The 241,859-nt window shown below is 39.7% G+C and overlaps 5 protein-coding genes, 1 non-coding gene and 1 pseudogene across 11 annotated transcripts; 5 read left to right on the top strand and 2 right to left on the bottom strand.

Moving 5' to 3' along the window:
- The first annotated feature begins 20,655 nt into the window (after positions 1-20,655).
- Positions 20,656-29,158, top strand: GHRH (growth hormone releasing hormone). Of its 3 annotated transcripts, none has more exons than XM_037811957.1 (5): positions 20,656-20,760; positions 24,564-24,664; positions 24,981-25,085; positions 26,566-26,685; positions 29,031-29,158. In XM_037811957.1, the coding sequence occupies exons 2-5, from the start codon at positions 24,585-24,587 to the stop codon at positions 29,044-29,046; spliced, it is 321 nt and encodes a 106-aa protein (XP_037667885.1). In that variant the 5' UTR covers positions 20,656-20,760; positions 24,564-24,584; the 3' UTR covers positions 29,047-29,158. The 3 variants fall into 3 exon arrangements, with proteins under 3 accessions (XP_037667885.1, XP_037667886.1, XP_037667887.1); XM_037811958.1 differs by having other exon boundaries at positions 20,746-20,877; XM_037811959.1 differs by lacking the exon at positions 20,656-20,760 and adding an exon at positions 22,273-22,315.
- Positions 29,159-35,663: 6,505 nt separating this feature from the next.
- Positions 35,664-105,991, bottom strand: RPN2 (ribophorin II). 2 transcript variants are annotated; one of them, XM_037811391.1, is made up of 18 exons: positions 105,708-105,991; positions 101,952-102,145; positions 85,028-85,123; positions 84,256-84,431; positions 80,767-80,842; positions 79,868-80,002; positions 76,857-77,033; positions 75,288-75,406; positions 72,319-72,424; positions 51,877-51,968; positions 49,968-50,082; positions 47,488-47,682; positions 46,163-46,249; positions 43,420-43,515; positions 41,996-42,071; positions 40,298-40,427; positions 38,753-38,800; positions 35,664-35,995 (listed from the first exon to the last, which is right to left on the bottom strand). In XM_037811391.1, the coding sequence occupies exons 1-18, from the start codon at positions 105,850-105,852 to the stop codon at positions 35,983-35,985; spliced, it is 2,076 nt and encodes a 691-aa protein (XP_037667319.1). In that variant the 5' UTR covers positions 105,853-105,991; the 3' UTR covers positions 35,664-35,982. The 2 variants fall into 2 exon arrangements, with proteins under 2 accessions (XP_037667319.1, XP_037667320.1); XM_037811392.1 differs by lacking the exon at positions 38,753-38,800 and having other exon boundaries at positions 105,708-105,989.
- Positions 105,740-222,193, top strand: MROH8 (maestro heat like repeat family member 8). 2 transcript variants are annotated; one of them, XR_005213043.1, is made up of 15 exons: positions 105,740-105,854; positions 146,610-146,732; positions 163,820-163,899; positions 164,701-164,845; positions 166,258-166,353; positions 167,563-167,667; positions 203,707-203,842; positions 204,889-205,007; positions 206,075-206,227; positions 207,730-207,890; positions 216,416-216,551; positions 218,775-218,965; positions 219,927-220,064; positions 220,810-220,950; positions 222,088-222,193. XR_005213043.1 is itself a non-coding variant. In XM_037811393.1 (14 exons), the coding sequence occupies exons 2-14, from the start codon at positions 146,706-146,708 to the stop codon at positions 220,865-220,867; spliced, it is 1,545 nt and encodes a 514-aa protein (XP_037667321.1). In that variant the 5' UTR covers positions 119,343-119,678; positions 146,610-146,705; the 3' UTR covers positions 220,868-221,051. The 2 variants fall into 2 exon arrangements, 1 of the variants encoding a protein (XP_037667321.1); XM_037811393.1 differs by lacking the exons at positions 105,740-105,854; positions 222,088-222,193 and adding an exon at positions 119,343-119,678 and having other exon boundaries at positions 220,810-221,051.
- On the bottom strand, positions 168,912-169,458 carry LOC119515439 (microsomal glutathione S-transferase 3-like). The gene has a single exon (XM_037811396.1). It carries the CDS (start codon positions 169,425-169,427, stop codon positions 168,969-168,971), a length of 459 nt encoding a protein of 152 aa, XP_037667324.1. The 5' UTR covers positions 169,428-169,458; the 3' UTR covers positions 168,912-168,968.
- LOC119515950 lies at positions 212,797-214,065 on the top strand (annotated as a pseudogene).
- Positions 213,208-213,314, top strand: LOC119516219. The gene has a single exon (XR_005213232.1). It is a non-coding gene; the product is annotated as a U6 spliceosomal RNA (small nuclear RNA).
- Positions 221,318-235,899, top strand: LOC119515438 (maestro heat-like repeat-containing protein family member 7). 2 transcript variants are annotated; one of them, XM_037811394.1, is made up of 7 exons: positions 221,324-222,252; positions 222,941-223,096; positions 228,584-228,706; positions 230,193-230,292; positions 230,590-230,655; positions 233,344-233,514; positions 235,698-235,899. In XM_037811394.1, exons 1-6 carry the CDS (start codon positions 222,061-222,063, stop codon positions 233,490-233,492), a joined length of 786 nt encoding a protein of 261 aa, XP_037667322.1. In that variant the 5' UTR covers positions 221,324-222,060; the 3' UTR covers positions 233,493-233,514; positions 235,698-235,899. The 2 variants fall into 2 exon arrangements, with proteins under 2 accessions (XP_037667323.1, XP_037667322.1); XM_037811395.1 differs by lacking the exon at positions 230,590-230,655 and having other exon boundaries at positions 221,318-222,252.
- Positions 235,900-241,859: the final 5,960 nt, after the last annotated feature.

Raw genomic sequence — 241,859 nt, 5'->3', positions numbered from 1 at the left:
AAAGAGTTCCATGATTGAGAATGGGTGGGGCAAATAGTGGGAGGAAAGAAGACCTAGTTTAGACAGAGTGTGGTAACCAGCCTCCAAAATGGCCCCCAAGGATTCTTGACACCTGGTGGTCTATGCCATTGTGTAGTCCCCTCCCATATGGAGTAGGACTGATTTATGGGAACAATAGGATATTGTGAGAACAAAAGACCGTGAGTTCCAATGTTAGCTCATAAATGACATTGCAACTTCTGCTTTGCTCTGTCTTGTATCACTCCCTCAGCAAAGCCATCTTGTGTGGACTCTCGTGTAGCAGTCCCATAGAGAGGTTCACATGGGGATGAACTGAAACCTCTTGCCAACGACCAGCTCCAACTTGCCAGCCATGAAAGTGAGCCACTTTCAGAGTGGATCCTCCAACCCTAGCAAATCTTCAGATGACTGGCCCCAGCCAAAATCTTGAGAGACCTTGTGCTAGAAACACCCAGCAAAATCTTGAATTTCTGACCCAGTGAGTCTGTTTTAAAATGCTAAATTTTGGGGTAATTTGTTCTGCAGCATAGCTAACTAATACATAATGGACCAAGGAGAAGGAGTTGGTTGCTGGAAATTCAGAAAAGATTGAGATCTGTCTCACCCTCAAGGAGCTCCCTCTATCTTGGAGGACAAAGACAGAAATAATTTTAATTCACTCAACATTCACTAATTCCATACCATGTGAGGTGGTATGTGGGGGGGGGCGGATCCAAAGATGCATCATTCACTCGTTCAACAAATATTACGGAGTTCTGCTATGGATCAGGCACTGTAAGACTAGGAAGACAAAGGTGAGTAAGTGGATCCCTGCTCTTGCTGAGTTTACAGATGAGGGATTAGTGTCTATAACCCCCACTAATCAATCACATGGATAAATATATACTTACAAACCATGAGATGTGTTGAGAATAAAGATTGGGAAACTGTGAGAGAATAAATAACATGGAGGATGTAACTGAGAGAGGGTAATCAGAAAAGGGTGACATTTAAGCTAAGAAATGAAGAATGAATAGGAGTTTGGCAGGCAAGAGAAGGAGGGAAGAATATGGTGGGAAGGTGAGAGCTCTGGGCCATGGGAAAGGGCCTGAAGCATAATAGCTTAGGGGAGTGGGTGGGAGAAGCTGGGGCATAAAGGGTACAGATATTTAGGATTAGACTTGGTATTTGCCCTTGAGGGGCTCACTGTGGGGTGTGAATGAGGAGGGTCCTGGGAGACACAGGTGCTTTGAAACCTGTTACTCTCTGTATTCAAATATGAAAGATCCCCATTGTGGCTGCTGTAAACACAGCTGTTTTCTTACTCTCTGGAAGCTCCTGAAGGGCTCTAGCTGAGTCTTCTCCATCTCTACGTCCTTCACCACTCCATTAGCACCACAGCACAATGGAGAGCTTTGAGGCATGCTTGCTCATATCCCTGATACTTAGGTGAGGCACAGTGCTTGCACTGTGAAGGAGGAAAGGGTGTAAAGGCATGGTCTCTGCTCTGAAAAAATTCCTGAACTAGATTAACACATGCCAGTTTTTAATTATCAAATTATAGCTGCCGTTTGTTGAGTATTCACCAGGGGCCAAGCTCTTTACACATATCAATATTCTCCCCCCACCCCCAGCAGCCCCATAAGGCTGGTAGTATTATCCCCATTTACAGATGAAGAAACCGAGGGCTGGAAAAGTTAAGCAACTTCCCAAGATCTCACGGAAACTGTATACGTAACCACTGCATTACCGGGCCAACCCTTACATTCAAGATGAATGCTACGTACTGTGAGTATGCTCGGAACAGGGGAAAGATCATTAGGGGCTAGGTATCGTTGAAGGCTTCATGGAAGAGATAGGCTTAAAGTGTGCTCCAGATTTGGGGCTGTATTTGGATATGGTAAAGGAAAGAGATGTGAGAGATCCAATACTCAATTTTTCCACCTCAGAGCCTTTGCCTTTCTTGTTCTCTCTGCCTGGAATGCTCTCTTCTCCCAGTGCTTCACAAGACAGGTTTGTGCTCATCCCCCAGGGCTCAGCCAAATATCACCTATTCAGAAAAGTCTTCCCTGATTACCTTTTGTAGCTGATTTTTTTTTTTTCTAAAGATGGCTGCAGTCTTTCCCATCCCACATGCTCTTCTTTGACCAACAAAATATGGGGGAAGTAATGCTGTATTCATTTCAGTCATGGCACTTAACTGAGCTGGAAGTCAACCACCATGTAACCACTGTGACTACCCTGAGGCCACCGTGCTGTGAGAACCAAAGCCACATGGAAAAGGGGAGTTCAAGGAGCACCAAGGCACTGTCTTTGGGAGGTAGAGAGATGGATAGATATGGATGGAGCAAATATAGTAGAATACTAATCGTAAAATCTAGGTGGTGGGTATAGAGCATCTGCCATATAATTCTTTCAACTTTTTTGAACATTTGAAAGTTTTCATTATAAAATTTTGGACAAAAAGAAACCATCTCCAGCTCCAGCCACCTCAGCTAAATGCCACATGGAGTAGAGACAAACTGCCCAGCCCAGCCTTTCCCAAATTCCTGACCTACAAAATCATGAGCTAAATAAGTGAGTATCTTAAGCCACTAAGTTTTGGAGTGTAAGTAACCTCCCTTCCTTTCTATCACAGTTCTCTGCCTATTTCTGTTTTTTGTTTTGTTTTTTTTTTTGTTGTTGTTTTTGTTTGTTTTATTATTTCTGCCTATTTCTTTTATAGTAGCTACCACAGTTTGTAATTATCTTATTTGCTTATTTATTGTCTGTCCCTTCCCACTAGAATGTAATCTCCATTTCCTTTGTTCACTTCTGCGTCCCAGTGCCTAGCACACTGCCTGAGTAGGTACATCTGTTTGTTGATTGATTGATGGACCAACTGATGGAGCCCTTCTGAAAAGTAGTGGGAGAGACTCCCAGGGGTGTAAATCTCCCTGGCAATGCAGAATATGACTCCCGGGGATGAATGTGGACCCGGCATCGTGGGACTGAGAGTATCTTCTTGACCAAAAGGGGGATGCAAAATGAGACGAAATAGTTTCAGTGGCTGAGAGATTTCAAATGGAGTCGAGAGGTTACTCTGGTGGACCTTCTTATGCACTATATAGATAACACCTCTTAGGTTTTAATGTATTGGAATAGCTAGAAGTAAATACCTGAAACTACCAAACTCCAGCCCAGCAGTCTGGACTCCTGAAGACAATTATATAATAATGTAGATTACAAGGGGTGACAGTGTGATTGTGAAGACCTTGTGGATCACACCCCCTTTATCTAGTGTATGGATGAGTGGAGGAATGGGGATAAAAACTAAAGGACAAATGGGGTGGGATGGGGGGATGATTTGGGTGTTCTTTTTTCACTTTTACTTTTTATTCTTGTTCTGGTTCTTTCTGATGTAAGGAAAATGTTCAGAGAGAGATTGTGGTGATGAACACATAACTATGTTATCATACTTGGACAGTGGATTGTATACCATGGATGATTGTATGGTGTGTGAATGTATTTCAATAAAACTGAATTTAATTAAAAAAAAAAGATACAAAAAAAACAAAGTAGTGGGAGAGAAGAGACAGTTCATAGAGTTGGAGGGAAACAGGTGTTCATCACTTAGGCCAGCCAACATCTGAACCCCCTTTTGTGGGGAATCTTAAGAAGCACGGGGTAGGGAAGTAGCCCTACCTCCCGCTATGGCAGATGAGTAGGGTGGGCACTCCCTCTCCACAGCTCCTGCTGGAGCATGGACAAGTGACCTAACCATGACCAGTCAGAGGCCCCCAGCCTGGACTCTGCATCCAAAGGTAGAAATGCCACCTGTAAGAGTCAGCCAGAGATTGTGGTGAGTCCAGAGCCTGAGGCCTTGTCCAGAGCAGGTGGTTCTTGGCCTTTGGTTGGTTCTGCAGTGTTCCCATCAATTCCTTCTCTGCCTTAGGTTCAGCTTCAGTATGAAACCAAGAAAAATCCAGAATGCTGAGCCAAAAATGGGGGGCAGTGAGGGGGTGTCTTCTATATTCCAGAAAGGCAAGGGACACATTTGCCTTGGAGTCAGCAAGGCCCAGACAGCAGTGGGGATTCACCACATTCTGGGCTCTTTCCCTGGGCCTCCAGGAACCTTAGAACAACTTTGGTTGTTCAAAGCCTGTTCTCCTCTTGTTTTCTGCAAGGTGTAAACTCAGGGCTGGATTCCCCACTTGGGTATCTGCAAATACACAGTGCCCTGTCCTACTCCTGTGTTCCAGGATTTTCCAGAAGTCTGCTCCAAAGGAGGAGAGGCTCACATTTCAGTGCTGTTCATGAGAGAGCATCAGACAGATTTCCATTGGAAGATAGATCCCGTATTAACACTGCAGAGGGGCTGCCCTTCCCAGGAAAATCGAATGCACTGACCCATTCTTTTGATCCAAAAGAGTGCCAACTGTATGTCAGATAAGCATCAAGGACAAGTTTTGGGCTGGGGGTGGGGGAAGACAGGCACAGAAACAAACAAATAACAATAGGATATTTTGAGTCCTACTTATGAAGTGTGTGCAGAGTGATGTGGGAACCCAAGAGAACCGTCACACTTTGCCTTTGGAACTCAAGGAAGGCTTCCTACAGTAGGTGCCGTTCAATCTCAGGAGAAGGGGACAAGAGAAGCAAAGTCCCAGGCTAGGGCTCCCACTACCAATGCCCCCCAAGGAGGAAGACCAGGGCTTCATTTCTCTGAAATGCGTCAATCATATAAGCAACACATACTTCCCATGCATGCAGCATCTGGATCATATTCGTTATTTCCACATTTATTAAGTGCCCCACTAAACTTGGCTCTGACAGCACAGTTGGCTCCCTGGGTTAAATCCACACTAAATATTCAGTTACACACAGCACAAGCAAAATCGTATTTGGTGGGGATTACTTCACTTGTCCCGTGAAGGCACTTTTTCCAGCTGAATAATAATAGTGCCTTTTAAGTCTTGAGGGACTTTAAGTCTTGAGAGACTTTAAGCCAGGACAGCTTCCTCAGAGGAAGACAGAATCTGGGTGTTGTCATCTACATTTTGTAGTTGGATGAACTCAGTATAGAGATTTGGTCCTAGCCACATAAACTGGAATCTTACTCCTCCTTCAGGGCCCAGCTTAAATTACCTCCTCTTTGAAGTTTTTTTGGTTCCCCCATCAGAATTTCCAAGCAGCATATGATGGTGAAAGAAGTTCTGGCCTAAGAAAAATGGTTGAGCCCTCACTGCACAGAGGACCCTGTGACAGATACTCTAACTGCATACATTCACTGGATCCTCCCAGCAACCCTGAAAGAATGTTTCCATTTCGTACCTGAGGACACTGAAGCATAGAGAAGTTGAGTGTTGGGCTTAGGGTTACACAGATAATAAGTGTTGGAGCCAGAATTCAAACCCAGGTCTGTCTGGCTCCCAGTCCCATTGTCTTAACCACACACAATCCTGGGTATTAATCCATTCATTTATTCAACATATACTTATTAAGCACCTATTATATACCCAGATCTTACTAGGAGGATAGCTTGCTAGGAATGCAATAGTGAGGAAAACACAGTTCCCACCCTAAAAAAACTTGTCATCTAGTAGGGAAGACCATTAAAATACTTCCGCAGTAATTATTTAATTACATAGCAGGCACCAGGCAATGTTAGCAGAATTTAACCAACCTAGGTAAAACACTAGTAAGGCCAGAAACGAAATCAGGTCTCTGGATGGCTCTTCCTCCCCCCTCCCCCGCCATAATCCAGAGGTCAGAAAACTTTTCTATTCTTGCAGCTAACAAATGCCTGGGGATGCCAACATTTGCTTTGGGAATTTCTACAAGTCACTTTCCTCTCTGAATCACTGCTTTCACAGCTGTAAAAAGTGGATGGAAACAACACAAGACTGGAAGTAACTTAAATATCTGTCAACATGGGACTGCTTGAATGGTACGTCCACACCGTGGAATATGGAGCTGTTTAGAAAGCATGAGACCGCTTTGAATGCTGGAAAAGGATTTCCAAGTCATGTTGAATGAAAAAAGCAAGATACAACAAATCAGTGAGTATGAATGCTGCATTTACATAAGTAAAAACGAAGGGAAGAAGTAAATGAACATGTATGCATAATCTGTCTCAGGAATGATGCACAAGTGGCAGGTAATGGGACTCCCCGCTAGGGAGGTGACCTGGATGCTGGGGGCCATAGTGGAGAGTTACTCTTAATGTGAGCCATTTTGCACCTTTTAGATTTTGCACTCTGTGCATGTATCTTCTCAAAAGATACAATTCAAGAAAAAAAATTAACACAACATTTTGATGAGAAAACAAATGCAGCCAAATATCCCTGCCTGTGTCCACCCACCACCTGGGTTATTGCTAGTTTCAAAGGAAAGGTCAGATACAGCAGCCCCACAGAAAATATAAGGCTATTGGAACACATGCTGCTCCTATGAGATGAGGGAGGAATAAGGGGCCCAGTAGAGATGAAAAGAGGAGAAAGGAGGAGGAAAAGTAGAAAGCCACGGAGAGGTGTCAGGCAGATTAAAAAAACCATGATTACTTTACTGCCACTGAGACCCCAAGGCAGTTGTGCTACCTGCTTATCTCTAGCCAGCTGCCAGGTTTCCATGGTAATGTAATAGCCTGTAATAAGCTTACTTATGATTCCAGAAACATTAACAACAACAGAAAAATCGGCAAGCTGCAGGTGGGCAGCAGTGAGCAGAGATGGTGCACATTAGAGGAGGTATCAGGGTGACCTTACTGGCCTTGAGCTCCCCCATTGAAAACTGTGGGGTTGGCCTAGAGCAGTGGGTCTCAAACCTGGGGGCACAGCAGAATCACCTGGAGGGTTGGTGAAAACCCAGATTGCCAGGCCTCATTCCCAGCATTTCCAACTGTAGGTCCAGGGTGGAGTCTGAGAATTTGCTTTCCTAACAAGTCCCCAAGTGACACCGATGCTGCTGATCTTGAGACCACAGCCTAGATTGGCTCTAGAGACTTCTCTAGCCCAAGATTCTGTGAGCTGTGGGCCCCAGCTCCCACATTTCCTCTATCATCCTCCCCTGTAAATAAGTACCTACATCATCCTGACAGAGCACACAACGTGGGCTGTAAGGAAGAAAATGCACCTGGTAGGCCAAGAGTTTAAAGGCAGTTTCTGAGGCAGAGGCCAGTGCCTCATACAAGTAATTGCATGTGAAGATTGGCTGGCATTCAGGCTCTCTTTGCCAGAACTCGCTCATGGAGCCAATTAACTGGGCATGATGGCCAACAGGTGCCACTAGGCAGAGGAAAGGCGACTGCAAGTCAAGAGTGTGCTGAGCAAGGGGCCAGAGCTGGCTGCCGAGGATGTGAAGATAACAGAAGCCAAAGCTTCCGTCACTATGATTTACAACAGTGAAATCCTGAAATGGAGAAAAGGCCGACAAGTCCAAACACCCATCCCCATCTAACATACGCAGTGCGCTGAGGGAGAAGCCTGATGCTGGGGTAAGATGCAATCTTAAGGATAAGTCCCTCAAAATTCAAGATTTCTTGTACATTGAACAAGTATTTATAAAGCAGCAACTATGTGCCAGACACTCTGCTAGAAGATACTAGAGGATGGGCCACCCTCACTGAGCCCATGTTCAAGGAAAAGGAGAGAGATGCTGTGCAAAGAATCCCACAAATTAATTGTGTGGTGGTTATGTAAGTGAATGATCTTGTTCTTCAGAAATAATGCTTGAATTTTTAGGAGGAAAGGAGCAAGATACGTGCAGCTTATTCTTAAATGGTTCAGAAAAATAACAATCATATATAATGTATAATATATACACTATATGATTGTGTATAATCTATAATGATTAGATTGTATATATATAGAGAGAGATAGAGAATGATAAAGCAAATGTGACAAAATGTTAACAATTGTTCAATCTGGGTGCAGAGTATTTGGGAGTTCTTTGTATTATTCTTGCAACTTCTCTGAAAGTTTGAAGTTATTTCAAAATTAGAAATTAAAAATGAATCACAATTACATGAAAAATTATATACATAAATTTTATAATTATATACATATAAATTATATAATATATATAAATTATATAATTTATATATAAATTATATATGATGAAGAGTTCATTTTAAAAAGTATTCCTCATGTGAAGACCTAAAATAAATGGTTTGTCTTAGTTAGGGAGGTCAAGGAGGGCTTCCTGGAGGCAGCAGTTTTGAGCTGAGTTCTGAGCCTAAGCTGACCAGGGGAAGAGAGTTGCATTCCAGGCAGCACACAGCTGTAGCAAAGGCCCTGCGGTGGGAATGAACAGAGCACACTGGAGGAACTGAAAAAAGAAATCAGAGCAGCTGCAGCTCAGAGCAGCCAGGTCCTTCAGTTTGTCCTCCTTCCCTGCATGACGATGAGGAGTCTGCTCGGAGGGCAGGTTTCTGGAAAGGGCTTCTCTTCTGATCCAGGATGGGTCTGTTTTGTTTCTCCCCTACCCTTCCTGGCTCACATTTCTTGTGTGTCTTTCTCTGTCTCCCCTCCAGCCTCAGTTCTTAAGATTCTGCTCAAATGCAACTCCCCAGGCCAAGGCCCCAGAAATCCCAGCAATACATGGCAATGTGATCTGACGGCTTCTCACAGCCCCCTCCCCTTTCTCTCCATCTCAGCCCCAAGTCCCCAATGGTAATCAACCCCGTTACCTGCCATAAATAAATAAATAAATAAATAAATAAATAAATAAAAAATATATATACTGGACTGGCATTTAAACATATTTCTACAATTTGCTCCCTGGGCCTCAGGCAGCCGGCTCCATCTGGGGATGGCTCTGTGCAATTTTCACCTGCTCTCCAGCCACTGCTGGTTTCCCGAGAGCTCAAATGGAGCCGCCTTTTCCATTTCCTCAGGGGGGTCAGCCAAGTGCAGTGCCCAGTGATTTTAAAGCACGAACCTACATAATAAACGTGTGGTGTCTCCATGGCATCCTTTATCTAGGTTATCCAAGCATTTGGCAGACACGAGGTAACATTGACCCAAATCCTGGTAACACTTTCTAAACCACAGGAGGAGAACTCAGGACTTAAAGGAACTTTGAGGTCTGCTGGTCTAACACCCTCAATTTGCAGATCACCTCAGAGGGGTGAAGTAACTTGCCCCAGGTCACAGAGCAAGTTCATAGAAGAGCTGGACCTAGAAGCCAGGCTCCCTGATGCCAGGTGGAAGGACAGTGTCCACACTGACCAGTTAATAAACAATTTACAGGACCTCCCAGGAAGCTTACACTCTGAACAGCAATGGGGTAAGAGCCCTCATCCGTGAAATTGTGGTTTGGAGAGCCTTGGGGTGGTGGTTGAAAGAGCTCCATGAATCTGTCTCGTTGCTTTTAGCAACTACTCCTTTCGTTATTTTTATCCCTTTGGTTTCACTTTAGACCTGGTTCCTATTTCACATTTATGACTAAAGGCCCTTGGGTGAGGGAAAGGGAAGTTGGGAAGAAGATTCTTTCTTTTTTGTACTCTACAAACCTTTCCAGACTTTTTTTTTCCCTTCATAGCATTTCCTTTTGGCAAGCTTTTCACATCTCCTGCTTTTGCAATCCCCGTTCTGTTAGCTGTAATTATCTTGGGAAAATTTTAATTCCTTTATAGAATCAATCGGAAGTATCATTAAGTTTTTAAAATTGTGATAATGGTATTGTGGCAGTGTTAAAGAAAGAGCCCTTATCATTTTGAGATACATGCCGAAATATTTCTGGAAGAAGTGATATGAAATCTGGGATTTGCTTCAAAATACCCTAGTGGAGGGTGAGGTGGTAAAGAAAACTAAGCTCGCTTAATACACTGGTCTCCACTGCCTTCCTCTTGCATGTTTTTTGCTGCATTTTCCACCTCCACCTCCCAACCCCCAATCTATGAATCTGTTTAGGTTAAAAATCTCTGATGAGTGGGGACTGCACAGTCCCAGTCTGAGTTCCAGTTTCCCCATCTGCAAAGTGGAGATAATAAATTGACACCAAACAGCCTATTTTTTTTCTAATTGCTTCTTCTTCCCCCTTTTCTAATTCTGCCTCCTCCACGTGCCCTGAAAATTTGTATGCTCTCCAAGATCCCACCCACGCCCCTTTGGTTCTTCAAAGCAAGGCTCTGAAGAGCACATGGCTTCACCCACCTTCTCTGTGCTGGGCTCCTGGTCCGGGTCCACACTCCAGACCTGGATCCAACTGCCTTGTTAACAAATCCTCCCGGAGGTCCCCCAGAGCATCCCGACCATGCTCCTAGGTCCCTAGCTCAAACCATCAGTTCATTCTCAACCCACCCGCCTTCATCTCTCTCATGAGTCCCCTCCAGGTCCAAGGTCCTATCATCCAGAGTTCTCTCAGATCCACCCCCGGGAGCCCCCCTCCACCTCCTGATCAGGACAGCTGTAAAACTTCATAGGTGACTCCCTCCCTCCAGCCATTCCACTCTCCAGTCGTCTTTCCAGGCTGCTGGCAAAACTCTTCTTCCAAAATTGTCACTTCCAGGCTTGAACACTGTGGGAAACTGAGTTTTTTATGTTGCTTAAGCCATATCTGGGGTAGTGACTTGGAATGCTAAGCCACATGCCTGCATGGAATGCTGTTCAGGCATGCCTCATAAAGATATGTGTCTTGGAACATGACGACGTTTGCTACTGTCCTATACCTAGATTGCTCCTTCTGATATGCGACAAGATGTAAACATTGGCAATGCAAAAAGCAACAACTTGCTCAGTTTTCTTCTCTATACAAAAATAAAAAGGGGGATATGTGGAAAAATAGTCTGAGCTGGGAATGTGTCCTTGACTTCCCTAGCACCCTCATTGTTGATACAAAAAGCATGCAAGTCTTGGATGGTCTGTCCTTGACTTCCCTGTTTTGCTAACTTCCCTATCTTGCTTTCTCTAGCCTGTTAGAAACTCCCCTATTTTCTGTGAGAAAGTAAAGCTAATAAATATGCTGTGGAGCAAGCAGAGGTGCTTTTTGTCTTCAAGGCTCTGAGTCCCCTGCTCTCAAAACTTTATATTTTGTGTCCATGTTTCATTCCTTCGCCGCCCTGTCAGCAATAGAACACCTCCCGTGGGCTCTCTCCACTGAGAACAGAAAAGGCTCAGATTCCTCAGTGTTGGCATTTGACACCCTGCACAGCTTGGCCTTAACCTACTGTTCCAGAATCATCATCTGCATTTCCTGCTAATGAAGCCCTAGGCCTGGGATTTTCATTCTGTGGTCCCTCACACCTGTTTCAGAATCATTTGATTAAATGCAGACCCCTGGGCTCTACCTCATTGCCCACGGAGCCTGAGGAACCTCACTCAGGCACCAGCCAACCTGCTATTGATCAATGATCACATTTCTAGGCCTTTGCTCATGCTGTGCCTCTTCTTGGCTGCCTGGCTAATTTTCCCCCTTTCTTCAAGTCTCAGCTGAAATGTCACCTCCTCTGCAAAGCCTTTACTGCTCCCTGGCAGAGCAAATCCCCACCCACTCTACTCCTAGAGCATTTTGCACACACCTCTATTATGGGCCGTGTGTATCACACCGTATGTAATTATGTTTGTCTGCCTGCCTGCCTGCCATCCTAGCTAGAATGAAATCTCCACGAAAGCAAGTCCATGAATGCCCGGAACCACCAACATGGTGACCATCACCTAGTGGCCACTTGATAAATATCAACTAATGAAGTTGAATTGTGTCTTACACTTTCTTGACTCCAAGAGACCAAATATAGTACCTAATACCCTGCAGGTGTTACTACCTCAATGTCTGAAGGATGGATTATCAAAGGATGGATGAAAGCATGAATGAATGATAAAATATGCAAAAAAGTAATGATCAGTTCTCACCATCGATTAGTAGTCTGGAATGATCCCACGTGCTTGGGACCACATCTAACCTGAAGGATGTGACTCAGGTCAGAAGGCAGATATGAGCCCGGGACTTTTGGTTCTGGGTTCACTGGTGAAATCACAAGTCCAAAGTTCTCGTGAAAATCAGAGATTCACTATTGCCATGACTATACATCCAAAAGAGGGCTGTGCAACCTTCCATCAAACCTTCTCTGTCATTGGCCATGGGAAATCTTCCTTTGACACATTTGTCCCTTCGCCTCATGGGATACACAGAGACCCTACTGATACTTTAGTGAAATCTGATCTTTGCGTGAGGAGTTGGCTGAGGCTGGGCTTGGATCCTAAAGGCAGTGGGTAGCACTGCTCCAGGGCAGCTTCTACCCCTGGCCTCTGTGTTTACTACCTCTGTCACATTGGGCAAGTTATCCAATGTCTCTGAGACTCACCTTCTTCCACCATAAAATAAAAATTTTATGTGCTCCTAATCCTTAAGGTTATTGAATAAAATTGTGTATGTTATGTGACTGGCAGGTAGTAAGCAATCACGAGATATTATTATTCTGCTGTGATCCAAGACAACTTGTTTCTTTTAAGTGATTGGGTCTTAGTGGCTGGGGCTGCCCCCAGGGCTGGGTGACAGGAGTTAAGTAGGAAGCCAGGTTCCAGCCTCAGTTTCGGATTCTGGGACTTAGAGGAGAGTTCCAGCTCTAACAGCACCCAGCCACCAGGGTATTGAGAGCTGGGTGGGGGTGGACATGAGGCTGCAGAACATTCTGCTCTGTGGCCTGGTGCACAAGGACCAAATGACAGATGGTTGTGGGGCGGGTGGGGGGGGGTTGGTTGGTGAGGTCAGACTGGGAGCTTGGGGCCCCAGAGGGAAAACCCAGTGACTCCTGCTTCCACTCTGGGGGAGGGCTCTTTGGCTCTGACTCTGGAGCCCAGGTTTGCCGCCATCAGGGTTGAGTTCCCTTGACTGCACTGCAACCACAGAGGGGAAATGGTGCCCTAACCCAGCCTCTGAGAACGGGTGCCCATCTCTGATGCGAAACTGGACACTGGAGTCTCTGGTGGACCTTGGGGTTTGCCCGTAGACACTCAAATGATGGGAACATCTCTCTCTGTGTCAGCAGGTTTTGATGTCACTAATATTCTCAAACTCGGAGACTCCAAGTGGAAAGGAGCCTCCCAACACATGCCCCCCTCCTTACCAGGCCACATGCCAGCTTTGGTATAGCTGAAGCTCTTGTTCTTCCCGGATGAGCCAGACTGGAGGGAGGCTCCATATACTGCACTTTCTCCCTTAGTCTTTCTCCTGGGGACCTTGGGCAGGGACTGGGCTTGGGGACCACACCACTTCCCCTACCTGGAAACATAGCTGAGAATACGAGGCAGAAACTGGGCAGAGAAAGATGGGAAGGCTTGCATGGCTGAGGAGGGTGTGGCCCGATGGACATAACTGACCTGGCCCCCTTGCTACTCCCAGGATTTCACAGAGAACAAAGCCCAGCATTGGAGACCTCGGCATCCATCCCGGAGCCTGACATCGCCAATGACTGGGGAACAGCGACATCTCCTGGCTGTCTGGGGCCATAGCCCTCCTCACTGGTCAGGGAACCAAAGGACATTCAGAGAGGTACCCAAATGCCTTTAAAATCCTGGAACAAAGAGGTTTCAGCCTCCGATTCAGTAGGTCTGGGGTGGGGCCCGAGAATCTGAATTTCTAGTAATCCCCCAGGTGATGCTGATGTTGATGTGGTTTGTGAACAACACTTTGATTAGAAAGCTTTAGGGGTCTCAAAGATGAGTCAGATTTAGTCCCAGATGTCATAGGAGTCTCGGGAGAGACGATCTTCCATGTATGAAATCAACCACCAGGCAAAGTCAGGGAGGGAGAAGCAGTGTGTGAGAATGCTTCTTGGAGAGGTGGGATCCAATGGGGTCTTTGAGGGTGAACAGATCTTCATGGGAAGGGGGTTCCCTGAAGGATTGGCTGGGGACAGCCCCCCTGTGCCAGTGTACCTGGCACCTGCACCAATTTTACCGACCAGAAACCCAATGTGATTAACATTATAATAATTGGGTCGGGGCAGACCCAAAGATTCCAAGCAAGGTGAACGTCTCAAATACTCAAGAGAATAGTAGGGGACTGGTGGTTTGATGGGTTGGGCCCTCTGCCGCGGGTTTTACCCTTGGGAAGACGGTTGCTGCAAAGGAGAGGCTAGGCCTCCCTATGGTTGTGCCTAAGAGCCTCCTGAATGCCTCTCTGTTGCTCAGATGTGGCCCTGTCTCTCTAGCTAAGCCAACTTGAAAGGTGAAATCACTGCCCTCCCCCCTACGTGGGATCAGACACCCAGGGGAGTGAATCTCCCTGGCAACGTGGAATATGACTCCCGGGGAGGAATGTAGACCTGGCATCGTGGGACGGAGAACATCTTCTTTACCAAAAGGGGGATGTGAAAGGAAATTAAATAAGCTTCAGTGGCAGAGAGAATCCAAAGGGAGCCGAGAGGTCACTCTGGTGGGCACTCTTACGCACACTTTAGACAACCCTTTTTAGGTTCTAAAGAATTGGGGTAGCTGGTGGTGGATACCTGAAACTATCAAACTACAACCCAGAACCCATGAATCTCGAAGACAGTTGTATAAAAATGTAGCTTATGAGGGGTGACAATGGGATTGGGAATGCCATAAGGACCACACTCCACTTTGTCTAGTTTATGGATGGATGAGTAGAAAAATAGGGGAAGGAAACAAACAGACAAAGGTACCCAGTGTTCTTTTTTACTTCAATTGCTCTTTTTCACTCTAATTATTATTCTTGTTATTCTTGTGTGTGTGCTAATGAAGGTGTCAGGGATTGATTTGGGTGATGAATGTACAACTATGTAATGGTACTGTGAACAATCGAAAGTACGATTTGTTTTGTATGACTGCGTGGTATATGAATATATCTCAATAAAATGAAGATTAAAAAAAAAAAAAAAAAAAAAGACATAATGCTGAGCAAAATAAGCCAGGCACAAAAAGAGAGATATTGTATGTTACCACTAATGTGAATTCTGTGAAAAATGTACAATGTTTTATACTGTAGAATGTAGGGGACCTAGAGATACCAATTAGTGGAGGGGAAATGATAATCTAATAAGAACAGATAAACTATGGAGGGTAATCTCAATGTTATGGGAATGCTCAGGAATGATTATAGTTTGTAAACTTTCTTGGATATAGTAAGATCATGTTGGAAGCAATAGAGTTATTTTAGGTTTTTTTTTCTCTTATTCCTTTGTTTTTTTAGGGGTTGTTAATTTTCTTGGGGTATGGTAGGAACATGTTGGAAGCAATGTAGTTATTTTAGATTATTTGTTTTTCTTACTCCTCTGTTTGGACATGGTTTATTAATTTTCTTGGGGTATGGTAGGAACATATTGGAAGCAAAATAGTTATTTTAGGTTATTTGTTTTCCTTAATCCATTGCTTTGTTTGAAATGTTGTGGGGTTTTTTTGGTTGTTGTTTGCCTGTTTGTTTTTAATTTTTTGATAAACAAAGTTAAAAAATTGAAAAAAAATCAGTAGAAAAATGGGAGTAAAAACTAAATGACAAATAGGGTGGGATGGGGGGATGGTTTGGGTATTCTCTTTTCACTTTTATTTTTTATTCTTATTCTGATTCTTTCTGATGTAAGGAAAATGTTCAGAAATAGATTGTGGTGATGAATGCATAACTATATGATCATACTGTGAACAGTTGATTGTATACCATGGATGACTGTATGGTTTGTGAATATATTTCAATAAAACTGAATTAAAAAAAAAAAAAAAAAAGAGAATAACATCTCCAAGTAACACATCAGAGTCGTTAAATTGATTCACTAAGTGCAGTCGACTTCACCTCTTCATTAAAAGCTCTTCCAATGACTTTCCCACACGTAGACTCTTCCAGAAAGAGACGGACGTCTTAATCACCATCCAAACACAGGCCCTTCTGCTCGATTAGGGTCTTACAGTTCACAGTTTTTCATAGGGGCCACAGCCCTTGTGAAGCAGGAAGAGAGGATCTGATTGGTCCCATTTTACGGAAGAGGAAACTGGGGGCTCGGGGAAGTCAAGTGACTTTGCCGAAGTCCACCGGGCAAGACCACTGCCCTGTCCCCTCACTCTGACCAGGCATTCACGAGCATGCTTACGGCACCTGCTGCTGCTGACGCTGTAAGGACAGGCCAGAAAGGGCAGGGGTTGGAGGGAGAGGGGGAGCAGAAAGGGTCAAGAGGCTCTGGGTGTCGGGGTCCAGCACCTCCCCCTCCTTCCCTGACCAGTGACCTCAGCTGGGAACGTTGCCACCATCCAGGGAGGACGATAAAAGCAGCTTTTACAAAGCAGGGTCTGAGGTCCTCAGACAGGCCCCCTTTGTCAGCTTCCTCTCCCCTCCCCACCCCCTTTCCCACTGCCTTTAGTGTCACGCTTTTTGAATGACTGGCTCACACACACTGGAAATTTGCAACACAAATGCACGGCTCGTCTCCCTTTCTGCAGAGCCCCACTGCCCCGGGCCTTTGGGGCCTTTTAAAGTCTGCCATTCTCTGGGGCGCTTTCTTTCCACAGCTCAAGCCCCTTACCCCGAGCTGCAGCTCCAGGATCGCTAATTAACACTGGGTTAAAACACATCCTGGGAAAGAGAGCCAAGAGTCGAGTGGCCGTGGCGAAGGAGGCTTTCTCACCGCCTCACCGAGAGAAGCCCTCAGCTCTCCCCATCACCGCCCCGCCTGGCTTTTAAGGCTCAGCTCCGATCGTAAGAATTACAAGAACAGCTACCATTTGCCAAGAACCTGTCAAACACTTTACAAGCATATTTATTTCTGATCCTTGCTATAACCTGGAGAGGGGGTCTTATTAACCCCATTGTACAGATGAGATAACAGGCTCAGAGAGATTAAGCAACTTGCCCAGAATCATACAGCTTGTAAGTGGCAGAACTGGTTTCTAATCCAGATCCTCTTGTCACCTAAGCCCGTACCTGTTTTCAGGACCCAGCTGCTTCTCTCCCCTCCTGTCTGATACCCTCTCGGCTTTGCCTGACTCCTCTCTGCTCTCACTTCTTGGCACTTTCATGGCATGTTCCTCTCTGAGTCTACCCGCTGGGATAATTACTCGCTTCTCACGTGCCCCTCTCCTGCTACTCATTGAAGACAAACCTGGTACCGTGGTACTACAGACTCCACTCTCCTCACAGTGCCCAAGAAAATGCCCTGCCCCACTCCCCTGATGGCAGACAGGGAACCAGCTAGTCGACAAGCTCTGCGTGGGCCTAATTGGGTACTTCCTAGGGTTTGTGGGATAAGGAAATAAATGATGACGACTGAGACCCTTTAAGAACTGGTGGGGGAGCCCTCTGTCATTGCTGGTGGGCACGTAAGTGGTAGCAACTTTGGAAAATAGTTTGGCAGTTTCTTAAAAAATTCAATGTACGTGTACCACATGACCCAGCAAATCCACTGCTAAGTACACCCACCCAAGAGAAATGAAAGCATATTTTCACATAGAATCTTGTACATGAATGTTCATAGCATCATTACTCAGAATAGCCCCAACCTGGAAACAATCCAAATGTCCATCAACAGATGAATGGATAATTGCTGAATACCACCCAGCAATATGAAGAAACAAACTACTGATACATGGAATAACATGGATAAATCTTGAAAACATTATGCTGAGTGAAAGAAGCCAGACACACAAGAGTACATATTGTATGATTCCATTTATATGAACTTTCTGGTAAAGGAAAAACTATAGAGACAGAAAACAGATCAGTGGTTGCCTAGGGCTGGGGGCTAGAGTGGAGATTGACACATGGGCTCCAGGGAATTTGGGGGGTTATGGAAGTGTTCCAAAACAGGATTGTGGTGCTGATTGTATAACTGTATAAATTTATGAAAACTCATTGAACTGTTTACTTAACACAGGTGAGTTTTACGGTACATGAATTGTATGTCAATCAAACTGTTAGCAGCTTCTTTGGAAAGAAGAAGAAAAGGAAGAACTCATGGGGCCAAGGTAGGGCCTCAGGAGAACATCACCTTGGTGTGGGGCACTGAATTTGGGCATCAGCAAACCTTTTTTGGGATCCTGGCTCTGTGTGGCTATGATAAGTATGTAACCTCTCTGTGCCTCTAGATTCGTCATCTGTAACCACAATAACAACACTAATTGCTGCCTGGTGAGGCTTATCCTGTGCCAGGCCTGCACCCAACAGCCTGAACAGCTGAGTCCTATCACACCCACTTTGCAGATGAGGAAACTGGAATCAGGCATGAAGTCCTTCGTGCAGTGTCCAGCACAGAGCCCCAGCTGGGATTGAATTCTGATCCCCATGGGTCTCCAGCAAACCCCAGGTGTCCTGCATCTGTGCTCTGGTTTGGCATCCATCTGGGTACCTGGCTGTACGTGGTCCCCAGCTTGCATCCTGTAGTCCTTCTGACTGTACAAGGACAGTCCACCTACTGTTCCACCTGCTGCCTGTCGCTGTGTCCCTGGGGGTTTGGCCTGCCCCCAACCACTCTGTGTCCAGGTGGGCAGGGCAACACGCCACTCAGTCCCTGCTTCTAGGGGGAACATTTCACGTTTGTTCTGTGTCAAGAATATCACTCAGTGCAGGCCAAGAAGCAGAATCACAAAATGTCATTGCTAGCAGAGTCCTCGGAAACAACTGGCTTTTAACTGTGCCCCACAGAGACGTCTGAGGGGCAGCAAAGGGGGTCTCTGCTGTCCCTCTTTAACCGGAGTGCCCCATTTTTAAAATCTGTTTTATATACTGTGCTTCCACAGAAGATTTCTGAAGAAAGAGTTATGCCACTTTTTTTAAATTCATTTGTATTCAGATATATTCACATACCATGCAGTCATACAAAGCGTACATTCAGTTGTTCACAGTACCATTATATAGTTGTGCGTTCATCACCAAAATTAATTTTTGAACATTTTCATTACCACACACACAAAAATAATAAGAATAAAAATTAAAGTGAAAAAGAACAATTAAAGTAAAAAAGAACACTGTGTGCCTTTTTTTTTTGCCCCCATTTTTCTACTCATTCATCCATACACTGTACAAAGGGCAGTGTGATCCACATGGCTTTTCCAATCACATTGTCACCCCTCATAAGCTACATTTTTATACAATCGTCTTCAAGATTCACGGGTTCTGGGTTGTAGTTTGATAGTTTCAGGTATCTACCACCAGCTACCCCAATTCATTAGAACCTAAACAGGGTTGTCTACATTGTGCCTAAGAGTGCCCACCAGAGTGACCTCTCGGCTCCTTTTGGAATCTCTCTGCCACTGAAGCTTATTTAATTTCCTTTCACATCCCCCTTTTGGTCAAGAAGATGTTCTCCATCCCACGATGCCAGGTCTACATTCCTCCCCAGGAGTCATATTCCACATTGCCAGGGAGATTCACTCCCCTGGGTGTCTGATCCCATGTAGCGGGGAGGGCAGTGATTTCACCTTTCAAGTTGGCTTAGCTAGAGAGAGAGGGCCACATCTGAGCAACGAAGAGGCATTCGGGAGGAGGCTCTTAGGCACAATTATAGGGAGGCCTAGCCTCTCCTTTGCAGCAACAGTCTTGCCAAGGGCAAGTCCTGTGTTAGAGGGCTCAACCCATCAAACCACCAGTCCCCTATGTCTGTGAGCACATCAGCAATCATCGAGGTCGGGAAGCCCAACACCCCTGAATTCTCCACCAGATCCTCAAGGGGGCTCTGCATATATTTTTCATTTTTTTTATTAACTCTTTTTTTAAAAAATTAACTATCAAAATAAAAAAAATAAAAAAAAAACATACAGTAAAAAAACATTTCAAACAAACCATAACATAACAAGGGAGTAAGAAAAAGACAACTACCCTAAAATAACTACTTTACTTCCAACATGCTCCTACTCTACCCCAAGAAAATAACCTAATATAGCAACATTTCTGTGAACTTGTTATGCCACTTTTTAAAAAAAGTTTGAAAGCTGCTGTTCTTTGCCAATTCTGCAATTTACAGGAAAAGAAATTGAGGCCTGGAGGGTGGAAGGAACTTTCTGAGGGTCACGGAGGTGGTGACTGACAGGAATCGGGGAGGCAGCAGGTTGCTGCACTCTTTCCACAATGCCACAAAAAAACAGTGTGGGAAACCGGTGTGTCCGCCTTACTTTTTTATCATTCTAGAGGAGACTCCTTAGCTGCAGGCTAGAGAAATCTGGAAGCACAGCAACTCTCCCAAGGTTTTCCATCTCCTTCCTCTCACTTCACACTTCTCTGAGGCAACTACTGACGTTTGGCTGCTTTGACACGGAAGGACATAAGCTGCCCGGGCTGGCTGCGACCACAGCAGGTGCAAATCAAATAGAAGAAAATCTTGATAATTGGATGACAAGGGAGGCAGCAAACAACTTCCTTCATGAAGGAGAGAAAAACACTTACACTTAGTTGGCTCCCCTAAAGTGAAATAAAGTTTCCCATGGACAAAACGAAATTATATGAAATTTTTAAAAGGCACAAAATTTTATCTCCAAGAGTAAATGAATCCTTGGTGTTTCATTGTTTTGAGTACTTCATTCATTAGAGTATTACTGCAATATTACACATTCCATTCCTCTTGGAATTATATTACAACTTTGACCTCTGTCTGCTCTCTCAAAGGGAAAGTTCTTAATTCGCAAGGGGCAAAACCTCTTCCCTCTATTAGGGTTTGTCAGTGTGGAGCTAAAAATGGCCCTTTGGTTGACTTGTGGGTAATTGATTCTCTGACGCTGACAATGCTTAGGAAAATGAAGGTATAAATGGTGGGAGTGCCACGCAGCCGCTGGAGCAAACGCCGAGACTGAGCTCCGTGGAACTGGAGCAGCGCCTCATAGCAGAGGGAGACCTGTCACGGTGGAGGTGAGTGGGGGTGGCCCTGGGGCTGGGCTGGAGGGGGGCAAGAAAAGTTGACCTTCTCACCAGCTGAGAGATGCCAAGTCAAAGAGGCCCAGTGCCATCCTCTTTGCCCATTGACAGGTGAGTACATCTGTGCCTGTTTCTGGATAAAATAGCCTCTCATCGGGGGCTCTGGTGCACACTTTTGATAGCTGGCACCATTTTGGGGGTTATTTTGGATGCTGTAGCACCTCAACCCACGGAGAAGGGGTTGGTAGGCATCTTCCAGGCATCCGTCAGAGAGAGTGAGGTGTCCGTGTGCCCTCAAGGGTGTGCAAGCAGGCTTTGGGGGCAAGGCATGAGTCGGCTGGATTCTCCTGTCGATGACGGGATTCTGCCACCGATCCAAGAGGAGCCAAGTGACTGTGCAAATCAATGTCGCTCAGAACCGAGTCAACATAATTGCCTGGAAATTGATAACATTTTTGTTTCTTGCTCAATTGCAGCTGTGCTCTTTACTCTAGGTTTCAGACACAATTCTCCACCCTTGGTGCCCTCCATTACCCCATCCCTGTATCTTGATCCTTGCATTAATTGTTCTGATGTATTTGTGTCTTTCGCTATAAAGCAGCTGCAAACGCTTTCCGGAAGAATGTGGGGCGTCCTTCACTCTTCTGAATGACACTTAAGCTGCTTCGTCAGTAGTAACTTAGATTTCCTTGCACTTGGAGCACTATTGGTGAAACAGTTTATAAATTAGATCAGGATGCCATTTTTTAGGGTTCCCAAATTACAAAGTAGAATGTTAGGAAAGTTATGTAAAAGATTTTTTCCCTAGGTTTTCAAAAGTGGCCTTGCTAGTTTTAGTGTTGAGGTCCAACTTCTGTCTTTAGCTGAAGCAGCATCTGCAGAATTCTCATGGCATTCTTGGCTTGAAGGCTGGCAAAAGGTGCCAGCTAATGAAGAGCAAGTGCCCATGTATCCTGAATCCAAATGACTTCACATGCACCTAATCACAGAATTAGTTTGTAAGCACAGCAGAAAACTGGCTGATATTCATAATGATAGGTAATAAACCATGAAATGCCTTCAGAGTCATCAAGGAGTTGTCGGTGATGCTGTTGGGTTGATTTTACACTTAATTCAGGGGTTTCTAGCTCCTTTAGAACGATTGTGTGCAACGTGTCTGTCAATGATGCTTTTATCCTCTGTTGCCCAAGCTCTTTTCTTACTTCACCATAAGCTGGATAATTCTAATTGTTTCCCATCTTTGTCCAATGGGATTTTGCAACCCCACGGATTACAGTCTCATAGCTCAGAGGTTGCTGTGGCATCTTGACCCATCCCTGGGGGCACATGGTTTACAACACATATTGTGTCTCTTGGTTAACCAGAGCTGTGCAATTACTCAGTCTCATTTTGAGAGCAAGATATTGCTATATTGACTGTTACTTGACCTTGATTTTGCACTCTTATTAGGTATCTTCAACTCCCTGAAACTACTGTGGGTCCATAGGGAGGCACCAAACAGGTGTTCCTGTTTGTCCTGCTTTTTTTTGGAGCTGTTTGCCACCTTCAGGTGATGAATTCTGAGGTGTGCCATGAATAGGGAGGGCTGGGAATGGGGTATTGGATCTGGGTGGCTGCTGGGAGGAGCAGGAGGACATTCGCTGGCCCGTTCTGAAGTGCCTGCTCTGAAACTAATTTGATGGAGGACCATGGGAAATGGCCTTTCTCCTCCCTGGGCATGCTTCCTTGGCTGTAAAATGGGGATTGTGTTACCTGCTCTGGAGGGCAAGTGTAAGCTTGGGCTGTGTGGATCAGTGGGGCAGAGGGAGAACTCTGAAGGGAGGGGGCTCTGAGCAGCACAGTGAGGTGACTGGGGGCCTGGATGTGCCCAAATCTTTAAAAGATCATCAGTGAAGAAGTCAAGAAAGCCCAGGTTTTCTTTGAGTTAAGGGGCCCTCCTTGCCTCCAAAGATCTCCTGCCTAGGAAATTCCACTGCCAGAGGAAGCATCTGGGAGAAGGGGGAACCAGGGGACATGGTATGATGAGGAGGATGGCAAAGTACTAAGGATCCTTGGTCTAAAGAGCAAAGGCTTAAGTCAGATGCAAAACTCACCTGAGGGCTCACCCTGTGGCGAAGGTGCCGATGCTCTGGGAGGCACAGCAGGTGGACGTTAAAAGGGCAGCCCTGGGGACAGATGCCATGTTCTAGTCTTTTTTCTAGCCCTGGTCCTTATCAGAATAGTACAGACTTAACAAATATTTGCCGGATAAAGAGATTTGGGTCTGACAAGATGAGGAAAACTTCTGAACTATAAGAGCTGCTTGGAGATAGGACACACTGGTTGGGGGTAGTGAGCTCCCCAACACTCACTGGCAGTGAGTGCCAGAGTGGAAACTGGAGGGCTGCATGTTGGAGGGGGTTACATCAGGGAGGGGCTGAGGCCTGAGGCCTGAGGCCTGATTGGCTGCTCCCTCCAGCTCTGGAGATGTGGGGCTCTCAGACCTCAGTGAGCAGACCCTGATGGGTGCCCCCTCTGGGACAAAGGTGTCCCTGGGTTAGCTGAGACCCCAGTGCCTGGGGGAAAGGGGTGAGTCCCTGAGAGGACAAGTGAGTCCAGAAAAGGAAAGTGGATTCTGCCAGGGCTAACCCTGCCTGCAAGAAATCACTCCTCAGCAGGCCTGGGGAGAGAGGAGGAAATGGAGTGATGTGGGGTGATCATGGGAATGGAGGGGGTCCTGGGCCTCTTGGTGGCTGGCTGGGCCTTTGGAGCCTATTCTTGCTGAGTGAGGGGACCCCATGGGAGATGAGAGGCCCAATTCCCAGGTGCTTGCTTTGGCCCATGGCTGGGGTTTCCCACACTGGACAGGTCGGTGTTAGCAGTGGCGGTGTCTGCCCCAGCTGAGGCGGGAACTTCCCCCGCTGACTGCGCGTCCCCTAATTGCAGAGCAACATGGTCAACAGGCCTCAATTAAGGGTAATTACCAGATCTATGAGGTTATCCTGCCACACTAATTCCCCAAGACTCTCCGGTCTCTTCCAGGGCTCAGACTCTTGGGCAAATCTAAGTAGCTGGAGAAAGGCTATAGCTTTCCTCTCTTCCTGCCAACTCCACACAAAATATAAAGAGGATGAGCCTGTTCTCAGAGTGAGTCTAAAATCAGACAATCACAGCAAAGGTTTATTGAGAATTCCCTGTGTGCCAGGCACATGCTACTTATTTCATGTACACAATATTTCATCTAAGCCTCACAAGGACACTATGTGGGAGATGTAGTTATCATCTCTGTTTTATGGGTGGGAAACTGAGGACAAGAAAGGAGAAGCCACTTGCCTCGGGACACACAGCTAGTGCTGGCAGAGCCTGGATTTGACCCAGAGCCTGAGCTGTTCCCCTCCGTTCCCTACTGTCAGTGCCGCCCTGTGTGGGGATGATTTAGGGTCACTAAGGGAAGGCACCCACTCCTCCTCTCTTCCTTGCTGAGGCCTGAATTCCATCTCTAATGTCTTAGGACATGAGAGAGTTTCACTACTCTCATTAGTTTTCTGTATGACCCTGCGAGGTCAACAGGGGAGCTTTATCACACCCATTTTCCAGATGGAGAAAATAAGGTCAGAGCTCGTGACTGGTAGAGCCAGAACTTGAACCCAGGTCTGTCTGACTTCCAGGATCTGGATTCTTTTTCCTACCCCATAGCTTCCAAAGAACAAGGACAACGGCTTGTCACAGAGCCAAACACAGGGCTGGGCCCAGTCAGAAAAGGGCACCCCTGTGGCTATGACTGCCCCAGACCCCCCTCTCCTCCTGTCATTTTCCAGGTGCCACCCCAGGAGTGAAGGATGCTGCCCTGGGTGTTCCTCCTTATGATCCTCACCCTCAGCAGCAGCTCCCACTGCTCCCCGCTCTCCCTGCCCCTCAGGTAAGCGGCCTGGCCCACAGCGCCTGGGTTCCTGCCATTCCCATGCCATCCTGCCACAGGAGGTTGAGGGATGCAGAAGCAAAGCCATCAGCAGGCCCCTGGCTATCTCCCAGGTAACACCCACTCCCCATCTTAGGGAGTGGGGCAGACCCTGAGCTCCAGAGTGGCCACCCAGGCCAGGGTCTGAGCCTCTCTGGGGATGAGCAGGACAAAGGGCAAGAGAAGGACCTGAAGAGACGTAGTGAGTACAGGCCCCCAGCATTCTCTTGCCTGGCCCTGTCCACCCTGCCCTCTGACCTCTGACCCCTCGGCATAGGATGCGGCGGTATGCAGATGCCATCTTCACCAACAGCTACCGGAACGTGCTGGGCCAGCTGTCTGCCCGCAAGCTACTCCAGGACATCATGAACAGGCAGCAGGGGTAAGCAAAAGGTCTAGTGATTTCTTCCTGCATCCCTGGATGTCAGAGTTTGGGGGCCCTGGTGCAGGATGCTGGGGACTAAGTTTGGTCTCTTCCGTTGAAAACCATCTATCATTTCTGGCCTCACCACAGCAGAAGGGCCCTGAAGTCAAACGTCGAGTTACCTCTATTGATTGCTCATTGAATGCTGACATGTGCTTCTCCCTATGCTCAATTACAATAGTGACAAGACCAATGGCAGTTATCATCTGATCAGAAACATTGGCTCAGAACTGGGACATTTACATCCACTCTGCACAGGGCCCTGCTCACAATGTGCCCTTGATAAGGACTAGCCATTATTCTTCTGTTCTTATCCCAACCCTACAAAGCATGTCCTCTTACCCCCATTACACATAGAGGTTAAATAGCTTGTGAAAGGACACAAAGCCAAAGAGGGGCAGAGACAGGATTATGGACCCAAACAGCTGACTCCACAACTGAACTATTTTTAGTTCTCATTTTGAAAATATTTCAAAGTTGCAAGAATAGTACAATGGACTTCCATGTATCCTTCCCTATGTCTACCAACTCCTAACATTTTATCATATTTGCTTACTCTACTTATATCTACACCTAAGCATATCTAGATATGTATTTCTCTATGTACAGATACACAAAAACACAAATATATACTTCTCATGCTTATATTTATTACTACTAATATTAATATTATTTTGCCAAGCCATCTGTGAGTAAATTACAGTCATCATGACCCTTTAGTCTTAGGATACTGCCACACGTCTCCTAACTTCTAACAAAAGGACATTCCCTTACATAACCACAGTATAATTATTATAGTATTATATTCAAATTTTACCATTTATGCCCAAATGTCCTTTATAACAATTATTTCTTTTTCTAATCCAGGGTCCAATCTAGGATCATTTAGTTGTCAAGTCTCTTCAATCTTTTCTAATCTGAAGCAGTTCCTTAGTCTTTCATGACATTGACCTTTGCAATTAGTAAAGGCCAATTATTTAAAGAATGCCTCTCATACTGGATTTGTCTGATGCTTCCTCATGATTCAATTCAGGCTGTACACTCACAGAAGTAATGTCATGTCCTTGGTGCATTTTATCAGGAGGCACATGATGCCAACTTGTCTATTACTGGTGACATTAACTTTGACCCCTTGGTTAACATGGTATCTGCCAGATTTCTCCTCAGTGAAGTTTATATGTGTGTGTGTGTGTGTGTGTGTGTGTGTGTTTTACTTTGTAACTAAGAAGTAATCTGTGAGGCAATTCTTTGCAACTGTGTATTTTGCAGCTGTACTTCATGAGTATGAAGTGTTCACACTGGAGATGCCGTATAGGGACACACCCTACTTGGTTCATTTTTACTTTAAGAGGTCTTGTTTTGTCCTGGCCTCTCCCAGGCCTCTCCACATCCTACTCAAACAGCAGTCTCAGCTGTTTCTCTTTTTCTAACCCAATAGAGAGAGAAACCAAGAGCATGGAGCAAGAGTACGGCTTGGCCGTCAGGTGGACAGCGTGTGGGCAGACCAAAAGCAGATGGCACTGGAGAGCACCCTGGTGGCTCTGCTGCAGAAACCCAGGTAGGTGGTGTGTGTGTGTGTGTGTGTGTGTGTGTTTGTGCGCGCACATGCTCCCCAAAGGCATGGGGCTCTGCCAAGCAAACTGGGAACGAGGTCCCTTCATTACAACATCAAGAACTAGAGTAAGGGGAGAAAAATGTGCAGTGGAGACTGGATTTATTCTAAGTACTTTATCTCCAGTGTGTAGCAAGAGATCAGGCTCAGCATCTGTGCCTGAAAACATTACTTAATTCAGTAGTTCTGGGATAGGACTCAAATACCTGAATTTTAACAAGTGTCCGAGGGGATTCTGCGCAGGTGATCTGAGAAGCGTGCCCTGGATCCCTTGCCAGGTTCACAAAACTCTAAGACCAGATAGACCAGCCCTTCCCAACACCCTCTGGTGGATGAGTACGAGTATGTGCAGTGCTCCTGAGAGGGAGTTAGGAAGGAAAGCTGTATTAGTTGCCCAGCTGCTAAATCAAATACCATTCAGTAGGTTGACTTAATAGGGATTTATTGGCTTGTGGTTTCAGAGGCTAGAAGGCTTTTTTCCTCCTGGGGTCAGCATCGTCTAGCTGATGGGCAATCTTTGGGGTTCCTTGGCTTTTCTGTCACACAGCAATGCACATGATGGTGTCTTCCCCTTTCTCTTCTGGGTTCCATTGACTTCCAGCTTCTGGCTGCTCCCCATGGCTTCCCTGTCTCTGCCCAATTTCCTTTGCCTATAAGGACTTCTTCAGCCCTATTGTATTAAGGCCAACATGCATTCAGTTTGGGGACACCTTAACTAATAACATCTTTAAAGGACCTATTTACAAATGGGTTCACAGCTACAGGACAGGGGTTGGGTCCTGAACATGCCTTTGTAGGGGACACAATTTAATCCCTAACAACAGCCATTCCCCATCTCACCGACCCTCATTCCCACTGTGAATCAGGGATGAACACAAATTAGTTTTCCCACTTTACAGAAGAGGAAAACTGAGACAAGGAAGGGTCAGCAGCTGGCCTGATGTCTGGGACAGGCATGACCGAGACCTGCCTTGCCTCCCTGGAGCTTCTTCACCTGGAGCTCTACTTCCTGGACAAAGCTTGCCAAGAAATACACAACTGTTTGGAGACACTCTGACGCATTTTAGAGCTGGATTTTGAACTGTGAACACAAGTATTTCCCAATGTGACTCTGTCAGGCACATCTGGGCCAACCTATTAAGCAAATTCAGTTCCCAGCAGAGCTCCTGACTCCACCACCTTCTTCCCAACCTAATTAGATACCAAGAGCCCCGGGATCTCACCAACTACAATACTGCAGAGATTCAAGTGGCACAGGCTGATGGGAAAACTACAGGAAGGGCAAGAACCAGAGCTGGGAGGCGGGATGGACACCTGGGCCCCAGTCCTGCCTCTGCAATGAACTCACTGTACACAGCAACCATCCGCTTCCTAATTTCCTCCTCTATGAAAGGAGAGGGTTAGCTCCATTGCTTCTAGGACCTCTAAGGCTAAAATTCTAAGAATAATGCTTACCCTGTGACTCTCTGCTGGGCTTAGGTAACCATTCTCCTGCTTTCAGGTTCCCACCAGGCCCTGGTAGGTTGGAATGGCCCAAGAAGGGCCAAGTCCTAGGAATGCAGCTTTGTTTCTGCAGGTTAAAAGCCAGAGGCTTTGCAGAACATAGGAGAACTGGAAGTCACAGGGCATACAAGAAGGGGTCACACTGTGTCCCCTCCAGTTCAACTGCTATAAATACAAGGATGTCCCTGGTGGGCCTGAGAGAACAGAAAATAAGAATGAATTCTCATACCTTGTTAGTGCAGAGTAGAGTGATTTTGCATACAGAACACTTTAGCCCCCACAATGCCCTGTGCTTCGCATAACAGCCCTGTAAGAGGACAGAACTTCAGATTTATCCAACCTCCCTCACCTGCAATAACCATCCAATGACTTCTATGTGCCAGGCTCTGGGCTGTGGGCTACAGCGGTACCTGTGCTCATGAAATTCATGATCACTGAGGGAGACAGGAAGTAAGCAAGTATCTGTACAGTCAATTATTTAATTTGTGATAAATGGCAAGAGAATGCAGTGAACGTGTGTGCTGGGATTAGAGGTGGTTTCTTCAAGGGCAAGTGGCTGGCCCGGGGGGGGATCTTTGTGGGAGCAAGTTGGCAGAGCTGGGGCTAAGACAGATAGATGGGCTTAGCTGGCATGTATGTGCATCCTTCCCCCCAGCCTGCTCTTTTGGAACCCAGACAGCCAGCTCCTGACACTGAAGCAACCATTACTCTGGTTCCAAGTGCCTTTGCCCTAACTCACCCTTCTTTCAGTCCCTTGGATTGAAACTTTATGTTTCTTTCTACAACAGGAATTCCCAAGGATGAAGATGCTGCCTGTGCTTTATGCTACCTGTAGCCAAAACAAAAGTTAATCCTATTTAATTCTGACCTACTTTTTCCTCTGTAAATACAATAAAGTTCCCCCATACTGGTCTGCATTTCAATGTTCTTTTTATCTTCAGTCTAATATTTTACATGTGTTTTACACAGTTACAGCTCCCAAAGTGGTATTACAAGGTATAACAAAAAATAACTAACATTTACCAAGCACTCATTTACCAAGCCAGGCAGTTTCACATCTTCACATGTAGAATCTCATGTGCTCCTTACACAGCCTAATGGAAGTATTAGCATTCTCCTCATTTCACCAATGGAGGAACTGAGGCACAGAAAGTTTAACTGACTTGCACATGGTCATGCAGCTGGCAAATGAGAGAACTGGAGTTCAAACCCAGGCAGGCCAGCCCAGAAGTGGGCTCTTAACCATATCTGTTTACTGTAGGGCAAAATCATTTCTTTAACCACTGGTGTCTTGTTTGTCCATGAGTAATAACCGTTTATTCACTCCAGGAATATTTGTAGGGCACCCACTATGGGCCAGGCACTGTTTTAGATGCTGGTGATAAGCCATGAGCAAACAAAGTCTCTAAGCTCATAGAGCTTACATTCTAATGATGGGGTGGGGGCGGGGGAAGAGATACTACAAACAAGTAAATGCAGAATGTGTATAAATGCAGAGAAAAAATTAAGGGGATGGGGAATACAGGAAGTTATTTTATATATAACATATAATGTGCTGTTCAGCAGTCAGGAAAGACCTCACTGAAGAGGTGACATTTGAATAAAGAGCTGAAGGAAGAGAGGGAGTTGTCCCTGTGGAATATCTGGGTAAAGAACATTCCAGGTGAGGGAAAACCCAACACAAAGGCTGAGGCAAGAATGTAGAACAATAAAGACCAAAGAGGTCAGTGTGGCTAGCCAGAGCAGAATGAAGGTGAGAGTGAGAGGAAAGAACACAGAGAGGGAGCAAGAGGCCAGCTCACTGAGACCCTTGGAAGCCACGCCAGGGACTTCAGATCTCACTCTTAGATGGGAGCTGTCACAGAGTTTAAGCATAAGAATGACATGATCTGCCATTTTGAGAAAGGATTGACTTTTGCATATCTTCTTATGCTAGAACTCATTTGCTGATGGATGGGGTGAGGGAACTGGAGAGGAGTCAAGAACGAGTCCAACATTTTTGGACTGAGCAACTGGATGGATGGCTTTGCCATTTAGTAAGTTTGGGGGCAGAGGGAGAATTAGGAATTTGGATATGGACATGTTGAGTCCAAGATGCCTATTAAAGGTCCTAATGAAGATGCTGAGTAGGCATTTTGATACATGAGTTCCAGCGAGAGGTCTGGGCAGGAGTCGCATAGTTGGTAGCCATCATCATTTAGATGGTTTTAAAGTCAGGAGGCTGGGTTAGATCACCAAGGGGAAAAGAATAAAGAGGAAAAAAAGAGGATTAAGGATTGACCCCAGGCACTCCTACATTTAAGGTTTGGACAAAGGATGAGGAATCAGCCAAGGAGACTGAGAAGGAAGTTACTGAAGTAAGATGCCAACTGAAGAAAGTGTTTCAAGAAGGGAATGATCTGCCATGCCAAGTTGGGTGAGGACACCCTGAGAATTGACCATGGACAAAGCAATGTGGAAGCCATCGATGACCTTGGCAAGAACAAATTGGGTGCAGTGGTAGAGGCATAAGTCTGATTCAAGTGGGTTCAAGATGAAGAGAGAATAGAGAAATCAATGCTAGTGAGCATAGACCTGGGCTGTCCAATATGGTGGCCACTAGCCACATGTGACTATTGACCACGTGAAATGCAGCTGTTAAGAGCGGAGATTTTACTTTAAGTGTAAGATAGACACTGGATTTTAAAGATATAGTACAAAAAAAAGAATGCAAAATATATCAACAATATTTTTTATATTGATTACACAATAAAATGGTAACATTTTAGATAGTTCAGGTCAAATAAAATGTTATTAAAATTAATTTCATCTGTTTCTTTTTACTATTTTAGCATAACTACTAGAAACTTTTAAATCTATGAGACTCACTTTTACATTTCTATTTGACAGTGCTGGTCGAAACAATTCTTTTGAGAAGTTTAGCTATAAAGAGAAGTAGAGAACTGGATCTACTGATCCGAGGTCCCTATATCAGCAATTATCCAACTTGTTCTAGTCACAAACCATTTTAAATACCTCCCCCCATACATGCCTCTTATCAGAATCTGAACTTTCTGGGGTGATCAAAATGCTCTACATTTTGATTTGGATAGTGGTTATACAGTTGTAGTTATGTTTAAAAATTCACTGAGCTGTACACTTAGGATCTGTGCATTTTACTGTTAAGTAAAATTAAACCTAAAAAAAACAAAGCTGAAAAATCTAGAGATGAGGAGATACCAGGGTGGTATGTCTGTTTTAATTAATAGTGCAAAGAATCACAGCATCTTAAGAGTTGATGGAAATTCAGAAACAAGCAATCCCACCCCTTCATTTTCCAACTGAGGACACTGCTGCCCGAGCAGGGAAGTGCTCAACCCACTTCCTGAGAGCCTGGAAGCCAGGTTTCCTGCTTCCCACTACCCAAACTGCAAAACCAACTTGCTTCATCATGGGGCTGAGACCACCTGCTCTCCCTGGGGGCTCCTCTTTGGTCTCCCCATCTCCAAGAAAATGTGAAGCGTGGGAAAGGCTCTGCAGGGGGCCACCATGGTCGCTGTGCTGAGGAAGACAATAAGAACAATGGGAACAAAAGCTCCCTCCAGAGAAGAAGGCTGGCCATTGAAGGCAGGCATGCCACTCCAACCACAAGAGTAGCAGGCTGGAGAACCTGCCAAGGAAGAGAACAAAAGCGGAGCCCTGCTGAATGGGAGTCGAGTCTGGGCCTGCCCTGGGGCCCCCCTCCTTCCTCCTAGACCCACCTGCTCATCTCTTTCCTTGGCCTGCCCCAACAAAAGCAAAAACTGAGGGCTCCCTCAACTTTCAATTAGTTTTTCAAATGAAATAATGACCACTGGGACCCGCTGCTCCTTGTGGTTTTCGAGGTAAATGCAATTCTAAAGGGAAAAAACATCACGGTAACAATTCCGCTGCTTCATCACCATTAACTGCAACACTAATGGTGTCTTAAATGACTTATCTGCTCCCCACAGGCATGCTGGGAGCTTCCCACTCTCATGGGGACCCTACTTGAAACCAAGTGCTATTTTTTCCTCCTAAACCAATGCTCCAGCCCACGGGGGACTTGTCGCTTTCAATGATAAACTCTCATGTTTGTATTAAAGTTCACAAAGAAGTTCCCACCCATTAGTTTGTTTGCTTCCTATACAACCTTTGGAGGAAGGCAGAGCAGGGCTTATTGGCTGTTTCAGAAAGGCTGGAAGACCCACCCCAGGTCACACAGCACCTGGGTGCAGAGCTGGGGCTGAATTCAGGGGTTGTTTTGTGACTGCCAGGCCCCCCTCAGGAAATGTGAGCTGGGGAATCAAGTGACTTAAACTAAAAAACAAATGTGGACCTGGTACAAACTGCTTACGGGGCTTCCTGGGCCCTGCTGACAACACAGGAAATAGGTAACAGTAAGCACACTAATCAGAGCAAACACTGATTAAGTTCTAAGTGCCAGGCACTGTGGAGCGTGTTTTAGATGTGACCTCATCTAATCCTTGCCAAGCCCTTGTAAGTACTATCCCCACTTTTACTAATGGGAAACTAAGGCCCAGAGAGGTAAAGAAAGGTACCTAAGGATACACAGCTAATTAGGGAACTCGGAGCAGGTCTGTTTGACTCTAAAGGTCACACTCAAAACCTCTCTTCTTTGTATTCCTTAGAGCAACCCAGGCCCAGGCACACTACTGTTGTAAATATTTTGAGGGACGAATTCAGTGGATTTTGTAAGTAACAGGAGTTAGGACTGCTGTTAACCTCAGCCTTCCAAGACCCACTTGGCTATAAGCAACCAGATTCCTTCTCTGAGGCCTTGGTCAGGCCTACTCCAGAACTGAGAGCAGAAAGCCCTTCAGGAGGCTCCACCCAGAGGGTAGGGTCAGGCAGATAGCAGGTGAGGTAAGTTTCTGCCTCTGCCATATCCCAACACAAACCTCAAGTTGCTTCAAATTTGCCAGGGGCTTTCCATTGATCCTAAAATAAAATCTATCCTTTTTACCATAGCCCTTAAAAGCCTCTTCTCCTTGCTAACTACACCCTAGTTACACTGACCTGCTTTCAGATCAAATGTGCCAAGCTCTGGCATGCTTCAGGGCCTTTGCACATGAGATTCCTCTGCCTGCAATGCTCTGCATAGGAGGCTCCTTTGTGATCTCAAGTTCTCAGCTTATCCTTCCCAACTTCTCTAGATAAAAATTGCTTCCTTTGAAGCTCTTATCACTCTGCTTTCCTGCCATCCCTATCTCCATCTAGGTCATAAGCTGACCAAGGGCAGGTGCTATGTCTTGCTCACTGCTGTAGCTCTGGGCACAGCAGAGAGCCTGGCACATAGCAAATGTCTGCTGTGCTACCCTGCAGCTTCCCTCTGGGGCAGCAGGCCAGTCCTGAAACAGCTTTGGTGCCCTTAGCTTTGCCAGCTCCTTCTCAAGGAGGATGCTTCCTGACCTCCTTTCCTCCAGTCACTTGCTGCCCTCTGTTCCCAGTACTCTTTAAATGTCCATTCTCAGGCCTCACCACCCATTCTTTACATTGCTGTCCATCAGGCCTGTCGTCTAGATCTGTATGAGTCCTGGTGGTAGGTGTAAAAGTCCAGCTAAGTGGGCTTCCCCTGCTCTCATCCCACATTCTGTTGGCTTTCTCTTTCCCCACCACTCTGGGCTGCTGAGATCCCAACATACATAAGTAAGGACCTAGAGCAAAGGGAGACCAACATTACCTTTTTCCCTCGGGGTGAAATAAAAAACTAAAAATTAAAAGCTGGGGTCCCAAAGTGATCAAAGCAATATGCCTACAGGAGCCAGGTAGGTATCAAATGGGCAAAGTTAGCTGGATGTAACAGTACAAGCCTGACACCTGTGAGTGGTGGGGTTATGGGCAAACCAGAGAGTACTAGCCCCAGTCAAAGAGAGGAGCTGCTATTCAGCTCCAGCTGACTGCTCCTAAGCAGGAATGAGGCCTGAGATTGCCAGATCTTTTTTCAAAAGAATTTAAAACCCAAAGTCCTGATTTTTACATGAAATATCTCAATTTTTAAATTCAACTTCTTAAAAAATACTATGGATAAAATGAAACACACTTATGGAGGCTACCAGTCTGCAGACTCTGGAAAAGGCCAAGCTTCTTTCCCAACCTCTAGGAACCCCTGTAATTGTTTAAATCATCCTCTCATCTGCAGAATCCCTTCAGAACCAGCCCAAAGTTCCAGAATTCCACTTACTCTTCCCTTAATCAAAAATCCCAATTTCCTTACTGAGGTCAAGTCTAGCTAGATTGGGAAGCAATCTGATTAAAAGAAAATAACTCCTACCACCCCCCTCCCATTCAATAGATGCTGTTAGAACTACTTGTGTTTCTTTCAAAAGTTAACTAAACACATCATGTTTCAATTAATAGAATTAGAGGCAGTGTGCCAAAGTACAAAACTATGGGTCAATCTGGAAAGATGCTAAGCACCAAGACAAGCACACTGGAAGCTTTAAATTCCTTTAATGCATGGTAGGTACCATTAGTATCCCTCTTTTATTAAAGGAAAAAGGGCCGACAGAAGTTAAACGACTTGCCTATGTTCCCTCCCCTAACAAGTGGCAATGGTAGGCTTGCCTGACACTGAAGTCTTTAAACTTAACCATGCTATTCAACATTTCTTGGCTATTTGATATTATATAACTTCACTTAATGGTGGACCTGGGGCACAACTTCAAAAGATGCATTTTTGAGATGTGTGTGTCCTTCCTAACTCTTAAAGTCTAAGATTACTCATGCAGTCAGCCTTCCTTTAAGACAATCCCTTCCCTTCCCCACCACATGCCAAGCCTAAATGTTCAAGACAGAAGCTTTAAGCAGAGGTCCTATGTAGACAGCTGGTGCTCACTGCTGGAGAAGAACCAATGTTAAAAGGCCTGGAAGTGTTCCTATGCCAGATAAGTCCCCAAACCCAGAGGCAACAGCCTCTTCAAGAACATCAACTAGATGTGTCCCCCTTCCCTGTAATGTTGACACCCCTTTTCAATATGAACAAGTTAGGGTGGTCACTGCCCAGTTATCCCTGAAGATTGAGAAAGTGATCAAATGAGAAAGAGGGGTAGCAACAGACAAGAAAGGATTTAACAAAGCATTACGAATACTGAATCTTTATATAATTTTTTTTGTAGTTTCTAGGGTACTAGAAAAGCTAGAAGGAAATAACTGACATGGTGGAACTATAACCCATAATATTCTTTGAAATTTGTTCTATAGCTACTTGTTAAATCGTACTTTAAAAGTGATCACTTTTCTGTATATATGTTATATTTCACAATAAAAAATGTAAAAAAAAAAATGCCTGGAGAAATACCTTGACCACCTTGTCAACAGTATTTCCCAACTAAGCCCTGAGGTTTTATATCCCAAGAATCCCACCATCCCAGAAGTCGTAGAAGAAACTCTCTCAGTTAGGCCTTTGTTCCTATTATCACTCTTTATTCCAAAACAGATTAATTACAGATTTTAATTTCCCAAATGCAACATCTGGGTAAATTAAGAATGTTTGCAGCATCTTGCTAGGATACCATGTTAAAGTAACAGAATATCCAGGCTCACAGGAATCTGCTCTGTGTTGGGGAAACAGAAAAACAATAAGCAAAAGTATAACCACAATCCTGACTTTTTCTTTTTAAATAAAGTCTTTTTCATTCCTCTTTTCATACTGTGAATTGTTTTCGACTCTTTTTCACAACATTCATTTCAGTTTTTAGAAATTGCTTTCTTCTTCTGGAACTAATGCGCTGTTCTGAAAGAAAATGGAGACAAACGCAAAATTACTGAAGGTTTCAATTCACTGTTGTAGCTCCTAATGGTGACAACAGAGAGACCAAAGTACTCTCCCTCTATAAGATCCTATTTACGAGGGCATAATCATTTATCATTTCTACTTATTTATGCCCCATCTCATTTCACAAAAGAGTTTGAGACAGCTAGTTCATAACTAAAGACTGCTTAAGTAAAAACAATGAAACAAATTTGATAACTAAGTAAGAAGTGGGATGTGAAAATACGAGGAGATGAGGAAACTCCAGGCACACCTCTCACAGTACAAGGCTAAAATGACAGAGTAAATTTTAACTAGATGAACAGAAGGAGAGTTTAAAGAATGCTCATCTTCAATTTCCCAGACTCCAGAACTGTCAACCAAAAACAAAGTGGTCCTTGTGTAGCTTGTGGTCCAGGAACTTGCACTGTATTCCCATCATGTAGCTACATTCTTGCCAGTGGTCAGACTCAGCGTTTAAACTTATGACAGAATGATTCTCGAAAACGGGACTCAGCTCACAGAAAAATTTTAAGAGGGGAGAAGAATCTCTCGGCCTTGGTATTCCCTCTTTCCCCAAGACTGCCTTTCCCTAGACTCCAAGTAGTGACGAGGAAACATAAGAAACAAAAATGACAATCTAGACAGACACTGTGTAACTGGGAGAGTAACAGCAGTAAGTAACTAATCTGGGCCGGCTCTGGCAAGCAGAGGCAGGGGTGCTGACACGCATGGCAAGGAATTCCAATGGTGAGGACTAATCTGACAGTGACACAGTCTTGTGGAATGGCAGGCTCCAAACCAATTAATGAAACAAATCTGAGGGGCATGCACAGGCATGGAAGCAACCTTAAGGGCCGAAGCAATTGTCCCTAATTCCCTGCCAATGTTGAGAGATTCCTAGGTACAATAAATACGTGTGTCCAGCAGCCTTCATGCAGAGAGTATAGCACAAGTATGAAATAAGAACAGCCAAAAGATAAAGGCCCACACCCTCCCGCTATCTCAGCTAAGAAGTTATGCCCTGTAGTTGCCTGCTCAAATCAGTGTCCATCCTCAGAGAAAGAGCACTCAGCTACCAGGGAATTTCCTTTAAAATACTAGGTCTCAACCTCAGAAAGTACCAAAGGTCTCTAAATGATCGAGTGACTGTACTCTCCCTTGAGCAATATGATTTGGGGGTGGTAGGGTGGGGGTGGACTACTTGGTAGACTACTTAAAAACCAAGGGGGAAAAATCAGTCAAGTTGTTTTAAGAAGTAAAGAACACAACATTTAGCAGAAAGGACAACAGAACTTACTAGTCAGTTCTGAAAGCAAATCTCAGACAGGGCAACTCTAACTTAGGACAAAATCGAACAGGTATGTCCAGGTAATGGATTGGGGAGAAGGGACTGAGTAAGGTGCACAGGGCAACTATGTGGAGCATGGAAATACTCTGTATCTTAATTGAGGCATGGTTACACAACTCGATAAGTTTATCAAAATTCATAAAATTGTATGCTAAAAAGGGTAAATTTTACTGTATATAAATTATACCTCAATAAAACCTGAAAAAAACCAAAACATAAAAAAAAAAAAATCAAAACAAATATCCTTTCTTTCTGTGTTGAGGGTTAGGTGTTCCAGCCTGGGCTCACACACTGGTGAAAGGGCTCTAAATTCTATGCACTTGTTGATCCTTCCCATTTTTGGAGGATTAAAAACTAGATGGCTTCATTCCTCTGGCAGGGAAAGCCATTTCCAAGGCAAGGGACAAGAGGGAATAGGACCTGAAAATTCAGCTATCTCCCATTCCCGTTGGTCTGGTACAGCGGTCAACAAATTATGGCCCAGAGGCCCAATCCCCCGTCACCTGTTTTTATAAACAAGGTTTGACTGGAACACGGCCATAAGCATTTGTTTATGGACTCTCTAGGGCTGGTTTCGTGCTGCAGCAGCAGAGGTGAGGAGCTGCAACAGAGACCACATGGCATGCAAAGCCTAAAATACTTTCTGGCTCTTGACAGAAAGTTTGCCAACCCCTGGTCTAGAGGACCTGATCACTGAGGCATCAGGCACTCTCTTCTTCCCTCTCTTCACCATCCCTCCACTTCCACCCCCATCCTGGGATTAAGACCTGAAAGGAGAATAGGGGATATTTCACTTGACATTTTAACTTCACAGGGAGCAGCTCTGAACCATATTCTGAGCTCTAGGGAACTGGACTCTGAAGCTGACTTTGATCTGTGGCCATCAGTCTCATCAAACCACCCTGTTGGGCCCAACTAGAGATTGGTGCAACAAAAAGGCCTAAAAACAGTGACATGGTGTGCCAGGATTTGCCATGGTACCTTCATTTAATGAATTTAGATGTTCTGAATGGATCCCCTTAAAAGAAGAACAAGGTTGGACCTGCCTTATCCTTAACTCTGCTCTTCTATAAACACAGAGGACTTGTATCTATAAATAAGTACCCCATGGGATCCAAGGGAGGATGAATTCTTACACAGTCAAAACCAGGCCAAAGTTGCTCCGCTGCAAAGTTACCCCACCAGCTGGGCTACCTCAGGGCTTTTGCCCGGTCCAGTCACAACCTGGTCCAGCAAGTTGGAAAATGGCCTCAGAATTCAGCGTTGGCTTAGGGAGGGGTGGAGAGGAATGAGTGGGCCCAAAACTAGATAGAACAATTGACATGCATGAAGTGGGAAGGATGGGAAAGGGACCCTGCTTCTGGGATGAGTCCACCCTTCATCTTTACCGTAGTGTCCTATATTTTGCCAATCTACTGCTCTGCTCTGCAGCGATCCTGCCAAAGGAAAGACGGTTTGAGAATCAAGAAAGGACAGTAAGAGGAGAAATAAGCTAAGGAAAGAAATGGCAAACACCCAACCAGAGCTTCCGTTAGGGCCACTGATTTTTCCAGTGGCAGAATTAGTTCCAATACTTATAAAGACAGCAATAAAAGAGTAGAGAGTAGTGGTGGTGTCACTGATCCTTTTGGGATTCTTAAGAAAATAATGGTCTCTCTCTAGAAAATAAATACAATTTTAGGGTGCCAGATTAGGAAATGCTAAGCAGGCTCTACATAGAATGGCTTTCCCCTTATTTCCCTTGATTTTGGTTGTCTTGTGTGGGCAAACTCCAGAAAAGAGAGAACTAGGCAGCATGCAGCCTTTTGGCTCTTTGGGGTCCAGACTGGTGGCTCAAGGGAACAGGGCTCTGAGACCCAGGCTCCTTGTTGCATGCAATGCACGGCCAAGTAAAGGCTGCTGGAGGGGCAAAAAAATGAACCAGCTGCCACTGCTGGTGCTAAGGGAAGCTCTGGCACAACATGGAGTACTATAGGGAAGTCAAGGAGTTAAGTCTGTGCTGGATCTCCACAGGGAGGTACTCGGAAAGCTCCCAGTAGAGACTCAGGCAGAGATGAAACTTTTGGTTCTCCCACCCACTCATGATCTCTGAGAAAGCCTCTCTCAGTTCTGACCAATTTAACTGGCAGTCACAGCGGACACACTATTAAGTTACACTCTACAGGCAAAAGTGCTGGTAAGGAGAAAGCAGAGCACGTCTGAAAATGTTTACTTCCAAAGGTGAAAGCAATTCTGACCTTTTCTTATTGGCCTTTGTGTGTCTGAAGTTGCCCAAGTTCTAATAAAGTCAAATCAATAAGTAACACCTATGTGACATTTAAATTTGCCTCTAATTCAGTTTTGAAAGTCAAGCTGCCAGCAAGCTGCCATCATATCGAGGTCTGACCATTTGTGTGAATCTAAGGTTGTCTGATTCACAGAGAAGCAGTCTGGGCTACCCAGCAGGTATTCCCTGCTGGAGGCCTCCGTGCAAAACCTGTGGCAGCTTCAGGGAGGCGGTGGGGGCATGGACCTCACACTTAAGAGGAAAAGCTCTGGCAGCTATTAGGGGTTACGGAGGAGTAACTCTCTGGGGGCAGGGAGGAACGCAGAACAGGATTCTCTGTGGCAGCAAAGAAGAGAATTTTTACACAGCCAGCAAATTAACAACAATCTTCTGCACATGTTCGCAACCATTTTTATCTTGAGAAAGCAATTATCTTCCTTCCTTATTCTAATGTGTAGGGACATAAATTACTGTGGCTTTTACATTTAAAGCTGATCACCAAGGCCCTTTTCTGACTTAAAAGTGCTTATGGCTTCTGTATTGGGCTAGATAAGATGTCTGACTTGCCCTAAAGGATATGAATCATTTGGCCACATACCCTTGTTCACAGAGCTGGCACAAATATTTCTAATCCCACTCTGGGCCCCTAGTCCATTCTCAGCCTTACCTCTTAATTGCCTGCTGGGCCAGCATCCGATTGCCAGCCAGAAACGTCACACTGCCCAAGATGGCCAGGTACTTCAGGGTCTGGAACATGTTGAGCTGAGTCCAGTAGACATACATGAGTCCCAGCATGGCTACAAGAAGAGGTGTCATTGCATCCAATTAATGAAATAGTGACAATGCCTTAGGGTGGACAATAGTGAGTTAACAGTAATTGCTGGATCATGAGAAGGTCTGTACAGATAGACCAGCTTTATTCCTTTTTATCTGAGGCCAGAAAGTAGATAACTCAATGTACTTGCTTCTCAGCCTTGGCAACCAAGAAATCAAGAGGTAAAAACCTGACAGCTATATTAATAATCTTGTCCCACATTCCTACTCACATCTGTTTCTCTGTTTTGTAAATATAGGTTTTGTTTTTATACAGTTTTGCTAAAAACTTTACTGTCCTCCTATATTTGGGATTCATTTTAACTTTTCAAATTCTTAATGAAAACAGGCAGGATAAAAAAGAATACTTACCTTTTTTATTAAAATTTTTTTGATAATTTGCCACTGTGACTAAGAATGCAGGAAGGAGGACTGATGAGGAAAGTTTAGTGAAAAGAGCTCAGAGCTGGGCATTGAGAGCTTTGGGTTCTGCTCCAGTCTACCCCCTTACCAACCACTTAATTTCTCTAAGCCTAAATTCTCTCACCTCTCAAATGGGGATCATACCAGTCAACTCCTTTCAGAGTTGGAATGAGAATCAAATGAGGAAATGTGCACAGAAGTACTTTGGGAAGAAGTCGTGGCTCTAAACAAATTTATATTCAGGTTTTGTTCTCAGCCTGACCCAGGAGGGCCATCACTCAAATCCAGTAACTGGGCTGGAGAGAAAGGTCATCCTTTCAATTTTGCCCAGAAGGATGACAGATGGACTACATAAGGGGATTCATAACCATTTTTGAGGTCATGGACCACTTTGAGAATCTGATTTAAGTTAAGGACTCTTTTGTCCAGGAAAAAATACACAGATAAACAATATATTCAACCAGAATTTCAAGGGATTCATCTGTAGACTCCTACAGAATATGTACATTATGGACACATAGATGGTGACTCCTGAAAGAAGAAAATAAATTTAATAAGAATACTGAAGGCTTAGTGAAATGCAAGGCACCACTGATCCAACAGTATTGAAAGTCTCTGAAATGCTTAACTGATTTGTGAATTTACTGTCTCATTATGTTGAGGTCCTAAGTTCACAAAAGAACAATGCAGGACAACGTGCCTGGCTGTGGAAGGAACTGTTTCCTATTGCCGTCCAGACACAGCTACCAGCAAATGTGAAGATCGATACAGTGGGGAAAGAGAACCTTTGGAAACTGCATTAACGTTCTTCATCCAGGAAGATGGCTCAATGTAAAGATACGATAAATGAGTAATCTCTGGAAATGAACAGGCCTATTAAATGAAGGTAAATGGCCTGCCACAGCAGCCTAGTACAATGAGGCCCAATATAATGACAGCCATTCTAAGCTGATGGATCAAACAGGTTTATCATCATATTAGCTGTCATAAAAGGCCAGGAGGAAGAGGGAAATGTTATACTATTAAGTCATTATAGTTAATAGGTGGTGGGTTTACTTAACAGGGCTTTTGCGTGGGCAGGCGAAATGTCAGAGGAAGTTAAATGGTAATAGTAGCCTGGGGCACTTACCAGCATGTCCCAGGTGAAAGATAATCGTGCTAGGAGCAAAAGTGAAGTTGGAGACATTGGCACCAATCCGGATCCACTGAATGATGAGGAGAGATATATTAAAAAGACATTAGAACTTGTAAGAGAGGCAATATAAGACATGCCAATGCTAATCCAATGAACAGCCCCAAGGGCTTAAAACTCTGTACATACTGGAAGGCCAGAGGATTTTTCTAGTTATAACCGCTGTATTACAAGTCCTCAGGAAAAAATTGTTTCTTTTTTTCTTTAGAAAGTCTTCCCAACACCTGCTCTCAATCAAATGTGCTTGGGTAACTCAAACCTGAACATCATTTTTAATGAGAGCAAGCCTATCTATTTTAAAAAGGGTGAAACCATGAAACTGAAAGGTCAGAGACTGTACTTATGATGAAGCAACTGACACTCTCTCTAATTTCTCTAAATATTGGGAAAATAAACCTACCAGCAGCTGGTAGGGAACAGGCTCTTGCTGTGTTCCCCACATTTTAAAATTCTGATCCCTCAAAAATGAGAACAGGTGACCATACACTAGATCTGGCTTCTGAAAGCTGTGACACACCTTCCAGACTCAGACTGACCAATGACTGTTTCATTAAAATCAATTCATTAATTAGGAACACAGGCAACTTTCCAAAAGTAAAATGTATGTTTTCCATACATTTTTCAAAATCTGTTTGTAATTTTAAAAAACAAAGAAAAAAATTGGTAAAAAAAAAATTCAAACATACAGAAAAACATAAAACTTAAAAAGTATCCTTCCTTCATACTCCCCTATAAGTCCCTCTCCCCAGAGGTGACCGACATTAATAGAAAATGGCTTTTTAAAGATTTTACACAAAAAGATCATACTAAACATACTCTCCTGCCTGCCCCTTACCTTGTTCACTAAATAATACATCTTGTAAATCTTTTCAAATCAGCATATAGATCTATCCATTCTTTAAAAAAGCTGCATATTATTATTCCATTATATGGATGTACCACAATTTAACACTTGCTTTCATGAGGACTTTTAGATTGTTTCCAGCTTTATGCTCCAAACAGTGCTGGAATGCATGGTGTCTGTACTCTTATTTTCACATAGCTGTTAGCACTGAGCCTTGCTTTTTTCACACTTGAACTCATTTGAACACTGCATGGAGCAGCCCAGTCTGTACACTTCTGTAATCTTTAATGGCTATTGGGTACTTTCTCATGCTCCTTGCTAATGGACCCGTTTACTTGGCTGCTCCCAAGTGGGGAATTTCAGTTATTCTAAAATTTTTGACCATCGGTTCAGGTCACAGCTGCTGGACCCCTCTGGAGCTGTGCTGAGGCCAGAGGACAAAGCCTCCTTTGGAACGGCTACATCTGCTGAGTCTGGTGCCAGACACACACTATCCATGCTAATTACAGCTACTTACCAAAGCAAAGAGCAGAAGCAAGGGCGAGAGGATCAGGGCAGTGAATGTATTGGACACCACCGTGGGGGGCCTCTTCTCAGGCTCACGGAACAGGTGCTGCCAGAAGAAGACAAACCAAGAATACTTTAGAATGTGCCCTTCCCAGCAGGGGCTGCCATGTGCACCAGGGATCAAAAGCCGATGACAGTTACAGGGAAATGCCTCCCAAAGGTTCAAACCTCCTGGCAACAAGTGGCTACAGCTACCTGGCCTTTGACTCTTCTCAACTTTGGCTTCTGATCCCAGAGATACCCCTTTCAAAGACACTACACACTGATCCCAGCACACTACTTGGCCAACCCTTTTACTTCAAAGACTTACTGCCATTTAGAGAATACAAACCATCAAGAGACATTTGGCCAGTGTCAAAGAGGGTGCCCCGGTAATATGGATGGCTTGGGGGTGACAGACTTGAGGGTTCTGTGTTCCTAGTGCAGCACTGTCATATATTGCTGCCCCACTTAAGTTAACTAACTGGTGGCAGCCTCATCTCTTTTTAAAATGTAACAGAGCCTCCCTATGGATGGTCCCCAACACCACTCACTGCCTCAGACTCTGCCCCCCCAATGACTCTAAAAAATGTGACATAAATGTGAGCCAGTGATTGTACACTTCAGATGGTTTGTATGGCATGTGAATATATCTCAATAAAACTGCTTAAAAAAAAAAAAAGCCCTAAACAAACTCTCCCTCACTGCCTGATTTTCTGAGTTGAACCAGAAGGCTGGGCAAATGCTGGCATGGGCAAGGATTCCTCTGACATTTCTTTGTTTTATTTGTTTTTTCTTCTCTTAAGCAATTCCATATGAAGATCTTTGGGAAGCTTCATCTAGATAAGACCCAGCAGAAAGAGCAATGGCCTGGTAGTCCAGAGATCTCTATTTGGTCCCACACTGATACACATTGGCTGTGTGAGCACAGGCAAATAGCTTTATTACATTATGCATCAGTTTCCAGCTGGCAAATTGGTGGAGAGAGTAATGACCACCCTACCAGGCTTGTAAGGAAATTTTAAAGACAAATGAAATAGGGCATTTGAATATGCTTTGTAAGCTGTAACATACTTATGCATATTTCACTTATTTTAGATTTTCTTCCAACATATAAACTGCACTATCCTCTCTGTGGCTCAGATGTGGCCCTGTCTCTCTAGCTAAGCCAGCTTGGTGGGTGAAGTCGCTGCCCTCCCCCCTACATGGGATCAGGCACCCAGGGGGGTGAATCTCCCTGGCAACGTGGAATATGACTCCCGGGGAGGAATACAGACCCGGCATCGTGGGATGGAGAACATCTTCTTGACCAAAAGGAGGAAATGAAATAAGCTTCAGAGGCAGAGAGATTCCAAAGGGAGCCGAGAGGTCACTCTGGTGGGCACTCTTATACGCACAATATAGACAACCCTTTTTAGGTTCTAATAAATTGGGGTAGCAGGCGGTAGATACCTGAAACTATCAAACTACAACCCAGAACCCATGAATCTTGAAGATGATTGTATAAAAATGTAGCTTATGAGGGGTGACAATGGGATTGGGAAAGCCATAAGGACCACACTCCCCTTTGTCTAGTTTATGGATGGATGAGTAGAAAAATGGGGGAAAGAAACAAACAAACAAAGGCACCCAGTGTTTTTTTTACTTTAATTGCTCCTTTTCACTTTAATTATTATTCTTGTTATTTTTGTGTGTGTGGTAATGAAGGTGTCACAGACTGATTTTGGTGCTTGAATGCACAACTACGTAATGTACTGTGAACAACCGAATGTATGCTTTGTTTTGTATGACTGCATGGTATGTGAATATATCTCAATAAAACGAATATTAAAACAAACAAACAAACAAACAAAAACTGCGGCTATCTTCCCTGCTTGCCAATGCCTAGATGATCCAGCAGGATAATGAGGGAGCCTCACTTCAGGTTCTTGTCCCCAGATTTTTACCTCAGCTCTTCTTTGCTGTTACAGTCATTAAGGGATTTTTAGCATTGTTGGAGGCAGTTACCGCCACCTTCCCCACCCACAAATCAGTCAGCAATCTTTATCAGTTATGCTTTCTATTTAATTGCATTCTACATTCTTAAACTATGCTGTATCAACATTAAGAAAATTCTAGCCTAATGGTTGCCAAATAGTCCACTCAGTGGATCCACCTCTATTTCTTTATACTTGTACCCAAACAGTTTAAGAATTATTGGGCATTTTGTAAAATGCTTTAGAAATTTTTCAAAAGCTTTTCTTTTCCCTGTGGGCTGGGCTTGGCAGGGTTTGTTCATTTTAGGAAAGTGAATCTCCAGAGAGATGAAGGACTTGCCCAGGGGAGTAAAGCCCTGTTCTCCCAGTTGGAGTTTCCCACCTGTCAGCCCCATCAGCCCTGTTTTATGTGGGAGCAGAAAGGATAAAAGCAGAATGCGTCTGTGCCTGAAACTGTCAAGTAGCGATGTGAGGGCTAAACAAAGAGCCCAGGAAATGATTTGGATTTGTCTCCAACTACCTGCTTTCTGGGACTGGTCACTGGGCCTGTCTTCAGCTCTAGGATGGGACTGTTATTTGCCCTGCCTGACACACAGGGTGGTGAGGACCAAACTGTGACGTATCATATAAAAAGGACAGTTAAACAAGGGATCAGGGTGCAGGGTTTGCTGCCCTCTCTCTCTGTGTCCCTGCTACATTTCTCTTCAAGTAATTAATGGACAAACCCTTTGGATATACCTGAATTTCCTGTTTGGGGGTGAAAAGGTTCTTAGACAGGACAGTTGATGGAGCATCTTCTTCAGGGAACTTGATGACCACATCAGCCTAAAAAAATAAAGCAGTCTTTAAAGGCACTGGGGCAGAGTAGGGGTGAAACTCACGAGCACAGTAGTCTTCCCTGACTCACAACCAGGGCCATAACTGAAAAACAACTCCAAGCAGTCCAATCACTTCTCCATCCATTAGTCGACAAACCGAGGCAATAAACATTTTAAGAACAAAAAAAGTATTTGCTGAAAATGCTTTTTAGAGCAAGGGTTCCAATTTTCTACTGGTCTGGTGAGTCCCATAGAGCTGCTTTATACAAAAATCCCAGCTGGTACCTAGGCTGTTACAGTTGCAATCAGAAACTGCTTGGTGTTCCCAGGAAGTGTGATTTAGTCACATCAGAAAAAGAAATGAAAACATGCTCTCCTACAAAAAGCAGCCCAAAGTCCAGAAGAAGAAAAGGAGCTTTGATTACAACACAAGAAAATGCAGCTGCCCAGTTGTACTGCAAAGAGAGCCAACCACCATTCAATGCCTGCAATTTGGCCTGCTACCTTTCCAACCTCTTCATCTACTGCTCTTGATAAGATGCCATCTCACTAAAAGTGCTTTGAGTTTTTCTCCTGGTTGTCTCCACTACAAGGATCATCACACAGCCTCCAGATTTATTCTGATAACCCCTCACAATTCTTCAACTCCTAGCTCAAATGCCATGTCTTTCAAGAAGTTTTCTCTCATTACACCCATCAAAAGTGAGATGCTGGTAAAGAGCACAATGTAAACTATAACATGCTACGCAAATGTTGGTTATTAGAGCACAATGTAAACTACAACATGCTACGCAAATGTTGGTTATTAGTTGATTAGCATTTTGCACATCCTACAATTCATGATCTCATACCATTCTGAATTGTTATCACAACTGCAATCCTACCATGAGGCCACACCATATTTCAAAAGGCCACAACCTTATTTTTTATGCCTATATTTCCCCATAGTGCCTTGCTGTAATATGAAAACCATTTTCCATACAACTTTTATAGAAATTCCATGAGAGGACAAATGTATACTTCATTTATTCATTTATATCACCCGATCAATATTTATTTAGCACCTATTATGTGCCAGGCCCTATACATGGTCCTAGGACTACTAATAGAGATAGCACACAGTCCCTCTCCTCAAAATGCTTATTTATTGCTGAGAAGATGAAACAGGCAAGTCTGTATCTAACCTTAATGTAGCCACACTTGCCTGGATCAGCAGGACAGGTCAAGATGCATTTAGGAACATACCACATTCCAAAGGATTGGGTTCTTCAAAGTGGCATCTCCAATGATTAAGTAGAGGGTATAGGTGCCGGAGGCAGAGTCAAATTCAGTCTTTCTTTCGGAGGTATCCAGTTCAAACTTATACACATTCTTGCTGTCCGGCTCAGCAACAAACACCACTTCTTGGCCAGTCTTCTGGTTATGGAGTCGGACAAATGTCTACACGGAACAACAATACAACTTTTTATTGACAATTGCAAAACTTCTTGCGGGCCCAACATTGAAACAAGACAGCACAGACTGTGGGCTCTTTCATCCAGTGAGAACTCTGGGAGCTGCCAGAACTGCCTGAGGGAGTAGAAAGAGTGGTCATTCCAAACTGGGTCCTAGCTCAGAGATCAGAAATAACTTTTTGCTGGTTCAAGGCAAGATAAGTAACTTAGGGGTCCAGCCAATTCTCAACTACTTGGAGGCTGAATGCCCAGTTTGTGGATGATTTAAGCCTTTTGCTATTGCTGCAATTTCTTCTCCCTGCCAGCCTTTTGGCCACTTCGCTGCTCAATTAACTTCTTCACCAGAGGGTGAAAAGAAGGGAAATGAGCTGGAACTATAAGAGGCCCATTTTCAATTTCCTAGTGCCTCCAGCTGAAGATTTAGTAGAGGAAGCATGGGTATTGACAGCAAGGCAGAGTTCTAATCGAGCAGAGCAACCTGGTGTCACAGAGAAAGCCCGTGCTCTGCAGACTGATTTGGTTCCACTACTTATTAACTTAGAAGCTTACTTAACCTCTTTGGGCCTTGATTTCTTTCATCTGTAAGACAGAAAGACTAACTTCTTCATGTGGCATGGATGTATGAAGATGCACAATAATGTGTGCAAAGCTTTTAGCACAGGCCTAGGGCATACTAGATAGTTAGTAAACAGTAACTAAGATTATTATCAATATGACAGTACCAAGTATAATCATCTTATCCCCCCAATAGAACAAAAAGCTAAGTTTTCTGCACATTAGAAAACACTTTCAAGTGTCTCAAAATAAAGAAATCAACAAGGCAGGTAGTGCTATTGGTTCCATTTTACAGATCATAAGGCATGAGTATTAAATGAGCTGCTGTGGTCACACAACAGGCGCTGGACCTACAGAGTAAATATAAACCTCATTTGTCACTCTACACCTGGGTAACAAAGAATCACCATCAAAGCATTTAGGGAAAGGGGTCCAGAGATGTGAAGGATCCTAACTATGGTAATTAAGAGTCTTGGATAAGAATGGGATTTAGAAGCCCCGATGCCTGGTCCTCCTCCTGTCTCAGCCAAGTGTAGGTGGCAGCCAAGCTCATTTGCAAAATGCCATCTCTACCTGAGAAGTCTCTAAGCCATGGTGGTTGGTTTTCAAAACAGAATCTTGTATGAGACAAGTATTCAGTTAAAGTTATATTTCCTTACTCTAACTCTCCCTGCTCTAACCCCAATCCCACCAGTTTAGTCTTGTAATTGCTCCTCTTTGTACTCTTTCTTCCCTTGTGCTGTTCTGGTTGGCAAACATCATTCTGGGAAGGAGCTGGGGAATGCTAAGAGGATGAAGTGCTTAAAGGCCAGTCACCATGGCTAAGTGCCCTGTCCAAGCTCTCTGGAATTTAGGGGTGGAGGGGAGAGAAGAATAGGGAGGTGTCGGAAAGGTGGTCCTGGGGTGCAAAAGGTCTGGGGCCTGGGGCACAAGTGCAGCAGCTGTAGCCACAAGAGACAGAAAGCAAAAAGGTTTCCAAACAAATCTACTCACCTGAAGCTGCCTCCTGGAGCACCTAAACCAAGCCCACTCTGATCCACATTCAAAATATTTATCTGAATTCAAAATATTTTTCTGGGCATTCAAAATATTTATCTGAATTTCCTTCTACTAAACAGTGGGCAGGGCCAAGAGCAATGATTCTTAGTTAAGGGAGATGACAGAGCCAGGGGTGGGAGGATGAGGGGAAGGGACAAAGAAGCCATATTAGATTCTCTGGGGATAGGGTATGGTCCAAAAAATAAAAAAAATCTTTTAAATAATAATTTTCATTATTTTATATATGGAAGAAAATGGAGACTATTGCTTTCACAATAAAAAACAGGCAGGCGCAAGTTAAAAATGGTTATTATTTAGATTCCCACAAAGAGAAAATCTGCTTTGGCCAGAACAAAAGCAAAAATGTTTTGGGTCTACTGCCCAGGTTTTCTTTTTCAAAATTATTTTAATTTTTTTAAATCAGAAAGAAGACTCAATTGGTGTTAATCTGCTTCAAATACGTCTTCTCAATACTAGCTAATCTTTGAAAAAGAAGAGTGTATTCCAGGTTAAGGGGCAAAGAGTCATGGGGGAGAAGCCCAAGACAACTGAAGCTGATGGACTATCAGGGTTCACAGTGAAGATCTGAAGGCAGGAATCTGGAATTTCCTCTAGTAAGTGTCAGTACCACAGCACTCACTCTATCGGGGATTACTGCTTCAGCCCAAGAGAACTGACCTGGTGAGGGGTGAGTTCAGCACCAGTGTTCACATCTACCAGCTGGAAGAACAAGGCGAAGTTCTGGTGGCTGTCTGCGATGAATGTGCCCTTGGCTTTGGCTGGGTAGGTCACCCTGAAAGGGACATTAAAAGTCTTCAGAAAGGATCTCTGTATCTCTAGGAACTAGGTAAAGAAAACATACTTTACTGCCTAATCCTCCCTCTCCCATTGTAACACTTCTCTGCTGTAGACAGGGAAGTCTGTGGCCTGGGGACAAACTGGATTGATAAAGCCAGGACTGAGAAAAGCACAGAATCAACTTTGGTCAGGGTTTTGGAAAAATGCTATACACAGAAGCTTGTACCTCCAGGGTTTCACTTTGAGGACCTTAGGATCACAACTAAACCAAGTCAGACACCAGTGGAGATCATGTGCCCCTCTGCAGGCACACAAGGTGAACTGGAGTGGAGAGCTGGGCTTGCAGAATGGCAAGGAGAAATAACCATAAAATTGATATTAGCAGCATATGTGAGTAAGGATAAGTTGGGGGGGGGAGGTAGAGGATGCAAAGGAAAGAAAGGATCTTTTGGTTTTTTCTTTTTATGCTGTATTTTTTTCCTGGACACTGTTTCAATTTATTTTTCTACCTGAAATTGGGTTTTAAAAAGTCATTTTCTCAAAGGGCAAAGTTGAAGAAAACTGTTCTTTTCAGAGCTGTCTCTTGGAATTTTAGGTTAAGATGGACAGAAAATAAAACAAGCCAAAGGGTTACAGAGTTCACACTTGGCTTTATTTTATACTTAGGCTTTATATTTACTTATGAATAGTGTCAACTCTTCATTTCTATAGAGTATTAAACTTTGCAAAGCATTCTCACAGACATTACTTCAGTGGATTCTCAAATAATATTCTCATCTTCAATGTCACTATGAAAATAGCCAAGCCAGAGGCAGAAAGGTCAGTGCTGCATGACTTAAAAAGAGGTTGGCTTCTAGGCTCTGGCTATTATCCTATCTCCAAAATGGCCTTGAAGATTCTCAAGGCACCTACTCTCTTCTGGCATCTATGGCCACCTCAGCTGAGTAAACGTGGGGCCTGAAGTATACCCGGAGATCTAGATGGCACCCCCCCACCCCTAAGGATCTGGGGGAGGGCTGACAAATGGGCATCATGCAGTGCTCTGGACCAATTCTGATCAATTGCTAATAGTTACCTAGAAGGTTATGTTAAAAAAGGTTCTGACCGGGGTGATTATATGAGGGTAATATGAACAGTTGACTGTACACCATAGGTGATTGTATGGTATGTGAATATATCTCAATAAAACTGAATTTAAAAAAAAAAAAGGTTCTAAGATTATGCCTGAGTTCAGCAGGAACAGTGTTGTGACTAATGGTGGCAGCTTCCGTGGACTTGGGAAGAGAAATGGTAGCCGTTCTGTTCGTATTAGCCATCTCAGTTCTAAGGACTTAGGAGGCTTCCAACTGACTTTAGGCCAAAGAGTTTCCATGAGGCCACCAACAGCAAATTCAGGACTGTGAAGATAAGGAGATTGTACCTAAATGTAAATCTATAGCTGCTTCTTTCATTAAGAAAGTCTTGTTATAAAAAAATTGTCATCTGAACTAAATAATGTGCTTAGTAACACAGATGATTTACATTCTGAGGCAAGCTCCTTATCTTGTTGAGGATTGGTAATATACAGTTTGCTCATGAAACAAACACTGATATAGACAACACCCAAATCTTCTTAGATGCCAAGCAGAACCCCTGGTACAGAACCAGTGGAATACAGCTTCTTTAGCTTGGGTCACACACTGAATCACTGCTGACAAAGGAATGACATCTGGAGGGACTCAGTGCCTGGGTGTGCTCCTCTCAGCTCTAGACCCGGGCTCCCCCTGTGCCCTTGTGGCATCCCACTTACCGGGTGGTTTTGGGTGCAATGCTCTGATCCTTATCCACAGTGGAGAGATCGACATTTGTGATACTAACTTCAGTGGAGATTTTGACTCTAAGCTAGAGTGAAACGAAGAAAATTGCAAAGTCAACTGGTTTTTACTAGGAATTAACATGCATATCCAAATTTTTCTACTCTTAAAAGTGAGTAAATGCATGAAAAGTCCTAGGGCAGGAGTTTTCCATAGTTATAGTAATACTGAAAGCAATACCTCGATTCTCATTTCTTCTTCCCTTCTCTGGCTTTGGTGGGATAGGTATATACTTTAAAAAAAAAGTAGATAATTTTCATACGTTGTTTTAAAATTAAATAAGGGTGAAAACTCAAGCAATAACCTTCAAAAAATTCAGATCAACAAGTACTTAATTCTAATGATAGCTAAGACTTGTTGAGTACTTACTACGTGAAAGGCACTGGCTTTATAAAGACTATCTCCTTTAATCCTCATAACTCTATAAAGTGGTGTTATTTAGATGAAGAAATTAGAGAGGTTAAGTTACTTGCTCAAGATGAGACAGCTAGTAAGTGAGAGTATTCAGGCTCAGGAACACTGACTCAGAGTCCATTTTCTTATGCACCTCACTATACAGCTTCCCGTCAACACTTACTCTGTGCTAACAATTACTGTAGCTCTGTCCATGAGTCTAAGAAGCTGTGGTGGCTATCTGTACTTTTCACCAAGTTCTTCTGATTCTCGTTCTGAGCATATGGTAGAAATGTACTTTTTTGCCCTCTTGTAGCCAGGTCTGGCCATGTGACTTGCTTTGGCCAGTGAAATGTCAGCAAAAGTCACTTCCAGGTGGAAGCTTTAAGAGCCAGCATGCGATTCTCTCTTTCCCTCTGACACAGACACTGGCAATATGCAGATAGAGACTTGCACCTTCTACTCACATCCTGGTGTAGGGACATGAAGCAGAGCCTCCAGGTAACCCACTAAAGGCACCTACAGTGTGAGCAAGAAATAAACTGGTTTTACGTCACTGAGATTTGGTGTTTGATATAAGCATAAACCAATCCATCTTGACTCTTTCAGAGAACTGAAAATGTGCTTGAGTTATAAATTTCCCTTATAAACATTTTCACAAGAGAGCTAGCCAATGCCTGTAAACAAGAAATTTTAAAAATTTGATAAAAATAAATGTAAAGTTCCAAAACAGATAGAAAAGTTTATTCTTAGAAAATTTCTGAGTTAAAATCTAAGTTTTAATGTGTGAATTATACAATCCCAAGGAGCTTTTATGTGCAAACATATCCGTGAGTCTTCCAAATATCTGATAGGTTTGAATGTAATGCTTAAGGAAATCCTTATCAAATCTACTGGTTTACAGTCTGAGTCAGGATCAGGGAATAGAGATAGAGGGCTGGGCAAATAATTGAAAGATAGCTTCAGCATTTTTCTAAAATGCCATGTCAAGGTGTGATAGCCTCAAATCAAGTGCAAAGAAGAAAACTTAAAAAGGGATAAAGATAGCTGTCAAGTAATTCCTTTTAACAACTTCTCTCCTGTCTTAATAGTATCTATTTTGTGACAACAGCCTCAATTAGATTGAATAGGGTATTCTGTTTTGCTTAAAAAGAAAAACTGAATGTAAAAGGTTTATTGCCTGAGGTTGTATGGATATTACCTCCTACTTTTGAATACAGAGTCACCTACTGGCAGAATCATATTTACCATCATTGTCTTGTCACTGAGTCTGGGAAACTGGGAGATTATGGAAGTGGGCTAGGGATGGGGGTGGGGAGACAGTCAACAAGTTGAATAGTCTCCCTAGGAGATAGCTGGGAGTCCCTACTTTGGCTTTTTGGACTCTGCTGAGTAAACAGCTTTATAACTCAAATGAGGCCCAGAACCAAAGTAAGCTTTGCTATATAAAGCTCAACCCAGAGAGGCATTGAAACCACCATTTAAAGACAAACTGGAGTGGAAGGCACTGGCAAAGTAACCAAAGAACTCTGATTAGGCTACTGACTTTTAGCAACTTGCTGAGACACTTTCCCTATACCCTCCTATCACATCTGGAGCACCTAGGTTGCAGGGGATATACAGAAATGGCAAGATGCACTTCCTGTCCTTAAAAAAGATATGCAAACCATAATTATAACAGACAAGATTGCTACTTTAGTGGAGGGATATACAAAGTGCTATGGAAGCACAGGAGAAAGAACTATGCCCAAGTGTGCTGGGATTGAGGTGGGGGAGGCATCTGTCTTGATAGTGGGAACTGTGTAGCAGGAAGATTGAGAAGGTTTGGAGGGCATGGGCAGCCTTCCAATTGTGAGAGGGGCAGGAGTTTAACAATACCCCATGCTATAAAAATAGTCTGTCTTCATAACTACTTTACAATCCTCGTCAATGCTGAACAGATAATTCCATCATTACTGCTGTTCCTCACTTTCCCAAGGACTTACTAAGTAATTTGTAAATGTGACTTTGAAATCACCGGCCTACCTAGAATGTCCATAAACTGGAGACTAGTTAAAATAAATTATAGTATGTCTACACCATGAATTACTATGGAGCAATTAGAAAGAGCAAGGTAGATGTCTACATGCAGTTATGGAGACATTACCTCCTATTTTGAGTACACAGCCATCTCTTGGCATTATTATATTTAATATCACTGCCTGTCATTGAGTAGTCTAGGCAACACAGTAAATTATGGAGGGGGTGGGGTGTGTGTGTATGGCCATCATATTCAATGGACCCCCAAGGGAAAAGCTGGGAGCTTCTACTTTGTGATAAAAACAAAGAATATAGCTGTTTATAGAATGATCCCTTTTATGTAATTAAGAAAGGATATGCATCTATTCACTGATATTTCCACCCTTTTTTTTCCTTAAAGGATTCACAGGAAACTGTTAATGGATTCCTCAGAGGAGACTGGATTAAGGGGAAGGGAGAAGGTTCTTATATTTCATTATATACCTTTCTGTACTTTGAATTTTTAACCACACACATATTTTGCTCATTTTTTTGTTGTTTTTATTGTTTCGTTTTTTTAAAGAATTATCCAGGCAATGAAATTGTGGGCCATATACTTTCTTTGTTATATACTTTTCTGTGTTTAAAAAAGTACCACTTAGCAAATATGATTTTAAAAATAACTCTCCCTTGCAGCAGATACACATATACAAACAGATGTTTAAAGGCTTAGGTAAGGCTCCTCAATGTATCCTATCCTAACCATAGTGATAAGAAAGCCATCAACTTTTGGATTTTCGCTTAGAATCCCGACCGTAAACTTTCAGTAATAACATCACTAAGGCCTGTTAATACAGATATGTTTTTGTTCTAAAGACATCATGAGTATTCCCAGACACTACAGAAAGATCAAATGAGCCAAAGGGCAAATTGCAGTGAACTCAAGTCATTTTTTATTTGCTCTCAGCCCTACTTTTAAAAGGCACCCTAAATTGTAGTTTTCTTTGTTACACAGGAACACTGTAGGGCTGTTCTTGAATAGGAAACAGTTTAAATCAAGTTCTTCTGCTCCTAAAACCTTAGTACAAATGAGTCTCTGGAAAAACATTTTTTTTTTTAAATGCATTTTTATGCTACTCTTTTAAAGCAAACCGAGAAGTAAAAATCATCGTTAATTATTTTCAAGGTGCTGCTTTAAACAGTTTAAGATAAGATCCCTGTTGGTTAGCTGCTTCTTCCTTCAAACACTACAGGACTGGTTTTCATAACAGGAGAGGGGACTTGTTTCTCCACTTTAAATGCAGTGAAGCCTACTTTACAGTGGATCATGCTGGTCCATTCTTTGTGCTCCATGCCACAAACGTCTCAAAAATATTTTAATGCCAGGAAATGCAGCTTTTCTGTTGACAGTAATAACCCTCCTGTTTAGCTCATTACTGTCAGAAATGATGGTGCATTAGGAGCAATTAATGCCAATGACAGCTTCCAAAAGCCATGCTTCCCCTGACAGCCAGACCAATGTCAATGAGTGTTATATTTCAGACCTCCACACCAAACCACAGTTAATGTACTCTGACTCAAGTCAAGCATCTCTAGGGAAAGGAAACAGGTCCCACTGACCGGCTCCAAGACCCTAAGAGTAACTATTACTGAAATTACACGGTAAGGCTGGCATATATGGCAGAGGTCAGAGCTCAACGACAACAACAAAAGCTCTAATGTAATGAGAAGAGGGAAGAGGAGATTTTGCAATGCTTCCTCAATCACTGGGAAGGAAAAGAACAGCAATGGCCCCAACGGGGGGGGGGGGGCGGCTTGTTATCACTGCATGAATAACGGTTATTAGCCATTTCTGCTATTTTGTATTTAGGTAATTATTCCAACAGCCACAGAAACACTTGGACAAACGCAAGGTTTGATGTTACAAAAGCTAAGGTGCTACATAATCAAGACAGTTTGGCATTGGCATAAGGACAAAAATGTAAGATTAATGGAATAGAATTATGGGTCCAGAAATAAACCCTTATATTTACGGTCGACTGATTTTTAACAAGGGTGTCAAGACAATTCAATGGGGAAAAAATAGTCTTGTCAAAAATGGTACTGGGACAACTGGATATACACATGCAAAAGAAGGTGATCGGACCCCCTACCTCACCCCACACACAAAAATTAACTCAAAATGGATCAGAGAGGCGGGGCAAGATGGCAGACTGGTGAGCTGTAAGTTTTAGTTACTCCTCCAGGAAAGTAGGTAAAAAGCCAGGAACTGCGTGGACTGGACACCACAGAGCAATCTGTCTTTGGGCATACTTCATACAACACTCATGAAAACGTGGAACTGCTGAGATCAGCGAAATCTGTAAGTTTTTGCGGCCAGGGGACCCGCGCCCCTCCCTGCCAGGCTCAGTCCCGGGGGAGGAGGGGCTGTCAGCTCCGGGAAGGAGAAGGGAGAACTGCAGTGGCTGCTCTTATCGGAAACTCATTCTACTGATTCAAACTCCAACCATAGATAGACTGAGACCAGACACCAGAGACTCTGAGAGCAGCCAGCCCAGCAGAGAGGAGACAGGCCTAGAAAAAAAAAACACGAAAAACTCCAAAATAAAAGCAGAGGATTTTTGGAGTTCTGGTGAACACAGAAAGGGGAAGGGCGGAGCTCAGGCCTTGAGGCGCATATGCAAATCCCGAAGCAAAGCTGATCTCTCTGCCCTGTGGACCTTTCCTTAATGGCCCTGGTTGCTTTGTCTATTAGCAATTCAATAACCCATTAGATCTCTGAGGAGGGCCGTTTTTGTTTTTTTTTTTTTCTTTAAATCCTTTTTTCTTTTTCTAAAACAATTACTCTAAGAAGCCCAATACAGAAAGCTTCAAAAAATTGCAATTTGGGCACGTCAAGTCAAGAGCAGAACTAAGAGAGCTCTGAGACAAAAGGCAATAATCCAGTGGCTGAGAAAATTCACTAAACAACACAACTTCCCAAGAAAAGGGGGGTGTCCGCTCACAGCCACCATCCTGGTGGACAGGAAACACTCCTGCCCATCGCCAGCCCTATAGCCCAGAGCTGCCCCAAACAACCCAGTGTGACGGAAGTGCTTCAAATAACAGGCACACACCACAAAACTGGGCGTGGACATTAGCCTTCCCTGCAACCTCAGCTGAATGTCCCAGAGCTGGGAAGGTGGAGCAGTGTGAATTAACAAAGCCCCATTCAGCCATCATTTGAGCAGACTGGGAGCCTACCTACACAGCCCAGCAGCCCAGAACTGCCCTGGGGGGACGGCACTCACCTGTGACATAGCACAGTCATCCCTCAACAGAGGACCCGGGGTGCACAGCCTGGAAGAGGGGCCCACTTGCAAGTCTCAGGAGCCATACGCCAATACCAAAGACTTGTGGGTCAGTGGCAGAGACAAACTGTGGCAGGACTGAACTGAAGGATTAGACTATTGCAGCAGCTTTAAAACTCTAGGATCATCAGGGAGATTTGATTGTTAGGGCCACCCTCCTCCCCGACTGCCCAGAAACACGCCCCACATACAGGGCAGGCAACACCAACTACACACGCAAGCTTGGTACACCAATTGGGCCCCACAAGACTCACTCCCCCACTCACCACAAAGGCACAGCAGGGGAGAACTGGCTTGTGGAGAACAGGTGGCTCGTGGACGCCACCTGCTGGTTAGTTAGAGAAAGTGTACTCCACGAAGCTGTAGATCTGATAAATTAGAGATAAGGACTTCAGTTGGTCTACAAATCCTAAAAGAACCCTATCAAGTTCAGCAAATGCCACGAGGCCAAAAACAACAGAAAATTATAAAGCATATGAAAAAACCAGACGATATGGATAACCCAAGCCCAAGCACCCAAATCAAAAGACCAGAAGAGACACAGCACCTAGAGCAGCTACTCAAAGAACTAAAGATGAACAATGAGACCATAGTACGGGATATGAAGGAAATCAAGAAGACCCTAGAAGAGCATAAAGAAGACATTGCAAGACTAAATAAAAAAATGGATGATCTTATGGAAATTAAAGAAACTGTTGACCAAATTAAAAAGATTCTGGACACTCATAGTACAAGACTAGAGGAAGTTGAACAACGAATCAGTGACCTGGAAGATGACAGAATGGAAAATGAAAGCATAAAAGAAAGAATGGGGAAAAAAATTGAAAAACCCGAAATGGACCTCAGGGATATGATAGATAATATGAAACGTCCGAATATAAGACTCATTGGTGTCCCAGAAGGGGAAGAAAAGGGTAAAGGTCTAGGAAGAGTATTCAAAGAAATTGTTGGGGAAAACTTCCCAAATCTTCTAAACAACATAAATACACAAATCATAAATGCTCAGCGAACTCCAAATAGAATAAATCCAAAAAAACCCACTCCGAGACATATACTGATCACACTGTCAAACATAGAAGAGAAGGAGCAAGTTCTGAAAGCAGCAAGAGAAAAGCAATTCACCACATACAAAGGAAACAGCATAAGACTAAGTAGTGACTACTCAGCAGCCACCATGGAGGCGAGAAGGCAGTGGCACGATATATTTAAAATTCTGAGTGAGAAAAATTTCCAGCCAAGAATACTTTATCCAGCAAAGCTCTCCTTCAAATTTGAGGGAGAGCTTAAATTTTTCACAGACAAAGAAATGCTGAGAGAATTTGCTAACAAGAGACCTGCCCTACTGGAGATACTAAAGGGAGCCCTACAGACAGAGAAACAAAGACAGGACAGAGAGACTTGGAGAAAGGTTCAGTACTAAAGAGATTCGGTATGGGTACAATAAAGGATATTAATAGAGAGAGGGAAAAATATGGCAAACATAAACCAAAGGATAAGATGGCCGATTCAAGAAATGCCTTCACGGTGTTAACGTTGAATGTAAATGGATTAAACTCCCCAATTAAAAGATATAGATTCGCAGAATGGATAAAAAAAATGAACCATCAATATGTTGCATACAAGAGACTCATCTTAGACACAGGGACACAAAGAAACTGAAAGTGAAAGGATGGAAAAAAATATTTCATGCAAGCTACAGCCAAAAGAAAGCAGGTGTAGCAATATTAATCTCAGATAAAATAGACTTCAAATGCAGGGATGTTTTGAGAGACAAAGAAGGCCACTACATACTAATAAAAGGGGCAATTCAGCAAGAAGAAATAACAATCGTAAATGTCTATGCACCCAATCAAGGTGCCACAAAATACATGAGAGAAACACTGGCAAAACTAAAGGAAGCAATTGATGTTTCCACAATAATTGTGGGAGACTTCAACACATCACTCTCTCCTATAGATAGATCAACCAGACAGAAGACCAATAAGGAAATTGAAAACCTAAACAATCTGATAAATGAATTAGATTTAACAGACATATACAGGACATTACATCCCAAATCACCAGGATACACATACTTTTCTAGTGCTCACGGAACTTTCTCCAGAATAGATCATATGCTGGGACATAAAACAAGCCTCAATAAATTTAAAAAGATTGAAATTATTCAAAGCACATTCTCTGACCACAATGGAATACAATTAGAAATCAATAACCATCAGAGACTTAGAAAATTCACAAATACCTGGAGGTTAAACAACACACTCCTAAACAATCAGTGGGTTAAAGAAGAAATAGCAAGAGAAATTGCTAAATATATAGAGACGAATGAAAATGAGAACACAACATACCAAAACCTATGGGATGCAGCAAAAGCAGTGCTAAGGGGGAAATTTATAGCACTAAACGCATATATTAAAAAGGAAGAAAGAGCCAAAATCAAAGAACTAATGGATCAACTGAAGAAGCTAGAAAATGAACAGCAAACCAATCCTAAACCAAGTACAAGAAAAGAAATAACAAGGATTAAAGCAGAAATAAATGACATAGAGAACAAAAAAACAATAGAGAGGATAAATATCACCAAAAGTTGGTTCTTTGAGAAGATCAACAAGATTGACAAGCCCCTAGCTACACTGACAAAATCAAGAGAGAAGACCCATATAAACAAAATAATGAATGAAAAAGGTGACATAACTGCAGATCCTGAAGAAATTAAAAAAATTATAAGAGGATATTATGAACAACTGTATGGCAACAAACTGGATAATGTAGAAGAAATGGACAATTTCCTGGAAACATATGAACAACCTAGACTGACCAGAGAAGAAATAGAAGACCTCAACCAACCCATCACAAGCAAAGAGATCCAATCAGTCATCAAAAATCTTCCCACAAATAAATGCCCAGGGCCAGATGGCTTCACAGGGGAATTCTACCAAACTTTCCAGAAAGAACTGACACCAATCTTACTCAAACTCTTTCAAAACATTGAAAAAAATGGAACACTACCTAACTCATTTTATGAAGCTAACATCAATCTAATACCAAAACCAGGCAAAGATGCTACAAAAAAGGAAAACTACCGGCCAATCTCCCTAATGAATATAGATGCAAAAATCCTCAACAAAATACTTGCAAATCGAATCCAAAGACACATTAAAAAAATCATACACCATGACCAAGTGGGGTTCATTCCAGGCATGCAAGGATGGTTCAACATAAGAAAAACAATCAATGTATTACAACACATTAAAAACTCGAAAGGGAAAAATCAATTGATCATCTCAATAGATGCTGAAAAAGCATTTGACAAAATCCAACATCCCTTTTTGATAAAAACACTTCAAAAGGTAGGAATTGAAGGAAACTTCCTCAACATGATAAAGAGCATATATGAAAAACCCACAGCCAGCATAGTACTCAATGGTGAGAGACTGAAAGCCTTCCCTCTAAGATCAGGAACAAGACAAGGATGCCCGCTGTCACCACTGTTATTCAACATTGTGCTGGAAGTGCTAGCCAGGGCAATCCGGCAAGACAAAGAAATAAAAGGCATCCAAATTGGAAAAGAAGAAGTAAAACTGTCATTGTTTGCAGATGATATGATCTTATATCTAGAAAACCCTGAGAAATCAACGATACACCTACTAGAGCTAATCAACAAATTTAGCAAAGTAGCGGGATACAAGATTAATGCACATAAGTCAGTAATGTTTCTATATGCTAGAAATGAACAAACTGAAGAGACACTCAAGAAAAAGATACCATTTTCAATAGCAACTAAAAAAATCAAGTACCTAGGAATCAACTTAACCAAAGATGTAAAAGACCTATACAAAGAAAACTACATAACTCTACTAAAAGAAATAGAAGGGGACCTTAAAAGATGGAAAAATATTCCATGTTCATGGATAGGAAGGCTAAATGTCATTAAGATGTCAATTCTACCCAAACTCATCTACAGATTCAATGCAATCCCAATCAAAATTCCAACAACCTACTTTGCAGACTTGGAAAAGCTAGTTATCAAATTTATTTGGAAAGGGAAGATGCCTCGAATTGCTAAAGACACTCTAAAAAGAAAAACGAAGTGGGAGGACTTACACTCCCTGACTTTGAAGCTTATTATAAAGCCACAGTTGCCAAAACAGCATGGTACTGGCACAAAGATAGACATATAGATCAATGGAATCGAATTGAGAATTCAGAGATAGACCCTCAGATCTATGGCCGACTGATCTTTGATAAGGCCCCCAAAGTCACCGAACTGAGCCATAATGGTCTTTTCAACAAATGGGGCTGGGAGAGTTGGATATCCATATCCAAAAGAATGAAAGAGGACCCCTACCTCACCCCCTACACAAAAATTAACTCAAAATGGACCAAAGATCTCAATATAAAAGAAAGTACCATAAAACTCCGAGAAGATAATGTAGGAAAACATCTTCAAGACCTTGTATTAGGAGGCCACTTCCTAGACTTTACACCCAAAGCACAAGCAACAAAAGAGAAAATAGATAAATGGGAACTCCTCAAGCTTAGAAGTTTCTGCACCTCAAAGGAATTTCTCAAAAAAGTAAAGAGGCAGCCAACTCAATGGGAAAAAATTTTTGGAAACCATGTATCTGACAAAAGACTGATATCTTGCATATACAAAGAAATCCTACAACTCAATGACAATAATACAGACAGCCCAATTATAAAATGGGCAAAAGATATGAAAAGACACTTCTCTGAAGAGGAAATACAAATGACCAAGAAACACATGAAAAAATGTTCAGCTTCACTAGCTATTAGAGAGATGCAAATTAAGACCACAATGAGATACCATCTAACACCGGTTAGAATGGCTGCCATTAAACAAACAGGAAACTACAAATGCTGGAGGGGATGTGGAGAAATTGGAACTCTTATTCATTGTTGGTGGGACTGTATAATGGTTCAGCCACTCTGGGAGTCAGTCTGGCAGTTCCTTAGAAAACTAGATATAGAGCTACCATTCGATCCAGCGATTGCAGTCCTCGGTATATACCCGGAAGATCGGAAAGCAGTGACACGAACAGATATCTGCACGCCAATGTTCATAGCAGCATTATTCACAATTGCCAAGAGATGGAAACAACCCAAATGTCCTTCAACAGATGAGTGGATAAATAAAATGTGGTATATACACACGATGGAATACTACGCGGCAGTAAGAAGGAACGATCTGGTGAAACATATGACAACATGGATGAACCTTGAAGACATAATGCTGAGCGAAATAAGCCAGGCACAAAAAGAGAAATATTATATGCTACCAATAATGTGAACTTTGAAAAATGTAAAACAAATGGTTTATAATGTAGAATGTAGGGGAACTAGCAGTAGAGAGCAATTAAGGAAGGCGGAACAATAATCCAGGAAGAACAGATAAGCTATTTAACGTTCTGGGGATGCCCAGAAATGACTATGGTCTGTTAATTTCTGATGGTTGTAGTAGGAACAAGTTCACTGAAATGTTGCTATATTATGTAACTTTCTTGGGGTAAAGTAGGAACATGTTGGAAGTTAAGCAGTTATCTTAGGTTAGTTGTCTTTTTCTTACTCCCTTGCTATGGTCTCTTTGAAATGCTCTTTTATTGTATGTTTGTTTTCTTTTTAACTTTTTTTTTTCACACAGGTGATTTGAAAAAAGAAGGGAAAGTTAAAAAAAAAAAAAAAGAAAAAGAAAAAGAAAAAAGACAAACAAGGGAAAAAAAAAAAAAAAAAAAAGATGTAGTGCCCCCTTGAGGAGCCTGTGGAGAATGCAGGGGTATTCGCCTACCCCACCTCCATGGTTGCTAACATGACCACAGACATAGGGGACTGGTGGTTTGATGGGTTGAGCCCTCTACCATAAGTTTTACCCTTGGGAAGACGGTTGCTGCAAAGGAGAGGCTAGGCCTCCCTGTATTTGTGCCTAAGAGTCTCCTCCTGAATGCCTCTTTGTTGCTCAGATGTGGCCCTCTCTCTCTGGCTAAGCCAACTTGAAAGGTGAAATCACTGCCCTCCCCCCTACGTGGGATCAGACACCCAGGGAAGTGAATCTCCCTGGCAACGTGGAATATGACTCCCAGGGAGGAATGTAGACCTGGCACCGTGGGACGGAGAACATCTTCTTGACCAAAAGGGGGATGTGAAAGGAAATGAAATAAGCTTCAGTGGCAGAGAGATTCCAAAAGGAGCCGAGAGGTCACTCTGGTGGGCACTCTTATGCACACTTTAGACAACCCTTTTTAGGTTCTAAAGAATTGGGGTAGCTGGTGGTGGATACCTGAAACTATCAAACTACAACCCAGAACCCATGAATCTCGAAGACAGTTGTATAAAAATGTAGCTTATGAGGGGTGACAATGGGATTGGGAAAGCCATAAGGACCAAACACCACTTTGTCTAGTTTATGGATGGATGTGTAGAAAAGTAGGGGAAGGAAACAAACAGACAAAGGTACCCAGTGTTCTTTTTTACTTCAATTGCTCTTTTTCACTCTAATTATTATTCTTGTTATTTTTGTGTGTGTGCTAATGAAGGTGTCAGGGATTGATTTAGGTGATGAATGTACAACTATGTAATGGTACTGTAAACAATCGAAAGTACAATTTGTTTTGTATGACTGCGTGGTATGTGAATATATCTCAATAAAATGATGATTAAAAAAAAAAAAAAAAAGAAAGTACCATAAAACTCCTAGAAGATAATGTAGGAAAACATCTTCAAGACCTTGTATTAGGCGGCCACTTCCTAGACTTTACACCCAAAGCACAAGCAACAAAAGAGAAAATAGATAAATGGGAACTCCTCAAGCTTAGAAGTTTCTGCACCTCAAAGGAATTTCTCAAAAAGGTAAAGAGGCAGCCAACTCAATGGGAAAAAATTTTTGGAAACCATGTATCTGACAAAAGACTGATATCTTGCATATACAAAGAAATCCTACAACTCAATGACAGTAGTACAGACAGCCCAATTATAAAATGGGCAAAAGATATGAAAAGACAGTTCTCTGAAGAGGAAATACAAATGGCCAAGAAACACATGAAAAAATGTTCAGCTTCACTAGCTATTAGAGAGATGCAAATTAAGACCACAATGAGATACCATCTAACACCGGTTAGAATGGCTGCCATTAAACAAACAGGAAACTACAAATGCTGGAGGGGATGTGGAGAAATTGGAACTCTTATTCATTGTTGGTGGGACTGTATAATGGTTCAGCCACTCTGGAAGTCAGTCTGGCAGTTCCTTAGAAAACTAGATATAGAGCTACCATTCGATCCAGCGATTGCACTTCTCGGTATATACCCGGAAGATCGGAAAGCAGTGACACGAACAGATATCTGCACGCCAATGTTCATAGCAGCATTATTCACAATTGCCAAGAGATGGAAACAACCCAAATGTCCTTCAACAGATGAGTGGATAAATAAAATGTGGTATATACACACGATGGAATACTACGCGGCAGTAAGAAGGAACGATCTCGTGAAACATATGACAACATGGATGAACCTTGAAGACATAATGCTGAGCGAAATAAGCCAGACACAAAAAGAGAAATATTATACGCTACCACTAATGTGAACTTTGAAAAATGTAAAACAAATGGTTTATAATGTAGAATGTAGGGGAACTAGCAGTAGAGAGCAATTAAGGAAGGGGGAACAGCAATCCAAGAACAGATAAGCTATTTAACGTTCTGGGGATGCCCAGAAATGACTATGGTCTGTTGGTTTCTGATGGATATAGTAGGAACAAGTTCACAGAAATGTTGCTATATTATGTAACTTTCTTGGGGTAAAGTAGGAACATGTTGGAAGTTAAGCAGTTATCTTAGGTTAGTTGTCTTTTTCTTACTCCCTTGTTATGGTCTCTTTGAAATGTTCTTTTATTGTATGTTTGTTTTCTTTTTAACTTTTTTTTTCATACAGTTGATTTAAAAAAGAAGGGAAAGTTAAAAAAAAAAAAGAAAGAAAAAAGACAAACAAGGAAAAAAAAAAAAAGATGTAGTGCCCCCTTTAGGAGCCTGTGGAGAATGCAGGGGTATTCGCCTACCCCACCTCCATGGTTGCTAACATGACCACAGACATAGGGGACTGGTGGTTTGATGGGTTGAGCCCTCTACCATAAGTTTTACCCTTGGGAAGACGGTTGCTGCAAAGGAGAGGCTAGGCCTCCCTGTATTTGTGCCTAAGAGTCTCCTCCTGAATGCCTCTTTGTTGCTCAGATGTGGCCCTCTCTCTCTGGCTAAGCCAACTTGAAAGGTGAAATCACTGCCCTCCCCCCTACGTGGGATCAGACACCCAGGGAAGTGAATCTCCCTGGCAACGTGGAATATGACTCCCGGGGAGGAATGTAGACCCGGCATCGTGGGATGGAGAACATCTTCTTGACCAAAAGGGGGATGTGAAAGGAAATGAAATAAGCTTCAGTGGCAGAGAGATTCCTAAACGAGCCGAGAGGTCACTCTGGTGGGCACTCTTACGCACACTTTAGACAACCTTTTTTAGGTTCTAAAGAATTGGGGTAGCTGGTGGTAGATACCTGAAACTATTAAACTACAACCCAGAACCCATGAATCTCGAAGACAGTTGTATAAAAATGTAGCTTATGAGGGGTGACAATGGGATTGGGAAAGCCATAAGGACCACACTCCACTTTGTCTAGTTTATGGATGGATGTGTAGAAAAGTAGGGGAAGGAAACAAACAGACAAAGGTACCCAGTGTTCTTTTTTACTTCAATTGCTCTTTTTCACTCTAATTATTATTCTTGTTATTTTTGTGTGTGTGCTAATGAAGGTGTCAGGGATTGATTTAGGTGATGAATGTACAACTATGTAATGGTACTGTAAACAATCGAAAGTACAATTTGTTTTGTATGACTGCATGGTATGTGAATATATCTCAATAAAATGATGATTAAAAAAAAAAATGGATCAGAAACCTAAATGTAAGAGCTAAAACTATAAAATCAGAAAACTTTTCTGCATCAAAAGATGCCAAAAAGCAACACTGGTGGAAGGTATCTGCAATGCTTATAACTAAGGATCAGTATCTAGAATATATAGAGCTCCTAAAAACCAATAATAGAAAGACTAATAAAACCAAAAGAAAACAAACACAAGAAAAGGTGCTTGACCTTACTAGTAACTGAGGAAAAACATTAAAACACGACACCGTTTCACATCCATCAGATTATCAAAACTGATGATACCTAATATTGGCAAGAATACAAAGAAAAGAGCAATTTGGCAATACCTAATAAAGCTGGAAGATGAGGACATCCAAAACCACACAATGTCATTCCAGATAAACAAAACCTTTGCGTAAGGGAACATGTACAAGGATATTCACCGCAGCATTGTTTATCACAGGGAAAACCTAAATGTCCAACAGTAAAATGATTTCATAAAATTATATTTATTCATAAATAGAAGATAATTTCCTGAAAATTATCAATGTTTATGCATAGAGCTCTAGTTCTACATGCATAAATATGGCTAATTTTCATAAAATTAATATTAAGCAAAACAAATTGCAAAAGGATATAAACAGTATGCTGTAATTTATAAAGTTTGAAAACATGCAAATCAATGCAATAAACTGTCTGAAAACACATATATGTAGCAGAAATATAAAGACTGGTATTAGAACAATAAACCCCAAAATCTGGGGAAGGAAGGAAGAAAAAGTGTTCAAGGAATACAGAGAGATCTTAAATTCAATCTACAGGGTTTTATTTCCTACAAAAAAAATTGTAGCAAAGATAGCAAAATGTTAGGGTTTGAAGGAGATTCCCTGTTCTCTTCGGTATATTTGAAATATTCCATACTAAAAAATAAAGTTTTATAAGAGAGCACATATGAAAGAACAACATTTGAACTAGGCCTTATGGATGGGTAGGAGTTTAGCACATGAGCAAGGGAAGGGAAGAACATTCTCCAGAAAGGAAACAACCTGAATGGAGGTACATGTAATGTACAAGCATACATGTAAGGTACACTTGAGGAACAGTATGCAGCCAAGGGTGGGTGGAGCTTGGGGCATGGTGGGGGTACACCTACACTGAAGCATGTGCGTGTGCCTTGTGGAGGACCTTCTAAACCATGCTGTGTCTGCACCTTGCTCACAGGCAACAGGGAACCAAAGATATGTTTAATCAAAGGAACAATGTGATTATATCTTTCTAGTGACACTTACAGAAAATTAAATGGAAGGGGCAGATATTAAAGACAATGAAACTAGTTAGAAATTACTGTAATAGTCTAAAGGAGAGAAAATAAGGCCCTAAATAGGAACACTGGGACTGAAGAACAACAAACTCATGCAAGAAATTCAGAGACGGCATCAAGAGGACTTGGTGACTGACCATAAGTCAGAAGTGAAGAAAAAGGATGGGCTCAAGCACGATGGTGAGGTATGAGCTTGGAGCATGGCTGAATAGGTTGATACCAAGATTGGGAAAGTGGAAGAAGATATTTCAGGCAAAAAAAAAAAAAAAAAAAAAAAGAACAAGCTTGCCTTTTAATGTGTTAGGTTGCAAATAAGGCCCTTTAATGAAGGAAAATAACATTAAAAGAATCTGGTACATACTATAATATTTTCTATCCAAATTTTGTGTTAATGAATGGACTAGGATCAGCTGTCTTATGTCCCAAAAGGTCAGACATCGGGCAAAGAGAAAATATCCTCCTTTCTGCCAAACCTCATATACAAGTGTTTTGATTTACCTATGTTAAGTAAGCCCTACTTTTGAAAAGGTCAAACTTTCTAGCTGCCTTCTCCTTTCATTAAAATAAAAACAGCATCACAGGAGTCAACTTGAGAAGTTCTTCAAATAATATGGGTGACACAATAAATGATGACAGCAATGGATCATAACCTATAAAGTAAATAAATATACATGGGTCCATACTGTTATAAGTAATTGAGTAAATTATTTAAAAATGGAAAGAAGGGACAGCTTTTTACAAAAACAAAAAAACCAACAGAATATCAATTAATAAATACAGAAGAATGAAGAAAGGACAAAGTCACCTTTTGGCAGATCCCACAGTAATAACTGTTAAAGGCAAGAATCATCTGGTTATTTGCAGAGTCTCAAGGAATCTCCCCACAAGATTTTATTAATTACAAAGTGGAAAACCAGCAACTTTGCAGTAGAAAAACCTAGCAGATACCACCTTAAACAAGTGATCGAAGTTAACAACACCAGAAATGAGACTTATCAGCATTATATACTTCCTGATACAATGCACCAAGAAGGGCAGAGCATTATTCTTGGAGTATGCTTGCCAAAAATACATGACCTGAATTTTTTTTTTTTATCTTCATTTTATTGAGATATATTCACATACCACGCAGTCATACAAAACAAATCGTACATTCGATTGTTCACAGTACCATTACATAGTTGTACAGTCATCACCTAAATCAATCCCTGACACCTTCATTAGCACACACACAAAAATAACAAGAATAATAATTAGAGTGAAAAAGAGCAATTGAAGTAAAAAAGAACACTGGGTACCTTTGTCTGTTTGTTTCCTTCCCCTATTTTTCTACTCATCCATCCATAAACTAGACAAAGTGGAGTGTGGTCCTTATGGCTTTCCCAATCCCATTGTCACCCCTCATAAGCTACATTTTTATACAACTGCATGACCTCAATTTAATCATGAGGAAATATCGGAAATATCAGACAAGCCCGAAAGACACTCTACAAAGTAACTGGCTGGTATTCTTCAAAAGTGTCAAGGTTGTGAAAGACAAAGAAACTTTCCTAAATTGGAGGAGACTAAAGGCACATGATAACTAAAGGAATATCTGACCCTGGATTGAATCCTAAACCAGAAAAGGGACACTAGTGGGACAACTGGTGAAATTTGACTTACAGTCTATAGATAAGTGAATAGTACTGTTTCAATGTGAATTTCCTGGTTTTGATAATTATACTCCAGTTATATAAGATGGTAACACTTGGGGACGCTGGGTGAAGTGTATATGGGAATTCTTTGCAGTTTTTTTAAAACTTTTATTAAGACTGAAAACATATCAAAATGAAAAGACAAAATGTTTTTATTAAAAAAACAAAGAAAATCATTGGAAAATGGCCTTTGAATAATGAAGAAAATACTTGTTACAAAGAGCATACATTTACTGTCTGGAAAGGCATAGTACCACCCCAAGGTCTCCACTGCATGGAATGCATGAAAATGTAGTCAAATAAATACAGCAAAGACACAACAGAAGAAACACTGAGAAAAGGACAGCTGAAAGTGGGGGAGGAGAAAGAAGTATAAAAACCCAGCTGCTGGAGCTGCACACAGCTCTGCAGCTACCAAGACCAGCTCTATAAGCGCCAGGGCATACTAACTACACTGAAATTGTGCAGGGATCTACCCACAGACTGGGTGATCTCAGACAAGTTACTTTACCTCTTCAAGCCTCCTCTACCAAATGAAGATGACTCCACCCTGTAATAGGCATTCAATAAGGATACACATGGATGGCCCTAATTTAGAGTAAGAAAAGGTTGAACCATATTCCATAAGAAAGCAAGGGAACGTGTAATTCATCTTAAACAAATTCCCATCCAAAAAGGTAAATAATCCACAATGCCTGAATGAATAAAACTTCAATTTGCTGGCAAAACCACTAACATGAACTATCATATTCCCACAAAGCATCAGATAAATGAGGCATAGTTTTCTATCCTTAAAGCTGCTTGGATATTCAATTCAACTAGAGTTTAGCTTCTGTTCGCTAAACATTTGTAAAATAATTCATTATGAAAGATTACTGATTTTTTTTGTGTTCTACCCAGATAGCCTCATTATAGTGCTATGCACTTGACACTTTTCTTCATCTAATTAGCATCAAGTACTTTCCCAACCTCCCAAGGCCCACTGCACAAAAGCTTTTTTTTGTTAAAGTCACCATTTTAATAATTTATAAGTATACAATTCAGTGGCATTTGTGCATTTAAGTGTTGTGTAACCATCGTCACTATCTGAGTTCCAGAACATGTTCATCACCCCCCAAATTAAATGCTGTACCCATTAAGCTGTTACTGTATTTTCTTTTCCCTCCAGCCCCTGGCAACCACTAAACTGCTTTCTGTCTCATGGATTTGCCTGTTCTGAACATTTTATATAAATGGAATCATACAACATGTGGCCTTATGTCTCTGGCTTCTTTCACTTAATATGTTTTCAAAGTTCATCGATGTTGTAGCATGTATCAGTACTTCATTCTGTTTTTTTTTATGGCTGAATAATATTCCACTGTATGGACAGAATACAGTTTGTTTACCTATTCATATATTGTTTGATATTTGTGTTGTTTCCAGTTTTGGGCAACTGTGAATAGTACTAGCTTTGAAGATTTGTGTACAACTTCTTTATGGACATATGTTTTCAATTTTCTTGGGTATATACCTAGGAGTGGAATTGCTGGGCCATACGACAACTCTAAGTTTAGCTTTTTGAGGCACTGCCAAACAGTTTTTCACAGAGGCTACACCATTTTACATTCTAACCAGCAATGTATGAGAGTTCTAATTTTTCCACATTGTCACCAACATTGTTATTGTCCCCTTTTTTTTTTATTATAGCCATCACAGGGGATGAGAAGTGGTGTCTCATTGTGGTTGTGATTTGCATTTCCTGAGTTATTAATGATGTTGAGCATCTTCTTGTGCTTGCTGTCCATTTGTTTATCCTCCTTACAGGATCCTTTGCCCATTTTTTGCCCCACCCAAAATGTATACTCTGTACCCATCAAGCAACAACTCCCTCCACTCCCCTCCCCCATTCACTGGTGACTTCTAATCTACTTTCTGACTCAATGAACTTACTATTTCTACATTTTTTCATATAAGTTAAATCATAACATATTTGTCCTTGCTTATTTCACTCAACATACTGTTTTCAAGGTTCATCCAAGTTATAGTGTATCTCACAATTTCATTTCTTCCTATGGCCAAATCATGTATCACGTTTTGCTTATCCATTTATCCATTTACAGACACTTGGGTTATTTCCACCTTTTGGCTAGTGTGAATAATGCTGCTATGAACATTAGCGTACAAGTATCTGTTTGAGTACCTGTTTTCAATTTCTTTTCAGTATATACTTACAAGAGGAGTTGCTGGGTCATGTAGTTTGTCCATTTTTAAATTGCTTTATTTGTCTTTTTGTTGTTGAATTGTATTCTGGATATAGCCTGGATATTAGACCATTATTAGATATATAATTTATAAATATTTTTTTCTATTTTGTGCATTACCATGCAAAACATTTTATGAATATTTATGCCTCGGTGGACTTATGGGTGATTCTTATTTTCTCTGCTCCTTAAATTTTATGTAACAATAATTCTAAATTATAATGGGGAATGAATTTAATTTACAAATAAAAGAAAACTAACTATGACCAAATTTTTGATTTATTGCCTTGGACTAGTCTGTCAAACAGCACAGTTCAAACCTCTCTTAACATAGTTATGCTAGTTTGGTCCCAATGTGAATTCAATATATTGGAAAAATAATGCTGTGTGCCTAGTTGTTCACTTCCTTGGCTATACTGTCATGGCAATGGGATGACAAAAAGAGCACTTACCTCTACGTTATTTGCAATGTAACGGTTGTCACCTTCAACTCTGACAGAGAAATCATAATAACCACTGGAAAATTTGACATTCATGAAGTTTAGTTCAAAAATGTCCCTGTTAAGAATGACAATGAGGTTAGCAAGAACTCACATAGGAATGTCACATATATATATAACAAAAAGGAGTTGCAGAAGAAGGTACTCCTTGAGACAGTCTAGGGCTATACTACTACTTCTTGCCTTTTTAACTTCTCTCCCCATTTAGGCAATTTCATCCTTAGAGTTTTTAAGTTTTGCCCACATTAAAATTTTTTTTTTCTTAAATAGATGTAGTGTTTTAAAAAAAAAGACTTTAATTACAGATCTAACACATTTTTTTACCCAGAACTCTGAAAGGCAAAAAGCTATTGCTATACAATGATCATAAAACATTCCAGTTTGTTCTCTCTTATGATAGCAACAAAAAATACAATGCAATTAAAGAAAACAAAAACTACACCTACAAGAGTCTTGCATGGTAAAGGCAGGCTACTTCAATCAAATGTACCATCATCACAAATGCAATGTAGCATTGTTGCCTTGCTTTCCAAGCCTATATTAAATTTATTCCTTTACTTTTTGAAAAAATCCAAGTGGGCATTCTTATGCCTATTTATTCTCAAGAAACACCAAATTCCCAATATTCCTACTATGAAGCTTATGCTCACAATTACTAAATAGAGGTATGACAGTCAAGTTCATTAAGCTAATGAATTTTGATTTTATCATGTACAACCTAATTCCCCCCACCCCCGTAGCTAAAATTTGAGAGTGATATGACGGACTTAATACTAAAATTGGGATGTTTGGGAGAATTTTGTTTACCTGGGATCTATAGGTTTCTGATAAACTTGATTTTACAAATAAATGCACAGCTTAGATTTCAAGACAGTGTAACTACCATTCCTGTTGATATACTATATAAATACAAGATGCTAAACTGAATAAACATTCTCATGTGCTAGGAAGGGAAGGCAGTGGTACACTCAATAGGAAACAGCAATTAAGATGTGTTAATATATCATGGTCTGCACCACAATATTCTATTTGTGTATAATTGCTTTCTGTGTAAAATTTATCTAAAACACTCTTCTCTCCCCAAATTGTTTTTTTTCCCTGTTCCCCCCAACCTCAGCTTCTAAAACCTACCTCCCTCTGGTAACCCTCCACAATTAAATGCAAAACAGTTAAGTGAATAGTATGATCACAATTACGTAAAAAAAATGAAAAAGAGTAGAAGGAAATATTCCAAATGTTCAAAGTGGTTACTGTATAGTATAGAACTATGGGTAATTTTTTGTATTATTTCTCTTTTTCTGTGCTTTGTGAATTTCATTAAAAAGGCACATCTTTTATAAAAATGTTAACAATTTTTATTTTAAGAAAGGTAGGGAATTCCTGACTCTAATTACATAGCAAAATCCTAATGATGTCTTTCATTATTCCACTGTTTATCCCTAAAAGTTATTTTCCTTTATACTTTCACATATTTGCTTATGGATCTTTAGAACTAATAAATGCATTTTTTTCTAAAAGTCGAAGCTCCCAAGGAACAGGACTATTTCATTAACTTACAAATACAACATTTAACAAAGTTTCATTCAAAAATTGACCCTTAATTAAAAAAAAAAAAAATTACATAACACTAGAATGCAGCCATTTACACTGTAGAATATTTAAGCCCATGAGCATATGTTCATCATACAGCATTACACAGAAAAAAAGCATAATCCTAATTCAATTTAAAAAATATATTTATATGCATAGGAAAAAAAGATGATCAAAAAGAGAGCAAAATGTTAACAATAGTTAGCTCTGGGTCGTGAGGTCACCCATAATTTATATTTTCTATTTTGTGATTTTCTATATTTTTCCTGTAATCAACATACTTTACCTATATATCAAAAAAAAGTATTAAATTTAAAAATAGCTACTTATATCACAATAACAAGACAGAACCAACTAGGAATATACAGGGAAGGCAACAGTAAAACCAAAGAAAAATGTTTAGTTTTAAAAATCATTGACTTATGTAAATCAAAACCACAATGAGATATATCATTTCATACAGACTCAGATGACTGTTGTTAAAAAAAAAAAGGAAAATAACAAGTATTGGCAAAGATGTGGAGAAATCAGAACCCTTATGCATTGCTGGTGGGAATGTAAAATGGTGCAGCTCCTGTGGAAAACAGTTTGGCAGTTTCTCAGAAAGTTAAACAGAATTACCATATGATCTAGCAATTCTACTTCTATACCCAAAAGAATTGAAAGGAAGGACTCAGATACTAGTACACCAATGTTCACAGCAGCATTATTCACTATAGCTGAAAGGTGGAAATAATGCAAGTGTCTGTCAACAGATGAATGGATAATCAAATGGGATCTATCCACACAATGGAATACTATGCAGCCATAAAAAGGAATAAAGTGCTGATACATACTATAACATGGATGAACTGTAAAAACATGCTAAGTGAAATAAGCCAGACACAAAAAGACAAACATTGTATGATTTCACTCACATGAAGTTATCAAGGAAAAGCAAATACATAAAGACAGAAAGTAGATTAAAAGTAACCAGGGGTTGGGAGGAGGTAGAATAAGGAGTTAGTAATTAATGGGCAGCTGTTATTTGGGGTGATGAAAAAGTTTTGGTACTGGATAGCAGCAATGGTTGTACATTGTTAATGTAATTATGCCACTGAATTGTACACTTAAAATTGGCCAAAGTAGCAGTAAAAAAAAAAAAAAAAAACCTTATACAACTACAGGATTTTGATATTACTAAGTAAAATTTACTTAATCAAAGTTTAAGTAAATTTGGTTTTATGGTCTTGATACTATTAGTATCCACATTAATCTAGGTTATATTTGCTGCAGGTCAATTTCGCAAAACAAATATATTGGCGCCTTGTAGAAGTATCCTCAGGACTTACCCTACAGGGGTGAAAGATGTCTTCTGGAGGACAGTGGCTCTAGAAGCAACAGATTTAGCGTGTTCTAGTTTAACAGTGGCCTGAGTCAGAGGCTGGGATAAAACATTAGTGACTTGCAACTGGAAAGAAAGAAAAAAGTTATCTGTAGCAACAAAGACTGAAGGATCTTGTTTCTGAGGTGCTTTATCTATAGGGAACAAGCTCTACAGAGGAGGAAACACTGTACTTCAGGAAATCTTCACTGGCCTTTGGTCTGCTATCAATCAGAGATCAAATACTGGAAAAACATCATTAGATTAGGGATGAGATAAATTATACAGGGACCTTAAAAATGACCTTGCCCAATTATCTCATTTTTTCACATGAGGAAACTAGAGTCCAGGGAAAGAAAATGGCCCCAAATCACAGACAGTTATTTTCCTACTTTCTGATCCCCTGTTCTAACCTCTATACAACAGTACCTTTAAAAAAATCATTAGAAAGAAAAATACTTTAGGAAGGCCCTGGCAATGGGAAAACTGAGGAAAAATGGATAATATTAATAACTATCATTTGTTGAAAGCCAACTATTTGCCAGGTACTAGGTAGCCCCTTTATGTAAATCCGTGTATCAATTTTAGGAAATAGAAAACATAATCCCTCTTTTACGGATGAAGAAACTGAGGCCAAAGAGGTTAAGAGTCTGCCAAAGTTCACACGGCTAATTAAGTGATTAAGCCAGGACTCAAATCTCTAACTTCAAAGCCAATACGTTTGCCACTTTGCTCTCTTATCCCCACTTGGCTTTTGGCGAACTATATTAATTAGGTTATTTCTCACCGCAGTCTTTATTGAGGGGATTTGAGTTACGAGTAGGGAGAAGACAGGCAACTTTGAAGTAAGGGCACTTCCTCATGCAGGGGCCATTAAAGTAGAACTTATGGGACAGATGGGCTGTCCTATGTGGAAATCCAAAATTTAGACAAAATAAAATAATTTCTTATGAAGATCTTAGATTATCACTAAGATAAGACGTCATTCCAAACGACAGCAACAGATGCCTCATTTGAAATGAAACATCTAATGTACTCAAGATTTGTGCATTTGCTCTATACAAAGAGTTAACACAAAAAAGAAGTCTATGCTTAACGCTGAGTGAGAGGGAGGACTGTGCAATGAAGAGGCAAGAAGAGGCACTGTCAGCACCAGAATTACTCCAGAGTTAAAAACAGCTGTCTTAAATGAGGAAGGTCTAGAAGGTTTTGGTACTGGGTAATACATTTTAGAAGCAAGACTTCTCTATACATCTGGAGTTTTGGACCCAGAACTGCAGTTTTCTTACATATTAATAAAAGTATGCCTATAATATTAAATTCTTCTTAGAGGGAAACAAAGTTTTGGTAAGAGAAGGTTCTATGACTAGGTCAGACCCATGGTCATGTTCCCATTTCTAGGCTAAGGGAAATAGCCTTGCCCTAAGTTTCATGGGTATGTTCTCGTGGGGACGACAATTGCCTGCCTTTACATTTCTGAGACGCTTGCACTGGAAATGGCAATCAGAGAGGCACATTTTGGGCATGGAAGCCATACCCTCAGGACAGCCTGTTCATGAGTATTGGAAGGAGAGCCCTCGGGTACAACAACAACTGGCACATGGTAGCGATTCCGAGAAAGAGCAGCAGCAGCAGAGGCCACGCTGAAAGCTTCTGAGAGCGACTCAAAATTCTTCTTACTGAAGATTGCATTCATTAACTGGATGACTTGATCCTGAAAGATAAGGGAAACCCAGCTCCAGTTCTTCCTCTGGCAGGAAGATGAGAGGGCCACCCCTTCCTCCCGCCTGACTCCTTATTTGTTTCCAGGTATTCACATGGAAGGTTTTTAGCCATTAATCCAAATTGGTAGAGGAGGAAAAGAGCAAATATCTGGCATTTAAGCTTAAAACTCGGATTTGGTTGTTTCTTTTTATCTGTCCAGCATAAACTGAAATTTACACATTTGTCAATCACTTATTGAATGCTTACTATACAAATGCAAGGTACTTCCAGATTACTACTGAGATAATGTAAAATTTTCAATGAAAACCAACTGGTCAAAAAATAAAATTTAAAAACAGTCTTGATATTGTAAATTGCCACAGTATAACAAGCCCCAACCAACAGTATTCCTGAAAATCCTAAAGAATACCCAGGGTTCTAACTGAAACTGTATAAAAGTTTCACTCAGAAACTTAAAACCTCTAGACTGTTCCTATGCCAGATAAGCCCTAAAACCCAAAGTTACCAGTCTCTCCAAGAACATCAACCATTTGCATTCCTCTACCCCATATTGTCGACACCCCTTTTCAGCATGAAGAAGTGAGAAAGGGCATTGACCAAATATTCCTGAAGACTGAGAGAATGATCAAATGAGAGGGAGGAGTTGTAACAGAGAAGACAGCATTTAACAAATGATTATGACTACTGAATCATTATAAAGATATTTCTTTTAGTCTTTAGTGTATTAGAACAGCTAGAAGGAAATATCTTAAATTACAGAACTGTAACCCATACCATATTTTGAAATTTGCTCTATAACTATTTGTTAAACTGTATTTTGAAATTTATCACTCTTCTGCGTATATATTTCACAATAAAAAATGTTTAAAAAATTAATTAGTGGAATTGTATGGTATGTGAATTATATTTCAATAAAGCTGTTATAAAAAAACAAACTAAACTAGTAAAATATTTGCTATCAAGTAATACTTCAGAATCATATAGTTTATATTAGATGAATATTATTCTCTTGGAAAGAACACCTGCTAAGATATGAATATATACTATAAAATATCTATAATTACTCATTTGCTAACTGCCTACACATGCCAGGCACTGTGATAATAGCTTTATATGATTTAACTCTAATTTTGACAAAATCCTTCATATGGCAGATATTATCTATGTTTTCCAAAAGAGGAAACTGAGGCTTAAGTAGGTTAAGTAACTTGCCTAAGTTGTAACGGGAAAAAAAAAAAAACAGCAAAACCAAAATTCAAATATAGGTCTGTCTGTCTCCAAAGTCTTTCCACAATAAAACATGTTCTTCTCCTGATTCTCGTCATATCATCCTCCTGACTAAACTACCCTCCCTCTCAACCCATCTTTAAATAGTACATTGGGGCTAAGTTAATATTTATGAGACCAAACCTTGTAGCCAAAAAGTACATTGGAAAGAAACTAAGTAATTCTCCATTAAGAATTAATGGGCTGCTTAGAGGAAAAAACAGAAACCAAGCCTTTAAAAAAGGGGAACCCAAAAGGCATTATCAAAATTCTGAAGGTTGTTTGCTTAAGAGGAAACATTTCCCACTTTAATCAGCTTTGTTTTTAAAATCTACTACCTAGCAAAAGAGCTCCCTGTTCCTGACAGTGTTATTCACAGTCAACGAAATAATTTTCTTTAATTGTACCAATTACATTTTTCCATCACTAAGCTGTTGACACATGAAAACGGGAGACTGTTCACCAGAACTGTTGTGTCAAAAGCAGTGAAAGCAAAATCACTCCAGCCAAATACTTGTTCTTGGAAATAAGACAATAAAAGTTCAAGCTGTATATGCAGAATATCGTCAATTCGTCTCTTTTACTATGTACAGGAGAATTTCTGAATAACTTCTACCATAAGACCCCACATTCCTGCACTTTCACCCATGACAGAAATTAAAGGGAGTATGGTATCTCTAAATGTTGTACACTTAGGATGAAGAAAAAGACACAAGAATATATGAGTGAGTAAATTATTAGCTCATATCCTCTGGAGAAAGTATGAAATTAATTCAAATTATCCAAGACAGGTAATTATTTACTGTTTATTTAAAGAAATTTGGTAGAGAACTCATAATGCATAAAAGAAGTGAAAGTTCTAACTTTGAACACAAATCCCTCCTTCTGAAATTTAAACAATAGCAGCTTGTATTTTAGGTTCTTAAGTCAAGGGTTGGTAACCTCACAGACAAGGGGTACAAAGATGGTCCTACTCAAAAAGACTTCCCACACACATTCCAACTAAAGGTTCTTTTAGATTAACAAGCTCCTCTCAGGAAAAAAAAAAAAAAAAAAGAATTAACTCTTGGCGGATGTCTGCTAGACACACATGCCTCCCAGTGAACTACTCCATTCAGCAACGATTAGCTAAGATTTAGCCATTGCTGAGGATGAGGGGGAAGGGAGAGAATAGGCAACTTTCAAATACAGGGCACTTCTCAGGAGAAAGAGGATTTATTTGTACAGGACACCAAAGTGGAAAGCATTCATCAGACAGACAGGAAGAGGTGTTGGGAAGGAAAGGGAGGCAAAACAGGAGTAATATCCTTGGCATTCTTACCGTTACCTCATGAGATGTACGTGCCCCTTTTAAAGAAAGCATAACAATTTGTCTGCATATCTGTCCCAGTTTCTTAAGTTCAGGCATTACACCTTTCTATTTCTCTTTCTCAATGCCTAACCCAAGACATTGAGTGAACACACCCCAAGGCTAACTGAACAGCCGTCTCTGAAGAATGTTATCTTTAGTAAATAAAGTTGACAACCCCTCTGGGTTAAGAATTGTTAGACAGGCACCTCCTTCATGGATGGCTCAGTCCCCACATGGTCCATGAGCTTGTAGGTGGCAGCTACAAATAACGCTGTTGTTTCCAGTCCTTCTTCAAACTGGAGATACACACCCCCCAGTTCATCCAGGCGAGCAACAAGGTCCTGTCACAATAAAAAGGAAGCATGTTTGAAGTCAATTGATAAGAGAAATGACACTCACTGTCATCCCAGTGCAGAATTTTGAGAAATCTGTCGCTTAAAATCTGGAGACCCTCTCAATCACTTAGTACTTTCTCAAAAAAGGTTTTTAGGCAGTGGGCAAAGCATATCATATAGACATCTAAGAGAAGAGTATCTTCTGCAGCTCTGGGAGTGCTTCTTCCCTGGTCCCTTCTCATGGCCAACCTCAGGAGTTGTGGCACTGAAGGCCAGTGGGCCAGGCTGCAGTGCACCCAAGAAGCATCATGATAGATGGATTCTGTGATCATTCATTTGATACAACCTACAAAGCATGGCACTTCCCCTTCTTTAACATGGGGGACTCAAACATGAAGAGAGATATATTGCTTTCCTGGGCAACATAAATAGGCAGCTAATGTGCCTGTGAAGCATCCAGTGGTGACACTCTCAGGACTGCGTGTCATCACTGGCAATGCAGTCTACGAGAGTGGTCCCTGAGGAGCAGGATATCCTGCGCAAAGGGAAGGAGAGAGTAATAATAAAAAACAGTGTGACCATTTAATGTGTACCTACAATGTACTAAGCACTTAAATATACTTCTTAGGATATAATGCTCAGTCACAAAGAACACGAGGGTGCCATGGATATAAGAAAAAATGTAACTGGCCATAACAAATCATGCATGCCTATCTGCAAGACTCGTCTAAAAGGTTTCAAAGATAGAAGCCAGGAAAGCAAATTCATACCTCAATCTCCTCCACAATGCTCCTCAGGTCAGCCTGCTGGGACAGGTGGGATGCTGTCTGCAGAGCCTGGACTGTTCTGGAAGGTAAAAAGAGTAGAAACCCAATGAATGGCAAGTCTTCTTCCATCTACTCACCCATTCCTGTTTCTGGACAACCTTATAATATCCTGTCTTTGTTCTTTAGACAAATTACGACAGTCTCAGCCTTTAAGGAGCTTATTTACAATCTAGGTGAGAAAAATGGCACCAAGACAGGAAAAGAAAATTACAGTTTGAGAAGGCAGTCTAGGCAACAAAGCCACTGTAAGTACTGTGGACACCAGAGGAAGCCTAAGTTCACCCCCCTCAAAACTTTCTTTTGTTCCTGATAGCATCATTTATACAATACAGACTAAGAATTGATTAGGTTTATAAGACATATGCTCTGAGGGAGAGCAGGGCTCAATTCAATCCAGGGTTATTTGTTATCCCCTATGTTGCACAAGGCGCTGTGCTAGGCAGAAGATGACATCTGTTAGTTTTCTACTTTTCCTACTCCCAGACCAAAGAAATAGTGTGAAATCTAAATTTCTATGTGGAACAGGAAATTGTTGGGTAGAATTTGGATCAACTTTCCTGAAACCAGAGCAAAAAAACATGAACAGGAAGTGTTCAGTAAACATGTGCTGAATGGCTGACCCATGTGCCATCATTATTCTGCTAGGAAACCTGAAAGTCACTCATCCTTCAGACATTAAGCAAGAGAAAAGGAATAGAAGATTTGGTTCCAAAACCAGAGTCTATTCTCTTGTTCTTTTCCTATCTTTTTTTTTTTTCTGATTGTTAAGGCACATATTTGTCAAAAGTAAAAACCCATTATTAAAGGATAGAGTTAAAGACAACTGTTCTCCAATTTATTTTTAACTTAATATATTGTAGACATCTTTCCTTGTCTACAAGGAAACGTATTTCATAAATGGACTCCTTATTAATGACATAGCATTGTACTGCCTAGATGTACTATAATTTACTTACTTTTTCTCCAATTGATAAACATTTATGTTTCCAGTTTTTTACTAGCTCATACAATGTTGTAAATAATAACCCTTATTCATGTATTTTTAACCATTTATGAGTATATTTCTGTAAGATAAACTTTTTAAGGTGGAATGTGAAAGGTATGTGCACATAAGACATTTTTCTTAGATTATATTCTCTTACTACAGATAACGTGGAAAATATAAATGGCGTTTTTCTGGCTGGAATGGGGAAAGTTGAGGCCCTCTGGTAGTTACACAGACTGCTGCTTAACCCCAGGAATGGCTCCCTAATTCCCAAGAGATGGCTGGGCCCTTGTGTAAAACCACAGATTATCAAGTCAGTGTGTCAGGGAATGTAAAACAAGAATCTATCTGCTTAGGTCACTATCATAATAATTTATTCCCTCCATGGAAAACTAATTTCATTAAGATGACAAGTTGGAAAACAGAGGAGTCACAATTCATGGAGAGGGAAGCTGCAGAGTATTCAACAATTCCTATGGGATGCTTTTTGTTACAATGCACTTGAAAAAATGAAAACTAAATTACCAAACAAGATAAAATCCCACATCTAACCATGATAAATGCTGAGCTCAAAAAAGGCTGCTAAGAGAGCCTAGAAAGATCTTTTCAATTAAGATACCATTTTTCTCTTCTTTGGAACAAATGAGCATCATGCTGGTAACAATCTCATAACTTTTAGAATGAAATTCATCCACTTAGCTTTAAAAAAGTTTTGTTACTGACTTTAATTACTTATCCCCCAGCCAGCAATTTCTTTCCCTCTGGAGTACTATATTTAAACACTAAGAAAGCAGATTCTTCTCACTAACATACAGCAGATAATTAAGAGAAATTGGTTCATGAGAGACCACAATGACAACTTCTCAGCTGGTTCATTCAAACCAACAAATATTCTCTTTTTCCCATTTAAGACAAAGCTATGAACATATACTTCCTAGAATAAGTCTACTGAAATATTTATAGAGGGCCCATTTAGAAGCCCTAATTTATATCAGATTTCCTTAAAAAAGGGCAAATTAGTAGTAACACTATATTTGGCATCCTGCCAAGTTTAATCTTCACAGCAATCCTAAGAGATAGATATTCTCCTTGTTTTACATATGAAAACAGAGGTTTTGGGGGTGGGGGTGGGTGTTAAACAGCCTGCCCATAGCCACAGAGTTATTAAGTAGAAGAGACTAGATTTGAAAACAGTTCTATCTGATCCAAAGTATGTGCTCTTTCTACATGTATACTTTCTACCAGGCAGCAGAAACTCAAAAGTATAGTTTCAGCCTTTATTAAACAACCTTGCTGGGCACCTACCATATGCCAGACTCTATGAGCACTGCAAATAAGTTTACAATCTAATATAGAAGTAACTATAAAATAATTGAAGGAGTAACCAGCTTCCTAGGAAAAGTACTGATCCATAAAGTATACTAGAGGTGAAGGAACTCCATCTGTTACATATGCACTGTGCTATGCTACGCCCTTCACAGGTATTACCTTATTTAATCCCCACATTTGCTCTATAATATTTTTGAATATTATCCCATTTTAGAGATGAGGCTCAGAGAGGTTAGTAACTTGCTCAAAGACACACAGCTTGTGTTCAAATACGTCTATCTGACTCCAAGTGGATGTACTTTCTTCGTACTTTTCCCTGTTCTGTTGTTTTGAGGAAGGAGATTTTCCTTTTTGCTTAGAAGGAAAAGGGAAGATTTTTCTGTAGGCAGTAGCATTGGAATGAGGTGATGACTGACATCATGACATGAGATGGTGGTTACTGGGGAAAGGCATTCCACTACAGCGAATTATGAAAAGAGAACAAAATAACCAACCAATGCAGGACTCCAGGTATCCCACTCCTTCTCTCTTTCAGGGGTTGCAATTAAATAGGGTACACACAGAAAATTTAAAATATATATATTGTATAAAAGGAAAGTTATTCCAATTCCCTTTCCTGTAAGGTTCCTCTCCCTTACCTAGCCTTTTGCAGGGTATAGTCTGACTGTTAGAATACCCTACCTTGCTCTCTCACCAGATGCTGTCTCTCATAGCTCTGAGGGCTCCCACAAGCCCTCCTTCTATGCAGAGCCTCCACTGTCAACATCTCACTGTGCCTCAGCCAAGCCTCAACAAGAGATGCACATGGCTTACTGGCCTTACTCTTCCTGTTTTCCCTGACACCTGCTTTAGCCCTCTAACTTAAAAGGAAATTTTTGTCTCAGCGTGGCAGTATGTTTATGTTTTGATTAAGTACTGCCTTTTACAGTACGAGCAGCTTGAGGAAGACTGGGCCTACCTGAGTTCCACAAGGACAGGGGACTTTCTGCCTGTAGTGTCTAGCACAGCACCCAACACATATTAGGTGCCCAGAAAATATTTGCTGAACCAATGAATGAATCCTCTCAGGATAGTAAAATATAAAGGAAGCCTGAGCAGTGCTTTAGATGATGACTCACGCTAGCACAGTCTCTTCCTTGCTGAGACGAGTGGTAAGGGCCCCCAGTGCTTCTTGGGATGCCAAGGGAAGACCAAAGCCACTTAGGGCTGCAACTGCATGGTAGATCTGGGTAACAGATGAGTCTTCACTGATAGCTGCCAGAAGTAGATCTTTGGTCTCATTCGAAACTGAGATCTAAGAAAGCATTGGAAGACACAGAGTTTCAGAACAAGTGCCGGCAATTTGTGGCAGGCATGCCAAAGAAGGCAAGCAGAGCACCTGCTAAAGCCACACACCCCCAGCACACAGTCAGCTCCCCCCTCGCTTCCCCAGACCCTGGAATTAGCTGTGGAAAACCTTAGCACACTTTCAAAGAGCTGTTAACAAGTAAAGACGCTGACAAGCCACTTGTTTAATTACCAGATTCACCTATGTTCAATAAAACAGATTTCCAGAAATCTTGTGCGGGGGCATTCTTCCTTTATTTTGAACATTTTTAAATGTTCAAAGATGTGAAGAAAAATAAATAAACAAAAAAGGCTTCCCAGAAGAGAGGCAACAACTATAGAAAAAAGTTAGTTAAAATCCATGAAAAGTGAAAACCTAGAGGAGAAATAAATGAACTATACTTCTTAAAGGAAAAAAAAAATCACAAGAACAGAATTCCCACCCACACTAATGGATTCCTGTTGAAGAGTCATTGTTAAAAAAAAATAATTGGCGTGACCCTCCCTCTTTAAAAATGAGCTTTACAGTTTAAAGCAAATTTAAATGTAGGAACCTTTACTCACCTCACACCCTGAGAGGGCTCGGCTGGACTGGGCGGCGTAGAAAAGGGAATCCACGTTGTTGGGATCGAGGTTAGATTTAATGAAGGTGCATGCTTTCTAAATGGGGGGAAGAATCAATGTTAACTGATGATATACACAGTGACTGGGAAAAGGATAGCTGCTGTTTGGATGACAAAATTCTAAGTCATCTATGTTGGCTTAAAGTGTAGCTACCCAAGATTTTAGTGTTTTCAAAGTATAAGTTTCCATAGGATACTGTATAATCAAAAACTGCTGACTTCATAAAAGGATCAGCAAGCCTGAAGGCACTCAAATCCTTCTGAACCCTAGAAGAAAAGGGAAGAAACCACTTTTACTGATCAACTGCCCTGGCCATGACCTATGCTGGACATTTATGCTATCTTTCCTTTAAATGAACATAAGGACCTTGAGGTAGATAGTATCATCCCCATTTAACAGAAAAAGAAACAGAGGCTTGGAGTTGGCAAGTAACCTGATGAAGGTGACAAGACTAATATGTGGCAGAGAGTCCTCTGATTCCAACTGTACTGGGGACTCCACTTTGATGTCCCCAAAGAAAACTCAGGCTAACAATATCTAAAATGAGCTTAAAATCTTCTATTTCTTCACCTGGACTTCCCAGCTCATGTACGAGCATCACCACAGACTCAACTATGCAGGCCCCAAACCTGGGAATCATTCTTGACTTTTCCCTTACCCTCTTAGCCCTATTTAGTCCATCTCCTTTTCATTTCTCAAACTCAACCTCTGCTCTATAGTTTATGTCACCTGCCTTGAGTTCAGGCCCTTTCAATTTCTCACTGAGATTATAACAATCATCTCCTAACTGATCTCAAGCCATGCAATCCATTCTGCATTCTGATTCAAGAGTGATCTTTAGAAAATAAGTAGAAAAAAATGTAACCATGTTACTTTGCTATGAAAAGCTGTCAGTGGTTTCTTGTTATTCTCAGAACAAGACCCAAAGTTTCTGACCCAGCATGAAATGTCCTCATGACGGACCCTCTTCTTTGTGACACCTTTATCATCACATCTCACCTCCAACCCCCAAATCTTAGCCCCCAGCCCACTGCAGCTCCCCAGACATACCATGCCCTCACCATTTGATGTTTTTGTCTCTTCTACTCCCCTTGCTGGGAGCACCCTTTCTTTTCTCCCTCTTGTCTGCCAAATTAGGTCTTACTTTCATCTCTGCTGAGATGTCACCTCCACCAAAACCTTCCTTGACATTCACCCCAGGAAAGGCCTGGTGTCATGCTGAGTACTCCCCAAAGCAATTGCCACACTACTGACCACCTCCCCTGTGACCAGATATCTGAGAGCAAGAACTTAGCTGACCACACCTCCCTCACCAATTATAGTACTTGACATGGAGTAGGCACATCATAAAACACATGCTATTTCTACCAAGAAATGTTATTTAATAGTTATATTGCTAAATATTCTGGCTGAGGTAACAAAATTCAGCCATTCAAAATTACATGACAATAAAAAAAGCTAGAAGTGAGTGCTTCTGGGGAGCAGGATGGGAGCAAGGCAAGATGGGCCACACAGGGGGTTGCTGCTTTTCACTGACAGCAATTCTGTGTTAGCTGATGTTTTACTGAATGTAAATGTTAGTTCAACCAAAAACTTTTTAAAAAATTTTATAAAAATTAACAAAGCATCTCAACACACAGGAGTCTCAACAAGAAGTTTGAAAGAAGCCAGAGGGATAAAGGAAAGAAACAAAATATTTTCCCTGTATAAACTAGGGATCCAAAGAGGGAAACCAGTTAATTTATTCAAGGAGTCCTTTCAGTAGAGTGGGTAAGCTAAAGACATACGCTCTGTCGCCATCTGGCGCTTTAAGAGTGGAATGACAACACACAAGTCTCCTAAACAATGCTTATGGTCATGCCATCACTTTTGAGCACTCAACATGTACAAGCACTATTCTAAGTGCATGATGTGCATTTCTCATTTAATCTTCAAAAAATACTTTATATTAGGTCCTCTTATTTTCTTAAATTTACAGACAAGAAAACAGGCATTAGGGAAGTGAATAACTTGTCCAATGTCACTCAGCTCTTAATTGGGGGAGCTGGAATTCAAACCTAGGCAGCCTGGCTGCAGAGCTATACAACCTCCACCTCTCAAGAGAACACTCATAATGATCATTCTAGAGTAAAGCTAGCATAATGCCTACTCTAATTCTTTGCAACTGCAGACCATGGTAAGCAGTACGAAGTTCAAGGAAGTTGACAGCATGGTTTTAAAAGCAGCAGAAGTGGAGGAAGAGCTCTGGTCACAAAACATGCTCTGGTCACCCAGTAATCCCCTTTTAGGGGATTTGTGACTGATTCCAGCTGCCCTCCCATGTTCTAGACTCATCCTCTCAACTGAAGACTGAAAATCACCCTCTAAATATCCACCCCTATTTGCGCCCCTCCAACTTTTTGTGCTCTGTGTCAACACTCCAATTATCCAGTGACTTCCTTTACCTTTCTTCCCTACAACTCCCAGTACCTAATCAGGTACCAAGTCCTATAGAAAAGACAGTAAATTTCTTTCTCATCTGCCCCTCCCCTCTGTGATTTCCTCCACGAACAACAGCTCTCAACTACTCTGTCTACCTTCAGACCGTACTTCGTGATCTTGCTGAGATGTGTCATCCAGGCATACTCTGGCAAGAACCACCCCACCTCCCACGCCCAACCAGCAGCTTTGCAACTGGGCTTACTTTTTCCATGTGCTCTTCTGACCACACTCCCCCTTCCACATGTGCTCCAGCCTCTCTGGACAACCAACTTACCACCCCAAAATACAACAAGCACTTTTAAGCCTCCAGGCTTTCTACAAACTCTTCTCTCTATCTGGAAGCTCATTTATCTCATTAATTCAACTTCTCCCATAATGTAGTAACAAAACTCAAGACTTATTTTAGAATAAAATTTCCCTCAATCCTTCTCTCCCCTCTAGCTGCTATCTTCTCTCTTTTCACACAAACTTCTCTAGAGTTACCTAAAACACAGTCTTCATTTCCCTCATTGCCACTCACTCTAACCTGGTCTCTACCCCCAACACACCACCAATGACTTCCAAACTGGAAAAGCCAAAGGACCTTTTCCAGTTCTCATTCCCTCAACACTGGACAGAAATGATCACCTCCTCGTTTGCTTCCCTTGGCTTCCCCTGGTTCTCTTCTACATTCCTGGCAGCTCTTTCTCATTTTCATCCCCTTCTACCCAGCCATTCAGTGCTGGAGTTTCTCAACTCCTAGGCCTGTTTCTCAACCTACTGCCTCTCTCTCCGTAGACAATTTCATTCATGCCCATGGCTTCATCTAGGGTCTCTATGTAGATGACTTTCAGATTTGTACCTCTAGTGCAGACCTCTCCAAAAGCCACTTGCATGATTCAAAGGCATTTCAAATCAACATGCTGAAGACTAAATTCACTATCTTTCCTGTACAAACCTAACCTCTTCCTGTATTCCCATCTCACAGAATGGCCCAACCATCCATTCATGCAACAAAAGCCAGAAGTCCAGGTTTATCTTTTGGACAGTCAATCTTGCTCACATCTTCCTGCTGTCCTTCACAACGCAGGAGAAAAACTTTCCCAAAATGCAAATTGGATCATGACACTCACTGCTTATAATTAATTGCTCTTTGGAAAAAGATAAAAATCCTTCCTGTGGCCAAAAAGGTCTATAGATTGGCCCCAGCCTTCCTCCTCCTGCCTCACACCTCTCCTTCCCACTAGATACACAGCCCCCTTTCAGGCTCTCAAATGTAACTTGCTCCATCTCTACACAGGTCCTCTGCACATCATATTCTCTGTCTGAAGTCCCCTCCCTCCCCTGTCCCCCAGTTAACTCCTACTTTTCTTTTAGAATTGAGTTCATTCATATTCTCCTTCATTTAATAAATAGTTGTTGAGTGTCTCCCACAGGCCAGGAGCTGTTCTAGACATTGGGGATACAAAACAAATAAAACAGATGAAGTTCCTTTCCTCAAGGACAGAGTGAGATTTAAGTTCAGATATTTCTGCAGAAAAGCCTTCCCGGACAAAGTCAAATACCACAATTTTACATTCTGATAACTTCATAAACATATCATTGTTATGACCATCTCCACTGTTAAGTCTATCTATCTGAGAGAGCAGGGGTCCTTGTTTTTTGTTCAACACTGAATCCCCAGGGCCTAGCACTCTGCTTAGTACATAGCAGAACCTCACTAAATATTTGCTGAACGATTAAATGAATCATGTAGCAGCCAGCAGAGATGGCAATTCCCCGGTACAAGATTGTGGTGTAAGTATCCTCTGTAGACAGGGTGAGCTGCTCCCTCTGCTGGACTCCCATGGTACTTTCCACGCATTATATGTGTCCCTGTGTTTGGCACTATGGTACTTGTCTCTCACTAGATAATGAGACACCCCCCTCTTTATGGTTTAGTAGTATTTTTATTTAGTTTGGATTATGACATTTACAGTCTAACATTTATTGGCTTAGTTTTTTTAACTAAAAATTTTTATTAGAGAAGTTGTGGGTTTACGGAACAATCATGCATAAAATATAGTATTCCCATACCCTACCCCACCACCTTGCACTGATGTGGAACATTTGTTACAACTGTTGACAGATCGAGCGCTTTTGTCTTTGTGCACTTAGCACAATGACTGGCACACAGCAGATGCTCAATAAATGCAATATTTACTAATACTTTCATTAAAATGAACATAAAACAATCCTCACTTTCTTGACACTGTACAAAGCTGAATAACAATACCTATGAAATCATCATTCTGATGTCCTTATGCTTTAAAAATATATACAGTACCTATCAAAATGAAAGATGTTGATTCTTCATAAGACATAAAATCAACTGTCATTCCACACTCTGCTTTTCCCTGAGTTGCTTTCTATTCTCATAGTCTTATCAAATTCCATTTCTCCCACCATTGCTGCCAAAACCTTTTGCAACAAAATAACCAAAATCTCCCCAAAGGATCCATCTGTGAGAGAAATCAATTCGGTGTATCCATCAAGACTGAGGGAGCTCTCTCTACTCAACTTAAGGACTCACACCATTATATGGAAATGAGAGTAATGGAGAATTCTTCCTGATGGATTTAGTGTGCATATATAATAAGGAAATTCAACAACTCTGAAACATCCATTACTTATGCACACATACTGTCTATCACCACAACACATTTCATAGCAATTATAAGAATGAAGTATATGCCTGATCTATTTATTTTTCAGATTTGGAGGCACATTAGAAAACTTCTATAAAGCTAAAGTTTACAATTAATTCATTCAACAAATATTTTTTGAACATCCTCTATGGCTCATGCTAGGTGATACGGATGACAATTCGAGAAAAAATAAAACCTCATTGTACATTGGCTGTACTATTATATAATAATACTAATAAGAGCTAACATTGGCTCTATTTACTGCGTATATACCACATGTTTGTCACTATGCTAACTACCTTACATACCTCACCTTTGAGGTGAGTACCATTGTCATTTCCATCTTATAGATTAGGAGACAAAAATTCTGAAAGTTATGTAGGTTGCACAAGATCACTCAGTTATGAAGCTGTGAAGTCAAGATCTTGAAGTCAAGCAGTCTGACTTTAGAGTCTGTACTGAAACAACAAACCTGAAGCTGGCCTAAATCATCAATTATCCCTAATGGCTCTTTGATCTACATCTTCAGCCCCATCCATGGTCCCCTCAAACTTTTATCAGCAGAGTACACCTTTAGGGATATGCACTCAAACTAAATTTCATGTGGACCTCCAAATCATAAGACAGATAAAAGTGTATTGAGCTGGATGAAGTGAGAGTGCCTCATGACTGCCCCTAAGAATGAATCCTATGACTCTAAAAAAATTTGAACTTCATGAATAGAAACCTCTCATCCTGCAATCAAATACTGCCAAAATTAAACATTAATCTAAGATTCAAATTTTACCTCCTATACCTTACTACATGAAACCTCTACTACTAGTCAGATTCTACTTCTTACCTCCCGATTTGTTCTTTTTTTTTAATGCATGTCTTTTTTTTTATTACTCATCTACCCATATACCGCATAAGGGTGGTGTCAGTCACAAGGTTTTTACCATCACACAGTCACAAAATGAACTCTATACAATCATTATCAAAGATCAAGGCTACTGGATTACAGTTCAACAATGTCAGGTATTTCCTTCTAGCTATTCTAAATAAACTAGAAACTAAAAAGAAATATCTAGCACATGGCAGAGAGGACCTGTGGGGAATCTGAGCTGAAAGGTTAGATGCATTCTGCAGCCCCAGGGTACTCCACCCACAGTCCTGGGAATGGCTGGAGACCACTGTGTCCTGGAATGGACTCCCTGACAAACTGTACAGGGCATGCCCCCCACCCACAGGGCTGGTGGTCCCCACTGCACACAGAAAATTGGTGCAGCGATTGGACCTCCACATGGTTCGGGCCCCCATTCAGTGCACAGATGAAGTTTGGCAGAACTGGCTTGGGGATAAGAGGTGGCTTGGGAGTGCCATCTGCTGGTAGATCAGGAAAAGTGAACTCCACCAAGCTGTAGCTCTGTCAAATTATAGATAATTGTTTAAATAAGCCTGCATATCCTAAAAGAACCCTATCAAGATAAGAAAATGTCAAGAGGATAAAAACAACAGAAAATTACAAAGCATATGAAGAAACCAGAAGATGTGGATGACTCAAACGCCCAAATTAAAAAACTAGAGGAGACACAGAACTTGGAACAATTAATGGAAGAAGTACTTAAAAAACACCAATATCACAGCTCAGGATATGAAGAATATGAAGAAGACCCTAGAAGAGCATAAAGAAAAATTTGCAAGAGTAAATTAAAAAAACAGCAGATCTTATGGAAATAAGATACTACTGATCAAATTAAAAAGACTCTTGAGATATACAACACCAGATCTGAAGAAGTAGCAGAACAAATGAGCAAACTCGAAGGCAGTGTATTGGAAAGTGAAAGCACAAAAGAACAAACGGTGAAAAAAATCAAAAAATTTGAAATGGATCTCAGGGAAATGATGGACAACATGAAGCTCACAAATATAAGAATCACTAGTGTTCCAGAAGAGGAAGAGAAGAGTAAAGGACAAGGAAGAGTATTCAAAGAAATTGTTGGGGAAAACTTCCCAACCCTACTAAATGACATAGATATGCAAATCAAAGATGCCCAACGAACTCCAAATAGAATAAATCCAAATAAACCCACTCTGAAACATATTCTGATCAGACTGTCAAATGCTGAAGAGAAGGAGAAACTTCTGAAAGCAGCAAGAGAAGAGATTCACTACATACAAGGGAAACAACCTAAGACTAAGTAGTGACTACTCAGCAGGCACCATGGAGGCGAGAAGGCAGTGGTATGACATATTTAAAATTCTGAAAGAGAAAAACTGCCAGCCAAGTATTCTTTATCCAGCAAAGCAATCCTTCAAAATTAAGGGAGAGCTTAAAATTTTCACAAACAAATGCTGAGAGAATTTGCTAACAAGAGACCTGCCCTACGAGAAATACTAAAGGGAGCTCTACTGGCTGAGAAAAAAAGAAAGGAGAGGTCTGGAGAAGGACACAGAACTGAAGAGCTTTAGTAAAGGTACCTTAAAAGAAATACATAGAGAGAGTAAAAATAAACCTGACAAATCAAAACTGAAGGAAAAGTTGGCTGATTCAAGAACTGCCTTCAAAGTAATTACATTGAATGTGACTGGATTAAACTTCCCAATTAAAAGACACAGATTGGCAGAATGGATTAAAAAATATGAACCATCAGTATATTGCTTCCAAGAGACTCATCTTAAATCCAGCGATGCAAAGAAACTGAAAGTGAAAGAATGGAAAAAAATACTCCATGCAAGCTACAGCCAAAAGAAAGCAGGGGTAGCAATATTAATTTCAAATAAAATGGATTTTAAATGCAAGAATTTCATGAGACAAAGAAGGACATTATATACTAATAAAAGGGACAATTCACCAAGAAGAAATAACAATCATAAATGTCTATGCACCCAATCAAGGTGCTCCAAAGTACATGAGACTAACATTGGCAAATCTGAAAGAAGCAATAGATGTTTCCACAATAATTGTGGGAGACTTTAATACTAATCACTCTCTCCTATAGATAGATCAACTAGACAGAGGACCAATAAGGAAACTGAGAACCTAAACAATGTGATAACTGATTTAGACTTAACAAACATATATAGAGCATTACATTCCAAATCACCAGGATACACATTCATCTCTAGTGCTTATGGAACATTCTCCAGGACAGACCATATGCTGAGGCATAAAACAAGCCTCAATAAATATAAAAAGACTGAAATTATTCAAAGCACATTCTCTGACAACAATGGAATGCAACTAGAAGTCAATAACCATCAAAGATCTAGAACATTCACCAATATCTGGAGATTAAACAACACACTTCTAAACAATCAGTGGGTCAAAGAAAGAGTTGCAAGAGAAATTGCTAAATATCTAGAAATGAATGAAAATGAGAACACAAAATATCAAAACTTAAGGGATGCAGCAAAGGTGGTATTGAGGGGGAAATTTATAGCTCTAGATGCATACATTAAAAAGGAAGAAAGGCTAAAATCAAAGAACTAATGGAACAACTGAAGAAGCTAGAAAATGAACAGCAAACTAAAACAAGTAGAAGAAAAGAAATAACAAAGATTAAAGCAAAAATACATGATAAAGGAGAACAAAAAAAAGAGAGAATAAATAAAACTAAAAGCTGGTTCTTTCAGAAGATCAACAAGATTGACAAGCCCTTAACTAGACTAAGTAAAACAGAGAGAAGACCCAAATAAACAAAATAATAAATGAGACAGGACATTACTGTGGATCCCAAAAAAAATTAAAAACATCATAAGAGGATACTATGAACAACTCTATGCCAACAAACTAGATAATTCAGAGGAAATGGATAATTTCCTGAAAACACATGAACAACCTAGACTGACCAGAGAAGACACAGAAGACCTCAAGCAAAGAGATCCAATCAGTCATCAAAAAGCTTCCTATTAATAAAAGCCCAGGGCCAGATGGCTTCACAGGGAAATTCTAACAGACTTTCCAAAAAGAACTGCAATCTCCCTGGCAACGAGGGACATGACTCCCAGGAATAACCCTGGCCCCGGCAGTGAGGGATTGAAAATGCATACTTGACCAAAAGGCGGGGAGGGGGGAGAAGAAAGGTAACAAGCTGAGGTTACAGTGGTTGAGAGATCCCAAATAGAGTCGAGAGGCTATCCTGGAGGTTTCTCTCATGCAAGCTCCAGCTAGACATCCCAATTGGCCACAGCATGCAATGCCTTTACCAACAGTAGTCTCCAAATACCTAGGTCCCTACCTGATATTCTATAAAAGATTCACTCACTAAGTTTTATCTTTCAGAAACGTAAATCCACTAGAGTGTTCCCTATACCAGACAAGTCTTAAAACCCAGAGGCAACAGCTTCTTTAAGATCAACAATCAGATGTGGCCTCCTTCCCCATACTATTGACACCCCCTTTTAATACAAACAAGTTAGGGTGCTCACTGCCTAGATACCTCTGAAGATCAAGAAAGAGATTAAGTGAGAGGAAGGAGTAGCAACAAACAAGATAAGACTGAATGAAGGTCTATGAATACTGAAACTTTATATAATTCTAGATATTTTTTGGATACTGGGGTGTTGGAAGGGCTGGAAGGAGGTAAATGACATGGTAGAACTGTAGCCTATAGCATCCTTTGGGATTTGTTCCATAGCTGCTCACTGAATTTTGCCTTGAAAGTCATCACATTTCTATATACCTTGCATTGCATAATAAGTAAAGAACTGAAACTATGCAACTGTAATGCATAACAATTTTTGAAATTACCTATATGACTGCTTGTTGAGCTGTACATCAAGAGATGACACCTTTCTGCATGTATGTTATATTTTACAATAACGGAAATGGCTGAAGTTGTGGAACTGTGACCTGTGACATACTTTGAAATTTGCTCTCTAACTACTTGTGAAACGTATCTTGGAAGTTATCACTGTTATGTATATACACTAAAGTTCACAATTAAAAAAAAAAATCAAATTGGATCCTGTCACACTTCCATCCTCCCCAGCTAAATGAACCTTGATAACTTAGAATAAAGATCAAAATTCTTAAAAAAAAAAAAAAAAAAAAAAAGACAAAAAACAAACAAATAAAATGATGGAGAGATTATCACACTCTCTGATAAACAAAAGCTGTAGGAGTTTGTCACCACCAGACTTCTCTACAAGCAGTACTAAACGGAATTCTTCAGTCTGGAAGGAAAGAACACTAGACAGTGGTTCAAAGCAGCATAAAAAATATAAAAAACTCCAATAAAGGATATCATTTGGGTAATTGTAAGTGCCAGTACTATTATATTGTATGTTTTGATATGTAACTCCAATTTCTACCTCTTACAGGTTCTAAAGTGCAAATGCATATAAAGTAATGATTAATCTATGGTTTTGGACATATGATTATATATATAAAGATATAATGTGTATAATTTTTAACAAGTACAACAAAAAGGTGGAAGGACGGAGGGGTATAGGAACAGTGTATGTGTATGCTATTGACATTAGGTAGGTATCAAATCAGACATGATTATTGTAGATTTGGGATGTTAAGTTTTAGACCCGTGATAATGACCAAGAAACTATATGAAAAATATAATCAGAAAAAAATTAGAAGGTACTCAAAATGGTACAAAACAAAAAAACCAAACATGAAAGTAGGTATTAATGGAAGAATTGAAGGTGAAAAAAGTATAAGATTACAAAGACAAAATAGCAAAATGGCAGAACAGAGTCCTGCATTACCAGTAGTTAACATAAATGGAGTAAACTGTCCAGTCAAGAGGCAAACATTGGTAGAATGGACCCAACTAAATGCTGTTTGTAAAAGATTCACCTTAAATTCAAAGACACAAGTAGGATGGAAGTAGAATGGAAAAAAATATACTATGCAGATAGTGACCAAAAGAGAGATGGGTAGCTGTACTAATATCAAATGAAACAGACTTTAACTAAAAAATTATTAGGAGGGACAAAGATGGTCCCTATATTCTAATAAAGGGGTCAACTCAATAAGAAAATATGACAATTATAAATATATACATGCATTATATATGTCCCAAAATACATGAAGCAAATGCTGACAGATTTGAGGAGAGAAACAGACAGATCTGTATTAATAATAGGAGACTTCAATACACCACTTTCAATAACGGACAGAACTTCTAGACAGAATATTGATAAGGAAACAGAAGACTTGAACACTACTATAAACCAACTAGACCTAACAGACACATATAAAACAGTTCACCAACACCAATAGAATACAGATTCTTCTGTAATACACATGGATCATTCTTTAGGATAAACCATGTTAGGTCACAAAACAAGTCTCAATAAATTAAAAAAATATGGAAATTACGCACAGTGTATCATCTCCAACCACAATGGAATGAAGCTAGAAATTAATAACATAGGGAGAACTGGAAAATTCACAAATAAGTAGAAATTAACATACTCTTAAACAACCAATGGGTTAAAGAAGAAATCACAAAGGAAATTAGGAAGTATCTTGAGGTGAATGAAAATGAAAACACGACATACCAAAATTTATGGGATGTAGCAAAGGCAGTGCTGAAAGAGATATTTATAGCTCTAAATATTTCCACTACAAAAGAAGAAAGATCTCAAATCAAAGACCTAACCTGACAACTAGAGAATACAGAAAAAGAAGAGCAAACTAAACCCAAAGAGAGCAGAGGAAGGAAATAACAAAGATAAGCGCAGAGATAAATCACACAGAAAATTAAAAAACAATAGATAGATTCAACAAAATGTTGGTTCTCTGTAAAGATCAATAAAATCAACAAACCTTTAACTGGATGGACAAAACAGGAGAGTGCACACAAATAACTAAAATTAGAAATGAAAGGGGGGAAATTATTACCAATCACACAAAAATAGAAAAGATTATAAAAGGATACTATGAATAGCTATACGCTAACAAATTAGATAAGCTAGATGAAATGGACAAATTCCTAGAAACATGCAAACTATCTATACTCATTCAAGAAGAAACAGGAGAGCTCAACAGACCAATAACTGGTAAAGAGATTGAATCAATAATCAAAAACCTCCTAACAAAGAAAAGCCCAGGACCAGACTACTTCACAGGGGGAATTTTACCAAGACTTACTCCAATCTGCTCAAACTGTTCCAAAATATTGAAGAGAAGGGAACACACCTGTGGGAGCCCCTGGCCCCCAAGTGTCTTGAAAACTGCACACAGCAGTTTGCTTGACCTAGGACAGCTAAGGTTTGACCTATTCTCCTTGTAATATCAGATGCTAACTGTAATCTATACCCAAAACTACCTCCTTCCTGAGACTCCCCGAGATACTGTTATCTCTATATCCTCCCCTCCCCTCTGTTGATTACAATCAACCCCTCCCTACCTTGCACAACCCTGCTCCCTGCCTTATGCTCTCAAACTCGTTGGAATGTGGGGCCCTTACAACCAGCTTATTCAGCCCCCCAAAGTGCAGACTATTTCCGAGTTGTGTTCGGAACATGCCACCATTCACAGCAGCTCCTGAATCCATTCAGAGAAGCTCCTGATCTCACGGCAATGTGGCTTGACTTCCCCAACCTGTAGGTAAGCCCTATAATAAAAGCTCATGTCTCAGAACGTGTCTGGTGCTTTCTTTAGTCCTTTGGCTACAAAAGCCCTCTTAGGCTGTGACAATACTCTAACTTAGTCTATGAAGCCAACATCATCTTAATATCAAAGCCAGACAAGGACACTTACAAGAAAAGAAAATTACAGAGAAGTATCACTTATGAATACAGAAGCAAAAATCCTCAACAAAATACTAGCAAAGCATATCCAGTAGCACATTAAAAGAACTATACACAATCTTCAAGTGGGATTTATTCCGAGTATGCAAGGGTGGTTCAACATAAGAAAAGCAATTCACATAATACACCACATTAATAGAACGAAGGGGAAAAAACCACACAATCATCTCAATTGATGCAGAAAAGGCATTTGACAAAATGTAGCACCACTCCTTGACAAAAACACTCCTACTCAATGGTGAAAGACTGAAAGCTTTCCCTCTAAGAACAGGAACAAGAGAAGCATGTCCATTGTTGCCACTGTTACTAACATTGTACTGGAAGTTCTTGCCGGAGCAATTAGGCAGGAGAAAGAAATAAAAGGCATCCAAATTTGAAAAGGAAGAAGTAAAACTTTTCCTGTTTGCAGATGACATGACCCTATATACAGAAAATCCTGAAAAATCCACAACAAAGCTACTAGAGCTAATAAATGAATTCAGCAAAATGGCAGAGTACAAGATCAACACACAAAAATCAGTGGTGTTTCTATACACTAGCAAAGATCAATCTGAAGAAGAAATAAGAAAAAAATTCCATTTAAAATAGCAAGTAAAAGAATCAAATATCCAGGAATAAACCTGACCAAGGATGTAAAGGACTTGTACATAGAAAACTACAAAACATTGCTAACAGAAATCAAAGACCTAAATAAACAGAAAGACATTCCAAGTTCATGAATCGGAAGACTAAATAGTGTTAACATGTCAATTCTACCCAAAGTAATTTACAGGTTCAACTTAATCCCAATCAAAATCCCAGCAGCCTTGTTTGCAGAAATAGAAAAGCCAATCATCAAATTTCTATGGAAAGGTAAGGGACCCCCAAATAGCCAAAACCATCTTGAAAAAGAAGAATGAAGTTGGAGGATTAACACTTCCAAATGTTACAATTTATCACAAAGCCACGGTAATCTAAACAGCATGGTAGGCATCCATGCCGCCTGCAGCAGCAGCAGCAGCTGCTTCTCCCTGGCGGCCGCCCCACTGTGGGTTCCTCCCTGGCTGCGGGAGAGACTGAGATAGAGGGAGGACACAGCCCTGCGCTGCCTGCACAGGAGACCTTCACCTCGCCCCGCCGCCTCCTCACTCTCTGGGAGGAACACGGATAACCTCAGTGACACCTTGAAGAAGCTGAAGATATCAGCTGTTGATAGGACTGAGGATACTTTAGAAGGATGCTTAAATTGTCTGCTTCAAGCCTTGGCTCAAAATAGTACGGAAACAAGTGAAAAAATCTAAGGAAGTGGAATACTTCAACTCTTTGCAAGTCTGTTGAGCCCATAGTCTTCCTGCACAGCCAAAGTAGCTAACATCATAGCAAAAATAGCCAAAAATGAATTTATGCAAATTCCATGTGTTGATGCTGGATTAATTTCAACACTGGTGCAGCTGCTAAATAGCAAAGACCAGGAAGTGCTGCTTCAAATGGGCAGAGCTCTAGGAAACATATATTATGATAGCTGATTTTTGAAAAAGATCTCAAACAATTTCGACTCATGCAAGAATCTTTGAGAGAGAAGCTAAGAGAGACATTTTGGAGAAACTCATTTTGAAACCAGAACCCAGGAAAAGGACCAGTAGACATTGTCATGTGCCTTCCCATGTGACAGAGGAATCCCAGATGCCATCAGCCTTTCCTCAGAGAAGGCTGCCAAATCCACTCAGTTGGGAAAGAATAATCTCTTTAACAAATGGTGCTGGGAGAACTGGGTGACCATTTGCAAAAGAATGAAGGTACACCTCTACCCATATCATATACAAAAATTAACTAAAAACGGACAAAGACCTAAATATAAGAACCAAAACTATAACCCTCCTAGGAGAAAACAAAGAGAAACATCTTCAGGACCTTTTGTTAGGCAATGGTTTCTTAAGACTTGACACCAAAAGCATGAGTAACAAAAGAAAAACAGATAGATGGGACTTCATCAAAATTAAAAACTTCTATGAGCATCAAAGACTTTATCAAGAAACTGAAAAGACAACCTACAGAATAGGAGAAAATATCTGGAAACCATATATCTGATAAGGGTTTAATATCCAGAATATATAAAGAACCCTTACAACTCACAACAAAAGACAAACAACCTAAATGGGCAAAGGATTTGAATAGACATTTCTCCAAAGAAGATATATAGATGGCCAAAAAGCAAATGAAAAGATGCTCAACATCATTATCCATCAGGGAAATGCAAATCACAACAATAAGATACCTTTTCATACTCACTAGAAGGGCTACTATTTCAAAAAACAGAAAATTACAAGTATTGGAAAGAATGTGGAGAAGTAGGAACCTTTATATATTCTTCTTGGGAGTGTAAAATGGTACAGCCACTGTGGAAAATAGTCAATTTTTCAGAAAGTTTAAAGTACAGAATTGCCGTATGACCTGGCAATGCTACTTCTAGGTATATACCCCCAAAGAATTGAAAGTGGATACTTGAACAACTGTTTGCACACCAGTGTTCATAGTAGCATTATTCACAATTGCCAAAAGGTGGAAACAACTCTAGTGTTCAACAACACAAGAATGGATAAACAAAAGGTGGTACATCCACACAAAGGATTTTATTCACCCATAAAAATGAATGAAGTTCTAATGCCTGTGACAACATGGATGAAACTTTAAGACATCATATTGAGGAAAATAAGCCAGACACAAAAGGACAAATAATTGTATAATCTCGCTGACATAAAATAATTAGAATAAGCAAATTCATAGTGTCAGAAACTAGAATCTGGGGTGAGGGAAGGAAGTGTTAATGTTTAAATTAAACAGAGTTTCTATGTGGGGTGATGGAAAATGTTTTGGGAATGGATGAAGATGAGGGCAGCAGAATATAATTAGCAGTACAAAGTTGTGAATGTAATTAGCTAGCAGTATAAAACTGCATATTTGAATGTAGCTAAAAAGGGACATTTTAAGTTGTATATACGTTACTAGAATAAACATTAAAAAAAAAACAACATAAGACTGTACAACCCAGTGACCTCTAATGTAAACCATGGACTATAGTTAATAATACAACTATAATAATGTTCTTTTATCAATTGTAACAAATGTACCACTCTAATGCATGGTGTTAATAATATGGAGATGCACGGGAACTCTGTATTTTCCCCTTGACTTTTCTGTAAACCTACAACTTCTCTTAAAAGGAAAAAAAAAAAAAAAAAAAAAAGAAGATGGAGGGGTCACATAAGAAATATGGGCAGCCTCAAGGAGCAGAGAGTAGTCCCCCACTGACAGCAAGCAAAGAAATGGGAACCTCAGACTTATGGAACTAGATTCTTCCAACAACTTAATGAAGCTTAGATACAGATTCTTCACCAGAGTCTCCAGGCAAGAGCCCAGCTGGCTAACACCTTCATTTCAACCTGCAAGACTCTAAGCAGGGAGCCCTGCCAAGGCTGCCTGGACTTGTGACGTACAGAACTGTGAGTTAATAAATCAGTGTTGTTTGAAGTCACTAAAGTTTACTAAATTTGTTAGAAAATGAATACACAAGGCATATATGAAAAACCTGGCAAAGGACAATTTCTTACCATAGCTGTCCATGATACTATAATGAATAAAATGTAAATTTCACTTAAGACTATTCCTGAATCCAGAAATACTTTTAGTCATGATGCACTTTTCTCACCAAAGGTCTGAAAAGGAAATCAAAACTGCATGGTGTAGTAACTGTCACTATTTAATAAATATGAGTGCCCCTACCTGAACTTCTTTATTATTCATTAGCCATGCACATAATACACTTAACAAGTACATGTGGTACTTACAGAGCTAACCATTATATTGGATTAACTTTGGCTATCCTCAAACAAGCAAGTTAGTTTTGAAATACTCAAAAGGGACACCATGAAGGGATTAAGGTTCTTTCTAAATTACCTTGGCCACCAAGACTAAAGCGTCCTTACCTTTATGTCTGGCACTTGGGCACCAAGACTGCTGAGTCCCACAATGGAGTAGAAAGCAGATTCCAAATTTGTGAAAGGGCGGTCCAACGAGGCTTTCAGTCTCTCCACATCATGTTTGCTGAGGTAGTGAGTGGGTGTCAGGGCTTGGCTGCTGGCTATGATTGTCAGGGCCAAGAGGAAGACAGTGCTTGAACCTTGGGGAGAAAAGACGATTAAACACACTCCACACTATTCCAAAGTTGCATATATCCAGTCCCAGTAATGATGTGCACCAGGGCCCAGAAACTAAATCATGTGAGGAAGGGTGAGGGAACTGAGAAGGTTTAATCTGAAGAGAAGCCTTGGGGAAGGGGTGAGCACTGTCTTAACTATCTAAAGGACAGTCCTCCCAGCAGCCTCTGTGCATTGAAAGCACAGGACTCATCTTGCCATTCTCCTGTTGAAAGCACATTCAAACTCCGATAGCTCTTAGGACAGACCCAACCCTGAATCTTTACCATGGCCTTGCCCATCTCTCAATGGAACCTCTTTGAATCTTCCCACCTACTGATGCTCTCTGGCCTCCTCTGTTCCTCTAAGGAGCCATGATCTTTCCTGTCCAGGTTTTTTTTACACTTTCTCCTACTTTAACTTTGCTTAATTTCTATTCATCCTGTAGATATCAGCTCAAGTATCTCTTTCACAAGGAGCCCTTCCTAACAGCCCTCCCTTGGATTAGGTTCCCAAAACAAGTAGTGAAGAACTGAGCCCCAGGGGCCAGGTTTAAATCTAGCTCTTCCCCAAGTATTTTGCCATGGCAAAATTACTCGGCCAGCCTGTATCTGTTTCCTCAACTGTAAACTAGGATAGTAATAATATTTACCTTATTGTTGCTAGGAGTATTATATGAGTTCATATAGAAAGCTCTTAGAATAGTGACTGGCACAAAACAAATGCCAAGTAAATGTTAGCTACCACTTCTGCTACCATTATCATTGTATCTATCATAGCACCCTGTACTTTTCTTCTGCAGTATTTTCCACAACTATAATTAATAGTGTAATGTCTGTCTCCCTTGCTAAGTTGTAAGCTCCATGAGTATAGACTGTTTCTTGTGCTGATCTCTGTATTTCCAAGTCTTGTACACTGCCTAGTACACAGTAGGTACTGAATAAATATTTGCTGAATATACAGGAAAGAAAAATCCTTGTCTACAACAATAAACTTTCTAGCAGGCTGCTTCATGAGATAGTAAATCGTCTGCCACTCAAGCATCAGCAATCACAAGGTTGACATTAATAGTCCTAGATCTTTTGCTTATAATATCAAATTAAGGTTTAACTCATTTAATTTGCCCATAAGAAAGGCATTATTATCTCCATTTTACCAATAAGAAAACTGAGGATCAGTGTAGCTTGCACAGAGCCAGTCTTGGACTCAAACCCAGATCTGTAGAGTTCATGTAGTAAAAGGAATGCCTAAATTAGGGACAACCTAAAGAATGATTCTTCCATTAATATCAGTTTTGTTTAAATCCTTGCAGTATTAAATAACCTAAAGAATGTAAAAGCTCCCTTAAAAAAAACTAGAAAGTGGACTATATAATATGAAGTATTCATTCATCAAATATTTATTGAATGACTACTATGTGCCAGGCAGTATTTTAGGCATTAAAGAAAAGCAAGAAACAGAAAAGACAAAAAAACTCCTGCCCTCAGGGAGTTTACATTCTAGTGGGAAAAGACATCACACAAAATAATTAAGGATATTTATGTTAGAAGGTGAAAAGTGCAAGGGAGAAAAATGAAACATGCAAGGGGTATGTGAGAATGGCTGCAATTTTAAATATGGTAGTCTGTGAAGTCCTCAATAAGAAATAGATATGGAGTACAAGACCTGAAGAAGAAGCGGGTCATAAAGATATCTGGGAGGAAAGTATCTTAAGAAAAAGAAAAGCAAGTGCAAAGACCCTGATTCAGGGATGTACACAGTGTTTTTGAGATCAGTTAGGAGGACAGTAAGGCTAGAGTGGAGTGAGCAAGGAGTGAGAAATAAAAGAGATTACAGAAGTAGCAGAGACCAAATCCAGAGAGCCCTGTAAAGCACTAAAGGGACTTTGGATTTCACTGAGCGAGATGGGAGCCACTGGAGGTTTTGAGCAGAGGAGTAATATAACTTACATTTTAACAGGGTTATTGTGTTGAAAATAAACAGTACTGTGTTGAGAACAGACTATAAAGGAACAAGGACAGAAAGAGGGATACCAGTTAGGAAACTATTGCCATAATCCAAGGAAAAAGATGATGGTGATCCAAACCAGGGTAATAGCGGTAGAGATGGTGAGAAGTGGTCAGAGTCTGGTGAATTCAAAGTTAAAGCCCATTAGATTTGCTAATGGATAAAAATGCTGAATCTCCAGTGCTTTGTGTACATTCATGTACTCAATATATTAAGATCTCGTGAATGACTACTAGTGCTTTCCCAGTTAGACCATAAACTTCCCTAACATAGCATGTGTCAGAATCCTAATCTTCACACCTCACATTCATGATTAACAACAAAGCAATAAATCAAGCCCTGAGTTGTAGTATTTACTGATTTCTATGTTGTAAATCCTCCCCTCATGGCTAATATGAAGTTGCTAATGTGATTTTGCTTAACGTGTCAAATATGCCACATACCATCCAAGTACTTTGCATTCACTGAGTCATTAAATCAGAAGTAGTTAATTACACTAATGCACACACATAACTAGCCGAGAATCAAATTGTTGGCAGTTTGAATTCAAAGTGTGCCTTTAACCACTAAACTACCCTTGACTTCTCAAATAATGAAGCAGTGTGCCACTAAATCATTACTGTGTTACTTTCATCAAGTCACTTCCCTTTTCTGTGTTTCCATCTTCTCATCTGTCAAACTGAAGTACAATAGTACACCCTTCCTTAAATGGTGGTAATACTACATGAAATGTCCATTCAGTAACTAGCAATGAAATAAGAACAATAAGAACAATAAGAACAGCCAACTTTTTTTGAGTGCTTACATGTACTGTTGCAAGCTCTACACAGGGATTATCTCGTTTAATATTCACAGCCACACTATGAGCCACCAGATAATGTGACATTTTACAGATAAGAAAAGGAGGTGCAGATGAGTTAAGTAACTTGCGCCGGGTCACATAATGTATACGTGGCAGACAAGTTTGCATCCAGAAAGTCTAATTTCAGAACTTACACTCCAAATTCCTAGAGAAAGGTTGAGTGATGTTCTTGCCCCTTTCACAAATGAGGAAACTGTTGCCCAAAGAGAAAGGACGATTTGGCTAAAAGAGCACATGTAATATAGGCGGTGCCTGAATGAGACCCTAGGACGCCTGGCTCAGGAACTCGCGCTCCCGAGAGCGAGTCAAATGAAAGTGAAGCCGGGCCTGAGGTTACTGGCGGCTTCGGCCAGGCCGGGCGAGGCCTCGGTCGCCCCAGGAGTTGGGCCTCCCCGGGACCCGTAGCTTCATATTAGACGCATCCCCCACCCCCACACCCCATTTCCCACTCCTCCAAGCTCCCTTCCCTAGTCGAGGGAACTCTTGCCGGCTCGCCCGCCCTCAGTCAGACCAGCCACCCCGAAAGAGTCCGAACCCATGCCCCTGCCTCGCAGGGGAAGGGAACCCCGCCTGGCCGGCAGCCGAGCGGCGAGCAATAGCCTCCCGCGGGCGAGAGCCCGCTCCGCAAGGCGTGCTGGACGCGGGGCCCCGTCATCGAGCCATGCGCAACGCCTCACCCGGCGGCGCCATTCCTCCGAGCAGGTCCCACCAGGGCCTGAGCCGCAGGCTGACTTCCGCTCGGAAAAGTGGCTCCAAGAGCGCGCCGGAGGGGACGTCAGGGACTCGCGGCAGGCTCCGCGTGCCGGGATGAGCTGTAGGCATAGGTCAGTCCTCGCCGTCCCGCTGGGCCGCGTCGCTCCCTGGCAACAGCGGCCCGGATTCCACTCCTCGCGCTCAGAGGGCGCGGTGGTCCTCGCCACAGGTCCACTTCACCCCCACGCCCCGGCCCACATGGAACCGACCGCTTCGCAACGGTCTTATGCCGGGCGCTGCTGGGAAGCGATTGGACTAGGCCTCGGGGTGGACCTAAGATGGGGCCTCCGCTTATTGGCCAATCGTATTGATTGGCTGGTAGCCCTGTCACTCTGCGTCTCTTCGCAGCCCGGCCAATTTTAAAGAAATGGGAAGGGTCTGGTGGGGAGGAGACAACAATATTTGAAGGAATATTTTTTCCTTAAAAAATTATGGCAGTTTCCTCCAAAGTTTGTCCTTTCGATTGTTAATAACTGACCAATAGGTGACATTTTATTTGATTTGTAAAGCATTTGTGTGTATGCAAATAATTTGTGAGGACGTGTTAGACCAGTTTTACAGCCGAAGTAACAGGCTTGAAAAGGGAATTGACCCATCTGAGAACTCAATAGTAAAAACTGACTCCAAATATTATGCGTTCATAATATAGCCGGACATTGTAAAAAGCGCTATACATACATTATTTAAATTACTGCTTATCACCGTTTCGTGAGATATGTACTATTATTTGCATATTAAAGAGAAGGAAACAAGGATTTGAACGCAAGCAGTCGACTCCAGAATCTGTGCTTTTAATTATTATGACTATCTAAAGCATGTACAATATGGTAGATTTTTCTATTATTATTATTGAAGTGTTATTATACCAAATAGGGGAGGAATAGTTCTTAAATGCCTAGAACTGGGCTATTTAAGATGATAGCAGCTAGCCATTTGTGGATAATTTTGAATTAAAATTAATTAAAATGAAATAAAATTAATTTCCAACTCAATAATAAGATGACAAAGTGCCAGTGGTGTACTGGAGCCAGCTGGATCTGGCTGGTGAAAGTCAATTGTTAAATTTTCAGTATTTGCCATTTATTCAATACAGCTATTTAGAAAATATGAACTTACAATTAAATTATAGTGAAAACAAAGGTAATAATACTCAAAATTCATCATTTCCTAATTATATTATTACATTTTACTGTTATCAGTGCTTTTGAAATTGTATCCGTTGTATAGGAAGTACTCTCTTGATGGTGTGCTACTGTGCATTCCTTGCAAAGTCACGTTGGTAGCTTGATATTGGCCATGATGGGAGGATTTACAACATAGCAATCGGCAAATGCTACAACTCAGGGCTTGATTTATTGCTTTGTTGTTTCATACACTTAAGAAAATGATGGAGAAAATGTTAATAGAGTTTAAATTTAAACATGTGTCATATCTGTAGACTTTACATTGTGCATAGCACAAAAATTTGAGGAATATTCTTCCAATGTTTGAAAACTATTATCTGATTCAGAAAGAACGTGCTCATTAAATTTTAACATACGTCTTTGTTGTTTCATATATGTCTTACTTGTTAAAGTGAGTGAAAATATCAACCAGCATTCACTTAGGAACCACATTTAAAGAGACTGTTAAACATTTACCTGCACACCATTGTAAACAACTCAATGAAAAACATGGGCAAAAGATTTGAATAGATGCTTCACCAAAGAAGATATACAAATAGCAAATAAGTGCATGAACAGATGATCACCATCATTGGTCATTAGGGAAATGCAAATTAAACCACAGTGAGATACCACCACATATCCCCTAGAATGGTTAAAATTTAAAACACCAACAATACCAAATGTTGGCAATGATGTGAAGCAACTGGAACTCTCATATACTACTGGTGGAAATGTAAAATAGTATAACCATTCTGGAAAACAAATTGACAGTGTCTTAAAAAGTCATGTAAACAAACCTATCATCCAACCCAGCCATTCTACTACTAGATATTTTCCCAAGAGGGCTTTTGTTTTTAATTGAGGTGAAATACAAATAACATAAAATTAATCATTTTAAAGGCAACAATACGGTGACATTTAGAACATTCAGAATGTTGTAAAACCACCAACTGTATCTAATTCCAAAATATTTTCATCACCTAAAGTTAAGTGCCATACCCATTAAGCAATTAATCCCCATTCTTCCCTCCCACTAGCCCCTGCCAACAACCAATCTGCTTTCTGTTTCTATGAATTTGCCTATTATGGAGTTTCCTAGAAATGGAATCATAAAATATGTGACCTTTGTATCTGACTTCTTTCACTTAGTATGATTTTGTGATTCATACACGTTTTAGCAAGTATCAATATAGCATTCCTTTTTATGGCTGAATAATATTCCACTGTATGTATATACCACAATTTGTTTATCCATTCATACATTGGTGAACATTTGGAGTTTCCCACCTTTGGATATTGTGAATAGTGATGCTGTGAATGTGCATGTAGAGGTGTCTGACCACCTGTTTTCAGTTATTTGGGGAATATATACCCAGGAGTAGAATTGCTAGCTTGTGTAGTAACTCTATGTTTAATTCTTTGAGTAACTGCCATTTTACACTCCTACCAGCAATGCATGAAGGTTCCAATTTCTCCACATGCTCAGCAACACTTATTTTCTATGTTTTATCTTCTATTATTACAGCCATCCAAGTGAGTATTAAGTTGTTTTTCATTGTGGTTTTATTTGCATTTCTAAGATGACTAATGATGATGAGCATCTTTTTATCAGCTTCCTGGCCATTTGAATAGTCTTTAGGGAAATTTCTATTCAGGTCCTTTGCCCGTATTTTTTTTTTTTTAATATTTATTTTATTGAGATATATTCACATACCACGCAGTCATACAAAACAAATCATACATCCAATTGTTCACAGTACCATTACATAGTTGTACATTCATCACCCAAATCAATCCCTAACACCTTCATTACCACACACACACAAATAACAAGAATAATAGTTAAAGTGAAAAAGAGCAATTAAAATAAAAAAGAACACTGGGTGCCTTTGTCTGTTTGTTTGTTTGTTTCCTTCCCCTATTTTTCTACTCATCCAACCATAAATTAGACAAAGGGGAGTGTGGTCCTTATGGCTTTCCCAATCCCATTGTCACCCCTCATAAGCTACATTTTTATACAATTGTCTTCAAGATTCATGGGTTCTGGATTGTAGTTTGATAGTTTCAGGTATCTACCACCAGCTACCCCAATTCATTAGAACCTAAAAAGGGTTGTCTAAATTGTGCGTAAGAGTGCCCACCAGAGTGACCTCTCGGCTCCTTTTGGAATCTCTCTGCCACTGAAGTTTATTTCATTTCTGTTCACATCCCCCTTATGGCCTTTGCCCGTATTTTAATTGGCTGTATTGTCTTTCTGTTGTTGAGCTGTAAGAATTCTTCATATATTCTGGATACAAGTCCCTTATCAGATGTATGATTTGCAAATATTTTCTTCCATTCTATAGGTAGTCTTTTCACTTTCTTGATAATGTCCTTTGATGTGTAGAAGTTTTTAATTTTGATGAAATCTAATTTTATCAATATTTTCTTTTGTTGCTTCTACTTTTGGTGTCATATCTAAGCAGTCATTGCCAAATATAAAATCATCAAGATTTACTTCTGTGTTTTCTTCTAAGAGGTTTATAATTTTCACTCTTAAATTTAGGTCTTTGATCCATTTTTAATTAATTTTTATATATGGTTTGAGGTAGGGATCCAACTTCATTCTTTTGCATTTGGATATCCAGTTGTCCCAGCACTATGTGTTGAAGAGACTATCCTTTTTCCATTGAGTGGTCTTGGCACACTTATCAAAAATATTTTGGCAATAAATGGATGGATTTATTTCTGGACTCTCAATTCTATTCCATTGGTCTATATGTCTGTCCTTATGCCAGTACCACATTGTTTTGATTACTGTAGCTTTGTAGTGAGTTTTGAAGTCAGGAAATGTGAGTCCTCCAACTTTTTTCTTATTTTTTCAAGGTTGTTATGGCTCTTTGGGACCCCTTGCAATTCCATATGAATTTGAGGATTGGGTTTTCCATTTCTGCATAAAGGGCCACTGAAATGTGGATAGGAATTTCATTGAAACTGTGTATGGCTTTGGACAATATTGCTATCTTAATATCATGTCTTCCAATCCATAAACATGGGATATCTTTCTGTTTATTTAGGTCTTCATTAATATCTTTCAGCAATGTTTTGTAGACCTAAGTGTACAAGTCTTTAACCTACTTGTATAAATTTATTCCTAAGTATTTTATTCTTTGGGATGCTATTATAAATGGAGTTATTTTCTTAATTTCCTTTTTGGCGTATTCATTGCTGGTGTATAAAAACACAACTGTAGTTTGAGTGTTGATCGTATACCCTACAATGTTGCTGAATTCATTTATCAGCTTTAGTTATTCTTTGTGGATTCTCTGCAATTTCTGTATATATGATCATGTCATCTATTGTTGGATTCTGTTTGCAAGTATTTTGTTAAGGATTTTTGCATCTATAGTCATAAAAGATATTGGCCTGTTGTCTTCTTTTCTTGTGGTATCTTTGCCTGGCCTTGGTGACAGGATAATCCTGACCTCATAGAATAAGTTAGGAAGTGTTATCTTCTATTTTTTTTTTTTTTTTTGGAAGAGATTGAGAATGATTGGTGTTAATTCTTCTTTAAATGTTTATATAGAATTCACCTGCAAAGTCATCTAGTTCTGGACTCTTCTTTGTTGGGAAGCTTTTTATTATTAATTCAATCTCTTTATTTTTTATAAGTCTATTCATATTTTCTGTTTCTTCTTGTGTCAATTTTGGTAATTTCTGTGTGTGGCAGATCAGATTATATACTCCAGAAAAACATGTTCCTAATATTAGTCCATCCCTGTGAGTGTGAACCCACCATTGTAAATAGGACCTTGTGATGAGATTATTTTCAGTAAAGGTGTGGCCAAGTGAATCAGGATGGGTCTTAATCCTATTACTGGAGGCCTTATAAAGAAGGTCGCAAAGTGAAAGCCGCAAGAACCAGCCAGAAGCTAGAAGATAACAGAATCTGAAAGTGAAAGGAGGAGATACCACCATGTGCATTTCCATGTAATGAGAAACCCTGAAGATTGCAGGCTAGCCAGAAGATACTGACCAAACTAGGAAGCAAACTTTCTAGCCTTTGAAACTGTGAGCCACTAAATTTCTGTCTTTAAGCCAACCCATTGTATGGTGTCTGTTTTTACAGCTAAAAAACAACAACACTGTGTATCTAAGAATTTGTCAGTTTCATCTAGGTTGTCTAATTTGTTGGCATGTAATTGTTCAAAGTAGTCTCTTATACTATTACTTCTGTAAAGTTGATAGTAATGTCCCACTTTCATTCTTATTTTAGTATTTTGTGCCTCTTTTTTTTTCTTAGTCAGTGTTCTAGTTTGCTAATGCTGTGGAATGCAAAACACCAGAGACAGATTGGCTTTTATAAAAAGGGGGTTTATTTGGCTATACAGTTACAGTCTTAAGGCCATAAAGTGTCCAAGGTAACACATCAGTAATCTGGTACCTTCACTGGAGGATGGCCAATGGCATCCGGAAAACCTCTGTTAGCTGGGAAGGCACATGGCTGGCGTCTGGTTTCAAAATGGCTTTCTCCAAGGACGTTCCTCTCTAGCAAGCTTGCTCCTCTTCAAAACGTCACTCACAGCTGCACTGAGTTCCTTCTCTTTGAGTCAGCTCATTTATATGGCTCCACTGATCAAGGCTCACCCTGAATGGGTGGGGCCATGCCTCCATGGGAATATCTCATCAGAGTTATCACCCACAGCTGGGTGGGGCACATTCCAAGCAAATCTGATCAGCACCAAAATGTCTGCCCCACAAGACTACATCAAAGATAATGGCGTTTGGGGGACACAATACATTCAGTCTTGCATAGTCAGTCTAGCTCAAGTTTATCAATTTGTTAATCTTTTCAAAGAACCTACTTTTACTTTCATTCTTTTCTTTTTCTCTTCTCTATGTCATTTCTCTCCACATTAATCATTATTATTTCCTTCCTTCTTCTAGCTTTGTAGTTTGCTCTTCTTTTTCTCGTTCCTTAAAGGATAAAGTTAGATTATTGATTTGAGATCTTTCTTCTAGTTTAATGTAGGCATTTAGAGCTATAAATTTCCCTCTGAGTATTGCGTTCGCTGTACCTAATAAGTTTTGGTATATTGTGTTTTTGTTTTCATTCATCTCAACTTTCTAATTTCCCTTGTGATTTCTTCTTTGATCCATTGGTTTCTGAAGAGTCTATTGTTTAATTTCCATGCATTTATGAATTTTACAGTTTTCCTTGTGTTTGTGTCTAGCTTTATTTCATTGTCGTTAGAGAAGATACTTTTTATGATTTCAGCCTTCTTAAATCTCTTGATGCTTATTATGTGGCCTAGTATATGGTCTATCCTGGAGAATGTTCCATGTGCACTTGAGAAGAACGTGTATTCTGCTCGTGTTGGATGCAGTGTTCTGTCTAGTTGATTTATAGTGCTGTTCAAGTCTTCTCTTTACTTATTGACCTTCTGTCTAGATAACCTATTCATTATTGAAACTGGGGTATCGAAGTCTACAACTATTATTGCAGAACTGTCTATTTCTCCCTTCAATGTTTGCTTCATATATTTTGGGGCTCTGTTGTTTGGTATGTATATGTTTATAATTGTTGTATCTTCTTGATTAATTGACCCTTTTATCAATATATAATGATTTTCTTTGTCTCTTATAACAATTTTTTACTTAATGTCTATTGTATCTGATGTTTGTATAGCCATCCACCTTTTTATAATGCATTTTTTTATTGTGAACTTATATGTACATAATGGTGATAACTTTCAAAGCACGATTTAACAAGTAGTTAGAGAACAAATTTCAAAGAATGTCACGGGTCACAGTTCCACAACTTCAGCTATTTCCATTATTGTAAAATATAACATACATACAGAAAGATGTTAACTTTCTATGTACATCTCAACAAGCAGTTATATAGGTACTTTCAAAAATTGTTATGGGTTACAGTTCCACAGTTTCATTTCTTTTCTTGTTATGCAATGTAGGGTATATACAGAGAGGTGAAGACTTTCAAAACACGATTCAATGAGTAGCTATAGAGCAAATTTCGAAGGATGTTATAGGGTACAATTCCACTATGTCATTTACCTCCTTCCAGCTATTCCAACACCCCAACATCTAAAAAAAATATATATGTATTTATATGTTTATATATTTATATACAGTTTCAGTATTCATAGACCTTTGTTAAATTTTATCTTATTTGTTACTGCCCCTTCCTTTCACTTTATCTCTTTCTCCATCTTCAGGGTATCTGGGCAATGAGCACCCTAACTTGTTCATATTGAAAGGGGTGTCGACAGTATGGAGAAGGGGGCTGCATCTGATTGTTGTTCTTAAAGAGGCTGTTGCCTCTGAGTTTTAGGACTTGTCTGGCATAGGAACACTCTGGTGGATTTAAGTTTTTGAGAGCTAAAACATAGTGAGTGAATCTTTTATAGACTCTCATGTAGGGACCTAGGTATTTGGGGACTACTTCTGGTAAAGGCATGGTATACTGTGGCCATTTGGGATATCTAGCTGGAGCTTGCATAATAGAAACCTCCAGGATAGCCTCTCAACTCTATTTGGGATCTCTCAGCTACTGTGACCTCAGCTTGTTATCGTTCTTCTTTCTTTTCCCCCCTTTTGGTCAAGTATGCATTTTCAATCCCTCGCTGCCGGGGCCAGGCTAATTCCTGGGAGTCATGTCCCATGTTGCCAGGGAGATTCATTCCCCTGGGAGTTATGTCCCTTGTGGTGGGGAGGATAATGAATTTATTTGCCAAGTTGGGGCTTAGAGAGAGAAAGGCCATATCTGAGCAACAAAAGAGGCTCCCTGGAGGTGCCTCTTAGGCATAATTATAGGAGGGCTCAGCCTCCCATTTACAACTATAAGTTTTACAAGAGCAAGCCTCAAGTTGAGGCCATCCATCTTTTATTGGTTCCTATTTGCATAGAATATTTTTTCCACGTTTTTACTTTCAAACTACTTCTGTCTTTGGAACTAAAGTGAGTCTCTTTAAGGCAGCATATTTTGGGATCATGTTTTGTTTTGTTTTTTAAATCTATTCTGCAAGTTTCTGCCTGTTAATTTGTGAGTTTAATCCATTATCATTTAAAGTAATTAAAGGACTTTTTTTTAAACCACTTTGCTGTTTGTTTTGTATATGTCTTCTGTGTTTTTGTTCCTCAAATCCTTCCATACCACCTTCTCCATTGTCTGTTTCTTTTTTCTTGTGTACCATTTTTTATTCCCTCCTTATTTCCTTTTCTGCATATTTTTAAGTTATTTTCTTAGTGGTTACTATGGAGATTACAATTATCTTAAATTTATAACAATCTAGTTTAAATGATACCAACATAGCCTAAATAGCATACACAAACTCAGTATATGCTCTGATGCCCCCATATGATGTTATTGTCACAAATTACATCTTTATACATTCTATGCCTATTATCACAGATATATAATTATTATTTTCAGCATTTGTCTTTTAACTCATTGTCCTAGTTTGCTAATGCTGCCTTTTTGCAAAATACCAGAAGTGGATTGGGTTTATTTGGTTACACAGTTACAGTCTTAAGGCCAAGGTAATGCATCAACAATTGGGTACCTTCACTGGAGAATGGCCAATGGAGTCCGGAAAACCTCTGTTATCTGGGAAGGCACGTGGCTGGCATCTGCTTGTTCCTAGGTTGTGTTTCAGCTCCTCTCTCAGCTCCTGTGCATTCTTCAAAGTGTCCTTCATGGCTGCAGTGAGCTCACTCCTTCTTTCTGAGCTTATATAGTGCTCTAGTAAACTAATCAAGGCCCACACTGAATGGGCGGGGCCACACCTCCATGGAAATTATCTAATCAGAGTTATCACTTACAGTTGAGTGGGTCACATCTCCATGGAAACACTCAATCAAAGAATTACAGTCTAATCAACACTAATACGTCTGTCCACACAAGATTGCATCAAAGATAATGGCATTTTGGGGGACATAATACATTCAAAGTGGCACAGTCATGCAGGAAAATAAAAGATTTACAAATCCAAAAGGTAACCTTTGTAATTACCTCTACTAGAGTTCGTTATTTCTTCATATGGCTTCAAGTTACAGTCTACTATCCTTTCGTTTCAGCCTGAAGATCTCCCTTTAGATTTCTTGTAAGTCAGTTCTACTAGCCACAAACTCCTTCAGCTTTTGTTTATCTGGGATTTCTGAAGGTTATTTTTGCTGGATTTAGAATTCTTGGTTGATAGGTTTGTTTTCTCTTTCAACACTTTATATATGTCATCTTACTGCTTTACGTTCTTCATGATTTCTGATGAGAAATCAGCCATTAATTTTATTAAGGATTACTTCTAAGTGATAAGTTGCTTCTCTCTTACTGCTTTCAAATTTTCTATTTGTCTTTTGAAAGTTTTGTTTTCATTTGCCTTGATGTGAACCTCTTTGAATTTATCCTACTTGGAGTTCGTTGAACATCTTGGGGGTGTAGATTCATTCTTGTCTTTCATCAAATTTGGACAGTTTTTGGCCATTATTTCTTCAAATGTTCTTTCTGCTCCTTCTTTCTGTCTTCTTCTGATACTCCCATAATGCATATGTTAGTATACTTGATGGTATCCTACAGGCCCCTTAGGCTCTGTTCAGTTTTCTTTATTCTTTTTTTCTTTCTGATCCTCAGACTAGATCATTTCAATAGGCCTATCTTCAGCTTCATTGATTCTTTCTTCTGCCTGCTCTCGTATTCTGTTGCACTTCTTTAGTAAATTTTCATTTCAGCTATTGTACTTTTCAGCCCATACTGTTTCTATTTGGCTCCTTTTTACACTTTCTCTTTATTTTTCATACCCCATTCTCCTTGTTTCCTTTTTCCTTTGTTCCTGATTTCTGTTAGCTCTTTGAGCACAAAGAGTATGGAGATTTAAGTCTTTGTCTAGTAAATCCTATGAATCGGCTTCCTCAGGGATGGTTTCTGTCAATTTTTTTCTTTGCTTTTTGGTGAATGGACCATAATTTCATGTTTCTTTGTATGCCTTGTAATTTTTGATTGAGAACTGGGCATTTGGATATTATAGTGTGGTATCTCTAGAAATCACGTTCTTCCTCCACCCTGAAGTTTGCTGTTGTTGATTGTTGATGGCTGCAGTTAGCCATTTGTTTAGTGCCTTCTCCAAGTTATTTTTGGAGAGTCTGTATTCCTGGTCATGTGTGTTCACTAAAGTCATTGTTCTGTTATTTCAGTAGTCTTCCAGTCAGAGATTCCTCTAAAATCTTGGAGAAAAAAAAAATCCTCTCCCAGTCTTTGCAGATTGGTCTTGAGTTGGGCATTCCTTCATTGTTAAACCAGCCTCCCCAAAACTCTGCTTTTGCCTTCACTCCCTGCTTTGCTTGGGGCCCAAAGATCAGTGAGGCTGCAAGCCTAAGGTCCTCTTAGGTCTTTTCTGAGCATGCATCCAGCCCTGGGTGTTGCATTCCAACTCCCAGGTATTTGTGGCGCCCATTCAAAACCCTCACTCCCTCAAGAATCTTCCTCCTCAGCCTGTTTGCCCTTTTTGCAATTCCTTGCACTAAGTGGCTAAAATTAGTGTATATTTTTAAATGTTTTCAACATTTGTGCTCTGTTACCCAGAAAGCAGGTCCAGTCTGAGGTGAGGCAAAACAAAGGTCAACTTCTGAGCCTGTCCCTCAGGGATTATGTGCTATGAAAAGAAGAAAAAGTAGGATAGAGTAAGGGGGATTGAGGGAAGTGACAAGGGGTGTTCTACATCAATCTCTTTTTAATATCAGTATAGTATTTCTTACCTATCCATTCACTCCCCATGAGGCTGACAATGCTGGGTGCTGGGGATACAACTATGAACATGGTAGACAGGTTTCTCCCCTCATGGAGCTTTACAGTCTGATGAGAGACAGTCAATAAACAAATAAACACAATAATTATAGGTTATGGTTAAATTCTATGAAGAAAAAAAACTGTGGGGCTGGGGTGAGAGGAGTCTACTGAATCAAGATTGGTGATCAGTAAATGCCTCTCAGATAAAGTGATATTTGAGCTTTCCCTTAAATGGTACTACAGAAGCAATCTTGAAAAGTTCTAAGGGAAGAGTGTTTAATAATGAGGGAATTGGAAATGAAAAGATCTCAAAGCAAGAGAATGTTTAGTTTGTATTGGAGAAGTAGAAAGAAGGTCAATGTGGCTGGGTCACTGTGGATGTGGAGAAAGGATAACAGATGAGCTAAGAGAGGGAGACAAGAGTCATATTATATAGGACCTTCATCGCCATGATAGGAATTTGGATTTCATTCTAATTGCTATTAGATTTTTTAAGCAGAGGACTAGCTTTATCTAGCTTAAATTTTAAAAATGATCCCTCTGACTGCCATGTAGAGCATTGATAGAAGGGTAAGGGATTCTGGAGTCAAGGACGACAGTTGGAAGGCTGAGGGCCGGCATGGTGGTGGTTTGGTGTAGGTGGGTGGCGAAGGAGATAGAACCATTTGGATGTACTATTCAAAACATGGTGCAAAAGCTGTACCATAGCACATTTGGAAAACTGAAAATTAAATTGAATACTTTTTGATACCATATCCCAAAACTTAATTCCTAGTTGATTAAGGACTTAAACATGAGAGCAAATCTTGAAAATATTTAGAAGGAACTAAAGAGAATACATTTATGTCTTTAAGGTAAGGAAGAGAGAAAAAGTACTAAACACAAAAGATCATAGGGGAAAAGATAGGGAGGACTGACAGAGGAACAGGTTTGGGATGATAGTCCAGACTTATGTTTTGGACATGGTAAGGTTGACTCGCCTGTTGAATATCCTAGCAGAGATATAGACGAGGCAATTTAACCATAAAAACTTAGAGGAGGGGTTAAGGCTGGGATATCATTCAGAATGATTCCAGATTTTGTGTTCCAAGACACAATTTCATACATGTACTTTGTGCAAGGATTTCTGTACAAATGAGTCCCAGTCTAAAAAATAAAAATAGAGACCATAAACTCAGTAGAACTTTCATTTGCCTCCTTAGCAAGAGGCTTATTTACTAGAGGACATCATGGCCAGTCCTGGGACTGTGATTTAAAGGACTTTGTAAGATGCTAGAAAGCCTTGGTAATTCCCTTTTCATCATATTTGCTTTCTTCTGTCTGTTTTCCCATATCAAACATTAAAATCCATAAAATGTAAATGAGTGGCATGACCCCTCATCAGGGGAAGCTCGGAAAACAGTTTGCTGGGAAGACTGCATCTTGTTCTGAAGCCAACTGGGTTCAGAAGAAAGCACTGTAAACACAGAATTAGCAAAAATTAAAGATTGATGATGCACAGGGCAAGGACTGTACTCTCAAATATGGCAGATATAAGTGTAGATGTGATATAGCCTTTCTGGAAAGCAATTAGATAATTCATATCAAAAACCTAAAATATTCATATCCTTTTACCTAGTGTATTGAGTTAAAATAATACAGGGGCTTTTTTTACATTATCACGATGCCTCAGTATCTCTGAGGTCAGTAATAACGTAAGGGGCTCTGCGTTGTCATGATGCTTCAACGTCTTAGACCCTATTGTTAGGTCCTCTGGTGACCACCTCCCCCCCCATCTGCTTACACAAGATAATAGCTTTTCTCTATCCACTATCCACGCCACATCTTCCACACCCGCCCTAAAAGTAAAATATACATATAATACTCCCCAATTCCCACACTTGCTCGACCAACTGCTACAGCCCCACCCCCTATAAACATTATATAGGCATAGCCCCCAGGTCCACCTCTTTCTCCTGCCTACCTGTCTAAGCCTACAGGCCTGTCATGTTTCCCTATGTGACCCTGTGAGGTATGCCGCTCTCTGTTCTAGAACCTGTAAGTACTAAAAATTTTTTTTTCTATCTGGTGTCACTTGTCCTTGCCATACCTGCTCATCTATATAAAGAAGCTTTCAACACACATAGTAATCCCACTTTTAGGAATCTAACCTAAGACAGTAATATGAGATGCAGGCAGAAATCTCTGCTTAAAATTATTTATCCAAGCATTTTTATAATAGCAAAATACAGAAAACAATCTAAATGTCAAAAAAATGGGGAGTAGTTATGAATTTATGGGACATTTATATGTTGGAATATTTTGCAGGCATTAAAAATAATGTTTATGAACAGATTGTTATGAAATGGGGAAATGCTTACTATATAGTATCGAGTAGAAAAAGAGAGGTAGGGAAAACAGACTTAGTCCTGGGACCTGCTTCAAATAAGAAAAAGAGAGCTGGCAAAGTGACCTAGGCATGAGAAGTGAGCCTGGGCAGAAAAGTTGGGAAGACTGTTAAAGATCCTGAACAGAAATCACCTGTAATTTTTTTTATCCTCTCTTTATTCCTAGGATCTGTGGTCAGGAAGAACTAGTGATCCCTTGTGCATCTGACAATGACTCAGGAAGTGTGGATTTGCAGCTGAGCAACTTAGAGGCTATTAGAAAAGACCCAAGTAGCCTTGAACTTACAGGTGAAAGGGGGAAAGGATGTTTTTTTAAAAGGTGTGAGAGGAAGCCAGAAGAAGGGAATCTTTTCAGGTCAGGCCAAGAGGTATTGATTGTGTATTTGTGGATGGCTACTTTGACAATGAATTTGGTCCCTGAGACCTTGGAATATGGTTGGCAAAATAAGATAAGATTCATTATTCTAGACATATAGGAATCTAAAGTTGGTCCTGAAACAAGACAGCCCTGGATAATCTGCAGCGAAGTCTAAGTGTTGGAGAGATTCTGATTAGGGAAAGGTAGGTGTGGGCTGACATAATGTGGGAAGGCTTCACACAAAGGTGGGATCTGGACTGGCTGAAGAAGTGTTTGCTTCCACTTATTTTACAAATATATATTTAGTACCAGATTCTGGGCATAAGAGCAGTGAAGAGGACCAACATGGTCCCTACACTCCCAGAACTTACATTAGAGTTCAGAAAAGAGACCAAAAAAAAGGTAAACAGAAAGTAAATAAAGTAATTACAATTTCTATTAAGCACTATGAAAGAAATAAAAATGGGGCTGACAAAAAAATAAGGGAGATGGAACCCTACTTTAAACTATGGTTGTCACAGAACACTTGTCTGAGGCAATGTCATTTAAACCTAAAGGAGGCCTAAGTAATATCTGAGAAGTAGAGGGAATAACATTCTAGATAGGAACAGCTTATGCATGATACAGGAAAGACCTTTTCGTGTTGGAGAAACTATATTATTCCTTCGTATATTCATTCAACAAGTATTTGTTGAAGCCCTGATGTGGCTATTGGATATACAGCAGTGAACAGAGTAGACCCAATCTACTTATAGATAAACAGTTAATTGGATCTCAGTGTAAAAAGTGTGATGGGATAGGGGAGGATACAGAGAAGTTTACCAGTGACTAGGAGGATAACTAACCAAGACAGATAAAGAGGAGATTCAAGAAAGGTATCCTGGGGTTGAGATCCAAAGTATGAGGAGTTAACTAGGTAAAGGAGGTCAGGGAAGGGAGGGGGAGGAAGAAGAAACATGCAGACAGAAGGAACAGCCTGTCCAAAGGTGAGAGGTGAAACAAGAACTTGACTTTGGTTATTGCACTTAGTGGGTAGAAAGAATGTAGCAGGGGACGGGCAGTTTGCAAAAGGTGTTGTAATTCAGGAGAACAAAAACAGTGCAAAAGTTGATAAAACAGATGATAGGGGAAGAGTAAAATAGTAAAACTTTTAGCCAAATAGTATAAGAAATTTTGTATTGTGAAATAGAGGTAAAAATGTAAAGATACTTGAAGAGGAAAATGATGCCGCTATAATCATTGTCACTGAATGAGCAAAGGAATAATAGATATTTGCTCACACTTCCTTGTGCTACCTCTCTGTCAACCAAATGAGATAGGGTCTGTTATCATCTCCATTTTGGAAATGAAGACACAGGCCCAGAGAAGGTAAGGTTGTCACCAAGGTAGAAGTGCCAGAAAGAAGAAAGTCAGGATCTGGGCCTGGGCTGACTGACTCTGGAGCCCATGCTCTTAATGAAAGCACAGTCCAGATTAAGAAGTTGATAAAGAGATACCCCCAGTGTACACTGCAATCTGGTCAGTGGGAGGAGATGAACATCAGCAAGGAGCTACTACTACGCTTTAAGCTCTTATCACCACAGTGTCACAGACTTTTGAGTTTGAATAATAATAATATCTACCATTTTAAAAATGCTTACTAGGTGCCAGATACTGGGCTAAGTCCTTTGCACTTAATCCCCACAGTAACCCTGTGAGGTGGGCACCTCCCCACTTTATAGATGAGGAAACTACGGCTCCAGGAAGCCCACTTACTTGATGAGGGCCATACAGCTAATATGAGGTAAACCTAGGATTCAAGCTCATCTCAAATTGAGGTTTAAAGTCCAGGCTCTTTATCCTTATACTACAGCTCAGTCCTAAAGGTTTTTTGTAGCTTAGGAGGCCCTTAGAGAACACTGAATTTGTAATTGATAAAACTGAGACTCAGAGAGGGGAAGAGACTTGGCCAGGGTCACAGAGCAAGTAGTAAAGGTAGGAACTGGACCTGTCTATCCTGATGTCCACTGGTTCTCCTCAGTAACCCATAGAACTTTACACAGCACAGAGGCATCATGCAGTATTTTTCTTTTGGTATTAGACTCGGACATCTCTGACATCCCTGGACTCCCTCAGGAATCCCTCACGGATAGCTTTAGACACCCAACCTATGAGGGGCCGCTCAGCGAGGTCATCACTGAGAGGTTGATCAAATCCATCCAGGGGTTTTTTAATGGTGATGTAAAGGTATGCACAAGCAGTCTTTATTAGTGAATGAACTTATTCCTCTATGTTGACAAATATTTTAAACATTTATTAATTCTTTATTATGCACCTAATTCTGAATTACAAAAATTTTTAAATTCATGTAAAAACAAAACCATAAAAAATTGAATCTTTCCTAATCCCACTCTCCTAAGGTAACTTACTGTTAACATTTTGCTATGTGTATTTTCTGTGCATACAAATGCAACAGAGAAAAATAAACATCATATATGAGGGGAGAAAAAATTTTCTAGGTCAATAACTATAGATCCACATATCCTGCTTAATAGCTGCACAGTATTTCATTATTTTGGTGAAATATTTTTCATTCATTCATTCTGTGAGAATACATCGAGAAGAACTTGCCTTAACCTGGGAATAAGGGAAGGCACCTCCAAGGAAGCAAACTTAGAGCTCAGATCTGAAGGATGAATAAGAAAAACTAGAAATTAAAGTTGAGGGGGAGTGTTCCAGAAGTAGGAAATGATATGTTTAACAACCTTATAGCAGAAGGGAGCACAGCGAGTTTGAGGAAATGAAAGAAGCCAGTATGAAAGAGTGAACCCTAATGTAAATTATCGACTATAGTTAATAATATAATTATAATAATGATGCTTCATCATTTGTTACAAAGGTACCACACTTATGCAAAATGTAATAGGGAAAACTATTTGTGTGGTGGTGGTGAGGAGTATAAAGGAATGCTGTACTATCTGTATGATTTTTCTATAAACCTTCAATTACTCTAATTTTTAAAGAACATTTTAAAAAAGAATACAGTTTCGCTTACACTAAGTCAGATTTTCCACCCCTGAAATCAGTGGAAGAGGTAGTTCACTGGAATCACATCCATACCTACTACAAGTCAGGGGAAACCTCAATATGTATATATTGTATATTATCTTAAAAAAAGGGGGCAGTGGGTGCTGAAAAGTGAAACAACAACCAATAATCAGAAAATGAGGCAATATACCCTTCTTGTGTTTGGGCTCCAGGGAATTTACTGTGGTTTAGCCTGAGGCTTTTACCACTTACTATGCCCTTTCACATTCAGGCTCTGTTCTGGTTTGCTAATGCTGTCGGAATGCAAAACACCAGAGATGGATTAGCTTTTATAAAGGGGGTTATTTGGTTACAAAGTTACAGTCTTAAGGCCTTAAAGTATACAAGGTAAGTCATCAACAATCAGGTACCCTCACTGGAGGATGGCCAATGGTGTCTGGAAAACCTCTGTTAGCTGGGAAGGCACGTGGCTGGAATCTGTTCCAAAGTTCTGGGTTCAAAATGGCTTTCTCCCAGGACATTCCTCTCTAGGCTGCAGTTCCTCAAAAATGTCACTCTCAGTTGCTCTTGTGGCATTTGTCCTCTCTTATCTTCTCCGGAGCAAAAGTCTGCTTTCAACAGCCGTCTTCAAACTGTCTCATCTGCAGATACTCTCTCAGCTTCTGTACATTCTTCAAAGTGTCCCTCTTGGTTGTAGCTCTTCTTCAAAATGTCACTCTCAGCTGCACTGAGTTCTTCTGTTTGTCAGCTCATTTATATGGCTCCAGTAATTTAATTCAGACCCACCCTGAATGGGCAGGCCAACACCTCCATGGAAATTATCCAGAGTCATCACCCACAGTTGGGTGGGGCACATCTTCACGGAAACACTCAAAGAATTACAATCTAGTTAACAATGATAGTTCTGTCCACACAAGATTACATCAAAGATAATGGTGTTTGGGGGGACATAATACTTTCAAACCAGCACAGGCTCCTAGGCATATCCAAGTATGTCTTTTGGTGGGGCTGCTTTGCCTTTCCTTCTGGCCCTATTGGGAGCTGATCTGAGCATTGAGTTCTCTGTGAGCTCAATTCCTGGTTTGCCAGCCAAGGTACATACGTGGTTGTACAAGGCACTGTTCAATCTACTGGCTGTTTCCATTTTTTTTTACCATTCTCTTGTGCTTCACACTGATTTATTGACCACCAACAGTGGTCAGGAAGAGAAGGAATATTCTGTTTGATGGATTCAGAGGCAGCTGGCTGACTAATTTTGATAAACAAAATAAAGAAACTTAGGGAGCAAGGAGAGCGCACTGGGGGTATCCAATATAAAGCACACACCTTTTTTTTTTTTTTTTTTTTTTATTCAGAATATGGTAGAATTGGTTCAGATATATTTAGAGATCTTAGAGTGCTTCTGGATTATCAGTCTCAGGACCAGTGTCCTGATTTCCAAACCTGGAAAGTTAGAATTGCCCCCTAAGAAGTTTGCTGAGCTTCTTATTTGGCTATTAGTCTAACAACCTAAAAATAAGTACTGCTCTAAATAAAAGACCAAAATAAATCACTCAAGAAAAATCCAGTATCTGTTCCTTTCTAGAAGTCCAATTATACCATCTAATCACTCATTTATGCCCCCTTAAAGCTAATGTGGTTGTATTTGATCTTTTTAATGAACTATTATGAAGCCCCCCATTTACCTCCCCCCAAAAAAGAAGAATAAGCCTGGTATATTTAAGTCATGGTGATAAAGGGGGAGAGGGGTAGAGGTGAGGCTGAAGAGATGGGCCAGACCCTGCTGGGACACGGGAAGATGGCAGAATAGGATAGGCAGAGCTCACCCCTTGACCTTGGAACAACTAGAGAAAAGACAGAAAATGGCTGGGACAGCAATTCCAGGTTATGAATGACCAGAGAGGGCCTCCTACATTATATAGGGAGGACCTGGATAAAAAAGTGGAGAAATTTCGACTGAGAGGATGGGGTGAGTTGATTCAAGCATGACCACACCTGGGGCAGGCTGCTACGCAGAGGCTGGAGGGGTGCTGAAGAAATGGTGTGCTCCAGCACTCCTACCCTCTCAGCTCTGCAGCTGGGAGCTCCTGCATGGGAACCCAGGAGCCAGCTGACTTGATTTACCCACACACAGAGAACTTGCTGCAGTGCACAGAGCCTATGCCCCACCCCCGAGGCAGTCTGCTGTGGGCACCTGGTTTCGGGGGAGACTGGGGGGGTCCTCCCCTCAGGAGGAGGGTTGCACCCAGAGCAGAGCCAGTCTGACAATTGGCTGGCAAAAGAGACACTCTGGATCTCTCTACCTCTGTCTTTTCTCCATGGAGGCCTGGAGCACTCACGGCATGCATGGTGAAACGTAGCAATGAGGGAACAAGCCGCACTGTAGCGTCAGGCCCTACCAGGCTGGATGCAGGCAGGGGAAGTTGGAAGTCTCAGTCCCACAGCCCAAGGTCATTCCACATGGGAGCCTGGGAATCACCAGACCCATCATGCCCACAAGCAAATTCTCTGCTGAGGTGCACTGTGCCCACCCCCTTCCCCACTCCCAGGGTTCTCAGCTTTCAGCATGCACAGAGACCTGCAGCCTTGGCTGGATTTCCACCTGGTCTGGATCCTACCCAGTGGGCTGCTGTATTGGGACAGGACAGGCTTGAGGGGAATAGGTGGCCCACAAGTGCCATCTGCTGGGAATACAGGGAAAGTGCACTCTGGCAAACTGCCTTTCTGACCAGCCTTTAACAGATCTTCAAGAGTTGTAGCTCCTGCATGAGTCCCTGGCCTTGGTTTGGCTGAGAATTACTAACAAACCAAGTGCTAAATGAGACCTTCAATGGAAACCCAAGCAACTACAAAATCTTAGACAAGTGAGGGAAATCAACTTTTCAGAATAACCTTATCAAGATAATCTAATGCCTAGAAATCAACAAAAAATCACTAAGCATATGAAGAAGCAAGAAGACATGACCAAGCCAAATGAACAAATTAAAAAGCCAGAGAAGACACAAATTTTGAAACAACTAATCAAATATGTTCATAAAAATCTCCTAAATAACTTCAATGGGTTGCTGAAGACACTAGAAGAGCATGAAGAAGAATTTGAAAGAACAAATAGAAAAAGAACAGCTCTTTTAGAAATGAAAGCTACTGGAGAACAAATTAAAAATATACTAGAAACACAAAACAACAAATTTAAAGTGGCAGAAGAAAGAATAAGCGTATTAGTGAATAGGGCAATTGTATGCAAACATACACAAAACAAATGGTGAAAAAGATGGAAAAATTTGAATTGGATCTCAGGAAATGATGGACAACAAAAAGTGCAAAAACATAAGAATCATTGGTGTCCCAGAAGGAGAAGAGGAAAGGACTAGGAAGATTATTTGAGGAGATAATTGGGGGAAACTTCCAAACTCTTATAAAAGACATAAATATGCAAATCAGAGAAGCCCAACAAACTCCAAATAGAATAAATCCAAATAGACCCACTCCAAGACACATACTAATCAAATTGTCAAATACTGAAGAGAAGGACAAAGTCCTCTAAAGCAGCAAGAGAAAAGTGATTCACCAGGAGAAAACTGATTCACCACATATAAGAGAAACCATATAAGACTAAGTAATGGCTACCCAATGGGCACCATGGAGGTGAGAAGGCAATGGTATAATATATTTAAGATTCTGAAAGAGAAAAATCACCAGCCAAGAATTCTTTATCCAGCAAAGTTGTCTTTTAAAAGTGAGGGAGAATAAGCTACAGTGGCAGAGAGATTCCAAAAGGAGCTGAGAAGTCACTCTGGTCAGCACTCTTATGCACAACATAGACAACCTTTTTTAGGTTCTAGTGAATTGGAGTAGCTAGCAGTAAATACCTGAAACTATCAAACTACAACCCAGAACCCATGAATCTTGAAGATGATTGTATAAAAATGTAGCTTATGCGGGGTGACAATGTGATTGGGAAAGCCATATGGACCACACTCCCCTTTGTCTAGTTTATGGATGGATGAGTAGAAAAATGGGGAAAGGAAAAAAATGAACAAACAAAGGCACCCAGTGTTCTTTTTTACTTTAATTGCTCTTTTTCACTTTAATTATTATTCTTGTTATTTTTGTGTGTATGGTAATGAAGGTGTCACACATTGATTTTGGTGATGAATGCACAACTATGTAATGGTACTGTGAACAATCAAATGTATGATTTGTTTTATATGACTGCATGGTATGTGAATACATCTCAATAAAATGAATTAAAAAAAAAGTGAGGGAGAGTTTTAAATTTTCACAGACAAACAAATGCTGAGAGAATTTGTTAAAAAGAGACTGGCCCTGCAAGAAATACTAAAGGGAGTTCTGTCAGCTGGAAAAAAAAAAAAAAAAAGACAGGAGAGAGAGGTCTGGAGGAGGGCACAGAATTGGAGAGTATTAATAAGGGTAACTTAGGAGAAACTAAGATGGCGGCTAGGTGAGACAGGGCAAAAAAACACCTCTGTGAAAAATACTAGATAAAAGCTAGAAAGTGACCCAGAACACCAGTTCCAGTGATGCACCAGCCGGACAAGGTCTGCTAAATCCGCAGGGACTGTGCATTTGGTGAAACTGGGAGTCTGCATTCTGAAATGAGTGAGTGAGCTGGCTGAAAGGCTGGCAGCTGCACTGCAGTGTGGGGAAACTGTGGGTTGGCATTTGGAGATGGACTAGTTCTTTTTTAAAAAACAAAACAAAAAAAAAAAAACACCTGGGAGTGGCCCCCAGTAGGCTGGGAACGCTCCTGCCCAGGGCCAGAGCTATAGCCCAGAGCCATGCCAAAGGTCCCAGTGTGACGGGGAGTACATCCCGCAGCACTGCACACATGCCACAATATCGGCCGTGAACAGTGGCTTTTAGTGCACCCACAGCTAATTGTCCCAGAGCTGGGAATGCGGAGCTGTGCAAAAAGGGGGAAATTAACATGCCCCATTCAACCATCTTTACAGCAGGCTGGGAACACCCCTGCACGGCCCAGTGGCCCAGGGCTTCCCTGGAAGGATGGCGCACACTTGTGACATGGCACAGCTTTCCCTCAGCAGAGGTCCTGGAAGAGCCTGGCTGAGAAGGGGGATCTGCTCAGAGGTCCCAGGGACCCTATGCCAGTGCCAGGACTTGTGGGTCAATGGCAGAGACAATCTGTTGCAAGACTGAAATGAAGGTTTAGACTCTTACAGCAGCCTTGGATCTCCAGGAACACCTGGGAGGTTTGATTATTAAAGCTGCCCTGCCTCCCTAACTGCTCAGACACATGCCCCACATTCAGGGCAGACAGCACCAACAACACACCTAAACTTAGTGCACCAATTGAACCCCACAAGAATCAGATCCCCACACACCACAAAGACAAAGTTGGGGAGAACTGACTTGAGGGGAATAGGTGACTCATGGACGCCACCTGCTGGTTAGTTAGAGAAAGTGTATGCCACCAAGCTGTAGATCTGACAAATTAGAGATTGGTACTTTATAAATCCAGAAAGAACCCTGTCAAGTAAAGCAAATGCCAAGAGGCCAAAAACAACAGAAAATCTTAAACCATATGATAAAACCAGACGATATGGAGAACCCAAACCCAAACACCCAAATCAAAAGATCAGAAGAGACACAGTGCTTGGCGCAATTAATCAAAGAACTAAAGTCAAACAATGAGAGCATGGAACAGGACATAAAGGACATAAAGATGACCCTAGAAGAGCATAAAGAAAAAATTGCAAGAGTAAATTAAAAAATAGAAGATCCTATGGATATAAAAGAAACTGTTGGCCAAATTAAAAAGACTCTGGATACTCATAATACAAGATTAGAGGAAGTTGAACAAGGACTCAGTGTTCTTGAGGACTACAGAATGGAAAATGAAAGAAGAAAAGAAAGATTGAGGAAAAAATCAAAAAAATTGAAATGGATCTCAGGGATATGAGAGATAAAATAAAATGTCCAAATTTAAGAGTCATTGGTGTCCCAGAAGGGGAGAAGAAGGGTAAAGGTCTAGAAAGTATTCAAAGAAATTGTTGGGGAAAACTTCCCCAACCTTCTACACAATATAAGTACACAAAGCATAAATGCCCAGCGAACTCAAATAGAATGAATCCAAATAAACCCACTCCAAGACATATTCTGGTCAGACTGACAAATACTGAAGAGAAGGAGCAAGTTCTGAAAGCAGCAAGAGAAAAGCAATCCACCACATACAAAAGAAACAACATAAGACTAAGTAGTGACTACCCAGCAGCCACCATGGAGTCGAGAAGGCAGTGGCATGACATTTAATATTCTGAGAGAGAAAAATTTCCAACCAAGAATACTTTATTCAGCAAAACTCTCCTTCAGATATGAGGGAGAGCTTAAATTTTTCACAAACAAATGCTGAGAGATTTTGCTAATAAAAGACCTGCCCTACTTCAGATACTAAAGGGAGCCTGTTCTAGTTTGCTAATGCTGTGGAATGCAAAACACCAGAGATGGATTGGCTTTTATAAAAAGGGGGTTTATTTGACTACACAGTTACAGTCTTAAGGCCATAAAGTGTCCAAGGTAACACATCAGTAATCGGGCACCTTCACTGGAGGATGGCCAATGGCATCCAGAAAACCTCTGTTAGCTGGGAAGGCACGTGGCTGGTGTCTGCTCCAAAGTTCTGGTTTCAAAATGGCTTTCTCCCAGGATGTTCCTTTCTAGCAAGCTTGCTCCACTTCAAAATGTCACTCACAGCTGCACTGAGTTCCTTCTCTTTGAGTCAGCTCATTTATATGGCTCCACTGATCAAGGCCCACCCTGAATAGGTGGGGCCACGCCTCCATGGGAATATCTCATCAGCGTCATCACCCACAGCTGGGTAGGGCACATTCCAAGCAAATCTAATCAGCACCAAAACATCTGCCCCACAAGACTACATCAAAGATAATGGCGTTTGGGGGACACAATACATTCAAACTGGCACATTCCACCCCCTGGACCCCAAAATGACATTATCTTTCCATATACAAATACATTCATTCCATCACAATATCACAAAAACTTAAATCATTTCAGTAACAAAAGTTAAGTACAAGATCCTATCAAAATCAGTTACAGGCGTGGTGGGTCATAAGGCATAATTCTCCTTTAGCTTTGGATCTGTGGACTTAGAACAAGTTATTTGCTTCCAGTATACAAAGGAGGGACATTCATAGGATAAACATTCCCATTGCCATAAGGAGAAAGACTAAGGAAAACAGGGTTAACAGGGCCAAAACAGTTCCTAAAACCCGCAGGACAAACTCCGTTAGATTTCAAAGTCTGAGAGTCATTTACAGAACAATGTTGCATCCTTGGGGCTTGAGAGAGCGGGAGTCCAACTCTTCCTTAGGGCCTTTGTGACAGCCCTTTCCTCTCCAAACACTTGGGTGAGTGCTCCAGCATATCCACACATTGGGGAGACCACCTTCTCGGCCCCACCGTCCTCAAACATCGGGGCAGCTCCCGGATTCCCTTCCATCTCCGGGGCACATGCTCAACCCATTCAGAACAGTGTGGTGGCAGCCAGGCTCTCCCCAATTCCCTGGAAATGTGCTCCACCTTCTTTCGGGCTTAGGGCGGCAAGACATTTCCTGAGCATCGAGGCAGAAGGCCCGCCCTCGACCTCCAGGGCAAACTCACCCTTTCCATGCATGTGGGCCACTCTGCTCTCCCAGCCCAAGACCTCCTGACTCCAGACCTCAACCTCCATGGCTCTGTCTTAGAAGAAATTTTTTCTTCAGTTTGTTCCTTGTCTGTCTTCTCCAGTCCAGACTGGCAATGGCTCTGTCTGTAAAGATCTCGCAAAAATTCTGTTGGCTTCACATGAAGCATGCAGGAGTCAAAGCCATCAGACAATAGGACTTTCCACAAATCCTTTCTGGATAATTCCATCTCCAATCTTGGCTTGTACTGAAATGGCGGCTGGGTTCCATGGTTGGTTACATCCTCATGTTGGGCTGTAGCTTCTGGGATTCCACCCCCTGGAAGCCTGTAATTTTCCAAGCCATCAACTTCTGGTTTCTTTGAACCCAAGAGTTCAGTTCTAAGTTTATCTCTCTCTGCTCGCATTTTACTATAAGCTGCAAGAAGAAGCCAGGGTACATCCTCCACATGTAGTCTGGAGAGCTCCTTAGCTAAGTATTCCAGGTTGTTGCTTCCAGATTCTTCCTTCCATCTGACACCAGGACTCAACTTTGCCAAATTCTCTGCCACTTTAAAACAAGGATCGCCTTTCTTCCAGTTTGCAACAACACATTCATCATTTCTGCTCAAGTCCTCATAAGTATCTTTAGAGTCTATATTTCCATAAACAGTCTCTTTAAAACAGTTTTGGCCTTTTCTATCAAGCTCCTCACAATTCTTCCAGAATTTTCCCCTTATCCATTTAAAAAGCCTTTCCAACATGTTTGGTATTTGCAAACTCAGCAGCAAAAGCACCCCACTCCTGGTACCAAAATCTGTTCTAGTTTGCTAATGCTGCAGAATGCAAAACATCAGAGATGGATAGGCTTTTATAAAAAGGGGGTTTATTTGGCTACACAGTTACAGTCTTAAGGCCATAAAGTGTCCAAGGTAACACATCAGTAATCGGGCACCTTCACTGGAGGATGACCAATGGCGTCCGGAAAACCTCTGTTAGCTGGGAAGGCACGTGGCTGGTGTCTGCTGCAAAGTTCTGGTTTCAAAACTGCTTTCTCCCAGGACGTTCCTCTCTAGCAAGCTTGCTCGAGTTCAAAATGTCACTCACAGCTGCACTGAGTTCCTTCTCTTTGAGTCAGCTCATTTATATGACTCCACTGATCAAGGCCCACCCTGAATGGGTGGGGCCACACCTCCATGGGACTATCTCATCAGCGTCATCACCCACAGCTGGGTGGGGCACATTCCAAGCAAATCTAATCAGCACCAAAATGTCTGCCCCACAAGACTACATCAAAGATAATGGCGTTAGGGGGACACAATACATTCAAACCGGCACAGAGCCCTACCAACAGAGAAACAAAGGAGAGAGAGATATAGAGAAATTTAACAGACATATATAGAACATTACATCCCAAATCACCAGAACACACATTGTTCTATAGTGATTATGGATCTTTCTCCAGAATAGACCATATGCTGGGACATAAAACAAGCCTCAATAAATTTTTTAAAAAATTGAATTTATTCAAAGCACATTCTGCGACCACAATGGAATACAAATAGAAGTCAATAACCATCAGAGACAGAAAATTCACAAACACCTGGAGGGCAAAAATGAGGGGGAGATGAAAACCTTCCCGGATAATCAAAAGCTGAGGGACTTCATCACCAGTAGATCAGTCCTATAAGAAACGCTGAAGGGAATTGAGGAGGCTGAAAAGAAGGGCCACTAAACAATTGACTGAAACCACATGAAGAAATAAAGATTTCCAGTAAAGATCACATGGTAAATATATATACCAATACTACTGTAATTTTGATTTGTAACTCCACAATTTACTTCCTACGGGATCTAAAATACATAAACTGTAATGATAAATCAGTGGTTTTGGACTCAGTGTAAAATATGTAATTTTTGACAAGAACTACATAAAGGTGGGGGAATGGAGGAGTATAGGAACATAGTTTATGTGTCCTATTGAAGTTAAGTTGGTATCAAACAAAAACAAGATTGTTATAGATTTAAGAAGTCAAATTTAAGCCCCACGGTAAACACAAAGAAAATATCAGAGAATATGACCATAGAGATGAAAAGTAGAGTATGGATTATGAGAAATGGGGGAACGGGCAATGGGGAGTTAAGAAATGAGTGTAGGGTTTCTGTTTGGAGTGAAGGGAAATTTCTAGTAATGGATGGTGGTAAGGTGATAGCATTGCAACTTTCTAAATGTGATTAATCCCACTAATGGAATGCTAGGGAGGGGTTGGATTGGGAAGATTTAGGCTGTATATATGTTTCCACAATTGAAAAAAAAAAGACAGTCTAAATAGATAATGACAACTATAGGCCAAGGATGATCCTGGATGGGATCTGAGGATGGAGGAGAGGAGGCTCAAAGGGACACAGTTGGGACAAAAGAAAGAAAAAAAAGGAAATATAGAATGTAAGCTTTGTATCAACGTTGAGTTTCTTGAACGTTTTAGCTGTGCTTAATGGGATTCCATAAAAGAATGTTCTTGTTCATGGGAAAGTATATGTGAATTATATTGTTTGTTCAAGGATGTGTGCAGCTTGCTGTCATGTGTTCACAAGACAGAGCAATAGATGATGGATGATAGGGAGGGAGGGAGGGAGGGAGGGAGGCAAAGAAAGAAATGGTGGTGTGACAGGATGTTAAAGTTGGTGGATCGGGGTATTGGGGGAGGGGGGTCCGGGGTATGCTGGAGTTCTGTGTATGGGGTTTATATTGTTTTTGCAACTGTTCCTGTAAGTTTGAATTTATTGCAAAATAAATTTTTTTAAAAAATAAGGGTAACTTAAAGGATAAAAAGAGAGAGGGGGAAATATATATATATATATATATATATATATATATATATATGCATACACAAATAAAAACCGAAGTATAAGATGGTAGATTCAAGAACTGCCTTTACAGTAATAAATTTGAATGTTAATGGACTAAACTCCCCAATTAAAAGTACAGATGGGCAGAATGGATTTAAAAAGGTGATCCATTTATATGCTGTTTACAACAAACTCATCTTAGATCCAAGGATACAAAGAGATTGAAAGTCAAAGGATGGAAATAGATATTCCACCAAGCTGTACCCAGAGGAAAGCAGGGGTAGCTATACTAAGATCAGTCAAAGTAGACTTTAAATGCAAAGGTATCATAAGAAACAAGGAAGGAAACTGTATTACTAAAAGGGACAATTCACCAAGAAAAATAACAATCATGAATGTTCATGCACCCAATCAAGGAGCTCCAAAATACATGAGACAAACATTGGCTAAACTGAAGGGAGCAATAGGCACGTCTACAATAATAGTGGGAGACTCCAATACACCACTCTCTTCTATAGATATATCAACCAGACAGAGGATCAATAAGGAAATAGAGAATCTAAACCACATGATAAATGAATTAGGCCTAACAAGCATATACAGATCATTACACCCCAAAACACCAGATTGTACATTCTTACATGGAGCATTCTCCAGGACAGAGCATATACTGGGGCACAAAACAAGTCTTAATAAATTTAAAAAGATTGAAATTATTCAAAGTGCTTTCTCTGACCAAAATGGAATTAAGCTGGGATTCAATAATCACCAAAGAACCAGAACTTTCACAAATATGTGGAGGTTAAATAACACAGTCTTAAACAATCAGTAGATCAAAGAAGAAATTGCAACAGAAATTGATAAATATCTGAAGATGAATGAAAATGAGAATACAACATATGAAAACTTATGGGATGCAGCAAAGGCAGCACTGAGAGGGGAAATTTATTGCCCTAAATTCCCATATTAAAAAAGAAGAAAGAACAAAAATCAAGGACTTAATTGCTTACCTGGAGGAACTAGAGAAAGAGCAGCAAACTAACCCTAAAGCAAGTTGAAGAAATATTAGCTTCATAAAATATGACAAATAAAAATCAGTGAATTGGAGAACAATAAAACAATAGAATCAATAAAACCAAAAGTTGGTTCTTTGAGAAAATTGGTAAAATCAATGGACCCTTAGCTAGGCTGACAAAGAAAAAAAAGAGAAAGGATGCAAATAAATAAAATGAGATATGGGGGGGGGTGTCATTACCATGAACCCTGAAGAAATAAAAGAAAAATCAAAAGAGGATACTGTGAACAATTGTATGCCTATAAACTAGACAGCTTAATAAAATGGACAATTTCCTAGAAAAATGCAAACAACCTATACTGACTCGAGAAGAAATAGAAAACTTCAACAAATCAACCACAAGTAAAGAGATTCATCAGTCATCAAAAACCTTCTGACAAAATCTCAGGGCCAGATGGTTTCACAGGGGAATTTTACCAAACATCCACAGAGAACTAATACCATTCCTGTTCAAACTCTTTCAAAAAAATTGAAGAAAAAGGAACACTATCCAACTCATTTTATGAAGCTAACATCACTCTAATACCAAAATGAAATAAAGATAGTACAAGAAAGGAAAACCACAATGAATATAGATGCAAAAATTCTCCACAAAATATTTGCAAATCGAATCCAGTGCACACAAAAAGAATTATACACCACAATCAAGTGGGATTCATTCCAGGCTGTCAAGGGTGGTTCAACACAAGAAAATCAATCAATGTTTAAACACATTAACAAATCTAAAGGGAAAATCACATTATCATCTCAATAGATGCTGAAAAATCATTTGACAAAATTCAGCATCCTTTTCTGATAAAAACATTTCATAAGGTAGGAATTGAAGGAAACTTCCTCAATATGATAAAGAGCATATAATAAAACCCACAGCCAGCATCATACTCAATGGTGAGAGACTAAAAGCCTTCCCCCTAAGATTGGGAATGAGATAAGGATGCCAGCTGTTACCACTATTATTCAACATTGTGCTATAAGTTCTACCTAGGGGAATTAGGCAAGAAAAAGAAATAAAAGATTTCCAAATTAGAAAGGAAGAAGTAAAATTCTCATTATTTGCAGAAGACATGATCATAGGGAAAATCCCAAGAAATTGATGACAAATCTACTTAACTAATAAATGCAGCAAAGTGGGAGGATACAGATTAATGCAAAAAAAAATCAGTAATGTTTCTATACATTAGTAATGACCTAACCAAGGAGACAATTAAGAAAAAAATTCCATTCACAATAGCAACTAAAAGAATCAAGTATCTAGGAATAAACTTAACCAAGGATGTAAAGGACCTGTACACAGAAAACTATAAAACATTGCTAAAAGAAATCTAAGGGGACCTAAATAGGTGTTAAGAGAGTCCATGTTCATGGATAGGAAGGCTAAATGTCGTTAAGATGTCAATTTTACTCAAATGGATCTACAGATTCAACATAATACCAAACAAAATTCCAACAACCTATTCTTCGACAGAATAGTCTCTTCAATAAATGAGGCTGGGAGAACTGGATAGCCATATCCAAAGGAATGAAAGAGGACCCCTACCTCATACCCTATACAAAAATTAATTCAAATCAAATCAAAGACCTAAATACAAGAGCCAGTACCATAAAACTCCTAGAAGAAAATATAGGGAAACATCTTCAAGACATACTGTTCCTGTTTGCTAATGCTGCCATTATGCAAAATACCAGAAATGGATTGGCTTTTGTAAAGGAGATTTATTAAGTTACAAATTTACAGTTCTGTGGCCATAAAAGTATTCTAACTAAGGCATCAACAAGAGGCTATCTTCACTGAAGAAAGGCTGATGGCATCTGGAATACCTCTGTTAGCTGGGAAGACATGTGGCTGGTGTCTGCTGATCTTTTGCTCCTGGGTTCTGGTTTCCAAATGGCATTCTCCAAAATGTCTCTGGGCTCATCTCTCTTAGCTTCCCTGGAGCAAACTCTGGGCTAGCATCTCCAAAAGTCTCCAAGCATCTCCAAGTGTCAGCATCAGTGTCAGCTCTTAGCATCTCTCCAAAATGTCCATCTCAGCTGCTCTGAGCTCCTTCCGTCTGTGAGCTGTCTTATAGGACTCCAATGATTTAATTAAGACCCACCCTGAATGGGCAGGTTCACATCTCCATGGAAATAATTTAATTAAACATTTCTACCATAATCAATAGCCTAATCAGTCTGCCCCCATACAATTGCATTAAAGGACATGGCTTTATCTAGGGGACATAATATATCCAACTGGCACACCTACTAATAGGAGGTAGCTTCTTAGACCTTACACCCAAATCACAGACAACAAAAGAAAAAGTAGATAGATGGTAACTCCTCAAGACTGAACACCTCTGTGCTTCAAAGAACTTTATCAAAAAAGGTGAAGAATACCATGGATGATTGTATGATGTGTGAATGTATTTCAATAAAACTGAATTTAATTAAAAAAAATTAAAAAAAAAAGGTGAAGAGACAGCCAACTCAGTGGGAGAAAAGATTTGGAAACCATATATGTGATAAGGGTTTGATATCAAGTATGTATAAAGAAATACAACTCAACAACAAAAGGACAAACAACCAGTTATAAAAAGGGCAAAAGATATGAATCGACAGCTTTCTGAAGAGGAGATACAAATAGCTAAAAAGCACATAAAAATGCTTATCTTTATTAGCTATTAGGAAATGCAAATCAAAACCGCAATGAGATATCATCTCACCAATAAGAATGGCTGCTAATAAACAATCAGCAAACCACAAATAATGGAGAGGATCTGGAGAAAATGGAACGCTTCTTCAGTGCTGGTGGGAATGTAAAGTGGTACAGCCACTGTGGAAGACAATTTGGTGGTTCCTCAGAAAACTAAATATTGACTTGCCCTACAACCCGGCAATTCCGCTGCTTGGTATATACCTGGAAGATCTGAAAGCAGTGACACGAACAGACATTTGTACAACAATGTTCATAGCAGCATTGTTCACATTTGCCAAAAGATGGAAACAATCCAAGTGTCCATCAACAGATGAGTGGATAAACAAACTGTGGAATATATATATGATGGAATATTATGCAGCATTAAAAAGGATTGAAGTCTTGAAGCATGTGACAACATGGATGAACCTTGATGACTTAATGCTGAGTGAAACAAGGCAGACACAAAAGCACAGATATTGTATGATTTTGCTAACATTAACCACCCAGAAAATGTAAACTCAGAGTCTTAAAATGTAAAATATAGGGGAACTAGAGATAAACAGAAGCTAGAGAAGGGGGAATGGTTACCTAATATGTACACATTTTTTAATAAGGTTGATCTTAAATGTTTGGAAATGGATAGAAGTGACAGTAGTTCATTATTGGGACTGTAAGTAATAGTGCTGTACAGAAGATGAATATGATTGAAAGGGGTTTTGTAAAGTCATGTGTCTCACCCATTAGCACTACAAATATAAATAAGTTACTGCATGAACTACTTCAAGTGTGTGATACTTGTTCAAAGAGTTAATAATAGAGTGGTATATGGGGAAAACTACCTAATGCATGCTATGGACTTTATTTAACAGTAATACCTTACTAGTACCAAACCAATACTAGGTGTAAATAATTGGAGGGGGATGGAGGCGGGTGGGTTAAGGGATATGGGGTGTTTTGGACTTTATTTTTTGTGTCTGTGTCTATCTGTTATTTTTCTCTTTGGAGCAATGAAAATTGTCTAAAATTGAGAGGGATGATCATCATACAACTGAGTGAGGATACTGTGGGACATTGACTGTATACTTTGAATATAGTATATGAATATATCTCAACAAAAACTGCAGATTCAAAATAAACACACAGAAAGATACCAGTGCTGGAGAAGATGTGGAGAGAGAGGTATACCTATTGAATGTTGGTAGGGAAGTGGAATGGTCCAATCCCTCTTGAGGGTAATGCAGCCAGATGCACAGGAGGATAAATAAAGAATTGCCATATAATTATGCAATCCTATTACTAGGAATATACTAAAATGAATTGAAAGCAGGGACATGAATAGACATTTTCCCTTTGACTTTTATGGTGGCATTATTCATAACAACCAATGGATGGAGGTGGCCAAAGGGTCCATGGATGATGAGCAGAATTGTGAGCTTGATACATACATATGAAGGAATATTGTGTGGCTATAGAAAGGAATGAAATTGTGAGGCATGGAGCAGGGTGAATGAACCTTGAGGACATTATATTGAGCAAAATAAGACAGAAATAAAAGGGCAAATATTGTATGGTTTCATTTAGAAAATGCTTATAAGAAAATTAGGGCCTAGATTGTAAGGTTTTACAGCAGTGACATTCATTCCTGAATTTTACTCCATATGGCTGTTAAAGAAGATGAAAAAAAGATCAGACTTCAATTAGAGATATGAATGAAGCTGATCTGGTTGTGATTAAGGTAAATCAGAATACAGGGTAAAGGATGCTATTGTCTGTATTTTAAAACTTCAACTTCTGTGTGAGACCAAAGGAAGAGATGTTTATTTTGTACAAAATTTAAATTTTCTGTAGCACACTATCTAACAACCTGTCTGGCCAGTTTATTTAAACAACCTAAGTACATAGAGCCTAGAATAGGGAATGAGATCTGGCAATTCTGTATAGCTAAATGTAATACCCAGATACATTCCAGAGTATTTGGGGCAGATAATAAAAAAGTGTTTGCAATGTCCCTTGAGGGACTGGAGAAAAAATATGGAACTATTAAACTTCCCCACCTGGGAAATTCCTGATATTCTTTCAACTGGGGACTCTCAGTTTAATAAGCCAAGCCCAGGTTCTTGAGGCTGGCATTTATGAAACTTATTTCTATAACAACAAAGCTAAGCCTACTTATAATTATGCCTAAGAGTCACTTCCAGAGAACCTCTTTTGTTGCTCAGATGTGGCCTCTCTCTCTCTCTCTAAGCCAAACTCTTCAAATAAACTCATTACCCGCCCCCCCCCCCCCACACACACACATGGAACATGACTTTCAGGAGTGTAAGTCTCTCTGGCAACATGGAACATGACTCCTAGGGATGAGCTTGGTCCTGGTGTCGTGGGATTGACAGTGCCCTCTTGACCAAAAGTGGGGAAAGAAATGTAACAAAATAAGGTTTAATTGGCTAAGAGATTTCAAGTAGAGTTGAGAGGTCATTCTGGAGGTTACTCATATGCAAGCTTCAGCCAGATATTGCAAATTGCCACAGTGTGCCCAGCCCCAACCAACAGTATTCTTGAAAACCCACAGCTCTGTCTAAGACTCTATAGAAGACTCTATCTAAGACTCTATGAAAATTTTACTTATTAAGTTTACTTTTCAGAAATGCAAAACCTCCAGATTGTTTCGATGCCAGATAAGCCCTGAAACTTAAACATGCCCGTCTCTCCCAGAACATCAGCCAGGTGTATTCCCTAACCCATAATGTTGACACCCCTTTTCAATATGAAGAAATTAGAATGGTCATTGCCCAAATATCCCTGAAGATTGAGAGAATGATCAAATGAGAGGAAGGAGTTGTAACAGAGATATTAGGATTTAACAAATGACTGTGACCACTAAATCATTATATGGATGTTTCTTTTTAGTTTCTAGTATATTAGAACAGCAAGAAGGAAATATCTGAAATTGAGCAACTGTAATCCATACTATACTTTGAAATTTGCTCTGTAAGTTCTTGTTAAACTGTACCTTGAAATTTATCACTTCTCTGCATATATATTTCACAGTAAAAAAATGTTAAAGCAAAAATAAACCAGGATAAGGATTTTGGTCTTTATCCTAAGAGCAATAAAATGAATAAGTTAGCAAAAAAAGAAATTAATATTTTAATTTACTTAATCCATACCCCATGATAAGACATTTAGGTTCCTTCCAGTTTTTTTGTTTATTATAGTTCTTTGACAAATATTATTCTATTTATGTCTTTGTGCACCTTGCAGTCTAGAGTAAGTTCCTAGATGTGGCATTGCTGAATGAAAGGGTATGCATTTATTTCAGGCTTTTAATGAATACTATTAAATAGTCCCCCAGGAATATTAAAACTATATTCCCACCAGCATGGGATATTAAATGGCTAGTTGATTACAAATGTGAAAAATATGTATTACTTTTTTTTGTTGTTTTTAATTTTTACCCACCTAACTGATAAACACATTATCTGTTTTGCCTCTATGTCTTTTCTTTTTTTTTTTAGTCAATTCAGTTTTATTGAGATACAGTCATATACCCTACAATCATCCACAGTGCACAATCAGTTGTTCACAGTACCATCATATAGTTGTGCATGTTATCGCCACAATCAATTTTTGGACATTTTCATAACTCCAAAAAAATAAAAATAAGAATAAAAATACAAGTAAAGGAGAACACCCAATATATCCCATCTCCCCATCCCCCCATTATTCATTTAGTTTTGCCCTCATTTTTCTACTCATCTGTCCGTACGCTAGATAAAGGGAGCGTGAGTCACAAGGTTTTCACAATCACACTACATAGTTATACAATCATCTTCAAGAATCAAGGCTACTGGGTTGCAGTTCAACAGTTTCAGGTATTATCTTCTAGCTATTCCAATACACTAAAAACTAAAAAGTGTGTGCTGGTTTGTATACGTTATGTCCCCCAGAAAAAGCCATGTTCTTTAATGCAGTCTTGTGGGGGCAGACATATTAGTGTGGATTAGGTTGGAACCTCTTGGTTCAGTATTTCCATGGAGGTGTGGCCACGCCCATTCAGTGTGGGCCTTGATTAGTTTACTAGAGCCTTATATAAGCTGAGACATAAGGAGCTCACAGCTGTAGCTGAGATAGATGTTTTGAAGACGGCCATTGGAAGCTGATGCAGACATTTTGGAGAACGCCATTTTGAAACGCAACCTGGGAGCAAGCAGATGCCAGCCACATGCCTTCCCAGCTAACAGGGGTTTTCCAGATGCCATTGGCGATCCTCCAGTGAAGGTACCCAAGTGTCAATGTGTTACTTTAGACACTTTATAGCCTTAAGACTGTAACTGTATAACCAAATAACCCCCCTTTTATAACAGCCAATCCATTTCTGGTGTTTTGTATTCTATCTACCAGCATTAGCAAACTAGAGCAAAGGGATATCTATGTAATGCATAAGAATAACCTCCAGAATGACCTCTTATCTCCATTTGCAATCTCTCCACCACTGAAACTTTATTTTGTTTCATTTCTCACCCCCCTTTTCATTTCAAGAAGATTCTCTCAATGAGGCTCATCCCCATTACCTCTATGTCTTTTCACCTCTTATACAAGATACTGCTGTATAGTATATTGTTTGACCTGGTCTGCTATGAGAAGCAATTATTATAGTAACCTCTCTCTAGTCAGTGTTCATGGTGTTTTGACCTCCTCTGTGTCTTTTTTTTTCTTTAAACTTTTTATTTTGAAATAATTTCAGATGTACAAAGGAAAGTTGCAAAAATATAAACCTGATACAGAAAACTCCAACATAGGCCCACCCCCCAGATACCCAGATCCACCAATTTTAGCATTTTGCCAACTTTGTCATTTCTTTCTTTCTCTCCTCTTTCTTTTTCTTTTCCTTCATTCCTCCCTCCCTCCCTCCCTTCCTTCCTTCCTTCCTCTATCTATATCTTCTGAACATTTGAGAGCATGTTGCACATATCATACTTACTGAACACATAATACTTCCATATACATTTCCTACAAGTTAGGATATTTACTTATGTAATCAGCTTAAATGCCATTATCAAGTTCAAGAAATTTTACATTCTATATTCTAATTTTTTCTTATGCCCTCGTAATGTTCCTTTGAGTCTTTGCTTCTCCATTCTTAGATCTTATCCGATTACATGTATTGCATTTAATTGTCATTGTTTCTTCAGTTGCTCCTTCTTTCTTTTTTTGTAGTTGTGGAAACATATACAGCATAAACTTTCCCATCTCAGTCACTCCTAAGCATACCATTAAGTGCCTCACAGTATTACCATACCCTCACCACCATCCATTACCAGAACTTTCCCTTAACCCCAAACAGAAACCCCACATTATGCATTAATTCCCTATTTACCCTGCCCCCCACCCCTGGAAACCTTTACTTTACTTTCTGTCTCTATGAGTTTTCATGTTATCTGATATTTTCTTGTGGTTACTGTGGGACTTAAATTTAACATCCTAACTCTACAACAATCTCATTTGCTCCATACCAACTTAGTTTTGATAGCATATGTAAACTATGTTCCTACAGCCCTCCATTCCCCCAACCTTTATGTAGGTCTTGTCACAAATTACTTATTTGTACATTAGGAGTCCCAAACCATTGATTTATCATTACATTTTATGCGTTTGGCTTTAAGATCCTGTAGGAAGTAAAAAGTGGAGTTACAAACCAAAGTTACAATAGTACTGGCATTTATGTTAATCCATTTTGTTATCTTTACCAGAGATCTTTGTTTCTTCATGCAGCTTTGACCTATTGTATTGTGTCCTTTCTCTCAACCTGAAGAGCTCCCTTTAGCATTTCTTGTAGTGCTGGTCTAGAGGTGAAAGACTCCCTCAGCTTTATTTATCTGGGAATATCTTAATCCACCCCTCATTTTTGAAAGACAGTTTTGCGGATATAGAATTTTTGGTTGGCTTTTTTGTTTTGTTTTGTTTTGTTTTGTTTTGTTTTGTTTTCAGCACTTTAAATATGTCTTCCCATTGCATTCTTGCCTCCATAGTTTCCATGAGAAATTGGCTCTCAATCTTAAAGAGGCTCCCTTAAAATTCATGACACATTGCTTTTCTCTCTTGGAACTTTCAGAATTCTTTCAACATCTTTGGCATTTGACAGTTTGAATATAATATGTCACAGTGTGGGTCTGTTAGCGTTTGGAGTTGGTTGAACATCTTGCATGTGTTTATTCATGTTTTTCATTATATTTGGGAAGTTTTCAGCCATTGTTTATTTGGATGTACTCTACCCCTCTCTCTCTTCTCCTGGGACTTCCATAATCCATAATTTGTATGCCTGATGGAGTCCCACATGTTCCTCAGGCTCGCTTCACTTTTCTTCATTCTTTTTTCTTTCTGCTCATCATATTGAATGGTTTCAATTGTTTTATATTCAAGTTCTCTTATTCTTTCTTCTGCCATCTCAAATCTTCTTTTGAACCCCTCTAGGAAATTTTGTTTTTCTGTTACTGTGGTCTTCAGCTCTGTTTCATTCCTTTTCATAATGTCTTTCATTTTATTGATATTTTCTTTGTGTTGATTTATCATTTCCCTGATTTCCTTTAGTTACTTGTCCATGTTTTCCTTTAGCTCTTTGAGCACATTTAAGACCATTGTTAAAAAGTCATTGTCTAATGTGTCCTAGGTCTGGTCCTCCTCACTGATGGTTTCTAATTCATTAAACTCCTCCTTTTATGGGTCATTGTTTTCTGTTTCTTTTTGTGTTTTCTGTTTCTTGTATGTTTGTATTATCTTTGAAACCTGGTTATTTTAATATATTAATTTGTTATCCCTGGAATTTAGACTGTATGGCAGCTATTTCTTTCTTTCTTTCTTCCTTCCTTCCTTCCTATTTTTGTTTTTAAAAACTGTTTATTTATAATGATCTTGTTTTCCCCAAATAAATTTTTTAAAAATCACATTAAGTCTCAAAATCTAAATTTTACTTGGGATTTGTATGAACAGTTAATCAAAGTCCACCAAATCATAGAGAACTTTCCTGGCTGATAGAGGTTATTAGTTGATTTCCTTTTCCTATGGTCTTCTGATATCCCTGTGTTTTTTTTCCACAAAATTTTCACCTTTCCCTATTTCACTGTGATTCATAGTGTAACCAGAAAATTAATAAATATGGCATCTGTTTCTTAAGTTTGTATTCTAAGTTTGTATAATTTTATGACAGAGCTTTTCTTGAATGCCAGGAGCTAACAACAACAACTGAAGACTAGAAATAGCACATTTTCAGAGATAAAAAGTAGATTAAAGGTTACTAGGGCATGGGGGAGAGGGGAGGAGGTGGAGTGCCTGGGAAAATAAATAAATAAAAATTCTAATACAGAAAATAGAAAACACCTTTCCCAGTCTTTGTAAATTGGCCTGTGCAAATGTTCTCCTTCAGTGCTTAGCCATACAATGAGTTTAGGAAATAGCTCAAGGCAAAAGTATAGGGTCCTCCCCTGTCCTTTCTGCACATGGCATCTTGTTCTGGTCATGGGAGTGTGGCTCTAGAAACCACCCACACCCACCCCCATTTACATGAATCCAAATGTCCCCACTACTAGGAAACAGTTTCCTCATGGTCCCAGGCACTTCGCTGTATTTCCCATAGTCAGCAAACCTTTGCCCCTGATAGCTGTGATTTGACTGTTCTCTCACAGTGTTCTGTAGCTCTGTAGGAAAGCTCTGTGAGTTTCCTCTACACACAGAGCAATTTCTGGGATGGTGAGACTGTGATGAGGGTCCTCGTACAATCCTTTAGGATGCCTCCAGACAAATTGGCACTGATGTACATACTCCCATTATGTGCACGAGGGCAACTTTGCTTCCTCCAGAACTGGAACCAGGGACTTGTATTGGGATCATGGGCTGAATTTATGCTGAGCCAGTAAGGGAATGGGAGTGGGTCCATCAAGGATACCAGGAGGTCTCACTGTTTTTAAGTTGTCTTTTTCTTTATTTGGCACTTACCCTGTTACTGCAATCCTTTACATGTTTTCTGGAGCTTTGAGAAAGTTCTGCTGGTTGTTCAAGGCTCCCATTCCAAATTGGGCACCTCCTTAAAATGGATTACTACTCAGCAATAAAAAGGAATAAATTATACATACCTGCATTGTATTCTAATTGTGGTAGTGGTTACAGGTATATATTTCATAAATTAAGATTCCTAGAACTATGCACCTCCCACCAAAAAAAGTCAATCTTACTTTATAATACTTAAAAATATATAGCTTGCTCTAGAAGAGAGTACGAGGAAGGCTTCTGGAATGTTTACAATATTTTTTTCTTGTTGATTACATGGGTATTTTTGGTTTGTGAAAATTCATCAGTCTGTATATTTGCTGTACATATATATATGTCGAAAACAAAACACCTAAAGCTAGCATGTTTGTTTTCACTTTTGACATGGGTTATTCTTTATACTTCATATTACAGGATTTCATAAAGATTTCTTTGTAATTAATAAAGGGCATATACTGCTGTAGTGAACTGAAGAAAAAAAAGTCCATTTTTTGCCTTGACCTGAGTCCATGCCAGTCAGGAAATAGATTAAAAGAGGATAATTATGTCAGAGTATCATAAATGCATGATCGCAATATACTCATGTGGTTTATGGATACTCTTAGGAATGGCACCTGACCCTGCTTCCAGTGGGTCAAGGAAGGCTTCTGAAAGGAGAAAGTGCATAAGCCAAGTCTTAAAGGATGTATAGATTTGTTTAGAGGCTAGGATTACTATATTTTATTACCTATGCCAAAAGCATTCAAAATGGATTATGCTTTTTCCCCTTGAACATTGTATTATGATTTAAACCAGCACATAATCTTCTGTACATACTGGGGTTTTTTTGTTTGTTTCTTTGTTTTTAAGGATATATAGATTTTAGTCAATAAGCAAGAAGAGGAAGAAATGCAGAAAAGTCACGAGTTTCAAAGGTCCAGAAGCAAGAAAGGGCAGCAAAAATGTTGGGAAATGCACATTAGTATAAAAGTTAGTTTGGATAAAGCCCAGAATGATGCAGGGCAAGACAAGAGATGAATTTAAAGAGTTGGCTGGGGTCCCGGTGGAAAGGGCTTTGACCTCCGTGGGTGTCTTGAAAAGATTTTAGATAGGGAATTAACTGATCACATTTGCATTTACTGGAGCAGGGAGATCCAATGTTGGATTATTATACTAATCTGAGTAAAAGATAATGGGGCCCTGAAGTGAGCTTCTTTTTATATATTGCTACTTGCTTTCCAGAGTGCTTATACTAGTTTATACCATCTGTGTACGTGGGGATAAGGACTGGAAGAAATTTTCTCAAGATTGTGGAATTATGGGTGACTTTTATTTTCTTCTTCAAAATTTTTTTTCAAAATTTCTTTGATAGTGCTTTTATAATCAGAAAAATAATATAAAAAAGATTTATTCTTCAAATCAGAACTTGCATTTTAATAGAAAACCTTAAAGTCTCAAAATAATGAATCAAGAGAACTAGGAATAATGGCGTCAGAGGTCACATTTAGGAAGCTTAATTGAGCAACAGTATACAGGGTGGGTAGGTGGGGAAGCAAAGACTGAAGGTGGGAAGAGCCACAACGGAGCAATTAGTAATCCAACTGAGAGGGGAAATGAGATCTCAAATGAAGGCAGCACCAGTGAACAAGAATTTCACTGAAATTTCTCTGTAGTTGATTCATTCCTTATAATAAAAGACTGATATTGGAATAAATGAGATGTCAGATGTTTAAATCATTCCAAGAAGCTTTTTGAAAGCCCTCTACAATTATGAAATGAGATTATACTATATAATTTTCTTTTTATTATATTTTCCACATATTCAGGATGAATTTGAGAAGCTGACATTCCTAAGATCTTTGTCTTCTCTCAGCCAAACTTTACCTTATGATGAAACCACAGAATCATTTGTTCACAGCCACATGGCAGATATTGTGCATATCCTAAATGTAAGTATTTTGACCTTGTCACAGATTCTCAAGACCACACAAATTTAGTGTCTTGGCCAACAAAATTTTTAGTGGCTTCACTTATGTTTTTAATTCCCTTAGCCTCTTCCCATATCAGTATCTCTGCATAGAGAGGGGAAATACTCAGAGTACCCTCCAAATATAACCACCCCTAAAAGCCACTTAAAAGAGGAGTGGAAAGGTGAATAGCAGCTTCTAAATTTCTCAGTAAGTCCAACGCTACATTCTTATTAATCAAGCAGTCGTTTTGAGGGAGACCCTAGAATCAAAAACCTAGGTTCAAGTCCCAGCTATGCCTCTTTCTAGCTGTGTGTCTTTGGGAAATTACTGAACTTCTTAGTGCCTCTGTTTCCTCATCTATAAAATAAGAATAATAGCTGTATCTACTTCACAAATCTATTGTGAGCATTAAATATGAAATAAATGTAAGGCACATAACATGATACCTAACACATATTAAGCATTTATTGTATTATTATTGTTTTTTGTCCCATTTTGATTTACTCCAGCCACACTCTGCCATCAGCTTATCCATTCATTGCCTTATTAAGTGTCTGACCATTCCAGGCACTTTCCTGGGAGTTGGAACTACAAAGACAAAGAAGATACAGTCTCTGTTCCTGTAGCCAAGTAAGGTGTAACCAAGTGTAACAGGGCATTAACAGAAATTAAATGGGTATATTGTGGGCACAGAGGAGTGAGTGAGTGGTCAATTCTACGTCAAGGGATCCAGAAGGGCTTTACAAAGAAGGTGATGCACTTGAACAAGCTTTCATTCTCTCTTCTGTTAAATGTCCCCATCAGTTCCTCTAAAGCTCTAAAATTCTATGGGTCTGAGATTTCTTTGTACTCCTGTTTAAAGTTCTTTCTCATACTATAGATCAGTAAGCTGATTAGATTGATGATTAGTATTCAGAATTGAAGGCTAACAAGCTAATGGGTTTGTTAAGTGATAGTCAGTTATGAAGGATCTTCTCTATCTAGAGCAAGATGAAGGAAACACATTTCTTGGGAATTTTAATCTTTGTCATCCAAGAGTTTATAATCCATCTGGAAATGACCAGACCTTATGAAGTAAATAGTTGAGAAGCTTCCCAAGCAATGCATCGAGAAGTACAGAATAATGCAGATTTAAGAATGAATGCAGCTTTCTGCTAAGCTATACTTCTTGGAAAGAGCACCATAGGCAGCCATGACAGCCAGCCAAAATGGCATGATTCTGAAGTTTCATTTCCACAAGGACTGGCAGAAATGGGTTGCCACTTGGTTCAACTAGCCAGCTTAGAAGATCCACAAATTTGAATCTCAGAGGGCAAAAGAACACTGAATTGCCCCATACTCTGTATCTAGATCTATCCAGCTAGTAGTAAAATGCTCAACTGTTAGGTATCACAACAAAGTTTCAGCTGACAAGAGTTTCAGCCTAGAAGAGTTAAAGGTAGCTGGTATCTATCAGAAAATTGCATCTATCATTGCATTAAGGTATAATTCTAAAAACTCCCTGCAGTCCCTTCTGTGGGGACTGAAGGAAATGGTTCCCAACACCTAGAGGAGAGGCTGTTCTGCTGAGGAATCCACAAGGAGGAGAAAGCCAGGGTCATTATAGAGAAAGAAGATCTTTAAGGCATTTGCCAGTCTTCTCATGACAAACTCCCATGCAAGACTCTTCAGTATCCATAAACAGAAGAAGGATGGGTTAGGAACAGAGTGTGGAAAAGAATGGGGAAAATCTGTTATGGCACTTTACCAAAGAAGATAAAGAAGATATACAAATAAGCACATGAAAAGATGCTTACCTTCATTGTAATTAGGGTAAAGCACATTAAAACCATAATGGGATTCTACTACATACCCACTAGAATGACTAAAATAAAAAAAGAAAGACAATACCAAACATTGGCAAGAATATGGAGCAACTGAAACTTTCTTATGCTGCTATTCAAAATGTAAAACGGCATAACCACTTTGAGATACACTTTGGCAGTTTCTTAAAAAGTTAAACATACAGTTACCATATGACCCAGCAATTCTAATCCTAGGTAAAGTAAAAGCATATGTCCACACAAAAACTAGCAAATAAATGTTCATAGCAGCTCTATTTGTAAAAGCCAAATATGGAAATAATCCAAATGTCCATCCCAACCCAAATGAATGAATAAACAAATGATGGTATATCCATAAAATAGAATACTACTAGAATAAAAAGGAATGGAGCTTCAGCACCTTCCAAGAGTGACTTTCAAACTCACGCAGGCATCTTGGCAACACCTGTTCAGCTCTGCACACTGTGCTCATCTGGACCCAGCAGGGTGTCACCCATTCGAGAGGGGCTGGAGGCCACCTGGGACCATGGTTTCAGGGAAATGGCAGTAGAGAGACTGTACCTTGAGGGACGGGGTGAGTTTGTTCAGCCAGGGCTGCCTCCTGGGGCCAGCAGCAGTGAGATGGCCACCGGGCAAGGAAGTGAGCAGAGGCTCTCCACTCCCATGCATGCACCTTAACAATTAACTGGACAGGTAATCCTCCACAGCCACATGACTGGGAGCTCCTGTGAAGGATCCCAGGAGGCAGCAGATGAGTATTGACTGCATTTTCTCTTCACCCCACAGAAGTTCGGGGGGTGCATAGGCAAGAAGCAGGGATAGGAAAGGGCACCACACAGAAGCACCAGGAGCCCCTCCCACACCCCAGAGGCTCGCAGACACACAGCAGGCAGGGAACAGGACACATTTGAGCAGGAGGGTGCCCTTAGAGCAGATTTCCTGTCAAACTGCACAGGGCCCATATTGCACCCCCAGGGCAGGCAGTCTCCAGAGCATACAGAGAACCAGTGCACTGATTGGATTCCCAGTCTGGTTTGGACCCTGCCCAGCATACAGGTGAAGTTGGGGGAAAGCTGGCTTGAGAGTAAGAGGTGTCCCAAGAGCGCCATTGGCTGGTAGGACAGGGAAATGCACTCAGGCAAGCTGTAGCTCTGCCAAATTATATATAAATGCTCAAATTATTCTGTGTTTCACAAAATAATCTTACCAAGATAAGAAAATTCCCCAAAGCCAACAGAAAATCATGAAGCACCTGAAGAACCAAGAAGATATGGACAAGCCAAATGAACAAATTAAAAAGCTGGAAGAGACAAAATTTGGAGCAATTAAAGAAGTACACACAAACCTTCAAAACAATTTCAACTAAATGGCCAAAGACATAAAGGGCACCAAGAAGACTCTAGAAGGGCATAAAGAAGAATTTGAAAGAGTAAATAAAAAAATAGGAGATCTTTCTTATGGAAATAAAAGATTGTTGATCAAATTGAAAATATACCAGAGACACAACAGCAAATTTGAAGAGGCAGAAGAAAGGATAAGAGAATTAGAGGACGGAGCAATTGAATGTGAGCACACAAAACAGTGAAAAATTTGAAATGCAGTGCAGGGAAATGATTGACAATGTGAAGCACACAAATGTAAGAATCATTGGGGTCCCAGAAGTAGAAGAGAAGAATAAAGGGCTAGGAAAAGTGTTTCAAGACATAGTTGGGGAAAACTTCCCAAACCTTCTCAATGACATGAATATGCAAATAAAAGATGCCCAACAAACTCCAAATAGAATAAATCCAAATAAACCAACTCTGTGACATCTACTAATCAGATTGATAATGCTGAAGTGAAGGAGAAAGTTCTGAAAGCAGCAAAATACAGCAGTTCACCACATACAAGATAAACCACCTAAGACTAAGTAATGACTACCCAGTGGGCACCATGGAGGCAAGAAGGCAATGGTATGAAATATTTCAAATTCTGAAAGAGAAAAATTGTGAGCCAAGAATTATATATCCAGGAAATCTCTCCTTCAAAATTGAGGGGGTTTTAAATATTCACAGACAAACAAGTGCTGAGAGAATTTGTTAACAAGAGACCTGCCCTGCAAGAAATACTAAAGAGAACTCTACTGGCTGAGGGAAAAAAAAAAAGAGAGAGAGAGAGGTCTGGAGAAGGGCACAGAACTGAAGAATATTAGTAAGAGAAACTTAACGGAAAAAAAAAAAAAGAGAGAGAGAGAGGGAAAAAATAGATCTGACAACTAAAAACCCAAGGATAAGATTGCCGGTTGAAGAGCTCCATTCACAGTAATAACTTTGAATGTGAATGGATTAAACTCTCCAATTAAAAGACACAGACTGGTAGGATGGATTAAAAAGTATTGCCCATGGAACTTTGAATAGGAAGTGAGATACGGTAGGTTAGTATAGGTTAGAGTGAAATAGTAATACATCCCAAAGTAATTTGGGCAGAGAATAAAAAATATATTTACAGCCCCCCTCCCCTGCTCCGAGGAGCTGGGGGAAGGTGCAGAAGTGTTGGACTTCCTCACCTGGACTGGTGTTGATGTTGTCACAAACATTGGGACTGGCGATTTGATGTGCTGAGCCCTCGATCATGGGACTTGCCCTTATGAAGCTTGTTACTGCAAAGGAGAGGCTAAACTTGCATATAATTGTGCCTAAAAGTCTCCCCCTGAGTACCTCTTTGTCGCTCAGATGTGGCCCTCTCTCTCTCTAACTGAGCCACCTCGGCAGGTGAACTCACTGCCCTCCCCCCTATGTGGGATCTGACTCCCAGGGGTGTAAATCTCCTTGGCAATGCAGGATATGACTCCCGGGGATGAATCTGGACCTGGCATCGTGGGATTGAGAATATCTTCTTGACCAAAAGAGGGATGCAAAATGAGATGAAATAGTTTCACTGGCTGAGAGATTTCAAATGGAGTCGAGAGGTCACTCTGGTGGACATTCTTATGCACTATATAGATAACACCTCTTAGGTTTTAATGTATTGGAATAGCTAGAAGTAAATACCTGAAACTACCAAACTCCAACCCAGTAGTCTGGACTCCTGAAGACATTTATATAATAATGTAGGTTACAAGGGGTGACAGTGTGATTGTGAAAACCTTGTGGATCACACTCCCTTTATCTACCGTATGGATGGATGAGTAGAAAAATGGGGATAAAAACTAAATGCCAGATAGGGTGGGATGGGGGTGATGGTTTGGGTGTTCTTTTTTCACTTTTATTTTTTATTCTTGTTCTGATTCTTTCTGATGTAAGGAAAATGTTCAGAAATAGATTGTGGTGATGAATGCAGAACTATATCATTGTACTGTGAACAGTTGATTGTATACCATGGATGATTGTATGGTATGTGAATATATTTCAATAAAACTGAATTTAAAAAAAAAAAGTATTGCCCATGGATATGCTGTTTACAAGAAACTCATCTTAGACCCTGAGAACAAAGAGACTGAAAATGAAAGGATTGAAAAAATATTATACGCAAGCTGCAACCAAAAGAAAGCAGGGATAGCTATACTAATATCAGATAAAATAGACTTTAAATGCAACGATGTCATAAGAGACAAAGAAGGACACTAGATATTGATAAAAGGGACAGTTTACCAAGAAAAATAACAATCATAAATGTTATGCACCCAATCAAGGAGCTCCAAAGCACATGAGACGAATAGTGGCTAAACTGAAGGGAGCAATAGACATGTCTACAATAATAGTGGGAGACTTTAATACACCACTCTCTTCTAGAGATAGAACTAGACAGATGATCAATAAGGAAACTGAGAACCTAAACAATATGATAAATAAATTAGACTTAATAGACATATACAAATCATTACATCCCAAAGTACCAGGATATATATTCTTCTCTAGTGCTCATGGAACATTCTCCAGGATAGAGCATATACTGGGGCACAAAACAAGTCTTAATAAATTTAAAAAGATAGAAATTATTCAAGGCACATTCTGTGACCATACATGGAATGCAACTAGAAATCAACTGTTCCCAAAGAACCAGATCTTTTGCAAATACATGGCAGTTATACAACACACTTCTAAACAACCAGTAGGTCAAAGAATAAATTGCAAGAGAAATAAGTAAATATCTAGAGACAAATGAAAACAGAACACAACATATCAAAACCTGTGGGATTAAAAAAAAAAAACCTTATGGGATGCAGTGAAGGCAGTACTGAGAGGGAAATTTATAGCTCTAAATGCATACATCAAAAAGCAAGAAAGATATTGGAAGCAAAGTAGTTATTTTAGGTTATTTGTTTTCCTTAATCCATTGCTTTGTTTGAAATGTTGTGGGGTTTTTTTGGTTGTTGTTTGCCTGTTTGTTTTTAATTTTTTGATAAACAAAGTTAAAAAATTGAAAAAAAATCAGTAGAAAAATGGGAGTAAAAACTAAATGACAAATAGGGTGGGATGGGGGGATGGTTTGGGTATTCTTTTTCACTTTTATTTTTTATTCTTATTCTGATTCTTTCTGATGTAAGGAAAATGTTCAGAAATAGATTGTGGTGATGAACGCATAACTATATGATCATACTGTGAACAGTTGATTGTATACCATGGATGACTGTATGGTTTGTGAATATATTTCAATAAAACTGAATTAAAAAAAAAAAGCAAGAAAGAGCTAAAACCAAAGACCTAGCTGAACAACTGAAGAGCCTAGAGAATGATTGGCAAACTAACCTTAAAGCAAGTAAGCAAGTAGAAGAAAAGAAATAACAAAGATTAAAGCAGAAATAAATGAATTGGAGAACAACAACAACAACAAAAATAGAATAAATAAAACCAAAGTTTCTTCTTTGAGAAGATCAATAAGATTGACAGACTCTTAGCTAAACTGACAAAGTAAAAAAGAGAGAAGACTCAAATAAACAGAATCAGAAATGAGAGCAGGGTAATCGCTATGGATCCTTGTAGAAATAAAAAAAAAATCATACAAGGATACTATGAACAACTTTATGCCAACAAGCTAGACAATTTAGAGGAAACGGACCATTTCCTGTAAACACATGAACAGCCTAGGCTGACCCAAGAAGAAATAGACTCAACAAACCAATCACAGGCAGAGAGATCCAATCAATCATCAAAAATCTACCTACAGATAAAAGCCCAGGGCCAGATGGCTTCAAGGGGAATTTTACCAAACTTTCCAAAAAGAATTGACACCATTCTGCTCAAACTCTTTCAAAAAATTGAAGAAAAATGAACATTACCTGACTTATTTTATGAAGCGAGTATCACTCTAATATCAAAACCAGATAAGGATATTACAAAAAAAAAAAAAAAAAAGGAAAACTATAGATCAATCCTCCTAATGAACATAGATGCAAAAATCCTAAACAAAATACTTGCAAATTGAATCCAAAGGCATTTCAAAAGAATTATACACCACGACCAAGTGGGTTCATTCCTGGCATGCAAGGAAGGTTCAAAATCAATTAATCTAATGCAACACATTAACAAATCAAAATGGAAAAATTAAATGATCATCTCAATATATGCTGAAAAAGCATTTGACAAAATTCAGCATCCCTTTTTGATAAAAACACTTCAAAAGGTAAGAATTGAAGGAAACTTTCTCAATATGATAAAGGGCATATATGAGAAACCCACAGCCAGCATAGTACTCAATGGTGAGAGACTGAAAGCCTTCCCCCTAAGATCAGGAATTATTCAAGGATGCCCACCATCACCACTATTATTCAACATTGTGCTAGAAGTTCTAGCCAGAGCAATTCTCCAAAACAAAGAAATAAAAGATATCCCAAATTGTAAAGGAGGAAGTAAAACTGTCATTATTTGCAAATGATATGATCTTATATTTGGAAAATCCTGAGAAAGTGATGACAAAGCTACTTGAGCTAATAATTCAGCAGAGTGGTAGGATACAAGATTATTGCACATAAGTCAGTAGTGTTCCTATATACTAGTAATGGACTTAACTGAAGAGGCAATAAAAAAAAATTACATTCACAATAGCAACTAAAAAAAATCAAGTACCTAGGAATAAATTTAACCAAGGATATAAAAGACTTCTACACAGAAAATTACAAACTGTTACTAGAAGAAATAAAAGGGGAGCTAAAAAGGTGGAAAGATACTCTGTGTTCATGGATAGGAAGGGTAAATGTCGTGAAGATGTCAATTGTACCCAAACTGATCAACAGATTCAGTGCAATTCCAATCAGAATTCCAGCAACCTACTTTGCCAACTCAAAAAAGCTGGTTATCAAATTGATTTGGAAGGGAAAAAAGCCTCAATTTGCCAGAAACATTCTAAAAAAGAACGAAGTGGGAGGACTTAACACTTCTTGACTTTGAAGCCACAGTGATCAAAACAGCATGGTATTGGCACAAAGAGACACGCTGATCACTGAAATAGAATTAAGAGTTTGAAAATAGACTCTCAGATCAATGGTCGACTGATTTATGATAGGGCCCCCAAATCTCCTGAACTAAGACAGAACAGTCTCTTCAACAAAATGTATCTGGGAGAATAGGATATACATATCCGAAAGTATGAAAGAGGACCCCTGACTCACACCCTATAGAAAAATGAACTCAAAGTGGATCAAAAACCTCAATATAAGAGACAATACATGAGTGGATAAATAAAATGTGGTATATACACACGATGGAATACTACGCGGCAGTAAGAAGGAACGATCTCGTGAAACATATGACAACATGGATGAACCTTGAAGACATAATGCTGAGCGAAATAAGCCAGGCACAAAAAGAGAAATATTATATGCTACCACTAATGTGAACTTTGAAAAATGCAAAACAAATGGTTTATAATGTAGAATGTAGGGGAACTAGCAATAGAGAGCAATTAAGGAAGGGGGAACAATAATCCAAGAAGAACAGATAAGCTATTTAACATTCTGGGGATGCCCAGGAATGACTATGGTCTGTTAATTTCTGATGGATATAGTAGGAACAAGTTCACAGAAATGTTGCTATATTAGGTAACTTTCTTGGGGTAAAGTAGGAACATGTTGGAAGTTAAGCAGTTATCTTAGGTTAGTTGTCTTTTTCTTACTCCCTTGTTATGGTCTCTTTGAAATGTTCTTTTATTGTATGTTTGTTTTCTTTTTAACTTTTTTTTCATACAGTTGATTTAAAAAAGAAGGGAAAGTTAAAAAAAAAAAAAAAGAAAAACAAGGAAAAAAAAAGATGTAGTGCCCCCTTTAGGAGCCTGTGGAGAATGCAGGGGTATTCGCCTACCCCACGTCGATGGTTGCTAACATGACCACAGACATAGGGGACTGGTGGTTTGATGGGTTGAGCCCTCTACCATAAGTTTTACCCTTGGGAAGACGGTTGCTGCAAAGGAGAGGCTAGGCCTCCCTATGGTTGTGCCTAAGAGCCTCCTCCCGAATGCCTCTTTGTTTCTCAGATGTGGCCCTCTCTCTCTGGCTAAGCCAACTTGAAAGGTGAAATCACTGCCCTCCCCCCTACGTGGGATCAGACACCCAGGGGAGTGAATCTCCCTGGCAACGTGGAATATGACTCCCGGGGAGGAATGTAAACCTGGCATCGTGGGACAGAGAACATCTTCTTGACCAAAAGGGGGATGTGAAAGGAAATGAAATAAGCTTGAGTGGCAGAGAGATTCCAAAAGGAGCCGAGAGGTCACTCTGGTGGGCACTCTTACGCACACTTTAGACAACCCTTTTTAGGTTCCAAAGAATTGGGGTAGCTGGTGGTGGATACCTGAAACTATCAAACTACAACCCAGAACCCATGAATCTCAAAGACAGTTGTATAAAAATGTAGCTTATGAGGGGTGACAATGGGATTGGGAAAGCCATAAGGACCACACTCCACTTTGTCTAGTTTATGGATGGATGAGTAGAAAAATAGGGGAAGGAAACAAACAGACAAAGGTACCCAGTGTTCTTTTTTACTTCAATTGCTCTTTTTCACTCTAATTATTATTCTTGTTATTTTTGTGTGTGTGCTAATGAAGGTGTCAGGGATTGATTTAGGTGATGAATGTACAACTATGTAATGGTACTGTAAACAATCGAAAGTACGATTTGTTTTGTATGACTGCGTGGTATGTGAATATATCTCAATAAAATGAAGATAAAAAAATTAAAAAATAAATAAAAAAAAGAGACAATACAATAAAACTCTTAGAAGATAATATAGGGAAACATCTTCAAAACCTAGTAATGGGAGGTAGCTTCTTAGACATTACACCCAAGCACAAGCAACAAAAGAAAAAGTGGATGAATGGGAACTCCTCAAAATCAAAAGATTCTGTGCCTCAAAAAAACTTTGTCAAAAAGGTGACGAGGCAACCAACTCAACGGGAGAAAATATTTGGAAACTAGGTGTCTGATAAGAGACTGATGTTCTCGTATATAAAGAAATCCTGCAACTCAATGACAATTGTACAAACAGCCCAATTATAAAATGGGCAAAAGATATGAAAAGCATTTTTCCAAAGAGGAAATACAAACGCTTAAAAAACTCATGAAAAAATGTTCATCTTCACCAGCTATTGGGGAGATGCAAATCAAAACCACAATGATATATATCTCACACCAATAAGAATGGTTGCCAGTAAACAAACAGGAAACAACAAATGCTGGAGAGGATGTGGAGAAATTGGAACTCTTATTCATTGCTGGTGGGAATGTATAATAGTACAGCCACTGTGGAAGACAGTTTGGAGGTTTCTCGGAAAACTAGATATCGAAATACCCTATGATCTGGCAAGTCCACGTCTCGGTATATACCAGAAGATCTGAAAGCAGTGACACAAATAGACATTAGTACATCGATGTTCATAGCGGCATTGTTCACAATTGCCAAGAGATGGAAGCAATCCAAGTGTCCTTCAACAGACAAGTGGATAAATAAAATGTGATATATACATATGATGGAATACTAGGCAGCAGTAAGAGAGAACAAGGTCCTGAAACATATGGCAACCTGATGAACCTTGAAGAAATAAGTCAGACACAAAAGGAGAGATATTGTATGTTACTATTACCGTGAACTCCCTGATCAATGTAAAATCAATGTCTTATAATGTAGAATATTGGGGACCTAAAGATAGACTGAAGCTAGTGAAGGGGGAATGATAACCTAATATGTTCAGATATGTAAAAAAGGGTGAATTTAAAGGTATGGGAATGGATAGGGGTGATGATTGTTTCTTAATAGGATTTTAACTATCAGAACTGCATTGAAGGCAATCAGGATTGAAAGGGGTTATTTAAAGGCATGTATCCCACAGATCAGCACTACCAATATAGATAGGTGCTTGCATGATATACTTCTAAGGCATGACACTGGTACAGGGAGTTGACAACAGAGTGGTAGATGGGAAAAACCGACCCATTGTATACTAGGGACTATAATTAATAGGAATACCTTACTAGTACCACACAAATACTAGGGACAAATAATTAAGGGCTGAAAAGAGCTCTGGGGTGTTTTCGGTCATGAGAATTGTTTAAAATGGAGAGTGATGAGGATTGTACAACAAAGTATTGATAATGTGAGATATTGATTGATTATCATGGACAGAACAAATGCTATGTGAAATTAGAACCCCCCCCCACTCCCACCCCCACTTTATAAGTCAAGCACTTGATCTTGAGGCTTGCTCTTGAAACTGATGGTTGTAAAGGGGAGGCTAAGCCCACCTATAATTATGCCTGAGTCACCTCCAGAGAACGTCTTTTGTTGCTTAAATGTGGACTTTCTCTCTTTAAGCCCAACTCTGCAAATAAATTCATCACCCTCCCCCCGACATGGGACAGGACACCCCAGGTGAGTGAGTCTGTAGTGATGTGGGACACGGATTCTGGAAATGAGCCTGACCATGGCATTGAGGAGTTGAGAATGACTTTTTGACCACAAGGCGGGAAAGAAAGGCAACAAAATAAGGTTTCAATGGCTAAGAGATTTAAAATAGAGTTGAGAAGCTGTCCTGGAGGTTACTCATATGCAAGCTTAAGCTAGATATGCCAAATGGCCACAGTATGATAAGCCCAAGTTAACAGTAGTCCTGAAAACCCTAAAGAATATCTGGTCCCTATCTGAGACTCTATGAAAGTTTTACTCACTAAGTTTATTCTTCAGAAACTTAATCCTCCAGAGAGTTCCCCTAGTTCCAAAACCCAGAGGCAATAGCCTCTTCAAGAAAATCAACCAGTTGTGTCCTCTTTTCCCATAATGTTTACATTCCTTTTCAACATGAACAAGTTAGGGTGGTCACTGCCTAGACATCCCTGAAGATAGGGAAAGTGATTCAACTAGAGGAAGGGGTAGCAACAGAGAAGATAGAATTTAACAAAGCATTATGAATGCTGATTCGCTATATAAATTTTCTTTTTCTTAGTTGCTAGAGTATTAGAATAGCTAGAAGGAAAGAACTGAATGGTGGAACTGTAACCCATAACATTCTTTGAAATTTGCTATATAGCTACTTGTTAAATTGTAATTTGAAAATTAACACCTTTTTGCATATATGTTATATTTCACAAAGAGGAAATAACTGAAACTATGGAACTGTAACCCATGATATTCTTTGAAATTTGCTCTCTAATTGTTAAATGGCACTTGGAAAGTTATTACTTTTATGTAAATATGATATATTCTACAATAAAAAAAACTGTTGTGATATGTTTGACTATAAGCATAATTTATTCATTTTCATTGCTATAGAGTATTCAGCAGTGTTGGAATGCTGTAAATACTGTAAAGAACATGAATACATTTTGGCTACATCCAACAACATAATATCTGGAGCATACTGTCAAAAAGAAAAAGCAGATTGCATAATGGTAAATAAAATGTTATGTCCATTGAAGTTTTCAAAAAAAAAATGAACTATTGATATACACTACGACTTGGATAGATCTCAGAGTAATTATGCTAAGCTAAAGAAGCTAGGGGAAAAAGAGGATATACTTTATGATTTCATTTATATATAATTCTAGAAAATTAATCTATGGTGGTAGCAGATAAATGGTTGCCTAGAGATAGGAGTGGTACAAGGTAGAGAAAGGCGGGAGGGAGAAATTACAAAGGGACACAAGGAAACTTTTGGGGATGACAGATATGTTCATTATCTTGATTGTGGTGATGTTTTCATGGATGTATACATATGTCGAAGTCAAACTCAACACTTCATGTACAGTTTATTTTGTGTCTCTTATGCAAAAAAATTTATAAAAAATCTGTTGAGAACTTTTAATAAAACAGAATAAAGCTTAAAGAAAAATGAATGTCAATGGCAACTGGGATAGAGAAGCCAGTAATGACAGGATTGGGGTGAAATTACCCTAATCCTTTCCTGGTCTATGCCTTGAAGGATGTGATGGCTAGGGTTGAGAGAAGGGATCACTGGGTGGGGATCTTGAATGGTATGCTAGATATTCCTTCCTGGCTATGCCAAGGCCAGGATTCTGTGTCCTGCAATATGGTGCCATAGCCAGGGGGATGGTTTTTAGTGACTTAGCAGCAGACATGAGCACAAAGACCCACTGTGAGAGAAGGTTAATGAAACCAGACTTGTACTTAGTGCCTCCTAATTCTCTTCCAGCTTAAGGCTTGTGCTGGTTTGTATATATTATGTCCCCCAGAAAAAACCATATTCTTTAATGCAATCTTGTGGGGGCAGATGTATTAGAGTTGATTAGATTGTAATTCTTTGAGGGTCTCCATGGAGATGTGACCCACCCAACTGTAGGTGGTAACTCAGATTAGATAATTTCCATGGAGGTGTGGACCTGCCCATTCAGCGTGGGCCTTGATTAGTTTACTAGAGCACTATATAAGCTCAGACAGAAGGGGCCAGCTTGTTACAGCCAAGAGGGACACTTTGAAGAATGCATAGGAGCTGAGAGAGGAGCTGCAGTTTACAGAGACATTTTGGAGACAGGCTTTAAAAGCAGACTTTTGCTCCAGAGAAGCTAAGAGAGGACAAACGCCCCAAGAGCAACTGAGAGTGACATTTTGGAGAGAAGCTGAAGCCTAGAGAGGAACGTCCTGGGAGAAAGCCATTTTGAAACCAGAACTCTGGAGCAGACACCAGCCACGTGCCTTCCCAGCTAACAGAGGTTTTCCAGACACCATTGGCCACCCTCCAGTGAAGGTACCCTATTGTTGTTGCATTACCTTGGACACTTTATGGCCGTAAGACTGTAACTGTGTAAACAAATAAACCCCCTTTATAAAAGCCAATCCATTTCTGGTATTTTGCATTATGGGCAGCATTAGCAAACAGGAACAAGTCTCCACCCTAGTTCTATATCCTAGGTCCTCCACAAAACCTTACTACTATGTTGTTGTTTGATAAATAAAGGGTGAACTCAGCATTGAGGGAGGTAATTATTAGTTGAGCAGCAAGGCAGGAAATGACTGAGTATGTATCAGGAAGACTCTTTGATGGTATGGATAATAAATGCTGAAGGAGTTCAGAGGACAGAAAGTTCATAGTGGGCTGAACTAATATAGGAAAAGACTATCCAGTTGACCTAGTGAGAGTTTGATCTTTCTGACATAGAAGGGTAGAGAGGAAAGGGAGCTATTCTAGGAGTCAGGAAATGCAGTTTTTAGTTCCAGTTCTGTCAAATACAAGCTGACAGAATCACTTAGATCCTCTGAGCCTCAGTAACTTCACCTGTAAAATGGAGACATTAATACCTGTCTAATTTTTATTAAGACCTTTGAGAAAACATGTCTCATTTGGTTAAGTTGATTAAGATTCTTCTTGGGGCAAACAATAAAAAACAACTCAGGCTCACTTAAGTTTTTTGTTTTTTTTTTTGTTTTTTTTTTAAAGAACGCTGGGATATTTTTTAGAATCTAAAGAAGAGCTTTAACAATCAAGCTTCCAGAAAGGCTGGTTCCAGGATGGCTCCAGGGTTCTCAAAGACAGGAGCTGCTCTACCATTACCATGACTCAAACCTTCGGTGATTCCCAGTCAGGGTCTGTCAGTCTAAAATTCCAAATTCTGGGAGGGAGAATATGATTGGTCCAGACTAGGTCTGTTTTCCACCCCTGCATCAATCAGGAATGGCTGCAGTGAAGATCGTACTGTAAGGGCATGACTTTTAGGCATCCCTCCCTGTGTACTGGAGACAGTTCCTAGAGGACGGATTACTTTGATCGGGGCAGTCATCCCAAAAGGTACCACTACAAGAGTACTTTACAAACAAAAAAAAATCTCTCACTTCTGAATTCCCCTTAGAGGCTAGCAAAGTTGTGAAAAAATAAGCCTTTAATACCTAACTGATTCTTTAAATGGAAACAAAAGATTATCTGGCAAAAGTAGGTAAAGCAGATTGAAGTCAGAAGGGATCGCAGGTCTGCGGATATAGCTAAGAGGCATTGCCTTCATGTATGTGTGAAGTGTATGGCTGCAGGAATGAAGAATAGAAACTGCAGAGCAGGGGGTAGCTATTGCCATGATTGATTAGATGTGAATTAAGGAGAAAAAAGTCACAATTCATCTCTTTTATGGGCCCTGGAGAAGGACTCTATTGACAACTGTTGAAGGATAGAAAGGCCTGTCCTTTGGAGAGGGATCATAATGAACTCACTTTTTAGCACCAAAATCCTGGGTCTTGGCTATGATTTTTAGTGGCAGTGCCCTTGAGATAACTAGATTTGGGTAATTAGAGCCCTGTGAAAGCTATCAAGGCTGAAGACAGTGTCTTATGCTTCATCCCTTCCAGACTATAAACCCATTAAAAAAAAATGCACTCCTTGAGAAAAGAGATAAAGGAAGGACAGTCCACTAGCAAGATTTGAATTAGACCCGAGTTAGAAGGTGAGAAGAGAAAGAAAACTCAGAAAGGGAACATGGTGGTATTTATTGAGCACTTACTATCTGCTGAGCAGTATCCTAAGTTCCTAGTGAGATCTTCTAGTGGCAGGAAAGAGAAGTCCACTAATATTTATCCTAAGGATAACTAGGTGTCCCCCAGAACCCTATGGAAGGAAAAGCAGCCTGCCTCAGGATAGGAATAAAACTAGAAAATAAAAAGCTTTCAGATACTCAGGGAGAACTTTCCATCTCTTATCTTTGTACCTTTGTATGCATTTCCATTTCTCTCTCCTTCCCACTTCCCTCCCTCTCTCTCTGTCTCTGTCTCCCTGTCTCCCTATCTCCCTGTCAAAAAATTGGCTCTCTGTTATCTTTTCCATAGGGCCCAGTGTTCCCAATTTCAAATTTTTTCCATTCAGTAGATTGGGCAGGCAGACTGAAGTTCTTTGTCTCAATTCCAGATTCCTGAGGAAAGGAATTTAGTTGGCTTTGGTGTCTATTCCTGGTCAGATCAGCTGTGACCAGGGTGGCAGAATGACTTAGCAGAAACATGGCTGTGAGTTGCCCATTCCTATGGGCTGGTGGCACTCCCAAAGTAGAAGGACTGGAGGGAAAATCCAGTAAAGTTTCCACTACAACCATTTATATTTACTCTTCACATCAGTTCCCTGAGATATGTCTTATTTCCTCCAGTTTTACAGATAAGGAAACTCAGGCATAGGAAATTTAATTAATACATTCAGGGTCACACAGTGAGTGAGTGGCAGAGCCAGTGCTCAAACCCAGGTGCTATCTGACTCCAAAGCCTGTTTTCCCTTTCCATCATTCTGCAAATTTTTCCAGCAGAGCAAACCAGCTTTCCTTCTGCCAATTAGTAATTTAGAAAGTTATTCCTTTTCCAAGACAAGTAAGTCAGAATAATATTAGGCACTGTAGTAGAGATGACTGGTTTAGAAGAAAGAAGAGTTAGGATGCCTAAACTGGAATCATCCAAACTGGAAACAATTACCAATGATAAAAATAATGAATAACAAACTATCTCACAGTTATTGAGGGCTACTGGGTATTAAGAATTAACTCATATAGTACTCATAACTACCCCTTAAAGGTAGGCAGTTCTGTTATCTCTTTTTACAGATGAGGAAACTGAGGAACAGGGAGGTTAAATAACTAGTGTCAGCTCAAACAGCTAGTAAGAGGCAGAACCAGGCCTCAGGGTCTGGCTCCAAAGGATAAACTCTTAGTCCCGCCACTGTCCTGCCTCCAGTCCTGTGCAGCCACGTAGCAGGGCCCACCAGAGGAGCTGCTACTGTTCTTGCAGGCCATCCACATCCCTGATACTTGTCCCAATCACTTGGCACATTCTTGACTCTAAAGTTCTTTTCCTCTCGCTGCAGCTGCTGGTGCAAGAGGAGCCCTTGCATTCTCTCTTCAGCCCTGTGCGCCGGCAGGTCTTCGTTACCATTGCTGACCTCAGGTGATGCCCTCAAGCCTCTCCCATGTGCATTCTGATCCCGCATTCAGAGCCAAAGCCAAACTCGAAGCCAAAGCAACTGATGTGTTCCACTTCGTAAATGTCTGTAAAATATTTAGATAGGGGAAAGAAAGTCATATCCATGTTTTTGTATAAGAATTTTGATTTCTTCTATGCTACCCTCCATATATCAAAGACTTCATTGGACCCACTTTGGGATTCAATTTTGTCTGAAGTATATTCAGTAGAAAGCTAGTCCACATATGCTTCTCAACAGTAGAGTAATACAGTCAAAGAAATGTGGAGAGGGCTGCTTGCTGTTTATGTCTCTTGGAGTTTATACTGCAAATTAACTGATTAAAGGTCCTGAGAAGGTCCATGGTTAAAAGTTTTAACTTGGTTCAATTCACCATTCTCCAAACTAATAACATTCAGTACAACACCCTTTGGAAAATTGTGGTTTACTATTTTTAGACTGTAGCAGGCTTCCCTCCCTGGTTGAAATGGAGGAAAGTCTATAACAAAAGCACTCCACTGACCTCTTTGTGGGGAGCAACGTGGCAGGAGGGGAAAAGTCAGGGTGTGTGTGGGGGGGTGGCAGGATGGAGGCTCTGAGCCTCAAAATCCTTCCTCTATCCTTTTGTGAGATTGAGCCAAACACATTAACACACCTTGCCATTTATCTCTTCCATCAGAATGATACACTAACCAGGCTACCCTTATGTTTTTGGTTACTTTGATCCCTGCTTATCAATATCAAATCAAATTCTCCCCACTTGCTATTCCCAAACTGTCTTTTCCTAGTTACCAAGATGTCCATTTGTTGCTTGGCTCTGAAGATCGGGTTAACTTGTTCAGTCTTATCATCAAAAGTATAATCACTCTGCCTTCTGTAAAGACCCTTATCCAGCTGCAGGAAATCATGCCAAGTGGGCCCTACAAGTCAGAGGTAACTCATGCTTTGCTTTAGTAACTTTCCATCCACAGGGTCAGCTGATGTTGGCCTTTTGAAGATGCATTTGATTTTTTGGAAATAGCCAAAAACCATTTAAGCCAAGTCTGGAGGAAAAAAAGTAGGTGGTTGAATTATATAGCACTTTTATCCCTCTTTATTTTGTTTTTCTTTTTTCCCTTTGTTTTAGTTTCCCAGTTGCTTAACAACAGGAGTTTATTGGCTCATAGTTTCAGAGACTAGAAGGCTTGCTTCTTCATGGGGTTGGTATCTTCTGACTGGCCAGTGATCATTGGTCCTTGGCTTTTCCGTCACATGTCAATGCACATGGTAGTGTCTTCTTTCTCTTTTGGTTCTCTTGACTTCCAGCTTCTGTCTGCTCCCCATTCTTCTCTTCCTGTGTCCAATTTCCTGTGTTTATAAGGACTTACATACCGAAGGCAATAGTGGGTTAAAATCCACCCTCATTCATTTGGGCACACCTTAACTAATAACATCTTCAAAGGTCCTATTTACAAAAGGTCACAGGACCAGGGGTTGGAAACTGAACATGCCTTTTGTGGGAGACATGATTCAATCCCAACACCCTTCATCTTTATTCTTTCTTTTTCTTCCTTTTGGCTTTAAAATAAGGTGGGACTATTCATTCATGTATTTAACAGATGTTTATTAAGAATCACCATGTGCTAAGTATTTATTAAGAATCACCATGTGCTAAGTATTATGATAGGCAATAGGAATACAGCAGTAAAGGAAAAACAAAGCCTGCACTCTCGTTCACAGAGCTTGCATTCTAGTGCAGAGAAACAGATCATTAATAAATAAATATATATTATGACAGGTAGTAAGAAGTGCTTTTAAAAAAATTAAGTAGCAAAATAGTAGGATAAAGAGTACTGTGAGTGGGAGGTGCAGGGACTTTTTCATATTGGACAATCAGGGAAAGGCTTCCTGATGAGGAGATAGGTGAAGGAAGAGAGGGGGCCTATCAGATGGATATCCGGAAAGATGCTTTCAGTCAGAGAAAAGAGTAAGTACTTAGGCCATGATTTTCTTTTGTAGCTAATAATTATACTGGCTGGTATATCAGTCACCAAAGGGAACAATTGTTTTCCTTTATTTTAAGATACCAGAAAGAGTCTGAAGTCAAACTTTAAAAGTATCTTGATGACCCTTAAGCAATTTCCAAAATAAAATTAGAAGTGGCTGTGTTCCTAGTAATGTTGGGATATCCATTTGAAATGAAGATATATTCAGTTTCACTTCATGCCACAAACTGTCTACCAGTACTTTTAAACTGGTTCTGCACTTTTGAGTGAAGTCTCAAGATAACAAGGAGAACCTAGAAAGTCTGTAGTGTTTAGGGAACTTCACATGGGAGGTGCATCACTCATCCTGTGCCTTTTCAGTGTCTCTACAGGCACACATTTCAGGCATTCTCTGAGATGCTCCAGAGTTTGGTGGTAGAAGACCCACATTTGGAAAATCTCAACATCCTTTTTAAGGTAAAAAGGATATTAGGGGAGGATGTAAAACTATTCCTATTAACTGGTGGGAGTAGAAGAAGAAAATGTGGAAGGATTAAGTTTTAGGAGGTAGCATAGCATAGTAGAAAAGAAGATCATTTATCAGCTTTGGGTCAGAGTCTTTAGTTCAAGTTCTGACTGACGCTGCCATTCATTGGCTGAAGGCCATCTACAATAAACTGCAAGGAATATAATTTCTCAGGGTCTTATTTCCCCACCTTTAAATGGAGATAATTCCTGTTTCATAGGGTTTTGTATATATTGAATAAATGACCTGTCATAAATGATTGCTACAAATATTCCTTAAATTAATAGTCCCTACTATCAGAGAAGGGTTTCAATCAGTGAGCAGAGAATAGGGTCTGCCTCATGAATGGGTAAATAGGCAACTACTTATCAGGTGTAATTCAGAGGTTGTAAAAGACCACCTGCCCCAATATTTCACCTGTACCTACTCCATCAGTAGGGATCCATTCATTGGAGTACATTCACTATAATTCAATAATCTTGACTTCTTGCCCTTTTTGAGATGAAGATATCCCAGATAATCCTTTCAACTATTAATCATTTGCTCCTAAGTACAGAAGTACATTTATCCTTACATTAATCCACCTTAACATTATCTCCATTCTTCCTCTATTTGAATATTAATGTGCCAGCCTGATTGGATTTCTCCCCTTTCTCTGTCTGTGTCTTGTACTTTTCTGCCTTGGCAGCTTTGTTCAAGCCATTTCTTTTACCATGCCATCTTCTTCATGAAGCTCCTGCTTGTGAATATTATACTCCATGAACTCTTCCCTGACTGTTCTAGGTAGATGCAATTTCTCTATCTTCAGAGTTCCTTTAATAGCACTTTATTAATTTTTTTCTCTCCAAAGCAGATTTGAGAGACCTCAAAACATATAGAAGTATAGAATAAGAAATTGAATGAAGTGGGATGAAGGGAAAATAAGCTAGAAAATAAGCCCCTCCAGATGCCTGACCACCTGACCCTCTAGGTCTTTGGGCTTTTGTGTGTCATCCCGCTACTTAGAGTTCCATCCCAAACTGGTTTATCATTTAAAAAAATATTTTCAGACATAGTAATGACATGTAGAACTTCCCTCTCCACATTTTCTTCCAAACAGAATAAAGGTGTTATCCCAAATCTCTCTGATAAACCATTTAGTCTCCCTTTATTTTTCACAGTACCTGGGCCCCTGGTTACAATCAATCAAAGACCATGAGCGAGAACGGGCTACAGCCAGCATGGCGCAAGTTCTGAAGTGCTTATCCAGACATCTCAACTTGAAGGTAAGTAGCACTTCAGTTGCAGGGGAAGAGAGATCCAAAGCCATCTTAATACTGCCTATTTCCCTCCTATTTCTGACTCTCCAAACTGGATTATGTGTCCTCTTTTTGCTCCTATAATATCATAGCATATAGGATAATTTACATATCTGCCCCTCTCCTAAAATATGAGCAACTTGAGGCCAGGTACTGTGTTTATTAATCTTTGCTTAGCACAACAACTGAGACATAATAATGTAGTAAATGTTTTTGAATGAATGAATGAAGATTTTTTTTTTCATCATCTCATAAAAGGACATTTTAATGTAAAAAGGAAAAGTTAAAGCTTTATGAAGAACAGTCCTTGTTTTTCTGTTTGCTCTACACAGGTGAGATTTCTCATGGATTAACACTGCCATGTACACTGATCTAGTCCAACTTCCTGAGTGATGAGTGCTTGGGGTCATCTGACCAAGTTGCCCATCTTCAGTGGCAGATCATAGCGTTCTGTCTTGAAATGCCTCATCTCTCTTGAGCAACAGAGTGCTATGATAGAGAAAATAAGGACTTTAGAGTCAGATCTGGGTTCAAATCCTATCTCTAATCCTTATAGGCTATTGAGCACTTTAAATGTGGCTAGTGTGACTGAAAAACTGATTTTATTTTATTTAAATTTTATTAATTTAAATTTAAATAGCCACATGTAGCTAGTGGCTATCACATTGGACAGTGTAGGCCTAGACCCATTTCCATTAATGCAGTTTATGGCCAAATTAATTTTTGACACAGCTATCTCATAGTACAAAACTCACATTGTTCTCCAAGTCTAAGTCTTCCACATTTGTTGCTAAGCACATCCTTACCCATCTGTACCTAGGCAATTAGATCTTTGTATCCAAATGTTGGACATTACATTCATCTCTAGTATGTTTCATCTTATTGCTTTAGTCTATAGAGAGTTTAAAAAGCAATCCTTACTGTTATCCTAAGTATTAGTAGCAAGTGATAAGAAAATCTTCCTGGAGCCCCGATTTTTCATCTCTGTGGCATGACTGTGACTGTATTACCACAATCAGACTTTTTCCCAATTTCACATACTAAGCATCCACTGGCAGGTGAGGAGGGAGGTTCTCCATCCCTGTGGCTCCCCTCTCATCTTATTGGAACAGCTACTTATTTTAGATAGAGACTCAAAAAGAAAGAAGTGATGGGAGTCAGGAGGTTTAGGTATGAGGCTGATGTCAGATAGGTTTTATTACATTAAAAAAAAAAAAGGGAAGTTAACTCATCCAAAATGAATGAGGTTTTTAAAACTTGGTAACTCTTCAATGGCAGCCTTTGGCCCCACTGTTTAAGCCAGTTTTCACCCAGCCAAGATGCTGGAAAGCAGAGCACACAGTGGTGCCCAACAAGCCCATGAGTGCAATGGATCCCAGGGTTCCTCGAGTTCGCTTGCTGGGTTCTCCCGTGTAATAGCCATAAGCATAGAGAACTCGTCCAACAATCCAAGCCAAGCCCAAACCAGAAGCTATACGCGGGTGGTAAACACCTCCAACAGCTAGAAAAAATAAGAAGGGAGGATATATTTCCAACGTGTTCTGGTGGGCTCGCTGAATGCAGTTGAAGAGGTGCCCATTTTCTGGGTCTGTGCTGTACATGGTAGGATACTCCACTTTGTACTTCTTGCGGGCCTTGGAAACATTCATGGCTAGATGAGTTACCATTATGAAGCTGGCAGCACCAGTTAGAACCATGAAACCGTATTCCTTAGAGAGGATGGCCATCTTGGCTCTGGATCACCTTCACTCTAGTGGTGCAGACCGCAACAGCCATGAATGAAGATTTAACTAGAAAATATCTCAGGGTCCACAGTGGCTTATTCACTATGTCGTGTTGCATTTGAAAAAATAAAGTCCAGCAGGCAAACATAGGTCAATCAATTTAAATATTTCCCAGCATCTCAGAGAGAATAATCCAGTTCATAAACTCTGGTACTTCTTTTTAAAATCTTCATTTTTATCTCTTTCACTCTCTCACTTCTTAGCTGTTCTGAATCCTCTCCCATAACTCCTAAAAAAATTCCCCAAAACTAAGCTCCTCCTTCCTGGATCTATTTTTCTCATCTGTTAATCTTTCTTTCCCATTTCCTGATTAGGTATTCTTGCCACTAGAACTTCTGTTCTCCATCCATTGTTTCTCCAATCTGCATAGTAAGGCTCAGGAATTGGAAGAGAAGGTGGTAGGATAAGAATGCTAGGTGGCTTATGTCAGAATTTTCCTTAGAGTATTTGTCCTTGATATAAATGATAAAACAAACTGCTTACAGGGACAGCATTTCACTAACTTTCTTATTTCTCACACTGAAAATATATCCAAACTTTTCACCTCCTTATTGAAATTGGTTTGGTCCCTCAAAATATGCTACTTCTGGAGACTTGCAGGGAAGATGGTGGGGTAAGGAGCTCCAGGCCTTAGTCTCTCCACCAAAACAACTATTAAACTGGCAGAAACTGTCTGAAACAACTATTTTGAGACTCCAGAGGCTAGAAGAACACTGTACAGCATACAGGGAAGAGTAGGAGGAAGAGGCTGATAAACCATGGTAAAGGAGAGTAAATTTTCCGTGTGGTGTCCATCAGCACCCATCCTCCACTCTCACAGGAGGCCTTATTGGGGTCCCATCCCTAGCTAGCTCGCTGGTGACAGAAAGGGACATAAAAACCCTCTTCCCTGAGTACAGGGGTGGGCACAGCCAACTACTGATCATGGCTTTTAATTAGCGAATTTGGATTGCTGGGGGCCCAGCTCTGAGGGAAGCTATTGTTTCAACCCTCCCTGGACAGGGGCGGAGGTGATGGAGATTTAAAGATAGCGCTTCCTTAGGACTGTGGGGGATAGTTAGCTGAAAGGCTGCATTTGCTGTTCAGTCCAAGAGTCTTCTTTGGGGAGCTGTCAGAGAAGTTTTTGATGCCCTCCCCAAGACACCCTGTAGCTGGTCTGTGCCCTCTTCATGGGCCCCGGCTCTGCTTTGGCTGGGAAAGACTGAAACTTGGGAAAGTCCTCTCCATTGTGCCCTCCTCCCAGAATTTGTCCTCCATGCAAAGCAGCTTGAGACATTGAAAGGATTGTAAAAATCTATAGAGGGGGACAAGGGGACAGTCTGGGACAAAGGTCTGCTGGCCTCAAACACACACGAGAGAGAGGTCTGTCTTCTGGGAAACTGAGGTGACAACCAAACTCCTGTAAACAGAGGAATGCAAAAACAATGAAAAACCAAAAGCCCAGGACAAGATACAGGCCCAGAAAGACAGGGAAAACCCTGTGCACAGCATTTGCCTTGGGCAGACCTTCCCAATAGGAGGGCTAAAGCTCAAGAAAATCCCTGTCTTATCACCAGCTGGCTACAAAATCAAGAAACAGACGTCTTACAGAATAAATCCTAGAGATTACATTTTAAAATATTAAAATGTGCACTGTGCAACAAAAGAATACAAGACAAACAAAGAAACAGGAAGTGATGGCCCATCCAAAGGAAGAGGATAAAAATACAGAAAACACCAAAGAAGAAGATGAGAATGTAGACATACTGAACAAAGCCTTTAAAACAATGATCTTAGAAATGCTCAAGGAGATGAAGGAAGGTACAGAGAAAGAACTAAAGGATATCAGGAATAGAATGAATGAGCAGTGAGAATCTTAGAAAAGGGAGAAATTTTAAAAAGGAACCAAACATGGGGGTGACGTCATTAACATGGTGACATAAACAGCTACTGAAAACTTCTCTTCAGAGATTCAAAGAAAAAAAGGGAAATTCTGAATTGTTAGGAACTGTGGAGGAGGATGTAGAATGGAGAAGGCCCTGCAAATGCTGAATTAAAGAAAGGGAAGAAATATCATGTAGGAATCTTCTGCCCCAGACCAGCCAGTCCTCTCCCCTCCCCCTCAGTTGGTCTCTGTGTGGAAAAGGCACAGAATCAGCAGACAGGACCCTCCCACCAAGAATACAGTCTATAAAATCTTCTTGCAGCAGTGAGATATACCCCCACCATTTGAAGACCTGGGGGAATCAGGAAGGACATTTCAAGGCCCAGGTCAGTGAGGGATAAAGAGACTGAAAAAATGTGGGCAGAGACTATGTTTCCAGCCCTGGGTCTGAAAACCCTTCCCCCACCCTTGAGGGAAGCAGCCACCAGCAGCGGTTTCCTTGCCTTGAGGATGGCTGGAGTACTGGGTCAGCTGAGGAAGTATTTTGCCACAGGTGGAGCCCCACATCGAGCCAGATTTTGGTCGGCAAAGTGAGGGCATAGGAATCCCACAGTTTCAGCTCTCCTGTGTAGATATGCAGCCTGTGTTCAGAGGAAAAGCAGCCACTGAGGATGATTAAGTTACCAAACAGCGCCATCTGCTGCCAGTCCAGAAGGTGCAAGGGAATTCAAATACTTTTTCAAAAGATGCTTCAGAGCCTTTCTTAGGACTACAGGAGCTGGTCTACACACCCTGTATGGAAATCCGGCCCTGTTTTGCCTGAGAAATATGGAAGATCCAATAGTTAAAGCAGGGTTCTAAAACAAACCCAGGTCTTGCTTGCCAGTGGAAAGCAGAGCACCACTGGAAGCTAGTAGATTTGTATTGCCATACACAGTGACTGCTGGGGTGCCCAGTGCCTACCTCCCATCCCTGTGGCAAGCCACAGTGGGTGCCTGGTTTTTGGGGGAAGACTGGGAAGCAGAGACAATCTGACAACAGGCCAGTGAGAGAAAAAAAGAAAAGTTGGAGATCAAAGATAACCAACAAGAAAACCTTAGGCAAAAGTGAGAAAACAACCTCCAGAATAAACTAATCAATAAAATCAGAAGCTAGACAGCCAAAAATTATGAGCCACACCAGGAAACATGAAGATATGTCCCAGTCAAAGGAAAAAAAAAAATAACACTTCAACTGAGATTCAGGAGTTGAAACAACTAATTGAAGATGTTCAAACAAATCTTCTAAATCAATTCCATGAATTGAAATAAAATGTGACAAAAGAGATGAAGGACATGAAGAAGACACTGGGTGACCATAAGAATTCATAAGCTTGAAAAAAACAAATGGCAGATCTTATGGGAATGAAAGGTCCAATAGAAGAGGTGAAAAACACAAAGGAGACGTACAACAGCAGACTTGCAGAGGCAGAAGAAAGGATTAGTGAACCAAAGGACAGGACATCTGAAATCCTACACACAAAAGAACAGATAGGGAAAAGAATGGAAAAATATGAGCAGGGTCTCAGGGGACTGAATGATGCCATGAAGCACTGAATATATGTGTTACAGGTGTCCCAGAAGGAGAAGAGAAGGGGAAGGGGGCAGAAAGAGTAATTGAGGAAATAATCAATGAAAATTTTCCAACTCTGATGAAAGACATAAAATTACAGGTTCAAGAAGCGCAGCTTACCCTAAACAGAATTGATCCAAATAGATCTACTCCAAGACACTTACTAATCAGATTTTCAAATGTCAAAGACAAAGAGAATTCTGAAAGCAGCAAGAGAAAAGCAATCCATCATATACAAGGGACGCTCAATAAGACTAAGTGTGGATCTCTCAGCAGAAACCACAGAGGCAAGAAGGCAGTGGTATGATATAATCAAGATACTGAAAGAGAAAAACTGCCAATCAAGAATCCTTTATCCAGCAAAACTGTCCTTCGAAAATGATGGAGAGCTTTTTTGCAATGGGTTTGCTGCCAGAACACAGGTGTCATGAAAATCATCTCTGATTTTTAAGCCAAAATGAGAAAGGAAAAGACTCATATCAACATTGTTGTTATCGGACATGTAGATTCAGGCAAATCCACCAGTACTGGCTACTTGATCTACAAATGTGGTGGAATCGACAAAAGAACCACCGAAAAATTTGAGAAGGAGGCTGCTGAGATGGGAAAGGGGTCCTTCAGGAATGCCTGGGTCTTGCATAAACTGAAAGCTGAACGTGAGTGTGGGATCACCTTTGATATCTCCCTGTGGAAATTTGAACCAGCATGTACTATGTGACCATCATTGATGCCTCAGGACAGAGACTTTATTAAAAACATGATTACAGGCACATCTCAGGGTGACTGTGCTGTGCTGATTGTTGCTGCTGGTGTTGGTGAATTTGAAGCTGGTATCTCTAAGAATGGGCAGACCCATGAGCATGCCCTTCTGGCTTACACACTGGGTATGAAACAACTAATTGTTGGTGTTAACAAAATGGATTCCACTGAGCCACCCTACAGCCAGAAGAGATGTGAGGAAATCTTTAAGGAAGTCAGCACCTACATTAAGAAAATTGGCTACAACCCTGACACAGTAGCATTTGTGCCAATTTCTTGTTGGAATGGTGACAGCATGCTGGAGCCAAGTGCTAACATGCCTTGGTTCAAGGGATGGAAAGTCACCTGTAAGGATGGCAATGCCAGTGGAACCATGCTGCTTGAAGTTCCGGATTGCATCCTGCCATCCACTTATCCAACTGACAAACCCTTGCGTCTGCCTCCTCAGGATGTCTACAAAATTAGTGGTATTGGTACTGTCCTTGTGGGCCGAGTGGATACTGGTGTTCTCAAACCAGGCATGGTGGTCATCTTTGCTCCAATCAACATTACAACTGAAGTAAAGTCTGTTGAGATGCACCATGAAGCTTCTTTTTTTTTAAATTCAGTTTCATTGAAATATATTCACATACCATACAATCATCCATGGTATATAATCAACTGTTCACAGTACAATCATATAGTTATGCATTCATCACCACAATCTATTTCTGAACATTTCCCCTACATCAGAAAGAATCAGAATAAGAATAAAAAATAAAAGTAAAAAAAGAACACCCAAACCATCCCTCCATCCCACCCTATTTGTCATTTAGTTTTTATCCCCATTTTTCTACTCATTCCATCCATACACTAGATAAAGGAAGTGTGAGCCACAAGGTTTTCACAATCACACTGTCACCCCTTGTAATCTACATTATTACATAATCGTCTTCAGGAGTCCAGACTATTGGGTTGGAGTTTGGTAGGTTTCAGGTATTTACTTCTAGCTATTCCAGTATATTAAAACCTAAGAGGTGTTATCTATATAGTGCATAAGAATGTCCACCAGAGTAACCTCTAGACTCCATTTGAAATCTCTCAGCCACTGAAACTATTTCGTTTCATTTTGCATCCCCCTTTTGGTCAAGAAGATATTCCTCAATCCCAAGATGCCAGGTCCAGATTCATCCCCAGGAGTCATATCCTGTGTTGCCAGGGAGATTTACACCCCTGGGAGTTGGGTCCCCACGTGGGGGGGGGGGCAGTGAGTTCACCTGCCGAGGTGGCTCAGTTAGAGAGAGAGAGGGGCCACATCTGAGCAACAAAGAGGTACTCAGGGGGAGACTCTTAGAGCACAATTATATGCAAGTTTAGCCTCTCCTTTGCAGTAACGAGCTTCATAAGGGCAAGTCCCACGATCGAGGGCTCGGCACCACCATGAAGCTTTGAGTGAAGCTCTTCCTGGGACAATGTGGGCCTCAGTGTCAAGAACATGTCTGTAAAAGATGTTCGTTTGTGGCAATGATCCACCAATGGAAGCAGTTTGGCTTCACTGCTCAGGTGATTATCCTGAACCATCCAGGCCAAATCAGTGTTGGCTATGCACCTGTGCTGGATTGTCACACAGCTCACATTGCTCACAAGTTTGCTGAGCTGAAGGAGAAGATTGATCGCTGTTCTGATAAGAAGCTGGAAGATGGCCCCAAATTTCTGAAATCTGGTGATGTTTCCATCGCAGTTATGGTTCCTGGCAAGCCCATGTGTGTTGAGAGCTTCTCTGATTATCCTCCTCTGGGTCATTTTGCTGTTCGGGATATGAGACAGACAGTTGCTGTGGGTGTCATCAAGGCAGTGGACAAGAAGGCTGCTGGAGATGGCAAGGTCACCAAGTCTGCCCAGAAGGCTCAGAAGGCTAAATGAATTTTACCTATAACACCTGCCACCCTATTCTTAATCAGTGGTGGAAGAGTGGTCTCAGAACTGTTTGTTTCAATTGGCCATTTAAGTTTAATAGTAAAAGACTGGTTAATGATGACAATGCATCATACAACTTTCAGAAGGAAAGGAATGTTTGGTGGACTATTTGTTTTTGTGTTATTAGTTTTTAAAATCAGTACTTTTTAAAAGGAAACAATGACCAAAAATCTGTCACAGAATTTTGAGACCCATTAAAACAAAGTTTAATGAGAAACCTGTGTCTTCTTTTGAAAAGTCAGCCTTGAATTGCTCAGGCAAAAGATGAGTCCTTGTAACCTATTTCTGGTGTTTCATCTGTTGAAATTTGATAATATAGTTCAGATTTAACAGTTTTTTAGGACAAATTGAGAGATTTTTCACCTGCTAATTGGAGGGATCATCACTTAAGTTGATTTAAGTACATAGTAAAAAACTAGGGGTGGTTTGTTAGTGGCAACCTTAGACTGGAAGAGCAATGGGTAATTTGTAATGTTCATAAGCTACCTTAGAAGGCCAAGTTCTGTTACAGAGGCCATGTGTTGCATATAGAATTTTAATTTTGTGTAGTTATGTCTATATCAATATTGAGTAAATGAATTTATTGTATCAAGGAAAAATAAAAGATACTGGAAGTTGAAAAAAAAAAGATGGAGAGTTTGAAATATTTTCTGATAAACAGACACTGAGAGAGTTCTTGAATAGGAGGCCTCCTCTGTAAGAAATGCTAAATGGAGGGCTACAGACAGATAGGAAGAGACAAGAGAGAGAGGTTTGGAGAACATGTAGAAATGAAGATACCAGGAGATAGAACCAGGGTAGAGATTGGGTATTTGATGCTGAAGGAATATAGAATGTTCAATGGGATTGATTGTATAGATCCAGAAATGGATAGCACAATACTGTGTGATGGTAGCTCACTATTGTAAGTTCACTGAACAAAGATAACTGTGAGTATGGTTGAAAGAGGAAGGTTAGGGGTATGTATGACACCAGAAGGAAAGATAGAAGATAAAGACTGGGACTGTATAACTTACTGCAACCTAGAGTGGTCAATGATTGTGAATAAATATACAAATATAAGAATGTTTTTACATGAGGGAGAACAAATGAATATCAAGTTTGGGATGGTATTTGTGAAAATATATAATCAATGCAAACTAGAGCCTATAGTTAACAGTTAAAAAACAAACAAACTAACAAAAAGTAATCAGACAGAACTACTGGAATTGAAGACCACAATAACTGAAATGAAAAACACCCAGGAGGGTTTCAAGAGCAAATTAGAGTTGGCAGAAGAAAGAATCAAAGAATCACTGAACTTGAAGACAAGATACTTGAAATCAGTCAGGCTGAGGAGAAAGAAAAAAGAAATATTAAAAGTGGATATAGCCTAAGATAGCTATAGGATGCCATCGAGCACACCATATATGCATATGGGAGTCCCAAAAGGAAAGGAAGGACAGAAAGGGGAAGAAGGAATTATCAAAGAAATAATGACAGAGACCTACCCAAACTTAGCAAAAGATGTGAATATGCACATCCAAGAAGCTCAGACAACACCTAACAGTATAAACATGAAGAGAAATACACCTCCATCACATATTGATTATACTATCAAATGCAAAGGACAAGGAGAGAGTTCTGAAAGCTGCAAGAGAAAAGAAACGTATTACATACAAGGGAGTCCCAATTAGATTGAGTGCCAATTTCTCACCAGAAACCATAGAGGCAAGAATTAAGTGAGCTGAAATACTTAGGGTGTTGAAAGAAAACACCTGCCGGCCAACAATTTTATATCCAGTGAGACTCTTTCAAAAATGAGTGAGAGATTAAGACATTCTGAGATAAACAAAAGCTGAAGGAATTCCACACCACTAGACCTGCCCTACAAGCAATGCTAAAGACATTTCTTCAGAATGAAAGGAAATAACACTGGACAGTGGTTCAAAGCAGCATAAAGAAATAAAGACCTGTGGTAAAGCTAGCCATTTAGTAATTATAAATGCCAGTATTATTGTATTGTACTGTATTGTTTGGTATGTAACTCCAATTCTTACTTCCTATAGGTGTTAAAATGCAAATGCATAAAAAGTAATGATAAATGTATGTTTTGAATATACAATGTACAAAGGTAAAAGTGGCAGCAAGTACAAAAAACATGGTGGAGGAATACGGTGTATGGGAAAAGTATATGTTCATGCTGTTGAAATTAAGTTGGTATCAAACCAAATATGACTGTTATATATTTAGGATGTTAAATTTAAATCCATGGTAACCACAAGGAAAATAGATGAAAACTATATCTAGATAGAAATGAGAAGCTACTCAATATGGTATAACATGCATACAAATAAATATAAAAGTACGCATTAACGGAATTTAGGAACAAAAAATTGTAAGACTTACAAAGGCTAAATAGCAAAAAACAGAAGAAAGTCCTGTATTATCAGCAGTTACTTTAAAACTAAATGGATTAAACTCTCTAGTCAAAAGTCAGAGATTGGCAGAATGTATAAAAAAGCATGAACTAATTATGTGCTGTCATTAAGAGACTCACCTTAAATTCAAAAATATAAGTAGGTTGAGGGTGAAAGGATGGAAAAAAATATATAACATGCAAGTAGTAACCAAAAGAGAGTGGAGTGGCTTTACTAATGGTAGATAAAATAGACTTTAAATTAAAAATAGTAACATGGGACAAAGATGGTCATTATATACTGGTAAAGGGGACAATTCAACAGAAAGAGGTAACAGTTATAAATATATGTGCACCTAAAGCAGAGCCCCAAAATATATGAAGCAAATCCTGACAGATTTGAAGGGAGGAACTGATTTTTCTATGTTAATAGTAGGAGACTTTAACACAACACTCTCAATAATGCATAGAACATCTAGTCAGAAGATAATAAGGATGTATAGGACTTGAATGATACACTAAACCAACTAGACCTAACAGACATATGTAGAACACTACACCCAATAAAAACAGAATACAGTCTTCTCAAGTGCAAATGGATCATTCTCCAGGATAGACCATATGTTGGGTCACAAAACAAGTCTCAATAAATTCAAAAATATTGAAATCATACAATGTATATACTCCAACCACAATGGAATGAAGCTAGGAAGCAATAACGGAGAACTGGAAAATTCACAAATAATTAAAATATTTTAAAAAGTAAAATATATTAACAATTAGAATAATTTCCATAATAAAATATGGAAATTAAACAGCATACTCTTTTTTTTCTTTTCCTCCTTTCTTTTTTTTTTTTATTGAGATATATTCATATACCACGCAGTCATACAAAACAAATCGTACTTTCGGTTGTTCACAGTACTATTACATAGTTGTACATTCATCACCCAAATCAATCCCTGACACCTTCATTAGCACACACACAAAAATAACAAGAATAATAATTAGAGTGAAAAAGAGCAATTGAAGTAAAAAAGAACACTGGGTACCTTTGTCTGTTTGTTTCCTTCCCCTATTTTTCTACTCATCCATCCATAAACTAGACAAAGTGGAGTGTGGTCCTTATGGCTTTCCCAATCCCATTGTCCACCGCCCCTCATAAGCTAACATTTTTATACAACTGTCTTCGAGATTCATGGGTTCTGGGTTGTAGTTTGATATTTTCAGGTATCCACCACCAGCTACCCCAATTCTTTAGAACCTAAAAAGGGTTGTCTAAATTGTGCATAAGAGTGCCCACCAGAGTGGACCTCTCGGCTCCTTTTGGATTCTCTCTGCCACTGAAGCTTATTTCATTTCCTTTCTTCACATCCCCCTTTTGGTCAAGAAGATGTTTCTCCGTCCCACGATGCCAGGTCTACATTCCTCCCCGGGAGTCATATTCCACGTTGCCAGGGAGATTCACTCCCCTGGGTGTCTGATCCCACGTAGGGGGGAGGGCAGTGATTTCACCTTTCAAGTTGGCTTAGCTAGAGAGACAGGGCCACATCTGAGCAACAAAGAGGCATTTGGGAGGAGGCTCTTAGGCACAACCATAGGGAGGCCTAGCCTCTCCTTTGCAGCAACTGTCTTCCCAAGGGTAAAACCTGTGGTAGAGGGCTCAACCCATCAAACCACCAGTCCCCTATGTCTGTGGTCATGTTAGCAACCATGGAGGTGGGGTAGGCGAATACACCTGCATTCTCCACAGGCTCCTCAAGGGGACACTGCATCTTTTTTTTTCCTTGTTTTCTTTTTTTTTTTTTTTTAACTTTCCCTTCTTTTTTAAATCAACTGTATGAAAAAAAAGTTAAAAAGAAAACAAACATACAATAAAAGAACATTTCAAAGAGACCATAACAAGGGAGTAAGAAAAAGACAACTAACCTAAGATAACTGCTTAACTCCCAACATGTTCCTACTTTACCCCAAGAAAGTTACCTAATAAAGCAACATTTCTGTGAACTTGCTCCTACTATATCCATCAGAAATTAACAGACCATAGTCATTCCTGGGCATCCCCAGAACGTTAAATAGCTTATCTGTTCTTCTTGGATTATTGTTCCCCCTTCCTTAATTGCTCTCTATTGCTAGTTCCCCTACATTCTACATTATAAGCCATTTGTTTTACATTTTTCAAAGTTCACATTAGTGGTAGCATATAATATTTCTCTTTTTGTGCCTGGCTTATTTCGCTCAGCATTATGTCTTCAAGGTTCATCCATGTTGTCATATGTTTCACGAGATCGTTCCTTCTTACTGCCGCGTAGTATTCCATCGTGTGTATATACCACATTTTATTTATCCACTCATCTGTTGAAGGACATTTGGGTTGTTTCCATCTCTTGGCAATTGGTGAATAATGCTGCTATGAACATTGGCGTGCAGATATCTGTTCGTGTCACTGCTTTCCGATCTTCCGGGTATATACCGAGAAGTGCAATCGCTGGATCGAATGGTAACTCTATATCTAGTTTTCAAAGGAACTGCCAGACTGACTTCCAGAGTGGCTGAACCATTATACAGTCCCACCAACAATGAATAAGAGTTCCAATTTCTCCACATCCCCTCCAGCATTTGTAGTTTCCTGTTTGTATAATGGCAGCCATTCTAATCGGTGTTAGATAGTATCTCATTGTGGTCTTAATTTGCATCTCTCTAATAGCTAGTGAAGCTGAACATTTTTTCGTGTGTTTCTTGGCCATTTGTATTTCCTCTTCAGAGAACTGTCTTTTCATATCTTTTGCCCATTTTATAATTGGGCCGACTGTACTATTGTCATTGAGTTGTAGGATTTCTTTATATATGCAAGATATCAGTCTTTTGTCAGATACATGGTTTCCAAAAATTTTTTCCCATTGAGTTGGCTGCCTCTTTACCTTTTTGAGAAATTCCTTTGAGGTGCAGAAACTTCTAAGCTTGAGGAGTTCCCATTTATCTATTTTCTCTTTTGTTGCTTGTGCTTTGGGTGTAAAGTCTAGGAAGTGGCCGCCTAATACAAGGTCTTGAAGATGTTTTCCTACATTATCTTCTAGGAGTTTTATGGTACTTTCTTTTATATTGAGATCTTTGGTCCATTTTGAGTTAATTTTTGTGTAGGGGGTGAGGTAGGGGTCCTCTTTCATTCTTTTGGATATGGATATCCAACTCTCCCAGCCCCATTTGTTGAAAAGACCATTATGACTCAGTTCAGTGACTTTGGGGGCCTTATCAAAGATCAGTCGGCCATAGATCTGAGGGTCTATCTCTGAATTCTCAATTCGATTCCATTGATCTATATGTCTATCTTTGTGCCAGTACCATAAACAGCATACTCTTAAATAACCAATGAGTTAAAGAGGAAATCAGAAGCGAAATTAGGAAATATCTTGAGGTGAATGGAAATAAAAATGAAAATACAATGTACCAAAACTTATGGGTGTAGCAAAGGTAGTGCTGAGAGGAAAATTTATAGCTCTAAATGCTTACATTAAAAAAAAAAAAAAAGAAAGACTTCACATCAGAGGCCTAACTTCAAAACTGGAAGAACTAGAAAAGGAAGAGCACACTAAACCCAAAGTGAGCAGAAGGAAGGAAATAAAGAGATTAGAGTGGAGATAAATGAAATAGAAAACAAGCAAATAAAAACAATAGAAAATAAAAAGATCAATAAAGTTGACAAACCTTTAGCTAGACTGACAAAGAAAAAGAGATAGAGGATACAAGTAATGAAAATCAGAAATGAAAAGGGGGACATTGCTACCAACCCAGCTGAAATAAAAAAGGACTGCAAGATGATATGATGAACAACTGTATGCCAATAAATTAGATAACTTATATGAAATGGACAAATTCCTAGGAAAACCAAAACTGCCTGCATTGACTCAAGAAGAAATGCAAGCTCACAACAAACCAATTGCTAGTAAAGAGATTGAGTCAGTAATCAAAAACCTCCCAACAAAGAATAGCCCAGGACCAGAAGGCTTCACAAGAGAATTCTACCAAACATTCCAAGAAGACTTACTCCAATCTGCTCAAACTCTTCTGACAAATTGAAGAGGAGGGAGTTCACCCTAACTTATTATACGAGGCCAACATCAGCCTCATACCAAAGCTGGATAAAGAGAACACAAGAAAAGAAAACTACAGAACAGTGTCTTTTATGAATATGGATGCAAAAATCTGCAACAAAATACTAGCAAACTGAATCCAACAGAATATTAAAAGAATTATACACCATGATCAAGTGGGATTTATCCCTGGTATGCAAGGCTAGTTCAACATAAGAAAATCAACTAATGTAATACACTCTAATCTGCACATTAACAGAATGATGGGGAAAAAGCCACATGATCTTCTCAATTGATACAGAAAAGGCATGTGACAAAATACAGCACCCTTTCTTGATGAAAACACTTAGGACACAAGGAATATAAGGAAACTTCCTCAACATGATGAAGGGCATATATGAAAAGGCCACAGCTAACATCCTACTTAATGGTGAAAGACTGAAAGCTTTCCCTCTAAAATCAGGAACAAGACAAAGATGCTCACTGTCACTACTGTTATTCAACATTATACTGGAAGTTCTTGCCAGAGCAATTAGTCAAGAAAAAGAAAGAAATTGGAAAGCAAGAAGTAAAAATTTCCCTCTTTGCATATGATATGATCCTGTATACAGAAAATCCTGAACAACCCACAGAAAAGCTACTAGAGGTAATAAATGAATTCTGAAAAGTGGGGTACAAGATCAACACCCCCAAATCTGTAGTGTTTCTGTACACAAGCAATGAAGAATCAGAAAAAGAGATCAAGAAAAAAATTCCATTCACAAATGCAACTGAAAGAATCAAATATCTAGGAATAAGTTTAACTAAGGATGTAAAGGAATTATACACAGAAAATTACTAAATATTGCTAGAAGAAATTAAAGAAGACCTAAATAAATGGAAGAACATTCCATGTTCATAGATTAGAAGAAAATATCGTTAAGATGTCAATACTGGGGACTACCAATTTAGTAGGCCGAGCCCTTGATTTTGGGGCTTATCCTTATGAAGCCTGTTACTGCAAAGGAGAGGCTAAGCCAACGTATAATTGTGCCTAAGAGTCACCCCCAGAGAACCTCTTTTGTTGCTCAGATGTAGCCTCTGTCTCTAAGCCAACTTGGCAGGTGGACTCACTGACTCCTGGGGGTGTATATCTTCCTGGCAGTGTGGGACATGACTCCCAGTTATGAGTCTGGAGTTGGCACCATGGGATTGAGAAAGCCTTCTTGACTAAAATGGAGAATAGAAATGAAGCAAAGTAGTTTCAGGGGCTGAGAGATTTCAAATGGAGTCAAGAGGTCATTCTGGAGCTTATTCTTATGCATTACATAGATATCCCTTTTTAGTTTTTAGTGTATTAGAATAGCTAGAAGGAAATACCTGAAACCGTTGAATTGCAACCCAGTAGCCTTGATTCTTTTTTTTTAATTTTTATTTTGAAATAATTTCAAACATATAGGACAGTTGCAAATACAATACAAACCCCGTACAGAGAACTCCAACACCTCCCCACTCCGATATCTTATGTATCTACCCCAATTTTACATTTTGCTACCTTTGCAGTACCTTTCTTTTCTCTCTAACCTACCTTCCTTCCTTCCTTCCTTCCTTCCTTCCTTCCTTCCTTCCTTCCTTCCTTCCTTCCTCTCTCCTTCTCTCTCCTCCCTCCCTCCCCCCTCTTTCTTTCAACTATATATATTATCTTTCTCCCAATTACCTATCTACCCATTTATCATCTTCTGAACATTTGAGAGCAGGTTGCATATATCATACTCCTTGAACTCATAATACTTCCATGTACATTTCCTACAAACAAGTATATTCACTTGTCATTAACTTAAATGCAGTTAATTCAAGAAATTTAATATGGATATAAAGCTTAAATTCTATATTCCAATTTTTCCTTATGCCCCCTTTGAGCTTTTCTCCTCCATTCTTAGATCCAGTCCCGTATCATATGTTGCATTGATTGCCATTAAGTCTCAATTAACTCTTTTTTAAATTAACGATATCAAAAAATTTTTTCAAAAAAAGATATACAATAAAAAAAATTTCAAACAAACCATAACAAGGGAGTAAGAAAAAGACACCTAACCTAAAATAACTACTTTACTTCCTACACATTCCTACACTACCCCAAGAAAATAACCTAATATAGCAACATTTCTGTAAACTTGTTCCTACCATACCCATCAGAAATTAACAAACCATAGTCATTCCTGGGCATTCCCAGAACGTTACATTTATCCACAATAGCTTATCTGTTCTTACTGGGTTATCGTTCCCCCTTCATTAATTGCTCTCTCTCGCTAGTTCCCCTACATTCTACATTATAAACCATTTATTTTTGGAGTGTGTTGTTTAACATCCAGGTGTTTGTGAATTTTCTAAGCCTCTGATGGTTATTGACTTCTAATTGTATCCCATTGTGGTCAGAGAATGTGCTTTGAATAATTTCAATTTTTTAAAATTTATTGAGGCTTTTTTATGTCCCAGCATATGGTCTATTCTGGAGAAAGTTCCGTGATCACTAGAGAAGAATGTGTATCCTGGTGATTTGGGATGTGTTATTCTATATATGTCTGTTAAATCAAATTCATTTATCAGATTGTTTAGGTTTTCAGTTCCCTTACTGGTCTTCTTTCTGGTTGATCTATCTATAGGAGAGAGTGATGTGTTCAAGTCTCCCACAGTTATTGTGGAAACATCCATTGCATCCTTTAGTTTTGCCAGTGTTTGTCTCATGTATTTTGTAACACCATGATTGGGTGCATAAACATTTATGATTGTTATTTCTTCTTGTTGAATTGTCCCTTTTATTAGTATGTAGTGGCCTTCTTTGTCTGTCCTAACATCCTTGCATTTAAAGTCTATTTTATCTGAGATTAATATTGCTACTCCTGCTTTCTTTTGACTGTAGCTTGCATGAAATATTTTTTCCATCCTTTCACTTTCAGTTTCTTTGTATCGCTGTGACTAAGATGAGTCTCTTGTATGCAGCATATTGATGGTTCATATTTTTTAATCCATTCTGTGAATCTATATCTTTTAATTGGGGAGTTTAATCCATTTACATTTATCTTTTAATTGGGGAGTTTAATCCATTTACATTCAATGCTATCACTGTGAAGGCATTTCTTGATATACTATCCTTTGGTTTATATTTGTCAGATATATTTTCCCCCTCTCTCTTAATGTCCTTTAATGAACCAATATTGAATCTCTTTAGTATTGAACCTTTCTCCATATCTCTCTCTCCTTTCTTTGTTTCTCTGTCAGTAGGGCTCCCTTTAGAATCTGAAGTAGGGCAGGTCTTTTATTAGCAAAATCTCTCAACATTTGTTTGTCTGTGGAAAATTTAAGCTCTCCCTCAAATTTGAGGGAGAGCTTTTCTGGATAAAGTCTCCTTGGTTAGAAATTTTTCTCTCTCAGAATATTAAATATATCATGTCACTGCCTTCTTGCCTCCATGGTGGCCACTGGGTAGTCACTACTTAGTCTTATGTTGTTTCTTTTGTATGTGGTGAATTGCTTTTCTCTTGCTGCTTTCAGAACTTGCTCCTTCTCTTCAGTATTTGAGTCTGATCAGAATATGTCTTGGAGTGGGCTTATCTGGATTTATTCTATTTGGAGTTCACTGGGCATTTATGCTTTGTGTATTTATATTGTGTAGAAGGTTTGGGAAGTTTTCCCCAACAATTTCTTTGAAAACACTTTCTAGACCTTTACCCTTCTCTTCCCCTTCTGGGACACCAATGAGTCTTATGTTTGGATGTTTTATCTATCATATCCCTGAGGTTCATTTCAATTTTTTCAGTTTTTTCCCCATTCTTTCTTTTGTTCTTTCATTTTCCATTCTGTGGTCCTTGAGGTTGCTGATTTGTTTTTCAGCTTCCACTAGTCTTGTACTATGAGTATCCAGAATCTTTTTAATTTGGTCAACAGTTACTTTTATTTCCATAAGATCTTCTATTTTTAAATTTACTCTTGCAATTTCTTCTTTATGCTCTTCTAGTGTCTTCTTCATGTCCTTTATATCCTGTGCCATGCTCTTGTTGTTTGACTTTAGTTCTTTGATTAATTGCTCCAAGTACTGTGTCTCCTCTGATCTTTTGATTTGGGTGTTTGGGTTTGGTTATCCATATCATCTGGTTTTATCATGTGCTTTAAAATTTTCTGTTGTTTTTGGCCTCTTGGCATTTGCTTTACTTGATAGGGTTCTTTTATGATATATAGGATTATTCAAGGACTAATCTCTAATTTATCAGATCTATAGCTTGGTGGCATACACTTTTTCTAACTAATCAGCAGATGGCATCCGTGAGTCACCTATTCCCCTCAAGTCAGTTCTCCCCAACTTTGCCTTTGTGGTGTGTGGGGGTCTGATTCTTGTGGGGTCCAATTGGTGCAACAAGTTCAGGTGTGTTGTTGGTGCTGTCTGCCCTGAATGTGGGGCATGTGTCTGAGCAGTTAGGGAGGCAGGGCAGCATTAATAATCAAACCTCCTAGGTGTTCCTGGAGATTTAAGGGTGTTGCAAGAGTCTAAACCTTCATTTCAGTCTTGCCACAGATTGTCTCTGCTGCTGACCCACATGTCTTTGGTATTGGTGTATGGTCCCTGGGATTTCCAAGTGGGTCCCTCGTCTAAGCCATGCCCTTCTAGGGCCTCTGCTGAGGGAAGGTTGTGCACGTCACAAGTGCACGCTGTCCCTCCAGGGAAGTTCTGGGCCACCAGGCCATGTAGGTGCATTCCCAGCCTGCTGTAAGGATGGCTGTATGGGGTGTGTTAATTTCCCCCTTTTTGCACAGCTCCGCCTTCCCAGCTCCAGGACAGTTAGATGTGGGTGCACAAAAGGCTATTGTCCACACCCGACACTGTGGCATGTGTGTGTGTGCCACTGGAAACACCCCCTGTCACACTGGGTTTCGTGGCGTGGCTCTGGGCTGGGGCCCCGGCGCCAGGCAGGAGCGTGCCCAGCCCACCGGGAAGATGGTTGCAAGTGGTGTGGTTTTTTTCCCCTTTTGGCTAACCCTCTGCCTGCCTCGCTCCAAGACAATTAGCAGCAGGTGCACAAAAGGCTATCTTCCACACCAGATATTGAGGCATTTGCACAGCCTGTTTCTGCCGCGCTTCACTGTGTGGTTCTCACTGCCGTATCTACAGCCACTTTTGGTTTTTTTTTTAAAAAGAACTAGTCCGCCTCCAAACGCCAACCCTTGGTTTCCCTGCACTGCAGCATGGCTGCTGGATATTCAGTGGCTTACTCACTTGTTTCAGAATGCAGACTCCTGGTTTCACCAAGTTCATGGTCCCTATGGATTTAGCAGACCTTGTCCATCTGGTGCATCGCTGGAACTGGTGTTCTGGGTCACTTTCTGGCTGTTATCTAGTATTTTTCATGGAGGTGTTTTTTTGCCCTGTCTCTCCTAGCTGCCATCTTAGGTTCTCCAGTAGCCTTGATTCTTGAAGACAAGTGTGTATGTGTGTGTGTATGTATGAATACATATACTTATGTCTTACACAGTGTGATTGAGTGATTGTGAAAACCTTGTGGCTCAATTTCCTGTATCCAGTGTATGGACAGATGAGTAGAAAAATGGGGACAAAGAAAGTAGAATAATGGGGGATGGGTTGTGTTCTAGCTTGCTAATGCTGCTGGAATGCAAAACACCATAAATGGATTGGTTTTTATAAAGGGGGTTTATTTGGTTACACAGTTACAGTATTAAGGCCATAAAGTGTCCAAAGTAAGGCATCAACAATCGGGTATCTTCACTGGAGGATGGCCAATGGCGTCTGGAAAACCCCTGTTAGCTGGGAAGGCACATGGCTGGCATCTGCTCCAAGTTCTGGTTTCAAAATGGATTTCTTCCAGGATGTTCCTCTCTAGGCCACAGCTCCTCTTCAAAATGTCACTCTTGGGGCGTTTGTCCTCTCCTGGCTTCTCCAGAGCAAGAATCTGCTTTCAATGGCCACCTTCAAACTGTCTCTCATCTGCAGCTACTCTCTCAGCTTCCATGCGTTCTTCAAAGTGTCCCTCTTGGCTGTAGCAAGCTCACTTCTTCTGTCTGAGCTTATATAGTGCTCTAGTAAACTAATCAAGGCCCATGCTGAATGGGCGGGGCCACACCTCCATGGAAACTATCCAATCAGAGTTATCACCCACATTTGGGTGGGGCACATTTCCATGGAAGCAACCTAATCAAAACGTTCCAGCTTAATCCCCGCTAATATGTCTGCTCCTACAAGGTTGCATCAAAGAACATGGCTTTTTCTGGGGAACATAATATATACAAACTGGTACAGGTTGTTTTGGGTATTCTATTTTACTTTTATTTTTATCTTATTCTATTCCTATTTTTTTAGTGTAATGAAAATGTTCAAAAATTGATTGTGGTGATGAATGAACAACTATATGATGATACTGTGAACAAATGATTGTACACTTTGGATGATTGTATGGTATGTGACTCTATCTCAATAAAATTGCAAGGAGAAAAAAATCCTTAATATTGTCACTGGGTCATGCAAATATGTGAAAAATGGCAATTCTCTTATTTGAAAATGAGATAAACTGAGAAGTATATTTTAGTTGTTTACTGTAATAGATAGTTAGTTCCTTTAAAGCCAGTAATATTTTATTACATTTTGATTTTTTTCTCTACTTTATTTATTTAATATATTTTTTATTATGATTGTTCACATACCATACAATTATCCAAAAACTCATAGTGTGCAATCAGTTGCCCCCCATACCATCATACAGCTGTGCATCCATCACCACAATTAATTTCTGCTCAATTTTTAGAACATTTTCATTACTCCAGAAAAGAAATAAAGACAAAGAAGAAAAAAAAAAAAAAAGGAAACTCACATCCTCCCATATCCCTAACCAACCCCTCTCCATTGTTGACTCATAGTATTGGTGTAGCACATTTGTTACTGTTTACAAAAAAAATGTTGAAATACTACTAACTGTAGTATATAGTTTGCAATAGGTATATTTTTTTTCCTGTATACCCCTCTATTAATAACTTCTAGTTGTAATGTCATACATTTGTTCTGGTTCATGAAGGAGATTTCTAATATTTGTACAGTTAATCTTGGACATTACCCATCACAAAGTTTACTGTTTTATACATTCCCATCTTTCAACCTCCAACTTTCTTTTTGGTGACAAAAATGAGTCTGAGCTTCCCCCTTCCACCACATTCACGCACCATTCAGCACTGTTAGTTATTCTCATGATGTGCTACCATCACCTCTGTTCATTTCTAAATATTTAAGTTCATCCTAGTTGAATGTTCTGCTCATAGTAAGCAACTGCTCCCCATTCTTTAGCCTCATTCTGTATCTTGGTAACTTGTATTTCATGTCTATGAGTTTACATATTATAATTAGTTCCTGTCAGTAAGACCCTGCAATATTTGTCCTTATGTGTCTGGTTTATTTCACTCAGTATATTGCCCTCGAGGTTTCATCATCAACCCATTTTTTTTAAGATGGTTTTGTTCACATGCCTTACATTCCATCCTAAGTAAACAATCAATGGTTCCCTGTATAGTCACATATTTATGTGTTCAACACCCTCGCCACTATCTATATAAGGACATCTACATTTCTTCCACAAAACAGGAGGAAGAGTCAAAGAAGGTAGAGAGGCAAAAGAAAAAGAAAAAAGAAAGAGAGAAACAAACAAACAAAAAACATGACAGCTAGGAAGCAGCAAAAGGAAAGATAACCTTAGATCAAAGTAGAATAAAGAGTCAGACAACCCCACCAATGCCAAGAGTCTCACACCCCTCCACTATGTCCCCCTCTTATCTGCATTTACTTTGGTATATTGCCTTTGTTACATTAAAGAAAGCATAAAACAATGATTTTGTTAATTATAGTCTCTAGTTTATGTTGATTGTATTTTTCCCCCAATACCTCCCTATTTTTAACACCTTACAAGGTTGACATTCATTTGTTCTCCCTCATGAGAAAACATATTTGTACATTTTATCACAATTGTTGAACACTCTAGGTTTCACTGACTTATACAGTCCCAGTCTTTGTCTTTCCTCTTTTCTTCTGGTGTCCCACATGCTCCTCACCTTCCTCTTTCAACCACATTCATGGTTATCTTTGTTCAGTGTACTTACATTGCTGTGCTACCATCACCCAAAATTGTGTTCCAAACCTCTCATTCCTGTCTTTTTCTGTCAGTCTGTAGTGCTCCCTTTAGTATTTCCTGTAGGACAGGTATCTTGTTCACAAACTCTCTCATTGTCTGTTTGTCAGAGAATATTTTGAACTCTACCTCATCTTTGAAGGACAGTTTTGCTGGATGTAGGATTCTTGGTTGGCGATTTTTCTCTTTCAGTATCTTAAATATATCACGCCACTTCCTTCTTGCCTCTATGGTGTCTGCTGAGAAATCCGCACATAGTCTTATTGAGCTTCCTTTGTATGTGATGGATCGTTTTTCTCTTGCTGCTTTCAGGATTCTCTCTTTGTCTTTGATGTTTGATAATCTGATTATTAAGTGTCTTGGCCTCAGATCTATTCTGTTTGGAGTACACTGCACTTCTTGGATCTGTAATTTTATGTCTTTCAAAAGAGATGGGAAATTTTCATTGATTATTTCCTCTAGTATTGCTTCTGCCCCTTTTCCTTTCTCTTCTCCTTCTGGGACACCAAAGACACATACATTCTTGTACTTCATTTTGTTCTTAAGTTCCTGGAGATGTTGCTCATATTTTTCCATTCTTTTCTCCATCTGCTCCTTTGCATGTAGGCTTTCAGGTGTTTTGTTCTCCAGTTCCTGAGTGTTTTTTTCTGCCTCTTGAGATCTGCTGTTGTATGTTTCCATTGTGTCTTTTGTCTCTTGTGTTGTGCCTTTCATTTCCTTAGATTCTGCCAGTTGTTTTTTCAAACTTTCGATTTCTGCCTTATGTACAACCAGTGTTTTCTTTATAGCCTTTATCTCTTTTGACATATCTTCTCTAAACTTTTTGAATTGATTTAGCATTAGTTTAAATTCCTGTATCTTAGTTGAAGTGTAAGTTTGTTCCTTTGACTGGGCCATAAGTTCATTTTTCTTAGTGTAGTTTGTAGTTTTCTGTTGTTTAGGCATCTGGCCTCCTTGGCCACCCCAGTCAGGTTTTCCCAGATGAGAGCAGGCTCAGGTCCCAGAAGGAGGAAATATTCAGTATCCGGTTTCCCTGATGGTGTGTCTTAGAGGATTGACACACCCTGTGCTTTTCTGCCCAGCAGGTGGCACCTGTCAGCCTGTCACTCCAGACTGGTGTAAGGAGGTGTGGCCCACGGCTCTCCTCCCCCAGTCTCTGGGGTCTGGCCCTGAGTGGAAGGCTGGTAATAGAGCTGGGCCCCACCTCTTTTCTCTTGAGACGCTTTGCCCCCTAGAGAGAAGTCATTTTGCCTATAAACAGGTTCTTTGTTTCTCTGACTCTGCTATCTCCACCCTTGTCTGGGTCAGAGTGCTGTGAGTTTAAAATGGCTGAGGCTTTCTCTACTGCAGAACACTGCAAACTGAAAATGGTTAAGGCTTTCTCCACTGAGCTTCCCAGGTTGACAAAGAGAAAGAGACAGAAAGCCCCCATCCATGGCCCCCAGATTCACCTGTCAGCCAGAGATAGCACCTAATCCTTTGGGCTCCCCGTCCCGAGACAGATACTCCCCTGACTCTCCAAGGTCAGTCGTCTCCAATAGCCTCTGCCTAATTGTTGGGGATTCACAGTCTGTATTGAGTGGTTAACATTAAAACCCCATTTGGAGCTGGGCTGAGGTATATTCACTTGTTTAGGGAGTGCTGCCCTCTAGCACTGCCAGACTTCCATGAGGGAGGGGCTCTCAGCTCTTGGCTCTCGGCTCAGGTCCGCAGTTTTTACTTACAGATTTTATGCTGCCATCTTGGGCATTCCTCCCAATTCAGGTTGGTGTATGATGAGTGGACAGTCACATTTGTCTCCTCACAGTTATTCCAGGTTATTTACTTGTTGTTTCTGTTGTTTATTAATTGTTCCAGGGGGACTAACTAGCTTCCACTCCTCTCTATGCCACCATCTTAGCTCCTCTACATTTTGATTTTAATATAAATAAATAACTGAAAGTTAAAAAAAAAGACGTCAGTACTACCCAAAACTAATTATAGATTTAAGGCAGCCCTAATAGAAGTTCCAACAGCCTTATCAGAAATGGAAAAGCCAATCATGAAATTTATATGGAAGCTAAAGCTAAATAGCTAAGGCCATCTTGACAAAGAAGAATGAAGTTAGAGGACTCACACTTCCTGATATTAAAACTTATGACAAAGCCAAAATAATCAAAACAGCCTGGTAACAGTACAAGGACAGACATATAGAACAATGGAATCAAATTGAGAGCTCAGAAATCAACCTTTGCATTTATGGCCAACTGATTTTTGACAAGATGGCAAAGACCACTCAATTGGGAAAGGATTATCTTTCCAACAAATGGTACTAGGAAAACTGGTTATCCATTTTAAAAAAGAAGAAGTAGGACCCCTACCTCACATATATACAAAAACCAACTCAAATGGATCAAAGACCTCAATATAAGAGTAGAACTATCAAACTCCTAGAAGAAAATGTAGGGGAGCATCTTTAGGACTTTGTGTTAGGCACTGGTTTCTTAAACTTTACACCCAAAACACAAACAACAAAAAAAAAAAAAAAAAAATGGGACCTCATCAAAATTTAAAACTTCTTTTCTTCTAAGGACTTTGTAATGAAAATAAAACAACAACCTACATAATGGGAGAAAATATTTAGAAACCACATATATGATAAAGGATCAATGTTCTGAATATATAAAGATGTCCTTCAACTTAACAACAAAAAAGACAAACACTCCAATTGAAACATGGGCAATAGTGTTAGACATCTCTCCAAAGAAGATATACAGGTGGCTAGAAAGCACATGAAAAGATGCTCCTCATAGCCATCAGGGAAATGCATATCAAAACCACAATGAGAGAGACTTTTGGGAAGATGGTAGAGCTAACTTCTCCACCATGGAATAACTAGAGAAAAGGCATAATGAAGGGGATAGCAGTTTCAGGGTACAAATGGCCAGAGAGGGACTTCTACATTATACAGGGAGGACCTGGATGAAAAAGTGGAGACATTATGACTGAAATGATGGGATGAATTTATTTAATCGTGACTGCCTCTGGGCAATAGATGTTTCTACAATATTAGTGGGAGACTTCAATACACCACTGTCTTCTACAGAAAGAACAACCAGACAGAGGATCAATAAGGAAATAGAGAACATGAACAATCTGATAAATAAACTAGACCTAATAGACATATACAACTCATTGCATCCCAAAACACCAGGGTATACATTCTTCTCTAGTGCTTTTGGATCATTCTCTAGGATAGATCATATGCTGGGGTCCAAAACAGGTCTCAATAAATTTAAAAATATTGAAATTATTCAGAGCACTTTCTCTGATCATAATGAAATGAGAAGCTGGAAATCAGTAAACACCAAAGAAACAGACTTTCACAAATATATGGAGGTTAAACAACAGTCTTTAAAAATCAGTTGGTCAAAGAATAAGTTGCAAGAGAAATTGGTAAATATTCGGAGATGAATGAAAACAAGAGTGCAACATATAAAATCCTGTGGGATGCAGCAAAGGCAGTGCTGAGAGCAAAATTTATAGCTCTAAATGCATACATTAAAAAGGAGGAGAGCTAAAACCAAAGGCCTAACTCAACAAATGAAGAAGCTAGAGAAAAAACAGCAAACTAAGCCTAAAACAAGTAGAAGAAAAGAAATAACAAAAATTAAAGCAGAAGTAAATGAACTAGAGAAAAATAAAAACAATTTTAAAAAGTTGATTCTTTGAGAAGATCTATAAGATTGACAACCCCTTAGCTAGACTGACAAAGCTGAAGAGAGGGAAGATGCAAATAAACAAAATCAGAAATGAGAGGTGGGTCATTACCATGGATTCCAAAGAAATAAAAACAATCCTAAGGATACTATGAACAGCTGTTTGCCAACAAACTGGACAACTTAGAGGAAATGGACAATTTCCTAAAACACAGGAACAACATATACTGACTCAAGAAGATATAGAAGACCTCAACAAAGCAATCACAAGTAAAGAGATTCATCAGTCATCAAAAACCTGATAAAGAAAAGCCCAGGGCCAGATGGCTTCACAGGGGAATTTTACAAACATTCCAAAAAGAACTAACACCATTCCTGCTCAAACTCTTTCAAAAAATTCTTTGAAAAGGAACACTGCCTAGCTCATTTTATGAATCTAACATCACTCTATTTCAAAACCAGATAAAGATATTATAAGAAAGAAAAACTACAGGTCAATCTCCCTAATGAATATGGAGGCAAAAATTCTCCACAAAATAATTGCAAATCGAATCCAGTGGCACATTAACAGAATTATACACCACGAACAAGTGGGGTTCATTCCAGGCATGCAATGGTGGTTCAACACAAGAAAATCAATCAATGTAATACAATACATTAACAAATTGAAAGGGAAAAATCACATGATCATCTTATTGACACCGAAAAAGCATTCAACAAACTTCAGCATCCTTTTCTGATAAAAGCAATTCAAAAGATAGGAATCAAAGGAAATTTCCTCAATATGATAAAGGGCATATATGAAAAACCCACAGCCACCATCATACTCAATGGTGAGAGACTAAGATCGGGAATCAGACAAGGATGCCAACTGTCATCACTATTATTCAACATTGTGCTGGAAGTTCCAGCTAGAGGAATTAAGCAAGAAAAAGAAATGAAAGATACCCAAATTGGAAATGAAGAAGTAAAAAATTATCTTTACTTGCAGATGACATGATCCTATATTTGGAAAATCCCAAGAAATCGATGACAAAGATACTAATAAACAATTCAGCAAAGTGGGAGGATACAAGATTAATGTGCAAAACTCAGTAATGTTTCTATACACTAGTAGTGATCTAACCAAGGAGGCAATTAAGAAAAAAATTCCATTCACAATAGCAACTAAAAGAATCAAATATCTAGGAATAAACTTAACCAAGGGTGTAAAGGACCTCTACACAGAAAACTACAAAACATTGGTAAAAGAAATCAAAGACCTAAATAGATGGAAAGACATTCAATGTTCATGGGTAGGAAGGCTAAATGTAGTTAAGATGTCAGTTCTACCCAAATTGATCTACAGATTCAATGCCATATCAATCTACCTCTTGATACCTTAATTTGGACAGTTTCATGGCCTTAGAACTGTAAATTTGCAACCTAATAAATCCCCATTGAAAAAGCCAACCCATTTTTGGTAAATTGCATTCCGGTAGCTTTAGCAAACCAAAACAGATGGAAACAATCCAAGTGTTCATCAATAGACAAATAGGTGAACAAAATGTGGAATATATATATGATGGAATATCATACAGTAGTAAGAAGGAATGAGGTCCTGAAGCATGTGACATCATGGATTAACCTTGAGGACATGATGCTTAGTGATATAAGCCAGACACAAAAGGAGAGATATTGTATGATTTCACTAAAATAAACCCCTAAAAAATGTAAATTCAGAGTCTTAAAATGTAGAATATAGGGGACCTAGAGATAGAAGCTAGAGAACAGGGAGAGGTTACCTTATTTGTACAGACTTGTTAATGAGGTTGAACTTAAATGTATGGAAATGGATAGAGGTGATGGAAGTCAATTAGTGGAATTATAGGTAATAGTACCAAATTGAAGGTGAATATGATTGAAGGGGTTGTTTAAAGTCATGTATCTCACCAATTAGCACTATAAACATAAGTAAGTTCTTGCATGAACTACTTCAAATGCATGACACATGCAAAAAGTTAATAATAATGGTATATGGGAAAAACTACATTTTGCATGCTATGGAATATATTTAACAGGAATACCTCACTAGTACCACACCAAAAGTAGGGGAAAATATTTGAGGGGGGCGGGAATAAGAGTTATGGGGTGTTTTAGGTTTTCTCTTTAGTGTGCATGTGTCTAGCTGTTATTTTTTTTCTTTGGAGTAATGAAAACTGTCTAAAATTGAGAGTGATGATTGTACAATTAAGTGAGGATTCATTGTTTATTTTCAATAAAATATATGTTGCATGAATATATCTCAATAAAATCTGTAGATTCTAAATAAATAAATAAACAGATTCAAATGCTATAGAAAATGTGAAGAGAGCGGTATACCTATTTCCCCAGTGTTGGTAGGGTCTCACAATGGTGCAGCTCCTCCAGAGGGTAATGTAGCAGATCTGCAGGAGGCTAAATATGGGGTCACCCTATGATTAGGCAGTCCTGTTACTAGGAATATACTTGGAAGAACGGAAAACAGGGACTCAATTAGACATTTATATACTGATGTTTAAGGTGGCATTATTCATGATAGCCAATGGATGGAGGTGGTCAAAGGGTCTATCAGTTGAGGAGCAGAAAGGCAAACTGTGGTGTATACATACGATAGAATATTGTACATCTACAGAAAGAAATGAAGTTGTGAGACAGGCATGCGATGAGATGGATGAACCTTAAGGGCATTATGTTGAGCAAAATAAGCCAAAAGGACAAATATTGTATATTCTCATTTAGAAAATCCTTATGAGAAAATTAGCGCCTAGATAGTAAGCTCTTATAGCAGTCACATTTATTCGTGAGCTTCCAGTGTTATTTCTAAATTCTGAGATGCTGTGCTCTATGTGTATAGCCTGGTATTTCCTTGGAACTTTGGGTACCTGTGTGACACCTAAGACTCAGTTAGGAGTCTGCAGCTCTGAAAGTCAGCATTACTCCATACAGCAACTGTTAATGAAGCTGAAAAGAGATCAGACTTCACACAGAGATATGAGCGATCTCGTTGGTATGGTGGTAAATCAGAATACAGAGTAAAGGATGCTATTGTCTGTGTTTTAAAACTTCAACTTCTGTGTGAGACCAAAGGAAGTGATGTTTATTTTGTTCAAAATTTAAATTTTCTGTAACACACAATCTAACTTAACCTGTCTGGCCAGTTAACCTAGAATAGGGAATGAGATCTTGTGATTCTCTATTGCTTAATGTAATACCCTGATACATTCCAAATTCTCTATTGCCTAATGTAATACCCTGATACATTCCAAAGTATGTTGGGAAGATAACAAAAAAGTATTGCAAAGTGCCTTGAGGGACTGGAGAAAAAAATATGGAACTACTAAACTTCCCCACTTGGAATATTTCTGATACTCTCTCAAGCCAAGCCCTCAATCTTGAGGCCTGCTCTTATAAAACTTATTTCTGTAATGGGGAAGCTAAGCCTACCTATATTTATGCCTAAGAGTCACTTCCAGAGAACCTCTTTTGTTGCTCAGATGTGGCCTCTCTCTTTAAGCCCAGCTCTGCAAATAAATTCATTACCCTCCCTGCTACGTGGGACATGACTCCCAGGGGTTTAAGTCTCCCTGGCAATGTAGAACATGGCTCCCAGGATGAGCCTGGCCCTGGCATCATGGGATTGACAATGCTCTCTTGGCTAAAAGGGGGAAAATAAATGTAACAAAATAAGTTTTCCATGGCTAAGAGATTTCAAATAGAATCGAGAGGCTATTCTGGAGGTTACTTTTATACAGTCAACTAGATATTGTAAATTGCCAAAGTATGCCAAGCCCCAACCAACTGTATTCTTGAAAGCCCTAAAGAATACCCAAGGTTCTTGTTGAGACTCTATAAAAGTTTCACTCACTAAATTTATTTTTCAGAAACTTTAAACCTCCAGATTGAGCCTATGCCAGATAAGCCCTGAAACCCAGAGGTATCAGTCTCTGCAAGAACAACCAGTTGCATCCCCCTACCCTATAATGTTGACACTCCTTTTCAACATGAAGAAGTTAGAATGGTCATTGCCCAAATATCCCTGAAAATTGAGAGAATGATCAAATGAGAGGGAGAAGTTGTAACAGTGAAGATAGGAGTTAAATGATTGTGACCACTAAATCATTATATAGATATTTCTTTTTGTCTCTAATGTATTAGGACAGCTAGAAGGAAATAGTGAAATTGTGGAACTGTAACCCATACTATACTGTGAAATTTGCTCTATAAGTACTTGTTAAACTGTATTTTGAAATTTTTCACTTTTCTGCATATATGTTATATTTCACAATAGGAAATGTTTAAAAAAAACACAATGAGATATTTTACACCTATTAGAATGGCTGCTATTAACAAAATAGAAAATAGCAAGTATTGGAGAGAATGTGGAGAAATAGGAACACTCATTCATTGCTGGTGGCAACGTAAAATGGTGCCACCACTGTGGAAGACAGTTTGGCTGTTCCTCTGAAATTTTAAGTATAGAACTACCATATGAGCCAGCAATCCCACTACCAGTTATATACTCAAAAGAAATGAAAGCAGGTACTCTAGCAAATATGTGCACACTGATGTTCAAAGCAGCATTATTCCCAATTATCAAAAGAAGGAAACAACCCAAGTGTCCATCATCCATTGAATGGATGAATAAAACTGGTATATACATACAAGTGAATATTATTCAGCCATAAAAAGATTGGTACATGTGACAACATGGATGAACCTGGAATACATCATGTTGCGTGAAAAAAGCCAGACACAAAAGGACAAATATTATATGATCTCACCGATGTGAAACACTTACAAGAAGCAAATTAATAGAGTCAGAATGAGGTGGGGACAGAGAATGGGAAGTTAAGGCTTGAAATGTACAGGGTTCTGATTTATATTGATGGAAATGTTTTTTTTAAATTCAGTTTTATTGAGATACATTCACATACCATACAATCGTCCATGGTGTACAGTCAACTGTTCACAATACTATCATATAGTTGTGCCTTCATCACCCCAATCCATTTTGAATATTTTCTTTACACCAGAAAGAGTAAGAATAAGAATAAAAAACAAAAGTAAAAAGGAACATGCTGCTCATCCTTCCCATCCCACCCCAATCTCCATTTAGTCCCTGTTCCCATTTTTCTACTCATCCATCCATACACTGGGTAAAGGGAGTGTGATCCATAAGGTATTCACCATCACACTGTCACCCCTTGTAAGTACTTAGTTATACAATTGTCTTCAAGAGTTAAAGCCACTGGGTTGGAGTTTGATAGTTTCAGCTATTTACTTCTAGCTATTCCAATTCACTAAAACTTAAAAAGGGATATCTATATAGTGCATAAGAATGTCCACCAGAGTGACCTCTCATCTCCATTTGAAATCTCTCAGCCACTGAAACTTTATTTTGTTTCATTCTACTTCCCCCTTTTGATCAAGAAGATGTTCTCATCCCTCAATCCCACAATGCTGGGTCCAGGTTCATCCCTGGGAGTCATATCCTGTGTTGCCAGGGAGATTTACATCCCTGGGAGTCAGGTCCCACGTAGCGGGGAGGGCAGTGAGTTCACCTGCCAAGTTGGCCTAGCTAGAGAGAGAGGGCCACATCTGAACAACAAAGAAGCACTCACAGGGAGACTCTTAGGCACAATTATAAGCAAGTTTATCCTCTCCTTTGCAGCAAGGAATGATGGAAATGTTTTGGTAATGGATGATAGTAATGATAGCACAACATTGTGAACACAATTATACAATACTTAAATATATATCTGAATGTGATTAAAGGGGGAAATGTTAGATTGTATATATAGTAAAAATAAAAATTTTAACAAAATATCCATGGAACTACACTACACAGTGATCCGTAAACTAAACCATGGATTTTTTTTTTTATTATTAAATTCAGTTTTATTGAGATATAGTCACATACCATAGAGTCATCCATGGTGTACAATCAGCTGTTCACAGTACCATCATATAGTTGTGCATTCATCACCCCAATCTATTTTTGAACATTTTCCTTACACCGAAATCATTCCACCTATCCCACCCTATTTTCCATTTAGTTTTTGTCTCCATTTTTCTACTCATCCATCCATATACTGTATAATAAACCATGGATTTAAATTAACAGTATAATTATAAAAATATGCTATCATTAATTGTAACAAATATTCGACACCAATGTAAGCTGTTGGTGGTGGGGTGGTATATGGGAATCCTGTATGTTTTGCATGATTGCTTTGTAAACTCACAGCTTCTCTAATATAAAGAAAAAAAGGCACTACTTCCTTTTTACTCTCTTTCCTCAATGGAAGCAAGTAACTTCTGGCCTTCATTGACTACCCTGTTAGTGTGGTAACAACAATACATTGTTATTCCTTCTATATTCCTCAATGTCTAATTTTTGGTGCTAATTAAAGAATAAAAATTTTTCATATGACTCCCTTTATATACATGATCTCTCTCGAGGCCCTAGAGTCCTTCCTTAGTGTCTTGTTTCCTGGAGAGAATTGCTAATGCAGGGGTTCTTAACACCAGGGGTGCCAATGGGATGTGAACATTCAGAAGTTGTAAGAAGAATTTTGTATGGTGCAGTCTTCTGGACTTTTTTGAGCAAGGTATATAGCTTTTCTTAAATCCAGTGACATCCACCCAATTTAAGTGTTATGTTCAATGATTTTGACAGATTTATATGCCCTGGGTCCCTAGCTTTTTTCATATTCTCAAAGGAACCTAAAAAGATAAAGAATAAAAAAGGAGAATGTTAAAGAACCAGTTAGAGGTCAGACTAGGAACGTAATTCTCTAGCAGGTTTTTTTTTAATTGTAATAAAGTTTGAGACTTTTAAAATATCATGAATGTATTATGTACTTATTATAGAAAATTTGAAAAATATTTTTAAAAAGTAGAAGGAAGCGAAATGATTAGCTTATTGTTTTCATCCAGACTTAGCCACCATTGATATTTTTATTTATTTCTTCCAAGTACTTTTTTGTACCTGAGTTTGTTAGGGTGGGGGCTCCTATTTTAGTTCCTTCCAATTTGTTCTCTACATGTTGCCAGAATTATCTTCTTAAAATACATGTCACTCTTTTGATCCAATAATTTCCTACTGTTCTTAGAAAACAAGACTTGTATAATCTAGCTCCTGCCTGCCTCTCTATACCGCCTGAATTACTACACACCACACTGGTCTCTTTTAAGTTCCTCACCATACAAAGCTCTTCCTTCTTCATGGCCTTTGCACTTGTTACTTCCTCACCTGGAATGACCTTCCCCAGCTCTTCACTTAGCTAGGCCCTCCTCAATTTTTAGTGTTCAGCTCAAATGTATCCACCTCAAAAAGGCCTTTGCGTACCACTACCCTTACTCTCTGTCTCATTACTCTTTTCTTCCTAGAGCCTCTTAGGATCAGAAATTATCTTGTTTATTTCTCTATTGATTTATTGTCTTGTTTCCCTCTGATAGGATGTGAATTCTGTCAGTGATTATGTTTGTTATTGTTCACCACAGTATCCTCACTGACTAGCATAGACTCTGCCCCATAATAGATGCTCAATTAAATATTTATTGAACAAATATGTCAGCTCCCATACCTTCTCTGCTCAAAACCCTCCAAAGTCTTCCCATCTCACTCAGAATAAAATCCAAAATCGTTATAATATCCTCAAAGTTTCTACTCCATCTGTCCCCCTCCTCATCTCCCTCCTATTTCTTTCCCCCTGGTTTACTTTGCTCCAGCCAACCTAACATACTTGTTGTTCCTCAAAGATACCAAACATAATGGCTAGAGGGAAATACCTGAAGTATCAAACTGTAACCCAGTGTCCTTGATTCTTGAAGTTGATTGTATAGCTATGTAGCTTGCACAGTGTGACTGTGTGATTGTGAAAACCTTGTGACTCACACTCCTTTTATCCAGTTTATGAACAGATGAGTGAAAAATGGGGACAAAAATTAGATGCAGAATAGTGTGGGATGGAGGGGATGGAATATTTGGAGTGTTCTTTTTTGCTTTTATTTTTATTTTGGAGTGAGGAAAAGGTTCAAAAATTGATTCTGGTGATGAATGCACAACTGTATGATGGTGCTGTGAATAATTGATTGTACACTGTGGATGACTCTAGGGTGTGTGAATACATCTCAATAACACTGTATTTTAAAAAAAGTAAATGAACAATGGGGAAGAGGGAAATGGGATCTTTTGAATGTTCTTTTTTATTTTAATTTTAATTTTATTTTTTGAAGTAATGAAAATGTTCAAAGATTGATTGTGGTGATGAATACACAACTATATGATGATACTGTGAACAACTGATTATATACTTTGGAGGACAGTATGTTATGTGAATAGATCTCAGTAAAATTGCATTTAAAAAAAGCTGCCTGTAAAAAAAAAAGAAAAAAAGATACCAAACACATGCTCCTTTCTCTTTGCACTTGCTGTTCTCTCCGCCTGGAATACTCTTCTCCCAGTTATCTTCATGGCTCAATTCTTCATTTCAGTGTTAGCAAGGTCTCCCCTGACCATTCTGAAATAACAATTCCTATTACTCTCTATCCCCTTCTCCTTCATTTTTCTTCATCATAGCCTTTATCACCATTTGATATATAGTTTACTTATTTTGTTTATTTTCTGTTTCTCCCAACTTGAATATCAATTCTATGAACAGGGATATTATCTCTTTTGTTGATTGCTGATATCCCCAGTGCCCATCTTAGTTCTTGACTCATAATTGACACTCAGTATTTGTTGATTGAAAAAACAAAGGTTGAATCAATGAGTTAAACATCATTAACTTTATGTAAGCTTTATGTAAGTGTTGCTGTGTTTATCATAAACAGTCTTTTAGGCTTTTGTTCACAATTTTTCAATGTCGTTTTCCTGAAGAGCCACAGAAGAAATTTATTTCTGCCTCAGTCCTAGGAAGAGCTGTGCATCCCCCACATAGCTGTTTGCTTCTTTATAGACAATGTGAAGCATGTTTTACAGCATATTGTGTGTACCTCTACCTTAGGCATGAGGAAGTTCAGAGCCTAGGTCTGAGGCCCACCTCGAACAGGTGATTATATATTCTGTATGCTAACTATATTCTTATCTTCATTTGTCTTTCCTGCCTTCATTTTCTTACTTTCCTATTTTCTTCACCATTTATTTTAAATTGTATTTATTTTCTGGTGTGGTTTTTGTCAGCCATCTTACTTTTTAAAAAATAAGGCAATATATCAGTAAATAAACTTTTTTTTTAATAGTACTAAATTCTGTACCTCAACTTTGCATCCACCTTTTTCACTTAGCAGAATAACACACCTTTCTTATTGTAAATTTCTCAGACACTTGATTTCTAATCATTGTATTCATGGAATGTCTGTACCATAGTTCCCTTTACTACTACTGGACAATTATTTTCAGTATTTGTACATCTTTATGGACAAAATTTTTTCATTTTTCATGTTTTGCACTTAGGTTAGAATTTGCCTATTTAATACCACCTGCTAGATATATTGTATCTACATGGTAATTATTAACCCTGCCGGAAGAGATCCAGTGACTGAATGTGACTCTTGAACTTCTCTTGAGTTGGTGGAAGTGGGATTACTTCCCAACAACTCAAATCTAACAAACTAAATATACCTGTATTCTGATGGCATTTTTCTTTTTCCTTCCTAATTAGCTTCCTCTCCGATTCCAAAGACTTGGACACCTGGTGGCTTTGATGGCGCTGCTGTGTGGGGACCCACTGAAAGAGGTGGCCGAGGAGGCTGCAGAGGGCATGCACTACCTGCTGCACATCACCCTGAGGCTGAAGTGTAAGGCACTACAAAAGGCAGAGAGGCCCTGAGTACCAGAACCCGCCTTCCGTGTGCCCTCACTCCCCGTATTCTAGAAAGACTTTTCAAAGTAGTTCATAAAGAGAAGGGGCAGAGGTGAAGCAACACTGGCTCAATAATCGGGTCTGATCCAGTAACACTGGGTGAGACCCGTGTCAGCCATTTGCATGGCTGTGGAGTGGGAGTGTCTGATCATGTTGTCCTGTGGACCTCTTGAAATAATTAGTTTGGTCAGAAATGGGGGAAGTTCTTGCCCTCATTTGGGCTTTCGTTCATCTATTTATCCCATAAGGTTTATTGAGTACTTACTCAAGAGCCAACAGTAACCAGAACACAAGTGGTTCAAATCCTTATATTATAGACGGTCCAGTGGGAAAATCAGACAATCTAAAAGAATTAGCTATGTTGTTGTAATTAAAGATAACTTCATGAAGGAAAGATACAGGGGCCATGGGTGAGAATCAGATCTAGTTTTGGGGTTCAGGAAAGGCCTCTCTGAAAATAGAACGAAGACCAATTGCCAGGTTAAGAGGTAAAAAGAGCAGATTAGGCAGAGGGAACATGAGTGTAGTGGGTTGAATAGTGGCCCCCCAATTCTTGTCTCTCCAGACCTCAGAATGTGACCTGATTTGGAAAAAGGTTTTTAGATTTAATTACGTTAAGATGAGGTCATAAATCCAGTGACTGGTGCTTCATAAGAAGAGGCAAGGACACACAGAGAGACACAGAGAAGAAGGCCATGTGAAGACAGAGATAGGAGGGATGCGGCTACAAGCCGAGGAATGCCGAGGGTTGCTCGGAGCCTCCAGGGACAGGAAGAGGCCAGGAAGGGTTCTTCCCTAGAGCCTTCAGAGCGTGGCCTACCAACACCTTGCCTTCAGGCTTCCCCAGGCATATTTGTTCAAGTGAAAAAGACATAAAAAGAAATCCTGGGATCTGCTTCAACCTGGAGATCAACTAGATTGGTAAAATCAAGAAGAAAGAAATAAGCCAGAAAGTACTAATATTTTATATTTTCTTTTCAGATATCACTCATGACAAGAAAAATCGGCAAAGCTTGCGGAGAGCAATGAAAAAATGTCAAGAACTGCTAGAGCCCTACAGTATTAAATGGTTTTACAGTTGTCCCTTCAAAATTGCCCAGGTAATTGGAAAGGCCAAAATTATAAAGGCTGACAGCTTCAAATGTTGGGGGGGATGGAGAGCAACCAGAACTATCACACATTTGTTCATGAGAATGTAAAATAGTAAAATCACTTTGGAAAAAGTTCTGGTAACTTATTTTAAGACTAAACCTGCAAGATTGCCCAGGGAATTTGCTCTGTGAGCATTCCATGGTTTGGAGAGAAGGCACCATTTTTGTGACTTATTCACTATTTCTCTGCTGTTTAGTGGTTTAGGTCAACCTGCCAAGGAGCTAATATCACTGTTTGGATTTCTCTTCAGATTAGGTCTGTTCCCAGTGATTGCTGTCCTATCCCTAATCAGCCTTTTGCAAAAAAGGAGCTTCAAGAGGGTGTAGTTGATCCAACAAGCCATACATTATTTAATTAATGAATAACTATTTATTCATTATTCAACAAATATTTATTAAGCACTTATGAGGTACCAGGCACTATCTTAGGGGATAGGAGAAAAAAGAAAACCTACAGATCTTACTCATGTAGGGTCAATGATATCAGGTAATTTAATCTCTTTTGCCTCAGTTTTCTCATTTATACAATGGGGATCTGTAAAAATTGGGCATTTGTTGTAAGATATTGCATGTAAAACACTTTGCTAGTGCCTGTCACATGGTGAGTGCCCAGTAAATTATACTTATTCTTATAATCGTGTGAAGGACTTTGTACAGTGCCAGGTACAATGAGAAGCAGAATGGCACATTCTTTTAATATGTTGACTCCAGACTAGATATTTTAGCTATTCCTGGGCCCTGTCAGTCTTTCTTTTAGTCCTACTCCTATGAAAGTGTGACTCTTTCTGAGGGTCTCGGTAATACAGTATTTTTCTAAAACTCAGAGCTGTAAAAGGCCAAGCACAGACTCTGTCAGTGGACATTTGGGTTGCTTCCAGTTTTTTGTTTTATAAACAGGACTGAAGTAAACAACCTTGTATAGATTTTTATTCTCTGTTAACTAAGAAGCTATTCTTTGTTCAAGGCTTTCTATCCTACCATGTTCTTGGAAGTTCATTTCCCCTAAATCATTTCAGGTCTTTGAAGTTTTTCTCAATTCAAATGAACTCTGTCAGTTTGTTATGACTACACTGGATGCCCTGAAAAGTCTAAAACATCCCAGCACTCAGCAATCAGCAGGAGAATTGCTGATAACACTGGTGAAAAATGCAGAGTCACGATTTGAGAAGGTAAAAGCTCAGTGACCATTTCCTGGATTTGAAATACCAGTAAGCCCTCTCCACTCCTGCTGAGGTCTCTTCTGCTGCTCCTATTCAGCTAAGAACAATTACTGAAGGAGATAAAGTCAGAGTCTCAGTTCATTTAGTCACTTACATTCATCCATTCATCAAGCATATACTAAACCACCCAGGATGCAACTAGGGAGGGAGATTAAAAAAATCTAAGGTGCAGTTCATATTTTCCAAAAGCAGAGTATAAATCTTCTGGGAAAGATAATAAACAGATACAAAAATTAGATTCAGATGAATTTCAAATGTCAAGTTAAAAATAAATCAAGCTGTAAGTGGCTCTAGAAGTAGGCAGACTTAATAAGTTTAAAATCAAGAGAATTTATCTAAATATATCTAAAATTGGTACATCCAGGGTGCTGCCAAATTTGAAAACCACTAATCTGCATTTTGTTTATTCCTATGATCCTATACTTATTTATGTTAATTCCAGTATATTACCATGCTAATTTTATCTTTTTTTTTACCATGCATTATTCATAATGATTTCAACAAATATCTAAGAAATATTTATTTAGTATCTACTATGGGCCAGACACTGTCCTAGGTACTAAGGATACAACAGTGAACAAAACTAACAGAACTCCTGCGTTTACGGAGCTCATACTCCAGTGGAGGAAGACAGAGAGTAAACAAACATGTCTGATAGTGACATGTGCCATGGAGAAAAATATAGCAGAGTAAGGGTACTGAGGGATGGCCATTTTACATTAGATTGTTGAGGACTGCCTGTCAGAGAAGCTAACATTTCCTGACCTTTCCCTGAAGTCATAACTTTGAGAGCAGGAAGAGTAGTACAAAGCCCAGTGATTCCTGTTCATTTGACCTGAATATAATGGACATCCCTGGGAGCAGGATGAGTAAGGGCTCCTCTGCCATTCTGAGTCACAGTGGACAAAACCCCAACTTGCTTGCAACACTTTATTTGTCTTATTGCAAGATCAATACATAATCATTGAGGAAAATTATTAAAAATATATATAAGCAAAAAAATTCCATCCCTTAAAGACACATTTAATATTTATGTATATATATCCTTTCAAAGCTTTTAATATACATGTACGTACATACAGATATACTTAATTAGGTTTTTAAAATAATAAACTGCTTATGTTTAGAGCAGTTATAGATTATAGAAAAGTTGCACAGGAAGTACAGCATTCCCATATACCCCTCCCCCACACCCATAATTTCCCATATTGTTAATGTGATAGTGTATACAATTGTTACAATTGATCCAATATTGATACATTTTTAGTAACCAAAGTCCATAGTTTGTATTGGGGTTCACTCTGTGAAAGTAGTTTTGATAATAACTTCCTTAAATAAACATTTTGTTTTAAAAGTCACCCACTAGGACCTTTTAGAAATGGCCTCCACATCCTCAATAACCATTATGTCCCACAAGATTAAGGTCTTAATAATTTCTTTTTCCTCTTCAGGTGCCAGAAATTATGGGAGTTATCTGTGCCCGGCTATCTGTAATCAGCCAGCCTAGTGTGCGCCAACAAATCATAAACACTGTGAGCTTGTTTATCTCCAGGCCCAGATACACAGATATAGTGCTCAGCCACCTTCTGTGTCATCCAGTACCATATGACAGGTAACAGAATCCTGTATAGCCTCTGGATTAAATTGGGGTATGTGACACAGTTCTGAGTATTGTGGAGCATGGTTGCCCTCAAAAACCCATTGATATTCTTGTAAAGAGATAAGATATAAACAAATGCGTACAATGTAAATCAGAATACAATACAAAAACATAAGGAAATAATCAAACAAATCCAAAGAGAATGAACAACATTCTATAAGAAACTGTCTTTTCTATAAGAAGACAGTACTTTTAAAAAATATTAATGCCACAAAAGAAAAAATGGTGGTGGGAGGTATTTTTTTAGATTAAAAGACATTAAAGAGACATAACCAAATGCAATATGAGACCTGGTTGGATCTTGGCTCAAAAGCAAAAATCTGTAAAAGAAAATCTGGAGAAATTTTAAATACAGACTTTATTTTAGATTATTAAGTAAATGTTGATTTTCTTAGTTGTGGAATGAATTATGGTTGTACAGAAGCATGTCCTTATTCCTAGAACATGGATATTTAGGAGTGAACTGTCATGATGTCTGCAACTGATTTGCAAATGATTTAACCAACTATATATCAAACAAAATTCTCAAATTCTTCCAAAAAATTGAAGAGGAGAGTTCATTTGCTAACTCATTCTATGAGGCCAACATCACCCCAACACCAAAGCCAGATAAAGATACCACAAGAAAAGAAAATTACAGACCAATATCCTATATTGATATAGATGCAAAAATTTTCAACAAAATGCTAGCAAGCTAAATCCAATAGCACATTAAAAGAATTATACACCATGACCAACTGAGTTTTATCCCAGGTATGCAAAGATGGTTCAACCTAAGAAAATCAATTCATGTAATAACATTAATAGAATGAAGGGAAAAAAACCACATGTCACTCAACTGACATAAAAAGGCATTTGACAAAATTTAGCACTCCCTCTTGATGAAAACACTTAGAAAACAAGGCATAGAAAGAAACTTCCTCAACATGATAAAGGGCATATAGATGAAAAACTGACAGCTAACATCATACTTAATGCCAAAAGGCTGAAAGCTTTCCCTCCAAGATGAGGAAAAAGACAAGGTGCCCACTGTTACCATTGTTATTCAACATTGTACTGGAAGTTCTAGCCAGAGCATTAAAGCAAGAGAAAAAAATAAAAGGCATCCAAATTAGAAGGGAAGAAGTAAAAGTTTCCCTAATTGCAGATGATATGATCCTAAATATAGAAAATCCTGAAAAATCCACAACAAAGCTACTAGAGGTAATAAACAAATTCAGCAAAGTAGTGGGGTACAAGATCAACACGCGAAAATCACTAGTGTTTCTGTACAGCAGTAATGAACAATATGAAGAGGAAATCAAGAAAAAAATTCCATTTACAATAGCAACTTAAAGAATCAAATATCTAGTAATAAATTTAATAGGGGATGTAAAGGACTTTACATGTAAAACTACAAAACATTGCTCAAAGGAATCAAAGAAGTCCTAAATAAATGGAAACAACCCCTACGATGATGTGCCGGTTTGAATATATGTCCCCCCAAATGCCATTATCTTTGATGTAATCTTATGGGGCAGACATATTAGTGGGGATTAAGTTGGAACGTTTGGATTCAGTTGTTTCCATGGAAATGCGCCCTACCCAAATGTGGGTGATAACTCTGATTGGATAGTTTCCATGGCGGTGTGGCCCCACCCATTCAGCATGGGCCTTTATTAGTTTACTGGAGCACTGTATAAGCTCAGACAGAAGGAGCGGGCTTGCCACCCCCAAGAGGGCACTTGAAGAATGCACAGAAACTGAGAGAGTAGCTGCAGATGAGAGACACTTTGAAGATGGCCATTGAAAGCAGACTCTTGCTCCAGAGAATCTAAGAGAGGACAAACACCCCAAGAGCATCTGACAGTGCCATTTTTGAGGAACTTCAGCCTAGAGAGGAACATTCTGGGAGAAAGTCATTTTGAAACCAGAACTCTGGAGCAGACGCCAGCCACGTGCCTTCCCAGCTAACAGAGGTTTTCCAGACACCATTGGCTGTCCTCCAGTGAAGGTACCTGATTGTTGATGACTTACCTTGGACACTTTATGGCCTTAAGACTGTAACTTTGTAACCAAATAAACCCCCCGTATAAAAGCCAATACATTTATGGTGTTTTGCATCCTGGCAGCATTAGCAAACTAGAACAAATGATGTATCATCTCACACCAATTAGAATGACTGCCGTTAAACAAACAGGAAATAGTGCTGGAGAGGATGTGAAGAAATTGGAACTCTTACTTATTGCTGGTGGGACTGTATAATGGTGCAGCCACTCTGGAGGATAGTCTAGCAGTTCCTTAGAAAACTAGATGTTGAGTTACCCTACGATCCAGCAATTTCACTTCTCAGTATATACCCAGAAGATCTGAAAGCAGTGACATGAACAGATATTTGCACACCAATGTTCATAGCAGCATCGTTCAGAGTTGCCAAGAGATGGAAACAATCCAAATGTCCTTCAACAGATGAATGGATAAACAAAGTGTGTTGTATACACATGATGGAATCCTATGCGGCAGTAAGAAGGAATGAGGTCATGAAACATATGGCATCATGGATGAACCTTGAAGACATAATGCTGAGTGAAATAAGCCAGACACAAAAAAGAGAGATATTGTATGTTACCACTAATGTGAACTCTGTGAAAAATGTAAAATAAATATTTTATATTGTAGAATGTAGCAGACCTAGAGATAGACAGCAACTAGTGAGGGAGGAACAATAATCTAATAAGAACAGATAAGATATTGAGAGTAATCTTAATGATATGGGAATGCTCAGGAATGACTTTGGTTTATTAATTTTCTTGGGGTATGGCAGGAACATGTTGGAAGCATGTAGTTATTTTAGGTTATTTTTCTTATTCCTTTGTTTTGTTTTGTTTGAATTCTTTTGTTTTTGTTTTTTTTTAATTTTTGATAAATAAAGTAATTAAAAAAAAGGAAACATTCCAATAAATGTTCATGGATTGGAAGACTAAGTATTGTTAAGACATCAATTCTACCCAAAGTGATTTACAATAAAAATTGCAAATCCCAATAAAAATTTCAACAGCCTTCTTTGCATAAATGGAAGAGCCAATCATCAAATTTATATGGAAGGATAAGGAGCCCCAAATAACCTAAACTAACTTGGAAAAGAAGAATGAAGTTGGAGGACTCACACTTTCCAGTTTTAAAGTTTATTGAATTTAAATAAATTTAAATTATTAAATTCTGAATTGAAAGTTCAGAAATAAACCTTCATATTGTGGCCAATTGAATTTTGAGAAGGGTTTAAAGTCTACTCAATGGGGAAAGAATAGTCTTTTCGAGAAATGATGCTCAGAATACTATATCCATGTGCAAAAGAATGAAGGTGAACCCCTACCTCACACCAAAAACAAAAATCAACTCAAAATTGATCAGAGACCTAAGTATAAGAACAAAAGTTATAAAACTCCTAGAAGAAAACATAGGGAAGTGTCTTTAAGACCTTGTGTTAGGCAGTGGTTTCTTAGACTTTATACCAAAAGCACAAGCAACAAAAGAAAAACAGATAAATGGGGCCTCATCAAACTTTTAAACTTTTGTGCATCAAAAGTTTATCACGTATGATGCACCTGCGTATAAGTGACAATGGTGTCTACAAAGACACTTTACTATGGGAACTGTACTGGAAGATTTATGAAAGCATATGAAATTGCACCTAAAATTGTGTTATTAGTGACTGTAAGCAGCAATGCTAAATTTATTGTACTTGATGAATGAATGTACTTAATGTACTTAGTCTAGTCTCAGTTACCTTGGTTTCAATGTCTAATGTCTCTAGTTTTCATTTTTAAATGTACTTGTTATTTGTATTGATGGAGATATTCTTGAACTGCAAGCATTATTGTCATTATGTGATTTGTGTTTTTATTTTATATAATCGTCTAATGTGATATATTGATTTTTTGTAACTTAAGTGATATTTAGATAATTCTAATAACTGTATATTTGACAACCTATTAAAATGTTTTACATTGGAAAAAAAAATCTTCATCATGAAAGTAAAAAGACAACCTACAGAATGGGAGAAAATATTTGGAAGCCACATATCCTGAATATATAAAGAAATCCTACAAATCAACAACAAAAATACAAACACCCTGTTAAAAAATGGGCAAAGGATTTGAACGACATTTCTCCAGAGAAGATATACAAATGGCCAGAAAGCACATAAAAAGATGCTCAACATCATTAGCCTTGGGGAAATACAAATCAAATCCACAATGAGGTATCATTTCACACCCACTAGAACGGCTACTATTTTAAAATGGAAAATAAAGTGTTGGAGCAGATGTGGAGAAATAGGAACAGTTGTTCATTGTTGGTGGGAATGTAAAATGGTGCAGCCACTGTGGAAAACAGTTTGTTGGTTCCTAGAAAGTTAAGTGTAGAATTATCATGTGACCCAGCAATCCCACTTCTAAGTATATACACAAAAGAATTGAAAGCATGTTCTTTATTAGATATTTGCACACCAATGTTCATAGCGGCATTATTCAGTTTCCAAAAGATGGAAGCAACACAAGTGTCCATCAACAGAAGAATGGATAAACGAAATGTGATATTTTTAGGCAAAGGAATATTATTCGGCCATAAAAAGGAGTGAAGTTCTGATACATGTGGCAATGTGAATGAACCTTGTCAAGATCATATTGAATGAAATAAGCCAGACAGAAAAGGACAAATATTGTATGATCTCACTGATATTAAATAATTAAAATAAGTAAATTCTTAAGAGTTAGAAACTACAATCTATGTTACCAGGGGTTAGGGTGGGGGTAGGGAATGTGGAGTTAATGCTTTTTGGTACAGAATTTCTGTTTGGGGTGGTGAAAAAGTTTTGGTAATGGATGGTGATGACGGTAACACACCACCACTGAATTAAATATTTGAATATGTTTAAAAGGAGAAATTTTAAGTTGTATATTTGTTACTAGAATAAAAATTAAAAATTAAAACCATAGGACTGTACAATACATTGTTCCCTAATATAAGCTAAGGACCATAGTTAATTGTATAATTATAATAATACTCCTACATAAATTTTAACAAAGGTACCACACTAATGCAAAGTGGTAGTAATAGGAAAACTGGGTTGTGGGTGTGGGATGGGGTGGTATATAGGAATTCTGTATCTTTTGCATGATTTTTCTGTAAATGTACAACTTCTCTAATTTAAAAAAATGTGTAGAAAATGTTATATAAGGAACACTGCCTCAGAATCCCCTAAGGAGTGTGTTGAAAATTACGGGTTCTAGTGCTAGCTTTAACAGCATATATACTGAAATTGGAATGATACAGAAAAAATTAGCATAGCCCCTGCACCGGAATGGCACGCACATTCATGAAGCATTCCATATTTTTCCAGGCACAGAGAGAGGCATTTTGTATATATATATATATATATATATATATATATTTCATGTGAGGTCTTGTGAAGTCAGAATTATTTCTATTCTAGAGAAGAGTAAACTAAAGCTCAGAAGAGTCTTGGTTCTGATCTCTTCTGAACTCAGTATGGTTCCCAGGATGCTTGGAAAGAATGAGACACAGCTGGGCAGGCTCCTGTATGAGTACTGCCGGACTGGAGGCAATATGGCAGGGGGAGCTCAGAACATCATTCTAGTGCAAGAGGTGATGGCAGAGGACTGGGATGCTTTGCAGTCAGTGGACAGCTGTCCAGACGGATTGGCTCAGGTGGAGGAGCTGATGGATCTGGCTGTAAAAGAGAAATCAAACAGGAGCTAATTAACCAAGAAAAATCCATCATCAGTGAGAATGAGAAGAGCTTGCAGTTTGATGAAAAGTGTCTCTACATCATGCTTACTAAGTGGGAAGCAAACCACCTCATCTGTCCTGTGTGTACAAAGAACAACCTAAAAATAGCAAGCATTGTGGTCATATGACAATGTGGCCTCTACATCCTATATCCTTCTCCAGAGTTGCCATGGCAGAAGCTTCGTGCCTTTTTAGAAGATAGTATAAATGAGCTCAGTGCACATTGAGCCCACTCACCCGAGTTTTAGTCACTGAAGGAGCAGAAGAAAAGTCCAGTATTCTTATGAACTGTCTGGCATGTGATACTTGGGCTAACATCTTCTATAACCAGCCTTGATTCATATTGTTCCTGGGTTACAAACAGCTTATTTCATCTGAGAAGGAACCTTGTATATTCAAGCCTTTTATTTATAATTTATTTTGTATTAAGACATTTCAAATATCAAAAAATGCATGTTCTAAAGCCATTACCTAGAACTACTATATTGTCTGAACTCAGTTGGAAGTAGAACAAACCCAGCTCAAACCCAGGTTAAACTAGCAATCTATTTCTCAGATTGGCTTGTACAATGGTGGCAAAGATGGCTACCATCAGTTGAAAACTGCAGTAGAAAGGGAGTGTTTTTTCCTTTATCTCTGACAAAAGTTCTGGGCAAGACTCTGATTAGCCTAGCTTGCAGTTAGTTCCCACCAAAATAAACTACATGAACAAACAGGATTGTTAAGGACCTTGAAAGGTTGGTTTCCCAAAGGGGTGATGGGCAGACAAAAACCATGCTCTGTCTGCAGAGTCAGTATTCCTGGAGGTGAGACCAGTTCTATTATTTTTAACAAGCTCTCCAGATGATTTTTTTTCACAGTTTCATTTGAAAACCATTAATGTTTATAGCAGCATTATTCATAATAGCCAAAAGGTAGAAACAACCCAAAGGTCCACAAAATATGGTTTATCTATATAGTGGAATATTATTCAGCCATTAAAGAGGAATGAAATATTGATACAAGCTGTAACATAGATGAACCTTGAAAACATTATGTTAAGTTAAAGAAGCCTGTCACAGAAGTCTATATATTGTATGATTCTATTCATATGAAAGTCCATATTAAGAAAACCTATAGATACAGAAAGTAGATTAGTGGTAGCTTAGGACTGGGGTTGGGAGGGTGGGAGGATAAGAGAGTGATAGCTAAAGGGGTTTATTTTTGAGGTGATGAAAATGCTCTAAAATTGACTTTGGTAATGGTTGCACAACTGTGAATATACTTAAAACTATTGAGCTATAGACTTTAAATTGGTGACTTGCAAAGTATGTGAATTCTATCTCAAAGCTGTTCTTAAAAAACTGGAGTATTATTGGCCCATTGGCTGTGTGCTTTCCTAATTCAGATGTATTCACAGCACACTTACAAATGTGCAGCAGACCAAAAGCATTTTCTGAACACTTCTCTCATAATACATAGCTTCTCAAAACACTTCATTTACTCCCTCAAGAATTCAAAGATAAATGAAGTGCAAACAAATACAAATATTTAATTTCATCCCAGGGATGAATGTTCATTTTCTACCATCCAATTATTTTCCTAGCTATGAGCCTTTTCAGCACCCCACATTGTCTTCCTGGCCTTCCCCATAGGAGTCCTTAGGGCCTTCTTACTGTTTATCACAGGTCAAAATTACCAAAGTAAGGATTCTCTGTGCCTCTGGTTCTGTTTTTAGAGTGATTCTGATGTGGACAGTTGGAAGACTACACTTTGAAAAATACAGATGCTAGCATACAAAGATATTTAGACTGAGTCTGAAAATAAGAGAATGGATTTAAAGTGTGGGTAACCCCGTCTCCCCACCCCCATTCCTTGTACTCCTCCACAATTTTTATATAACGCTCAGTCCCTGCGTTTGAGTCAATTATAGAAAGAAGTTATTACATATTTTTCTTTAAGAAGAGATCTTTTCTAAAGAGAATCAAAGCTTCATTTCAGGGCCTGAACTGAGCCAAAATTTGATGACCACAGACTGGATTAAACAAATATTTCTTTGAATGCCTTCTGTGAGCCTGATATTATACAAGAACCTGAAGGATACATAGAAGGAAAACCAGTCATAACCTCTGCTTTCAGAGGGAAGAGGCAGATACTTATTCAGAGAACTGACAGTAGCACATGTAGAGATTGAGGCAACCTTCATAAATAAGGTAAATGTTATGCGGACTCTCAGGGGAGACATGGTGAATAAAGTATCAAATGCTGCCCAGAAGACATGACACTGGAGCTGGACACTGAAAGATTTTGATAGGCAAAGGAGAGTTTTGGAAAGGGCTTTCCAGTTTAAGGAAATGACATAAGCAAATATAAAGGGTTTTCAAAGTCCATGGTTGGTTTGGTGAGTGAATGATCTGGAGTAGCTAGAGCAGAGTATGCGATAGGCAAGTGGTGGGACTGAAAGGGGAAATTAGGGCCAATTAGTGAATGGCCTCGAAGTGCATATTGAGGCAATGGAAACTTGATTCTACAAAACTGTGGGAGTAACTGTTACGAAATCAGATACCGAATCTTTTGATACCCTGAAGAACTGAGCAGAGGAAAATCCCTTATAGATTGGGTTATAAACAGACTCGAGGAAGGTTCTGGTCATAGTGGGCATATACTAAGCCATTCTCCTGAACCCTCTTGCTTTTTGGGATTTTTAGGCATCTGGCTGAGTTGTGGAGAACTCTGGAGGTAGAGCTGCCCAGCACGACCTGGATTCTGTGGCGGCTCCTGAGGAAGCTGCAGAAGTGCCATAGTGTGCCCACCCAGGAGAAGATGGCCTATGTGGCTGTTGCTGTAAGCCCTTGGGCATTGCCCCTCCAACAGCAGCCCACCACGCTCCCTCCTGGGGTGACTGGCCCAAAACTCCACTCAACAGTGTTCCTTTTGGGCCCTCTGCCAATTTGCTTCTGTCATCCATATTTAAATCTACAGCATCTCTACCACAGGATTGACATGAGGAGGGCTGGGGAGAGCTTAGGAACTGCTATACTTTAATGTTCTAAACATTCTTCACCTCATCCTTTAAAAAATATGTATCATCATAGTTAAAGAGTAATACAAAAAAAATTTTTTAAATAGTACAGGAGAGTATAAAATAGAAAGCAAAGTTCCCTGTAGAGTGAGGCCTGCTAACTTTTTTGATCAAGAGCTAGATAGTAAAGATTTTAGGCTTTGTGAGGCCACATCTTCTTTGGATCTCTCTTTTTTTTTTTTTTTTTTTTACAATCCTTTAAAAACATAAAAGCCATTCTTAGTTCATGTTTGTACCATCTTCCTTGAGATGAAATTTTCAGGAGTGTTTTATATATATGTAAACTTTTTGTGTATGCTTTTGGTATTTTTTTTATTTCAATTTATTTTCTCCCCTACCAGTTTATGGTTCAACTTTCTCTGGTCTAAATTATCATACAGTTTTTTAGCTTCCAAAATTATTTCAAAATCTCTAATCTGTAACTGTCTTCTCTGCTATTCTGTCTGTTCTTCTGGGTTTTTGCCTATTTTTCATGCCTATTTTTAAATCCCTTTACTGTCATTTTGGAGCAGTTTTAAGAGTTATGGCAGGTAATGGTATATATTTAATCTGCCATGGCAGTCTATAAAATTTTATATATATTAATAATACTACATAAACTGTTTGGTGACCTGCTTTTTTTTTTCTGTTGACGGAATATGAACTACTTTCCATATCAATATACAAGACTCTCTGTTATTCTTTTCATAGCTGCATAGTAATTTATTTATTTTTAATTATCCTTTTTTTAAATAGGTAATACATGTTATAGAACCATTACTTAGTTAGCAAGTTTCCTTTCAGCAGTTTTCAAACTTTTGCCATTAAAACAATGCCATAGTAAACTTAACTATACATGTGTGTTGGGGGGCTTTTTGTCTTTTTTTTCCTTTTTTTTTTATTGTGAACTTTAACATATATACATAACAGTGATAACTTTCAATGTACAATTTCAAGAGTACTTAACAAATCTCAAAGAATGTCTTGGGTCACAGTTCCACAACTTTAGCCATTTCCATTATTGTAAAATATAACATGCATACAGGAAGATGTCATCTCTCGATGTACAGCTCAATAAGCAGTCATATAGGTAATACCATACATTGTTATGGGTTAAAGTTCCACAATTTCAGTTCTTTCCTTATTATGCAATATAAGGTACATATATGTTGTTATACATATTAAATCATTTTCTTAGGATAAAGTCCATAGCAGGGGAATTCCTAAGTCAAACGGTGAGCTTATTTCAAATTTTGATACATGTTCCCAGATTGTCCTCTAGAGCATTACCTTTCCATGCTGTGTATGAGAAGTTCCATCTACCCACATCGTAACCACACTGAACATTTCTGGTCTTTTCATTGTTGCCTATTAATTATAATTTTGTTATGGTGAAGGTGGATATTTGAGTATGTTTTTAATTGGCCATTTATATTTCTCTTTTGTGACTTGTCTGCTCATGTCCTGTATACCAGTGCTTCTCAAATTTAAGATGTACACAAACCACAATCACCTGGCTGGGGTTTCAGCCTCTCTAATTCTAACAGCTTCCGGGTGATGTCAGTGCTGCTGGTGTGAGGCCCACAATTTGAGTAGCAAGTCTTTGCATATTTTTTCCTACAATTGTGTAAGAACATTTTATATATTAAGAATATCACATTGATAGAAAAAATGCAAATATTTTCTAGGTTATTATTTGTCATTTAAGTTTGTGATTATTTTTACCATGGTATTCCATTTGTATATATTCAAATATGCTAACATTTTCCTTTATGACTTCTGGATTTCCGATCGCCCACCACTCTTTGGTAACTTGTAATGACATGACTATTCCACTCTTATTCTTTTTCCCCCTCACTTTAATGTGCCTATCCTGATTACCACTACTATTCTGCCTACCAGACAGTAAAACCAGAAAGCATATTCTAGCAGAAACAAAAGTAAAGCCCAAGTAAGGATTAGGACTAGCAAGTGTTCAGATCTGCCATATATCTTTTCCACCACAGGCAACAGATGCCCTTTATGAGGTGTTTGTGGGAAACAAGCTTCGAGCAGCAACATTCCAACTCTTTCCTCAGCTTCTCATGACACTGCTCATCCAGATTCACCACAGCATCGGCCTTACCATGTCTGATGTTGCCATCCCAAGTGGCCTGTACACAGAACAGGAAGTGTCTTCAGAAGTCACCCCTTTGTGGTACTGTCCATTGTGATTCCATTGAATATGACTAACCAAGGATAGCCAAGATGTGGTTCCAACCCTGAGGGAAACTTACAGTCTGCTATCCTCATGAAACATCAAGATGAAAAGCCTAGGGATCATTCTGGGCTCTCATAGGTGGTCTTTGGTTTTATTGGTACTGAGGCAAATTTGGCCCCCTGAGTCCAGACTCACTGTGAAATAATGTGTGATGTCATTGCAACCCTTTTCAAATCAAGTAGTCAGAGACAAGCAAAACATTCTCAAACCCACCCCCAAAACTGTACTGATCCACAGTGGAATGATTCCTTGGTTCTGCTCTATTGCATGGGGAGCTATTTTTAGTTCCCCACTATGGTCTTAGTAGAAATTTCTTAGTGTTGCTGTGGCACAATGATTTCCTGCAGAAGAAGTATTATAATGTGCAATATTTAAGAACACCAGAATAGGAGCCAGGAAACCTGAGTTCTAGTTCTTATTCATCCGTTTAACTGTGTGCTCTAGGAAAATCTTTCCTTATTTGCAAATGAGGAGGTCAGACTTGGTGATCTCCAAGGACCTGTCCAGCCTTAGGATTCTCTGATGCTATATCCAAGTTACCAGTCCAATAAGTAGCTATAAAAAGCAATGAGGGTAAATTTTATGGGGTATAAATTATATCTTAGTAAAATTAAAAAAAAAACAAACCAGTGATTTGGTTAGCATCCAAGATCATTTGTTTTATCACAGATATCTTTCCAAACTTCTGTGGAAACAAAATCTAGTTAGATTTCTTTATGCTGTGAATTTGTGTGACAGGCCTTTCAAGTCATTAGAACATTAAGAATCTTTTGGGAAATCAAGAAAGGAGAGAATTACCCTCAAGCAGTTGTATCAATCTCAGTGAGAGTGGGGTAGTCGGGTGCTAGTAAGATGGAGGGACCTATCTACTTACCCATGCTGTTTTTGTTCGTTTTAGCTTTGCCATACAGGCTACAAAGACTCTCCTTCTCAGAACTTTGTGTTGGCGAGAATTCAACATCATGGAAAAGTATAAAGGATGGACCCTTCTGCAAGGAAAAGATGGCCATCTTGAGGGAGTATCTCTCCTTGCCAAGTAAGGCTTCTTTGCCATGCATACACCCACTGCTCTAAATCAGCATTGTTTTATTTTTTTTTCTCTCCCTTTTAGTTATTGCAGCAACCAAGGTTGCATAACCCCCTCATAATAGAGTAGGCAAATACTCATAATGCCAGGCAGAAATTTCAGGGGTCCTAACCCTGCCATATCCTCTTGTTCACATGACACTGGGCAAAAAGTTCAGGGTTCCCTCTGGCCAGAGGAAAAAGCTCTCTGGATTGGAACGTTTCTGAGAGTCGTTCTGTTGGTGTTCTGTTTTGCAGTGCTTTGCTGGAAGGAAATCATCTCCTTGCACATAAGGTCATGTACTTGTTAGTCCCTCTACTTAACCGAGGGAATGATAAACATAAACTCACATCTGCAGGCTTTTTTGTGGAGGTAAGACTCATTCTTTAGAAGCTAGATTCAGGAAGCCTATAAAGCAGTATTACCTACCTTCTTAGACTAAATTCAATTTAGGGGCAGGCTTTGATCCATTTCAGGTATGGAATAGAAATATTTTCCAGCTATAAAGCCAATTTTGCAATTCTTCTTTCCACCCATTCATTCATTCAGCATTCCTTGCAGCATGCTTACAGTTTAAGCTTCTCCTTGTAGTATATGTGCTGTGTAGTAGAGATTTCAGAGGAAAATATACATGTTGGAATTGGAAGAAAGGGAGCCCCCCTCATGAAAAAGTGCTTAAATGTAACTTCTTTGGCTGATTTCTGGATTCTTTCAGCTTCTCCAGAGTCCAGTGGCTAGGAGACTCCCCAACATATATTCCGTTGCCCGGTTAAAAGACTGGCTACACCATGGGAATAATCTCTTCAGAGTTCTTGGCCTGCGAGGACTGTGCCATCTTCTGAGACACCAGGAGATGGTAGGAGAGACTCCTGAACAACTGATTCTTAAGTCACAAATAAACCATATCCCAAAAAAAAAACACCGTAGAAACTGATAACAGCTGTCTCTCCAGAGGAGGAAAATTGGATAGCCTGGGGATCAGATTGGGTAGGAAAAGATCTTTTTCACTGTACATCTTTTTATGCCATTTATGCCTAGGAAATGCCCATACAGACTATAAAAATTAATGAAATTAAAATAAATACATAAAAAGTCCAAGAAGCATGTATTCATAGTATTTGGAACTGGCAATTTGTGGAGGTACCCTCATTACCATCACAAACTCAGCAGCATTTTGTAGTCCCTTTAGGACTTGTAACGTGTTGTCCTAAGAGTAAATTGGATAGGCCAGTATATCTGCCCCCAAGGAGCTTACCATCTAAAACCAAGATCACTATCATCCATGCTAGAAGAGAGCTCATATTTCACATGCCTAGCTAGAAACCAGAAGAGAAGAGTAATCCCTGAGGCTTCAATTTTATCAGTTGGGTTCTGTTTTCTTTATTTTAAAATGTATGTATATATCTGAAACAAAAATGACAAGTATTAATATATGTTAATTCTTCTTGATTGGATGCATGCATTTTTTATACCATGTATATTTTTATATGTAGGTTTTAAACTTTAAAACCTTGAGACTCCTTCCTTTTGGGGGTCTCAGAACAGTGGAATCCCACTTCAGAATGGGAAGGATCCTGAAGAGTCCTTTGTCAAAGTCTGTGTGAATTCCTGCTAAGAGATCTTCCAGCCTCTGTTTGGATATTTTCCATGTTGGGGAACTCACGGTGACCTGAGCTAACGATTCCACTTTCTCTCATTGTTAGAAGACCTCTTCCTTGCATTAAGCCCAAGTCCATATACCTGGACCTTCCCCCACTTGGCTCCACTTCTATCCTTTGAGGTGACTCACAACAGCTCTGCTCCCTCCTCTACATGCAGCCCTACCAATATGAGAGGGCAATCATGACTCCTGACTTCTCTGTTCTTCGCTATCCAGTCTACCAAAAATCAAAAAGCACCATGTACTGAGTAAAAGTCAGGAGCCCTCCCTTTGGTGCTAGATTAAATACCATCAGAAGAGGTACTGATGTGTTTCTTCCCTTTGGGCACCCAGAGAGAAGACATCAAGAGCCTGTTGCCATGCTTCTTAGACAGCTTATGTGAAACTGATGAGAAGATCGTTTTATTGGCCATCCAGATACTCCTGCACCTCGTCACCACAATGGATTTCACCACCCTGGCTGCCATGATGAGAACCTTGTTCTCCTTATTTGGTGATGTAAGAGAATGAGAAAGGAGAGACTTTCCTGGGGGGAGGGTAATTGGCAAAGCAGCAAGTAGAAATTGGGATAGTAATAAGTACATTCTGTTTTATAAAGTGTGTACTTTCTAATTTCCTCTAGGACCCTTGCAGGTAACCTGTAATTTTGGCAAGACTAATGTTGCTCTCATTTTTCAGATTAAAATAAATATGACATAGAAACCTGCCAAGGTATCACCCAGCTTCATGGGACAGAGGAAGAGTTTATGTAAGGGAAAATATTGTCTTTCAGGAAGTAATCTGGACTGGGTCAACATGGTGGACTATACATATGTACCTGTCCCAAATCCCAAACATTTTTTAAAAGAAATACTTGAAGCACAATGAATAGCATCTTTAGAAGAATAAAATATACCAAGGCCAGGATTTTGAATTTCAGTAAAACAACTTGTGTGAATAGTTAATACCAGTATTAGGCACAAGCCATGATGACTATGGTGAAACTATGCCCATTTCTTCTTTATAAAGAGAGAGAAGGGCAAGTAGTGCCAAATCAGCAGGTCTTGCCATTTCCACACATCTTTGGTTTCCTGTCCTCAGCTAAGTAAGCTTAATCTAGGACTGACTTTTAACCCACCCAGAGCTCTTGTGAGCTAAGCATGAACATTTTCACAGAGCTAATTTCTTTTGTGTACTCCATTTATAGGTGAGACCTAATGTTCATCGTTTCTCCATGACCCTCTTTGGAGCTTCCATAAAGTCTGTGAAATACACAGATAAGAAGGGTGTAGAGAACCAAGTCCTGGACAGCTTGGTCCCACTGCTTCTGTATTCTCAGGATGAAAATGATGCAGTAGCTGAGGTAATGTCTGCTGTCAACTTTTTTCAACCCCAAGTGACTTAAAACCCATAGCAAAATCTGCAATAAGTGTTCATGTCTCTGAGGGCAGGGACTGTGTGGGATCATCTTTGCACACCCCATATCCTCCTCTGGCACAGAGCTACCTTTTCATTGTTTTTCCTAAGTGAATTGTGTGAAAAATCTTACTCCTTATTTCTTTTTTTATGTAAATATTAAAATATTTATTATAGGAATTAGTTCACGTGACCATGGGGATTGGCAAGTTCGAATTCCTTAGGGCAGGCCGCAAGTTGGAAACTCTGGTAAAGGCAATGTTGAATTCCCCAGGAGAAGCAGGCTGGCTGAAATGAGAGAGAAATTCATCTTTCTGACTGCTGAAATCCTCAATTCTTACTTAAAGACCTCCAACTGATTGGATGAGGAAACTCCTCTCATTGCTGAAGACAATCTCCTTTGTTAATTTTAGATATAATCAGCTGTAGATGCAATCAACTGAAATAATGATTTAAATCCATCTATGAAATACTCTCACAGTAACAATCAGGCCAGTGCTTGTTTGACCAAACAACTAGAAACCATAACTTAGCCTGGTCGATGATGAAATTAACCATCACACCTAGCACTGTTGAGGGTTGGTCCTGCATCAGTCTCTGTCACCCTAACCACAGTTTAAATCCTTGAGGGCTGGGACCAGGTTTTCCGATTCTCTGAATCTGTTACAATGTCCAGCTCCATTCTGGATAAACAGTAGGTACCCAATAAAAGCTTCCTATTTGATTCTTTTTTAATGTTCCTCTTACAAATCTCTTTATCAGAAGTCTTCATTTCTTTATGCCGTTTTGAACCACTGTCTAGTGTCATTTCCTTTCATTCTGAAGAACTCTTTAGCATTGCTTGCAGGGCAGGTCTAGTGTTGATAAACTCCTTCAGCTTTTGTTTATCTGGGAATGTCAGTCTTTCCCTCATTTTTAAAAGAAAGTTTCACCCAATATAAAACTCTTGGTTGGCAATTGTTTTCTTTCAGCACTCTTAAATATTTCAACCCACAGCTTTCTTGCCTCCATGATTTCTGATGAGAAATTGGTACTTAATCTAATTGGGACTCTCTTATACATAATATGTTGCTTTTCTCTTACAGTTTTCAGAACTCTCTCCTTGACATCTGCATTCAACAGTTTGATCAATATGTAACAGGAAGTATTTTTCTTTAAGTTGGTGTTCTCTGGACTTCTTGGATGTGCATATTCATGTCTTTTGCTAAGTTTGAGTTTTCTTTCATTATTTCTTTGAATATTCCTTCTGCTCCTTTCTCTCTTTTTTTCTCCTTCTAGGACTCCCATAATGCATATATTGGTATGCTTGATGGCATTCCAGAGGTCTTAGGCTATTTTCACTTTTTATGATTCTTTGTTCTTTTGCTTCTGAGCCTGATGCATTTCAGGTGTTTTGCCTTCAAATTTGCTGATTCTTTCTCCTGCCAATTTCAATCTGCTTTTGAAACCTTCTTCAGAATTTTTCATTTTAGTTATTGTGACCTTCAACTCCAGTACTTCTGTTTGGTTCCTTTTAAAAATTTCTCTTTATAGAGTTTCTCAGATTGTTCATTCATTGTTTTCCTGATATCCTTTGGTTCTTTCTCTGTATTTTCCTTCATCTCCTTGAGCACATTGAAGATCATTTTTTAAAGTCTTTGTCTGGTATGTCCACAGATTAGTCCTCTTCATTGATGTTTTCTGGATTTTTATCTTCTTCCTTCGGATGGGCCATTATTTCCTGTTTCTTTGTTTGTCTTGTAATCTTTTGTTGCACACTGTATTTTAAAATATAAAGTCTGGGATTTATTCTCTGAGTTGTCTGTTTCTTGAATTTGTAACCAGCTGATGATTTGACAGCATTTTTCTGGAGTGTCAGCTCTCCTGTCAGGGAGGTCTGCCCAAGGCAAATGCAAAGTTCAGGGGTCAGCCTGTCTCTTTTGAGCTATATCTTGTCCTGTGCTTGCTGGTAGCCTTAGGAGTTCCCCTGTTTATAGGAGTTTGAATGCCCCCTCTGCTTCCCAGGAGACAAAGCGTCTCCCTCTCCCAGGTGTTCTACTGCCTGATTTAAAGCAGTAAGCCTTTGCCCAGGCCATCTACCTCAATTGTTTGTTACACTGCTCTCTTTGACTCAAGTGGCTTTTGCCTGGAGGGCAAATCCTAGGAAGGGGGCATGGCAGAGAGGTGTGTTTCCCAAGTTAGTCTTTCTTAGCTGGAAGAAGGCCTGGGACACACAAAGGAAGTGCCAGTGGGCTCCAAATTGCCCTAGGGGCAATTAGATGAGGAGAGGGGATGAGGGAGGGGCCGGGGAGGGCACCAAGATCTTCTTTCATGGTTCCCCAAAGGTGCACTTTCTTGACCTGTCCAGCAAATGCAGCTCTTCAACTGTCCTCTGCAGATCTGAGGAAGCACCACTTTTAAGTCTCCTCTGCTGTTTTTGGAACATTGGCCTCACTCAGAGCCAAACTCCCAGGGAACCAAAGTAGCTAATCAAAAGCCATGAGCAGTGATCAGCCCATGCCCATCTTGGATCTTGGGGGAATGGATTTTTATGTCCCTTTCTGTCACCAGAAGCTACACCAGGGGCTGGATCCCACTGCTGCCTGCTGTGAGAGTGGGGGCTGGGTGATGGTAGTCAGCCACATGGAGAGAGCAATTTACTGGTGTTTACTGTAATTTACCAGACTCTTCCTCCTGCTCTTCCCTGAATGCTATACAGTGTTCTACTGGATTCTGTAGTTTCAAAATAGTTGATTCAGACAGTTCCTGCCTGTTCAGTAGTTGTTATGGTGGAAGAACTGATTCCTGGAGGTCCCTTCTCCACCACCTTCCTCTGTGACTTCTCCTTATTTCTGTATACCAAATAATGGCCCTTTGTAGGTAAGAATGATGAATTATACCACTTTGTAGTCCTACCCCAATATTCAGCCTAGTACAGAAACCTAAATACAGTATCCAACTCAACAAACTTTTCTTGTTTATAACAGTGATAATATTATCTTACTTCTTTCATTTCAAAAGCTGCCTAATAGTCTTGAGATAAGACTCATGTTGAGGCTAAGTCAGAGACAGTAGTTTGTCTTTGAAGGCTTTACTTTGCCTGAATCTTCCAAAGTTTCTGCCCTGAGAGTTGTGGTTCCATTTAAGCTATCCTAGTCTCAACTCGGTGGTGGGTGAAAGGTTGGGAATATCATCATCTTTAGTATTGTCCCATACCCCAGAAGCCTGTCCATGCCAAAGTGCTAACTATGACCACCAGGGAGGTAGGTTTAGGCCACAAGGATTCTGGAAGAAGGCTGGAGCTCTTCCTTCCATTTGCTCCCCTCACAGAAATGAAATCTCAAAGTCTGCAGGTTCAGAAACAGGACTTAAGATTAAAGTAGGTTCTGGCACCTTGTTTGGGGGAGTTTTATGGTCTTGTTGCCATAAATATGAAATATTTCAGATTCAATAAAGTGTAGAGCAGAGCTTCCCAACACAGTGATGGGGAATTATGTTCTACATTGACCGCACACACACACCCACCAACCCTTGGCAGTCACAGGCTGAGGGCAGCTGAGGCACTGTCCTTATTTTCCTTCAAACCTTGAGCAACCTCTAGTCACTTTTTCCAGGGCTTTCTCAGGGTCAGCCTAAGTATAAAGGAGAATCACTGGTACAGAGAAAAACGTCATAAACACCCATGAGTCTACCACCTACTCCATGAAATAAAACAGGAATAAAACATGTACTTACCCCAAATGAATCCCACCCCACCCCACCCCCAAAAATGGTTGTGCCGGTTTGAATGTATTGTGTCCCCCAAAACACTGTTATCTTTGATGTAATCTTTTTTGGACAGACCTATCAGTGTTAATTAGATTGTAATTCTTTGGGTGTTTCCATGGAGATGTGCCCCACCCAACTGTGGGTGATGACTCTGATTGGATAATTTCCATGGAGGAGTTGGCCCGCCCATTGGGTGGGTCTGAATTAAATTACTGGAGCACTATATAAGATCAGACAGAAGGAGCCAGCTTGCTACAGCCAAGAGGGACACTGAAGAAAGCACAGGAGCTGCAGATGAGAGACAGTTTGAAGATGGCCGTTGAAAGCAGACTCCTGCTCCAGAGAAGCTTAGAGAGGACAAATATCCCAAGTGCAACTAAGAGTGACATTTTTGAGGAACTGCAGCCTAGAAAGGAACATCCTGGGAGAAAGCCATTTTGAAACCAGAACTTTGGAGCAGATGCCAGCCACGTGCCTTCCCAGCTAACAGAGGTTTTCCAGACACCATTGGCCATCCTCCAGTGAAGGTACTTGATTGCTGATTGGACACTTTATGGCCTTGAGACTGTAACTGTGTAACCAAATAAACCCCCTTTTATAAAAGCCAGTCCATCTCTGGTGTTTTGCATTCTGGCAGCATTAGCAAACTAGAACAACGGTCATGCTGAATTTTGTTTTTATCATTTCTATGGTATAATTTTTCCTGTTTTAAAACTTTATATGTTGTATCATTCTATAAATATCTTTCAGCAACTTGGGTTTTTTTTTGTCCAACATTATATTTATGAGATTTATCCATGTTGTATGGTTCTAGTTAATTCATTTTCACTGTTACATGGCATTCTATCATATGAATATCCTACAACTTCTCCCATTCTCCTATTTCTGGACATTTAGATTGTTTTCAGTCTTTCATTATTTTAAACAGTGATGCAGCAAGCATTCTTGTACATATTTCATTGTACACTTGTGAAAGATTCTTGAGGCCATAAACCCAAAAGTGGAATATATAGGTATCTTTAACTTTACCAGATAGTTACAAATTGCTAGATAAAGTAAGAACTAATTTGTATTCCTATCAGTCCCCAAAGAAGTTTTTGTGGCCCAAGAATTCAGTGGCCCTGAGACAAAATACTTGCTTGGAGATTCACCAGAGGTATTATATGGTGTATGGGAGGCATTCTGAGAGCAATGAACTACAGAGGAGGCCCACTTACTAAATTTTGCTCAAATAGAAGTGATCAGTACTTTCTTGAGTTCCTTCTAACCCAGAGATTCAACAAGGTCAATGAGAAGAGGGGCTGCACTTCCTTGTGTGACAGAAAGATGAAGTAGGGGAAGCAAGTCGGGGTGAGTGCCCTGTCTGTCAAACATTGGCTAATGGGCATTCCTACCCAGAATTCCAGTCTGGCCATCATATCTGGTAGCACCTAGACCAGCGGTTTCGACATCTTCCTCCCCAGGATCCCAGAGTTTTGAGAACCCCCTTTAGGGATTGTTTGAAGTAATTGAAGGAGGACACAGGACTCTGATTCCTTCCCACTTCTCTTTCCCCTTACTTCAAACAGAGTAATTCTGAATTTATCAGCTTTTCATCTTGGGCTTTAGTGTTGGTTTTATTTGAGGAAAGCTTGCCTCAGGTGAAAAATGTTCAAAACTGCTGATCTGTGATTAATCCTTTTCACAGGAAAGCAGGCGAGTCCTAACTATATGTGCCCAGTTCCTGAAGTGGAAGCTACCTCAAGAGGTGTACTGCAAAGATCCCTGGTACAGCAAACCTAGCGAAGTTGGAACAATCTGCAAATTCTTTGTATGTGAGCAATAATGGTTTTAACTCTTTAATATGCTAACATACTTATTTTTTTTCTGATAGAGTTTTTTAACGAAGGAAAATGACACAAAGAAAACATTTCCCATCCCTTTCCACTTCAGCATTTGATATCTATGAGCTATTTCGTGCTGTGGATCTATTTTTCTATAGTTTCCACAGAAACACCTTTTATTATATCCCTCCCTCATGAAAAACACTGATGAACTCTTGGGAGCTCTATTAAACTGTATCAGAGGCTATAAGGCCAGGTGGATAGTAAATGCTCAAAAAATTGCTTGTGGACTGAACTGAAATAGAACTATGTATTGCCTTTACATGATCTCTGTCCTTTCCTTGGATGTAAGTGGATTGTTTTACCCTCTATCAGAGCATGTTCAGATTGCCCCAAGTGAAGGCTATCATGCTTTTATGGGCCAGGCAATACAATGGCAGCATGCCACCAGCTCTGCCAGGACCCACATGACATCCTTTCTCCTCAGAAACATGACAAAGGCAACTGTGGCTGATTTCATGGGCAGGCTTGAGCTAGGGCAGCCTCAGGAGGCCCATGGTTATTCTGGACAATGACCCTAGAAGAACCTGGATCCTATTGAGAAGACCATCAGATTGGCTATTCCCAGCGATCTTCCATGTTTTTAGCCTGTTTGGGACCCATATGGACATGTATTGACTTATGGGTCTGGGAAGTCCTAAAGTGCCCTTGTATCAGGCTTTCCACTGGGGATTATCTCCCTGTCCTGTAGCCAAGCCTATACCTGGTGTGCCAATGACAGTATCTCCAGTAGGAAATCCAGTGCTATCAATATATAAAACTATAGATTGTCCACATTAAATCCTAAAGTCTATGAAGACAAATTCCTAATCTCCTACTCCTATCACTGAGTGCCTATTCTTGTAAGAGATACACTGAGGGGTGTGTTTATTCATCTCCAATAAGCATAACACATCCAATGTGCAACAGGTGGTGGAAAACCCAGAAACGTGCCAACGATGGAAACTTCCTAAGAGGAGCTTGTAATCTAGTCAGGGAAATAAAACTTCTGTCAAAAATTAAACAGAATCTTAAGTGAGAGATAATATGGACAAAGAGAGGAGTATTTGCTAAACGCTCAGAGCAGGGTTAGTTCAGGCCGATAACAGCTTTCAGAGAAGTGCTCATAGGGATGCAGGGCTCTAAGTGGAGCTTAGAGAACAGAGAAGATTTAGATGCAGAGAAACAAAAGCAGCTTTAGAGGCATTACAATATGTGGCATGAGTGGATGTGAGCAAAGTGTATTCAGGGAATTTAACTTTGTCTAGGGGCTAATTATTGTGGCATAATATCCATTGAGCAACAGTAGTTACTTCAGGCACTATACTATATATGTATATTGGATTGAGTTCATGACCCTGGAAACTATGATGAGGCTGATAAAGATAGTGCTGTTATTTCACTGCTTCTTAATCTTTTTTCCTCTCCATATAGGGAAAAAAATGCAAGGGGAAAGTTAACATCCTAGCCCAAGCATTGATGTACTCAAAAAATGCAAAACTTCCCATCAGAAGAGCAGCTGCCCTATTTGTAGGTACAAAAATAAAATCCTTTCTCTTCTACAGTTAGTTTTATCCTGTACTTTCCCAAATTGCTGTTTTGATTATCTGCATTCTTTATGAAGGTAACCTTGAAAATACTTCTAGGAGAAAGGGGCGATGTTACCTACAGGTAACTACCAGACACTTGGAAGTCCAGTTTTTGGAATCTGCCTATTACCAAAAGGCCATTTCTGCCAAATGCATAGATTTTCCAAGACAAAAATTCTTAGGTATTAATTTCCAAGAGCAAAAGCTAGATCAGAGACTCATTGACTTTATTCTGCATTTAGGGCTCCTATCAAAATACACAGATCATGATGAGCTCAGGATGAAGGGTACTGACTGGATAGAGGATGGTAAGTAATAACAGTCCTTGGATTTGGAGTGCAACCATATTCCGGGAGACAGTAGGCTGTGGGTAGGGTTGCTTTAGTTCAACATGGCAGGGCTGAGACTCTGGGATACAGAAACCTGACTTTTGCAGTCTAATTCCCCCTTTAGGAAAGGACATGACCCTGTTTGTCTGGAAATAAGCTTTGATGATTGTTTCAAGGATAGTTCCTGAACTTTGCCTGTCAGGAAATAAGACATTACCTAGAAATACTACCTAGTAAATTATGATACCTCGTAAGTACCGCAGAGATAGCTGCAGCACTATTTTCTGTAGGCAGTTGTCCAACAAGATGGTGGGAGTTAGTAACAGAGATGTCTTATAGTTGTAAAAGGAAATAATCATGTAAATGGTTTTCTGAATTGTCAGTGAATGAAATTTTTCTATAATTGCATAGCTTTGCAGATTTGGCACTCAAAGAATTATTTATTCCCACTTAAGAAGTAGTTCTACAATTAGAAAATGCTGTGAAATTCTGAGTCTCACAATCCAAAAGAATGTACTTTGAGAACCAAATTAAAATCCTAAACAATGTACTTTTAAAATAAAAATATATAACTGGTAAAACAGCTATTTAAGAAATATTATGCCAGTTTTCTCTAAGGTTTCCCACTTCCTCACAGATATCAGAAGTGAAAAGAAAGGAAAAAACCATATAGATTATTTTATTCTGTGGTGTAAGATTCTATATGGTTGATTCTTTTCAATTAAAAGGAAATTATTTTCTAATCTAAAACACTGGAGAACTGAAGTTTCTTTTCTATTCAAAAGTTAACTATAAGGAAGATCTAAAAACCGTATATAAAACTATATACATATGTGTTAGGTTGAACTCTATGAAACTGCCATTTTGTAGGTCAAAAACAGTCAAATATCAGCAATCTCACATGGTTCAACCTCATGGAATAATCCCACCCTTTTCCTTCCCTAGCAATGGCTTATCTGTCTTAGAAATAGGATATTGTAACCTCTTTTCATAACCAAGTTTATGTTATTTACCATGGGTAATTTTAAAGCTAAATTTAAACAGAAAAACAACAAAATTTTAAATATCAATTTAAACTGATTTCATGACAAGATAAGACTTCAATCCCTTTGGATACAAAAATTGATATTATCTTCCTCATGTATTCTGTTGAACATATAGACAGATGTCAATGCAAGAACTGAAAGGAATAAAAAACTAGTAAAATACTTCATTTTGGAAATAAACATGATGAATTTAAAGGCTAAAACATTAAGAAATAAAAAGCTCCAAACTCTGAAGAGGTGCTGAGCATTGTTGAGACCTGGGAGAATTAGAAATTAAAAAGAGAGCCTTTTCAAAGCATGATACCAAAAACAGATCCATAAAGTAAAAGAATAATACCTTTGTATACAGAAAAAATTTTTAAATCAACTTTGAAAAAACAGAGACCTAGACAAAATTGAAAAGCAAACAGTAATATGAGGGGAAACATTTGCAACCTGATAAAGTGTTAATATCCTTAAAAGAAATCTAAATTCTCCAAAAGAAATGCAGTAAACAATATTAGTTAAGCAGTTCATAGAAGAATTACAGATGGCCAATTAATAGGTGAAAATATTCAGTAATACTAGTAAACAGGAATTTTCAGAATAAAACATGCAATGCCAGTATTTATTTTTTTGTCAAAATGGCACAGATTGTTGATTAACACTCAACATTGATGTATTGGAAGGAGACTGACATTATCATACACTGTGCTGGCAGAAGGATAAATTGGTACAACTTTTTTGTACCAAAGTTTGGCAATACGTATTAAAACCCTTTAAAATAAGCATATACTTTGACTTTATCAATCCTACCTTTAGGAATTTAACCTATGAAACAAAGCAGAAATAGTTATAGGAGCTCTCATGTCAGTGTTACTTAGAATAGTGAAAATGAGGAACATCTTAGATTGGAAACAATAGGAATTAGTTCAATAAATTATAACATTTCCATGTTATGGAATCATATGTAGCCATGAAAAATATTGTAGAAGAATTGTTAAATGACTCAGTAAAGGATAAAGTGATATTTTAAAATAAGACAAGCAATTATTAGATAATATGTACAATATGGTTGCATTTGGACAAGAAATAAAAGCAAACATGTATAAATACATAGAAAAAAGTCCAGAAAAATACATTTTCAAAATAACAGTGGCTATATTTAAGTGGTAGGGTGACTTTGGTTTTCTACCATTTACATGTATTCTCTAAATTTTCTACACAATAAGCATGCATTTCTTTTGCAATGAGAAAACATAACTAAAAGTGGTGTTGTGTTTTTGTTTTTTGTTTTTTGTTTTAATTTAAAAGGGAATGACTTAAGAGTAACATCTGAGACCAAAATAGGAACTTAGAAATTAATAGGATTAGATATGGCTTGGCAAGTCCAGATAATATGACTTTGGGTGGACTATTTGGCAGTGTAATTATTACAAAGGAGTAAAATATTTGGCAACTTGGAAGTCGGTTTCCTTGGAATTGATCCACAGATGTACAAACTTTCAGACAGAGGCTTGGAAAAAGTTAGTGCTTTATCTTGGCTGCTGAAAGCCTGTTGCATGTTTGGTGTCTGGAGCAGTGCTCGTTTACATAGATCTCAGAGGCCTTCACTTCCAATTTTGGTTTTCTCGCGTCTTAGATCTGCGAGATCTCCTGCATGACTCTGAGCCATCTGTGCGCATCATCGCCTCCCAGGCTCTGTTCCGAGTTCAGAAGGTGGCAGCTGACCCAGAACCCAGGCGGACAGTTTGCAGGTTGAGGAAGCTCTTGGGCTGCCTCCCTACGTAGGATGCAAGGCAAGCAACATCAGGTAAAAGCCAAACCTTTCAGAAACCACAAACACAACTAGTGCGCCATTTTTTCAGACTTAAAACAATGGCAGCAGTAAGCCATCTCCACCTCTAAATTAACTCAGAACTTTTTTTTTTTTCTGTTTAAACTTTTAAGAAGTTAGAATAGTATAGGGGAGCATAGCTCTTGGTTTTATTTGCAGAAACAGTGAGAATCTACTTATTTGTTGAGGCATGCCAGAAGATCCATAAAGTTCCTCCTGATGAACAGATCTATGGCAGATTCAAAAGAGATTCTAAATAAATGTTAATATTGCAATGTTAGTATTGTTGATTCTTTTTTCAAGGCCCAGTCTACTTAATTATCAATAATCTTAAGAATAAAGTAACAAGTTATTATAGTTTAAAATTTAGTGATGTCTTTTTAAAAAATCCCTTACATCGTTTTTCCTTCCTTCCCTCTTCTCTTAAAAACCTTTGAGTGAAAAGAAGTGGTGTGATGCTTAATCTATCCAGGTAAATCTAAACTCAAGAAAGAGGTTTCCAGCTCTTCCACTTTTTTATTTTTCTGATTCTGTCTCCTGAAACTGCTGTCAGATCCTCAAATGGTTCTAGAATGGGAAACATTATTTGTTGAGTATCCTCTGTCTGATTTAGATCAAAATTTAGAAAATTTTCTTATAAGCAGAATTTTCTAGGACAGGGATTAGTTTGTATCGGGAGAATACTTTGCTAAGCTGCATATGGAAGGATGAGAAACCTCCAAGAGGCCTGCTAGACTAATTAGAAATGGTTTCTATTGGTCTAACCCCCAGGCTCTTGTTTGGTTGAGGAACATAAGCAGTGAGCCAGAGCTGAACTAACTAGGGCAATACACAGACCTCTTGGTGGTAGTATGGGAAAAGAGAAAGAGGGGAAACAAGCAACTAGCAGATGAAGAATAGACATGTCAGTGAGGAACTGCATTGACTTTTTGTATCCCCTACATTTGACCCCCATCTCTATGCCAAAACATCTTTAGGAACACATTTCTCCACGATTCATAGTGGAGTTGAACTTGTTTTGAGGGATGAGACAATACTCTGTGTGTGGTTTCAAGGGATCCCTGCCCAAGACAAGTCTGTCATATCTGGACTGGCAGTTTGGAGTTTGGGGCTAAAATGTAGGCCCCAGCTGCCTGATGCATAAAATCTTCACCCAAGAGCTAAACCAACAGCACCCTGAGGGTGGCTGCTAGATGTTGAGCTTCAATGCAAAGAGCACATTTGAGTTACATGCATCCCTTGCTGTATTCTCTTTGGTCTCAGCATCAGTCTCCACTTTTGGACTATCCATTTGATGAATTATCCATCAAAAATGACCAATGTTTATTGAATGCTTACAATGAACCAGACACTGATCTAAGTAGATTATGTAGTTAACTCTTAATCCTCATAACCACCCTGTTATTACCTCCATTTTACAGATGGGGAAGCTGAGGAATAAAATATTAAAGTGACTTGCCCAGAGTCACACAACTAGTAAATGGCAAAGCCAGGATTCAAACCCAAGTAGTCTGGCTCCAGAACCCACATCTTTGGCTGGTCTGCCCTCTTCTTTTCCAATTTGCTCTTTCCCTCTAATGTGAATAAATGCAGATCTACACTATAATTAATCTCAGTTGCTGAACTCAGGCCCCCAAAAAAACTCTTGTAATCACACAAACTTTGAAGAATGAAATTCAGCCTCAAATTATTTATCAGATACAAAGTTTGGACATTTTTACTTAAAAGTGTACCTTATTTGTTTTATTTTTTAATAGGTAGAATGTACTTCCTATACTATTGAGTAGAATTAGAACAAAACATGGTAGTTAATCTTGAGACCATAGTTTGATCTCATGAACTATCCCTGTCTCACAGCAGAAAACGGGTTGAAATATACTTGCTTTTAAATTTTTTAATTTAAAAATAAGAGAATGAATGAATTTACTTTTTTCAAATCCAAAAACTTAAGGGGTTTATGCCTTCAGAACCTATGTTTGGGATGTGGTTTAAATCTCCAGTGACTTGGAAGAGGTTGAATGGATCCTTTCTTTTTGCTCATATTTATGCTTGTGTCCCTTTCCCTCCAGGCTTATTTTTATTTTCTGAGTATTACAGGGAGTAACAAGAGCAACAGTGCTTATTGTTTTATTTATCCTTTACTGTGTTAATATCCACAGAGAGAATCATCCATTTAGAGTCAGAGGACTGCTCTTTATTGAACCACCTCAGCAATTTGAGAAGGACTGAAGAAGTACTTATTAACAAGCCTATTTATTCCAAATATCTCCATGATTTTTATACAAGGCTGTCCTCAGAGATATGTTTATGTTTTTATGAAATGTTTTAAATATTCAAAGCAAACATTTCTGGACATTTAATTTTGCTACAATATTTTGAAATAAAAGTTCAGTGTAATTGATTATCTTTTTGGCTTTATTTTCATCATATACTATTAAAATGTATTGTTCATTATCTATTACTGGGCCATCTACATCTTTATTATTTTAGATTCTTTTTTCACATTGTATTTTCCTTTTCCCCCATTATACTGTAAAAACTATTTTATAATAATTTTTTTTTCTCTTATTAAAAGATTAAAGTGGGAGGGCGGGGCAAGATGGCAGACTGGTGAGCTGTATGTTTTAGTTACTCCTCCAGGAAAGTAGGTAGAAAGCCAGGAACTGCGTGGACTGGACAACACAGAGCAATCTGACTTTGGGCATACTTCATACAACACTCATGAAAACGTGGAACTGCTGAGATCAGCGAAATCTGTAAGTTTTTGCGGCCAGGGGACCCACGCCCCTCCCTGCCAGGCTCAGTCCCAGGGGAGGAGGGGCTGTCAGCTCCGGGAAGGAGAAGGGAGAACTGCAGTGGCAGCCCTTATCGGAAACTCATTCTACTGATCCAAACTCCAAACATAGATAGACTGAGACCAGACACCAGAGAATCTGAGAGCAGCCAGCCCAGCAGAGAGGAGACAGGCATAGAAAAAAAACAACACGAAAAACTCCAAAATAAAAGCGGAGGATTTTTGGAGTTCTGGTGAACATAGAAAGGGGAAGGGCCCTGAGGCGCATATGCAAATCCCGAAGAAAAGCTGATCTCTCTGCCCTGTGGACCTTTCCTTAATGGCCCTGGTTGCTTTGTCTCTTAGCATTTCAATAACCCATTAGATCTCTGAGGAGGGCCCGTTTTTTTTTTGTTTTTTTTTTTAATCCTTTTTTCTTTTTCTAAAACAATTACTCTAAGAAGCCCAATACAGAAAGCTTCAAAGACTTGCTATTTGGGCAGGTCAAGTCAAGAGCAGAACTAGGAGAGCTCTGAGACAAAACGCAATAATCCAGTGGCTGAGAAAATTCACTAAACACCACAACTTCCCAAGAAAAGGGGGGTGTCCGCTCACAGCCATCATCCTGGTGGACAGGAAACACTCCTGCCCATCGCCAGCCCCATAGCCCAGACCTGCCCCAGACAACCCAGTGTGACGGAAGTGCTTCAAATAACAGGCACACACCACAAAACTGGGCGTGGACATTAGCCTTCCCTGCAACCTCAGCTGATTGTCCCAGAGTTGGGAAGGTAGAGCAGTGTGAATTAACAAAGCCCCATTCAGCCATCATTTCAGCAGACTGGGAGCCTCCCTACACAGCCCAGCAGCTCAGAACCGCCCTGGGGGGACGGCACTCACCTGTGACATAGCACAGTCATCCCTCAACAGAGGACCCAGGGTGCACAGCCTGGAAGACGGGCCCACTTGCAAGTCTCAGGAGCCATACGCCAATACCAAGGACTTGTGGGTCAGTGGCAGAGACAAACTGTGGCGGGACTGAACTGAAGGATTAGACTATTGCAGCAGCTTTAAAACTCTAGGATCACCAGGGAGATTTGATTGTTAGAGCCACCCCCCCCTCCCTGACTGCCCAGAAACACGCCCCATATACAGGGCAGGCAACACCAACTACACACGCAAGCTTGGTACACCAATTGGACCCCACAAGACTCACTCCCCCACTCACCAAAAAGGCTAAGCAGGGGAGAACTGGCTTGTGGAGAACAGGTGGCTCGTGGACGCCACCTGCTGGTTAGTTAGAGAAAGTGTACTCCACGAAGCTGTAGATCTGATAAATTAGAGATAAGGACTTCAATTGGTCTACAAATCCTAAAAGAACCCTATCAAGTTCAGCAAATGCCACGAGGCCAAAAACAACAGAAAATTATAAAGCATATGAAAAAACCAGACGATATGGATAACCCAAGCCCAAGCACCCAAATCAAAAGACCAGAAGAGACACAGCACCTAGAGCAGCTACTCAAAGAACTAAAGATGAACAATGAGACCATAGTACGGGAGATAAAGGAAATCAAGAAGACCCTAGAAGAGCATAAAGAAGACATTGCAAGACTAAATAAAAAAATGGATGATCTTATGGAAATTAAAGAAACTGTTGACCAAATTAAAAAGATTCTGGACACTCATACTACAAGACTGGAGGAAGTTGAACAACGAATCAGTGACCTCGAAGATGACAGAATGGAAAATGAAAGCATAAAAGAAAGAATGGGGAAAAAAATTGAAAAAATCGAAATGGACCTCAGGGATATGATAGATAATATGAAACGTCCAAATATAAGACTCATTGGTGTCCCAGAAGGGGAAGAAAAGGGTAAAGGTCTAGGAAGAGTATTCAAAGAAATTGTTGGGGAAAACTTCCCAAATCTTCTAAACAACATAAATACACAAATCATAAATGCTCTGCGAACTCCAAATAGAATAAATCCAAATAAACCCACTCCGAGACATATACTGATCACACTATCAAACACAGAAGAGAAGGAGCAAGTTCTGAAAGCAGCAAGAGAAAAGCAATTCACCACATACAAAGGAAACAGCATAAGACTAAGTAGTGACTACTCAGCAGCCACCATGGAGGCAAGAAGGCAGTGGCACGATATATTTAAAATTCTGAGTGAGAAAAATTTCCAGCCAAGAATACTTTATCCAGCAAAGCTCTCCTTCAAATTTGAGGGAGAGCTTAAATTTTTCACAGACAAACAAATGCTGAGAGAATTTGCTAACAAGAGACCTGCCCTACTGGAGATACTAAAGGGAGCCCTACAGACAGAGAAACAAAGAAAGGACAGAGAGACTTGGAGAAAGGTTCAATACTAAACAGATTCGGTATGGGTACAATAAAGTATATTAATAGACAGAGGGGAAAAATATGACAAACATAAACCAAAGGATAAGATGGCTGATTCAAGAAATGCCTTCACGGTTATAACGTTGAATGTAAATGGATTAAACTCCCCAATTAAAAGATATAGACTCGCAGAATGGATCAAAAAAATGAACCATCAATATGTTGCATACAAGAGACTCATCTTAGACACAGGGACACAAAGAAACTGAAAGTAAAAGGATGGAAAAAAATATTTCATGCAAGCTACAGCCAAAAGAAAGCAGGTGTAGCAATATTAATCTCAGATAAAATAGACTTCAAATGCAGGGATGTTTTGAGAGACAAAGAAGGCCACTACGTACTAATAAAAGGGGCAATTCAGCAAGAAAAAATAACAATCGTAAATGTCTATGCACCCAACCAAGGTGCCACAAAATACATGAGAGAAACACTGGCAAAACTAAAGGAAGCAATTGATGTTTCCACAATAATTGTGGGAGACTTCAACACATCACTCTCTCCTATAGATAGATCAACCAGACAGAAGACCAATAAGGAAATTGAAAACCTAAACAATCTGATAAATGAATTAGATTTAACAGACATATACAGGACATTACATCCCAAATCACCAGGATACACATACTTTTCTAGTGCTCACGGAACTTTCTCCAGAATAGATCATATGCTGGGACATAAAACAAGCCTCAATAAATTTAAAAAGATTGAAATTATTCAAAGCACATTCTCTGACCACAATGGAATACAATTAGAAGTCAATAACCATCAGAGACTTAGAAAATTCACAAATACCTGGAGGTTAAACAACACACTCCTAAACAATCAGTGGGTTAAAGAAGAAATAGCAAGAGAAATTGCTAAATATATAGAGACGAATGAAAATGAGAACACAACATACCAAAATCTATGGATGCAGCAAAAGCAGTGCTAAGGGGGAAATTTATAGCACTAAACGCATATATTAAAAAGGAAGAAAGAGCCAAAATCAAAGAACTAATGGATCAACTGAAGAAGCTAGAAAATGAACAGCAAACCAATCCTAAACCAAGTACAAGAAAAGAAATAACAAGGATTAAAGCAGAAATAAATGACATAGAGAACAAAAAAACAATAGAGAGGATAAATATCACCAAAAGTTGGTTCTTTGAGAAGATCAACAAGATTGACAAGCCCCTAGCTAGACTGACAAAATCAAAAAGACAGAAGACCCATATAAACAAAATAATGAATGAAAAAGGTGACATAACTGCAGATCCTGAAGAAATTAAAAAAATTATAAGAGGATACTATGAACCACTGTATGGCAACAAACTGGATAATGTAGAGGAAATGGACAATTTCCTGGAAACATATGAACAACCTAGACTGACCAGAGAAGAAATAGAAGACCTCAACCAACCCATCACAAGCAAAGAGATCCAATCAGTCATCAAAAATCTTCCCACAAATAAATGCCCAGGGCCAGATGGCTTCACAGGGGAATTCTACCAAACTTTCCAGAAAGAACTGACACCAATCTTACTCAAACTCTTTCAAAACATTGAAGAAAATGGAACACTACCTAACTCATTCTATGAAGCTAACATCAATCTAATACCAAAACCAGGCAAAGATGCTACAAAAAAGGAAAACTACCGGCCAATCTCCCTAATGAATATAGATGCAAAAATCCTCAACAAAATACTTGCAAATCGAATCCAAAGACACATTAAAAAAATCATACACCATGACCAAGTGGGGTTTATTCCAGGCATGCAAGGATGGTTCAACATAAGAAAATCAATCAATGTATTACAACACATTAACAAGTCAAAAGGGAAAAATCAATTGATCATCTCAATAGATGCTGAAAAAGCATTTGACAAAATCCAACATCCCTTTTTGATAAAAACACTTCAAAAGGTAGGAATTGAAGGAAACTTCCTCAACATGATAAAGAGCATATATGAAAAACCCACAGCCAGCATAGTACTCAATGGTGAGAGACTGAAAGCCTTCCCTCTAAGATCAGGAACAAGACAAGGATGCCCGCTATCACCACTGTTATTCAACATTGTGCTGGAAGTGCTAGCCAGGGCAATCCGGCAAGAAAAAGAAATAAAAGGCATCCAAATTGGAAAAGAAGAAGTAAAACTGTCATTGTTTGCAGATGATATGATCTTATGTCTAGAAAACCCTGAGAAATCGACGATACAGCTACTAGAGCTAATAAATTTAGCAAAGTAGCGGGATACAAGGTTAATGCACATAAGTCAGTAATGTTTCTATATGCTAGAAATGAACAAACTGAAGAGACACTCAAGAAAAAGATACCATTTTCAATAGCAACTAAAAAAATCAAGTACCTAGGAATAAACTTAACCAAAGATGTAAAAGACCTATACAAAGAAAACTATATAACTCTACTAAAAGAAATAGAAGGGGACCTTAAAAGATGGAAAAATATTCCATGTTCATGGATACGAAGACTAAATGTCATTAAGATGTCAATTCTACCCAAACTCATCTACAGATTCAATGCAATCCCAATCAAAATTCCAACAACCTACTTTGCAGACTTGGAAAAGCTAGTTATCAAATTTATTTGGAAAGGGAAGATGCCTCGAATTGCTAAAGACACTCTAAAAAAGAAAAACGAAGTGGGAGGACTTACACTCCCTGACTTTGAAGCTTATTATAAAGCCACAGTTGCCAAAACAGCATGGTACTGGCACAAAGATAGGCATATAGATCAATGGAATCGAATTGAGAATTCGGAGATACACCCTCAGATCTATGGCCGACTGATCTTTGATAAGGCCCCCAAAGTCACTGAACTGAGCCATAATGGTCTTTTCAACAAATGGGGCTGGGAAGGTTGGATATCCATATCCAAAAGAATGAAAGAGGACCCCTACCTCACCCCCTACACAAAAATTAACTCAAAATGGACCAAAGATCTCAATATAAAAGAAAGTACCATAAAACTCCTAGAAGATAATGTAGGAAAACATATTCAGGACCTTGTATTAGGCGGCCACTTCCTAGACTTTACACCCAAAGCACAAGCAACAAAAGAGAAAATAGATAAATGGGAACTCCTCAAGCTTAGAAGTTTCTGCACCTCAAAGGAATTTCTCAAAAAGGTAAAGAGGC

Source organism: Choloepus didactylus, chromosome 19, assembly GCF_015220235.1.
Source record: "Choloepus didactylus isolate mChoDid1 chromosome 19, mChoDid1.pri, whole genome shotgun sequence".
Classification (NCBI taxonomy): Eukaryota; Metazoa; Chordata; class Mammalia; order Pilosa; family Megalonychidae; genus Choloepus; species Choloepus didactylus.
The sequence above is the reverse complement of the archived record's forward strand: the minus strand, read 5'-3'. Positions and strand labels throughout refer to the sequence as shown.

What these genes read in the sequence shown, in the direction of transcription:
- GHRH (XM_037811957.1), top strand. Translation starts at nt 24,585, where the DNA reads ATGCTGCCCTGGGTGTTCCTCCTTATGATCCTCACCCTCAGCAGCAGC. An exon ending in CCGCTCTCCCTGCCCCTCAG is followed by an intron (nt 24,665 to 24,980) that starts GTAAGCGGCCTG and finishes CCCTCGGCATAG; the next exon opens with GATGCGGCGGTATGCAGATG. An exon ending in ATCATGAACAGGCAGCAGGG is followed by an intron (nt 25,086 to 26,565) that starts GTAAGCAAAAGG and finishes CTAACCCAATAG; the next exon opens with AGAGAGAAACCAAGAGCATG.
- RPN2 (XM_037811391.1), bottom strand. Translation starts at nt 105,852, where the DNA reads ATGCCTACAGCTCATCCCGGCACGCGGAGCCTGCCGCGAGTCCCTGAC. An exon ending in GAGCCCTCTCAGGGTGTGAG is followed by an intron (nt 84,432 to 85,027) that starts GTGAGTAAAGGT and finishes ATGCTTTCTTAG; the next exon opens with ATCTCAGTTTCGAATGAGAC. An exon ending in ACATTGCAAATAACGTAGAG is followed by an intron (nt 51,969 to 72,318) that starts GTAAGTGCTCTT and finishes GTTTCACTCTAG; the next exon opens with CTTAGAGTCAAAATCTCCAC.
- MROH8 (XM_037811393.1), top strand. Translation starts at nt 146,706, where the DNA reads ATGGCAGATATTGTGCATATCCTAAAT. An exon ending in CCAGACATCTCAACTTGAAG is followed by an intron (nt 167,668 to 203,706) that starts GTAAGTAGCACT and finishes CTTCCTAATTAG; the next exon opens with CTTCCTCTCCGATTCCAAAG. An exon ending in CAGAGTCACGATTTGAGAAG is followed by an intron (nt 206,228 to 207,729) that starts GTAAAAGCTCAG and finishes TTTCCTCTTCAG; the next exon opens with GTGCCAGAAATTATGGGAGT.
- LOC119515439 (XM_037811396.1), bottom strand. Translation starts at nt 169,427, where the DNA reads ATGGCCATCCTCTCTAAGGAATACGGTTTCATGGTTCTAACTGGTGCT.
- LOC119515438 (XM_037811394.1), top strand. Translation starts at nt 222,061, where the DNA reads ATGTGTTTCTTCCCTTTGGGCACCCAGAGAGAAGACATCAAGAGCCTG. An exon ending in TGTTCTCCTTATTTGGTGAT is followed by an intron (nt 222,253 to 222,940) that starts GTAAGAGAATGA and finishes CTCCATTTATAG; the next exon opens with GTGAGACCTAATGTTCATCG. An exon ending in AAAATGATGCAGTAGCTGAG is followed by an intron (nt 223,097 to 228,583) that starts GTAATGTCTGCT and finishes TCCTTTTCACAG; the next exon opens with GAAAGCAGGCGAGTCCTAAC.